Here is a 288,358-nt window from a genome sequence, read left to right as displayed (position 1 = left end):
AGTATAGGAATTTGTCATAATGTTCGTTAAAATCTTCTTCAGCGTCATATTCCTGTTCGCTATAATTTGGTTCATTTTGAGTGTCACTAACTACTGTATTAAATAATTCCTCTGATATAAGATTTCTTTGGGGTTGATTTTGAAATGAGTTTGAGGGACCTGATCGATAAATAGATGCGTTTCTTGTCAAAACATTCATTGGTACTGGTTTATTTGTTTGATATGTATTTCTGGTGGATACACTCATGGGTGTAGGTTTTGTGAAGTTCTGATTTGTATTGGGCCTGAAAACATTTCTGTTTTGAAATGGTTGTCTGAAAAGTTGGGCGTTGGTAAGGAATTTTTGGGGTTGGCTTGGTGTTCGGTATTGGTTGTGAAGAAAATTGATTTTGCTGTCTGAAAAAGTTATTTGGTGTACTATAATTATAGATAGGAGAAGAATTTGGCTGTCTAATCTGAATTGGTGTTCTAGAAGGTTGAAAGTTTGGCTCAAATGTATTCTTATTTGAGAAATTTTGAATGTAATGTACATTGTCTTCCTGTAAAACAAACTGCAATGCTTCACTGAGAGATTTGGGTTACATACAACGTATTGTGATACACAAGGGTTCCTTGAGCCCAGAGAGAAAGGTTTTCAATGCCAAATTGCTATATAAATCTCTTTTACACCTTTTAGATTCTGTAGTGATTTCGTGAACGTGGATATAATTGCACAATAGGTTCAATATATTTAAACACCTTTCATAGAACTGTGGAGATTTTTCATTAGGGGAGTGCCTAAGCATAACCATGTCTCTGTTTACGAAAGTTTCATCCCTTTATTCGGCAAAGTTTCTGCTATCTTTGAGTTCTTTCAAATTTGAAATATTTTGTTTATTAGCTACTACTTTAGCATTGCCTGATAATAAAATAGATAGAAAATAAACATTTTGAAAGCTTGTCGGCTCAGCTACATTATAAAAAGTATTAATTATTGAATCACAAACTGCTAGATATCTATTTGAATCATTAGGGTTGCCGTCGAATTCAGGCACACACCTGAGGTATTCTGAGTTGAATTGATAAGCCATTATTATATTTGAACTACTAGAAGAGTTAGACAAAGAAACTGAAGAGTCAGCTGAAGGATTTTCGTTATTCAAATTTAACTTTCCAATAATTTCAGATAAGTTATCAATAGACATTTAAAATAACGACTTACATTAAAATTGTAAGAATTAATGAATCGAAGAGGTTTTGTATTAAAGTGTATAATATTTTAAAATTCTTGCAAAGCGCTTTCAACTTTCGTCATCATCAGTGCTCACCTGAAAGTAATTGATCTAGTCGAAAAGGGGAATTTAGTGAAATTGAAGTTGCAAAATTTTTTTAAGGTTAAGAAATTTGGAAAAATTGTTTGAGATTACTTACTTGTCAGGCAACAGGAAGTATCAAGATAAGTGAATTGTACATTGTAATATTTGAATTATATAAAACAAAATAGGCTTATAGCCAAGAAAATACATTTTTGGATTGAGGCCATGTGGTTCAGTCAAAGTATCTTATGAAGAAGGACAACTTGAGACAGAATGTGTCAAGTGTCATGTTAAAATAATGGTACCAACTTGAGTAGTGATCCATTAAGGGTTTGCTGAAATATGTAGAGGAAAAATATTGAATAAATTATATTAATAAACTGTGATTAATTAATAATTCATAATCCTCTTATGAAGGGGAAGTAAATCTCTGTTTAAGTTCACTTGAGTATTCAGACAATGATCATTGTTGGAAAGTTCTTTAGAAATCTCCAACTCTTCAAACAAGTCAAGTCTAAGGAAATTTTTATTATCTATTTTATGTAATATTTTGGAATTTCTATTGGGACTAAAGTTGTGATTGTGAAATTTTATGTGATGGCCAAAAGCAGATTTATCAGGTTTTTTATATGTTCATTAATACGAGTGAAAAGAGGTCTACAGGTTCTACCAATGTAAGATGCCGAACAATCAGAACAGTTAAGCTTGTAGACTCCACTTCTGTTTAATTTGTTGATTTTGTCTTTAGAATTTACTAAAAAGTTACTTAAGTTGTTTTGAGATTTTAAGGAAATTTTTGTACCAGGTATGGTATTTTCTATAAATTTGGAAATAACAGTACACATGTTTTGATCAAAATAAGGTAAGGAAAAATATCTCACAGAAGGTGAATTAACTAAGGTGGTGGAGTTAAAGGCCAATCTTCTATCTGATCTGAGTTTAAATTTACTAATTAATTTGTGAATAATGGATGGTTGATAATCATTGTTGACAGCAATCTGTTTTAAAGTATTTAATTCTAAATTAAAATTGGAGGGAGATAAGGGAATGTTCAACAATCTGTTGACATAACAATTGAAGGAAGCCATTTTATGTTGGATGGGATGAAATGAATTGAAAGGAATGACATGATCAGTCTGGGTTGGTTTTCTGTAAATGGAAAAATCTAGTTTGTTGTTAGTTTTTGTTATAGTAAGATCTAAAAAGTTTAACTTGTTGTCTTGTTCTATTTCAAGTGTAAATTTGATTTTTGGATGTAAGTTATTTAAGGAGTCAAGGATATCATGTGCTACATTAGAGTTGCCATCTATGAAAACCAAGCAGTCATCAACATATCTGTGCCAACTGAGAATCTTATCAATTTTATTAATTATGAATGAATTTTCTAAATTTTCCATGAAAATGTCAGCCAGGAAAGGTGAAAGAGGGTTACCCATTGCTAGGCCTTCAGCACAGCTTACTTACTATACAGCTGAAACACTCTCGGCGGCACCTTTGAAGTCGCAGTCTACGAGTAAGCGAGACAGAAGTATTGCTTTCTCTGTCGCACAGAGGGGAAAAGTCAGGGCCTGATTAAAACGATTATTTATTTAAGTAAAATTTTTAATTTCTGCCTGACAGAATCGGATTATGATTTTTTGAATCTTAATTTTAATATTACGATAAAACTAGGTTTGTATTTGGAGTTAATAAGGATTATTAAAAAATACATTACTCAAACTGATTTGGAAAATAATAAAATTTCGTTGTTATAGATTAAAAGATCTGGTGTGGGCCGACAAGGAGCGATTTATAAAATTATGGTCAGAATAATTACGATATTAGAGTTGTTATCTGTAACTTTACGAAAAGAATAGTGATTTATGAAAGTCGTTGATTGTGCAATAATGTTGTTCCTAAGGATTTAGCTTTAGCTATTCTTCTTGAATGCTAGGTCATTATTAAGGTCCTTTCTCAGCTTGCAAAATAATTAAGATTTTCGCGTCTGAATTTTAATGTTCGACAGAGTACTTACAATTTTGCATTTATTGCTTGTGACAGGCGCACAGTGATGCAGTCAATATAATCTCAGTTTTTTAGGGAGAAGGTCAAAATAATAATAAAATGAAGTTGTGTAGGTTAAGTTTTTAATAAGTTGTATTGCCCAATCATTGAAAACTAACAGGTGGAAAAGAAAGTAAATAGAAAATGCTTACCTATTAATAATACTAATGATTTATTAACAGTAATAAAGAATACAACATTCATTAATACATAAAAAAAAACTCAATAGACAAAAAATAAAATCAAAAATTTAATTACAACTTACGACAACAAATTATAATATATTTTGTAGCAATAAAAGTACCTACAGATATGTTACAAATTTCTCCATATTATTAGTTTATTTTTGTTGATATTTCTAAAATTACCATTTATTGTTTTTAAAGTGTAATATATTCTAACTCGTAAATATAATCTTACTACAAATTCTTTGGGGAAATATTTACAGGGATGGTTAAAAGACAAATGGTTACTTATATCTAAAAGAGTATTGCAAATATTACTTTTAGTTGCGAATTTTTCAAAGTTTTCTTGAAATATTTGCTCTATTTTACAAATTAGTTCCAGAAACTCGTCATTAGGCATTTGCAAATTTCCGAAGGTGTTCTTATTCGCATTTTCATATGCCTTAAGAAAACAGTAAAAAGATGAATCATCTAGTTCATCATGGTCTTTACTATAAGTATTGCAAATATCACAAGAGTGGATTTTTAACGCTTTATTTAAAAGGTACCCACACACGTACCGTATAAATTTTTTTTGCAACATTTCATTATTTGAATAATGCATGCTATTTATTGCGTCTGTTTGTTCGGGTACTTTATCCGTTTCCTGAGATACAAAATCGTGTTTGCAGTCAGAAAGCCTTAAAAGCATCTGATCAGAATCTGCCTCACAGTTTTCTGTACCTGAATTAAGCAAGTTGACGCATTGCAACTTTCTAAATGTTCTGTGGAACTGTATTGCTGTTGGGTTAATGCAGTTCCCATTTTCACTTCTGATTTTACCGAAATGGTTCTCCAGACAGTCTTGGTTTAATCTTCGTGTAAGTATATAATCAAATCCTGCATTTTCCCGAAGATAGTAAAATAACTGAATAATACTGTTGATTGAAATTATAAGGCTTTTGATGAATTTAATTTTTTTGGTAATGCTCATATTATTTTTGTTTCGAATTTCAAGACTTTTAAAGAACGACAAACAATCCATTAGAAACTCTAATTGAAATGAGTTTGCTTTAAAAGCAGCATTATTGTTTTTGGGTTAAAGATTTGTGAGGAATTTAAAATATCAAATAGTTGATCTACTCTATTAACAAATTGAACAGTTTCAGTCGCTTCTGCGGGAAGGGAACCAAATCTAATATAAAAACTCATACCTACATGAACTGAGTAACTAAATACTTGGGTGGCAAGTTTTACCTTCATTTTTTGGAAACTAGTGGGATAAATATGAGAATGCTGAAGATGCTGCTTTAACAGGTAATTTTTTATCTAACTCATAGAAGTCTTTAATATATTGCCACGAAATTTTTTTACCATTAACATAGAAGTCATATGCCATCAACATATTTCTCATAGCTTTTATAATATGTGGCACATCAAAGATGAAAAAGAGATACTGGTTTTCTAAATAAAAACCAGTATTTTCTGGAGATATTTTTAAAATATTTGACAATTTGATATTGTTGGACATCATATCACAAGTAACTGCACAAACATTTAATCCCACATTTTTTAATTTTTGCACAGCTTCATTTAATAGGTTATGTAATAGGTTAGCAGGACAAGAAGTATGACATAAAAAATATGCTATTGGCTGTTTCCATTTGGAATAAATTCCTCTGACCATAAATACACTGGCAGTTAAAGTTGGTTTGAAAATTTTCTCCCCTGTATCACCCATTGCTAGCCCAATGATATAATCTTGATTACGCTCATAAAATAAATTGGCTTTTATGGACATTTCATCGAAGCACAATAAGCAATATTTGCTTTGGGCCTGAAAACTGTCAAACTTTTTTTTTAATAAAATGAAGAACTCGGGATTATCTAACCCTGGTCCTATCCTAACTGCTCTGATTCCTTTTAGCAAAGTGTTAGGCGAGGGAAGGCTATATTTAGCCATAAAGTATTTTTTATACACTCGGGGACCAGCAAAATATATTGACAGACATTCAATTTTTAACTCTTTGCTATAACGTCTACCCTTTGGATGTTTATTCGCCTGTGATACTTGCATATTAACACATTTTGCAGTGTCTGGATTGCAAAATTTGAATGTTAGGGACATATATTCCTCCAAAGATATATTGTCTAAGTCATTAATTTTTTGACTCTCAAGTACCTGAACTCTTTCTCGTAAATATTTGTTTTCGGCAGTTATGGACTTGATGTGCTGTCTGTATTTAACCTTCCTTGGGGTATCGAAGGATAAATTGGCTGACGTTTGGCTAGAATTTGGAGATGTCAAAGGAGGAGTAACAGTGATTGGACTCACGGCGATTTCATGTTGAACCTCGGTTTTTAGTTCGGTTTCAACTACATTTGTCTGGTTAGCTGCAAAAATACATTTTATTTAACAAATAAAAAACAACTTAGGGGAATATGTACTCTTAAGCAAGAAAAACCCCCCGAAAAAAAAAACAAAAAAAAATACCCCATTAAAAGAACACTACGCTTTTGCATACTGTAAATTCCCCAGAAAAAATATACATACTGCATAATGTGTCCCCGCATAAGAAATGCATACCACTTTTTCTTGGATATAAGGGCATCTTTCGACCACTTGAACGTGGATCTATTTTAAGAAGAGGCAGGTACTTATTTCGAGAGCTGGGTGATATTTAAGGTTTTGGAAGTTGACGCTTTGACCAGCTTTGACGGTAATTTATCTTATATATTCCCAAACAATTTTACGACAACACGGTATAATCAAAAGTTTACTTTTTATTTACTTAAATATGCAAAAAAATATGATGTAAGAACTTACCGATTCGCATCCTTAGGAAAACGATAGAATTTCTTCTTCGAGTTATAACCTTTAATATAACAGTTTCGCACTGCACAAACATGATGATGTCCTGATGGTTTTTTGTCACTCATTTTACTACAGTTAAAAATTCAAAAATAAAACACTATGTTCAAAAGAATCACAAACAAAATGCACAAAATTATACACCCGCCTATGACGGCTAAACGTATAATAAGTAATACTGATCTCCCGACTGCACGCCATAGACGTCTTTTCCCCTAAGAGGCGGGGCATAAAGCCTGCGCGAGGGGATCGACGCAAACCGTTCCCGCCAAGAGAGTGTTTTAGCTGTATAGTAAGTAAGCTGTGCCTTCAGGTTGACTGTAAAATTTATTGTTAAAGACAAAAAAATCTTGGGAAATGCAAAATTTAAGTAAAGTTAATATATCTGTTTTGGTGGAGTCAGAAGTTAAGTGTTGAGAAAGCAAGTTAGAAACTAAAGGTAGGGTTTCAGATTTTGGAACAGAAGTGAACAAGTTGCTAACATCAAAGGATATCATGAGGGTTTTGGAATGAGGTTGAAAGTTTTTGATTTTATTAATTAAATCTAAAGTGTTACTTACTGAATTGGCAGGTTTGTAGTTGGTTACATGTTTTGTCACTTGTAAGACAAATGTTGACAAGATAGAGACAGGAGTATTGTAAAAGCTTACCACTGGTCTGATTGGAGTACCATCTTTGTGTATCTTCGGGAGACCGTATAATCTTGGAATTTGTGAATTGCTAGGGATTAAATTGTGAGTTTTATTGAATTCAAAGAAAAGGTTTTCACAAGTTTTTATATAACTTCGAGTTTTTGAAATAAATTTGTTGAGAGGATTTGAATTTAAACAAATGAAATTGTTGGAGCTTAAAAAGTCTTCAACTTTGTTAACATAGTCAATTTTATCAAGAATTACAAGGCAATTGCCTTTGTCTGCTTTTGTTAAAATGAGATTATAATTGGAAATTTTTTTAAGTAATTTATGTAAGGAAATATTCAAATTCCTATGACTAGACTTATTCAAGTATGAAGGAGTTTCTTTGAGAGAAAGTTGATATTTTGTAATAGTAAACTGACAGAAATTTCTAATTTTCTGTTTAATCTTATTATTTTTGGAAAGATTGTCAATCAAGACATCTAATTCGATAGAAAAGGAAGTGAGATCTTTCTCAGACCGGTCTGAATTCAAAGAGAATTTAAGACCTAAAGATAGAAGAGCTATCTCGTCATCATTGAAAGAAGCACTAGAAAGATTTTTGATACGTTCGTGAAATTTAAATTCGGAAAACTTTTCAACTGAAGGTTGAGAGTTGAGTTGGTTCCTAGTGAGAATAAGGCAGTTGAGTTTCTTGCTTACTTTTTTAAATTTTAAATTACTTTGATAAGCCACTTGGTCTGCAATATCATTGAATAAATTTTGTAACAAAGGAAAATTATTAGAGACAAGATTGTCATAACAAATTTTCAAGTCCACATCAGTACGGTCTAGTTTGGCATAGTGTTTGCAAACAGCACTTCTGATGATTTTTCTCTCAGTGGAGTGTTTCAAGTGAGATGGTATATTGGATGGTATTGTGGTTCTGGCAAACTTGGGAATGACATCTTCTCTCAAACAATTGTTTAAAAACCATATGTCAATTTGTAATAGACTTCTTCGAATTGATAACTTCCTATAGAAATCAGCTGGGGCTACCATACTGTAGATCAATAAAAGGATTTGGAAAAGCTGAATACACTTATTTGAATTAATGAATCGAAGAGGTTTTGTATTAAAGTGTATAATATTTTGAAATTCTTGCAAAGCGCTTTCGACTTTCGTCATCATCAGTGCTCACCTGAAAGTAATTGATCTAGTTGAAAAGGGGAATTTAGTGAAATTGAAGTTGTAAAATTTTTTTAAGGTTAAGAAATTTGGAAAAATTGTTTGAGATTACTTTCTTGTCAGGCAACAGGAGGTATCAAGATAAGTGAATTGTACATTGTAATATTTGAATTATATAAAACAAAATAGGCTTATAGCCAAAAAAATACATTTTTGGATTGAGGCCATGTGGTTCAATCAAAGTATCTTATGAAGAAGGACAACTTGAGACAGAGTGTGTCAAGTGTCATGTTAAAATAATGGTACCAACTTGAGGAGTGATCCATTAAGGGTTTGCTTAAATATGTAGAGGAAAAATATTGAATAATTTTTTTTGTATTCTTTTAATGTTTATTTGAGGTAAATAAATATTATTATTAGATTATTTTAAAAATAAATTATATTAATAAACTGTGATTAATTAATAATTCATAATCCTCTTATGAAGGGGAAGGAAATCTCTGTTTAAGTTTACTTGAGTATTCAGACAATGATCATTGTTGGAAAGTTCTTTAGAAATCTCCAACTCTTCAAACAAGTCAAGTCTAAGGAAGTTTTTATTATCTATTTTATGTAATATTTTGGAATTTCTATTGGACTAAAGTTGTGATTGTGAAATTTCATGTGATGGCCAAAAGCAGATTTATAAGGTTTTTTTATATGTTCATTAATACGAGTGAAAAGAGGTCTACAGGTTCTACCAATGTAAGATGCCGAACAATCAGAACAGTTAAGCTTGTAGACTCCACTTCTGTTTAATTTGTTGATTTTGTCTTTAGAATTTACTAAAAAGTTACTTAAGTTGTTTTGAGATTTAAAAGAAATTTTTGTACCAGGTATGATATTTTCTATAAATTTGGAAATAACAGTACACATATTTTGATTAAAATAAGGTAAGGAAAAATATCTCACAGAAGGTGAATTAACTAAGGTGGTTGTAAGAACTTTGAGCATCCTTTATGAGGTAGACGACTGGTTTATCGATTTTTTGATTTCCAGAAAGACTTCCTTGCGAGACTGGATGATTCTGTTTCACTCCCCGATGATCTGCCTGTTGAGGGTAGCTAAAGGTCCACGATGAATTGGGTTTCTTGAGGTTTGAAGAGCCTTTTTTTCATGAACAGCTCCACAAGAAAAACAACAAGTTAGATACCCAATAAATCCTTGAAACGAAAACTACAATCGATACGTTCAATTTTGAGTATCCTACCGACTGCGCCAAATATAACTTTCGGATGTCAAATTCTTTTTTAAAAAAATAATTTCATCAACAAAAATAGATGTTAACAGTGTGAGAGCAAAATTATAACTAAATTACAAAAATATTCTTCCCATGAAGATAAGATTACTTGCACATCAGTTTCCCAGAATCTTGAGATTCTGCTTCAGCATGGTCAGCGGTTCACATTGGAATGAGCGATATAATTCACGTCACGGAAAATGATGCATAAATGACATGAGAATCGCTTCAAAAAATGTCAAAAATTTCCATGTGTTTCTATCAAGAATGAGGTTGATAACTTAGATATTGAATTCGATAAAAAAATTCAAGTAGTTAACGCCGACATTTTGCAAACGACTCAATATGCTACGGAACAATTTCAAAAGTTGCATGAAAAATTCAATAGTCAATATGAAATCGATATCGAACGTATCGGCAACGATCTATCAAAAGGATTGAAAGAACTCACCAGTTGGGTTCACGAAAAGAATGCCAAAATTTTGCAATCTATGCAGCATACTGATATTTTGACTGAGAAAATGGATAGAGAATTGAAAGAATTTCGATCAAACGTAATCACAAATATCTACAGTAGGTCTGAATGTTGAACATTTGGAGCTCGCCGTCAACAAAAATAAAGAAAGAAATAAAGCAAAAATCGGCGAAACCTTCTTCCAATGTAATATATTGAATTGTTTCCCAGCATTATGCACAGTAGTTATGGTCTCCAAAGACAAGATTCAACTTGTCCGTAAACTGCATAAGCCAATTAGAAAAAATGTTCCTCGACGCCGTGCAATACAAGGGACTGGATGGTTTATGGCAGATGGCCTTGGCTGAGATGAGATTGTTCGCTCATCAAAATCAAAGTTTTAAACTCATTCTAGTCGTAATCGATTGTTTTTCGAAATTCGTGTGGACCACTAAAATCGAAAACGGGAGAAGAAATCGCCAAAACATTTTCGGATATTTTGGAACATACGAAACGTCCAAAAAATCTTCAAACCGATCAAGGGACAGAATTTTACAACAATAAATTTGATAAAAAACACGGAATAAATCTCTACAATACGTACAGCATCACTAAGGCCTCTATGGCTGAACGTATAGCTGAAAGAAAGGCTGTTCAAATATTGCAGTTTGAATGGCACTTACAACGCGACACTCCAAGACGGGCTTACAACACTCTAAAATCAACAAATCGATATACACCCATCTGAAATAGCTGGACCGAGAAAATTCAAATTCGTCCATGTGCGAATCAGTAAGGCAAAACACGTTTTCGACACGTTTCGATTAAATATATATATATATATATATATATATATATATATATATATATATATATATATATATATATATATATATATATATATATATAATATATATATATATATATATATATATATATATATATATATATATATATATATATATATATTTAATTTACATTAAATGGTTGGGCTTGGATAACAAACATAACAGTTGGATCAAAAACATCGATTATGTATAAAATCTTATGGAAAACAAGCACACTGACATTGTATTGGAAGGGGCCTTTTGTGAAAAAATATTTGAGTGTTCAACGCACACACAATATTTGAAATTGATCATGTGTTCTGAAACTGTAAGAGCGCATGCAAAAACAAATTGATATTCAGTTTGAAAAAAATGTCTCTCGATAGTGGTTACGATAGTGAAGTTGAAGTAATGTGTGATAGTGATTGCGAAGATTGCTAAGTGCAATCGATAGAGCGTTGGGGCAGTACGAAATAGCTGCTCGAAACGACCACCAATTGCACCAATTTTAGTCCATGTGTCATATTGAAGCGAAAATTCTCCATTCGTTTCATCAATTTAACAACTTATGAATGGGTGACCCTAATTGACGTCATGCAAAAAGTAAAGGAAAATTTCCTTGACTCACAAATCGATGAGTAAGTAGACGAGTATTATGCAATCACAACACGTTTCGGGAATTACATTTATGTCACACAGTACATCGAAAGTGATACCAAACATTTTTCCATTTCCAAGGATACCACGAACATGGATCTGTTTCAACAAGATGTAAACGATGTCTTGAACATCCATATGGGGGTGCTGTCTGATCGTATCGTTGTGCTGGATATGACTATTATCGAGGTGTTTTCAAAATTATTCAATCATGGTTATGTGAAAATGAAACCGATTCAACTTTGGGAAGAAATTATCGAAGGTTTTTGCCAAGCCTCATCTTTAGATAGTATGTTGGCTAATGCATTACGTGAATATTCGTTTTATTACAAACAGAAACTCCTGTATGATTTATGTAATAAATGAGAAAAATAATATTTACCTTTTTTCGCTCAACAAGCCTGCGCTGGTGGTTCGCCTCAATTGTAAGCATAATCAAATTTTCCAAGAAAATACATTATATTGTACGAAAATATTTTAATAAAACACAGAAAATAATTTTGGTTTTTATTTCGAAAATTCGCAGTCAAAGTTTTCTATCATTTCTCTGGAAGGTCTACAAAATCACTCAACAACCCATCTCCCTTATTTTTTACATTTTGTTGCAATACTATTACGCTATCGTTATTGTAAGTTTCTGGGTGATTTTTTAAAAATCTTACTTATAAAACCAACACTAATTAGTAATAATTTCGTGTTATGCCTCTTGTACTTCTTAAACCTTTATTGGCTTTTAAATTCAGCCTTTTGTTATATTCAATTATAACTGTTTGAAAAATTACTTAATGAATATGGGGATCAGTCATTGCTTTTTAAATGCTGAAAATCTAAGCGGGCAGTTTTATTCATAAAATACACTACGGCATTATTATTTATAAAAAAAATTATTATAAAAATATTTTGATATAAAAATTGACTTGACAGTCTATTTTGTAGTAACAAGTGTATTTTTTCAAGGTTATGAATTAATTAAACTACAATATATTACCCATGAGATAGGTAACATCAATTGGAATGTAACATAATCACTAACAATTTAATCATAGAACGAAAATGAACATAACGATTTTTACTTGTTCATCAAAACAAAAGTTGAACACTAAAGTGTCAAAATATAATAGATTTTATAAGCTACTATAAAAATCAAAATACACTCGTCTTTATCAAATAGCTTTTACAACTCCTTCTTTTTTTCTGAAATCTCACGCTTTTTATTGTAAGCTGAAGTCCATACTGGCAGTAGCTTGGAGTTACCATGCCTTGATGTTCTATCTAAATTTTTAAACTGAATCTTCCCAAAATATTCGTCCTGGTATGAGATTTTATATGGATAGAGCATGTTGATGGTAATTTTTTTTCCAGGAAGTTGGTGATGTGCTCAAAAATTTAAAAATCTTTGTGACACAACTCAATCAAATTAATGAATGGAGGACTTTTTTTGCATCCCTTATTATTTGACCATACTGCGTAGGAACGTAGATGGGGCCTCCCAACAATGATTTTTTTTACTTGTTTTTCAATTAGTGAATGTATTGTGCCTCCTTCATTTTGGGTATGATCCTTTATTGAAAATTTATGAGTTATACTTTTTAAATTGTGAATTTCACGAAACACATAATTGTACAGGCCTATTATAAATTTATTCTCATTCTGACCTGGACAATCATTAGAGTACAAAAATTACCTCTAATTCAGTCGTCGTTCTTTGTTTCAATTTCTCACGAAGGAACTTTGAGAGGCATGTCGTCAGCTCATTCGTTCCTCCACTGGCCTCACCTTCATGGCAGAGGTAGCTGTTTGTATTCATGGTGTCTACCTCACTCACAGTAAAGTTATACATAGAAACTTTGCTTAGGTAATAAAAAACTGATATATCTCCTCTAGAAACTGGAAGAACAGCCTGGAGGTCATAAATAGTTACAACAAGCTCATCAGATATCTTTTTTATCATTGTCTTTTAGATGTTGATGGTACCGCTCATCTTGTGTTCTCTGTTCTGTAGTTCTGTTCTCGTACGCTTCGCAATATTCACACTGGATTTGCTTTCGAATATCTATTACAACAAACCGAAATTCCACCCCTTATACCCTTTTCCACAAACATAACCATATCAACATCTTTTAAAATTTGTAATTTACGACCCGTATATTTATACAATCCTACGTGTACCTCGGCATGATATAATACCACGCAGGGTTCAGCCCATATGTTTTTCAGTCAATTTCGCGAAAGTTTTCAAAAACGTCTGACAAAAAAAAGCAATATATCTGTTCGCATGTATAAATCGCTGTATTCACCCAAAGTTTTGATATCGAATTGATGCCAAACGCGTTGAGCATGAGCATTCTTTGCATCATCAATGTCACAATCGTTTAGTTTATTATAAAAATGTTTTTCGTAGTGTTGAGGAGTTTTTCCATACCGTCCGTATGGAAATACGCCTTTCTTAGTGAGAAGCTCAAACTTCTCATCGTCCAATTCTGCAAATTCCTTTTTCAATATTTTCAAATTATTTACACTCAGTGTGGAAACCAACTCGTCGAGACTGGCTCCCATGAAACGATGAGAATCTATGAATCTGAATTCAATGTTTCACCATCGTACTGGATGAAAGAAATGTATTTCTCTTTGTTGATGAGAAGTAAGCTCACACTTCATCGTTTGGCTACATCTCTTATAATAAAATGACTATCATAACCAGAAAGATTAGAAAAGTAATGGGCACAATAAAAAGCTTTTTGAACGATAAATTGCAAGGCGATGATTCCATCACCGAAACGCCCTCGTGAAATGGTCATGATCGCGCACGATAACATCTTTGGGGGTGAACGGTTTTTCGCAAATATGACAAGTCGTTGCAGCACTGATACTATTCGAATATTTAAAACCGAATCATAATTTGGATATGAAGATGCACGTGTAATACTTCCTTTGGGAGAGTACAAACTACTTACGATTGCTCTGAACAAACACGGATCATTTTGGTTATCAAGATTCACACATGCATGCTTGTTTGCAATTTCTTTGGGCAAACGTATGAATAATGCACCGTTGCCCATTTCATATTTATTGATTGCTACCTCGACCAAAAGAATTTTACTCAATGCCCAACCAGAGTCTCTTTTCTGAAATTCGTCGAGTTTATTCAAAATAACATCCACAACATGTTCATTGTACCAAGCATTGTACCAAAATTTTGACAACCTTTTACGGAAAACGAAATATTTTGGTTTCGAATCGAGAGAAATCAAATTTTTCGTTTATACAAACACGCAATTTTGAGCAAAAATTTTGAAAACATTTACGGAAAACGAGATATTGCTTATTTCGATTTGAGAGAAAGTAAAATTTTTCGTTCACACAATTTTGACCAAAAGTTTTGAAGACTTAAATACGTACAAACATCTTGGAAAATGAAATATTTTAGGTTTTGAAATGAAAAATGAAATTTTTTGATTACACCAACACTGTAGTACATAATTTTCAACAAAAATTTTGAAAGCTTCTTAGTTAAAATTAGTTCACTGAGTTTCGCAAATAAAGTGCTTGATTAGACATTGTTTTCAAGACAAATTTTTTTGTGGTTTGATAAAAAAGACCATAATGTTCCAAATGTAATAACACTTTCAGGGTTCATACATCACTTCATGAACAGTTTTATTCAAGACATCCCTCACCAATCCATACACATCAATGATGATAACTCCATGACTTACTTTGGCACAAATTTCACTTTTCAAGGTTATTATTAGTTCATTTAGAAGTTTGTTCATTATTTCTGATGTATATATCATAAAATGTCATGAATTAACCTATATTAATATTATCAGATCAGCCTAATAAAACTTATCAACAATATTTAAAAATTGATCACAGAATTTCATGTCTTCTAACAATTGTCCTGCAATTTTCAAACTATCACCAGTGTACGAGAAAACTGAGTCAAATGATATTCACATTCTTGATCAATCTGCATTGTTCAATCATAAACACACCACTGTTCTGAGTGTATCTTTAGCACGAGTTTCTCATATATTTGAAAAAAATCCAAAATAGTGGTTTAGTTACAATTTTAGATAGTACATATTAGTCTGCAAACTTTCCAATTTGACTAAAGATTTAATTTTAACTATCAATGTTTGAATAATTTTTTTCTGTCAAACAATCAGTGGTTTGTCTTATTTATTATACAGTAATAATTTCTATATTGAATTCAACAAAAATGGAGGTACTCCAAATCGTGAAACACTCAGTAACGTCATTCCGGACGTTCCAAAGAGTATAATATTTGTATTCTACTATACCGATGAACAGATTTTTAAGCGAAAATATACTGAATATACACGGAAAATCGTGGATAACAGAGATTCTCAGTAGGAACTCTCTTTTAAACTACCATAATATAATACTTGTTGGAAATTAAAGATGATACACTTCGTTGAATTATTTTGTTTATTACTGAATATAGTGGACTGTATGATATTTCACGGTGTTATCTCGTTAAATAGCTTATCGAGACTGGTTGTTAGGGCCAAGACGCCCAAGTCAACAGGATGAGCGCTGTTGCCAGTTATTTCCTTAACTATAATACAATTCTTATATTACTTAATTCTAGACAGCTTGAAAGGCTTGGGTTTCAAACTAAACATAGAAAAAAAAACTTAAAACTGAATTTTCTAATGGAAGTCTCTTGTCTCTGAATACAGTCTTTTTAACAGACACTTTCTATACAACACTAAAAATGACCTCTGTATCCACCAGCACTCACCTCGAGTTTCTGGAAGTTCAATAAGGAGAGGACAAATTTTAGTGAATGCCCTCTTGATGAGTCCTTGTGACGTGTCGATAGTGGCTACTCTCGCAACACCATCTAAACCGGGATGGAGGGTGGAAATTCTGCCAAGTTTCCATCTTAATGGCGGTGCTCGATCATCCTTGATCAACACCAAGGCTCCTATTTCCAGGACGTCGTGGTTTTCTCGCCATTTAGTTCGAATTTGCAGCTCTGACACGTATTCTTGTGACCAACGTGTCCAGAAGTGTTGTTGGAGTTGTTGAAGGCGTTAGAAATGAGACAGACGGTTATCATTCACTGTTGTTAGATCAGGATCTGTTAACGTGGTTAGCGGCCTTCCAATGAGAAAATGGGAGGGTGTTAGGGCGGTGAAGTCATTAGGGTCGGACCAGATAGAAGTGAGGGGTCGAGAAATGAGGACAGCTTCAATCTCTGTAAGGACTGTGTAAAACTTCTCAAAAGTCAATGAAATATTTCCAATTACTCTTTTTAAATGGGTCTCACACGACTTTACTCCCGCTTCCCAAATACCTTCAAAATGTGGTGAAAACGCAGGTATAAAATGTCAATTAACACCTTCATTGGCGATCTTTTCCGTTAAATTTATTGCATTGTACTTCAGAAAATTTGCAAGCTCTTCCAACTCATTTTTTGCTCCCACAAAGTTGGAACCGTTATCCGAGGAAATGTCTAGGGGTTTTCCCCTTCTGGCGGTGCAACGCCTAAAGGCAGCTAGAAAAGCTTTAGTCGTTAAAGAGCTCACTAATTCTAAATGAATGGCCTTGGTTACAAAGCAAACAAAAAGCGATATGTAACCTTTTGATGTTTGATTACCTCTACCCGCCCTAGTTTTTATTAGAAATGGGCCCGCGAAGTCCACACCTATTGTCTGAAAGGGTAATGTAGGTGTTACGCGAGCTGCTGGTAGACTTCCCATCAGTGGTGTTAGCGGTTTCGGAGTGCATCGAAAACATTGAACACATTCGTGCACTGTTTTCCGTGGCAAATTTCTACCCCCTAGTGGCCAATAACTATTTCTAATAGAACTAAGAAGCATCTGTGGTCCTGCATGTAAAAGTTTTACATGCTCGTCTAGGAAAATCAACCTTGTGAGATTGTGTTTTCCTGACAGCAGCGCTGGATGTTTTTTTCCATATGCATAAACTGAAAGTTGTAGCCTACCTCCTACACGGAGTACACCCGATAGGTCTGCAAAAGGATTCAAATCCCATATGTTACCCTTCAGCTTGTGCTTCTTATTATTGGTTATAGCATTTATCTCATCTGAAAAACATTCCCTTTGAGACATTTGAATTAGGATAGTCAAAGATTCGTTCAACTCATTAGCTGTTAGTGGACCTTTGGTGACCGTGTTAGTCTGACAATAAGATTTGAATCTGAGACAGTATCCCACAACTCTTTTTAATCTATTTAACGTAGAGAATCGGAAAAAAGGGAACATCTCATTATGCCTTATCATTAAAACAACCTTTTTCGATTTTAATTCAGGTAACCTTGATTGTATATGGTAGTGTGACTCTGGCCAAGATCCTTCAGGTTGTGACAACCAGGTAGGTCCGGACCACCAGAGACTAGCTTGACTTAGGTCCTTAGGACTAACCCCTCTCGATAAAAGGTCTGCAGGGTTATCACCTGATCTGACGTGACGCCAGCTTCCCAGATCGGTCAGCTTTTGAATTTTAGATACACGATTCCCAACAAATGTTTGAAGTAAGTTGGGAGAAGTTTGTATCCACGACAAACAAATCGTAGAATCACTCCAAAGGTAATATTCATCTACCTCTAGACTCAAGGCAGATTTCAACTTGTCGATGATTTGGGATAATACAAGTGCTGCGCATAGTTCTAATCTTGGAATAGATTCAATTTTCACAGGAGCAACTTTACCCTTTGAGAATATTAGGCTGACTTGAATATTTCCGGCAGTGTCGATAGTGCGAAGGTAAGCACAAGCACCATAAGCTTCCGAGGAGGCGTCTGCGAAACCATGAATTTCAGCCTTAATGTGATCAGTAATGATTACACATCTTGGAATTTTGAGTTCATTAAGTGTTGAAAGCTGCGATCTAAAAGTTTTCCATTTTGAATCTAATTCAACTGGTAAGGATTCATCCCAAGATAATTTTTTCATCCACAAAGTCTTCATAATAGTTTTAGCTATTATAATACACGAACTCATTAATCCTAATGGATCGAAAATTTGACTTATCTCAGACAATATTGTTCTCTTCGTGATAGAATTCAATTTTGATTTTATATTTATATTATACAATAAGTTATCATCGTTACAAGACCAGTACAGACCCAGTGTTTTAGTTTTATCCCTTTCTCCAATTTTTCGAAAATTCGAGCTAACCTTCGTGTTACTCTTTCCAATAATATCAATAATTTTACTGTTATTTGAAGCCCATTTCTGGAGTTCAAATCCCGCAGATTTTAAGATGGATGAGATCTCTGTGCAGAGTTTCACAGCTTCGCTCATTGTATGAGTACCTGTCAGTAAGTCATCCATATAAAAGTCATTTAAAATAACACGAGCCGCCTCTGGATGAGTTTCAAGATTCTCCAAACCAAGTTGCTTTAAACACCGTACTGCTAGTAAAGGTGCCGAAGCTGTACCATACGTCACAGTCTGTAATTCATAGGTTTGAATTTCTTGTGTTGGGTCTGATCTCCAAAGTATTCTTTGTAAGGATTTTTGGGTTTCATCGATCAATATTTGACGGTACATTTTAGAAACATCCGCGCTAATCACTATTTTATATTGGCGAAATCTCAATACTAGTGATACCAAATCAGTCTGTGCATTGGGACCAATGTACTGAATATCGTTCAGGGATATGTTTGTATCAGACTTTGCTGATCCGTCAAAGACTACTCGTAATTTAGTCGTTTGACTGGTTTCATTAAAAACGCCATGATGAGGAAAATAATAGCATGAAGCAGACATTTTTTCGATCTCATTTATGGGAACCATATGTCCTAATGCGTGGTATTCTTCCAAGAATTCAACATATGCTTTCTTCAAATTGGAATTTTTCTAAAGTTTATTTTCTAAGGACCTGAACCTATTCATGGCCCTTTTTTAGAGTCTCCTAAAAGGGTGGGAGATTCCTTCAAAGGAATTTGAACGATAAATCTGCCGTTCTTGTCTCGTTTAGTTGTGTTTGTAAAGATATCTTCACACTCTTGCTCTTCAGTGGAGAGGATTGGATCGGTTCTAGGTGGTTCTTCAATCTCCCAAAATTTGGCAAGTTGGGATTGAATATCCAAATTAGCAGAGAAATAACAATGTTTAATTGGCGTTTGCAAGCGGTTTGGCACATGTCCACCTAACACCCAGCCAAACTAAGTTTTCTGAAGGGATGGTGAGTTGGGTCCTGACGGAATTCGACCTACACACAACAGGTTAAGATAAAGACCCCCTCCAATGAGTATATCTATATTGCCAGGTTCGCAGAAAGTTGGATCTGCCAGTCGAATATGATTTGGTATATTCCATGGTGATATGTTGATATGATAAGAGGGATATTTTCCGCTTATTCGAGGAATAACCAAGCACGTTACATCGGTTTTGAATCCATTATAAAGAGAATTTATTTTCATTTCACATTGGTATTTAAGATATGAAATATTCTGCCCAATTCCCGATATCGCCGACTGTATTTCTACCTTATTCAACCCTAGCCTATTACAACATTCGTCGGTTATCAAATTACTTTGACTACCTCCATCTAGCAATGCTCGACAGATATCTGATGACCCTGATGGCGTCACTACCTCGACTAAAGTGGTTTGTAATAACACGTTGCTATCATTTAGCGATGTTAAAACTGCATTTGAAGGCTGAGCTACAGAACACGGTTCACCTAATGACTGATTTCCTAATGGTGCTTCTGCTTCCCCAAACCGTGTTCTGTCAAAGTGTAAAAGGGTGTGATGTTTGGCATTACATTTTCTGCACATACTTGCACGACAATTATTAGTTGAGTGATTTCTTCTTAGACAGTTAAAACAAAGTTTAAGTTGCTTCACTTTATCAATTCGTTGATTTACAGATAGTTTTAAGATATCCGGACAGTTTTGAATGCTTACTGCTTACTTGCAAAGTAAGCAGTAGTTGCTGTAAACACGCGTTTAACATTATGTTTAGTTTTGATATTTTCATTATCCCCAGATTTCGGCAACTTATTTAGTTCCAAGGTTTCCAAAAGATCCGCTCTTAGTTTGAGAAAACGTTTGAAATCATCCAGAGTTGGTAAAATTTGCCTTGCACTCAAAATTCCTGTACTATTACGTGCGTTTACTCCCGTACTATTTTCACCCGCTACTCCAGCCGCTGCATTTTGTGCCACAGTAATTTGTGCCGTTTTTGCCTCCAGACTATTTTTCCACTCTTCCCATTCTCGAGCAGTCTTTTTATCTAATTTTTGAGCTAATAAATAAATAAGAAGAGTGTTCCAATGTTCTGTAGGCTGATTCAACGCTTGTAAAGATCTTAAATGTTTTGATATTGTGTCTAGCATTTTTCTCAATTCAAAAGCTGATTCGTTAACTAGAATAGGCATTTCAAAAATAGATTTTACGTGATTGTGAACCAAAATGCTACGGTTATCGTACCGATTACATAAAGTTTCCCATGCTACATCATAACTATCAGCAGCGAACTCAATACTCCGAATTACCTGAGCCGCCCCTGACATCAAAGCTGACCGTAAATAATGAAACTTTTGTACCTTTGATATAGCATCATTCAAATGAATTAGTGATTCGAACGTGTCTCTAAATTCTAGCCAATTTTCATAATTTCCCGCAAATTTTGGTAATTCGATTTGAGGTAATTTTATCCCCTGTATTGAACTGATATTTTTGTTGGAAGAACTTGTTGTTTTCTATGTTTGAAACGCTAAATAATATATGTCTATAATGAGTTTGGCTTCTGAATTCAATTCATTGTATTCATTTTCAAATTCTTCCTGTTCTATTAGTATCTGTTCTACATTATCTGTTAATGTTTCAAGCTCACTTTGATATTTGTTAAATTCGTTAATCAAATCAATATTCCTTTCCATTCCACTCTGTAAACCTAAAATTGCCTTTCCATCAAGTATCTCGATACTTTCACTCTCAATTTTTTGTTTCAATGCTAATAAATAATTTTTAAATAAGGTTTGACGCCCTTTTATAAACCCACGTTTACGGTTTAGAGTTTCTTGATCCATGTTTACTTATGAACCCTTCCAACAGTCGCACAGAGATTGAGAAATAAGGATAAACACTAAATGAAATTATGGAAATCGGAATGACTCACATGTATTTTGCGGCGTGGTTTGCCGGCTGAGATGATTTGTCTGCCAACGATTCCAATCGTTGAATTGTTTCGCTTCGTTCCCGTTCAGGCCGAAGGCTTGTTTGGTCGATTGTAGTCCTCAAGTTTTTCTACCTGCTACAGTTTTCGACTCTTAGTTTTACACTTAATGCACATACACACCGTTAATTCGTACTTTTGATTTTATTCGGTTCGATGGACCATGTTGGAAATTGAAGATGATACACTTCGTTGAATTATTTTGTTTATTACTGAATATAGTGGACTGTATGATATTTCACGGTGTTATCTCGTTAAACAGCTTATCGAGACTGGTTGTTAGGGCCAAGACGCCCAAGTCAACAGGATGAGAGCTGTTGCCAGTTATTTCTTTAAATATAATACAATTCTTATATTACTTAATTCTAGACAATACTAGAATATTATTTCAACTGAAGACACTATTATCGAAAATTATATATATGGATGTATAAAATTATTTATTTTGAAATGGGGAAACAGTACTGAATTCCTCTAAGTTACAGAATGCACAAAGTAACAATGTGTACTGGAATACAATTCTAATAACTAACTATTTCGTCAAGCAGGACGGTATCTATAGGAGGATAATTGTTTACATGTTCTAAAAATAAAATAAGAAGAAGAAACAGTCTTTGTGTCGTCTTGAAGAATTGCGTATATGCAGCATCAGCGTCGACATTGGATCTTGTTTACTTCATGTCACCTTGGTTATGAATGGAGAAGGTCAATAAACAACATATAACAACTCCCTCCATATTCAAAAAGTTGGTGCGATGGGCAACTTTTTATAGCTGGGAATGAAATGGAAAACTACGGGATGTGTACACATTTCGTTGAAGTCGACTTCTTCCTTTGGAATTTCGTCTCTGATACTGGGTCTTCGTCTGGGAAAATACTGGCTAGGGTTTTCAGCGGCCTGAAAGGTCTGGGTGGTGGCGACGGAGGGTAGCTCGAGTCTTCGATAACTAGGTTTCTTCTGCGCCTTTTTCTGCACTTACAGAGAATGTACAAAATCATTAGTGCAATAATGAGTGTTATAGTCAAATAGGTCAGGCCCGTGCTGGACCCTTTCTTAGGGCGGTGGACGGCCATAGCCAAAGGGCGCCAACACCCCCCCCCCTCCACCATTCCTAACCTCTGTTTTTTTAGCGTGTTGATCGCTCATGACGCTGGGTTCAATTTGCTATTCTGGCATCTGGTCACCGTACGAGCGAACGATCACACTTACACAATCGTACCAGTATTTGTCAAACAAAATGGCCATTTATTGTTTGCTCAAGAATAACGGTAATTTTAAATATTTGCAATGCGGAATGGGAAAATAACTGTCGTACTTATATCGTTTGAAGAAATGTTTAAGCTTAAGCTTTTAAGCTAAAATAAAATAATTAAAAGAGAAAGTAGGAGTTGAAACGTAATAAGTGTAATTTTCGGTAAACATTTCACATATAACATGCAATATATACATTTAAAAAAAAGTTACCACTTATTACATAATTTTTAAGGAAATAAAAAAATATATATAATTCACAAATGTAGGTCTTCTTTGAGTCAATTTGCAAACTGAATCTAAACCTGAAGAAGTCTTTTAAGTTCGGAGCTGGAGTTGCAAAGATAGTCAATAACGCTGTCTGGATCTATGGAGTTCAAAATATCAGCTTCTGATTGCATCAACAGTAATGATTCTAAATTGTCATTTGTCAAAGACGATCTTAATCTGGTTTTGATAAGTTTCAACTTTGAAAATGCTCGTTCGCAAGAGACTTGAGTCAATGGGATAGTTAGAAGAAACTTATACACTTTTGAAAGTTCTGGGTATTGTAAACAGTACATGTTATATTCTAATATAACTTTATATGCACACTTGATACAGCTATTGCATGATGCCGACTCTTTGCACTGGACCTCGTGGTCTTCATCATCTTCTTCTTCTTGCGCATCGATTTTCTCGTCTGAGACATCTTCATTCTCATAGTCGGCGTTCAAACTTGCATTTGAAATCTGGGGCCATACATTTACGAATGAGATAAGTTCTTCTTTCAGCTTTTCTTCATCAACGTTCAAAACTAATTCTCCTATTTTCTTCAATGCTTTAGGTGGAAGAGATTCTTGGGATTTGAATGTTTTTGGGTCAAAACATGCCAGATCCAAGTATAGCGATTTGTGCTGCACAAAACGGCTTTCCATAGTTTGGACAGCTCTCTCTACAATTACGAAGAAGATCTTTATTTTGAATTCTTCTTCCGGAGAAGTTCCAACACTGTCGTCTTCAGCAAGTTCTCCTGCCATTTTCTTTACTTTCTTCTTTCTTTTCTCAGTTATTGCTTTGCCAATAACAATCTCATTAAGAGTTTCATCGGCCTTTGCTCTTTCTTCGAGTTTCTGCGTCATTTTCAAAACAAAGCGTTGTGCTGCATTCAAAGTCTCATCAAACTTCTCCCTTAGGTGTTTTAGCCTACTAAGAGAAGACTCAATATTCCTCCACGCTTGGGCGTAGTCCAGATTCTTTGTTTGGAGGTAATCCGATAGTGGCGTAGTGATTTTGAACAATTGCAAGAATATCATGCCAACAAGTACTGTTTCAAAATCCAGATACTTCTTAAGTAAAGCAGTTGCTTCATGTCTCACTTTGGCGTTGAAATCAGCTGAATGTGAAATTTTGAACAGAGCCAATACCAACTCCAGATAAATGTGTTTGTTAGGTTTAGCTGTGTTTGAAGACTGTTCTTCAGAAGAGGTCCACATGTCTATTCTGCCGAATATTTTCGTTGCTGCATTGCTGCGGCTTCGCCATCTGGTAGCCCCAATGGCTTCCAACTTGTACTCAGGATTTTGCTTCCTAAACATATCCAGTCTTTTAATTGAATCCTTCAAAAAAACCTGGGTCTCTTGCATTATGCTGAAAAATGAGATTGTTACAGTGAGGCATTGAGCTGTATCAGATATTACGAGATTCAAAACGTGCGCGTAGCACCACGTGTGAATGTGATTTGGGATTTTGCTGGCCATTTGTGCAGTCAAACCATTATACTGACCGCTCATGTTAGACGCACCATCAAACGCATTTGCGACGCAATCACTCAAAGGTATTTCAAGTTCTGTCAATACACCAGAGAGAGTGTCAAATAATGCCTCTCCTGTAGTAGAAACCACACTTTTTAATGCCAGTAGTCTCTCGCACACTTCATGACCTTTAACATACCTGGCAACTATTGCACATTGATCATTGCTACTTATGTCTATCGTCGTGTCCATCAAAACTGAGTATTTGCCGGCCGATTTGATTTCATTTGCCACGACAGATTTGATTTCTTTTGTCATACAGATCATTATTTTTGCTACCGTGTTGTTACTTAGAAATGTCACGGCACTTCCTCTGCCCACCCTTTTGTTTTTGCCTTTTTTTTCGTGTTCCACGTCTGTTTTTTTTGTTGACCTCTTAGACATGCGCGTATCACTTTCTTCAATAGCCTTTTTCAAGTGTTTCTCTAACTGTGGATCATACTTGGACATTAACATAATAATTTCTAAGAAGTTGCCATGGTTGATTGTGTCATCTTTAAGAGAGTAAGCAGCTTCCTTTGATGCACGAAAAGCCAATCCTTGCTTTCCTATAAGCTTCAAGACATCTATTACAATTTTCACCACATGTCTCCTTTCTAAGACTTCTTGTTTCCTCTTATCTAGTTGATCACAAAAAAGAAGGTCACGAGTACTTTTCTTACGTTTGGCTACCATAAAAGCCTCGACGGATTGAAAATGAGCTTTGGACATTTCATGTTCATTAACTCTTTGGTGGACATGTTTCCAGTCTTCAAACCCTGTACAAAAGGTTGAATTGGAGTTGCTGCTGTAAACGATGCAAATAAAACAGAACAGTTTCTTTGAATTTTCGTCATATGAAATCCAATGTCTCTGAAAGGTTTCTCCATCGTTTCGTTTTACAGTGTATAAGGGTTTTTTGTCATTAAAAGGCAACTCTCTTTCATCAGGTTGTATTGGATGATAATCAAGATATGCCGATAAATGTCTTTCGCTTGGTTTTTCGAAGTAATTGATTATATGTACTTGAGATTCTTCTACTGAAGAATAACATCTTCGAGCCGAATTTCCTGTGTCAAGTGAAGGTGCTTCCAGTTTACGAGGACTAAGATAATTCGGGTCTTGCTCTTCAGTTTGTAAATTTTCAACTAATTTGAACCCCTGAAATCTATCAGAACTGAGATCGGAAAACTGATTATCATAAATCATTTTGGAACAATCAAGATTTGATGAGCTTGATGGTGAAGACAAGTTGAAGCTAACAAATTCTGCTTCCTCAAACGTTTTGTTTTGTGCATGTGATTCAAGATTTTCATCTTCAGATGGGCCGTCTGGTTTTTTAAACAAAGCTGTTATTTTTGAACATGATATTGCAGACTCGAGTAGAAGTTTGTTTTTCTTTTCTTGACGAAATTCATGTCCACTTTTTTTCCTTTTATTTTTCTTGTCCATGATTTGTAACCCGCTAAAAAAAATTTAACTGATCACTTTATGTATTTAAAAAAACAAGATTTAGTTTTAAATAAATGCAAGATTAAAAGAGCATACTTTGACAACATGTGGCTATTTGACAGTTCGAGTAAAAGATAAACAAACATAGTATGTTACCAATAATAATTTTAATGTGATCTGTATAAAATATTTTGATGAGATGATTAGTAAAAGTAAATGCTTTGGCCAACTTAGACGCCCCTTATATATACTCTGTTTTTTTCTCAAATTTACCAGCCACTGTTCCACTGTTGTGAGAAAAGGCTTAGGTCTATGCTATGCAGAAAAGGCTTAGGTCTATGCCTAGTATTTTGCTTTAGGTTATCTATATCTATGTGCTTTTTCCACCTCAAACCTCAACTCACTAATAAGAATAATAACAACACTTACCTTTAACATTAAGGGTTTGAAACTTGCACGGGAAGAACAGTAACAGCACCGAATAACTTGAAATAAAACACTAATACAATACTACACAAGTACAAGTTACAATCAGGCCGACTGCATGAGTTTACTGACTAGTGAGTAACATGTAACATACAAGCATGAACAGGTAGACGAAATTGGGACTCTCGTACCGCCCCCACTCCCCACACTTCCTGAGGGCGCTGTCGTAGTTCATTCTGTGTAGCCTACAGCCGCAACACTCAACCCGGCCGCTCGGCAATATCGACGATAAGCTTCGTCTTATAATGATCCAAATTTAATTATATTTATTATTTAAATTTTCTGTTTACTTAAACGGTGTTAATTATGCTGTTAAACATTTAATGTTGGCATTCTAAATGTAAAATTTGTAAGGTTCGGGGCCGGAGGGTGCCAGAAAGGTCCGGCCAAAGGGCGCATCCGGCCAAAGGGCGCACCGGGACACGTTCCGGTGTCCCGGCGGCCCAGCACGGGCCTGAAATAGGTAACCAAGAGATATGTTTGGTTACGTAGGGTTGATTTATCAAATCGTTGACGGTTAGGTCGCTTAATTTCAGCGGTTTCAGCTTCGGGAGGCTCGACCTAGAGAAGATTCAACACAAAAAATAGTACCTGGTGTAATCCAAATACAGGCAAATTTACCCAAAGCAACAGAAGTACCTGAATTGAGGCGTTCGGAATGTATAAAAAGACACACCACAGGATGACACTTTCAGATATAATAGTGCCTAGAAGATGACAGCACGACGAGCTGTCGAAAGCGCTCGCAGATAATCAAAAAGAAATCATAGAGCTTCAAATCCTTTTTGTAACTCACAATAATAGTAATATATATATATATATATATATATATATATATATATATATATATATATATTCAGTACCTACTGAAATATGATAAAGAAAATAAAAAATCTAGTAATTCGAGTATCATTCAGAATTTTCCCACTTGACATTGTCAGCCAAAATTTTTATTAACTGTCATTTATTAATGTTTTTCTATCTGTTTTTGAACCATTTTATATTTTATTCTCACGTTAGTAAGTTCTCCATATTTATATATTTCTTACAAGATATATAATCTTATTATTGTAGTTGTCCTGACGAAGGTGTGAAATATACCGAAAGCTTGACATATAACAAAGAGTTTTCTTTGTAACAGCCCAGCTATTGACTGCAACCTCACGAATTGAATCGATTTATATATATATATATATATATATATATATATATATATATATTTATATATTGACTGCAATATATATATATATATATATATTTATATATTGACTGCAATATATATATATATATATTTATATATATATATATATATATATATATATATATATATATATATATATATATATATATATATATATATATATATATATACAACTGTCATTATTTAATGTTTTTCTATCTGTTTTTGAACCTTTTTATATTTTATTCTCACGTTAGTAAGTTCTCCTTATTCATATATTTTTTACAAGAAATATAATCTTATTATTGTAGTTGTCCTGACGAAGGTGTGAAATATACCGAGAACTTGACATATAACAAAGAGTTTTCTTTGTAACAGCCCAGCTATTGACTGCAACCTCACGAATTGATATTGATATATATATACAGTGTGACCCATTTAAGATGGAAGCACCCCTATAAAACTTACTTTTTTTAACCGATTGGAATGATTTTTTTTTTGTTAGGTAGATATTCAAAAAGTCTATTAGGACACCAAATATCATGAATAAATCTCAATTTCCAGGGCCAACTAATCTTATTTTTCAAGGTCAAAAATCTAAAAAAATTACTAGCGATTTTTTTAGAAAAACTCTGACTACACCACTGGATTTGTGACATTTTCAAATGGGTAACATGTAAATTACGTTGAAATGCGTCAATCAATAAAAAAGTTATAAAGGAATGAAATTTGAAAAATATGCCGTTTAATCAACCCACCAATTCATGTTCAGGAATTTTATGAAAATTCTGTATACTTCACTGAATTCAGGATGTCTTGAAATATTACTGATCACAGTTTCATCGAAATCTGTTCGGTAATAAAAAAGTTATAAAGGAATAAAATTTGAAAAATATGTTGTTCAATGGAATTTTAGCAACGTTCTTACTACACCACTGGATTAGGGGCAATATTCAACAAAATATTATTCATTCAAATAAAATTCATGAAACGTTTATGGGAGAATCAATTTCCTTTCATAATGTATGTCGAACCATATCAATAAATCAGTTTATCACAACAAACTTTAGTGTCAATAATTTCAAATGAATCTACAAAAAAATAACTGTAAGTACATTTTTCTAATTGCTACAAACTAGCGGAAAACAATCTTTTATTCACAATCAATGTAAAAATAGAAACCAAGAAGATACCGAATTGAAAAATAAATGAGTGCAATTCATATTCTGGTGGCCTCCACCAAACTTCCATCCAATGCAAGGTATCGAGATATAGCCAGTGTGCAATGCATCCAATGCATTTATCATATCGCTTACGAATATTTTTTAAAGTATTCCTCAATTGTTGTGGAGTAATTGCATCGCAAGCTTGCTGAATTCTGGTGCACAGTTCCACTCGATTCCTTGGTCGTGATTTGTAAACCTTTTGTGTAACATAACCCCAAAGGAAAAAATCGAGTGAAGTAAGGTCAGGCGATCTTGGTGGCCATCCAATTAATGTACTCCCCCTTCCTATCCAACGATTAGGGTAATTTCGATTCAGCCAACTCTTCACAATTCCCGCATTATGTATGGAACAACCATCTAACTGAAAATATAAATTTCTTGTTTCTGCAAGGGGAAGTTCATCTATTGCGTCCGAAAATTCATTCCTCAAAAATTGTAGGAAAATTGCGCCATTCATGTTGCCGTCGAAAAAGAATGGTCCAATTATCCTTTCATTCAGTATTCCACACCAAACGTTCACTTTTTCTGAATACTGCCTTTTACAGTTTATCACCCAGTTAGGATTTTCAGTGGCCCAATAGCGAATATTTTGTGATGAAACCACTCCATTTGTTGTGAAACTAGCTTCATCACTAAATAAAATTTTCTTTAAAAATTGCCTGTCATTAAGATACTCGCGCTGGGCCCATAAGCAGAATTCCAATCGTTTTTCTTGATCACCTAGTTCCAGAGTATGTAAAAACTTTGGTTTAAATGGCCTCAATTTATTTTTCTTCAGACATCGCCTAACATTCTCCCTAGGTAAGTTTAAATCTAAGCTGGCATCCCTCAAACTACTATTTGGATTATTTCTGAAGTAATCTAATATAGTCTGGTTATTTTCGTTCCTTCTTCGTATATTGTTCTTTAAAATATATGTGGTTACTGCTCCAGTCCGATTGAAAACTTGGTTTATTTTATGTACCGTGCTGTTACTTATGGCTGGACGATTTGGGTGTCTTTCATTGAATATTCTAATTACTTCTCTTTCACTCCGGTAATCATCACCGGAAAGACGTATAATTTCGATTTTTTCTTGAATTGACAATTGAGCCATTATCTGTTTTTATTTTGAAACACAAATTATTCAGTTCACTAATGGTGCGTAACAAAATGGCAATTTAACAAAATGACAATTCATGCGCAAATAAATAGATGAGAAACTGTAAGTCACAGCTAACTTGTTTATTTCATTAATGCATTCTGAATAACAGGCAGTTAAAATTGCAAATCTCATTTTTTGCTATTCAACAAAAGAAAGAAATCACAGCTGATGTTACCTACTGGAATGATAATAATCATTATCCATTGCATATTTTTTTCGTTATAATTTCTATTGGGAGTACATTAGACTTGTCTTATATTGTTGAAATTGTTTTCATGAAGATTAACCAGGAGTTCTCTCCTGATTGTACTTGTTTATGTATCCACTCCACTTCGAGAAATACCTATAGACTATTTTTACCATCATGATTTTCAGATGTTATAATTGTACGACATTGCAATAATCACCCCAATAATTTTTTCAATAATCAACAGTGGTGTAGTAAGAACGTTGTTAAAATTTCATTTTACAACATATTTTTCAAATTTCATTCCCTTATAACTTTTTTATTACTGAACAGATTTCGATGAAACTGTGACCAGTGATATTTCAAGACATCCTGAATCCAGTGGTGTATTCAGAATTTTCATAAAATTCCTGAAGATGAATTGGTGGTTTGATTAAACGGCATATTTTTCAAATTTCATTTCTTTATAACTTTTTTATTGATTGACGCATTTCAACGTAATTTACATGTTACCCATTTGAAAATGTCACAAATCCAGTGGTGTGTCAGAGTCTTTCTAAAAAAATCGCTAGTAATTTTTTTAGATTTTTGACCTTGAAAAATAAGATTAGTTGGCCCTGGAAATTGAGATTTATTCATGATATTTGGTGTCCTAATAGACTTTTTGAATATCTACCCAACAAAAAAAAAACATTCCAATCGGTTGAATATATATATATATATATATATATATATATATATATATATATATATATATATATATATATAGGTAAGAACACAACTCAAAACTGAACTACCTGGACATAACCATAGGATATAACCACAACAAAACACAATTTCAAATGGCAATATACAGGAAACCTACAGAAACAAGCTCCACCATACCCGCAAGTTCAAACCATCCACCATCACACAAAATGGCTGCCTATAACGCATTCATATATAGAATGTTAAGGATACCACTCAGCAATGAAGCCCGAAACAAAGAACGAAAAATCATATACCAAATTGCGAACGAAAACGGATATACCCAAAAGACAATAGATAAACTAGAAAACAGAATCAAACAAAAAATACAGAACAAGGACCAAGCTACCCTAACAGACAAAACAACACAACGATGGACAGCATTTACCAAACCAAAAAACTAACAAACATCTTCAAACCACTGAACATCAACATCACATACAAGCCGAACACGAAGATAACACAAAAAATAAACAACTACGAAAAAGAAGAAGACAAAGACCAAAACGGGATATACAGTATACAATGCTCGGACTGTAACAAATTCTATATCGGCCAAACCAAAAAACTGATCCAAAGGTACAATGAGCACAAAAAGGCATACATAAATCCAACAGTATATAAATTAAACCTTACAATACACGCCATACAAAACAAACATAATTTCCCCCCACCAGAGAACATAAAACTCATAAAACAAGTCAACAAGGGAAGCCGCATGGACATTTGGGAAAACTTGAACATCCATAAATTTAACAGTCATAAATCACTTATCGAGGAACAAGTACAAATCAAAACACAAGAAGACCTCACATTCAATATAATCAACAAAACCATACACATTCCTAGAGAAGATCTAACACAAAACAGAGTAGCTGATGCAGAACAAATACAGGCAAATTTACCTAAAGTACCTGAAATACCTGAGTTAAGACGCTCTGACCGTATAAAGGGGCAGACAACAGGATGACCAGTTCAGTTTGAGGGTGCCTAGAAGATGACAGTACTATCAACTGTCGAAAGCGCTCGCAGATAATTAATAGAAGAGATGAAGCTTCAAATCCTTTTCGTAGAATTTAATATTGAAATACTCAAAATGAAGGAAAATTAGTTGCATCAATAATATATATATATATATATATATATATATATATATATATATATATATATATATATATATATATATTATATGTATATATATATATATATATATATATATATATATTATATGTATTTTTGTTAAAAAACATATCAATAAAAACCTACCCACCAAGTCTATAGTCACTGTTGTATTAATAATATAATAGAATTAATATTTAATCGATTATAGTCATTAAGTCGTAAAATATATATCATACTCAAATATCACCAAATAATCTTTTAAATTTCTATTGTAATTTTTCTCCACTTATCATCTCTATTTTAGAACATTTTGGCATTTGTTCAGGGTAATAAAAAATTAGGGGTTTGTTTCATAGATGTCTACCAAAAGTGAAAGACTAATGCTTACTATCAATTTCTGTTCTTTTACGGCTTGTTTTAATGCTAGTTTTGCCTGACGTTGACGATGACTAGGACTTTTTCGAGCACAGATATTTGTCGTAATTAGCCAATTTTTTATGATACACGTTCCCAAGTTGATTTAACAGATATTGGTAGGAGTATCATTTATTTTCCAAAAAGTCAGATACGAATGCAAAATTTTTAAATCATGTAATGGGTAATCGTAAGGAGCTGGATGAACAGATATTCCATACGTTTAGCCAACTTCAACAGTACAGTTCCAAGCTGAAGAAACAGATATTGGAAGATGTACCGTTCATACTTTCGAAAATTACACATAAGAAATGAAAAAATTTGCCAAATTATTACATTGGCAACCATAAGAAGCTGAATGAACAGATATCCTTCACGATTGCTCAACTTCAGTAATACCTCTTTTTCTGAGCCGATGAACAGCTATTAGAAAGTGTATCACTCATAATTTGAGAAGAAGGGAAACATATGGAAAATTGACTGAAATAATAGGTCAAGGATAAACTATGTTTGAAATGACTTGTTGTATATGGGTTTAAAAAAACAATTGAAGCACAAAAAGCAACCTATAACACATTCAAAGCTAACAACAAAAAAAAACATTTACTGGATTTACTATTAAATTCTCTCATTATTGTAAAATCTAATAAAAATGCACTTTTCAGCTAATTACCACAACATATTATTTATACTGAACAATTCCACTTTTAGTATTGAAAAACTAGTTTCAGAGGCGCCTCCACCACGTGTCGCAACTCAGTACTTGCTTGGCTTATTAACGAGAGAATTTTATTCGCTATGGGGAAAATACTTACACTGAAATGTTGATAAAAAATACAATAAGTCACCAAAAACTCACATTATACTGCCACCCAGCAGAATTGAAAGAAAAGGAGATATGCTGCATTGCTGAAAGCTTTTCTGAAGATCAATAGATACTGAATGAATTTCCGAATACTGACTCTTTCTGATCTTGACCTTCCTCAATATTTATGAAGATTTATACGCTGACATTGCTTTGATCAGGTCAGTGTACTAAGGTAAAATGTTCAGTATGCAATCTTTGCAAACTTGGTGATTGTATTATATTTCTATATCCTGTGATCGTATCAATTTCGATGTCTATGAACTTGGAATATTGAAAGATGGAATTCTGAATACTGAGTGTTTTTGTTTTGGAATATTGAAGTTGACGTTGGATCATCTCTCAACTCATGTATTTACTTAAACGGATTTGAATTATTTCATAATTGTATTCCATATTTGACAGTATGAGATGCTTGTAAACAACCCAAAACACGAATTTAAGCATGTTATCGACCTGGAATTCTGCCCTAGTGGGGAGGAGAACAGTCCGCCCCTCGACAAACCAATCAGCAATTGGCATGTCATTCAGCCATGAGTTGATAACTCTGAAGAATCATGTGCCCTAATCGAGCACAGTAAGCCAAGAATGATAGCCTTCTGTATTTGACCCCTTTTCGGACGATATCCACCTCGCTTGGAGCTGAAAACTCCACGACAGATGGTATTTTGCTCTGATAGTCAAGAAGAACTACCGTACTCGTCAATACCGAAAAAGTGCCCTTCGTGTTGATAAATCACGCTCTGGGCTGCGTTATGTGATGGATATAAGTTGAGACCACATATGCTGGCTAAAAATGCATCAGGATCTCAAACGCCTCGTCGCATTTCCTTCACCTTGTGTCAAGGACATCTTTAACCATCACGTGACTGCGGGAAATTAAGGTATTGAAGAAACGATACTGGCGAACCCTTCAGTTTTGGACCTCAGCCCTAGATTAGATAAATCATAGTTCCGATTTCAATATTTGTGGATTTCTTTTTGCGATGTTGAGGTATGAAAAACAAATCAGTTCAAAATCAATATTTATTCAATTTCCGAATAATAAAAATGATTATGGTTTATATCATATTTCAGTAATAAATGAACGGTGGTTCCATATATTTGTCAAAAATTGCCATCTGCTCATTACACTGCCTTGGGTTCTTCTTTAGTTCCAATGTGTCATTTATGTTGAGATAAAGGAGGCTCTCTCCATTAGTTGTAGGCCATGTGATATTCTCCAGAAGAGTATCTTTTTCGGGTGTTGGATTTCTGAAAAAAAAGTTGACCTCATGAGCGTCGAGATTTCAGTTCTGACAGATTACGGATTAGAATGCAAATGATCATTCTGGTCTCATTTTGATTATCTATATGTAATATGGTTCCAGAAGAAGAAAATATCTTTTTAACTTGATGACGTTAATTTTGTCGGTAGAATTATCACGTTTCTGTTGTGCGAAATATTGTTGGATTGCTTTGATTGAGTTGAGCATATACTTTTTATTATAGATATGTCATGGAACACATCGATGCTGTGTGGAATTGATGACTGACGACATGCCCGAAGAAGCCATCGTATGGCGAAACACGTGTTGAGTTTTTGTAAAACTATTTAGTGAAAATCTTATAGTAATTCATTTTTCCATAATGGATGATATATAAATCGGAAATGAAGTTTGTCACTCACAATAAAATCTGTATCTAATATAAATCGATAAAAATTGCAATAAAGTTTGTTGTAAACTACTACTCACTGATATTTCACGAAGTTGGTGATCAATTTGACGTATCGGTGCAGTGTTAGTTGGTCTTTCTCAGGAAATTTGTTCAGGTCGAAATTGTTGCCTACTTCCCATAAATAGTGTAAATCTCCACCGTGCTGTACTCGTCCAGTTCCTAGAAAAACAAATTGAGGATGAAATTTTGTCGATGTGAACAACCACATTCGAACGACCATATACATATTCAAATAATACTTCATGTTATATTTGTACAGAATAGTGTAACTATTATACTAAATCTACTCACGAAAAAAATATTGTCAATATAAAAAGCAACAAAAACTTTTTTGAATATAATATATCAGAGAGACTCTCGACTCAAACATTTTTTTTTGGAAATAACACCAATGAAGTAGATTGTGAACATTTCTACTCAAAAGTTGAAGGAATCATTTTCGTCTGTCTGTCTGTTCTGTGTAAAATCTATTTTTTCGTTAACCAGCTGTCGCTCCCCTACGAACGACAACTCTCAAAAATCGAAACTTGTGCGAGCTAAGAACTTACGAAGTATTACTTATTAACGAAGTGATTCCTAACACGGGTTGGACGATACCAAGTGAAAATCCATCTTCCAGCCTGGGGCTTGAACCACTGACTAACACGTCGGTTGATTTGAGTGAGTGAACAAAGCACCCACGTCGAACCGACCGGCCGTCCGTCTGAAATAGTTGTTGATTTTTCCTCCCTTGGATCCAAACCAGAAATGAACAGACCATTAGAAAAACCACATTTAGTGCTGGTCTCTATAATATTTCAGATACTTTAATAAATCAATGGCAGTCAATACTCGCTCCTCTTTCGCCAATATTGATGGATGCATCCCTGAATGAGGAAAAATTGTCCCTATCATGAAAGAACTACACGATAGTAGCTATTTTTGAAAATGCAGACAAGTTGGATCCTTCAAACCATCGTCAAATTAGCTCTATGTGCCTCTTCTGCCAATTCATGAAGAGAAACTATTAATTTTTTTCTCAAAGACTGGAGTACAAAAAAACTGCAACATGGATTTCTCCGTGGTCAATCCACCATTCCAGATTTTTTACACTGTGTCAACTATTGGTCTCCTGAACTTGATGTGGAGGAACACACACTGAAAAAATAGTGAATTTGGACATTTTTTCCGCAAAAAATGATGGAGGACTGAGTGAGAAATAGTGAGGGAACGATTCCTAATAAAACTATGGTGCGAGTCTTCCACTTGAATAGCATACCAATTGCTTCATCAATCATTGCTTTTGAGAAGTGCTCTTTTCCCAAGGACAAAACATGAGCACTCTAAGAGCAGTGACTGTGCGAAAGTAGCGATTCACGTTGGAGTTGAATTGCTGGTGATAATTTTTTTTGGAAAAACGTTCTCGGGAAGTGCATTTCACACAAACGCAGTTCTCCAAATAGAAGAATTCTTGAACAGTGATATTTGAGGTATACTGAGTTGAACCTCAAAACGATGAGCAGCCACAAACCTTCGTTTTTTCTGATATGTACCGCTCTTGAACATTCCCGTGAAAGTATCTATGGAAGAGAGACAAATTTTCAACCTACCTTCGATGTGCCAGACTATCAAGGTGGCAAGTGATGTTCGTGTCTCCAAACGGGCGAATGGCTCTTTTCTAGATGCAATCCAGCAGCTTCAAGGTATGCTTAGTTTCATAACGCATCAAAAGTTGCTGAGGTGTGTGCAGTTTTCTGTTGGTCCCCAACAAACTTATCAAAGCAGAAAGCCAAATAGTCTGTCGAGACATTATTATATCCGGTTCGGAAACATTCATCTTTTTGAAGAGAAGCGATACCTGGGTTTTCGTGGCATTGAATTGAACCTGGTTACTTTCACTCCGATTCAAAATTACCTCTACATCCTCATTACCTCCTGCTGCCGGGACTATGTGCATCCGCAACCGATATCCTGAATCCAAATGGAATGAGGAGAGAAGTGTGCTGTTGTCAGCAGAGCAACATATTAGACTCTTGGTTTTTTCCATAAAGTCATTGATATACAAAGAAAGGAGGATTGGACACGATATGGATCCCTAAGGAACACCAGCGTTGATAGTGAAAGTATTTAAAAGAATAGCCATAAAACCTAATTTTTTAATTAGTACGAATATTACTAATATACGAATATGTCATGGATTCTAATAGATAATCATGAAAAATCCTTTGTTAGAATGTAGAGGGTTTTTACTTAGAGACAAAAAGTGTGTTTTTATACTGTAACCTCAGTGAACATGAATTTCCACAAAAATAAACAAGTCGTCAATCAAAGAAGTGAAATAAAAGAAGTTTTTCTTAGAGAATGGGAAATATTCCAGTGACGGCAGGAAGAACCATATGATCTTGACTATTGCATTAGTGTCTCAAAATATCCAGGAGAAAGAATTGAAAACATATGGAACAAAAAATATTAACTTTCATTTTGATGGTGGTCCTCAAACCACTATTTTTGGCATAGATTCTAATGAATAGAAACATATTTGATCAGACTGGTCTTTTTCCATCTAATTTCACCAATATTTTCCATTGTATTGCAAGCAAGCAGCAAAGTCTTCATTCCAGATGTTTCGTTTCTAGGTTGAATCAACCATCAATTTGGAATAGGCGTAACTTCTCAACTCTCTATGAAATTTTCATGTCACTAAATTATTACTCTCTAAGTGGTTTCAGTATGATCGGTTGTTAGAACTCCATAATTTTAATTGAAAATCTAAAGCTAAGTGATAAAATTCAAAATAGCAAGAATTGTCACATTTTTCAACATGCAAGATCAGTAACAGCATAGTCAGATATTACAAACAATATAATTTCATTACTTTATAATGATCAACTTGGTTAACTCAGTTTCGAAAATCGAGAAAAATATCTTACAAGGCTCAATCATACTTTTATCTTCTTCTTCTAATGGAAATGTCAATATCCGTCGAAAAATTCAACTTGAGATAACTCCGTCCAGTGCTATGATTTGCTTCCAGACTACTTTTTTATTTACCTGAAATGTTGATTTTGGGTCCTTCTCCTATCTCACCATCGTACGAAAATTTGTAGAAATAAGTTGGTACTTTATGTGACATCAGTTTGGCATGTTCACACATATGTATATTCATCTGATTGTCACTAGTCCACTGAAAAAATTCAAAACAAACCTTATTGTTTGCATACAGCCAAGATATCGATGCAAATTTTAATATAGTTGATTCAAAAATGGTGCGAAAAATTCAAAACTATCTAAATTATATCTACCACTGATGAGCTTCTTTCAAAAATCTATAAGTTTGCCATAGACAAAGCGAGATAAGATTATAAATTAGTTATTCGAAATCTATAACATTTCATTAACGCTAATATTCTCCTCAATGAACAGGTATAGCTTAGAAAAGATCAGTACTTCCCAGCATAAAAGGCAGACTTTTTTATACTGGGAAATTTCACCCGAATTTTATCATTTTACGGTCAGATAATTATTATCAACAAACGACAAAAATTTTTTGTTCTGTATCTATGTAGTTCGAAATATTTATCATACATACACCCCATATTCGAACATTTTTGTATGTTCATGAGTGAAGGGTTAAGAAGAGTTCGACGACAAAATTCTGTTTTCTCAAATAGGCCCATTCTCGTTCCACAAGATTCCAATCGCCTGCGATTGGATTGTGGAACACCCACCTCGTCGTAGGTGTGAAGTGTATAAGAGTCAGACGAACGACCAAAATATTTGTACGAGTGTGGTCTGAGAAGTTTCCGACCTCAACATGAAGATAGCAGCACTCGTATATAAAAGCTAGTGGAGTTCGTTGTTCATCTGTTGACAGTTACTCACCAAAGTTTCAGCCATTTTGGACGCGCAGTTGTTATGTAATAGATTGGAGATGAAGAGATAGCAGAGGTTTTGAACATGTCAAAACAATGGGTTTGTCACATAGTATATCAACACATTCAGGCATGAGAAAGCTGGGTGCCGCTTTTTTACATCAGACCAAAAATGTGTTCGAATAAACATTTCCAACGCTCTTTTGGCGCAATTTTGGGCCCAATTGGTTACTGTAAATGAAACTTGAATACACCATCATACACCCGATACAAAAATTCAGTCCAGACAGTGGACTGTTGAGGAAGAACTGGCTCTAAACTAAGCAAAAACTGTTTTTTCGCCCAGGAAAGTCATGAAGTTATTTCATTCGATTATCCTCAATAAGAGAAAACCATTTCTGGAGCATATCACGCATCATTATTTGACAAGCTGAAGGCAGAAATTGCGAAAAAACGGTCACATTTGCAGAAGAAGAACGCATCGTCTCATACCTCACCGGTTGCCATGGCGAATATCAACGAATCACGGGTTGAACTGCTTGGTTATCCGCCTTACTCAGCCCCATGCAACTTCTTTCTGTTTCCTTATCCAAAAATTACGCTCGGAGAACACAGAGTTTCGTCAACAATTATTTTGTAGTGAAAAACGCCGGGTACCTACTATTCGGATGGGTTACAGAGACGGTAGCATCGCTGGGAGCAGTATGTAAAGTCAAAAAAAGACTATATTGAAAAAAAATCTGGAAAACTGTCTTGTATCTTTGTTAGGTCGAAACTTATCAGACCAACCTGATATAAGTGAGTAACGGTTCCCTCTGCAAGATCATGATCCATGCCGCAATTCTCACAATTATCTACAGTATTTGTTTGAAAATGTTTAAAAATGTTTCATTGTGAATTTCACTAGTTTGGACTTTCATTGTGTAACAGATACAATATGATTTGAAATCTAAGAATAAATAAAATTGAAAATTAAAATGAATAGCTGAAAATAACAATGAAATTAATCAATGAACCGTGAAATAATCTGTTTAATAAAAATCTGTTTTTCCGTCAATCAGCTATCGCCCCCATACGAACGACACCTCCAGAAGTTGAGAAACTTGTGCGAGTTAAGGACTAACGAGGTCTTACCTTTCAACGTGTGATTTCTAATATAACAATAAAATAAAAATAAAAAATTGTTCGTATCCACGATCGTCTTCGGGTGATGACTGAACTATCCTTTCGAGAGATGATTATTCGAAAATTTTCTCTACGTTAGCTTGACTGAATACGTCGTTAGACAAGAAATATGTAGCTTCTTTGAACCTCCTCCCAAACCAGTGTTCCTCCTTGTGAATGATCTCAGCTTGCGTTCACTTGATGTAATTTTGATGAGTCTAAACATGCTCTGCCTTCCCCGATTTGGTGGTTTTCTCTCAATGTAATTTTATTTCACGGTTTATTGCCTGATATGATTGTTATTCTTGATATTCATTTTAATCATCTTTTTTGGTTTTTCAGAGACTTCATATCATATTATACCATATTGGACATTGCATTTCATTTCTCTACAGTTTTCTCGTATACTCTTGTTTATGTTGGCAAATTGGAAAGTATAAATAACCTCTACCCCCACCTCTGCTTGAATAATAATTTTTCTGAAAATTCATGAGGATTGAACCTAAGAACAGTCAGTTAACTATGAAAACATTTTAAAAGCAGTTGTTAACCAAAACGTCCATCATTCCATAAATTGGTGGATGTAGCCGTTACTACTTGGTGAGAAATCATAATAAGGAAAAGAGAATTGTCTTACGGCGAAACATCGATGTCTACCAGTAAGGATGACAGTGTTCCATGTAAGTGCAATTTGTTGCAATTCATTTATAGTAGAACTCCTGTGGATGATATCTGAATTTCATTCCATAACGAATGTTTGAAATACAAACTGAGTAGAGAAAAGTATCTTCTGTATAATTCATTATTCATGTAAAAGTATTTGTTTCGGTAGATTTTTTTTCTTTCGTGTAATTCAATGTTTATATGAAAGTAGCTGTTTCAGGAGGGCTTTTTTCCAGTTTGTGTCTGAAAGTTGCTTCTTTGCATGATCTACACATCCATGTATAGAATTACTTATTTTCAAATTGATTACTTCCTTCCTTTCTTTGAAAGATTCCCACATATTTTTGTATCAAGATGGAGTAGTAGAAAGTCAAAAACTTTCTTTCTCTAAAATTATGACTCCTAAAAATATAACCCCTTCAATTCAGAATTGAAAACTTTCTATGTTTTTTACCACTTTTATTTGTAACTAACGTTACTGCAGTTTCGTCCTATAAGGACATTTTTAAAGTATAAGTTAGAAAATGTTCTTATAGGACGAAACTGTGTTAGTTACAAATAAAAGTGGTAAAAATATAGGAAGTTTTAAATTCTCTTTTCTTCATTCCATCATTTTAGTTGTCATTGGGAAGATAAGTTGATTTCAATTTTCAACATTTGCCACGCTATGAGAAATACTATGTATATTAAATAACTTACTCTGACATAGGCAGCGGTATCATGTTCGAAAGAAGTGTTCGTATATAATCCTTTGATCAGTTCTCCAGCTTTAGTTCTATTTTCAGGAGATGTATTGATTCCAAGTGGTACAAGTTGTGCTGGATTGTTATCGAGTGCTATCCGTGAGCTCACATTCGAATCTGGAGTGAAATATATCAATGAATCATTGACATCAATGAAGAAATTTAAAACTAATTAAGTCTGAATGAATGAATTATTCATGCAGTACATAATTTATTATTACGTTATGTACTGAAATAACAATTTTGATCCATGGACATATTTTTCTTCTTTGACATGTTCAAATAATAAGGTGAATGTTCAAATTTCGCAGGCTACACACATTCGATTAGCGACTTTTTTACATTTTTATGTTGATACAGTCGTCTCGAATATATTTTCACAGTTTTAGCTATTGAGCATGTTTAGTTTATTGGTGAAGGCATAACAGATGCGTTTTGCGTGTCAGACAATATCCTGCTACCCACAACTACCTAAACTTTATTCGTTGATTAAATTACACAAATATAACCACCCGATTAAACCTGTAGTTTCACAATTATTCATAACTACACGAATTTCAAATCAAAATTCAGTTTGAGGAAAACATACCATTTGATCAAAGAAATTCAAGATGTTACATTCCCCCGGATAGTGTCAAATTGATTTCATTCGCTGTAATCTGTTTCCCAGTATTCCTCCAAATGAAACGATTACTTTTGTTTAGAAATATTGGAGGAAATGTCTAATCCGGTAGTGAGAAAGAAAATATAAGTGTGTTCGTCACAAAATTACTTTCAATTCAATGAAACTTTTTACTCGTTCTGCAAAGGTCTCATAATGGGAAACCCACTCAGTGATATCCTGGTATGATTCACAGAAACGAACAGACAGTTGACTAACTTCTTGAATTTCATTAATTTCCTCCACCCTTCTATCACATTTACAATGGAGATAGAAAAGGACGACTCTATACATTTTTTTGGCTTGAAAATAACAAAACTTAACGACAAACATGATTTTTCAATTTATCGTAAACCGGCACATACAAATATTATCATTCTCAATTTCTCCACCCACCCGTATCAGCACAAAGTAGCAGCTTTCAAGAGTATGATCCACAGACTGATAAATGTGCCCTTGTCAGAGGCGAATTTCAATAAAGAATTGAACACAATAAAACAAATAGCCGTCAACAATGATTACGATATTATATATTCTTTATTATCAAAAAAGTTATACAGTCAAGCTTTGAAAGAAGTTTACCCACTTCGAAGAGAAGAGAATAAAAGTTATAGAACCCTAACCCACTGAGGCGAACCCATTACAAATATTTCAGGTTTTCTGTATAGCCAAGGTATAAATATTCCTTTCAAAATCAACAACAACTTAGGCATACACATTACCCTTCCGGTAGTCGCGCCAATTTTTTGTTCAAGAGTAGTCGCCCCGGTCTCACAGACCAGGTGGGGTTCAACAGTAGGAAATGATTTTTGTGATTTTTTTTTTCTGGTAGAACATGATATAGTAAAAAATAAATCTTTTCTGTCAAAAAAAATTATTAAAACTTCATTAATTGAAATATAACGGTTTGAAAAAATACACACAAAAAAAACATACTAACAAATATAATTCTATAAAAAACAAACAGACAATTATAACTGGGTGAAAAACTGAAAAATGGCAACTCAATGTTTTCTAAACGAAAATTTCGGAGATAGACACTATTATTGTGCTTCACTGCAATTGGGGCACACACAGGTAATATCCTCTAAACATAAATATGTATTGCATTCATAACAAGAAAATTTGGTTTTTCTATTTTTTTTTCACCCACAGAGGGTACATCTACCAGGGGGTAGCAGTCTTCCTGGAAGTTCTCTATCTTCTGTATTAGTAAATTCCATCAGTCTTAGCTTCAATGTCTTCGGAACATTCGTAAGAGTTGCTCTCCTTTGCAACTGAGGATGTCGTCGTCGCGAACCACTTTCATTGGGATTGTTAGCTTTGTATATAATTTGACAATTTATTCCTGCAACATTCAACATGTTGTAGAATATCACCATGGGCCATCTTTTACTGTTGCGTGAGCAATCGTATGAAGCACACAACTTGTCGACTACGTCGACACCTCGTTTTGTCTTATTATATGTACTGACAATTACCGGTTTACATTTCTCACCAGTATCAGCATCAATATCGTCATGATGATGCATACTGGATGTTAATAAAACATGTTTTCCGTTCTTCGGTATATATGAAACGATTGTTAAATCCTCGGTGAAGCCAAACATACTTGTGTGGATGGGTCGTTTAGTAGGTCTTGAAAATTCAATGAGCAGTTCAGTTTTATTTTTTCTCATTGTTCCAATTACAGTTTTTTTGTAATCCCGGAATAACTTTTGCACCAAAGGAATAGACGTAAACCAGTTGTCCATCGTCAGGTTAATGCGTGAACCAGAAAGATGTTTACACATTCTCAAAACCAAGTCATAGGTTTTGTTAGAAAGTTTATATGGACCTTCAGGTTGGGATCCCACGTAGACTTCCATGTTTGAAGTGTAAAAGACTTTTGCGTCACAAACTGCTAAGATCTTCAGTCCATATTTGTTAGGCTTTGAAGGAATGTACTGGCGAAATGAACATTTTCCTTTAAATGCTGGAAGCATCTCATCAATGGTGACATAGGCCGAATGATTATAACCATTTTGACAATTATTTACAAATTGATCGAATATTGAACGAATGGGAGCTAGTTTATCAAATTTTGTTCGATCTGAGCGTGTTTCTTTATCATCAAAACTTATGCAACGTACAAGAAATCGAAACCTCTGCAAACTCATTGTAAGGAAAAACATTTCTAAGCCATATCCATCTCTTTTCAAAAGATCCTCGGCATTTGAGCGATTGGAGTGACCAAGACCAGATAAATATGAGAATCCTATAAAAGCCCGGATTTCAATTTTATCCGTTTGATTAGCATCTGTCTCTTGTAAAATTTGCTTGGATAGACAATATGTATTTATTCGTACTTTCAACAATAATTCCAATTATCGTGTCATCGAAGAAATAATTCCATATCTTCTCAGCAGTTTTTAAACACTTGGTTGCCTGTGTTGGGTCTGGTAAGCGGAGTATTATGTTATCCTGCCTTGTTCTAAGAGTTTTTGGCCGATGAGGATACTTTTTCCAATGCGTGGTACCATTCTTACCTACACCTTCTTCCGTATCTGAAATTTCCTGTTCAGAATCACTTTCATGAATTACAAGTTCCTCATTGTCCTCTTCCTCTTCATCGGATTCATCTTCAAAAACAGTTTTTTCACTATCACTATCATCTAGTCCTACATCATTCAAAAGTTTTTGTAAATATGCTTGCTCCTTTTCATAGTGCGCCATCACTAAAATTTAACATTTTTCTAAAATAGTAATCAAATAACGAAAATATCTAGAAAATTACCTTTTAACAAAGTTGTACCTGCACTGGTCGCGCCGGTCTGTGACACCCGAAATCGCTATAACTTGACACACTGTCACACAGCAACTGCCAAAAGTCGACTGAACTTCGATAGTAATGATAGATGAAGGTACAAGGTCGTTCAGCCAAATTCGATATGCAACTTAGTGTTTACGTCATAAAAAGGGATAGCTCGGTCTCATAGATAGTGGCGCGACTACCGGAAGGTTAAGAATAACAAAGATGAAAGTTCAGTTTCAGAAAAATCGGAAGTGTATGAATTATCATGTGGGTCATGTTCGATATCTTATATAGGATAAACTGGAGGAACGTTCAAAGCATGCATAACACAAATATAGTTTTCAGAATGGAAAAATTAATTCCACATATGCCACTCATTTAATCACAGAGGAACATGAGTTCAACCATGAATACAAGCCCCTCCATTTCCAGAACAAAGGTTCGAAACGTAACCTGTTGGAGAGTATGGAAATAAACAAATTCGAAAAGTCTCAATATCTTATGAACCATCAAACTAAATTGAATAATTCGCCATTATTGAATCTGTTCATTTCCAGGTAAAAATAGTTGGGTATGTTTACGGTACTTTCGAAAAATGTGTACTTATGATGCACTGTTTGAAACCTTTGGTGTAGTAATAAATATTACTGGAGTTTTTTCCCAACACCAAATCGTTATTTTTAACACCTCGACACGTGTTTCGATCACCAAGTAATCATCTTCAAAGAGGAAAATTAAATTAAAACGCGAAGCTAACACCAGAAGGATGCTATATAGATATCCCATTCAGGTAAACCATCCAGGGTGTATGGGTGGTACGCCTGGTGTTGGGAAAAAACTCCAGTAATATTCGAAAAATCTATTGATATTGTTATTAAATTCATACTTGACCTTCTCAGATAGATTTATTCATTAGAAATCAGGTAAACGAGTATTATTTTAATTTTTTTTTTATCAAATTTCGTGTGGAAAATGTTGACAAAAAAATGTTTACAACTGGTACAAACTTCTCATAGAAGGTCAAAAAGATGTAAATGACGACGCTGGTCTTGGAAGACCCAGCACGTCAACAACCGATGAATATATTGAAGAAGTGAAGAAAATTGTTATGGAAAACATTGATTCACTATTAAAAAAGTTGCTTATGCCATACAATTTTTTCGGAAATTTTGGACACAAAGCGTGACGTCATCGGCGATCCAGATTTGCTTGAGAGGGCCATAACAAATGAAATCTGACCGATGTCCAATCGTCCCAATGAAAGAGCCCAAGGGGCTGAGACCAAAAAAAAGGATGTCAAGTTTGATCAGATATGAAAGTTTTGCTCACTGATTTTTTCGATTACCATGACTAAGTGCATCAGGAGTGAGTACTACATGATCTTAAGGTCGATAAGGTGTATCATCTTGAGGTAATGCGCCGCTTTTTAGAATCAATACGAAAAAAAAAGTCCGGTATTATGAAAAAACAATTCATGGCTTCTGCATCACGATTATGCACCTGCTCATTCGTCATTGCTTGTTTGGAATTTTTTGGCAAATCACAAGACCGTAATCATGCCTAAGTAACCGTGTGCACCACATTTGACACCTACGAGTTTCTTCTGTTGAAGTGGAAGGACGCCGTTTCGCAACGATTGAGGAGATAAAAACCGAATCGCTGTGGGAGCTCAAGGACATATCAATGAATAATAGTTCAAAAAACTGAAAATACACGCTTTTATTACAACACAAATTGAAAAATAAAAAATAATTCGAAACTGATTTGAGATTGTGTTCAACATTTATGTCCTAAGGAGTGAAGTAACTAATGACTTTTAATGAGTCTGAAATCAGAATAAATATATTTGAAAAAAAAATTGTTGTAAAAAAGCGTAAGATGCTTTGCAGTATATTTTCATTATGGCTCCAATCTAGCAACAAGCGCATAACCAAATATTCATAACAACGGATATTTTGAGGTTGCTGTCGATATCGAAGGAGAATTTGACAATGCACTACCTGAATCTATAGGATCATCTCTGCCTATGAAAGGTATAGAGTCGACCATAACTGGGTGGATCCTATACGGGGACACCTAATGCATCATAATGTACAAGATAAAAATCGTAATACACAGAAATTGACTCCATCATAACGTCAAACAATAGAAATCGCAATTGATCATATAGTACAAGATAGAAACGTACAGCGGCATAATGTACAGTTTCATAACGTAATCCATCATAATATACTACATCATAACGTACTCCGTCATAACGCTAACGCATCATAATATTATTCGATCATAAACAGAATGCATCATAAACACAATGCATCATAAACACAATGCATCATAAACACTATGCATCATAACAGCAACGCATCATAACATTAAACGATCATATTCGTAATCGATAGAAATCGTAACGCATCATAACGTACTCCATCATAACGTAAAACATCATAACGTAAAGTATCATAACGTACTTTGTCATAATCCTATAGTCCATGCGCTTGCTTATACTATGTGGGAATAATGGGAGAAGTTGAAGTTTTGAACTCATTGAAGATCTAAGAAGAGCCCTATGATACTGAAGAAGTTCGAATATGATGAAGTACTTGAATTTATTATTTCATTGTTCCTAATTTTTCATTATTCTGCATAATAATGTTGAGTGGAATTTTGAGACAGTTGGCTGCCTTGAAGACCCATTTACACTATTAAACTAATTGCGAACGAGTTGGCCATTCGCCATCGGCCCTTACTATTGGTTGATTCGATCTGTGTTTTTTAAACTTCAAAACTATTTAAAGATTATTATCATGAATATATTCTAAATCGATTTATTTGCCTCTATTTTGTCTCTGAAGCTTTCAAATTGTTGATATGGCTGTAGAATGTCATGAAAGTGAGTAAAGGTAGTGCTAAATTATTTTGTGTAAACAAAATTATTGAAATACCAAGTTATAAAATTGATAATATACCTTTGGATTCTGTAAAAAGTGGGACTTTGTTGCTGTCAAGGTTCCAAAATCAAGAACCACGATATGTGCATAAGGTTCGTGATTTCATCACATTGAGACAATACTTTAAATCTACCCAATTATAATCAAAACCAAACCAAAACAGTAATTGAAAAAAAAGTATGTAAGTGAGTGCACTATAATCCTGAAATCTATAGAGTATGCTTTCAATTTAGTGATTTGCATTTGATTTGGACTCAACTGATGTTAAATATATTTCAGATACCTTCAGAAAACATGTTGGTATATATATATATAGATATATATATATATATATATATATATATATATATATATATATATATATATATATATATATGCACACTCCTAGAAAGCTACTGTGTTAGCGAAACATGTGATATTTTTCAAATAAAGTTTGTAGAGATCAAATCCTGAGGTGTAGTTTATGAAATGACTATGGATATATTATGGAGTTTCAATTGAGAAGATTAATAATCCTCTTAGGATAAAGAGTGTAGGTATTGATTCGTCCATCTTTCAATGTTGCAGGATTCGTCTATCATTGCAAATATGGAGCAGTAGAAGGCTTTCAGTGCTCCATTTGATAATAATTTTTCACATCCACTACCTGTACCTGCGTAAAGCAATGTTCAACGAGGAGCTTATCAGCCTAACTTCACATTGACTTACAAGAGATCATCTGTCAATACTTTAATCTGACATATGCCTGAATCGCCAGAATTTCTGAGAAATTTAGATTTTTCTAGAGACCAGTGTTACTAATTTTCCTATGTATAACTTTGATGTAAGTAAATCTGCTGATTTCGAAAAATTTATTGAATTTGATTAGGGGTTTTGTAGTATCAATATTTGCTTGGAATACTACAATAAAATTTGTTGAGAAAATCATTGATGTGAAGAAGGAAAGTGTTGGTAACCTATTATAGCCAAAACTAAGAAATGGCATGTATATATTCTCAATTTTCGTACACAATTGAAGCGATAGAGGTTTTCCATGAGGAATGTGGGTCGGCAACTTGGACGAAACTCTCCCATTGGAAAGCGGCTTGTACGACGCAATATAGCCCTCTACTGTCTAGCGACCATAACGATACTTTGGCTGCAAAGCATCTTGACAGCTTTGATTTTTCGATTTTTATTGAAAAATAATAGTTTATCTGCTCAAAAATGTTGAAAACAAGTAAATGATGGCGTGTGTGGCGTTAACGGATTTTGTGTGTTTTTAATGATAGAAGAGAACCAAAGCTGTCAAGAAGCTCTGCAGCCAAAGTATCATTGTGGTCGCTAGACGCTAGTTATATTGTCGCATGGCAATATGACAACAGTGAATATAGTCAATTTGTTAGGTTGAAATAATAGTTGAACTTCTGTAGAGTAAAAGTAAAGTGGGTAATATAATCCTTACTATTGAAACGTGTGGCATTTTTCTTAAAATAAAAGTATAAAAGATTAGAAGGAGTTAATTTCCATTTCCATGATTTGTGAAAAGTCAATAGGTTCTTACTGATGTATAGGTTTTGTTAATAATACTAGGACAGGCTGGGGTTTACCAGAAAACGTAAAATTTGTGTATGAAGTATTATTTTTTCATAGAATTCCTGATGATGAAACTAAATATCAAGAATGACTTTTTTATAATATTACAAATATCAGAATTACTCTTGTACAAACTCAAAAGACAAGGTGAAAATAGTGTTGGCCATACCATATATTGTACATTTTCCTTCGTCCATTTCAAGCAAAGTACATGCTTGAAATGGACATGTACATGTACATGGAAATTCTATAGATTCCTGATGCAAATAAGGTTCTAATTTCAATAAAATATGACATGACATTTGTGGAAAATGCTGTTATCCTCGAACAAGTACATATAAAATACCATCTGGAAAATATGTGTTTCTGCGTATATCCTTATTTTATCATACCCACGAAATGTCCCGACCTGGAGTTGCCATGAAAAACCTCTACCGCTTCAATTGTCCTAATTTTTATATAATTGTCTATACAAATAGAAAATATATACATAACATATATTAGTTTTGGTCATAATTGATCAGATAGAATTTAGTTTTTTTCTGTTTGTTCTGTTGGTTGCATAAACTGCTAGGCTTGTTACCAAAACTAGATGTTCGTTCAATGATTGTAAAAATTATTCTAGATCAATTGAAAATGAGAAACTGCATGAGATTCTAATGATTCTATCCATCCCCAAAAATGAACATTGAACGGTTGCCCTGTGAAATTGGTGAATGGCATAACATCTGTCACCAATATCCTTAGAAATCAAACATAACACACAAAATTTTGACCATAAAATCGTTATTAGGGACCTTTTTTTTAAAAAAAGATATGCAGCTGGTATAGTTTTCATTTCTGTACAAGAATTTATATAAATTTCTACAATTGAAGCAATTTTAATGAAAAATTTTAGTTGGCAACTTGGACGAAACTCTCATTTCAAATGTCGAAATCTTTAGCAATTTGTCCAAAATTGAATGACAGTTCAATTAAACACTATGGTCGCTTGTGGAATTTGGCAGATGCCAAAAATAGTGGAAACAAATTTCGTGAATAGGGCAGACAAAAAACAAAAAGTTATAATTAACCTGTGTCTCTGGCAAATAGTTCAATGAAACTGCCCTTCAAACAATCTCAAGAAACCGATAGGGATGACGTCAATTCAAAGCAATATTATCCAATAGTACGCCACAAGCCTCAATAAAATAGTAGAAAATATCAACGTTATGGATTCTATTGAGTTACGTAAATCAACAATGCTTTGAGACTGAACCGCTACGAAGAGTACCTAATATGCCAAAGAATGTAAAACGAGGACATACAGGCAACGAATTAATATACAAAGCAGTCTACTACAATAAATATACACCAACAGATTCAAGTATCTGATCGGCCATTTTGAAATATCTAATATGTACTCACAAAATGTTTTTATTGCATATGTTTAATGGAAATGAAAATGGAAAGAATTAATTATTATAATAATTATTATCAATCATCTCTCTAGTAATTATACTGAATCTTTCAACAACAGTTCCACTATCAATGAAAAATTTGAAAACGTTTAATATTAGTTGGAAGCATCAATTGAATCGACATAATTTTGGTTATGTTTAATGAAACTCAAAGTAAAATGCATTTGAAATAAATTCTACCCTACGTAGTATATCAAATTTCCGCTAAGAATATGATGGTTATTCTGCTTAGAATATTTTTGTGTTCGGCTCATCGACTATAACACAGTAAGCTATTGTGAGACAGACATGATGCGCGCGCAACCAAATTATGATGAATCACGTAATTAAACTTACGGATTCTATACATTACGGTTATGATGGAATACGGATTCTGTATGTTACGGTTTCTACGCTTTAGCGATATGATACATTGAGTTTATGATACAATGTGAATATGATACAATGTGAATATGATGCATTGCGATTATGATCTGTTAACGTTTCTATAAGTACGTTATGAATTTGTACTTTATGACAAAGTACGTTCTGCTGTTTTACGTTATGATGATTTGCGATTATGACGACTTACATTTCTCTGCATTATGTATTCTATATATTACAACTATGCTCTTGTAGCGTTATAATGCATTGCGATTTCTCTCCTTTGATGTTACGATGGAGGACATTATGATGAATTACATGGACCTGATCTATGCCATGCTGGTAAACTGCAACTACGACTCTTCAAGGCGAGGCCATCAGGTTCAGAGTCACCAGGGGTACTATCTGTTCTTCTCCTGATAGATAGTCTGCTTGATGCTCTCGACAGAAAAAAGTAGATCTACAAACTTATGCAGATAACCTTGTCATCTCAGCAAGATCAACGTCGGGAAGGGTAGCTTATAATATCCTCCAAAGTACGACGAACGTTTTACACAGTTGGTGCCTGAGGAAGCAGGTGTGCATCAACCCCAGCAAAACTGTGATAATCCCCTTCATCAGGAGGAAAAAATTAGAAGATCTAACGCCACTTTTCCTCAATGGTGAGGATATTGTATTTGAAATGGAGGTGAAATAACTTGGCATTGTTCTTGATAAAAAAACTCACCTGGAACGCTCACTTGGAAAAAGTTTCATACAAAGCCAAACTGCCCCTACAGACATGTCGAAGGATTTGTGGTATAATTTGGGGTTTATGTCTCAAACAAATCAATTGGATTTATAGGATGATTGTCAGACCAATGATCACTCATGGTGCAATTGCCTGGTGGCCAAAGGCTTTACAGAAAACGGCCCAGGCGAAGCTTTTTGGCTCACAGAGACAGGCTTGTCTGGGCATTAGTGGTGCCATCAGTACCGCACCATCAGGGAGCATGCAGATCCTTCTAGATCTAACTTCACCACACATTTTTCTGAAGAGAGAGCCTAGATGGACTGCATATAGACGTGTGCACATTGCCAATTACATAAATCGGTTTAATGCAGAGTGCAAGAGACTGTCGATTGACACTGGAAGTCACATCAACTACGAACTGCCTTATGAAGTACTGTTCCCGAGTAGAGAGGACTGGATCCTGCGGGAGAAGGAAATATTAAGAGCAGATGGTTGTTGGTTCAGAGATGGATCAAAAACACCTTACGGTTCTGGAGCAGGTGTTTTCAGTCGCAGGCCCTGGACAGAGATATCAACCTGTCTAGAAACATATGCGACTGTATTTCAAGCGAAAATTTACGCTGTTGTGTGTGGAGAGACTGGAAAAATCCAACCTCATACACAAGTCGATAAAAATATTCTCGGACAGTCAAGCGGCGTTGAAAGCTCTTGGCTCCTACCAAGCAACGTCTAAATTGGTAACAAATTGCCAAAAACGACCCTCTTCAATAGGAATACTCAATAAATTGGATTCCTGGCCATACTGGCCTGAAACGCAATGAGGCCGCTGAATCACATGCAAAGGAGGGTGCTACAAGCAGATCCATCGGACCAGAACCTATCGTTGGCATCGCTTGAGGCTTCGCCAGAACAAAGATTGAACACCTGAATGGCAAGAAGATTTAGGGACTTCCCCCTTTTGGGACTTCCCCCCCAAAAGCCCTGCAAAACATGCCAGCGTAGATGCCTCGGTAGATAATAACATTATCCTGAGGTGGGTTAAAGGGCACGACTCTTTAGCCAAGGAAGCGGCTGGACTAAGAATTTTAGGACTCAGTGGCACCCACGGCCTGATGACTTCGACAATTGCGGACTTAGTCAAATGTTACACCCATGCTCAATCTTTGAAGAGATGGGATGAAATCAAAGGATGTAATCTTGCCACGATCACCTTGGTCGACCCTGGGAAGCTGGCGCCGAAGAAATATCTGGCGATGACAAGGAAAAATCTACGCCTCACAGTAGGATTTCGGACTGGCCACTGTCAGCTAAGGAAACACCTACATAATATGGGGCTAGTGGACACACTAGATGTGTGCAAGATGTGTGAAAAGGAAGATGAGAATGTCAGGCATGTCCTGTGCGAGTGCCCGGAGTTGTGGCGTTATATTCTGAATGGCTTGTCTTACTCGTATTTCAAGGTCCTCGCGGTTTGTTGGGGAAGTTGCCTAGCATATTTTTCAAGTGACCCCAAATGAAAAAGTCCAACGGGGTTAAGTCGGGTGATCTAGCAGGCCACCTAATAGGACCATGTGTTCTAATCCATTGCTCCCCAAATCTACCATGAAGGTACTCCGTCACTATCCTACTATTATGGGTAGGTGCTCCATCCTGCTGAAAAAACAGTCGATTTGCCAGATCAAGCGGTAAATCTTCTAAATCTCCTTCAATTTCATTTTTGAGAAAACCTAGGTATCTATCACCACTCAAAGGACCATCAAATATTATGGGGCCAATTATCCTAACCCCTACTATTCCCAGCCAGACATTGAATCCAATTCTGTCTTTTAAAGAAACCAAGATGGATGAATCTTGACTCATCTGAGAATAAAATTGTTTTCAAAAACTCATTATTGGGCTGCACATCATTGTGTAGAACCCATCTGCAATATTCCACCCTTCTTACGCTATCGCCGTCATACAGATGTTGGTGAAGTTGATATTTGAAAGATCGATACTTGTGTTTTTTTTTAAATTCTTCTTACACTTTCATGACTGATATCCAACTCAAAAGCCAGCTGCCTAAGAGATACTGTTTTATCGATTTCCAACCTCAAGAGGACATTCATTTCCATTTCTTCAGATATAATGAAAATTGCATTACCTTCATTATGATCAGGCTTACGTCTGAACTCCCCTTCAAGACGCTCGAAATAATTTCTAGCCGGACATTGTCGTGCGGGATATCGCTCCGAGTATAACCGGTGAGCCGCAACTACATTTTGCCGACATTCCCCATAAATCAATAGCATATCTACTTTCTCGTTATACACTTGTGGCATTTTTGACTTATTTCTGTTAGAAATCAGATTGACAACAATGTGTTCAGTAACTAACAAACAATGTCTGTTTATAGAAATGTCAAAAATTGTTTGTGATTCATAGCCGCCTCATTAACTTACCTTTATTGAATTGCGAAAATACTTAATAATTTTCATGGCTCTCTAGATCGAAAAATAAACCGAGCGTCTTAACATTTAAAATATCAATTATAGGGTATCATTGGATTCAGAAAATTGTCTAGATTTCAAAAATGTAATAATATACAGGGTGTTCTATTTGAAAATTAAACGTTGATAAGATTTCCGGAAAAACCGGAAGTTGAAAAAATCTCAGATTACGCCAGAAAGTGCCTCTTTGTAAGCATGATCAATATTGATAGTTCCGTAAAAATAGGTGAAAAAATAAAGAAAGAGAGGTGTGTACCATAAGTCTGTGTCACATGGTATACTCATGAAGTTTCAAAGTTTTCAATGGGAATAAAGTTATCAATTAACTGGTGTTTACTTACTGAGAGCTGAAAAAATCATTTCCTCCGATGTGAAACCTAGCAGAATTGGTATTCTTCTGAAGTTTCCATCCAAAAGTGATTGCAAAGGAGCATAAGAAAAATAATTGGATTTTTCTATAATTGGATCACTTGCTGCTCCACATGCCTACGGAATGTATATCAAAATTCAAAAATGTGCATCATTGAAAACATCATTTCCACAAAGTTATTGTAAAGTTGTATATGTTTGAAATTATAGAGTTACTTTAAATACTTTGTATATTCAGAAAGATTATTGTGAATTTTTGGGCGAATGTATTGGGTTGAGTCTAGAATGAGTTGGTCTATTCGACCCTACACCGCAACCCGCATGGGTTTGTTATGGCTCACACCTATTTACACTAGACCAAATAAACCTAGCTTTCTATTGAAGCCGATTAGTTTGTATAGTAAGTGGTCTTTCAGGTCAGATGGTGAGAGTACAGCTCTGCCGAACTCTAAAAATCTGATTCGGTCTCCAGTGAGGCAGGCACAAAGTATGTGCTCTGCTGTTTCATCATTGTCTAAATAGAAGCGACACACACTGTCTTTCGACAGTCCGAATCTCTGAATATGATGACTCAAATGACAGTGATCTGTAAGAAGGACTGTTAGGCATCGTAGTTCATCCCTACTGCAGTCCAACAACTGTTTGGTATCAAGCTTCGAAGGGTGAATAAACGCCTTGGAGTGGGCCAATCCTGGAAAATTCTGACAGAATTGTAAGTGGTACATGGAACTAGTTTTTTATTTCTGTATCGTGATGTAATCTAATTCATTGTGAAATTCAACTGGTGCCAGAGTTGAAACGTAATATTTTCTGAAATACTGTATAGGAGTTTTTCTCTGGGAAATATTTTCAAAGAAAGCTAATAATTAGGTGACTTGATACGCGGTAGGGTTCCCAATCTCATTTCAAAATAATTAGTGCAATGGACAATTTTCATTCGGAAGCAGAAGTGAAAAATATAATTTTTTCACTGCGGCTCATAAAAACACTTCTGTGTGTGCTTTCTCATAGCCATATTCACAAACGAGTATCAATAACTGATTCATCTCGAAACAATTATTCAATTGAAACACATCCATTCAATATGTTTCGACAAAATTTTGAACTCGATTTGAAACTGATATAGCTTCCTTCTTTTTGTGTACGAGTTGACCAGATGAAAATGTAGGGAGATTCAATGATTGTGAATGTTTGCATTGCGATATCAATGAAGAAAGAGAAAAAAAAATAACTCACCTGACAAAGAGAATGTGCAGAAACTCTTTGAAGAATTTGAAGAAGATCCTCAGAGCTATTTGATTTGAAATTTTTGTCCAAGAAACGACCGCATTCGAAAGCTCTTTCTCTGGAATTCATATGTCCAAAGAAAACGAGTGGTGAACCACTTAGCATAATTGCTGAACGGAAAAGCTCTGAAAATACATTTATCAAAATCTGAAATTTTTCCTAAATTAATAAGTATATAATTTTCTATCTAGTCATTATTATCTCTGATTGAACTCATTTACAATATTTTTTTCTCAAGATTCCACTCAAATTATTTCCTCACAAAATATAATTAAATGATGCTCATTCAATAACCAATTTTTCAAAGGCAAAACACAAGCAATACAGAAAAATCCTTAAGGCGCTCTCAGAGCGGTGCCTGTGCGAAAGAAGCGATCCATATTGGATTTGAACCGCTGGAGATCAAATTCATTTGGAAAAACGTTCTGATGAAGAGTTCTTAAACGGTGAAGTTCGAGCTGTACTGAAAGTATCTAGAAGAGAAACAAATCTTCAACCTTCCTTCGATAGTTCAGCGACATGCCAAGATATACTGGTGTACATTTTGATCCCCAACAAACTTATCGATGCAGAAAGCGGAATGGGTTCACTTAACAATTTTTTTTATTTCATAATTTGGAAGTTTCGGTAGCGTTCACCGAAACGGTGCGTGGTCAAGCTTGACGTCACATCAGTCGACTCGGCGACAAGGGACTGCTGCCGGATACGCAAAATACGTGTGCTAAAGCCGTAGAAAGCAAGTTGTGTGTTGTTTACTTCAGTGAGTCAATTGCGTGAATATGAATAATGATAAGAAATGACGTTACAAGTATTGTATTGTTCCTAAATGCAAGAATTCTTCGGTAAGTGCACCAGACAAAATTTTTATTTTACTGTTACCAAAGTTATGTCAGAGCGCTATGCGGAGGGCCGACTTTGTATCTGCCAAGGGGACGCACTTTTCTTGCGAAGATCATTTTAAAGTAAGTATGAATGTTAATGATTATTAAAAAAAATTAAACTTTACTCTGAGCACTACTTTGAATTTCAGATTGAAATAGACTTAGAAAATTACATGTATATCAAAACTATGAAAGTGGGAAACATTATGTTGAAGCCAGGCATAATTCCGCATATATTTGATTTCCAGATTGATAGACCAATGGCCCATACATCTAAAGCTCCACCGTTTATTACCGTTTGTTCAAAAAAAGGAAAAACTAATTTTGTTGAATACTTGTAACGAAGATATCGATGAAAATCAAATCATGTGTGATGAAACAGGTACACAAGAAAAGACCTTTGATGTTGGAATTCAAGTTAATAAACAGGTTTGAAGATCAAAAACTAAACAGACCGTAAATATTATATACCACCGAAAAAGAAATCTCTCTGAAGAAATAGAAAATACAGAAAGTATTGGAGAAAATGACTACTAAGTTCCCTCGAGGACAGTGATAGTTTGAGTACATCAGACATGACTTCTGTTGATACATCATCAGATTCTACTTTGTCAAGAATACTAGTTGAAAACTGGAAATCGATAAACAATATTGAGCAAAGATCTATTTACGTCATAGAGAAAAATCCAAAATTATGTCTTGGAATCCCAAGGTACTCTTTATTTATTATAGAAGTCTTGTCTCAAAAATACCAGTCACCCAGAATTGATATATACATTACTATGAAGAAAATGAATTGAATTGACGATAGCAGCGAATCATAATATCCAACTACAGGTCCGGTTGCCACCGCTCGAAGCGCGTTTGCCTAATGGGACGTCAAGATGTACCGCGGGCGATCTCACATTTTCAATTGCTCTTGCTCAGTTGTTAATTGACATATTAACCGAAAAATTTTGTGGGATACTTGGGAGATGATTTACTTTTATAATATATAATTTTTAATAAAAAACTAAATTAGCCTGAATGAACCCATTGTCTGACCTGACATTATTATATCCGGTTCGGAGACATTAATCTTCTTGGAGAAAACCGATACCTGGGTTTTTGTGGCCTCAAATTAAACCTGTTTACTTTCATCCCAATTCGAAATCACTTCTAGATTCTCATTGAGATATGCAAACTCCTGCTGCCGGTGAAGATGTGCCTCCGTAGCCGATGTCCTGGAATCCAAATGAAGTGACGAGACAAGTGTGCTGTCGCCAGCAAAGCATTATATTGGATTCTTAGTTTTTTCCAATTAGTCGTTGATATATAATGAAAAGGGGGTTGGAGAAAATATGGATTCCTTGGTAACACCAGCGTTGATGGTGAAAGTATTCGAGAGATATTCCTCGACGGTCACTTGCAGGAAACGTTCTTTCAGGAAGCTGGAAAGCCATATATGGAAATAATCCGACCAGCCATAGCCTCGAAGTTTGGCCAGAATCAGAAAATCAAGCGCAACAGATCTTAATTCTCGATTACGTTATTCCAAGTATGGGTGACATACGACAGAAGTTCGCTTGTTGATCTCTGTTTCCGAAAACCTCATAATCACTCAAGATGTTCAAGCCTCACAAATATTTGACGATATGGTGGTTTACGACTTTCTCCATGATTTTTATCATTACTGATAAAAACAACAACAACAAAGTGACTGGTCTATTATTTGGAAAATTTTTCTTGCCCTTTTTGGAACTAGGCTGAACGCAAGCAATCTTGTAACAAGAAGGAAACACCTCATTCTTGTAAGATAGGTTGAAAAGTCTGCAAAATACTGGTCCGAGTTCATTTGCGCACTTTTCAAGTACGATGACGGGCACTTCATCAGGGCCAGACGCCTTGTTGATATTGAGCTCTTTCAAAATTTGCCTGACTAGACACTGTCGAAAAGTCATTTCTGGCATTGTGGATTCTAGTGTGGGAATAGTGGGTGGTGCCTCTCCCAGAAAATCGACTGTGGAGTGGGAAGCAAATTGTTCAGCTAATAGATTTGCTTTTTCTATGACTGTTGTTGCAATTGAACCATCCACTTGTGTTAGTGATGGAATTGTGGATTTTGTAAAGTTCTGATTAACATATCTAACCTACTGACTAAAAGGATCAAGACCCGTTGGTATTGGCAAGCAGTGTACCCTAATTCTCTGATTGTGAAGTTCTTTGCTTTCATTTATCCTGAGTTTGCATCTGTTGCGAACATTAACAAACCTAGTTCGGTTTTCGACTCTGGGATTTTTGTGCCACTATCGGTAGGCGAGCTTGTTCGCAATTTTTGTTGAACCAAGATTTGCCGTTAGAAGGTCGTTTCATTGAAAAAGTAATATATGCATCCATGGGTGATAGAGTAACTTTCGAGACTTCAGAAGCACAAGTTGACCCATCTTTAGAGCTGAAACAAACATCCTTGAACTATTTGGTTTTGCCGTTATCTTCTTGATTTTGCGTCTTATCAATACCTCTCCACTCATTTGTAGAATTTTTCAATACTGGTTAATAAACTGAATGTTTGAGACTAACTTGTTTTTTGTGTTTGTATATTCTTTTGAAGAAATGATATTGATATTCAACGAGAGTTCAATTTACTGAAGGTTGACTTACACAATCACATAAACTTTTGGTAAAAAATGACATTTTGAATATTTGTGTTATTTGAGTTTCATGTGAAAGAACTCCAATATTATTGATCATTATGTGATTTAACGTATTGTTATTTATACTCAGTTTTACTGTAATGACCATTGAAATATTTGATGGACACGATACTGACCTAATTCATTACTATGACGGCCCAAAATATGCGTTCCTACATCTACTGAACCTGAACTTTGACCAATAATGGTGACTTTTCGTGGATCTCCTTGGAATAAATGTATATTTCGGTGGACCCATTTCATTGCAAATTTTTGGTCCATGAGGCCATTATTAGCTGGAATCTCTTTATCTTCTGTTGTTAGGAATCCTAAAACTAGATCGTTTGAAAAAATTCATATTGTAAGTGAAATTCCAATACCTATCGGTCCCAATCGATAGTTAATGGTTGCTACCACTACCCTATGGTCAATAATATATTTCGGTCCAAAATATTCGTATGCACCAGATCCTTGTTTGTTACCTCCACCATGGATCCAAAACAGAACTGGCAATTTTTCAGAACTACTTTTGGGTTTCTGAAAATATATAGAAAAATTAATGATCCATCAATATTCCATGAAATTTTTTTATTTTTTTGTGACCCAATTTCCATTTTCGAGAATATACTGGTAGAGAGAGAAAGAGTCAATAGTGAATCGGAAGTACTTTAACTTAACCCGACGCGACGTTTTGGTGCTCGATGCGTTATGCATCTCTCTGTTCATCTACCAATATCATCTTTGCATGACGTTGGTAGACGACAAGAGTATCACTACATAAATCATTCACTGATATCAACACGTCCTACTCAACCATATCATCAGAGATTAGGGGGAGATTACGGGGAGTTAGGTGGCCTCTCAAATGACCTCTCATCCTAATGTATATGTATACATGCCCGAAGGCTGTATAATCTCAAACCCAATCAGTGCCACAGCAGGAGGTTGTTGAGGGTTAAAATGACACCAATAGGTCTTGGCACAATTGTGTCGCTAGACTTGCAAAAACTGCTTCTCAAAAGCTCGGAACAATGTGTTGAACCAGAAAACTGTACACACTTCAGCAAATTTTGATGCTTTATAAAGCTCAGATCAGATCGTATTTGTAGGTGGAGTTCTCATGTATGGAGTTCCGCCCTTCAGTATACCCTGAATCTGCTGGATTCCATCCAGAAAGCAGCCATTCGCCTGAGTAAAGGCACGAACATTGCTTGCAACCTTGATAGTCTGGAACATGGAAGAATGATTGAAGATTTGTCTCTCTTCTAAAGATACATTCAAGGAAAGTGTTCAAGTGACTAGGCCCATGTGATTCCACCACATTTGATTCCACGAAGAGCTTTCATGTGGAGTAAACTTAATAAGAAATTTTTTCCAAATGGATTTAACCCGCAGCGATTCAAATCCAATGCGAATCGCAACTTTCACACAGGCACCGCTATCAGAGCACCCCAAGGATTTTTCCGTAGTGCTTGTGTTTTGTCCTTGAAGAAAAAATGAAGCTGTTGAGTTACTAGTCGCCCTGTTGTCATAGACTTTTCGTGGTAATGTGAGGCTCAGTCGTAATGGGCCTACAAAGGATCAAAAGACGAGTAGATGAAGGTTGAACGAAAAACCCAGTCGGTTCCCGAACTCTTGAACAAATCTAGGAAATTAGGTGGTACAGCCAGAAATCGGAACAATTCATGAGCTCTGTCAAATATTATTGAGAAAAATCGTGCTCAGTAAGAAAACAAGTGTAGTTCAAGATATATTTACATTGCCAGATAACTGAATGTGGTTTCTAGAAGCAACTAACTTCCAGAAAGCTTCCATATTCGTTTCACAAAAACTTACCAGAGTGTTGTACATAATTCAATCACGATAGTTTCCAAATTCATAAATTGACGTGCAGTTCAAACTGTACTGAGTAAATTAGCTGTCTTTTCCCAATAGTTAGTTATAGGTTGCATTATTGATACGGCAGTAAATATACAATGCCGTTTCTAGAACCAAATCCCTTCATAGAGCTTCAGTTTAGTCATTTTCGAACATTCCAAGGTCATTTCAATTGGTCGGCGAGGAAGGTTTTCGGCCATCAAGATGAAGTGAGTGAATATCGTTTGGGTGGTCGTATTAGATGAAATTGAGCTCGGAGATGAGGGTCGAATAATAATAATGATAATGAATAATAATTCTGAAACATAAAAAAAATTAACAAAATCTGAAACGACTGGTAAATCAGTATTGGGCGCGGGAGGGACTTTGAGTATGTTGGGATTTTGAGTAGGTATTCATAGCGGAAGCTGGTATGTCAGAAAGGCACTAAGCTGCATCTTTTTCAATAATAATAGTTGAATCTCAACGTTTAGCATATCAAATGAAAGGAAAAATAAATGTTGAATTCATCGACAAAGGAAAAATAAAAAGACTGAGTTGTAGCTTCGCTAATAACATTTGCATCGTCCCGTGTAGCATATCAAATGAATGGAAAATAAATGCAGAATGTATCGACAGGTTAGTGAAAAAATTTCAATTTCATCAAGAAATATTGTAGTTGTGCGGGTTATGCATTGGTTAAACATTCTACACTGAAAAAAGAAGCCCCCGTACATCATATTCCAAATTTTCTATAACTATCCTGATACCAAATCTGCTGTGATTTACTAGTTTAGTGCATGATGTTTTTATCGAATGAAAAAGTATAGACCATCAAGATATGGAACCTGAAACATCACATCCCAGCCCATTTTTCATAATACGTTATTGTAAATTTGTCGAAAGTGTGAGATCCGACACCACACGGTTGACATCTTAATATATTGTTGATACGCTATTGTGCATCAACAAAGATGGGGGACCCCGTACCTTAGTGTATGTATGCTATCAGAATCAGTTTGGATTCTATTTCAAAAAATTACAGTTATGAAGCAAAATTGTGGTTTAAATGCATCATAAGAATTATTCATGAAATTCAGTCTATATTGTGAATTTTTATGCTTAATTACCTAAACGAATTTCTAAGTAATGACAAGATTCGGTAACGAATCTTCAATGATTCAGTGTAATTTTGGAGAGGACCCTGTACATCGTATTCTAGAAATCTTATATTCATCATGATAACAATAATGATTCGAAGTAATTATTATTATCATTGTCATTATTATTATTCAACACGCATCTTTGAGTTCGATTTCATCTAATACGATCACCCGAACGATATTCACTCACTTCGTCTTGATGGCTGAATACCTTCCTCGCCGACCATTTCGAATGGCCTTGGAATGTTCGAAAATGACTAAGAAAAATTATGGTATATAGTCCTAGGAACGGCATGGTATATTTTATGCTATTAATGATTCATGACGTGATAAATTCAGACAGCAAATTGAAATTTTCAATACTGAGAAGGTTGGCTTGGTCAGCTCACAAAATGAATTACTCATTTCGAAAAAGAGAAATAATATTGTCCATGTTTTTTTTACCACATAGAAAGTATTATTTTATCTAATACCATGTAATAACTGCTACATCCATCAATTTATTGATTATTGTTAAAACATGAATATTACTGGATTAAACTGTTTAATCTTCCTCTTGAAGATGATCACTTGGTGATCGAAACACGTGTAGAAGTGTTGAAAAATAACGATTTGGTGTTGGGAAAGAACTCCAGTAATATTCATCACTACACCAAAGGTTCCAAACAGTGCATCATAAAAATTGTTAAAACAGTTTGATAGTACTCACCAAAGGTGTATAGACATTGATATACAAGCAATCTTCATCCATTTCTAAGTCATGTTTTGAATAATTTTGATAACATATTTTTGTATTCTTTGTGGTGTTCAGTATTCCCTTCCAAGGTTTTACGTGTTTCGGTGGCTGAAATAGATATCAAATTGATTCAATGTTCTGATTATCGGACTCTGGCACCTCTAATCCATAGTATTTCTCAAATTGTAATAATATCAAAGTTATGAACAAAATCACGAATGACTACAGATATTTCCATTTCTCAACTGTATAACATTCATCAACATATTATGATAGTTAGCAAAGAGTGAGCCATTTTGAGATTGATGTAATGTGCATGTTGACTCAAGTTCTTTATAACTATTATATTTTGAAATGTGGATTTTTTGATGACATGAGGAAAACAGGGCTAGAAATGTTACCCTCTATTTGTTCATCTATGGAGAAACATTAGCAATGTCATTTTTATGTTTTCAATAGAACCAAGAACAATAATGATCCTATTTAATTTCTTTCGCATTCACTTGCCTGATACTCTTCACTTGCCTCAAAATTCGGAACTTCACGATGTTCTACTATTTCAAAATTCATATAATTCATTGAAACCTATTTTTTATGGAATATTTTCAATAGAATCCCACTTACCTGGAATCTGTTCCTTCCTACTGGAGGCGCAGCATATGGGATCTCTTGGAAGGCGTAGAAGTCAATGCCATTTTCGCTTTTCAAGATATGACCACGAATTTTTCCATCCCTCAGTTGAACTACAAGATCTTCACCTAGTTTCTGAAACCATTGATGAATTGGAGATGTTTAATCAACTTGAAATTTTGCCATGGTTAATGAAATTTCAAACAGGAAAAAATTTGCACCGTCGCGTATTTGATTCTGAAACTACTTCAATGATATTTTCAGTTATATAGACCAAGGCTAACAGTTTACAAATTTATTGAAATTCTCAGTGAGCCAAATCAGGGTTTTCAATACTCCCGATGCACGTGCTTTTTTTGATAGCTCACTCTTGATTACTGTTCGGAATTTCTCATTCGAATAAAAATAAATGATTGTGTATGTGTTCAATTTGAACGAAACTTGAATTACAGTTTGTTAAGCCTCCGACTATACAACTTGTCAAGTCTAAAAAGCGACTTCATAGTCTCGGCTTAGAACCTCCCGTAGGAGAAACCCCCCGAAAGTCTATCGGAGCTCAACAAAAATCTTGTAGTGTCTACTTCGATGAAGTATAGTACGCGATTGGATTATATCCGACAGGCGTCAGTTCAGGAATCTTCACAGGTATACTCGAGACTGGCTTGAACGTTTAAAGTTCATTTCTTTAGGTTTGTTCACTGTCAGTCTTCAAGCATAGCCCACTGACTTATAAGAAAGTTTTTCTTCCCTATTCAGAGGAATCGGGCAAATTACGGATATGCAGTTGGTTAGTACCTCGTCCACTAGATGGAGTGACATTTTGTTGTTCGGTCCAACTTAGGAAGAGGAATGAAATACTCTGAAAGAATTCCGATTTTCAATTATAGAATATCATTGACTTTAGGTCGATGACGGCCACTATCTTGCACTGATGAGTGGTTAATGAGCCCGAAATCGGTCTGCAAGTGTGCCCGTTCCAAAATTGAAGGTCGACCAGGGAAGTAGTTGTTTCCTGAAAGGCGTCATTCCATTCAACCTACTGTGTAGGTATATTCGAGACTGGCTTGAACGTTAAAAGTTCATTTCTTTAAATTTGATAGAGAAAACATCTATGCTACTACAGTATTCGTTGATTGAATCACACATTCTAGTAATTGGGGAGTGTTTGCCCAAATGTGTGTTGAAATTCGTACTGGCAAGTAATTTTCTGTTTCTAGTGTTCCTTTGAGGAACTTGATGAAAAATCATTGATACAAGATTAGGTAAGTCATAACTGTTATAATTTTATAAATAAAAACTGAGTCGGTTATTATTATTCGTTGTTCTAAAAGCTGTATTTTGTAGTGGGATCGAATTTCGCTAATGCCAAGTATTACATAGGTCTTCGTTATTTTGAAGTGTAAAAACCTCACAAATATGTTATGTTCTGGAGTCTTTCTAATCGTAACATATGTGTATTATAATGTGGGCTCAATATGACACACCAAAATTGAGTTTACTATAAGCAAATGCATAGTAAATAGATTTGACTGCTGCCCCGTTGGTCAATCTTTGCATATTCTCCAGAAAAAATCCAAGGTTTTGCTGCAGGATTTTTAACATAATTCAAATGAGAACTGAATATCATATTTGTAATAAAATAGATTCCAATATCTTCAATATGGTCTACTCTGTTAATAATATTATTGCCCGCGGTGGGTGGGTGCGGTGGGTGCAAGTTTGGATAGCATTAAATAATAGCTCGTGACATTGAAATAATTAAAAATGGTTAGTCATCCTCTTTTTCATCGCTCAATGAGAATGGTAATAAGGGATCTTATGAGTCTCTGGGAAACGAGATGAAAGAAATAGGGTTCTTATGGATTATGGAAAAAAAATGGAAAAATTGTTCAAGAAAGAAATTGTCTAAGAGACATGGAGAAATACCGTGAAAAGGTGTAACAATAATTAATATCGATAAAACCTATATCCAGGCTTCACACACACATAAGAACAGTTGGAATGATGATTTGAATGCAGGGTTGCTTGCATCAATTTCAAAAGGGCAGAGGCTAATAATTGTGAATGCAGGAGAAGAAAATTGATTTGTGGAAAACTCATATCTAAAATTCGAATCCAACATAAAATCAGGCGACTGTCATAGCGAAATGAATCACGTCAGTTACAAAAAGTAGTTGCAAAAAACAGTAATTCCCAATCTTCAAAAAAAAAGCATTTTGGTTATAAATAATGCCCCAATCCACAATGTTCTGTATGAAAAGTGCCCAAACATGTCCTCGAGGAAACATGAGATAAGATAATGGTTGAGACAACGGAACATTCATTTCACGGATGATATAATGAAAATTGGTCTCTATCCTTTTTTTAAAATCCATGAACTACGATTCAAGTTGTATGAAACTGATAGGATTATGGAAAACCATAGACATACTGTACTCACATTGCCTCCTTATCATCCAGATTTGAACCCAATAGAATTCGTATGGACAACAATATGAAGCTGATGAAAATGTAGACTCCAATTTCAAATCCGTTGAAAGTTTATGTGACGATTTCTTCACTTCGTTTTCTCAAGAGCAGTGGAAAAAACGTTGCAAACACGCTAAACGTTTCGAAGAATGTCTCTCGATTTCGCAAGAGACGAAATCATTATAAATGTTGAACCTTCATAATAATTTCATTCTATTGCGATATTGTCTAATTCGTCTCATAAACTTTCAACGGATTTGAAATTGAAGTCCACATTTTCATCAGACACATATTGTTTCAATGATTTTCAGCGTATCATCCGTTAAGTGAATGTTCGGTCGTCTTAATCATTGTCTCATTTCATCTATCCTCGAGGATATGTTTGGGTACTTTTCATACTGGACATTATGGATAGGGGCATTGTCTATAACCAAAACGCTTTTTTTCTGAAATATTGGGAATTAACATTTTTTGCAATCACTTTTTGTAATTGTCGTAATTCATTCCGCTATGATAGTCCGATTTTGTGTTGAATTTGAATTTCACATACGAATTTTTCACAAATCCATTCTTTCCTCCTGCATTCACAATTATAGGTCTCTGCTCTTTTGGAATTAGTGCAAACAACCCTTCATTCAAACCATCATTTCAATTCTTCTCATATTTGTATGAAGCATTGATATATGTTTCATCCATACAAATTATTGTTCGACATTCTTCACGGTAATTTTTTTTCGTTTTCCCTCCCCATAAACCCGCCGCTTTTGCACAGCACAGTTCTTTTTTAGACCCATGCTCATGCCACTATCAGATTCTTGTTGCATGAAAAAAAGTATATTAGCAATCACTTCTCTCGCCTGACTACCCAAAGCTTTTCGTTTCAACTTCGATTCAAATGCCATTTTCTTGAATCACAGACTTTTGTCGCGTACTATACTTTACTGAAGTAGACACTACAAGATTGTCGTTTTCTACCACGCGCATCTTAGGGGAGCTCATAAGCCATAAGATCTCTTTATCGATTTGACAGGCTATATATGAAACCAGATCCATCGACCTCAGATGAGCCGAGTACCTCATCTAGTAACTCCGAACTTTTCTAAAATTCACTCAAATCTTCTAGAATAGATGAATGCCTATATACATCAAAACGAAAATTAATATTGATACCAGTAATCATTTCACAGAAAATAATCCTTCCTAACAAAGTTTTTCATTGTATTAGAAAATGTTCTACATTGACCAGACTATATTTCCTGGCCACTAAGAAATGTGATGCCATTCTCCCTTTTGATTTGGCAACAATGCATAGAATTCCTCTGGTCAGCACTTTGGTTGTACCGGTGTATCGTTCCCTCCTTTCCATTATTTGGAATTCCATTGGAGGGACGCCCCAATGGCACAAGCTATTTCGGCAGAAATTGTTCTATAGGTACTACAGAACCTGATACCTATTTTGTGTTAAGGTGCTGCCCTTTTTTGAATGCTTCAGGACCTCCAACCTCGGGTAACAGATTTGTGGGTGCGGTAACAATCTTCTCAGCATTCTGTGAAGGTCAGCTTTGTGTCGAACCACACGCCGATACATTTCACGACCTCACTCAGTCTCAGTATCGTCCCTTCCAACGTGAGGTCTTTTTCTAGAATAAACATCGTAGCTTGGATATATATAAAACTGACGTGGTTCGTTACAACGCCTACTTACTTCCGGCAAGTGACAGTATCAGAACAATTAGTTTATAGTAATTGATGACTTATATTTGAGCTATGTTGCCTAAGTTATAGAAATCGAATTGAGAATCTATTTTCAACCTCTTCCTCGTGTAATGTTGTTTCTTTAAATTTTGCAGTGAATACATTCTGTAGTGTAATGATTAATCATGTTATCAATTAAATGCCCTTTGGTAATGTTGATAACATTTTTTCTGAAAAACTCTATCAACTGGTTCAGTGAACAGTAATGGTAATGTTGATAACATTTTTTCTGAAAAACTCTATCAACTGGTTCAGTGAACAGTGCATCTCCAATAATGAATGATTTTTTCAGAAAATTCAAGTGGTACTCACCTCACTGATTACAGCATGAGCAATGCCCAACAACATCAGAAGGGAATATCTCCCAATTAGAATTTTCATGTTGAACAATTATAGTCAATACCTATTTGATTAGTGTATTCCAATCTTCAGTTGAAGTTTCAGAATGAGGCGTTTTCAATATGTGCATTATAGATTTTCATCAAGCCGAGCGCCGCCGTAATCAATCAAACTTTTCAAGATCCAATATTAATAGATCACAGATAAGTTATCTTTTATATTCATAACCGATATATGCACTCCATAAATGGAATAATAAACGGGACATTAATAAACAAAATTGTCTAAGGCATTGTTCAAGTTGAACAAAAAAAAATCCGGTAACCAGCTCTCAAAAGTCGAAACTTGTGCGAGCTAAGGACTAACGAGGTCTCAACTTTCAACGTGTGATTCATAACACGCGTTCGACATGAGAAAATGGAAATCGTGTGCTCCAAATATCCCATTATGACGATCAAAAATGCCGATGTACTTGATCAAATATATATGAAACAAATCTTTGAGAGGAATTTTCATTCAAATATTCGGTGGGAGCCTGGAAATTTTCATTTTGATGGAAAGGTGTACCATTCAATACTTACGTGACGAATATTATCATTTTCTTCAGCCAGCTATTTCCAAGTCACTTTTATTCAATCTGGAATAGCACTTGCTGTTTGCTCTTGAGATTGCTAGATTTTTCTATGTTTTTCATTCTTCCACTACAGTCTGATACTATGTGTACATCATACCAGTTGGTGATGATGATAAACTTACAGTTGGTGCAGAAATTGACCGTCATATTCTACAACATCTCCAATAGCCTCCGAAAATCAATAGTAAACATAATATTTCATTTCCTTTCTGTTATATAACATACATATTTTCGGTGAAAAAAATGTTCCTTCAAGGACAAAACACAAGCACTACAAGAAAATCCTTGAGGAAATTGAATCCATTTGGAAAAACGTTCTCAGGAAGTCTATTTCACATAAACGCCGTTCTTCAGATGGAAAAGTTCTTGAAGAGTGAAGTTCAAGGTGTACTGAGTTGAACCTCAAAACGATGAGTAGCCAAAGTCCGTCGCGTATTTCTGATATATACACCTTCCGTGAAAGTATCTATAGTAGAGGGACAAATATCGAATCTTTCTTCGATGTTTCAGGCTATCGAGGTTCAGGGTATGTTCGGGGCAGGTCTCCATACATGAGAGAAATACTCCAAGGAATGTCTGATTTGAGCTTTATAAAGTATCAAAAGTTGCTGAGGTGTGTATAGTTTTCTGGTTCGGAACAGTGTTCCAAGCTTTTGAGAAGCAGCCTTTGCAATTCCAGCGACATCATTGTGCCAAGACATATTGGAGCCCCAAAAAACTTATAGAAGCAGAAAGCGGAATTGTCTGTCCTGACATTATCTTATCCGGTTCGGAAACATTTATCTTCTTGTAGAAAACCACGACTGGGTTTTTGTGACTTGGTTACTTTCACTCCAATTCGAAATAATTTTTAGATCCTCATTGAGATATGCAACCTCCTGCTGCCAGTGAAGATGTGCCTCCGTAGCCGATGTCCTGGAATCCAAATGAAATGATATGAGACAAATGTGCTGTCGTCAGCAAAGCAATATATTGGAGTCTTGTTTTTTTTCAATAAGTCATTGATATACAATAAAAAGAGGGTTGGAGACAATATGGATCCATGGAGAGCACCAGCGTTGATGGTAAAAGTATTCGAGAGATATTCATCGACGGCCACTTGCAAGGAACTTTCTTTCAGGAAGCTGGAGAGCCATACACAGAAATGATCCGCCAAGCCATAGCATCGAAGTTTGGCCAGCAAACCCTCATGCCATATACGGTCAAAGGCCTTAGAAATATCAAGCGCCACAGCTCTTGATTTTTTATGTTTCTCGATTGCGTCATTCCATATATGGGTGACATATATGGGTGACATCGCCATGTTGATGATCGCTCAAGATGTTGAAGCCTTCCAAATATTTGAGAATATGGTGGTTTACTACTTTCTCTATAATTTTTGATATCACTGATAGCAAAGCGACTGGTCTATAGTTATTTGGAAGATTTTTTTCCCTTTCTGGCAATAGGCTGAACGTGAGCAATCTTCCAACAAGAAGGAGAAACACCTTTCTTGTAAGGCAAGTTGAGAAGTCTGCAAAACACTGGTGCAAGTTCATTTGCGCACTTTTGAAGTACGATGACGGGCACTTCATCAGGGCCAGACGCCTTGTTGATATTGAGCTGTTTTAAAATTCGCCTGACTAGACACTGTCTTAAAGTAATTTGCTGCATTAAGGTTTTTACTGTGGTAATAGGGGTGTCCCCTTTCCCTGAAAATCGACTGTGGAGTGGGACGCAAAATGTTCAGCTAGTAGATTTGCTTTTTCTATGGCTGTTGTTGCAATTGAATCGCCCGTTTGTATTAGTGGCGGAATTGTGGATTTTGTAAAGTTTTGATTAACAGCTTTAGCTACCGACCAGAAGGATCTAAACTCGTTGGGGTTGGCAAGCAGTTAATCCCCAATTCTCTGATTGTGAAGTTCTTTGCTTTCATTTATTCTAAGTTTGCAGCTGTTGCGAGCATTAACAAACCTAGTTTGGTTTTAGGCACTGGGATTTTTACGCCACTGACGGTATGCGAGATTTTTGGAGGCGACAGTTTTTGTCGAACCAAGGTTTGCCGTTAGAAGGACGTTCCATTGAAAAAGGAATATATGCACCCATGGATGATAGAATAACTTTCGTGGCTTCAGAAGCACAAGTTAATTGATCTTCAGAGCTGAAACAAATATATAGCCAAGGGAAACGGTTTCGAAGATTTTTGTGGAGAAACTTTCCATTTTACCATCACTCTATCTCGTTAAGTTGCAAATTATGATCCTGAATAACTATTCAACAGTAAAACATGAGAGATGAGTCAAAAACTAGTGATTCGAATTCGACTATCGTGTTATAAAATTTCAATTTTGAAAAGTTAAAGAGACTGATGGATACAAATATTTCATTCAATCAATCGAAAACTATAATTGTATTGAATTGATGGATGTAGCCGTTACTACGTAGTAGAAAATCATAATGAAGAAAAGAGAAATGAAAGTTTCTATGTTTTTTACTACTTTCATTTGTAACTAACGTTACTGCATTTCATTGTATAAGTTACAAATAAAAGTGGTAAAAAACATAGAAAGTTTCATTTTTTTCTTCATTATAATTCTATTAGGTTGTTTCAAAGGTTTTGTCTGTTTTTACGAGACTACTTTGAACTCTCGATGAGAAAGTTGTCGATGTCCTTGAAAAGATGAAAGTCGGTTGGCAAAAGGGTAGAGAATGGGTGGGTAGAATTTCGATGCTCAGTTCGTTTGATTTTTGGACGGTGATTTGTAAATCGTAAGGGCGAGCGTTATCGTCCATCAGGTTCGGACCTCTTCCGATGATCAGTGTCTGCTGCTGCTGACGCAGTTTACTATACATTTCATTGAATTGTTCATTATTCAACACTGTAGTGGTAGTTTCTCCCGGTTGCAAAAAGTTATAGCCGCTGAACACCATACGGTAACCATGGTCTTTTTTGGTGGGTTTTTGCCTTTGGGAAGTGCCTGATTAGTGTCCAACTACTCTATTCTGAACATCTCCTGTGGTCGTAGGGGATACACTTTTCATGAGACGTGACGATCCGATTCAAAAAAGGATCGTTTCTATAGCGCAAAATCAAAAAAGAACAGACCTCGAAACGTCAAAATTTGTGACGATTAATGAAATTGTGGGGCACCCATTTTACGAAATTTTCGACCTTACTAATACGTTTTGTACTATAAGTCGACCACTTTGGGGGGCTCATCTTCGAGGGTAAAATATCTGAAATGAATTTTCGCAAACCAACGTATACTAGTGCGTTAATTAACAGAATCATTGACAAACGCTCATTAAATTTTCAGGCTCTTTCAGCAGCAATATGATTTGAATTGAATTCATAGAGAAAAATTGGGCAAAAGTCGCTTGAGTAAAAATACAAAATTCTCTATCGATCAGTATATACTACGACACAGTAGAGTAAATATTTTTTGGGATATGGATCTACAAACAAAACACATGACAATAAAACAAACAAACGTTTTGGAACAACGTACAAGCGTCAATGAGTAATGTGAGAGATGACCAGGGGAACGTTCATTTTTTCTGGTTCTTCACCGTAAATTGAATTGATTGAAATCAGCAAACATAAAGTAGCAGATCGTGATGACGAAACTCACATAGATGAAATGGATGTCATCAATACTGAATATCGGGCGCGATAGGAGAACGGCCACAAAACTGGCGGCAAAGTCCGGGAAGCCAATGTGGCCTTACGGACGGGGTCGCCGGACTCCTGGTCAGTGGCAGAAATAAGTAGGGTGAGGGGAAGTAAAATTCTTCAGAAGATTCTGCAAAATATGCCACCGTAAACCAGCCTACCCCAGATAAGGTATAAGTAATCGTGCAGTGATTTCTGAAATTCAGGGTTTCATGAAGATAAATTCCTAGGAATTCAACTGTCTCATCTTGCCTAATACAGCTGCCCTGAATACAAATGTTGAGTTGAGAGCATCTTTTTTGAAAGTTGTGAAATCTGATGAATCTTGTTTAGGTGATATTTAGAAATAGAAAGTTCCCACTGAACCATTTGCTAGCATCATTCAGAATACTATTACATTTGAATTCAAGAGCATCATCTAATTTTTCAGATACCAAAAATGAAGTATCGTCGGCATAAATGGACATGTCGCCAGCAGAGATACACCCAATTTCATTTAGATATAATATAAAGAGTACGGGTCCCAATATGGAACCTTGCGGTACCCCATGTTTGACTTCTACTTGATTAGAATTAATATGACGTTCTACTGAATGGTTACGATAGAAAATACTGACATATTGCTTCTGGTTTTTCAAAAAACTTTCTATCCAATTTGAAGGTCCTTCACATTCATCGTATTTGGCTAACTTAGCTAATAAGGATGAATGTTTGACGCAGTCGAATGCCCTGCTCAGATCGCAAAACATTCCAACAGGACCCTCGCCTGCCTCAATATATTTCACAATATCGTGATAAAATGAATTCATAGCCGTAATTGTTGATTTATGGTTCATAAATCTATGTTGATTCTGATCCAAAATATTATTTACTTCCAAGAAAGCAATGAATCTGTTGAAAAAGGCATATTTAAAGATTTTTGACAGGGACATAGGGACTATAATTGGTCGGTAATTAGACATTTCATTATTGTTTTTGTTTTTATAGAGAGGTTTAACTTTACCAACCTTCAAACTATCAGGGAATGTTACTGAACAAAATGAGAGATTGATAAAAAATTTAATTGGTTTTTTGGTGTTATAATCTAAAATCCTTTTTAGGATAAAACTGGGAACTTCATAGGAGCCTGAGGATTGTTTATTTTTGAGCTTACTTATAAGTAAATCAAATAATTCCTCTCCAGTGAACGAATACAAGAGAAACTTGGGTTTGGTAATATTTTTCACGTCTACGTCTTTATTTGTTTGTTTAGCAGAATGGGGTTAACCATTTAAAATTTATTGGGGAGTACTTTTGAAATAATTATTGAAATTATCAGCGATCACGCATGAATCCATTACGCAATCGTTATCAACTTTAATTTCTAAATTTTGTCTAACATCATTTTCATTTGTGAGTTCAGACACCACGTTCCAAGTAGTTTCACATACATTTTCAGTATCACTCTTTGTTTGTTCAATCAATACTTTGTGTCTTTTCCCAACTTCAAGATATATCAATTTGATATATGCATGTTTTTGAGCCGTGAGCTAGAGTTTTTTACTTCTTGATCAACCCATTTTTTGTACTCTTACTAATATAATGTTTTATTAGAGGAAAATTAGAATTGAAGTGATACATAAAAAAATTGGTAAAATGAGTCAAAAGTTGTATTCAGATCACTTTGTATATATAGTTCATGCCAGTTCTCACTGCTCAGACTATTTTTGAAATTGTTTACATTTTTTTCAGAAAAAAAACTCTTATATATTTAGATAATTTCAAGTTACATTCATTTGTTATATTCATTTCATAAAATATAGTTCGATGATCTGAAACATTATTGTCAAGAACACAAACAATTAAATCATTATTGCAATTTATAAATAGATTATCCAAAGTTGAGACAGTATTGGTACTAATTCTAGTTGGCCGTTTCACCTTCGAAACTAAATTAAACCAAGAAAGCAGCACAGAAAAGTTATTAAAATATGCATCTTCCCTATAAGAATTAAAATTGAAATCACAGCATATAATAATATATCTAATTGGTTTATATATATGTAGTCCAAAATATTCAGTATTTTGTCCAAAAAAATGTCAGTACTGCCACTGGGTGAGCGATAACATAATAATACAAAAAATGTATCATAACTGTTACTATTAGTTTCAAATTTATAACTTATCTCACAGACTTCAATATGTTTTTCAATACAAAATTGTTCTAAGTTCAATTTGCTGTAAGAGGTACAGCTTTTTGTATAAATACTCATTCCACCTCCCTTGAACTCTGATTGACAGTAAAAATTAGCTAAATCAAAACCATCAAACACATAACTATTTACAGAGTCATTTGTACACCATGTCTCTACAAAACACAGAACATTAATATTACTAAAATCTGATAGATCAATCTGAAGTTATGAATTTTTTCATAATTTAGACATTGTATATTCAATAATAAAATTTGTGGTTGAAAAACTACCTTTGTGTATTGTCCTTCCGTTTCATTGATGAAAAACGTTTAACACAAGCATTATCTGGCCAAATTTCAGGATTCATGGCTGCTTTGAAATATTTTTGGTGGATACTAACTTTGAAAGATGAATATGTATCCGAATATCTCGATGTGAGTTGTTCGCATTTTACCTCTAGAAAACTAGGTTTTAACATATCTTCCAGTTTTCCACAATCAGTACACATGAAGTTCGACAAATTTTGGGACTCCTTTAATACCTGATTAGTTGTTGTCTGTCTGTTTCGAATACCCGTCAATTATTTGATGATTGCTTAGATTCATGTATTCATTGCACAATTGCTTCATTTCAGCTTGCATTAAAGAACTTGCCACCTCTGAGTAAGAAATTTTTGATATTTCTTGTTCGCCATTTAAGGTTGAATTTTCAATTATATTCTCCACTGAATAACTTTTCACAGTGGCAACATCGCCTACATCGACTATGCCATGCAGGTTTGAACTTTGGGATGAATCTTTATAAAGTAACTTTATGATGAGTTCTTTGTCACGTATAGACTTTTCAAATTCATTGTTCAATTGCTTCAAGTACTGAATTTCAATGTTTTCGTTTTTAAGATCATACTTCAGTGTTGTCATTGATCCTAAAATGTTATTATCCTGTTCCAACTCGTCACTTGTTGAATCAAAAAATTCCCAGTCATCTACATATTTGCGAACTAAGTCACTAACTTTTAGGTCAACTGGCAATTTTTTTTAATTATTATGTATATTAATTCACATTTTTTTTAGCCGATCCATCTCTTTAGCAATGTCACAGCATACCTAACAATCAGCACGGACACTTCCTTGGGCGGAAAAAGTACGCGCATATACTTCGCGTCGCTATGTCGGCCATGTTGAAAAGCAGTGGACCTGTCAATTTTAATTTTGGTATTAAATTGTGTTCTGCTTCATTTCGTGAGTGTTTTATTATTATTAACAATGGATGAACAGAAAAAAGGTGATCATGTTTGTGCTGTAGAAGCAGCAGGTTAAAGACTAATAAGAGTTTATTTACGTTTTCAAAGGATATTGACAGGTGAGTTAAACTCTTTCATAAATATTATTTGAATGTTTCTTGAGGCGGTAGAAATGTCTTGAAATCAATGCTTGAAATCCATTTTCTGTAAGTAAAAGTAAGTGAAATCAAAAAAAAATTACAAACACTATCTATTGATACGTATGTGTATATCATTCAAAAACGTTTGATTCATTCACAAAAAGAAAGAAAGAGCCCATCTAAAACAGTTATTCTCCTGCCTATATGGCAGGAGAATAACTGTTCAATAACGGGCGCTGGGTTAAATGTTTAAATTTTTTTTCAAGTCAGCATCGAGAACCACTACAGCTTTTAGGTACAGCATTACCCCCACTACCTGAAGAAATTATATCTCCAGATTCTTATACACAAACCTCTCTTCATTGCTCAGCTCACACCCCTCGAAAACAGAATCTTAGAAGTGTTACTAAAAACTTGAGGAACGAGAATTACCGTTTGAAAAATCAGGTTGAGGAGCTGGAGTCCTGTTGTTTAAGTTTGAGAATGTCCATATAGGACGAAACTGCAGTAACGTTAGTTACAAATAAAAGTGGTAAAAAACATAGAAATTTTCATTTCTCTTTTCATGAAAACCTGACAAATAAGTTTGGTCCTTCAAAGAATTTGGCTTATTTCATCAATATCCAAATTTTACAATCACAAAAAACCTAAGGAATGAAGATATTCAACCGAATTCAAAAGAGAATGTCTTGGAATGTACTTTACTGGACCTAAGTTGTATAAAAATACTAATAAATATACTAATAATTTACAATCAACTAATAATTGTGAGTCACTTGTTGAGCATGATTTATTTCAATTGATCAATTTTTTTTTCAAGCGAGTTCATACATACTTTCAAACTGAATTTGATCATATTTGGAATTTAGACGACTCCAAATACATGTTCAAGAACAAATTCAAACAATATTTGATAGAAAAAACATTTTATTGCGTTTCTGATTTTTATGATTGACTTTGATCATACCAGACTATAATCGCCCCTTAATGAAACCTTTTAATTAGAGCTCAATTTCCCATACACCATACTCGTACTCGATGCACGTTTCAGTAACCAAATTAGCATCTTATTAATTGATGTCTAATATCAATTTCACTTCTGAAGATGCTAACTTGGATAGTGAAAACGTGCAATGAGTACAAAAATGTTTGGAGTTAAAGAAATTGGGCTCCATTCGAATGTTTCGTCTGTAACACCAAAGGTTCCAGTCACATCTACGGATCTTAATGTATGAATAGAGGAAAATTTCTACTTGGGTTGCAACAAACCAAACGAGATGATGTTTTCCGTAAAGTGATCCTCACATTTTGTACCAGTCAAATCTAATTCTGAAAACCCTTAGCTATCACTTCTTATATTATTTGAAAGAATTACAAATAGTATCGTATCGATATAGTATTCATTATGTTGAATAAAATAGCAACAATCAAATGACGAACCCTATTTTATCAGATGAAGTCATTTGAAAACAAGTTCAATTTCATGAATTATGACAAGATAAAATTTCCAGTACGCCTCTGTTTTAGACACCATGTCGCAAGTCTGGTCCTGAGTAATCCGCTTTTCAAGATGGCGGCTTCATACTTTTTGAGATCAAAGGCGGCATCATGGAGTGTCCGTGCTGATTGTTAGGTATGCTGTGGCAATCTTCTCTAAATTGGCCATGTTGTTACAAGAGAGTGTGTGTTCGGCGAGTCTTGGTCTGCACCTGCCAATGTGAAAGAGATGTCTCCAAGTGACCTGTCCACCTTCCTGGAAAGGACAGGATGGAAGATGACCTAGGACGACAACTCCTCAGGAGGATGTACAATGGGTCACATGCAGCCTAAGTGCTGTGCGTCTACACTCACTCTCTCCACTCTACAGATACGGATACTGAATAATCTTTCACAATTTTCCTTATAGTCACCTTATAATCATTTTCATAGTTGATTGTATTTCTAATATTCAGCTGGATGAAGGAGAAACATCTGCGAGACAACCCTTTTTTATAAATTTCAAATCGGGTAATCCCTGTTTTAGTCCGAAATTGTAATATCCACAATTAATGATACTGTGAAGTTTCTTTTTCCCGCGTAAATATCGGTGTATTAAATTATGGATAACTCTTTCAAAAAAATTTTGACGATTCAGGAATGAAAAGACAAATTAAAACAGGGAATCATTTCATTTTTAATATTATATTATCAATACAGTTGCTCAATAATAGATATATGGTGGTTCCAAATAACGATCCAGAACTGATCTTACTTCTTTGAACTGCCTTGGGTTTTCCTTCACTTCCAGGGTGTCATTGAAATTGAAGTACCGCAGGTTCTCACTATCAGTCGTGGGCCAAATGAAACCATTCAAAAGAGGATCATGCGATGGTGTTGGATTTCTGAAATGAATTTGTGTTTTGGAATAGAATATGATTCGAGTATCAGATTTATGATAGGTTCGATATATTCTATTTGTAACACTAAAAATATTTAGGCGATATCATGAGAAGATGTGTTGTGACAATTACCTATATCGTTTCCTTAATACCTCACATTGAAGAAGGTTTAAGAGATCCATATCAAATAACTTCAGTTTCTAAACCTTTTCAGTTAGGAGGTTAGTGCAAAAGTTAATTCAAATATCAACTTTACAGTTTGAGAGAGAAATCAGTGATATAAATACTTCGTTACAATAATAGAATAGTTTAAAATATGGAAAACTCAAACAATGTTGAATATATCAAAAACTAGGTATTACAAAAAATGAATGAAATTCATGTTGTACCAAGCAAAATGGAAATACAGATCACATGGAATACTCATATATGGAATATATATGCTGAACTGATTTGCGGGTTTTTTCCATGTTCTGTGTTATTATCCTCACTGGGAATGATCTCACGACGTTTCGACAAATTCTCATTTGTCATCTTCTTGCAATTTATGTTGTACAATAGTTATTTATTAGAACGCTGGGATACACTTGGTGATTCCTATTGAATATTTCAGCACCGAAATAATATTCTTGCAGAATAATTGGATGTTGGGAAAAGTCAAATATCATTCACAAAAAAGTAACAAGAAAATACGAAGCGTCAAAGTTGAGAAGAGTTTCTCCATTTTATTTTCAATTTCTGGTTCAGTTTCAATGTCAACTTTTACCCCTACTATAGTTAATATGGGCCTGGGCGATTTCCACTCCTCTGACCGCCATTGGTCATGAATTATGATGGTCTAAAGCAAAGGTTTTCAAACTTATTTTGTCTACCGCCCACTTCGAGAATTAATTATGCTCTAGCGCCCCCCATTTTTTTTTACTTCACTACACTTTAGAATCACAATCGCAGTCATTATTTTAATAATTAAATTATGTGTGTCATGTGAAAATAAGACTTTCTGATGAGAGTAATGTAAAACACCATTTTGTAATATTAGGAAAACTTTTATTCATGTTACTAAAACAAACACTTAAATTTGAATTTCAAAACTAATCTAATGTGAAGTATGAATTTGATGATTTTTAACAAGTTTGTTAATATCAGGCTCGAATTTACTCAAAAACGGCCGTAAGTCACCGCGTTCGGTAATCTACAACCGATTTCTCTTTTTAGTTAGCAACATTGCCACAGCACTAAATCCACGTTCACACAAATACGATGATGGGATTTGATGCTATCAATAATCGTTGAACGATGGACCACAATCACGGGTACAATGACGGGATTGACTTTTGTAGCCAAAATTCTTGGTATCCATTTTTAATTTTATTTCTTTCACGTATAGTCAGTGGGCATACTTGAAGACTGGCTGTAAATCAAATCATCTAAAAGAACAATTCGTTCAGGCCAGTCTCAACACCCTACACAGTAGGTTAATGGACTGACACCTATCAGAAAACAACTACTCCCCTGGCTAATACCACGAAGGGCGTTGGATTATATCCGACAGGTGTCAGTGCAGGATTCTTCACTGAAGTTATTCCTGCATATGCTGTTGGCGATACAACTGCCGCAATAGATTTTCAATTATCGGAACACACTTGCAGACCGGTTTCGGGCTGTTTGGCCACTCGTCAGTGCAAGGTAGTGTATATCATCAACATAAAGTCGATGATTTCCGATAATTGAAAATCGAATTCCGTCAGAGTATCATTCCTCGAACTAAGCTGAAGACTACAACAAACAACAGGTTTGTCGTCGCTCCATCTGCCTGTGAACGAGGTAACCAACTGCATATCCAAATTTGCCCAATTCCTCGTAAAAGGAAAGAAATCTTTCACGTATAGTCAGTGGGCATACTTGAAGACTGGCTATAAATCAAATCATCTAAAAGAACAATTCGTTCAGGCCAGTTGTATCGGCAGTTGTATCGCCAACAGCATATGCAGGAATAACTTCAGTGAAGAATCTTGCACTGACACCTGTCGGATATAATCCAACGCCCTTCGTGGTATTAGCCAGGGGAGTAGTTGTTTTCTGATAGGTGTCAGTCCATTAACCTACTGTGTAGGGTGTTGAGACTGAGGAATTGGGCAAATTTGGATATGCAGTTGGTTACCTCGTTCACAGGCAGATGGAGCGACGACAAACCTGTTGTTTGTTGTAGTCTTCAGCTTAGTTCGAGGAATGATACTCTGACGGAATTCGATTTTCAATTATCGGAAATCATCGACTTTATGTTGATGATATACACTACCTTGCACTGACGAGTGGCCAAACAGCCCGAAACCGGTCTGCAAGTGTGTTCCGATAATTGAAAATCTATTGCGGCAGTTGTATCGCCAACAGCATATGCAGGAATAACTTCAGTGAAGAATCCTGCACTGACACCTGTCGGATATAATCCAACGCCCTTCGTGGTATTAGCCAGGGGAGTAGTTGTTTTCTGATAGGTGTCAGTCCATTAACCTACTGTGTAGGGTGTTGAGACTGGCCTGAACGAATTGTTCTTTTAGATGATTTGATTTATAGCCAGTCTTCAAGTATGCCCACTGACTATACGTGAAAGATTTCTTTCCTTTTACGAGGAATTGGGCAAATTTGGATATGCAGTTGGTTACCTCGTTCACAGGCAGATGGAGCGACGACAAACCTGTTGTTTGTTGTAGTCTTCAGCTTAGTTCGAGGAATGATACTCTGACGGAATTCGATTTTCAATTATCGGAAATCATCGACTTTATGTTGATGATATACACTACCTTGCACTGACGAGTGGCCAAACAGCCCGAAACCGGTCTGCAAGTGTGTTCCGATAATTGAAAATCTATTGCGGCAGTTGTATCGCCAACAGCATATGCAGGAATAACTTCAGTGAAGAATCCTGCACTGACACCTGTCGGATATAATCCAACGCCCTTCGTGGTATTAGCCAGGGGAGTAGTTGTTTTCTGATAGGTGTCAGTCCATTAACCTACTGTGTAGGGTGTTGAGACTGGCCTGAACGAATTGTTCTTTTAGATGATTTAATTTTATTTCTATTTCCTCGTTCGTTATCAGTTCTATGAGTTTTTCTTCCATCTGGGGTGATCCTGCTGGGTTGACATTTGAAAAAGGATTTAACACCAAGTCCGGTATTTCCAATTCTAAAATGTCCTGGAATCGTTCTGCGAAGTCATTGTGGAGGTTCTCCAAATGTTGGCAGTAAACAAGCAAGTCGTCATTGTTGAATGTTACTGCTTACAAATCAGGGAAATTGCGAAACTCACGTCTGCCGATATTATTCTATAAGAGCATTATTGTATAAGAGCAATTTGGCTACAAAAACAGCAATGATATTTTTTGTTTTAATCAAATTCAAGTCGTCACCTTGAAGTTGGAGGTTCACATCATTTAATAATTTATACCAGTCTGTCAAGTACGCAATATCATTCTTTGAAGTGATGAGGTTGTCGTGTAATTCTTTGTCTTTGTTTTCCAAGAACGGAGTTAAATAGATTGTAAAATCGACTCAGACAGTTACCTCTTGGTAAACAACGCACTTCTGTGTGAAATAACAATCGGTTGAAATCTTCATCATTAGTAACGCAAAGCTGATTGAATAATTTGCCATTTAAAGAGCTGTTTCGGATTTTATTGACTACTTTGATGATATATTGCAGTGATTGAGAGAGGCGGCCACTCAAATTTTTCGCAACCAAATGTCGCCACAATGTACAGCGAGCACATCTGAAATTTCATTTTTAAAGTATGCTATGAAGCCTTTGCGACGTCCTGTCATAGCCGGAGCGTCATCCGTAACAGCTGATATAATATTTTTTGGTGGAATTTCTTTCTCATCACAAAATTTTTCCAGTGTATTATATATGGTTTCTCCTTTTGTATCCGTCTCTAAATTTCGGGCAAATAGTACAAAATGTTGCGGAATTGATTGAGTTTGATATGTATCCCCAAATGTCGGATTGAATCGTCAAAGGTTTTCACCTTACCTGCTCTTACTCTGCAGCTTCCGGGTAAAGGGGATGCATCCGCCCAATCAGTAGCTAATAGTGGACTGTAAGGGGTTGATTGCTTTGTGGGTATGAGTGAGTACACGTAAATCGGCACCTTAATCTCTCGATACACTGTAGCACACCGTTTTCTCATTCGTACTATCACTGTCCTTTTTTTGTCCGTCCATCGCGGAGAGCAATATTTTGGCTAGTCCCCTTGACGATCGGCGCGAGCAACTATATATATACGGGGTGATGCAAACAAGAGAACTACAATTTGATATATGCTTAATTAATAACTATATACATAGGGGAAATCCGAGAACTTAACATTCCCCCCCACCAAAATATGGCGTAGTAAATATTTTTTTTGTTAAGAGGGAAGTTGTGAAGGTATGAGACATAACTTCACAAGTGGTCTTTGTAAAAGACCTTGCGCGGTACGGACACTAGCAACTCTGGCTATTCCATCAAGCCCTGGAAATATTTTAACTACCTTACCCATTCTCCAGTTCAATGGAGGGACGTTTTCATTCTTTATTATGACGAGATCTCCCGGGCTGAGAATATTCGTTTTATTTAACCACTTCTGGCGTTGCTGCAGGGTATGCAAGTATTCGTTGTGCCATCGTTTCCATATGTCTTGATGCAATTTTTGTAGCAATTGCCAGCGATCCAATTGGTTGAGCCGTAAATGTGAAAGGTCAGGGTCAGGTAAGACAGTTAAAGGTTCCTGAGTTAAAAAATGACCGGGAGTCAAAACTGACAAATCGTGTGGATCTGAGCTCATCGAATACAAAGGACGCGAATTTAGTATAGCTTCCACCTGAGTCAAGAGGGTATAAAATTCTTCGAAGGTGAGAATTTGGGAACCAATGATGCGAATAAGGTGTGACTTTACTGACTTAATCCCTGCTTCACTTAACCCATTAAAATGAGGTGCAGCTGGAGCTTGAAAGGACCAAGTAATTTGTTGTATATCACAAGCCTCTTTGAAAAGTTCGGTGAGAATTCGAGAAGCTCCTACAAAATTAGTTCCGTGATCAGAAAATATTCGAGAACATCTACCTCGTCGAGCGATAAATCTGCGGAGCGCAGCGAGAAATGCTTGTGTCGTCAGATCCGACACTAACTCGAGATGGATAGCTTTAGTAGTGGCACATATAAAAAGACAAATATAAGCCTTCTGGGATTTGATACCTCTTCCCTTGGACGGCGTGACGAAAAATGGACCTCCGAAGTCGACTCCAACACATGAAAAGGGTTTTAACTGGTTTATACGGAAACTCGGTAGATTTCCCATGAAAGGTTCGAGTGGAGTAGGATTAACTCGAAAGCAGCGGAAGCATTTCGAAAGTACGTGGCGGATGGCCCTTTTTGGGGATGAAATCCAAAAGTTTTGAGACAACAAAAAATGTAAGTAGCCCATCTGTACCAAGAAATGGATTCAATTTACGGAATATCTTAGGTAGAGGGAGTTTATTTTCTAACTGATTTATTTCATGACTGAAAGACGTGTGTTGAACTCTTTTCACCATGACAAGCAACGAGTTATGTAATTCGGACCGATTGAATGGTGCAGTCAACTTATTATGCGGGTGTTTGGAGTTATAGATAAAACGCAACACATACCCAATAATGCGTTTTATTTTACCAAGAGACGAGTATTTTTTCAAGAGAGTGTCTAAGGATTCAAGAGAGATGAAGGTCGTAAGAACCTTTCTAAATCGGTGGGAGGCAAAGTGAGAGAAAGTTCGACAGGCCATTCATCAACTGAAGTTTTCAACCAAGGGGGACCAGAGAACCACAGAGGGTGTCTCAGTAATTCCGAGGGTAAGAGACCTCGAGATGCACAATCAGCAGGGTTATATTTGGTGTTAATATAATACCAACTTTTCGGGGAAACATTTTCTTGTATATGACTCACCCGATTACATACAAAAGTTTTCCATCTATATGAGGAAGACTTAATCCATGATAGGGCCACCATGGAGTCAGTCCAAGAAAACACTCTATCGATAACGAGGTTATTCACATAGGTCTCAGATACACATTTAATTAGGTCAGCTAACAATACTGCCCCACAGAGTTCTAAACGAGCTATACTTAGAGATTTCATAGGAGCTACTTTAGACTTGGCACAAATAAGAAATACCTTATGGGTTTCATCAGAGAATGATAGCCGTAGATAGACAACACCTGAGTAGCCTTTCTCTGAGCTGTCTGAGAATCCATGGAGTTGACAGTATGTGAAAGTCTTTGGAATATGCCTAGGAATTTTTATTTCGGACAATAAAGAGAGTTCTTGCTTGTATTGTGACCACCTTTCTACAACTTCGGGAGGAGGGAGTTGATCCCATTCAAGACCTAGAATCCATAAATATTTTATAAGATGTTTTGCGAAAAAAGACAATGGGGCTAGAAATCCGAGGGGGTCGAAAATTTTAGAAATTTCCGATAAGATTATTCGTTTCGAACAACCTCTATCGAGAGAAATTACATCATACAAAAATACATCCAATGTGGGATTCCATTTTAAACCGAGAATTTTTACAGCAAAGTCATGAGTTGCAAATGAGAGAGTAGATTGTTGGCAATCTTTGGGAGGAAGATGGTTCAAGAGAGAAGGGTGGTTGCTCGTCCACTTACGTAATTCGAACCCACCTTTCTTTAACAACGAAATCAATTCAGCTTGTAGAGACTTGGCATTGTTCAGAGAATCTGCACCCGTGATTATATCGTCGACATACATGTCTCGCATAAGTACTGCGCCGGCGTTAGGAAACTCCTTACCTTCATCCTCACAAAGCTGGGATAATGTTCTTATAGCAAGAAACGGAGATGAGCAAACACCGAAAGTTACAGTTTTCAATTTAAAATCTTGAATTTGATCTCGAGGAGAAAACCTCCAGAGAATACGCTGATAATCCTGTTGATCTTCTTGTACTAATATTCTTAGAAACATTTGCTTCAAATCGCTAGTGAATGCGTAGGGGTGCAAACGAAAATTCAACAGAATTACCATTATATCTTTTTGGAGTTTCCTGCCGATGTAAAGTGTATCATTGAGAGAGGGTCCGGCAGGAGATTTCACCGAGGCATCGAATACCACCCTTAACTTAGTGGTAGAACTATTAGGGTTGAAAAGACAATGATGTGGAATATAGAAGATTTTTTCAAATGAGTTGGGAAGGTCCACTGCCTCCATGTAGTTATTTGTTATGTAGTCTTTCATGAATTCGCTATATTGGGAGTAAAGTAAAGGATTTTTCAATAATTTTTTTTCCAAGGAGTTGAAACGTGATAATGCTTGAGAGCGCGTGTCTCCAAAAAAGAGTTCTTGCATTCGAAAAGGTAAGGGCACAACATATCTACCACCGGGAAGTCTAGAGTAACCTTGCTTGAATAAAACTTCACAGTTTTCATCATCTGGAGAAATTGGATATTTATCTGGGATATTTTCTATCTCCCAAAATTTTTTCAACGTTTCTTCTATAGGGGAATTACTAACGGACAAAAAGGAATTGACGTATGACGGAGTGGCTGACTCATATTTTCCCATTATTATCCATCCAAACTCGGTATCAACTGCTATGGGCTCGTTGATTTTACCAGAGACTTTACCCTGTTTCAAAATCATAGAAAATACATCTGCACCCAGCAGCATATCTATTTGACTGGAAATATTGAACTTATTGTCAGCTAACTTAAGGTTAGCAAGGTATGAGAGAGATCTTGCAGAAAAGGTGCGCATAGGAGTGTTGGCACAAATTTTTGTCAAAATCACAGCATTAATATCAAAAGTGGGGCTTGCTTTTTGATGAGGTCTTATTGAAACTGATATAGAGCTAGAAGCTGATGAACGCATATATGATAAACCATTGATATCGAGAGAAATTTCAGATTGAGGTAGTGCTAACCTTTTAGCACATTCTTCGGTTATGAATGACGCTTGACTTCCGGAATCTAAGAGTATGCGTACACAGATAGCTTTTCCATGCACATCGAGAACATCAACTAGAGCAGTTGACAAAATAACGGTAGAAGTCAGCGGCACTAAATTTTCAATAAACCTCACGTATGACAACAACAATGCTTCATTGGTTGGTAAAGTGGACTCATCTAACTGAATTAAGAATTCAGAAGTCTTCAGATGATTGCACAATGACTCTTCAATGTTTTCAGCCATCTCATCAATTCGTCTTTGCACGGAACTATTGCTCAAAGGAATTTTTCGGATAATATCTGCCGCTGGTTTATGATGCACATTAGTTATTAATTTTTTATCACCGGTATAAATGAATCCTGTCCAATAGTGTGAGGTTCACCTGTTCAAGCAATTAGCAAAGAGATATTGTAGAAAGCTTGGAGGCCGTCGTCGTCTTGCTTAGAAGCCGCTGGAAAACGTTTTGACACAGTTGGCAGAGCTGAGTGCCCCTTTTTCAGTTCTTGAAAATAAGTAATTTTGTCTTTTTTATCTGAATGCATTTTATTCGAATGATCTTGTATCCTTGAGGGTTTCATCGCTTCATTCGAAAATGTTTTTTGACAATGAAGGCGAAGATTGATTCGTGGGATTTTCAATAAATCCATATTTTATATATTCCGCGCTATACTGCCGTTTCTTCTTTTTTTCTTTCGACATGATTTTGTCTTAAAAAGCCGAAGTGAAGAATCGAGTATAAAAAACTTGCTAATGACACCACTCACAGTATTAACCACCGCACGTACAGCACTTTACCTAGCTAGTCGCTAACTGAATTCACTTGTTTTCGTAATATCGTTGAATGACATTACTGGCTGGATGTCGGGCACGTTTTCATATGAGGCGGCGGACTTGCCTAGTACTTTCGAGAATGGAGACTAGAAACTTCTCGCTTCGCATGGAAGCTTACTGCCATCTTTTATACATTTTGACAACTATCGGACAGGAAATAGTTACTGTCTAGGCCCCTAGATGGCGTTACACGAGAAAACGCGCGTTAAGCGTAAAGGAGCGGTAAAGTTTGTGTTGAAAGCAAAAAAACATTTTTAAATTAGCCGTCGCCCCCTCCGCCGTCGCCCTATAGGCCTCCAGCGCCCACAAAGGGGCGTTATCGCCCATTTGGAGAAAGACTGGTCTAAAGTGAGTAAGTGAAGAAAAAGTAGGTTCAGTCTTATTTTTAATGACTGAGAGGCAGAAAAGTTGACACTCTGTATAATGGCATTTCAAATTTCAAATACAAACAGAAAAATCACGAAATACTTCTGCTTGAAAACTTACTGATACTTAACGAAGTTCGTCCATAGCTTCACAAAACGATGTAGCGTTAATCTGTCCTCCTCAGGAAATTTGCTCAAATCAGAATTGGAGCCATCATCCCACATATAATGTAACTCTGCAGCGTGAGCCACCCGTCCAGCACCTTGAAAAAATATAGTGAACAGAAAATGCAATGCCTTTATGTCGGTGTCTATACGGAGATGTTGTTTTCCATCAGTTTCAGATAGTTGTGAATTATATTTGACTGATTTCCATCACAATACAACAATTCATAACGTAAGAATAATTTTTCATCAAGTAGATACTCACAGAAATTGGAAATGTATTCTCTATACAGGGTCTTTCCTAAGTACGGCACGAAACTTCTGAAGGTAATTTGTTAGGTCGTTAAAAAAAAGTTTTCATGAACTTATGTCCGGAGTTGCTTCGTTTCTGAGATACCGACCGTTGAAGTTTAAAAAAAAACGGTATTTATGAAATATCATGAATATCCTTACACAGATTTGATTGATATTTGGTATAGTTATTTGAAGTGATAAGGTGCTTATGTAGCCAGAACTAAATTGAGATTATTAGATAGATAGATAGATAGATAGATGTTTATTTTACTACATTATGGACAAAGATACATTTATAGCAAGTTAGTTCCTTAGTACTAGGTTACAATAAAAAATTTAAAGATATAAATACTAATCTAACATTCAGATTAGAAAAACAAGTATACTTCTGGCATAAATTCAGCTATTTGTATAACATTCCAACACACAAAATTTACACATATACATTATATATAAATAAATGAGAGGGTTTGACCTTAATGTCTAGACTAGCTGGCTATATAGAGTAATTATTAATCAAATATTCATTAACAAAGTAAAAAACCGTATTGTAAAAGAGATTTTTTTATCGCAGATTTAAATTTTATCCTGTCAAGATTTCTTGTCTCCTCAGTCAATTTATTATAAAGTTCAATATTGGGAGAATTTCTAGCCGATTTATCTAGACGATATCGAGGCTCAAGTAAAATGTCTTTTGTTCTTGTATTGTAAGTATGGAAATCCGAACTGGTTGTGAATATGTCTTTATGTTTATGAATGTGAAGAAGAGAATGATAGATATATAATGAAGGCATCGTCATGATACAATACCTGACAAATAGCGTACGGCAATGATCTCTGTATTCAGCATTAGCCATAACTCTCAGCGCTCTTTTCTGTATAATAAACACTTTACTGGCGTGCGTTGAATTTCCCCACAACATGACATCGTAATTCAGATGTGATTGAATGAGGGCGTGAAAAGTACTGAGTAGAGTTTCTCGATTTGTAAATGTTTTTAGTTTGCGGAGAACAAAGATAAAGGTGGTGATTTTCTTACACAGAATGTCAATATGTGGACCCCATGCTAGATTGTCATCCAGTGTTATTCCCAGAAGGTTAACGGTATCACCTTTACTCGACGTATGATTGCTGAAGAAGTTTAATTTCTGCGTTTTATCTATATTCAGAGTCAGCAGGTTATTAGAATACCAGTGTTCAGCTGAGTCTAATACCTCATCCTCTATATTTGTGAGATTGTGTAGAACACGGTCGGTGTTAAGTATTATAGCGTCATCAGCATACATAACTATTTTATTAGGCAAAAATTGATAGAAAAGATCATTTATATAGATGATAAAAAGAAGAGGCTCTAAAACCGACCCTTGCGGAACGCCATGATTAATTTTTTCCACTTGGGAACGTATCATGCCATCTGAGACGCATATATATCTGTCCGTTAGGTAAGATTTCAATAGTTTCAGTGGTAGCCCTCTTATACTATAGTGTTCCAGCTTTTTTATCAGTAGATCATGGGAAACGCAGTCAAAGGCCTTGCTGAGATCTACTAAGGTGATTGAAGTATAAGTACCTTCTTCAAAACTCTGGACTACATTTTTTACCACAGTGTAAACTGCATCAAGTATGCTCCGATTTTTTCTGAACTCGAACTGGAATTTGTGTATAAGGGAGTATTTTTCAAAAAAAAACTATGAAGCGATTTTTAATCAAGATTTCAAAAACTTTCCCAATAATCGGAATTGATGATATTGGTCGATAATTGCCCTGGATCGAGGGGTCTCCTTTTTTTAAAATGGCAATCACCCTGGCGATTTTTAATGATTCCGGAAATACTCCAGTACTGAAACATAAATTTATGAGGGATGTGAGTGGAACCACAATAAACTCAGCAATTTCTTTCAAAACACGAGAATTCAAATCATAGATATCGACACTTGATGAATTTTCAACTGAACTCAATTACTTCAGATACAGAAACGGGTTCTAAAAAGAAGGTCGCCTCTGGGGATGGTACAGACCTCAAGAAGCAAGGATGAATCCTGTCACAGGGAAAAAATTGGTTAAATCAGAAGATCCGCTACTGTAGAGAAATAAAGAGCAAAATCTTCACAAGAAATGAGTCATTCTTTTTTTTTGGATATTCGAGTTTTTTCCTTGGTTTATAATTCAGTCTCTCTGTTTGTTGGTCGATCCCATTGAAAAATTATCAAAGGAAATTCTTTTGCTCTCAGTTATTGCTCTGCGATAATGTTTTCTGTAGAGTCTGAATACAGTTTTGTCATGTTCATCATTTGTTGTGTTAGAGATGGTTTTTAAATAAGCTAGATTTTTTCTCATATCCCGTAAATTATCGTAAAAGTAATTAAGAGTCATTCGATCAATACACCTGAACTTTTTTAATGGAAAGTTATTGTGTATCACGCTGGGGACTGACTCAGGTTTTTAAGTTTGGCAGAGCCGTACTCTTACCATCTGACCTGAAAGACCACTCACTATACAAACTAATCAGCTTCGTTGAGAATATGGGTTTAGTTGGTCGAGTGTGAATAGATGTGAGTCACAATGATCCCTTGAGAGTTGCGTTGGAGGCCCAAATAGACCCACTCACTTTGAACCTAACTTAACATAACGCAGTATTTAAAATAACTGCAAACCAGCAACATCTCTTTCTCGATTTACAATCTGAATCTGAGGATGAAGAACCATTTATCTTGTTGCACCTCTTCTTCCACAAATCATCCTTCAGTTTTGTTTTCATGTAATCTCCATGAGTAGTATCATATAACACAGGAAAGCTCTCAACAATTTCAATGTATTTTTCCATTTTCCAGTTAGACAAAACTGATCACACTGACAAAAGTAAAGGCCCACGAAACTGTGTTACTAGCACAACCTGATCCACGCGAAACAGTTTGAAATTAAACCTGGCCGTGGGATAAGTTCAATATGCGCCAGCGTTAGCAACTTGAAGTGGACTGACTATCGTACTCAGGGGCGTAAAATTATCGTACATGGATCGAAATTATCGTATTTTTTAGGATACTGTCTCTTATAGATAAATAAATCATATAAATTGTAATATTGATATGCATGCAAGTACTCGATAGTTTATCTTTTTTAAACCACCGCTGTCAAATCAACAGAACACTGAAACCCAAATGTTTTACACGTGGTACAGACCTGAACTGATTCCCTTTCCACTTTAAGTTCAATAAACGCGCCAAGCTTAAAATTCACTCAGACAAAATTTCACTGTTCCCATGCAAGTTGGGTATGAAACACGCCAAAATTTTGTATTTATAAAGAAGAAATGGATATGAATGGGTAGTGAAATAAAAAATGAAAGAATTTCTTTTATATATCAATATACACTTATATTCATAAAAACAGAAAATATAATTTTTATATTTTAATATAGTTTTTAAGAAATAATTTAATATAATTAAGGTATTCATAAAGATTAATTATTTGTTTTATCACTTAGAAATCGTTTGGCATTAAAATATTATTAAATTCCTCTACATCCGCGTCACTATATAAATCTTGAACCGTTTTAGCAGTGCTTTCTGTAGTAATTTTTTTTTTGTATAGTAACGCTTTGTTCATCCGACTGTATTCACTCTGTGATGGATCATACGTTGTGCAATCGTTTTCTTTACCTCTAACTCGTTGTTTAGCTAATAGCACGCCGTTTACCGTCGAAATTGTCATTTTATTGCGAGCCTTAGTTTTAATCAAGTTAATTTTGCTGAATATGCGTTCACTGTCAGCATTCGAGTGTGGAAGTGAAATTGTTTCGAGCACAAATTTTGAAAGGTTTTTAAAAGTCATTCCTTGATCTCCTTCTTCACATTCCAACAGCTTTGCCCAAAAAATATCGACCGGATCATTTACATCAATACCTGCCGGGAGCTCGAAAGACGGTAATTGACGCCACTCGTCATCGATTATTTGATGTTGATCACTTGATGCAATACGAGGCAAAGCCTTCATCAAGGGCAGCAAACTGGGGACAATATCTCTGGTCTTTCTCAACATTGCTTTTGACGGATTCAGATACGAGACTAATTTTAAAACAGGATCTGAAAAATCAAAGCGCTTTTTAATTTCTTTACAACCTTCAATTAGAAAATCGGTACAAGTCGTAGCGAAATCTGATTTTAATTTTTCATTATTGCGAATTTCGACCTGATCTAGCATTTTTCTGACTTCAACTCCGAAGTACATATTTTCCGGACGTAAACGATGCGACTCATTGCATGGGTCTAGTTCACTTAAATCGGTTCGATAAATATAATCTCTGGACATGTACGTTTCTAAAATTTCTTGATAGCTTTTACACATTTTATCATGGAGGCTTGTAACAACTACCGACGATGACTGAAAGAGTTCATTTAGTTTAGTAAATTTAGGTAGTATAAAGTCCAGAAAAAGATAAAATAGTTTGATGATCGGATTGTTGAGAGCCTGGACAATCTGTTCAACAGATTTTAATCGAATAGTTAGCATTTGGTCTCTAAAGTATAATTCGAGTGCAGGCCACTGTTCAATTATCCTCGAAACGACCGCTTTTAAAGATAACCAACGCGTTTGTGCTGGGCGGAGAATTTTGTGAACATCAATGTCTAAAAATGTTTGGAACTTTTTGAACAAGTGCTGTCGTTTAGCGCTGTTTTTAAATTCACCATAGACATTACGAGCCAGATCTTCACAACTTCTTGGTAATTTTTTACATGCATTGCTGGCACAAAGATGCAATGAGTGGCATATACACTTGAAAATGTAAATGCCAGGGCATTTTTCGAGAAATCTTGAAGCTACCGAGTTATCTTTTCCCATCATTGTACTGGCTCCATCCGACGCGAATCCAATGATGTTCTCTAATGGAATCTCGTAATCTTCAAAGGACTTCATTACTAGTCCGAACAAATATTCTGCCGTAGCACTCTCCACCTCCGAATCTTGCTCGAAAATTTGACAGAGATCCCAAAACTTGCTGACCACTCGACCCTCTTCAGCGTCAAAAAACCTGTTTTACAAAATTTAAAATATAAAAACACATAATAGATAATTATTATCCGTAAAAGCAGTGAAATATGATTATTATTTTTTACCTCACAATGATGCACATCGTTTGTATGCCCCAATATCAGTTGATTCGTCAATTAAAACACTGAACCGATTGATCTGCAATTTTTTTTGCAGATGTTCTTTTTCGGCCTCAGCAATGACATTTTTTATTATCGCAGTTCCTTTCGTCGATTTCATCTGCATGTTCTTAACAATTTCAGAGTCTGGCACAGAACTTTTCAATAGTGTTGTCAAATGATCTAAAGTGGTGAAGGATATATTATGTTCGGCTAGAAAACCACATAACTTTAATTCAAGTGCTTGAGTTGCTTTGGCTTTCGTGCTGATTTCGTCAGTTTTTTTTATAAAAGTAGAAATTGACTGTTGAGATGCTAAAGGCTTTCGAAGATGAGTTTTCGATGTCATGTGATTTTTTATCACAGTCAACTCTGCATTCATTATTACATTGCATGTACGGCATTTAGCTTTGTACTGGTCGTCAGGCACTTTACTAAGCCATTCCTTGTAATCATCATTTTTAAGCCAGGCGTCTCTGAATTTTTGCTGGCGATGTTTGTTGATCTTGGTTATTTTTCTGGGAGGTGTGATATCCGAGTCTGATTCAGTCAGTTGACTGCTCGTACTATTTACTTTGCATTTAGGACTCATTCTTCATTGCACAGATAAAAAATAATTAATAGGTTAGTAAGTTACAGAAAATATACAGCCACTGAAAAAATGTATTTGATAAATATACCTACTTGCCATTGATAACAATCACTCCGAGTGTGTAATCAAAATTTTGCTGCTTTAGAAAATTACTTCTTTCTTCACTTAATTTGAATAATTCCGTTTGTCAGAGTGAATACAGACATATAATCATAATAATATAACGAAATAACTGCCAACTTTTCTATACAAAATATACGATACATATGAAGTGTGAACATAATCGAAATATCGAAATATCGAACTTATATTCTCTTGTTCGCATTGGTAGATGCTATACTAACCAATAAGAAAGCGTGTACAGCAGGCGCTGGATAAAGTTACAGTATCGACAGTGGTGAAACTTAGTAGAGCGGATCGTAAGGACCAATAGGAATAGAGAACTTGTATTTCCCGGTATTTTCCCAAGATTTTATTGGACAAAATAAAATCATGCTAGTGCGATTTAGACTATCAACGCATGAGTGAAATAATATAAATTCTCAAATTTTTCATCATGATAGAAATTATCGTACAATCTGCGTACGATAATAATATGCTATCGTACATCGTACGTAGGCACAAAATTATCGTATGTGTACGATAATTATCGTTTTTAACAAAAAAATATTCATGAGTCTCTTTTTTAAGAACAAAACACAAGCATTACAGGAAAATCCTTAAGACACTCTTATAGTGGTGAGTGTGCGAAAATTGTGATTCACATTGAAGTTGAATCGCTGGAGAATAAATACATTTGAAAAAACGTTCGTGAAGTTTATTCCACATAAACGCAATTCTCCAAATGAACAAGTTCTTGAAACAGTGGAGTTCGAGGTGTACTGAGTTGAATCTCGAATCGAAGCAGCCACAGTTCGTCGCGTATTTCTAATATGTAACACTTTTGGTGGAATCAAATGTGCCAAGTCGCTTGATCACCTTCCGTGAAAGTATCTAAAGAAGAGAGACAAATCTTCAACCTTTCTTAGATATTCTAGGCTATCAAGGTTGCAAGTGATGTTCGCCTCTCCAATCAGGCGGATGGCTCTTTCTGCAGTAGCTTCAGGGTATGTTTAGGGGTGGAGCTCCAACAATACTCCAAAGAAGGTCTGATCTGAGATGTATAAAGCATTAAAATCAATCCGGAATTGAAACTAGTGAAATCCATAAAACAGAAATCGGCAGAATATAAAATTGTTTTTACGGGAGCTGATAAAGGAAAAACGGTCATAGCCATGAACAAAGAGTAATACGTGGAAAAGACTTTAGACTTTCTAAATGCTGGCATATACGATAGTCTCAGAAACGATTCCACCCATTTATATCAGAATCAAGTCAAGGAATCTTTGAAAAATATTCATTGTGTCATGGATGAAAAGGAAAAATTCCGATCGTTAGTCATGAACCCACAACCACCTAAATTGTATTCGTTGATTAAATTACACAAAGATAACTACCCGATAAGACCGGTAGTTTCTTTCGTGATAGCTCCGTCAGTTAAAATATCCGAAAAGCTCATTGCAATCATTCAAAACCACACCAATTTCAAATCAAAATTCAGTTTGAGGAATTCATACCATTTGATCAATGAAATTCAAGATATTACACTCCCGTATAATGCCAAATTGATTTCATTTGATGTAAAGAATCTGTTTCCCAGTATCCCTCCGAATGAAACGATTACTCTGGTGGAGAATCTATTGGACAAAAACTCTATCAATTCGGTAGTGAAAAATGAAATATTAGACTTGCTTACGGTGTGTTTGTCACAGAATTACTTCCAATTCAATGAAACGTTTTACTCATCCTGCAAAGGTCTCAAAATGGGAAACCCACTTAGTTCTATTCTGGCAGATATTTTAATAGGCGATTTGGAGAGAAGAATACACAGTAACCCACTGGTAGGAAGTTTCAGGTATTAGTATAGATATGTGGATGATATCCCAGTATGTTTCACGGAAACGAACAGACAGTTAACAAACTTCTTGAAGTTCGTCAATTCTCTCCACCCTTCGATCACATTCACAATGTGAATGTGATCGATGGAACAGGACAAATCTATACATTTTTTAGACTTGACAATAACAAAAGTTAACAACAACATTCATAATTCGTCCACTCACCCATATCAGCATAAGGTAGCAGCTTTCAACAGTATGATCCACAGACTGACAAATGTACCCTTGTCAGAAGCGAATTTCAATAAAGAACTGAATATAATAGAGCAAATATCGTCAACAATGATTACGATAGCGGTCTGATACATTCTTTATTATCAAAAAAGTTATATAGTCAAGCCTTGAAAGATGTTTACCCAATTCGAAGAGAAGAGGATAGAAGTTATAGAACCTTAACCTACTTAGGCCAACCCACTACAAATATTTCAGATTTTCTGCACAGCAAAAGTGTCAATACTGCTTTCAAAACCAACAACAACTTAGGCATGCACATTAAAAATCACATTATCGTGTGGGTCATGTCCGATGTTTTATATAAATCAAACTGGAAGAACGTTCAAAGCCCGCATAAAGGAACACAAATATAGTTTTCAGAATGGAAAAATGAATTCCACATGTGCCAGTCATTTAATCTCAGAGGGACATGAGTTCAACCATGAATACAAACCCCTTCATTTCCAGAAGAAAGGTTTGAAACTTAACCTGTTGGAGAGTATTCGCAGGTAAAAATAGTTAGGTATATTTACAGGTATACTTTCAGGTATAACTGATCTTTCCAGGTAGATTCATTATTCAGGTGGACGAATAGGTACTAAGTTATAGTATATAATGATGTAATTTAGAAGTAACTCTCAGTTTACGCTTGAAGAAGCTATTGTATAGCGAAACCCTTATAGTGAAAATCATACAAATAAACTGTATTGATCAGTTCATCAAAAGTTGTTGAGGTGTGTACAGTTTTCTGGTTCGGAACAGTTCAAGCTTTTGAGAAGCAACCTTCGCAATTCAAGCGACATGATTGTGTCAAGACATATTGGTGTCGATTTCAACCCTCACAAAACTTATCGAAGAAGGAAGCGAAATTGTCTGACCTGTCATAATTATATTCGGTTCGGAAACATTTCTTTTTGGAGGAAAGCGATGCCTGAGTTTTTGTAGCATTGAATTGAACCTGGTTACTTTTACCCCATTTCGAAATTACTTCTAGATCCTAATTAAGATATTCAACCTCCTATTGCTGATGAAAATGTGCATCCACAGCTGATCCTGAAATCCAAATGTAATGATGAGCAGGTGTGCTGTCCTTAGCAAAGCAATATATTGGATCCTTGGTTTTTTACAATAAATCCTTGATATAAAATAAAAAGAGGGTTGGAGACAAAGGCCTCAGAAATATCAAGCGCAAGAGCTTTTACCTTTCCATATTTTTCGATTGCGTTATTCCAAATATGGATGACATATGATAGAAGGTCGCCTGTTGATCATCGTTTCCGAAAGCCATATTGATGATCGCTCAAGATGTTGAAACCTCCCAAATATTTGAGGATATATGGTCATTTACGGCTTTCTTTGTGATTTTTGATGATTTGGAAGAGAAGCGACTGATTTATAGTTATTTGGAAGTCAATTTGGAAGTCTATTTATGAATCGCTTGATTTCAAAACATTCAAAAAAAATACGTCGGACGAATTGCTTGTAGTGAATTTTGATATCTCCTCAATAAAGAAAAATGTAGCTGTAACTGGATTTTGAAGCTGACGATAGATGGATACTGATTTTTTTTCCAGAATGTCAGTACATCTGGCTGAGTGATACTGTCAAATATGGATATATAATCATTAAATAATTCAAGCGAATACATGAATTGAAAGATGTTCCAATCTCAACTTCAATATTCCAAAACAAAAACACTCAGTATTCAGAATTCCATCTTTCAATATTCCAAGCTTGTAGGATATAGAAATATAAAACAATCTCGAAATACGCAAACTTTGCACAGATTGCATACGGATCATTTCACCTCAGTACAGTGACAGGATCAAAGTTGCAATGTTAGCGTATAAATCTTCATAAATATTGAGGGAGGTCAAGATCATAAAGAGATAGTATTGAAAAATTCATTCAGTATCCAATGGATTTTCAGAAAAGTTTCCAGCAATGCAGCACATCTCCTTTTCTTCGATCCTACTAAGTGGCAGTATAATGTAAGTTTTTGGTGATTTATTGTATTTTTGATTGATATTTGAGTAAGTTTATTCCTGAAGTATTTTCCCTGTTTCGTTACAATAAATATTTAATTCAATTTTTGAAAGAGTTCTTTCATTATTTGGATGAATGATGAATGAGTGAAACAGCGAATAAAATTCTCTTGTTAATAAGCTAAGCGAGAATTGAGTTGCGACAATGCAGTTGAAAATTGATGGTAATTAATCTTTTAGAGGTAGAGAATATGGATGCTGACAAGGAAAATTTCAAAACTGTGGATGTATTTTGACATTTTTGTTTTCACGAATCAACAGGTTTTCAATTATGAATATTCAAACAACAATAGTATTATATTATAGAATAACTTCAATATTGGATTTCATTTCAATGAATAAATTGCATTCACCTCTTCATTGATTTTTCGAAAATTCATAGATTTTCCACTGATATTGTACACTATTTTAATGGGACAAAACGTTTTGGATAATTATACATAAAAATCTGGTGCTGATTCTAATGAAAATACGTTTTTTCTGAAATAATTCCGTTGACAACTTGGCTGATGTTGGGTGACATTCAAGACAAGTCACATAGGAATTGAAAGACTCCGATTACGATAAATCAAATCAATATGATCTATATTCGATGACAGAAGAAGAAAGATAATCAGCTGGCAAGGCATAATGTTTGATATGTGGAAATTTTTTCACAATACGAGGATTGAAACTCCACTCTGCAATTACCCTCACAAAATTGATTAACGGATATGTATCGAGGAATTCTTCCACTGCTTGAAAAAATTTTCTCATGTTTGCTTATAAAAGTTTCAATATTCAGAAAACTGAAGATAATCGAAAAATTTCAATCACAACAATAGTAAAGAAAAATTTGAATGGTGTCAATAATAACATTACGAAATCAATTAATTGTTATGCGAAAATTTCTGATAAACATATAAATTATAATGACTTCCTCAAAAAACAAGTACTCTCGAAAGTCTCTGACGGTGATATAACAGCAGCTGTTAGATTTCACTATTCTAATGATAGTTCTGCTGAATTTGATGCTGCAACATTGGAAGAATTACGAAGTAAACATCCTTCTTCTAAAAGTTTGTACAATTCTGGACAGTATACAACTCATAGTCTTCTGGAAATTACAAGCGTAGATGTTCTCAGAGCAGTGATATCTTTTCGCATCAGTTCTTGTGGAGGTCTTGATTCGTTGCAAGATATGCTAAGCTATAGTTCCGATAGTTGTAGCGAACATTTTCTGAATTCTTTAACGAACCTTTGTAATATGTTTCTTTCTGGAAAGGTCAATCAAGACATACGTCCTATTTTATATGGTGCTTCTTTATGTGCGTTGAAGAAAAAGACTAGCGGTCTGCATCCTATAGCTGTTGGAAATTTTTGTCGACGTATAGTAGCGAAACTTGCGTGTTTTAATCTACGAGAAAATCTTGAAAATCTATTTCGTCCCCAACAATTTGGATTTGGAACAAATGGTGGTTGCGAAGCAGTAGCACGGTGTTATATTGATCAAAACCCTAACCCAGTTGAAAAAGTTTTTCTGAAACATGATTTTAAGAATGCATTCAATACTATAGACAGGAATTTCATGTTACATTCGGTCGCTAACGCCATACCATATTGAACAATGTTACAGTGAACCTTCTTTCTCAATATTTGGTAACGAAATTATAATGTCTGAACAAGAAGTACAGCAGGGAGATCCACTTGGACCATTATTGTTTTGTCTTTTTATCCATCATATAGAATTCAACGGCTGATATCTGGATGATGGTTCAATTGGTGACAAAGCAAATGTGGTAGTAGAAAATTTTTGTAACACAATAAGTCATTCGAAAGACCTGGGACTTGAACTAAATTTCGAGAAATGTGAACTCATTTTTCTGGATAAACAGGACCCTAACACGATCAATTTCACCTAATAGCTTCTGATATATGAGTGATTGAAAAACCCAAACGATTTCTTCTTGGTGCCCCATTATCTGATGATGCCTTGAAATATTGTTTGTAAGAAAAAGTATAATCACTTCGTGTCATATCAGGACGTTTATCTATTTTACCAACACATGTCGCATTCCATTTATTGAAGAATTTATTAGTCATTCCAAAATTATCGTATATTTTGAGGTGCAGCCCAATTTGGCATGACGAACAGGGATTTCAAAATATTGATGACGAATATTCAACGAAAGTCATTTTTTTGTGGAGGAAAATCAGTTTTTCATCGACCTTTTTTTTGGTATTTGTTACCTTCTACAATCTGAAAAATATAAAAATTATAATGGAGAAATTTATACAAGTGTAGAAGGGCAACCTTTTTAGTTTACCCCGATAAGTTACTGCGTGAAAATCAAAGTATTTTTCACAAAGAAAAATCTTCTATTCATCAGTAACTTGTATTTAACAATTTTTCCTATTAAAAAAATTGTTAATAAATAATACGATACTTATCTTAACGTTTCGGAGGCCAAAATCTGCCTCCGTCTTCAGAAATTGACAAAATTGACAACTGAAACATTCGATGTAATACAAGGTGCTTCCCGATATCAGTCTGTTGCCATTTCGCCACTATCCAAATTGTTCTTCAAGATGGGTAGCCAAGTACGGTCTATTTCTAAGTTTACAGTTTTCTCCAGACATGAGAATATACGTTGATTATTTTAGCTCACGTCTTTTAGAATGAGGCTCATTGGTAATCATTCTCGTCCTATTTCATTCCACTCAATGTTCACCGTCTGATTTTAAAATGTGTTCTGACAATTTAAATCCTGTCAATTGTCTATTTTTTATGTAACCTCGATGTTCATTCTCACGCACTTTCAATGGTCTCGAAGTTTCTTTCACCAATGTAACTTTTACCACAAGAACAAGGTATTTCATAAATACAATTTTTGTTTTTTCTTCAGTGTTGTTGGGTTTTGTATGTGTGAGTATAGATCTCAGTGTATTTTTTGTTTTGAAAGTAGTTCTAACATCATACTTATTTCCAATCAGTCTTATTTTTTCAGATAGTCTTGGAATGTAAGGGATAACGTTAGTTGTGAAAGGTGTCAGGGGATGTTGAGTCGGTAATTGTTGAGTTGGATGTTATTGAATTTGTGAAGCTGTTTGTATGTTCTTTTGGTTTTTAATTGACTATTTTCTATTGTATTTATCGTTGAATTTATGAACGAATCTGGATAAGCGTTATCTTTCAAAACAGATTTAATCAATGATATTTCTTTATTGAGACTTTCAGTTGAATTGCATATCGTTTTAGCTCTTTTGTAAAGGCAATTAATTATACCTTTTTTAATGTCTATACTGATAGACAAGATTGTTAAATACGACAAGTTACTGATAAATAGAAGATTTTTCTTTGTGAAAAATACTTTGATTTTTATGCAGTAACTTATCGGGGTAAACTAAAAAGTTTGCCCTTCTACGCTTGTATGAATTTCTACATTATAATCTTTATATTTTTCAGATTGTGTAAGGTAACAAATACCCAAAAAAAATGGTCGATGAAAATGACGATTTAAGAAGGATGCTGAAACTCATCACTAATAACCGTATCGAAGACGAAACTTAGTTACAGGCATCAATTTCACTTTCTAGAGGAGGATTAGGAATTCGCTCAGCCACTTCACTCGCTTTGCCATCATTTCTGTCCTCATTTTGCAGTGTTTTCAATCTGATAGAATTCATCTTAGAATACCCAATGTCAATATCTGATTGTGTTTTTGATTGGGGAAAATTTCTTTGGGAATCTAGAACTGGCCAAACAATGAAAATTGAAGACATCAAAAACCAAAGGGCATGGGATAAACCATTACTAGATCAAGCATTTACTGAAGACAGCTTCAGACACTTTGAAAAATAAGGCTCGTCTTCTCGCAGTAACTGTGAAAGAATTTGGTGCTTGCTTAAATGCTGTTCCTGTAGCATCACTTGGGACTCTACTGGATGACGACTCTTGCCGACTACTTGCCATCGGATTTCGACTTGGTACACTACTGTATATTCAACACATCTGTATATGTGATGCATTTGTGGATGAATCAGGTACTCGTGGGTTGAGCTGCCGTTTCAGCGTTGGTCGTTTATCTTGCCATTGCACATAGGGGTATTCCACCTTTCCAGCCGGTCAAAAGTCCAATATCTCAAAATTGTCACAGAGAACAAATTCAGCCACCCACTATGAGCCAGATAGTGGGTGAATTTTGGGCAACCCTTTTCTGCCCCACTCAGTGCCTCAATCGTGTAAAATGTTAGTCGAAAGTCAATCGTTCCGTTGTGTGGCACGCACGCTCGACTTAGTGGCGATATTTGTAAGGTGGATATCCACTTAAATAATACATTTGGTGAATTTCTATGAAAAAACATCTATGGACGGTTCTAGTTCAGGTAAGATCACATATTTATATGATAAGTTTGCATTGATCTTAGTATGAACTCTTTTCGAAAGAACATTTAATATATTTCTATGTTTATGAGTCTGAAAATTATACGTCCGGGTGCTTCCGAGCAAAATTTTTAAATGTATACCATAGATTAGTTCAATAATATTATCCTGATATATTAAGTAGGTGCCACTTTTTGCCTCTTTTCAACCTAACCACACTTTATTGGCGACAGTAATAAATATCTAATTTCTCAACTTTTATTATTTCGTGGGTAACATGATTTGTACTTTGTGTAGGGATACCTGGTGGTTCGAACTATAGAGTCGTGATTCGAAGAGGATTGTTTGATGAAATGCAGCAACAGAACTTGCCTACTTTTGAAGAAAAATTGAATTATTTGGAAACTGACATTATATCATCTAAACATTTGAAGTGTGAATTTCAAAATAGATGGTTGAAAGCAAATAGAACACGAAACAATAATACTACATGGCTGCAAGGAACTTTTGAAATACTAAAGGTGTCATTGCAAAAACGTGTCGGTGGTCCAACAAAACCATTTTGTGAGCTATCTGACAGAAGCAAGAGAAGAAAAACAAATAAAATACGGGGATCTGTAAATCAGGAAGTACTCTTACATGCTGCGAGGTCGTCATTACATACATCTGGTAATAGAAATGTGTCACATGTGCTTTCTGAAATTACAAAAGTCTCCGAAACGAGCTAGGAAATACAAGAAAGCATATTCTACATCTTTACAAGTCAAAAATGATCAGCTAACCCCTCTAAAAGCATTGACGATGTTTGTGGAAGCAAACCTTTCAAGAAAACAATACGAAATAATAAGAAATTCGAACAAAAAGCTTTACCCCACTTATAGCATTCTACAAAGAGAGAAAAAAATGTTACCTTCCATAAGAGTCATTTACAGTAAATAAAATATGTGCAGAAGTAAATTTGCAAGATTTGTTGAATCACACAGTTAGTCGATTTATTAGAAATGCCTACCACATTGACTCAAGAAAAACTTGATTCATTAGAGCTCATATACAAGTGGAGTTGGGATGGTTCTCAACAATCACAGTTTAAGCAAAAAATGCAAAACGAAGAAGCTACAGATGCAAATATCTTCCAAAGTTGCTTAGTTGCTCTACAACTAGTTTGTTGTAGAGCAAAAATCATCTGGCAAAACCCGACCCCGTCATCACCCCGATTTTGCCGTCCCATAAGAATAATATTTGTCAAGAATCAACAGATATAACAAATCAGGAAATTAATTATATAACATCAAAATTTGATAATTTACAAAACACCCAATTCACACAGGAAGGTCTAATAGCCAGTGTAAAGCACACAATGAAACTAACTATGGTAGATGCTAAGGTGTGCAATGCTGCTACTATTTCTTCAACAATGAGGTGTTATATATGCGGGGCAACCTCAACGCACTTTAATGACTTAAATGTCAAAATGGATGTTGATGAAGATGCATTGACTTTTGGTCTATCTGTTTTGCATGCCAGAATTCGCATATTCGAAAGTGTGTTACACCTTTCCTAAAATTGCTCATTAAGAAGTGGCACTTACGGTCCGAAGCAGACAAAACTATTGTCAAAGAAAGGAAAGCGTACATACAACAAAAATTCAGGATGGAAACTGAGTTACTAGTAGATGTTCCAAAAGCCGGGTTCGGAAACACTTATGATGGAAACACAAGCAGAAGATTTTTTGCAGATCCACAAAAAGCTAGTGAAATAATAGGCGTGGACTCATCTATAGATTGAAAATTATTTTAGATGTGATTTCAAGTGGCCATAAAGTCGATGTAAACAAATTTGGAAATTATTGTTCAGAAACTGCTCAACTCTATACACTGCTATCTATATACATATGCTTTTACCTGCTCATCCCAAACCTGAAGTATCTAACTCTGAAGAATCGGTAGCAGAAGAAGATGAAGAATCCGATGAAGAACCCTGGCACTTGTCATCATTCGATTAATGCAAGTCATACTACCAGATCTTTCTGTAATTTCATAAATGAATTTACCAGCACATAGTGTTCCTACTTTTGTTCTTATTATTTTTTTTATGTTATTCTTTATTGATTAAATATATACTTGGTATTTACTCGAGAAAGATTTCTTCACAGAAAGTTTCTTATTCTGTAAATACTGATTAATTCATAAAAATATAAATAAATACTGTTTTTTGTGATGCTTTGTAGAGTAATACTTATTGTATTTTGTAAAGATTATTATTATAATTAATATTATTTGCTGAAAAACACTAAGTTTCAACTCAAATCGCAATATAAATATCTCAACCCAACAAAAAATTACAAAAATAATTTTGACCGGCTAGAAAGGTGATGTACCCCTATGTGCATTATGCAATTGATGATCTAACAAAAAGGATTTTACTTCAGCAAACATTCCTACGATTTTAGAACCCATAGGCACAAGTCGAGACGACAGAAAACGGCCAGATGGTATGACACTTGTTCCATGAAAAAATGGTAAATCTTTTGTTTGGGACTTTACTTGTGTAGCTCCATCAGCAACTTGCCATATTTCTGCTACTTCTACGAAAGCCGGTGCTGCTGCCTCTTTAGGAGACAGTTCCAAACTACGGAAATATCAGAATTCGGAAAATAATAATATCTTTCGCCCAATAGCCAATAGCTGTTGAAAATTTTGGTGTGTTTGGCTTTGAAGCCTTATTTTTCATCAATGAAACCAGAAAGAAGGTAACCGATGGAACCCACGAATCAAGAGCCACATCTTTCATCATTCAAAAAATTTGTATAGCCATCCAAAGAGGAAATGCGGCTTCGTTTTTTGGTACTCTTCCTGATTCCAAAAAACTTGATGAAAGTTACATGTTTCCTGAAAACCAACTTTATGAAGAAAAGAGAGATAATAACAAACCACTTTATGGAATTAAAATAAAAGCAAATGGAAAAAATACTTTCTCTCAGCAAAATTCTGAAATGGGTTTCAGAAATATTTCGAATTGTTCAGTGATAAATTCTTCAGTCAAAACCCTTGGGTCAAATGGTTTGAACACCTGTTTCATGAACAGCGTAATCCAATGTTTATCAAATACGAGATGGTTATTGGAATATTTGAGAAAAGATGAATTCATGAAAGATATCAATACTAGTATTTCTAGAATGAAGGGTGCTTTAATCAAAGCGTTTGCAGAAGTCATCAAGGAGTTGTGGTCAGAAGTTTCATTTGATGGAGCAGTAAATACAGCCTCCTTAAGAAATCGCATCCAAAGTTATGCTCCTCGATTCATGGGTAATTCCCATCAAGACGCCCAGGAGTTTATTCGTTATCTTTTAAAAGGTTTACATGAAGACGTTAATATAATTAATGAGAAACCTAAACCAATTTTAACAGAGATTGACGAAAAATTGAGCGACAGCGAAAATGCACAAGAGTCATGGCTCACATATTTAAGGATGCATAACTCTAAGATTGTAGATAATTTCGTTGGTCAATCGAAATTCACGATGAAATGCACACACTGTGGACACTCATCAGTAACCTTTGATCCTTTCTGGGATTTGTCTCTCTCCATACCACAAAGAACCGACCAATTGAGTTTGTGGCAATGCTTGGATTTGTTTACAAGAGATGAAACTTTGGATGGAAATGAAAAACCGACGTGTTCGAAATGCAAGGAAAGGAGAAAATGCACAAGTTTTCCCATATTTTAGTAATTCATTTAAAAGGATTCTCTCCGACGGAGAGGCAAATTGAATTATGACATCGAATTTCCTCTAGAAGAATTGGATATGGACAATTTTGCAGCAGAAAATGTGGCTACTTGTTCAGATTTTTCCATCTGCCTTTCTTTATCATCAATTACTACTGGAGCGTTCGGTCTTCTTATGTGATTTACTCTATTCAGCGGCTTTTTTGGACAATCTTTTCTTCATGTCCTGGTTCTTCACAAACCATACATGTGCGTACCTGATTGGAATACGTAACCAATGAGGTACACTCTTCGATCGACACATAAGACGGTACTGGTTTTTTCATGGCTATCCACATTGCTCTTATTCCAGTTTCCACGTTGAAGAGCCCATTGACGACATATTTCTCATTTCGAATACTTTTGACAATTTCATAATTCAACATCTTCTCCTTGATTTTCTGCTTGTTCATTTCCAATTCCAATGGGAAATCGTAAATCTTCACTAATACATCGTCAGTATCCTCTGTTATGAAGACATCAACCTCCTCTCCTTCATCTCCTACGTATTTGAGTATTCCGTCACTGAACTCCTGCAGAATTGCCTGCATCTTTGATACCAACTTGAGAAATACCTTATGCCTAACGTGATCGAATAATATTCCTACTATTTGATCCACAGTACACTTCAACACATTCCTTATCCACATATGAAGGTTTGTGTTCGACGGTTTTTTTCGAACGTTCTTAAAATTTAAAGTTAGCGTATTCACTCTCTTAATCACCATACTGACTAACTGCTATTACTTGCACTTATAACTCGTCGCACGTCTGTACCCTACGGTGTCTAATGCAAGACTGCGTAATTAGAATAGCTGACTTCAGTCTGCAGGGTATAAAAATTGGTGTATGAGGATATCACTGTATATATCAAAGACGAAAGAGATGTAGATACTGTAAACAGAATAATCAGGATATATGAAAAAGGTGCAAATGCTAGAATAAATGTCCATAAATGTCCAAGTTACAACAAACTGCCATAAGGAATTTTCCAGTAAAAAAGAAACTAAAATCTTGGAAGTAATTATTTCAGACAAACTTCGAGATATAGTGAATGAAAATTGGGAGACGGTCATTAAAAATATAAGATTGATTTTACTCTTGAACTATGTGAGGAATTTGGATTTAATCCCTCTTCCGAAAAAATATAGCCAAAAAATAACACTTCTCACGGGAAATTACATATGGCAAGGAAGTTTATATAGGGTGGCTAGAGATCAGTTGTACCTGCCGTATAAGAAAAGGAGGATTGAACTTGATCAATATCGATAGGAAGGCACTAGCTTTATTTCTTAAAACACAAGCGAGGTCATGGACAACTGTTCTGTTGAAAATATTTTTTTACAAATCAGTGATAAATCAAATATTCGATAATAATCATGATAGTATGCACCCTTACATAAAAAATATTAGTAAAAGTATTAGAGATTTAGAGATTGTTTTCACCAAGAACGAGTTGGCAACTTATAAGGTTATATACATATAGACAAATAATGGAAAAAGAAACTAAAACCCCAACAATACAATTCAAAAATTCCCAATATGATTGGAGTCGCATTTGGTCATATATCCTAATGAACACATATACACCAACAAGGTGGCGTTCCATTGCTTATAAAACCATAAATGAAGTATTTCCAGTGGCAGAATAACTGTATTCACATGCATTGAGCATTAGTGCGGATTGCAGTAAATGTAATGTAACCGATAATATTGCACATAGGTTAACAACGTGTGGTCCAGCAAGAGATATATGGAAATGAAGTAGAAACAATCTATTTAGGATATATGGATTAACAGCTATGTACACCGAACCCAAAGAATTATTTAATGTCAAGATAGATAATATGTTAGATAGAAGAGTGTGGGTTTGGCAATCTGTGGAATTTTTCATTACAATTTAGATGTTCATAAACACATAGGAGATTTTATTGATATGCTCAGAGCGGATAAGTGGCGTAAAATTAAATCAGGGAAAATATATAATTTTTAAAATAAAATATTTAATTTTTAGTTTCAATTATAAATGCCTGAATTATAAATACATATGTATGTAAATAGTTTATAAGATAGATTGTAGGTATATTTTTGTATATACATATATTTTATGGATGAAGGTATAAAAAAATCTACACTTTTAAATCACAGAGGGCATTATTCAGCATACTGCAGACACCCGTATACTGGCGCGTGGCACAAATACAACGATTCAAACGTGTCACCAATTTCACCAAAATTGCTGAAGGAAAGTTTATTTGTGCAACTATTATTTATTTTTTGTTAAGTTCTTACATGTACCTATCTCGTCAATATATAATATCCATATACAAAGGAGTTATCTAACTTCATTTGTGAATACTATTTATACTTCACATTGAGCCTATTCTACTTTCATGCTTCATCATTCTGAAACTGGGTATAAATAAAAATTTTCATTTGAAAAGGGTGGAAAATGCAAAAACATATTTTCTCACAGAAACACCAAGAAACACCATGTATAATCTATTGAGAAAATTTTTCCCACTATATCAAAAATGCTCTCTCTCAACACGCGTTCCGCAGATTATATTTACATCATCAGGAGATGACAGAAACTCAGTATTTTTTGTTCTGGCGTCAATTTTTTTTTCAATAGATTCATTTCACGCCATAGGATCCGAATTCTGTTTATATAGCATAAAGTACACAATTTTGAATGTATCATCAAAATAATTCACACTTTTTAACTAAGGGCCTAACAATTATCCAGCGAGAACTTACCCGACAGTATCCTCCTATATCGTTTTCGAAAGATGTATTGGTATACACTTCTTTGAGTAGTTTTCCGGCAATGGTTTTATTTTCTGGTGAAATATTTATACCTGTTGGCACGAGTCGTCCTGGATCTTCATCAAGTGCAATCACAGTATCTTCATCCGGATCTGCAACAATATTAACTCATATACATGTAATATGCCCGCAGTGAATCATAAAATTCATAATATTAAAGAAAATCAGTGAACAAAAAATGGCGGCAAACCTTATAATCACCATTATACTCATTAATTATATATTCACCAATGAAAAATCATTTCAACTTGTCAGTTTCTTGAGACTCAAGTTATAAAATCAATCATTCATCATCGCAAAACTATCAATAACAATTATATTAGTAGTGAGATACACGTCTGAATGATTAGTTGCACCATATCATTTGGTATGACTAGAGTCCAAACACCGCGGGTACCTTTTCAGGAGAGGAGTATTGAAGGGTGATTTCGTCAGATCCGTTCTCTTCTGCATCTCAATTCGTTCATAATACGTTTCGCCTAGAAAAATACCTATAACACACCTGGAACCCAGACGCATAATGTCACTATATTCAATATGGATGACCTGAAACTTCATGCCTCAACTTTAATGAATCTTCATCAGTCCGTAAGGGTGGAGGAAATGTAAACGCATGGTATCGGTATGACACACTTCCCTCTCAAGCCGCTGACTGAACGCCGGTAATACCTTATCTATAACAACAATTTACACTGTTGAAATGAATGTTCTGATAGATGAAATTCTTGATGGAATAATGTTAGCCCCACTCAAAATAAAACCGTCTTGTCGCACTACAGCAAAGATCTTTGTCAGACAAATGCATGAAAATGTAATTTTTGTTTAATTGTGCCTCCTTAGGATATACTATTGTCGGGCTCAGTATTCACATAACTCAATATGTGGAGACTATTGAAACAATCGTTTTCTGATGATGACTAGACTATTCCTCCGAGAGATGACTATCTATAGGTCATTCTAGCGCTCTTACCTATCCCCTCTTTCCATCCTTCGCTTCAACGGTTCAGCAGGAATTGACCGTTTGACGGGAGTTGACAAGTTTCCATATGTTGCGTATCTCTACGCTAGCTTGGCTGAGTGCATCTTTGGGAAACATATTTGCGGCTTCTTTGAATTTCACCCTTAACCAGTGTTCCTCCCTGTGGATGATCTCAGCTTGGGACCACTTGATGCTATGTTAATGAGTCTAAACATGCTCTGCTATTTCTGATTTGATGATGAACACTGTTTGTTTTTCCTGTGCTGGGCAGGGCGGACTTACAATGCCTCCCAAATTTACCGATACAGAATTTGTCGCACTCACAAGGTATCTGGTAAATGTAATTCTTCGAATCGCAGTCCGTGTTTGGTAGCCTGTTTTCGTGAAGTTAGTACGGATGGTGCTCCTGATGTTGTACTTGGACTTTTTTGATGATGCCTAGTTCCTTCTCGAATCTTTCTTTCGTATTACAGAGCCTGAAAGTATGATCTACTAGAATCTTGGTAATTCTTCTTTCAGTAGATTGATGGTGGTTGAATTCGTGATTCAAATATTGTTGTGTGGGGGGGTCTTCGCTATACAGATGTTTTCCACTTAGTGTCGTTCCTCTTCACCAATACATCTAAGAATGGCAATTCGTTGTGGACTTTCTTTTTCATTATGAAGGTGATATAAGGTCTTACGCTGTCTTCAGAAAAGTATCCAGTTTTGTATTCTCATGGTTCCATACTACGAAGGTGTCGTCAACGTATCTCAATCAGACTCGGGGCTTCTTCAATGGCCAGAGCTTCAAACCACTTCAAATATATGTTGGCTTTAACTGGTGAAAGTCGCGATTCCAGTGATAGTGCCTTATCTTGCGTAAATAATCTGTCTTTCAGTTGAATATTCCATGATTACTTCTACTTAATGTTTTTTTAAATTCTGGTACAATCTTCGTGGAGATCAGTATCCATCACAACAGTAGCATTTGCCCTATCTGCAGGTAGGATCCTAATGGTGTTATCGCTACGTAGGCGTTTCAGAGCTCTTCGTTTTGCATCGCTGATGTTAGATGCTGGAACTGTTTCTTGATCCAGCTATTCTCCGATTTTTCATCTAAATTTTTATGCCTTAGTCTGATCAATATTCCATGTTATTTCTTATCACTCTGTAGTCATTTTACTTTTGTATTTCAATTATATTATTCTCATTTTATTGTATTTTCATTCCATGTTTCATTGCTTACTATAATTGATATTTCAGCTATTTATTCTGATTCAATTTGTACTTTCATATATTTTGAATCATAATAGAATCATATTAGATAATGGAAGTCTGAACTTATGAAATTTAGAGGATTATTTACGCATGTGCTTCATCATCCCACTATCTAATCTCTTTGTTGCTGCATATGCATAATATCATATCACTAATTATAATTTATGTTATCGTGATCATGAAGGAGCTGACAAAAAATATAGTTGAGATTTTCGACGATTCGTCAAATGATGTTGACGTTTACATAAAAAAAATATGAATAAAAAAATTTAATTTTCAAAAATTTTGAGGATTTCTTACCATTTCCTGAAAAAATAGTTCAACTTGAACAGTATCGGAAATTATCTTCATTGGACAGTGTAATATGAATCGTCGACTTACCGATACATGCCCATATGAATTCTTCTGAGTTGAAGCCCAATAAAATTGGCACTTTTCCAAAATTTCCTTCCAGGAGGGTTTGGAAAGGAGCATAGGAGAAGTCACCTTCTTTTTCTATTATTGATCCACTTGCTTTGGTACATTCCTATAGAATGAAATGAGATGAATTTTGAACGAACATACTTTTTCATCGTGGACGAGTGTCAACACATCCCTCCAGAAATGTTTCAGATACATGGAAACAGTTCACACAAAAATTTCATCATCATAGATATATGGAAAAGTGCAAATATGAAATTTCACCTACACCTATAGGAAACGGGAGAAATAACTATATCCTCTCGATGAAGCAATGACTACGAGAATGAAGATAACTCCAACCTAAGAGCCTAAGTTCTCATAATAACTTTGACTCAGAATAATTATATATTTTCATAAGACGTTGTAGTTGGAGAATGATTATAAAACCCTCCATTGGAAAACAATCAAACATTTATGGACGAAGTTTCATAGAATTGATTTTCATCAGCTGGATCTTTCATCAATTATATATTATAAAATATAGTAAATTGAAACAAATGTATTTCATACAGAAGTGTCCTGGCAATGAGAAGTTTCTTGCTTATCAGAAAAGTCAGGGGAAACAAAATTTATTATTACCTTAAGAATAGAGGCCGCAGGGGCTTCTTGCAGAACTTTGAGTAGATCTCCAGTATCATTCGATCGAAAGTTTCTATCCAAAGTACGTCCACAGTTGAACGCTTCCTCTCTTGGATTTTTCTGTTCAAATCCAACAAGGGGTGATCCACTTTCCATGATAGCTCCACGGAAGAGCTCTTTGAAGAAAAATAGTATATAATGTTGACCATATTTTTATTCTTAGGAATGGAGTCAGAACTGGGTTGAATGAATAGAAAAAAAAATCCATGATCATGGAATACCAACCTTCTCCTCCATTTTTCTGTGCTAATACATGCAGACTCACAGATAATGAACCTGAACTTTCACCTACAAGGGTAACTTTTGCAGGATCTCCTCCAAATAAATGAATATTTTCATTCACCCATTTAATTGCAAACTTTTGATCTTTCAGGCCGATGTTGGCCGGTATAATGTCATCTTCTGTTGTGGTGAATCCTAGAAGTAGAATTTTAAAGAAAGACGCAATGACAGGTTATGAGTAGATACCAAATGGCCCCAATCGGTAATTGAAAGTTACTACAATTATCTCATGATCCATGATGTATTTTGGTCCAGAATATTCATATGTACTTGATTCTGATGATAAACCTCCACCATGTATCCAAAGTAAAACTGGCAATTTCTTGGATTTACTACCAGGTTTCTGAAATATAATGATTAAAAAAATACAACAAAAAACGTGTCAGTTCTTCGAGCTGAACATGGAAATCATCCTTATAACAAGAAAAACAGTGCGCCCATAATGAAGTGATGCATACATTGATCTTCAGTCGATTAAATATTATAGTTTTATTTCCAATTCTGATGACATTTTTCATTTGGAGTGGTTTAGATATAACTCATTTATTGCTAAGGCACTCGCCATAGAAATCTTCTTCAAATTGAGAATAATTGAATCAAATGAGCGTATGAGTGTCATTACGTACTGTCACCTTGACATGAGTAAAATATCTCATCCGAAATTTCATGCTTTATATCGTGATTTTATTAAGAATAGGCTGAAGAGGCGATAAAACATGTGTTCCACTCCGAAACATCGCCATTGAGAATGACAATGTTTCATGTAAATGAAATTTCGCCTCTTTCATTTACTAGCGTCCTAGAATGATATCTGATTCAATTCCATAACGAATATTTGAATAATAAAATAGCAATTCATGATATGAGTGTTTAAAGTAAGGTTTTATTATGTGAGTGAAAAAGTTTGCGAATCGAGCGTAGCGAGTTGAGCAATTTCGCGAACAAAATAAAAATTACTTTCAAGACAAATATCGTACGAAGTTTTTTGTACAACTGTCCTGTTTTAAAATGAAATAAATTCAATAATTCTATAAAAACACATTTTGATATGTCGTGTCGGTTAACTATTTTCATGTTATTGCATTTGCTGTGTCAGGTGACGCCGAATCATGAGGGATTGTTTGTTCCTGACGATATTGAAGACGATGCAAAAAGAGCTTCAACTGAATTGTTCAATTAAATTGGCTCAGCAGTACGACATCGCATATTCTGATTTTATTAATTGGTGTAGACTCAAAAATGTCGAAGGAAATTTCAGCAAAACCTTCTTCTTAGCCTTTCTAGAAGAAAAATCAAAAATATGATACTCATCAACTTTGTGGAACAAGTTTTCAATGATAAATTCGAGTGCACTCGTTGAAAATGGTGTTGATATAAGCAAATATCTCAAGGTAGTGGCATTCTTGAAGCGGAAAAAGGAAAGTTATAGGCCCCATAAATCAAAAACTCTTACATTTGAACGAGTCCAGAGGTTTATAAATGAAGCGCCAGATGAAAAATATTTGATAATAAAAGTTGCTGCCATTTTCGAAATATATGGAGCCGGCGTGAAGATCTGTGCCATTCATTAATAGGTCGTTGTTTTCCCATTGTTGAAAAAAACATTGACTATTTTAGTGAATACGTTGCATTACGCCCTTCTGTTTTCAATCAACGTTTTTTGTTCTGAAATACTCAAATTATAAATGCAGTGTCAACCCAGTTGGTATGAACACGTTGGAGAAACGAAACTATAAATCTCATACAAATACAATATTGAATTATAATCAATAATAATGATATTCATTATTGAAATTGATTATCTACGATTCAATTCAAAATTGTTCTCAAGATTTTTTGTTGACAATTGTTTCCATTTCAGATGTAGTTACTATAGTATTACGTACAATAATTTTCCACACTGAAAAAATCAGATTTAGTATAGCTGATTACTTCTCTACATCAATATAAACCAAATTTGGAAGAATATAGTTTCATTTTTGAAGAGCATGAATTTTTTTCAAGTTTTTCTTCATATCCTTCGTGTATTGTAAATGAATGGTGTATTGATGAAAAATTTAGTTTGTTTCAATTCTCAATTTTCATATAACATGAAATGAGTACATTTCGTATAACCAGTTGGTTTTGATTTTCAAATTGTTCTAAAATATACAGAAGAGTGGTAAATTTCGGTAAAAGAATTGAATTCTTGTTGATTTTTGCCATTTTTTCACTGCTCCAATTTGTTGAATTTGTACATTGATTCATCACATATTGTCACGCGCTGGTTTTCGCGAAAGCTCGCGTAGATCCATGGCCGACTCATTTAATCACCTCGATTTCAACAATACATTCAGATCCATTCTAATAAATGACAGTCACTCACCAGCGGCGTGTACACATTGACAAACAAACAATCTTCGCTGATTTCGAGGCCGAATCTGGAAACCGCCTGATAACAAATTTTTGTGTTTTTCGTAGTATTCAGTACACCCTGCCACTTTTCCACTTTCTTGGGAAGCTGAAACATATAATTTCATTATCAAATCATCAGTTTCAATATGTAGGTCGAATTTGAAATAGTGAAGGTTTTTAAATGATTCGCATAATCAGATTTCCTTGGGTTTTGGATTCATAAATCCATTCACCTCTTTTTCACGAATCAAATGGTATCTTTCCCAGCGAACTACATTCTATCATGGTCATTTTTTTATGAGACCACATCACAGTTTAAAAAAAGTCATTTTTGTTGGTTCTGTTCGAAGGTTTATAAAATTGAAAAGGAAATAAAGGAACCTCATCAAATTTATATGTCTATCGAAAATTCAGACAAAAATGAACAATATCAGTGTGTTCTCATCATTAAAAATGTCCTTGTGTTCAAAGAAAAAACACAAACACTACAGGAAAATCCTTGAGGCGTTCTAAGAGCGGTGCCTGTGCAAAAGTAGCAATTCACGTTGAATTTGAATCGCTGGAGATTAAATTCATTTGGAAGAACGTTCTGAGGAATTCCATTCCACATATGTTTATAGTTTGTGAAGTAAATGATTTCCAGCGGATAAAGACAGCAAATTCATTGCAAATACAATTTGCACTCAGCATAACAGATGTCAGCACGTTATATTCATTGCAAGTGTATCAAGATTACAATTGATGCCTAGCAAAAGCTTGATTCAACTGGTTCATCCAGAACTTTTTAGATTTCTTGTTGCACTAGGGAAATCAGATTTTATTCGACTTGGGTAACAGGTTAAATTCCGTTTCATTAACTTATATGTTCATTGAATTTGCAATGAATATTATATGCGGAATGTTCTGAAATGATAGATTTTTTAACAGTATCGACTCCACAAAATTGAGTAAAGGTAAAGTTTGAACTGAGGAAGGTTCATATTTAAAGTTGTGTCTATTTTAAAAAAACTACAATGAAGAGAAAGCATAATTGTTGATATGATAGATATGGTTCATACCGATGTAAAGTCATCTTTGGTTTTCATCGGCTTTCTCTGGGTTTTTTTACCTTCCATAATCAAAACGTTCCGTAGGCTGAAATCTGCCTTGATCTTGGAACATATTTCAAGTTCACACGCAGTTTCTTTTATCGCTAATTCTTCTTATTGCTTAACTTTCTCGACTGATGTCAAAGGAAGTTGAGAAATTGAAAGAATTTGTTCAAAAAAATCTGTTTGAAATCTTCTTTTCCGTTAATCAGCTGTCGCCCCCATACGAACGACAACTCTCAGAAGTTGAGAAACTTGTGCGAGCTAAGGACTAACGAGGTCTCACCTTTTAACGTGTGATTCCCAACACGGTAAATCGTCGAAATAAAAAATGCGTATGAATTCAAGTATGATCCAATTCTGAAGACGGAGCCAAATTTTAGCGTCCAAAACATTGAGATTATGGAAGTTAAAATTGCTCAAAGCTAGTCAATGAAAAAATGATATGTTTCTCAAAAATCCGTGGGAATTCTCAAAGAGTAACTTTAATGGGATATGGAAAAATGACAATTCCATCAAAGATAGATGCATTCATAAGTTGAGATAAAGTAAAGCTCCTTGAGACATTGCTACATTAGGTTGGTATTTCATTGTATATGAAATAGAAACATGATCAAGTAATCAGTATTTCAACTCCTAACACTTCCAAAAGAGATAATTATTATTTTAATAATTTTTATGAAAAATGAAAAATCGGGAAAGTGATTATTATTGATTATGAAATATGTTTTCTTCTTTTATATGGAATGTTCAACTCTCACCTGAAATCTGTTCTTTCCCACAGGAGGAGCTGCGTAAGGGATCTCTTGGAATGCATAATAATCTTTACCATTTTCGCTTTTCAGAATGTGACCACGAATTTTTCCTTCTTTAAGCTGAACCAGGGTACCGTCACTGAATGTCTGAAGAGAAATAAATATTTTTGTATTATCTTGAATATCTCCTCCGTAATTCATAAGAAACAAAGATATAATGGATAGTTATTTGATTTTGATAAGACGAAACACCTTACAAAATGGTCTCAAAATAAATAATTACTCCGAAACGAAAACTCCATACATTCTCTAAAATTTCAAGTTCAGAATGAATATCCAATATTTTTTCAATTTTGGTATGATATAATTTCAAAAATACTACAAATGGAATCAATATGTGAGTAGTTTCGGAAGTATGATCACGAGTTGTGGGTGTTCATTGAAATTTTCAAAGACAATATTTCTTGCATATTTCTTCACAGGTTGATAAAGTAGCTTTTTTTATTGTCATTGAAGGTCAATTCAAGTGCTATTTATTGATCTTAGAAGTTACATTCTCAATGATCAGGCATCAAAAACTATTCTTAAAATTTTCCGACGCCTGTCGGATATAATCCAACGCCCTTCGTGGTATTAGCCAGGGGAGTAGTTGTTTTCTGATAGGCGTCAGTCCATTAAACCCAGTGTGTAGGTATATTGAGACTGGCTTGAACGTTTAAATTCATTTGCTTCAGATTTATTCTTGAAATGTCTGGACGTTGAAAAATTACCTCTTTTTATGTTTCGTTTTTCAAAATCTTGCTCAACAAGTCAAAAAATATACATAGCAACCCAGAATTGCCTTAGCAACGGGTCTAGTGATATGATTCAAGAATTAATGTCATATATACCTATAACTTTCACTGTTCATATTAAATATCACATTATTATTATTATTTTTTGATAAATGCGGTCTGACTAATAAAATTTAAAATTATTGGTAAATACCATTCATCGATTTGAAATCAGAAATATGAACTATATTATATTAACATATATTATATTATATGAACAATACATTTCTCAGTACTTGAATATACTATAAATTATGCGAAATGTATCAACACCCTACAAAATGTAGGGTGCCTCCAGAGGCTCCAATAAATTCAAGACATCGCCAGAACACTTAGTGACACGACTATCATCAAACTCAAATGAAGATTTTAATAGTGGTTTGCTAGATTGAAATATTAGTTCTCTATGAAAAAAAAACTATTTTAAATTTTAATGATACATTGTAAAAACAATCAAAAGAAAAATTATATGTTTCACACGGCAGAGAATCAGATTTACTACCTTGACTAAGCGAAACAGGAACAGTCTAGTGCTAGCCGCAGCAGTGAATCTGTTAATTTCCTACCCAGTCGAACACATAACCATTATTTCAAAAATATATCACATTGAATATTCCCTCATATATCTAGCAAAATATAAATGTACAATAATTGTATTGCAATTTAAAAAAAAAATTCAATCGAAATAGAGATCCTCGACCTATTTTTATAAGGATAACTCTATTGAATTTCCAGAAGGACTATTCAAACATACAATAATGATATCAATCATCATATATATTCCTGTTCAGGAGTTATGGGAGCAGATTTCATGAGTTGAGAGTTTTGAAGAATTATAAATTCATTTTAATTTTTCAACAAAAATCTGTACATTCTTCCATGAATCAGTTTCTCTTGAGATATGAGGACATAAAATAACGCATTCCGACTTTATCACAGATTTTCCCTGGAAGGCTTTGGATATTTTCTGGATCGATTGAAAAACTTTTGGAAATATAACAGTATACCTATTGGTGTTAATATGAAAAACTTTTTCGAAATATACAGGAGGTGGTAGAATTTTCAATTCCTACGTGAGATTGGGTTACCTTGCTTGTTTAAAAAAAAACTAAACTTTGAATATGTTTTTTGCCAAATTTTTCAGCATATATATTATATGGTGGAAAAGACGTTTACAAACCCAAAACTAAATATCAACGTTCCTGGTGAAAAGTTGTTATTGTTGGATTCCGGTTGTATTCATTGTTTAAGAGGGTCTGCTTCAAAATATATTTCGAATGAAAACTCTGAAATTGAGTGTCAAATTTGAAATTGATTATGAATTTATCTTATTCGAAAAAATGCAGTGATTCCATGAGCACATGTTGGTGAATCATCAGAGTTGACAGAAACGTTTAGCCAGAAGAAAGTTCGAAATGTCCTTGAAGACTTTCCCGTTGAGATTTGTAGTGTGCATTTTCATTTGGTTTCGATTGTAAAATGAGTTTCGGACTGGACAACTCTAATGCAGACTTCATGGTGACTGCGGAATTCATTGTTGGTTGTAAGAGACAGATCCAGAAAGCTGGTGAATTCTTCATCTCATCTAGGTTTGTGTTGATTCATCAATTATCTCATTGAGGCCTTCAGTTATAGCAGAAACTAGTCGATGTCGTGATGATTTCACCAAATATGTGAATTTTGACAGTGCAATAAATGATTTGCAGAAAGTAGATGGTGATTATGCTTGATCAAAAGAGGTCTCCAATTTCTTAACTCTGACATCAAAGATCTTTCATTTTTGAAGGAGGAGGAAAAACCATACCGCATTCATAAATCTTCTTATCATCCAGGTGTTAAATATTTGTTTAGCAAAGCCTAAAGCGATGCCAATGACAGATTCTGGTCCGATGAAGTTGCTTGCAGCATCTTCCTTTGAAAGGGAGTCAGCAGCCTCACTACCTTCCAGGCCAGTATGGCCAGGAATCCAGACCAGAGACAATCTGTCAAGTATTCCTATCGAGGAGAGTCGTTTTTGACAATTTGCTACCAATTTAGACGTTGTAGCGCTCAGTACTTTCTTTCGGCAAGTGACAATATGAGAACAATTAGTTTGTAGTAATTGATGAGTTTTTTATGATATTTGAGCTGTGTTCTCTAATGTTGCAGAAAATATTTTTTGTCCTTCAGTAATGTTGATGATATTTTTTTTGCAAAACTCAAGGAACTGGTTCAGTGAACAGTTCATTTCCAAAAAAATTACAACTAATGATTTTTTCACAAAATTCAATCAGTACTCACGTCAGTGATTACAGCATGTGCAATGCTCAGTGTCATCAGAAGGGAATATCTTCCTATCAAGACCGCCATATTACACAATTATAATCAAGAGTAATTTGATAAGTGTATTCCAACCTTTGCGTTTATATACTCTCAGATTTGATTCAATCTGTTGAAGTTTCAGATTAAATCGTTTTCAATACGTGCATTATAGATTTCCGTCAATCAGTGAGCCGCCGTAGTCCACTGAATTTTTCAAGATGGAATATTCCTGTATCATAGATAAGGAAGATAAACAGTACATTTTTTAACAAAAACGTTGAAATTATTGCTTAAGTGCGTCAAATGTCCCATTATGACGATAAGAACATATTGTAGTTGATTCAGTATGTATCAACAAATCTAAAAAATGAACAGCATTTCTATATATTTTTTAGTTTTTAGTACATTATCTACATCATAATTACTTTTTTTTCAATAAAACCGTTTAACATAAACATTTTTTATACTTATTTCATTTTCACATTTTCAGTTTTTATTTTAATTACTCAATTCTTCCCATTCTATTTAGTTCATTCAGTGCCTTAGTATCACAAGATAATATGTAATTCGCCATTTTTTAGTTATGGCCATTTGGAATTTGTATCTTTTCCAAAGTGTACTACAATTATACTAGTCAAGTTCGGTCATTTGATACCTATATTTAGGTAGTTGTGAAAAAATATTTAATGCGCCATTTTGTTGCTGCAGCCATCTTGAATTTGCATCTTTTTCAAAGTGTACTATTATTCTCCTAGTCAAGCCTTGTCATTCGATACCCATATTGGGATACTTGAAAAATAATGTGTAATCCGTCATTTTGTAGGTTAGCTTAGGTAGGTCCAGAGTGAGTGGGTTTATTCGAATCTCCACCACGACTCGCAAGGGTTTATTGTGGCTCACACCTATTTACACTCGACCAAATAAACCCAGCTTCTTAACGAAGCCGATTAGTTCATATGGTTAGTGGTCTTTCAGGTCAGATAGTAATAGTACGGCTCTGCCGAACTTTAAAAACCAGATTCGTCCTCAGCAGGGCAGGCACAAAGTATGTGCTCTGCTGTTTCATCATTTTACAAACACTGTCTTTAGACACTTCAAGTCTCTGCATATGATGATTCACATGACAGTGACCTGTGAGAAGGCCTGTTAGACATCGTAGTTCATATCTACTGTTTGGTATCAAGCTTCGAATGGTGAATAAATGCCTTGGAGTGAGCCAATACTGGAATATTCTTCCAGAAATCCATAAATATTCTTGCCACCCAGGTGTTCAATCTCTGTTTGGCAAAGCCTAAAGCGATACCAATGACAGGTTCTGGTCCGATGAAGCTGCGTGCAGCACCCTCCTCTGCATAGGAGTCAGTAGCCTCATTACCTTCCAGGCCAGTATGGCTAGGAATCCAGACCAGAGGCAATCTATTAAGTGTTCCTATCGAGGAGAGTCGTTTTTGACAATTTGCTACCAATTTAGACATTGCTCGGTAGGAGCCAAGAGCTTTCAAAGCCGCTTGACTGTCCGAGAATATTTTTATTGATTTGTGTATGAGGTTGGATTTTTCTAATCTCTCCGCATAGGTTTCTATGCAGGTTGATATCTCTGTCCTGGGTCTGCAACTGAAAACACCTGCAAAGAAACCAGATGGTGTTTGTGGTCCATCTGAAAACCAACAACTATCTGCTCTTAATATTTCTTTCTCCCGGAGGATCCAGTCCTGTCTAATCGGAAACCGTAATTTACAAGGCAGTTCGTAGTCGACAGACTACGCCAGAGGTCATTTCCAGAATGTTGTGACTTCCATTGTCAATGGGCTAGTCGGATAATCAAGGTGCAAGATTCCCACCTCGATACCCGCGGTAACCTTTCCATATGAGTGTTTTTGCACGTCAGCTACACCTGACGATGCCTTAGATTCAGCTGTGCAGGACTGGTTTCGGTGAATCATTATTTGAGCGTAAACGTGTGTAAACCAAAAACCAGAACTATAACTAACAGTTTTTGTCATCTCCTGAAAGCGTCACCCTTGAATCATTATTTGTTCTGTGAGTCACGCCCAAGTCTCTCTTTTCCAAAAAATGAACGATATTATTGGTGGATTATCCTTAGTGTGTCAAGTGTCCTATGATGTTCACTATTGTTTCTTGAAGTTATATAAATCAACATTGTTCATGACTTGTTTTCGTAGCTATCTGAAAAGAATTCAATGATATTCTCCTTTGAACCATTCAGTTTCATGAGTTCGGACAACCATCATCTAATATGATTCCACTATGATTCAAAATCCATGAAAGAACAAATGAAATTAAGATAAATATCTGAAATACAATTTTTTTCGAAGGCATCGAATAGGAGGTCATTGACCTTCTACTATTAGTTTATCTATCATTTGTTTTCTTGTTTGAATTTTTGAGTACAGCTCTATAGCTTTCAGACATAATAATAATAATAATAATAATAATAATAATGTTTATTCAAGGAAATAGTTCATAAAGAAAAACAGTGTTACATGAATAATGAGTAAACATTGAAAACATCACGGAAGTATTCAAGATACTTGTATGTGATGATGCTAGAACAAACAAACAAATATATACATACATATATAGTGCACATAACCGTAAACACTAACTGTTTCACACATCTAATATATCTACTACTTATATATCAGTATACACATATAACCAGCAGAGCCACTTAACAACTGAATAGATTTGTTCCCTCCGTCAACCGGTCACACCTCTACGAGCAACCCTCAGAAGTCTTCGACAAACTTGTACGAGCAAGGAAAGACGGGGGTCCTATCCTGTAACGTGCTATCCTGATTAAGGATTTCTTCAACCAAAAACTTTAGCTTTAATTGTAAAAATATTGAAATAAAGAAGATAAAGAATATAAAAGAGTATAAAATTAAATGAAAACGAGCTCTCAATTTGTTTTTTTTTGCTTCATCGTAAGTATTTTAGATTTATAAGATTGTTAAAAATGTCTCTTCCACTTTGCATTATCCAATCTTTGACCTCATCTTTATATTTTCTGAATTTGTCTATTCTTTTTATTTTAGCTGGAAGTAGATTGTATAAGCTTGGAGCGATGTATTTACATGAACGTTGACCAATTGTTTTTGCACTTGTGCAGGTATATATTGATTTCCCTCTTGTTTCATAATTATGATCTAGAGTATTTACTAGTATTTTTTTCTTGTGGGTGTTATTTAATACACTTTGACAAAAAAGCTGCCTTACATCAAGAAATTGGCTCTCTTGAAACAGGGAATCAGTTGGGAAGTCAATATTATTTCGGTAGATGATGGATGATGAATAATCCATTTTTGGATTACATTCAGGTTATGTAAGTGGTGTTCAGCCACTCCACCCCATCCCAAAATACCATAACTGATAAGCGACTGGACCAAAGAGAGATACAACGTTCTAAGATTTTTTAAATCGAGGAAGTCTCTCAGGTACCTGAATCTAGACAGTAGGCCCCTTATTTTATTGACAACATTTTTTATGTGGTTGTCCCATCGAAGGTGTCGATCCAGTATAATACCTAGGTATTTAACTGTTGTTGCTTCAGGTATGTGTGTGTTATTGTCTATATTCAGGGAGCCAAGGTTTGGTAAGTTGTTCGATGCAGTGTCATCAGCAAAACTAAGGACTCTCCCCTTCGTGTGCAATGTCATCATGTCATTGATATAAATTGTGAAAAGTAAGGGTCCCAGAACGGTTCCCTGAGGGACACCAAAGGTTACTTTCCTGGGATTGCTGATAACACCATCAATGTTAACATATTGTATCCTTTCTGAGAGATAACTCTTAAGGAGTTCATATATATTACCTCTAAGTCCATACTGTCTCATCTTTTCCAAAAGTCGTTTATGGCATACTGTATCGAACGCTTTTGAAAGATCGACGAAGATACAAATTGCTGGAACTTTAGAATCCAAAGCTTCATATATCTGTTGGGTTAAATGATGTATTGCATCTTCTGTCGATTTTCCCTTTCTAAAACCGTATTGTAAGTCAGATATTATATGGAACTTGTCTAAAAACTTACTAATTCTTGATTTCAGAATTCGTTCGATAATTTTAGAAAAGATAGACAGCAGGGATATAGGGCGATAATTGCCTATACTGGTTTTGTCCCCACTCTTATGTAGTGGTTTAATTATACCAATTTTTAAGCAGTCTGGAAAACATCCTTTTCGAAAACATTCATTTATCAAATAAGTGAGTGGTGAACTGATTTGGCTTGAAATTTTTTTTAGAGTCTCAGCACGAATATCATCCCATTCCGGAGATTTTTTATTTTTAAGATTTTTTATGACTAAATTCACTTCTTCCTCAGATGTTTCATATAGGTACATTGTGTTTGGTTCATTGTGATTTTCATTAATGTAATTTTGTGGTCTATTTTTTCCTTCAGAGAATTCAGTAATTCAAATCGTTGTTTATTTTCATCATATTGGACACAGTTTATCAATCTATGTTTCACTGTTAGCCTCTGCCTACATTGTTGGCATATTGGTTGTTTTTTTCTTCTGAGAGCATGAATATGTGTGTTAGGTTGGTATGACATATTCTCAAGCGTGCGATCACAGTTTGTTCTTTTGTGTTTGTGGAATAGAATGGCTCCAGGGTGTAATTTTTGGCTTCACCTCTTTCAATTTTGTATCTCTTCTCTTTCATTCAGTTTGTCATGAACACATAATTTGTTGTTCAAACAATTTTTTCACGCCTTCCAGTCCAATAGGAATATTACAGACATCAGGAATTTTTGTAGCACATTTACCTGCCTGCTATGCTAGTTCATTATCCGAGATTCCTTGGTAACTAGGAGTCCATGCAAATTCAATATTTTTCATTTCTATTCATCCAATGTATGGATGCCAATATGGTTTGTACTAATGGATCTTTATTCAATAGGTTTTCTAGTGCATGTAGTGAGCTCAAGGAGTCCGTACAAATGGAAAATTATATTTCATTATGGAATTGCCAAAAGGAGGTTGCTTGTAGGATATCAATTATATCAATTAATAAAACGTGAAATAACAATACAAAAAACCGAATGAAGTAATCAAGATACAAAATGAAAATGAACACAGAATGAAAAGGAATAAAAAATATAAAAGGATAGAAATGAAAATAAGCAAAAAATCAAAAAGTAGGTAAATATAAAAATTGAAAAATATTTCAAACCAAGTAACTCCACAACGTTTTGATTGTTAGTATCCACAATCGACTTAGGATGATAACTGGACTAATTCATACGAGAGATGACTGACTATTTTTAGGTTATACGAGCATATTTACCTATCGCCTCTTCCCTCTCACCGCTTAATCGGGAGTTGACCCCGTTTGGCGGGAGTTTTCCGTTTGAATACAGGTTTCCATATTTTTTCAATGACAAGACACAAATACTACAGGAAAATCCTTGAGGCGCTCTAAGAGCGGTGCCTGTGCGAAAATAGCGATTCACATTGGATTTGAACCACTGGAGATTAGATTCATTCGAAAAAACGTTTTATGAAAGTTTATTCCAGATTAACGTAGTTCTCCATATGGAATAGTTTCTAAACAGTGAAGTTCAAGGTGTACTGAGTTGAACTTCGAAACGATCAGCGTATCTCTATGCTAGCTTTGCTGAATGTGTCGTTGGACAACATATTATATGTAGCTTCTTTGAACTTCCTCTCAAATCTGTGTTTCTCCCTGTGGATGATCCCTGCTTGGGATCACTTGATGTTATGTTGATGTATCAAAACATGCTCTGCTATTCCCGATTCGCTGGTTTCTCCTTTCTGTGCACTTTTCTTGTGCGGATTTTAAATGACCGGGTATCCGGTAAATGTGATTCTTGACCGCAGTCCGCTTTTGATGGCCTGATTTTCGTGAGGCTGTTACGAATGATATTTCCAGATTTGAAGCTGGTTCTAATGTTGTATTTGGACCCAATTTTTCTTATTCTTTTCGATAATCCTTTGGCGTAGAGAAGTACAAGCACTGGTTGTGACAGCTTCTCTTTCTTGCGAGACTCTTGATGTCTTTCAGCCAAAGTCTGTTCCACCATGACTTTGAAGTAACCATTCCGTTGAAGATATTTTTTGATAATGTCTAGTTCTTTTTCGAAACATTCCTTCTTATCACAGAGCCCAAAAGAACGATGATGATTCATCTTTTGGTCTAATCCGTTCACCATCCGACAATTAAACGAACTGAGGGTCGAAGTTCTGACTCACCCACAATACTTCCCAGACCTCTCGCCAACCAACTACCATTCGAGAACTTTGATAACTATATCATCAGTGGAACACTCCTGAATCAAGCCCAGGCAGAAACGGCCTTTGTCGACATCATCGAATCCCAACCACACTATATTAATAGTGACGAAATTGGTCGACTTATGTTACGTTAGCAAAAGTATATTGATTCACATGACGCATATTTCGATGAAATTGAGTACGTATTAAACAAAGCTGATATTTTCACTGATATATTACAGTTTGAAGAAGAACAAACGAACGAATAACAAATCATGAACAAAAATTTTGAAACAACCTAATATCGATTTCAAAAACTACACCTGACGATTTGATCTCCACAAACTTCATTTGAAAAATATATCACAACATGTTTTGCTAAAACATTAGCTAATGTTAATAACCACAGATTTTTTGGAATGAACCCTAAAACAATTTTTAAGTATACATTTGTTCAGCATCACAGTTATAATATTTTTCAAATGAACACCATTGCTTCACAAAAAAAAAGGAAAGCTGCTACACCGCTGTGATGAAAATTCATTCAAATCGAATATCTGGTACTTAGATGAATGTTCTTCATCACTAAACAAACCTCTCGCCATGAGCCTTGAATTGTATAGGTTGTGTAATAAAACCTGATAGATCTTCTCTATTTCAATATATTACTTTCCCAGTAATACAGTATAGAAATGGTCAAAGAGCTTTGATATGGCAAATTCAAATTTAAATGAATGGGTAAATCTAAAACTTCCTTCTGAAGAGAAAAATGGAGTGCATACAATGATGAGTACTTCAAAGGAAAACGACAAAAGTCCAATGAAATATTTATTTTCATTTCAACTAATCACAATAAATTTTTAGTAATAGTCATATGGAGGTTCCATATAACTATCTAAAATCACCTTCACATCTCTGAATTGCCTTGGATTTTCTCTTACCTCCAGAGTGTCATTGAAGTTGAGATAGAGAAGTGTTTCACTGTTCGTTGTGGGCCAGGTAACATTATTCAGAAGAGGATCTTTTTCCGGCGTTGGATTTCTGAATTGAAAATATTTACGATTATTACATAGAAATCTACAAAAAACTGCTGTTGACATATGATTTTTATAAAGAAATATATTCTTTTATATATAAAATTCCAATTACTTCCGATCTTGAAAAATAATGTGGAGTCTGAGGCATATAAAAAGTTCAAGCCCCCCCAAAAAAAAGTAACACATGATTTTCAAACACAAAAAAGCTAATGATGGATCCAAAAATTTTATCATAATTTTGAAATGTGATTATGAAATTGTGTCATCATTGAATTTACGTAGGAATCTTCATATTGAATTTAAGTCATTTTTTGGAGGAAATAAGTTATTGATTGATTTTTATTGAATATTTTCACCTTTCACAATATTAGAGAAACACCTTGTGCAACATCAGACGTTTTCAGGGCCAGTCAATATTATTGACACATTCACGTTCAAAATACTTTTTGACACCTGTGAGAAAGTTTGAAAATGAAGAGAAGCGAAGAAAGAAACTGGAAAATGCATTCAATTTTTTTAATATTGAATTCGGCCTCCGAAACGATGAGTTGATCTCGCGGCTCTTTTGTGAATATTGAATACGACAAGTTACTGATTGATAGTACATTTCTCTTGTGAAAAATGTGTTTTCAATTCAAACAAAATTTTCAATTTGTTTACTTTATGGAAGAAGAAAATATTCAGAAGAAATTGATTAATATCTTCATATTTTTCAGTTTCTCTAGCATTAAGTTATCGATGTTATCATATTTTCAGTATAACGAATGATACATATATTCAAATTTTCAGTACTCACAGATACTTTACGAAGTTGGTCCACATTTTCACGAATCGGTGAAGTGTCAACCCATCTTCCTCTGGAAATTTGCTCAGATCAGAATTAGAGCCATCGTCCCACATATAATGTAAATCTTCAGCATGAGCCACTCTTCCAGCACCTAAAAACATAAATTTCAGCTAGCTCTTGAATAATTCCATTGAAAAAATATTAAATTAAACAAATTTTAACCAACATGTATATATTATTAATTTCTTGACCTAACAATATTTGCACCCAAGCTTGAATACTTTAGACTCCTTTAAATACTGAATAGTCAGTTCTCCTGGTCGACTACTGTTAGATTGATGAAAACTCAGCTCTTCATCGGCACTTTCTTGGCAATCTTTAAAAGACGATTTACCTAATTCTCGCAACAGCTCAAGGACTTCATATCACAGAACGTGACAAAGCCGGTTCATCCTAATTATATATCATAAACATCATTTATAGAACTATACATTACAATTCAAGCTACACAAATATAATATATTGCCAAAAAAATATTCGTTTTCATTTCCCCCAAAAAAAGTTTTTTCCCTCAGAGAAAATTGCTTTGGCTGACATCAAATAACTTGAATTTTATTAGTTCGGACTTCCATTGAAGTTCCAAGAAGAATTAAAAAAAGAATAGCTCAAAATAATAATTATATTGAGCAAAAAAAGCAAAAAACCCACTTAGTATCGGTCCTCTTCTCAACATCTGTAACCGAAAACCCACTCATACGGAACAGTATCTGAACCACGAATCCAACCACCATCAATCGACTAAAAAGGAATCATCAAGATTCTATTAGACTGTGCTTTTGTGCTTTCGGCCGAGAACAAAAAACACACACAGCGAGGGGAAACAGGAAATCAGGAATAGCAGAGCATGTTTGGACCCATCAACATAACATCGAGTGGTCCCAAGCTGGGATCATACACAGGGAGGAATATCGGTTTAGGAGGAAATTCAAAGATGCTGCATACATTTTGTCCAACAATGTATTTAGCCAAGCTAGCGTAGAGATACGCAACATATGGAAACCCATAATCAAGCGAAAAATGGGCAACTCTCACCAAACGGTCATGTCCCACTAAACCGGTGAAACAGAAAAAGGAAAGCTGAGATAAGTAAAAGTACTCGAATGACCCATAAATAGCCATCTCTCGGAGAAATTATTTCAGTCATCACTCGAAAACGATTGTGGATACTAACAATCGAAAGGTCGTAAAGTAACTTGGCTTGGAGTCTCTTAACTTTTTATTTTAATTTCTTATTTTTTTCCATTGATCTATTTTTACTTGTATTGTATTTCAGTGTTATTTCATTTTAGGTTTTTTTGCTGAATATAATTGTTATTTCCAGCTATTCTTTGTTAATTTTTTTTATTACTTCTTTCAGGGATTTCAAATCATCTCATGTAATATCAGACAATGCAAGTCCGAACGGATGAAATTCATTATGAAACATTGTCAATCAACTTCAAACAAAAATCGAATAACTAATTTATATAAATGATTTTCATAAGCTGTCATTGTCATGAAGCGGATTTGTTTTTTTCAGTAATAAGTTCATTTTTCGAGTGTATCATAGGAGATATTTGCAATATTGAATTTTCAACGACGACATTAGTTGAAAAAACTATTATATAGATTCGGATGGAATTCAGGACAAGCATGTTCAACCACATCAAATTTCTGATTAGTTTGTAATCATAGGCTCAACCCAGGTATATATTTATGAGGTTTTCTTCCTTAAAAATTCATATTACAGATCATTGTTATTGAAAGAACTGAAGATAACATTGGTGTCATAGATGACCGTCTATCTGACCACTATTTACGTTTTTCTGTCCAATAATTTTTCAACGAGACGGAATGAAAAGAAGACACCATCAGTTCTAGATTTTCAAAATTCATTATTGAACAAAGTAACCTCTTCATAGACTGATACATCTCTCAAATATTGGTTAGTAGTAATGAGAAAATTTGAGAGCATTTTAATAGACTGATACATCTCCCAAATATTGATTGGTCGCAATGAGGAATTTGAGAAATGATTTTTATATAATCATTTAGAACACTTTATTTACCTGGAACGATATCCGTTGGACCTTGTCCCAACTTGCCGTAGTACGAAAATTGGTATAAATAAACAGGCACCTCTGAGGCTATAAGTTCTGCCTGTTTACAAATTGGAGTTATCATTCTGTTATCACTAGTCCACTGAAAAACAAAATGAAATTAATTTCTCAATTCAATTCATTTAGAATATGTTATTGAACAAATTAATTAACGTAATGATTGAGATCACTTGAAGTTTAACGGAAGCATCCTGAGCGCAGATGACTTGTAATGTGCATCCATCTTTCTCCACGTGTTACGCGTAGTACAATATATCGAGCACAGTAATATTGAGAAGTTAAGTAATTATTGCAATCAATATTGTAGTGAGCAAGTACTCGTATATTGGAAAGCTGGTATAATTGAAATGTATGAATAACTATAATTGTCGATAGTATTTCTTTGTAGAACAACATTTCAAACATTTTAGTTCTTTTTAAAAAGAGAAAAAGATAAAAAACCATATCAAAAGTACTACTTCGTTCTCTCCTGTTCATATAAAAGAGGACATATGCCTTCTCACTCACAAGCAATTTTGGTGAAATTGGGGACACGTCTGAATCATTGTATTCATGCCACATGCCATAATTTTGATTTTCTGCAATGCCCGTTGTGAGTAGTCCCACTGTGATTCAAAAGTGCATATAGATTATAATAACAAGGAGATGCATTGTCTGATGCATAATTGCTCATATCTAATCTTCTAAAGAAATGTCTTTGGCAACATTTAATTTGCCTCTGAATGTTCCCGTTTGGGGGACTATTTTTAAATGAATTACTTAAATACGGGGTAACTTGCACCTCGAACACAATGGTTTTTCATCTTCATCCGGAGTTTTCCCTCTTGTGAAGAAATTCAAGCATTATGACAAACTCAATTGGTCAGTTCTTTGTGATATGGGGAGAGACAAATCCCAGAAAGCATCGAAGGTTACTGATGAGTATCCACACTGCGTGCGGATTTATGTGATGATTATCAAACCAATGATCACTTATAGTGCAATTGCCTGGAGGCTAAAGGCTTTACAGAAAACGGCCCAGGCGAAGCTCTCTGGCTTACAGAGACAGGCTTGTCTGGTCATCAGTACCACACGTTCAGCGACCATTGAGATCCTTCTAGATGGACTGTATATAGAATTGTGTACATTACCAATTGCACAAATCAATTTAATGCAGAGTGCAAGAGACTGTTGTTTGACACTGGAAGTCACAGCATTCTGGAAATGACCTCTGACATTATGCCTCCAACTATCACCTACGAACTGCCTTATAAAGTACTGCCTTATGAAGTAGAGAGGACTGGATCCTCCGGGAGAAGGAAATATTGAGAGCAGATAGTTGTTGGTTCACAAATGGACCAAAAACATCTTCCGGTTCTGGAGCAGGTGTTTTCAGTCGCAGACCCAGGATAGAGATATCAACCTACCTAGAAACCTATGCGACTGTATTTCAAGCAAAAATTTACGCTGTTGTGTGTGGAGAGATTGGAAAAATCCAAACTCATACACAAGTCAATGAAAATATTCTCGGACAGTCAAGCGGCATTGGAAGCTCTTGGCTTTTACCGAGCAATGTCTAAATTGGTAGCACATTGTCAAAAACGACTATCCTCGATAGGAACACTTAACAGATTGCCTCTGGTCTGGATTCCTAGCCATACTGGCCTGGAAGGCCAGGGATGGCCTTCCACAGTAGGGAATGTGGAAATAAACGCAATTCCTCGTATTATAACTATAAACTTGTTGGATTCTAGTAAACACATTTCTAAAATTGAAATACTTGTCATTGTTCAAATTTTTGATTCTTTAAAAATCGGTTTACAGGATGCTTTGCTTGGGATATCGCAAGTGATTTTTGCAATAAATACGTCTGGTGTTCGAGTGGAAACATCCCAGAAACATATACCATATCGTAATCGGGAGACTACTTGTGCATGATATAATACGAATAATTGTTCACGTAACAAAATGTTCTTAAGATTTCGGAACATAAAACTAATGAGTTCAATTGAAGGGGTTATATTTTTGGGAGTGATTAATTTTTGGGAAAGAAAGTTTTTGGCTTTCTACTACTCCATCTTGATACAAAAAAAGGGATGAGAGAATCTTCCAAAAACAGGAAGGATGTAATCAATTTGAAAATAAGTAACTCTATACATGGATGTGTAGATCATGCAAAGAAGTAACTTTCAGACACAAACTGAAAGAAAATCCTCCTGAAACAGCTACTTTCATATTTTCAAATTGGTTACTTCCTTCCTTTCTTTGGAAGATTCCCTCATCCCTTTTTTGTATCAAGATGGAGTAGTAGAAAGCCAAAAACTTTCTTTTCCATAATGAGTTCAATTTTGAGATCAAGTTGGTACAAGCTTTTTTCCAGTTTAAATCAGCGTCTATAGTAATTCCAAGTAATTTAACTGATTAAGTAGGCTCAATCAAGATTTCATCAGTTTTCATTGTTACAGTTTCGCATTGTTTTTGGTAGTTGTTGGATCGAATTATATTTGTTTCATTACTATTGAAATAGAGAGACTTCTGATCATACCATGAAATGAGTTTACCAACCGCAGTCGTACACTTTTGTTTCAAGGAATTTTCAAATTTGTCAGAGACAAATATATTGGTGTCATCTGCATATCTAATGTTATGTTATGATCATCAAAGTTCTTAAGGTTTACTTGACTTTTCCAAAAAGAGAGAATATCCTTAGAGTATAGAGTTATGCTTGGAGAAGCTATTGTATAGCGAAACACGTGTCGCGGTTTTTTTAAAACCCTCATAGTGAAAATCATACAATGAACTGTATTGCATAACTTGAAGAAGCTATTGTATAGCGAAACCGTTATAGTGAAAATCATGCAATAATTTGTATTGATTAGTTTTTCGATATGGATTTTCATCAAGTATCGGCCAGTTCTATTCAATTAAAAAAAAAGGAAGTATGCATTAGCAAATCTTGTAAAGAAGGGCGCCAAATAGTTTCCATTTCGATTTTTCCATGAGTTTTGTACAAGGAACAACTTCCATAATTTCGGTAAGAGATTCTGATTCAAGATTTGAATTGGAAATTTATCAACATTCATCAAAGTCAAATTCGAGACCAATTTGTTTTGAACTGTTAATAATTATCTCCAAATCCTTCAATATAATGTCAATATCATCTCCAATGCATTCGTCGTCCAGATACTAACAGTTGAATTCTGAATTTAGTTTTATAGTTAGCTCTTGAATGGTCAGGCAGAAAAGTGCAGGTCCTAAAGGATCGCCTTGTTGGACATTTCTCTAAGATTCAATCAAATGTTCACTAAAATTGAAAAAACTTGAAAATCCATAGCATTGATATATAAAAGGGTATAGGTCTGGCAAATACTCTTGTGACCGTTGTAACATCAACTTTCAATCAATCATGTTGAATGCGTTTTTAAAATCCAACTTGAGGAATATTTTGAATAACGAATTCAGATGTTGATGGATATATCGGCGTGCTGCATGGGCGACCGCTTCGCATCCTCTAGGAGTACCGAAACCAAATTGAATGGGACGTAACATACTAAGCAAGGTCTTCTTCAATTCAAGAACAACTTAGTTTGGCCACTAACCGGCGAAAGAAAGTATCGATGGCAATGGTACTTATTCCTCCGTATTTTTTTGTGAGAACACATATATCTCTGGATTTACTTTCCCAGATAATGAGAGATTACAAATATTTGTCACAAAAGTAAGCAGTTTATCTCTTGAATTGCCAGCACTATAAATAAGAAGGTTTTATATGTGACTTGGGCAAAAGCCATCTAGTCCTCTAGCTGATCCAGTGCGAAACGGTTTCACTGTTGTATAAGTTGTTCAGGAATTTGAAACGTTGAATTGCTTGTTTGATCAAGTGAAGGTTCCAATGCATTTGATATTCAGTGGGCTTGAGGATGTTTGATAATGAGCTTCGATAAAATATCATTGTCATAATCAGCGAGAGTATCCTTGGAACTAAGAATTTTAGTAGCAGATGAAATATGCCCTCCTCAACCTCATTCAACCCTTCAAGCACTGACGTTACCATATGGTAACAGAGAGAAGACAGTTTTCTACCGCCAAATAAATATTGAAATTACATCTTAAAAATTTAGATGGCGCTAGGATAGTTCTCATCATGCATCGAACTACGTATATTTTGATGTTTCATGCACAGTTGGGACTTTCAATCCGTCAGATAAAGTGTTGAACGATCGTTTCTTTTCACCCGGCAGAAAAATGGATATCCGCTTCACGTAAGTTGCCAGAAATACCGCAATTTCCTCTATTTTGCTAATTCAACCATATTGTACGTTCAATAATAGATAGAGAAACATTAGTTACTGTCAAAAATTCAAAAAAGAGGTTTTGATTTTGATCATCATCCCGATATATCACGGCGTTACCAAATGGTAACGCTAGTACTTTAGCCTGATATTATGAACAAATTGTTTTCAGTGGAGGATTAACCCTCGAGGAAGCTTTGGAACTGACCTATTCAGAGGAAAATGACGTATCAGATATATATATATATATATATATATATATATATATATATATATATATATATCACCCCACCTGAACCTCATGTACTAACTGATGAAGATTCAGGAGATGAATCAGAGCTAATACCTGATCATTTCACTGGAAGACAATTGCGATCTGAAGCAGAAGTATTATTTAGAAATGGTGATCATGTTACAGAAAGTGTTATGGATGACATCAGATTTCTTTCAAGAGAATGGGAGAGTTAGAAATGACAACATTGGAAACGCTGACAATGCCAATGCTGACATGGTGAATACTGAAAATTCATTTCTTTATGAAAATTGCAATACACATGATATCGAATGGATCAGCGGGGACAAGACTAGTATCCAAAACGTCTTTCCTAGCGGCGATTATTCTAAATATAAAAATATGTCAGCTACTGAATTATTCGAGATATTTTTCGATGATTCAGTCACCTCTTTGTTGCTTCAATAAATACAGAGATATGCTTTGTTTATGAACTTTCCTGACCCCAAAGTGACACTTGCTGAACTGAAATGCTTTATTGGTATATTGATTGTGAGTGGGTATAATGAGTTACCTGGAAAAAAATACTACTGGGTTTCTGAAAACGATATGAAGAATTTGGCTAACAGTAACGCGATGAGGCGAGATCGTTTTTTTCAAATAATGCGATTTCTGCATTGTGCTGATAACACGCAGATAAATAAGGAAGATAAGTTATGGAAACTTAGACCAATGATTGAGAGGATAAAAAAAAAATTGTTTACAGAATTTTGTACCCGAACAGCATATTGATTATGACGAATCATTGATAAAATATTATGGGCACCATGGGTGCAAACAATTTATACGTGGTAAGCCCATACGATCCGGCTACAAAGTTTGGAGTATGAATACAAAAGAGGGTTACCTCATAAATTTCGAGGTATATCAAGGTAAAAGATTCATTGGAAACGAGAAAGATGAGCGAGCTTTTGGAATGGCGGCTGCTCCGTTTGTTGCTATGTTACGAGACTTACCTCATAAAAATCTACCCTATAAATTCTACCTAGATAATTTCTTCACAAGCATACAGCTTTTCAATTTTTTACGAATAAATGGATATTCTGGAACGGGCACCATAAGAGACAACCGGATTCCAAAACAGTGTCCTTTCAAATCGAAGGCAGAACTGAAAAAAGCACCGAGAGGAACATTTGATCACTGTATTGCCAAAGATGTTGGTATCATTTTAGCTAGATGGGTAGACAACAGTATAATTACAGCCGCTTCCACTTCATATGGAGTACAACCAACATGTAATGTAAAACGTTATTCTCAGAGTGATAAGAAGGTGATAGAGGTCAGTACAGGGTCAGTATAATAATTTTATGGGGGGAACAGACCAAATGGATGAGAATTTGGGAAGATACAGAATATCAATTCGCGGAAAGAAGTGGTGGTGGTGTATATTCACTTGGATGATTGACGTGGCGATAAATGCGTGGATTTTACGTAGAAAATCGATGCATTGACCGGAACAATTATCATTCCGTAGAGATATTGCTCAAACATATCTGCATAAATATGGCGTGATGTCAAAAGTTGGTGGACGTCCTCCCACTGATAGAAACAGCATTTCATGCAATAGAGTGGCTGATGATGTAAGATACGATGAAATGAATCATCTTCTGGTCCATACCCCTAATAAAAAAAGGAGGCGTTGTGCAGGCGAAGGCTGTATTTCCAGTGTGAGAACCATGTGTAGCAAATGCAATGTAGGTTTGTGCATTGATTGCAATCAGATATTCCACACACTATGAACACAGATGTACACTGGAAAAGTTACTCTCAATTCGTATTTACTTCTTTATTTTTATGAATTGAATACTATTTAGCTCATTAAAAGTGTTGTATTCATTTTTGTACCTCACCTTCCATGAAAGTACTAGCGTTACCATATGGTAACGTCTCATATCTCCCACTGGAAAATAATTCTGTCGAAAGTTTTGTATAATCAAGTCACATCACTTCATTGTTTATCAGAAAAAAACATTTTTCGAAACAGAACCAAAAAATGTTAAACTTCGGACTTGAAGGGTTAAAATAATTTTTGAGATACTTTGAATCGTTTGGCAATCGCCGGTGGAATAGCAAATGATTCGCTATTCATCGTTTTGATGTTCCTCTTTATCAATGTTGTTAGAGATTTTTTTCTCTACTCCTTCGAATATTGTATAAGGAGAACCCTGAATGTGAAAGTAAATTTTTCCAACTGGAAATGGAGTTCTGCATTACACATTCATCGGTGACTTTAGATGCATAATATAATATTTATTGATCCTTTAGATGTACAAACAGAGTAATACAGATAGGATAAGTCAAGGAATTACAAAATAGTTAAAATTTCAGAAAAAAGACATCAGTATTACAAAATATTACACATGTATGTATACACATACATATACACACACACACACACCCACCCATATATATATATATATATATATATATATATATATATATATATATATATATAAACAAATCTTTTCATTCGGGCTGGAATTTCCAATTGACGATTCGACATTGAAATGTTATTTTCTGAATTTGACATTGACGTTTTATTAATTTTTCCATTATGAATTTTGAGGCCAGTTTCGAATCTGAATGATTTATGGCAAGTTGTACAAACATTGTCCATGTCGTATGATCGTTTCAGTTTATCATCACAAGCGGAATCCATCCAAATTGTTGAAAACAGGTGACATCTAGGTTTGCATATTACTGGAGTAAGTAAATGTGACGTTCATCTTCATGTCAAGGGAAAGCATACATAAATTATATAATTTTTTGGTATTGTTCAACTCGTAATGATTATTATTGTTTGAATATATCCATATAAGACACAGGTGTGTATATGGTTTCAGAGTATACTTGTTCTGTATCGAATTGTATTTTTCTCTTCTGAAATACCTGAGAAATATTCAGCACATTCTCAAAAATGTTAACTCACACTGTGGTCTGAAAGAGTTACATTTGGAAAGAACTTCTGTAGAAGAAACATTCGAAACCGAATATGGTGAGTTTTTAATTCGAAGCGATTTTTGCTACTACTTGGCGGGAAAAAATTAAGAACAATTTTTTTTAGTAGGACTTAGTTTTAGAGATATTACTATATCTCTAAAAGTAGACCAGCTAGAATCTTGTATCAACGTGAAGACAATTAACAACATAGAACTGAGATACGAAATCATACAAATACAAATCTCATGATTCAAAAACATGGAGCAACTTTGGCATTTCAGTCTGAATGGTTTCTGACACCTTGTTCATTTAAAGGTAATCAAAACTAATTCCAGATATACTGGTTATGAGTATATACACAAAAATCTCTGCGAAGAAGTTGATTCAGTTGATGTTATGTTGTCACTTACCCTGCAATATGCAGTAATATCTTTTTGAAATGATGTTTTTGTATACACTTTCCTCAAGCGTTGTCCAGCGATTTTTCTATTTTCTAGAGACATATGGATCAAATCTGGTACGACTTTTTCAGGATTGTTATCGAGTTCAGCCATAACAGGGATGTCTGGATCTGAAATTTTATATTCGGTATGTGGTCAACCCTGAAGCATATTTAGAATTCTCAAAAATAAATAGAATATCAATGAACTTATAAAGGAGAGGTCGTAAAAAATCAATCGTTTCAACTCTTGAATTCTTCGTGAAGATAAGAAACAAAATCATCTGGAAGTAGGAAGATGAAATGAATAAATATTGATGAACACAATTTGAGAAAATCATTTAAAATAGATGACGATGACTACCTTGTGATATCTGCTTGAAAGCGAGACCCTATTACAGACGCTAGAGAAAAATGTCAGATCAGAATGTGACAATGCTGCATGCTTCTGATGGGGTTGTCAAAAGTAGATATCTAGGTAGAAGTCATTTTGGACTTTTCATATCAGAAACTCAATGACACGCAATGATTCTCACAGCATTGTTCGTTAACAATACTGATTCAATGCAAGAATAGTGAGATCCAAACCCACATTCTCGATAAGAGAAACTGAAAATAGGTTCCCTGATATCTATCAACATTGAAATATCAACTTTGCTCATATAACCTAAGTCAGGCGGCTCTGTGTTCTTGAATTCAAAGTCACAGAATATGTGAATATAAAAAATATTGAGTCAGTTCGAAAATCTGTTTTAAAATCTGTTTTTCCATTAACCAGCTGTCGCACCCCTACGAACAACAACCCTCAGAAGTCGAAACTTGTGCGAGCTAAGGATTATTGAGGTCTTACATTTTAACGTGTGATTCCTAACACGGGATTCTAGGATTTCTCACAAGAAATAGGCAATGAATAAATTACTGAATTATTGAGAGTTTAAAATAATAAAAGAATCCAATGGTGAATCAACTCTACAATTCATTCAATCAGAGTACAACATTCTACACCTGGTCTTCTCTGTGTTCATGATATTTCATCACAATTTATTTCAAATAGATTTTTTTTTCGCTGAAGTTAATCAATAAAATTCATTACATATTATATCTTGTGTTACCATTCACTCAGTGCAAGTTGGCAAATATTTTGGTGGGACGGTAGCCTTGTGGGTTGACGTGGGTGGCTTGCTCCACTCACTCAATGGACCGCTGTGCGAACCGGTGGTCCGAACCGCAAGGCCGGACGATCGATTTTCACTTCCCATCGTCCAGCCCATGTTGGATATCATACGGTAAAAGGTAAAACCATGTTAGTCCTTAGCTCGCATAAGGTTTAATTATAAAGAGTGTAAAATTCTCCATCGATCAGTAAATATTACGACACTGTAAAATAAATAGTCAATGAGATATAGAGCTACAAAATCACATGACATTAAAAATTATAACCTTTTGAAACAACCTAATAATGTACATGCATTGTTGTCATGATTCAAAACTATTTATTTAAGTTTCTGAAGATGAATCACGACCACAAGTATTCCATGATTACTTCAGTGTATATGTTGAAGTGAATGAACTTATCATGAAAATGATATATTTTTCACATACCTATTCCCGACCATATATATTCTTCCGAGTTGAATCCCATCAAAATTGGTACTTTTTTGAAATTTCCATCCATATACGATTGAAGAGGGGCGTAGGAGAAAGGTCCTTCTTCTTCTATAACTGTACCACTCGCCTCACTACATGCCTTAAAAAAAAGATAGCTCTCAATATTATTTTCTGGATTTTCGATATCAAAAATAAAATAAATTTCGAGTATAATAAGAAAAGTCATGCAAAAATGAAATGAAAGAAATATTTAAGTCATATAATATTCAACTGTTACATCATCTCACGTCAAAACATTTATATTTCAAAAAAAGATACTATCGAATAGTTTAATTTGTTTAGCTGTCTTCTCAATACTACGACCATCATTCAATAAATAACCAATTTTTGGAAAATAAAGGTTTAGGCTCTCTGCTATTTAATATTCATATGTGAGAATCTTTTTTACATTCTTTCCCAAAAATTATTATCTTCTAAAAATGAACTCCTTTCAATTCAAACAAGATTCCTATGGCTGGGATTGAATCAAATGAGCGAATGAATGTTATTACGTGCTGTCATTGATGACATGAGTAGATTGAACTCATTCATGACAAACACATTTCAGAAGCAGTTCTCGAAATGAAAGAGTTTTTAAGTACTGAAGTTCGAAGTGCACTGAGTTGAACCTCAACCTCAAATTTCTGATATTTACCGCTCTTGGTGGAATCAAATGTGCCAAGTAACTTGAACACTTCCCGTTAAAGTGTCTATAGAAGAGAGACGAATTTCCAACCTTTCTTCGATGCTCCAGGATGTCAAGGTTGCAAGTGATGTTCGCGTCTCCAAACAGGCGGATGGCTCTTTTCTGTATAGAATCCATCAACTTCAAGATATGTTTGGGGGCAGAGCTCCATACATGAGAACCATACTTCATTATAACCTTGAATAAACTTATCGAAGCAGAAAGCGGATTTGTCTAACCTGACTTTAGTATATCCGGTTCTAAGACAATTATCTCCTTGGGGAAAACCGATGCCTGTTTTTGTGACATTGAATTGAACCTGGTTGATTTAACTTCAATTCAAAATCACTTCTAGATCCTCATCAAGATATTACATATTCAGATATGTTATATTTCGTGAATGATCTTCAAGGCCGATGAACTGCACCAAAATTGGAGATTGAGTAGTTGAAAGAGAGATTTGCCTTCAAGATATTTACTTTTTAGTCTCGATACAGTCTTCAGACACGGTTTAATCTCTGTTAGAGTGTTGGTAGATGGGATGTTTCTTCTCCACTTGGGGCTTTTCTCGCGAAATGGAGCTGTTACTAGTTAACAATATATGTCTTAGATGAAGGTTTGAAGCATGCGTTGAAATTAATCGAGTCCTAGACACTTTGCTGTTCGGATCGGATATTTCATATATTGACGAGAGGAAATACTTCGAATAATTTCACAAACTGCACCTCACGATTTGATCTCCACAAACGAAGTATGTGGAGAAACTGGTAGACATTTCGAACACCTTCTCTAAAGAAATATATATCATTGTTTCTTCTGTCTCATTATCATTATTGCTGGAGTTGTATTCATTAGTAATAATTAAAGTATAATTTGTTATCAGTAGTATTGAAACTATGCATTTTAATTACTGCTGAAAAGCTCTCTCAACATTTGATAGCTACTACTGAACAGTTTCTATTTGTTTTATTGCCGAGTTTTCCAAATGCTACTTGATCAAAGTGTGCGTTTCAAAGACTACATGAAAAATCTAAAAGCTCTGTATTTCAAATATGATTTTAGCAAAACATCAAGTGTGCTACATTTAAGGAAAGGCAATTTCAAGATCTATTGAAATATGCAAGAATATATAGGGTATATCATCAAAAAAAAGTTCAAACCATTGAAATATACGTAAAAAAGCGCTTTGGAAATGTTTTTATAGGAACAAGAAATTTTTTACAAGAAAAAAGTTACAGCAACTATTCGAAATTGCACATTGCTGTAACTCAGAAACGATGATGAATATCGATAATCAGTTTTCACCATTGAGTTTGTCATAAAATTCAACTCCCATACACAGCCAACAGTTTGAAAACAAGAGTTTCCTTTAAATATATCCAAATTGATTGATTATGTACTCGTACGTGAATTTTTGTTTAGATTGAATATGATGACAGATATTTCATTCAAAATCGCTTATAATTTTCATCAACCTGTGACAGTCTCCATAAAAAATAAGGATGGTAGAGATAGAAATAATAACAATATCTCACCTGAAGAAAAGAATCTGCAGGTGCCCCTTGTAATATTTTGAGCAGGTCACTTGTTTCATTCGAAGCAAAATTTTCATCCAGAATTCGTCCACAATTGAAAGCACTTTCTCTGGGATTTTTTTGTATGATTCCACCAGCAGGTGAGCCACTTTGCATGATAGCAGCCCGGAAAAGCTCTGAAAATATGTTTACTCAGTACTTAAAGAACGAATTTTCAACAATATTAATAATGTAGGAGATACAAAAAAGCAATTTGGGTGTTGAACAGAATGTTGTATGTTGATGTTCAACATCACATACAAGATTCGTCTCAAGTTATTTTCCACTATGAAAAGCAGAAATTAATTTAATTTGGTCGATACGACCAACCGATAGACCGTTTTTTTTTTGGAGTTTTCCACCATATGCACCTCTTCGGAATATTAATTATTATTCCGACTCCCACCCTGGAGTATTTGTTTGTGGTGTTGTTTCCTGGCTTTGTCTGCAGGTGTCGCAGTGAATATCTCACTGAATCAACTGCAGAAAGAGTTCATAACTAGCTGGTCGTGATACTCAGACGATTCAGTCCGTTCTGAAGAGACCATGCCCGACCAAATAGAATTAGTTTCAGCTTCTCATAGTGGAAAATAACGAAAGACGTTGCACAGGTGCCTGATGGATTTAATTCAACTTTCTGCGCGGCATTAGCTGGGCTACTTGTTATTTCTCTGTCGGGTATCTGCCACACGTACCTACAAAGTCGTAGATTCATATGAGAGGCAAGGGGTAAGGTTTTTTTCACCTGAACCTGAACTAAATTGTATTAAACATAGCACAAGTGAAGTGATTATGTCACAAAGTGCAATAAAATTCACATAAGTTCATCAATATATCAGAAGTCTGTTGCTTGAGTCCCATCCAACAATAGGTCTCAGGCCTTTTATTGGAATTGAAGATTGACAAGTTTTCCAGATCATCGAAAATACAATTGCATATTTTAGCGAGTCCCTAGGATAAGCAAGCAAGATCATCAAAAAAAATATTTCAATTGAAGTCAAACTTTTTTTAAAATGTCACAAACCATCAGAAATGTCATTCTGAATTCCCGAAAAACTTTTTTTTTGTCGTTTGAAATCACCATATTGCATTTTCAACAGTTTCATCAATTTCGAAATTTTTCAGCTGTAATGTTATGCCCCAGAATTGATAAATAACGTATCAAAACTGACGATTGTCCAAGGATTCTATCTAACCCTCAGTTGAATTATTGACATTGACGACAAAACTAAACCCAGTTATAGTAATGTGGTCAACTTTCATTGTTACCAACCTCTTGACACGATGTTTTGTGTGCAACACATTCAAAAGTTAAAATTTTCTGTAAAATGTTACTCTTCCCGACAAAATCTTCCACAATTCGAGCAGGAACAACACTGCCGTCGGCATTAACGGATCCGTTTGCACCTTTGCTTCGACTGTCTCTAACAGACCACTGTTTCGAGTTGTCAGGCAGATACCAACAAGCCGTGTCGAAGACATCATTTCAGCTAGCATTATAAATACGTTTCCTCATATCTCGGCCCCTCTTCTGTAGTCTTACAACAGGGACTTTCGAACTTTGACAATTGATAACGGCCATCTTTTACATATGTGAAATTAGTTGTCATTTATTCAGTATGTTTCACCAATATTCAACAGTTTGTTTGAAGGTGGTTGACAATGTTATGTGGTGTATTTCATCAGTTCGGACTTCCATTGTCTAATATAATATAAATGAATTTAAAATCCCTGAAAAAAAATTAAGAAGATTAACCGAAAATAACAATTTTAATAAAACAAAAGACTGAATCTAGAAAGAAATAACATACAAGCAACAACCAAAAAAATAAAAAATTGAAATATTAATAAAAGCAGAAAATTAAAAAATTAAAAAATATCATTAACAAAAAATGAAAAATAAAAATTAAAAGATTCCAAACCAAGTTACGTCACGACGTTTCGATTGTTAGTATCTACAATCGTCTTCGGGTGATAACTGGACTTATTCCTCCGAGATCTGACTATCTATAGGTCATTCGAGTGCTTTCACCTATCCCCTCTTCCCTCTCTCCGCTTTATTAGTTTTAGCGGGAAATGACCGTTTGGCGGGAGTTGGTCGTTTTACGCTTGATTGGAGGTTTCGTTCCATATGTTACGTATCTCTACGCTAGCTTGACTAAATGCGTTGTTGGAATCGCAGTCCGCGTTTGGTGGCCTGGTTTTTGTGAGGCTGCTACGGATAGTGTTCCCAGATCTGAAGCAGGTCCTGATGTTATACTTAGACCCAATCCTTCTTATCCTTTCCGATAATCCTTTGATGTAGGGAAGTACAAGTTCTGGTTGTGGCGGCTTCTTTTCTTTGTGAGACTCTTGCTGTGTTCTAGCTAAAACCTGTTCTACCATCACTCTGGAGTAACCATTCCGTTGAAGGTCATTTTTGATAATGCCTAGTTCCTTTTTGAGACGTTCCTTTATATTACAGAGCCCGAAAGCACGGTCTAATAGATTCTTGATGATTCCTCGCTTAGTCGATTGATGGTGGTTGGATTTCTGGTTTAGATACTGTCCTATGTGAGTGGGTTTTCGATATACAGATGTTTCTCACTTTGTGTCTGTCCTCTTCACCAATATGTCTAAAAAATGTTGATTCGTTGTGAACTTCCTTCTCCATTGTGAAAGTGATGGAAGTTCTAACGTTGTTGATGTGCTTCAGGAAAGTGTCTAGTTCTGCAGTCCCATGGTTCCATGTTATGAAGGTGTCGTCTACGTATCTCAACCAGACTTGGGGCTTCTTGTGGGCTTCTTTGATAGTCAGAATTTCAAACCACTCCATTCATATATTGGCTATAAGTGGTGAAAGTAGCGATCTCATTGGCAGTCTCTCATCTTGCGTAAAGAATTCGTCCTCCAGCTGGAAATAGCAGTTTCGTACACAGCATCCCAGTAATTCCATGATTACTTATATCGGTAAGTTTGTTCTATCTTTCAGATCCCCATCTTCGGATAACTTCTTGTGTATGATTTGAAGTGCTTCTTCGACAGGAACATTGGTGTAGAGGCTTTCCACGTCGAAACTGATCTGTTGGTCCTGCTCTTCTACTTCAATTTCCCTTTGTAGTTCAACGAAATGCCTTGAATTTTTCACAAAAGATGATGTTTTACCTTGCAGTGGTTCAATTATTGGTAGTTCTGAGTGGCTGAATCTCTGGAGCTAATTATCGGTCTGAGCGGAACATCCTTTTTGTGGATTTTGGGTAGTCCATACAAGTGAGGGGGTTTACTATGGTGAGGTGTTAGCGATGACCTCTAATTTTCCGAAAAATAGACTTGGTGTTATCACCCGAAGATGATTATGGATACTGACAATCGAAACGTCGTGACGTATCTTGGTTTGGAATCTTTTTAATTTTTATTTTTCATTTTTTGTTATTAGTATTTTTTTATTTTCAGCATTCATTAATATTTGAATTTTTATTTTTTTAGTTGTTGCTTGTATATTATTTCTTTATAATTTCAGTCTTTTGTTTTAATACAATCGTTATTTTCGGTTAATCTTTTTAATTTTTTTTTTCAGGGATTTCAAATCAATTTATATTATATTAAACACTGAAAGTCCGAACTGATGAAATACAATATTCAACAGCATGTGCGAATAATAAAACTGTTTTATCAAAATGGGTATTCTGTAAGGACAACGTACCGCGCACTTCGCCCATTTTACGGTCGCCATAATCGTCCTGCCAAGAGGACTAGTTGCAATGTGGTGATTAAATCAATAATTTTGAGTCCACTGGTTCAGTAAACGATCGAACAATACCGTACGTCGACGAAACACAAGATCTGCCGAGGGCATCGCCGCTATTTGTGAGAGTGTGCAAAAGAATTCGAGGCAATTGATTTTGCGTCGCTCATGAGAACTCGGCCTACCGCAGACCACAATTCGCCGAACTTTGCATCGTAACTTGGGCTTGCGCACCCGTACAAAATTCAACTGACCCAGGAACTGAAGGCTAAATAGGCTCTGGAGCACTTGCCATCTGACCCTAATTTTCATCGAACAATCATCTTCAGCAATGGAGCCCATTTCTGGATGAATGAGTACGTGAACAAACGAAATTGTTGAATTTGGGACAATACCAATCCACATGAGATCCAAGAGCGTAAAATGCGTTGGCCAGGCCATCACTGTTAAAGTCGATAATCATCGACTCCTTTAGGTCTGAATTGTATAATCTGGACATCAAAGACATGTGGTTTCAATAGAACGGCACTACGTGCCACACAGCTCATGCCATATTGGATATTCTGCACGAGTAATTTGAGACCATGGTCATCTCATATGGAGGTGATGTGAACTGGCCACCGAAATCGTGCAATTGGACCCGTTAGACTTTTTCTTGTGAAGTTTTCTTGAGTCGCAGGTGTATGCGAACAATCCACAAACCAAAGCGGTCCTCAAAGCCAATATAAATCACACCTTCGATCAGATTCAGCCCGATTTATGGGCTAGATTCATGGAAAATTGAACGTTTCGGATGCATCCCACTCAGAAATGCCGTGGTTGATATTTTAACGATGTTATATTTTGCACATAATGACATCAAAAGGTCCTAAACGAATGAAAAATTTTGATGATATATCACATACACTTTGTTTTATTTGAATTCAAAGATAGAAAGCGATTAATGAAAGACCCTTAACAAGTATTCTGGGGTCCGTGAAAGAATTTCACGGATGTATTTTTTGGAAAAAAAGCACTGACTTTCTAATTCTCTATACTTTTTTTTGTATGAAGATAGAGTAGCAGAAACCTTCCTTTCCCAAAAACTGATTGACATTCAATTTAGTACATAGTGTATTAAATGCATCATGAAATAATGTGTTTACATAAATTAGATGGACCCAATGCCTTCTGTTTCTCAACATTCTGCTCCTTTCATAAACTGAAATGCAAATAGTTTTTATATATCCTTCCCACTCCATGGCAGGTACTCCAGTATCAAAATATTGCTTTACCATCCATCGTCTCCCGCTGACCCTGTCACGGAGGTCCGTTTGTGTGCTGTGACCTAAGCCTTATTCAATGGTAAATACTCTAATGACCCGAATGACACATATTTAGAAAGATTAGTTGGTAACAGAATCAGATAATGTCAGAAAAACAATTGTTTTCTTGCCAAAGTTCCGAATTGAATTGATATTTTTCGGTCATCCGCAACAATGAATTTTAAAGGATTTATCTGCCACATACCACCGTCGCAGACGGTTTAGAAATACCGGAAATACCCATCCCCCTATGGCCGTCGCCATAGGGTGATGGGGGGAGCCCCCCCCTGCTTTTTCGACTTGAGAAAAAGTTGGGAAATTTTGGGCCGTGAAGATAGAAAAAAAATAAAATAATGAATAGAAATGAAGAATAATAAAAATGAGAGAAAAGTAAGGGAGAGGTAATAAGAAAAGGGAAAGAACCAGAAGAAGGTTGGGATTTCTCAACATGCATAACTTGGAGATCCCGTACTTTGAAATTCTGAGTTGTTTGAAAACTTCAAAAAAGTTCAATTTCTCCCAAGTAAGAGAACAGTCCTGAACAGTTCATAAATTTTTAAGTGACAATTTTACAAAATTCCCAACTTTTCGCTGTTTTTTCGACTTGGAAAAGTTGAAAGATTTCGGACCGCGAAGATAGAAAAACTAATAGTAGAAAACAATAAGCAGAATATTATTTAAGTGTTGTTTCCTTTCATTTGTTTCGAATATTCCTATACATGGTGGATATGGTGGAAGACCAAGGACCTTGGTCCAAAGTAGAATAACTCCCATTATCATTTTTATACGTTCCAAAATTAATTTTTGTCTGTGCATACCCAAACGGGCATAAGCATTCAGCCAATCTTCGAATAGGTAAGTAAGAAAATCAATATATTATAGTAGTAACTGATTCCTCGGCTTTTATTTTTTCGAAAGTTGGGAAAGTTTGCTAGTGGGGTTGGGAAAATTTGGATTCCCTTCCCCCTGGTTTTTCTTTTCGTTACGGCCCCGTTTCTAAATATTTGAAATTAGAAGTTTTACGAAATGTATAGAAAACCAACCTTTCTCATTAGTCAACTGTCCCAATACATGCAAACCTACAGAAAAAGAACCAGCACTTTCTCCAACAATTGTAACCTGGGTTGGATCTCCAGCAAACAATTGAATGTTTTCGTTGACCCATTCAAGTGCAAATCTTTGATCCTTCAACCCGATGTTAGCTGGAATCACACTATCATCAGTTGTGGCAAATCCTAAAAATAACGTTGATAACTCAAAGAGCATTAAACAATGTTACATGTATTTACCGAAGGGGCCCAGTCTGTAATTGAAAGTTACTACTACTACACCCTGATCCATGATATATTTTGGACCGTAATATTCGTATGTGCTAGACTCTGCGAAATAACCCCCACCGTGGATCCAAACGAGAACTGGTAACTTCTTGAGATCACTTCCAGGTTTCTGAAATATTATTAATAAATCTTCAACTCGCTTAAATATACAAGGTGGGGCACCTCATACGACACGGTTCCTGTAAACCAAACCAATTTTTTCGAGAATTTCTCCATTTCATTATATGTATATTGACTAAGGCTGAAAAAAGGAAATCTTTTTGTAGTCTACAGGGTAGCTCAAAATAAGTGTGACATATCAAAGTTGTGTTTTTTCAAATGGAATACTCTGTACGAAATGAAATTATGTTATTTTTTTACCTATTCAAAAGTAAAATGGAATACAGGGTGTTCTATTCGAAAAAAAAAAACACAACTTCGATATGTCACACTTCTTTAAGCCACCCTGTAGCATCCAAAATGATTTCCTTCTGCAGCTTTAATCAATGAATATATAATGAAATGAATAAATGTAGAAAAAATTAACTGTTTGGATTACAGGGTCCATGTCGTGGTCCTCTATTATGTGTATGAAGAACAGTGCATGTTATTCAGACATACATATTTGACATTGATCTGGTAACATAGCATCCACATTCATTTTTTCGAATATAACAGATGTTCTTGTATTCAGAACAAATTATATTTACAGTTTTGTTACATTTGAAGCTAAACATATTTCAATAATATGAAATAGGTTGGTTGTAAATAACTAATGCTGGTAAATTGCAGTTATCAAGGTCGCTTTTTTGTGTTTAATCAAGGCTGACTGTTTCGAAATAATAACATTTATACTCAAATCAAAAACAAATTACCTATCTCTTGATATTACTAAACCTTGCATGCGTCCATGCCTGAAATTAGTAGCAACTTCCCTAGTTGAAACATTACTGGTCTAATAGGATCTGTTCAATTTCAAAATTATTTTCTCACACACGTAACGGAAATATAAATCATTTTCTGCGATGAGCTTTTAAAAAGATACTGAATCGGTACTAGATTTTCGAAATCATCACTCATTCAATTCAATTCATGAGTTGAGAAATTGAAGAATTTTATGTTCGAATCAGAACTGAGAAACGGGTAGAAACGGGTAGTGGTCACTTCTAGTGAGAATGAATTTTATCGAGGCGAGCCCATCGCAAACATGGCCGTGTCCCATTAGTAGATATTATACTTATTCTTTGACTCATCAGGAGTGAAATAATATTCATTTGTCAATTATCAATAACAGTATTATCATATTTTATAATAAAAAGCAATCTGAAAATCATCCATTGTTCTCTATCATTGTAATTGTATTCAATTTCAGATTTTTTGAAAACTAAATGTTTGAAAAAATGAAATTGGCTCCCTTCTGTCAGAAGAATATGTCCCGTTGTTCACCAAATACTTCACAAAGATTTGAACCCAGTAGGTTGACATGAAGCTATTTGAGTTTCCAATTACTTTCATTCGTTTTCACTCACCTACAGAGTTTTTTTAAGGATGAATCATAAGCACTACCGAAAAGTCCTTATGGTGCTTAGAAGTGGTGCTTGTGCGGAAGTTGCGATTCACATTGGATTTGAATCCATTTGGAAAATCGTTCTCTGAAAGTTTATTCCACATAAACGCAGTTCTCCAAATGGAAGAGTTCACAAACAGTGAAATTGGAGGTCTACTGAGTTGAATCTCAATACGATGGCAACCACAGTGCGTCGCGTTTTCTGATATGTACCGCTCTTGGTGAAATCAAATGTGTATCTATAGAAGAGAGACAAATCTCCAACTTTTCTTCGATGACTATTAAGGTTGCAAGTGATGTTTGCGTTTCCAATAGGGCGGACGCCTCTCTTCTGGATGGAATCCAGCAGCTTCAGTGTATGCTTAGGGGTGGAGCTCCATACATGAGAACAATACTCCGAAGATGGTCTGATCTGAGGTTTGTCAAGCATCGAAAGTTGCTGAGGTGTGTACAGTTTTTTGGTTCGAAACAGTGTTCCAAGCTTTTGAGAAGCAGCCTTTGCAATTCCAGCGACATGATTGTGCCAAGACATTATGGTATTCTTTCCAACCCCCAATTATTGTTTTTTTATTCTAACCGTATATTTTGAAACGAATTATCAGATTTCAGTGACTGCGTTTTATATTTTGGAACAGGTGAATTCTCAACTTGCGGTTGAAAATAATTCAAATACCACTGTGACTCAACAAGAAACGGTCACATAATTCAGTTTTTCTTCAACAGTCATAGAAGTATTTTCAACCAGCTGATATTCACTTGATATCGTTCATTTGAATTTTGAAAACTGAAGTGTTGAATCATGAATTTGGAATCTTCGTTTGGCGACATGGAAATGAATGAAAAAATAATTCTTCACGGAAACAATAGTTCGAAAGAAGATAATCACTCACCAGTGGTGTATAGACATTGATGTACAAACAGTCTTCTTTGATTTCAAGATTACTATATTTGGAAATGTTTTGGTAACACACTCTCGTGTTTTTCGTGGTATCCAGTATTTCATTCCAGGGTTGGACTTTCTTGGGAAGCTGAAATATTGGAAGAGTAATTTCATCAGCTAGTAAGTTACATCATTGAGAATACAGATCGGTAACTATCAATTCGATATCATCATTAAAATGAGCAAGGATTTCGTTGCAACATGATGCAACCAATAGCAAATCGTTGAAGACATGTAAGTCAAACTCTTGAACAAATTGAACAAATTTTATCAGTTATTTTTTTATTGAAAAAATGAATTCTTGAACTACAACTTGTTCAAAACCTTCAAAACATTGTGTTGTATTCTGTATTCAGTGGTACTATTTTTGAGTGATGTTCCAAAAATTACAGTAACCAAATCATGACATATGGATGAAAAATCATCACTTCTCTCAGTAAAACACAAAGTGAAGTGCTTCATTTTTCAATGAAAATAATATGCGATTGCGACTCACTTGTAATCTGTTTTCACCAACAGGCGGTGCAGCGTATGGGATTTCTTGGAAGGCATAGTAATCGTTGCCATTTTCACTTTTCAGGATATGTCCACGGATTTTACCTTCCCTAAGTTGAACTATGGTATCGTCGTCCAGTTTCTGCAACGGAAATGCTGTATAGAAAGACTAGGAGTCAGCGGAGGACGTCTTCAGTTCTACGATTACAGTTTTGTTTCACAATCAATACGAATTTTAACATTTCTCTTGAAATATGAACATTCCTCAATTTTGTCCCAGTTTTTAATTGAAACTAGCTGATTATTTCCGTATATGATCAGAAAATAACCAGAAGGTATTCAAGGTAATCATGTTAACTTTTACAATATTCTGTCTAAAATCGAAATAGTTCTGAAGACTGTTTCGAGAAAAATACATGCATATAAGGAAATAAATATTTTGTGATGACATTTCGTATGTCTCTCCCAACATATCTACACGATAGGTTCTGGTAAATGCCTTTAGGAAAACAACTACTTCCCAGACTAATACCACGTGGGACAATGAATTATATCTGACAGAAATTTAGGCAAGATACCTTCTAGAGGTTAGTATTTTAGATATTTGTCGTTCATCCAGCACCAGGACCATGCTGGAATCATACGAGAAGAGTAGAGGTTGAAAGAAATTCCAAAAATCGATAGCCTTCAAATTCGAATAAGAATAGTGACTATACCTTTGTTAATTGAACATTTTTTTCGTATTCAGGATTATCATTAAAATCTTGATAATGTTCAAAGTTGGAGCTTGGATTATTTCTTTCATGAAGTGATATTTGTTCCAATGTTCCAATTAATGGCACATGTGTCATAATTCAATTATTAACTTACTCATAGTTAGCTTACAGTGCATCTTGCTTATCGGTCTCGGAACAAGTGTTAACTCATTTATCGGGTATTTCATTCAAATAGTTTTTCAATAGTATTTTTCCACGTGAATGAAACATCATTATTATTGATAAATTGGTTGAGTCTTTCGCAGCCGAGATTTTAGTGTTACTATCTTCATTCGAGTTTGAAGTTTAGAACTGCATTCTAACGTTTTGCCAGCGCGAGTGGCTGGCTTCTTCAGAGGTTTACTCATCTTGATGAATCATCTATGACATCATTATTATTATTCACGAACAGTCGAAGATGTTGAAAAATTTAAATGAAACTATGATTTTTTCTCCTTGTCGGTCAAATTTACATCATTTTGTTTTTTTTACCATTTTTAATTCCTTTGTTAGAAAAATTATGATGAATCAATGCATTGCTCATGAGGTAGTCAATTTTTATGGTCTCTAATAATCTGATCAATCTAATATATAAAAATGGATGTTTGTTGGTTGGTTGGTAAGTGATAAACTTCTACATCGCTCAACCGATCGTGATGAAACTTGAGATGTATAAGTAATTTTTCATAGAGAAGGTTTTTATGCTATCAAATTTTCTGTAACTCGCCACTAGATGGCGCTGTAGAACAATTTTTTGAAAGCACTGTTCTATAACGCTGCGCACACCTAAGTTCGTTGATTCTGTCAAAACATTGGAACATCAGCGATACAGCAACATAGTACTAGTCGAATATATGATAGAGGAAATACCATTTGTCTAATTTCCACCAAAATTTTTGTTTTTTTTCTTATTAGTCAGTGGGTTATGCTTGAAGACTGGCAATGAACAAATAAAGCAAATGAACTTCAAACGATCAAGCCAGTCTCGATATACCTACACAGTAGGTTGAATGGACTGACACCTATCAGAAAACAACTACTCCCCTGGCTAATACTACGAAGGGCGTTGGATTATATCCAACAAGCGTCAGTGCAGGAATCTTCACAGAAAATTCCTGCATATGCAATTGGCAATACACCTGAAAGAGTCGACTTTCAAGTGTGCCCGTTCCAAAATGGGAGAGGTGTTATTCCACCTCAAGATAAATATATATCTCTTCAGCATCTAGATGGTGCAATATGCTTTCATTTATGAGGTGCATAATATCTCCGAATCGTTTCCTTTTGAGATGGACCGTTGCACAATCATCTATTTCTATTTCCATACCTAAAGTATTCGCGTATTGTTTCATCATTGTCGAGGACTGAGGAAAATTGTCATTTCCAGATATACCACATAGTGACCTTATGCCTTCTGTCTCCGGGTTTGCTGCAGCTATATTCACAAATATTTATTAGAGCCACGGATAAGGACAATAGTGAGATGCCGAAAAGAAGAATGACAGCTTTTTCCAAAATGAACTGCTATGTGTGGACTTCACCTTGACCAGATATTATGGTAAGGCGAGTCTTACAGTCGGATACTCCAAGGTATCTGAGCAAATACACGATGAGTTCATGGAACATCTTATCAAATGGCTGGTGATAGGTTAGGCTGAGAAAGTTCTCCGTACAGCCAACTACAACTCTTTTTGACCTTCTCTGCTCATATAATCGTGGGAATACTGCGGAAAATATTCGTGTATCTGAGATGCTGGGAAAGAACTCATAATATCTCAGGATTTCAGAACTATCTTTCAACACTCGACCATAGTGTACGAAAATAACATCACAAACCAGAGTGAAGATGAATAATTGATAATTATATCATTTTTAGTCACTACCGTTTTCTAGTATGATCTCGGTGGAATAAGAAAAACTCAGACTCTTTCGAAAAATTTTGGGAGATTAGAAAAACTCAAGCTGTTTTTTTGGTGATATAAATCACGTATGCAGAAAAATATTGTTATTGAAATCATGAAAACAAAATGATTATATGAATAATGGAGATGATGCTGTTTATTTTTTCGAAGATAAGATCTCTCCTACAGTTAATCGATTATGATTCTCGTTATCTTCCATTGTGAAGTGAGGTGTTTTTCAAGATTTGAAGAATCAAAAGTTCTGATAACATTGATAAAATAACTTCAGATTAAAAGGATGTTTTGGAGGACTGCTCAAACGTCATTGATTATTTGTAAAAATTGATCAATTGACATGATTTTATGTCTATTATCTGGGGGTTTTGTGAAGGTTATTTCATAATGAAGGGCTTGAAATTAAAAAACTGATGGAGTGTTCACTTTAGTTTATTTTTCTTTTTGCTCGATTTGGATTTTCAATTAACAACTCGTCGAATGACAATATAGTTTACATATTATACACAAATATTTTTGCAATATCAGCAAAACATGGTTGACCTAGTTATAAGAAAAAATGATCAATGTACAGGGTGTATATATATGAATGAATATTTTAAAGAATACGTACACTTATCTAAAGGGCACTACATCTCCCGCTTTTGGAAGAATGAACTTCATTCTGGCCGAAAATGAAGATCATTCTTACGAATACGAAAGAAAATAGGGGACATTGCCGACCCTTTTAAAATTACAGTTAAAACATTTTACAACTTGATCTATTATGCAGGCAGAGTATAAAAGAAATGAAAAACTGTTTTTTTTTTTTTTCAAGTAATTCCCTTCTCCTAAAACTACCAAATTCCCAGAAATAGATACTAACTAAAAATATTTCATTACCCCTACTTAATTAGTAATACTTAAACTTAAATTACAGATACGTCTACTATAATTTAGTAGTCTGAACCACGCACTATTTGTGTTTTTTCTTCACTGTATATATAAGTGCACTGTGTTTTTATGCACTGTTGTAATTTTATTGTCTTTAAGGTTTTTTAGTTTACAGTTTACATTGTCGCAACTAACGATTGAGTATGGGCCTTTATACCAATGATCAAACTTTGATCTATTTTCGTTTGTTATCGTAACCAAATCTCCAGGGTTTAAATTAGGGGATTTAAAATTTCGATCATATTCAATTTTACGTTTCTCCTTTTCTCTGATTAAAAAATCTCAAGCCTTTTGGTGAGAAATTTGTAAACGATGTTCGAGCTCTGAATAATAGGCGTCAGAGTCTATTTTGTCAATCAGTGCGTTTGTCAGTTCGAGTCTTTTTCCAAAAACTAGTTCGAAGGGTGTATAGTAATGATATATACTGGGGGTCGTATTGTAACAAAAACTATAAAATTTTATCCATTTGTCCCAGTCTGTGTATGTATCGTTAACGTACATTCTAACATACTCGTTAAGTACCCGACGATTTCTCTACAGCCACCTATATTCTGGTGATGGTAGGCAGAGAAGAATTTTTGTTGGATATCTAGTAGTTTACACACTTGTTCTAATACTTCGTTTTTATCGTTTGTTTTTAGGTGATTGACAGTGTTTCATGATGAATTTCATTAGTTCGGACTTCCATTGTCAGATATTATATAAAATGATATGAAATTCCTGAAATAACTAAAAAAGAAAAAAAATAAAGAAGAATAAAAATGAATAGCTGAAAAAAAAACAATTAAATCAAGCAAAAAACCTGAAATGAAATAATGGTGAAATAAAATACAAGTAAAATTGAACAAAAAATAAAAAAATTAAATTAAAAAGTTGAGAGATTCCAAGCCAAGTATATTCACGACGTTTCGATTGTTAGTGTCCAAAATCGTCTTCGGGTGATGACTGGACCGATTTCTCCGTGAGCTGACTATTTATAGGTCATTTGAGTAATTTCACTTATCTCTGCTTTCCTTTTTCCGCTTCACTGGTTTAGTGGCGAGAATTGAGGCCGTTGAGGCCTTGGTGTAATTACCAATGGTTTCGTATGACCCATTTTACCGCTTCCGTCCACAGTGATCACCACTATTTGTGATAATTGTGGGTTCATCATATAGTATTATATTTAATGTGTTTATACTCTTTTCTTTAAAATCGTTTATTGTACATATTGTAAATATAGGATCCTTGATTTTTAATTTCAATGTATCAATATTATTTTTGCTAACTAAAGTTTCAAGCTGAGACAACAATTTCTCTGAAGAAAAGTTGTCATTAGCAAAATGTATTATTTCCACAGCGCTGATTTTGTTATTTTGACCCAGTGTTATTCTAAGATAATCTGGCTTAATCCCAGATTTTAAATAAGGGATATTTATAATGTTGTCAGTGGTTTGAAAGACTTTTGGTTTTTTATTTTTTGGACTAGTATTTGTCGTAATATTCGTAATTGTATTTTTTAATTGTTTTGTCATTGAACGTGTTATAGCAAAAATTTGTGAAGATGTGGTGGGGATGTTTTTAGGGTCTTCTATGTGAATACGAGATGAAGCATCTGCGCCAACATTATTTTTACCCTTAATGTATTCTACCTCAAAGTCATATTTCTCTAGATCTTAACATATACGCATTAATTTGGAGGAATGATCTTTCATAGCAAATGAATAGACAAGCGGTTTGTGGTCCGATTTTACTAAAAATTTATAAACAAAAAGATATGGCCTAAAATACTTGATTGCTCAGTGTATGGCAGCTAATTCTTTCTCAATTGTGGCTTTGTTCATTTCGCCTTTTGTGAAGGCCCTCGAGGCATAAACAATTGGTCATTCGACTCCATTAAAATTTTGTGAAAGAATTGCTCCGCAAGCTTGTTTAAAGGCATCGGTAGTCAGTATGAATTGTTTTTAAAAATCGGGGTATTGTGGTATTTGAGGCTCCAAAAGATATTGTTTTAACTTTGAAAAGGTCCACATAAATTTTGATTTCTTTTTTGTTAATTTGTTAAGTGGGACTGCCAATTCAGCGAAATTGCTAGTGAAGCGCTGATAGTTATTTGAAAAAGCAATAAATCTTTTTACCTCATCAGCATTTGTAGGCACCGGGTATTTGCTTATAGTTTCGTACTTTGATTTGTCAGGTAAAATTCCATCGCTTGTAATAGTGTGACCTAGATGCGAAACGTTATTTTGAAAAAATTTGCATTTATTAGGGTTGAGTTTAACACAAAATTTTCTGCATAAATCAAAAAAAATTATAAATTAGAAAGTTGATAACTTTTAGAACAGCCTATAACGATCAAATCGTCCATGTATAGGAATATTTTTTCTGGGATTATTCCCGAAAATGCTATGCTCAATATACGAGAGAACAAACCTTCAGACCAAAAGGTAATCTACTAAAACTAAATGATCCAGAGTTAGTACTGAATGAAGTGACTTTAAGTCTAGAGTACTAAAATATTTGGTTCTTTCCAATTGGTCTAAAATATCATCTATCCTTGGTAAAGAAAACTTATCTGCAATTAGTTTTTTATCAAGCAACTTGTAATTAACGACTAATCTCCATTTTTTTAATCTTCGTTATCGGACTTTTTAGGAACCGGTTAGATGGGGCTATTGTAATTAGAAATGGATGGTTTGATAATTGAGTCTTTTAACATTTTTGATTTTTGTTTATTTACCTCTGAAATTTGTGAGTGCGGCATTCTGTAATTTTTAACTTAAACTGGAATTTGATCTGTTAGTTTAAATTGCTGATTATAAAAATTATTAATTGTTAGACTTTCGTTTTCTAAACAAAAAATATCAATATATTCTTGACATAGGTTCAATGTATCCGCTTTTGCTATCTCAGGGATTTCGCAGTGTAATTCTTTAAGTAATAATGTTTTACGCTGGTCATCGGCATACTTTTCAGATATATGCAATATATTGAAATTTCGTTAGTTTTTAGTTTCAATTTCAAATTTTTCAATTGTCACACTTTCCATTGTCGTGATAAAGATTTCAACAAATGGGCTATTCGGCGACGCAATACTGCTGGTTATAAAAATTCCTGGAGCCAATTCTTGGTTTGAAATAACTACGTCAGATTTTATATTACATAACTTCTCATAACTTCGCAACGAAGTGGAATAATAAGAGTATTGTTATATGGGCTATTGAAAATTGGCAAAATTACTTCGTTATTACAAATCTGCATAGAAATAGTCCAATCATCGTAATCTAATTTACACTTATGTTCATCAATGAAATCCCTTCCTGATATACCATAGAATACCATAGATATACATAGAAGTTGGCGGGGAAAATTTTTGTGACTGTGGATGCAATGGAACTTGTACAGCCTTTTGTGGCCCCTTTCATTTGGATGTTATTTGCCCTGTTTACTATTTGTTCAGGTTTAATTTTGTCTCTTTTAAAGAGAGATATGTCCGCCCCTGTGTCAATAAGCAAGGAACCATCTTGATTACCTGTCATTTGGATTTTAATAATTACGAAATGAAAAGTGGAAGGTCCACGTTAAAAATATTTATTGATTTCCCGAGGGACTCTGTTGGGGAAACTCTATGTTTTTCGGCTGATGCCTCAAGTCTTTGAGTTCTCCTTCATATGATCTAACATGTCTACCGCCTGCTACCCTGGCTCTGAATAGCTGTAGTTAAATCTATATCCCCTAAAGTTTTTATTGTATTGTGGAGGTGGCCGCGGTGGTAGTGCGCCCAACTCACGATCGAAAGGCCGTGGGTTCGATTCCTGCCTCGACCAGATATTTTCCTCGAGAGAATTTATCTGGTTGAAGCTGGAATGATTCTGCAACCGTGTTAGGAATAACACGTTGAAAGGTAAGACCTCGTTAGTCCTTAGCTCGCACAAGTTTCTCAACTTCTGAGAGTTGTCGTTCGTATGGGGGCGACAGCTGATTAACGGGGAAACAGATTTTTTTATTGGTATCGGTTGTTGTCAGTATAAGATTGGTTGTGTGATTGAGTGTGTAGTTGTCTATTTTGATTGCCACGAAAGCTATCGTCAAGCGAAACCCTAAAGGTCCTTCGGTTATTTTTATAGTATCCTGAAAAATTACCCCTGAAATTTTGCCCTTCGGTGTATAGAACATAAGCGTTATTTGGAACATCTATTTCCACAAATTTAGTTAATGCTTCTCGGATGTTAGAAAAAGTGCCTGCTTCCATTATCAGCCTGACTTATTCAGAATTAGCGTTAGATATAATGACTGTGACAACCGTATCGGTGCAATAGGTTTCTGCTGCATGTGCGGTTACTTCCTCACTTATATAGGCCCTTTTAAGATTTCCTATCATATCCTATCATTGGCAAATTCGAAATTATGTTTGTTTGTTTGTTTTACATTAAGTAGTTTAGAGATAACTGATTTCGAGCTTTCTGTTTTTATACCGTTTTTAAGTTTGTGTATGATCTGAAGCAAAGTCATGTCATTGTCGCTAATCAAGTCACTAGCCTTACCACTACGTTTAGTTTTACATTTAGAATTTACATAGAGAAGTGAAAGTGCGGCTGAAAACGTCTGTAACTTGTTTTTATGTCAGATAACCTGGTAAAGGCCGATTCCCAATAGGACGACATACATTGAAATTGAAATTATTTTCTAATCCCTAATTGAATAACCTAGATTTACAACAATACTAGCCAATTTCAGAAAATATTTTACAACAAGACATTGTATTATAAAAATGTTTTGAATTTGATTGTAATTGTTTAAAAGTCTATATTCGTTAAAAAAAATGTGATAAACTTTTGATATATAAACGAAATTTTCCGTAGTGTATGAGGAAAACGAAATCACATACCAGCTCCAGCGTTGCGTTGCATCACTTTTTTTTACTCCTGGGATGGTAAATCTCCAACTTGGTTGATACTGGTCTATACTATCCATCTGACGTTTAGACTTGAATAGGCGTTAGCGACAATAACCTACGACCTTAGAACCATACTTCGGAATATGTCGCGTTTCAACCCTCTCCGATAACTGTTTTGAGGGCGTAGTCCTACTAAGACTAGTAGAAGGAACGTAATAATGTATATAAGCACCCTTATATCGTTCGGAATTTTCAACACGTCTTCTACAATTAAATTGGAGTTAACTACACCACTGCTCGCAATTTCACTTTATTTTGAGTTGGTGGTACCCATTCCAATTTTTTTTAATCAGCAGGATCGTCATGTAGAGATTATTTCATAATGAAGGGCTTAAAATTAAAAAATTGATAAGAGTGTTCACTTTAGTCCATTGTTCTTTTTGTTCTGATTCAGATTTTCAATTAACAACTCGTCGAATGACAATATAGTTTATAGATAAATATATTTGCATTATTAGCAAAACATGGTTGACCTAGTTATAAGTAAAAATGATTAATTTGCAGGGAGTATATTTATGAATGAATATTTAAAAGAATAAGCTAGCTAATGACAAATAAGATTTTGTCGAAACGTCGGTGAAATTAGAGATAATATCACATACACGGATCAAATACCCGGAAAACCATATATATATATATATATATATATATATATATATATATATATATATATATATATATATATATATATATATATATATATATATATATATATATATATATATATATATATATATATATATATATATATATATTCCCTGACAAGGATTCCATATGGAGCTACAATATTCCAGTTTGCTTCTGACCAATGAATAATATATAGAGCTAATTGCCTCTACTGATGAGAATCCTTTGCTATTACGCATAACAAATCTTAGCATTTTCATTGCATGGAATGTTATTTCTTCGATATGTGACGAGAACGTTAGTTTTTCATCAAAGATAATACCCAGATCACTCGATTCGGTAATTCTTGCCAATGTTATATTATCCAATTTGTATTTATATATGTGTATTGAGAATTTTCTCGCAAAAGTCATAATTGTACATTGGCCTATGTTTAATGATAGTTCATTTTTCTGACACCAATCATGTAAATCAGTAATATCGTTTTGAAATGATATACAATCAGAGTAGTCTTCAATCTCCCTGAAAATCTTCATATCATCAGCAAAAAGTAGTTTTTCAGAGTTGATATTATCAGAAATGTCATTAACAAACAGAAGAAATAATAATGGACCCAAGTTTGAACCTTGAGGAACCCCGGAAGTTGCATTAAATATAAACGATTTAATTCCTTCGTATTCCACAAATAATTTTCTATCACTAAGATATGATTTCAGCAGATATTGAAGTCTCCTGGATATGCCAAAGCTTGATAATTTCATGAGCAACTGATGATTTGAAACCCGATCAAATGCTTTGCTGAAATCCGTTTCCAACTTGTTTCCGTTGGTCCAGTTTGTCAGAAACATATTGTGTGAAAATACAAAGATTTGATGCAGTGCCGTGACACTTCACAAAACCATGTTAAAATTCGGAAATTGTGTTTTTTTACGTGCTTATAAATAAGGTCCGATGAAATTATTTCAACTAATTTCGAGTACACTGATATTATAGTAATCGGTCTATAATTTACTATTTCCGAATTCTTGGCGGTTTTAAAGATAGGGCATATCCTCGACATCTTCCATATATTCGGAAAGTAACAATTTTTCAGCATGAGGTTGTAAATGATACAAAGAGGCTTCGCAAAAAGAGCAATATGATTCTTAACAAACATGACTGGAATGCCATCTGGTCCAACTGTCAATTTATTTTTCAAATTATTGGAAGCTGAGATGATGTCATTTTCCGAGATTTCACCAAGATGTAAGTAATCACTGGTGTTGAGACATTCTCCATTATTCCAGTTCGAATTTTTAAGATTATTATCAGAAATATACACGCTTTGAAAGTTCGTTGCAAATGCATTAACAATAGCGTAAGGTGATGACAATATTTGATCATTAAAATACATATGTCCTGGAATTCGAGATTTATCATTCTTTGAGTTCACATAGCTCCAAAAACTGGAGGAAATTTTTTTCAGGTTTTGTTCGGAGTTCGCAATGAAACGTTTATATGAAATATCTATATCGCGTTTAACTGAATGCCTCATCTCTCTGAACTTTTCACGATAAAAAAGTAGTTTATTATTCCTATACATTTTCAGGTAGTGATTTTTTACTTTCAGTTTTCGAATCAGATCTTTTGAATACCAGGTAGGGTTCTTGCGGGAGCAGCATTTTCTCATGAGTATACACTTTTTTATTATATTTATTATATTTTGTATGACTTCGTTAAACCGTTCGCATGTTTGATCGACGCCATTCAGGTTGCTGAAGTGTTGATTCCAATCAACTCCTCCGAGTAATCTGCAAAGTTTTTCAGTATTTCTGGAGTTATACCGGCTAATGAAAGAAGAAAATTTTTTTCGTGTTGGCCCTGGTGAAGTTTGTACTATAAGTCCTGGATGATGGCGATCAATCTGAACAAGAGGGTCGTCATCAGTAAGTACTTGCAATTGTGCAATTGTTTTCGTTACTAGCAATTATCAAATCGAGAATGAGTCTGTCATTATAATTTTTAAATCTATTAATTTGATACATATTACAAAAGCTCAGAAAGTTATTGAAACGTAATATCAAATTGGTTTGAACTTTTTATCATAATGATTTTGAAGTTCTGGAATATTGAAGTCACCTAAAATTATTGTATTGCTAATTTCGTGAATGTTCTCTAGGCATTCGAAAAATTCATCATGTTCATCAACAGATGTGTATGGAGGAATATATACAAGTATTATGATTTTCGAATCATGATTACAGTCCCATATCTTTACTGACAAAACATCTATTTCATAAACATGACAAATCAATTCAATTCAAGGGATTGGTATTAGTTGCTATCGACTGCCAATAAAACACCACCTCCACGAGCTCCTGTGTTTTTATCTTTACGATAAACTGTATAATTATACGGGAATAGTTCGCTGTTGAGATGATCTACATATGTAACCAACTCTCTGAAATCGCAACAACACTATGACAACTTGCTAGTACATTTCTATAAATTAAGTGAGTTTTGGTATTTAGACCCCTAATTTTGATAGCAAATAGTTAATGTGTTAATTGCATCTTTCTCTAAAAATCTATTGGATGGAATTACAAGTTTTTTACTACTATAGTCGGATGCCCATTTTTATATTTTATTACCAAGTTGTTTTCACCATTGTTTTTTCGCAGTGTGTATTTGGGATATAGCGTAAATGTATACAAGAAACAGAAGAAATAGAAAACACAACGCTTTTTTTTAAATTTATCTCTCACTATTACCAAAAATTTCAATAAGACAAAAATATTAAGTCGCAAATTACAAAATAATGGAGAAACGCAAACCCCACGTTGACTGGACACTTTTGATTGAATTGACCCCCTTGATTGAAATGACAGCAGTGTGAATGAAAAATTCGCAACAAACTAGAATGTCATATCCTTGCAAAATGTATGTATTCCAAAACTGATAAAACCAGTGATTTCAGGATATCACGGTTGCTTCAAACTTGAGCATTTGCAAAGTAATCAAGATGTAATGATTGTGAAATTCAATTCATTTCTACAATCTTATATTTATGTTGGATAATATTCCTAAATAGTGTTTTTAATAAAAAAATCACTTGAGAGAATAACATAAAATTCATGATAGGATATTCTTCACTTACTCCAGTAGTTGCTGCATGTGATATACTAAGCAACAACAATAAACCATTTGTGACGAAGAATTTCCTCATATTGCACGTGGTAACGACAAAATAATCACTGAGTGCGATTCAGATCATCTCAATCGTTTTATTTCCTTTCTATCGAGAAACACATGGGAGAGAGTGGAACAAAATGCAGTCAAGAGAAATAGAATCAGTTATACACCAAAAGTCCATACTAAATTTTCAGAGCTGTAAAGGAATTCAACATCCTTGCGCCCCATTTCTCATACATTTGGTTAGAAAAACATGTAGTATTAACTGATATTTGAATCAACGAAATCCGTACAAAAATTTGTACCCCGACTTGGGTTATACTGCACCACCTATAACTGACCATATGAGTCTGAAACTCATTTTTCTCTTGAAGGTTATCAAAATCATATTGTCATGTTCGACACTGAGTGGGAGAATTCATTTATTTTCAAATAATCATCACCATATGTTGGAAAATGTCTTCCTGTTGGAGAGAATGTTCTCGAATGAATCGTTAAAATACGGAGAAACTTATGGATTGGTAGGGACTTTGTACATTTGGTCTTTTCTTTACAATTCGAACACAACGGTATTTCTTCTCTTTATGAGTTTCCTCTCTCATATAGAAATGCAAGCAATGCGAATATCTCAATTGGTCAGTTCTTTATGGAATGTGGAGCGACAAATCCAGATAAATACACCATTATTTTTTTTCCAAAATTCTCCTTGTGTATTGGCTGGTGCAGAACTATGAACTTTCAATCTGGATCTTCAATTCGTCTCTTGGTTACTTTTTTTTTTCAAGGACAAAACACAAGCACCACAAGAAAATCCTTGAGGGGCTCTAAGAGCGATGCCTGTGCGAAAGTAGCGATTTACGTTCGAAATTAATTTCATTTGGAAAAACGTTATCAAGAAGTTCATTTCACATAAACTCAGTTCTCCATAAGAAAGAATTCCTAAACAGTGAAGTTTGAAGTGTACTAAGTTGAACCTCAAAACGCGTTCAAACTGTTAAATACGTAAAGAGCGACCAAACGTTTTATAGGGGGATTCAATACAACAGACAGAGATCGACTGAATTCTGAGTATTCCAGGTATTCATCGAAACGGTGATTTTTGATTTAAAGACTTTTTCGAATCGTTAAAACTTTCTATCAATTTCCAAGCTCTATATTTCCAATCTACATAATGTTTTAGCGGCTCACATATATCTGTCTCAAGTTTTGGTGACTTACTTGAATGTCTCTCCATGGAAGTTTCATTTCAAGATATGATTTTCAATTTCGACTTGGTATTCTTTGCTGACAATTCCGCAATTTTCGCAGTTTTTGCATAGTAAGGTATTGAGGACTCGAATAAAAAGCAACAAGCTTCAAATCGTCTTCTTCCAGTGTTTGGTCTTGTAGTTCAAACAACGACTTTTCCAGTGTTACTATCTTTCACAACGATTTCACGAGAAACGTTTTCTATAAAACAAAAAAACCGATTGCAAGGTCTATCTTGTTTCCGAACAGCTTTCAGTGCATATCTATTGTATTTTTTTTCAAAACTGGATGCACTTTTTATTTTGTCCTTACATCATACTTGTACATATTTTGAGTTATTCTTAATGTATTTGTTACAAAAATCATGCAAGGTTCCAAATATAGAAAAGGTCAGGAAATGTTTTTGAAACATTTTTTTTATATTTACCCATACCCATGCCCCTATTTAATGATAATTCATTACTATTATCAATTATATTCATTGAGAGAGGTGGTGAATTAATATGTTTTCAACATTTTGGAATATTTATTTGGTGTGGTAATAAAATCATAATAATAAAATACATTTGGAGAGTATGATAAAATTTGTACCTACTGATTTGAAATAAGTATACAGAAACACTTGAGATAATTTCCGAAGGACAATTGATATGTAATTTTCTACACTCGAAATTAGTGGGAAAGAGTGGGGTTTGATATGCTGCCAAGTAATCTGTGCCATTTTTGTGTGAAATTGTGATCAGATAAAATTAAACCGTGAAAATATGGTAAGTTGACTCGCTGCTAATATCTATGTCGGTACTATTGACAAAAAATATATACTTATGTAGTGACGTACCTGTGAACAGGTACTTTAATTGATTCCACTTTTCTTGATATCATTAGGTTCCACTCTCTCCCATGTAATATGATTAATTTTCCAATCAAACACAAATACTACGAATAAAAGGTTCTATTTTCCAGTCAGTGTCATAATTTTATTGTTTCTATTTGCAATATGAGGAAAATATTCCTTACAAATTGTTTTTGGCTGTTGCTCAATGTTTTACATGCAGCAACTACTGGAGTAAGTGAAATATATTCTGTTCATTATCATTTCCATGCCATGTTTCCCTCCCTACTGAATATTTACAGAAAAAGAATTGTATAGGCCATGCTTTCACATGAATATGTGAAGCTTGCTAGAAAGGCATCTCTCTATTCAGGGCAAATAGATCAGTAAAGTAACTGACAATTTCTCACTTCTTTTTTCTTATGAAAGGCTCGAGATAGTAAATTTCTCAAATCACTATAATTTTATCTATTTGAGAAACTTTGAAGTTCGAAAAGATATGATTTTCTGATTTTCCGCTAATTTCTGAAATATACTGCTGTCGAATGTATCTATATAACGTTTGATTGAAGGTGGTTGAAAATGTTTCGTGATGCCTGATGCATGATAAATTCCCTGAAAGAATCTGTAAAAAAATAAAAACGATTATCTGAAAAATAACAATTATATTAAGCAAAAAAACTGAAATTACAATGATATAAAATACAAGCAACGACCAAAAAATCAAAGAAATTGAACTATCAACACGGGATGAAAATTTAAAAAATGAATAACAAGAAATGAAAATTAATAATTGAAAGATTCCAAACAAGTTACTTCACGACGTTTCGATTGTTAGTATCCACAATCGTCTTCGGGTGATAACTGGACTTAATTTTTTACAGATTCTTTCAGAGATTTCAAATCATTTTATATTATATTAGACAATGAAAGTCCGAACTAATGAAATTTATCTATAAACCCGATTGGTATTATGAGGTTTCAAATGATTTACATCAGAATTACGTCTCAATATGCTCTGTTTGAAAAAAATCTGTTTAAAATCTGTTTTTCCGTTAATCACACAATCATGTCGCTGGAATTGCAAAGACTGCTTCTCAAAAGCTTGAAACCCTGTTCCGAACCAGAAAACTGTATACACCTCAGCAACTTCTGATGCTTTATCAAGCTCAGAGCAGACCTTTTTTGATTGTTCTCCGTCCCTAACTCCGCCCCTAACCATACCCTGAAGCTGCTGGATTCCATCCAGAAAAAAAACCATCCGCCTGGAAACTGCGTTCCAAAATGAAACAGTTTTCATGAGAACGTTCTTCCAAACGAATTCAATCTCCAGCGATTCGAATTCAACATGAATCGCTACTTTCGCACAGGCACCGCTCTTAAAGCGCCTTAAGAATTTTCCCGTAGTGCTTGTGTTTTTTGCCATCAGAAGAATCATTTCGGGGGTTAGTTTCTCTTTAATCTTATGGCGATTATCTGTTGAGTAGTAGTGGTTATTCTGTCTGTTAAACATTCTATCACTTTTGTATTTTGACTCGTCACTGAATAAAATACAAAACATACAATAAAATGGGAAAAACTTTTATCCTTCAATGAGTCTGAGTTTTTGTTGTCATTTATTTGCAATATTTCTACTCAATATGTATTTTTCGAATGGTTTTCTATTTTCAGCATCACCTATATCATAACTATTTTAACCCAATTTAGAGTGAAAGTCAACGGTAACGTACAGATCCAATCCAAAACTTCACGTGAAAGAAAATATTTTTTATTGTATTATCAAACTCCGAAAAGACTCAGAATTGATAGATATCCTTTTTTTAAAATTTGGATACATAAGTTCATCATCTTCTTTGATCTGTAAAAAAAGGCAAGCATTATGAGAATCTCATTCCGTGAGTAATTCGTGATACGGGGGAAAGACATATTTCAGAACGGATCCTTCTAATGTTCTGATTAGTGTCCAATAAAACTGTTCCTAATCTTATAATTTCCATTTTCGAACATCTTGACGGAGATTCTTTTGCTTCTTCTCTGTTGCTCAATTTTTTGTCTATTTTTGTCAGGACTGATTGATGTAGGTTTCTTGGTGTGTACATTTTCTGTTGCATAAAATCGCTGTATCAATGTTGAAATCAGTAGATTCGAAACTTTAAGGAAAGTGTGTTCAATACTGCACTTCTGCGAGTGCATTATTAGAGGTATAGAAAACCAGATGTCTTACATCTGAGTATCACAGTGAAGTTTTTTAACCGTGAATATTATGGAAAATATAGATTTTTAGATTCGTCTGCGTAAAAATATTTTGTTAACATTTTCAAACCGTATGAACCCAAAAAGAATTCAACTTTTGAGTTAGTGCTCAAATACTTGATAAATGATAACAAAAAATCCCATACTCGATTCAATGAACAAAATAGCAGTAATCAAATGAACTGATTTACGTCAGAAAATAATCACTGACTCTGATCTGTCCATTGAATGTGTATTGATATCATCATGTTATATTTGAATTTAATTCAAGTCATCAAACGCACCCAATTTCATGACAAAAAATGTATTTTTGAACCAAATTTATTATCCAGAATCTATTAACTGTATCTATATTTTCAAGTTTCAGAAGATATTGCATCTGAAACCATTCCTCCAATATTTTTTGTACAGTAAAAATGAGTTGAATATTCAGTTTTCGAAAAAAAAAGGGTTTTTGTCTTCATATAAGTGATTTGCAAAGATTGTCCCATCACCAACATTATGGATATTTTTGTATGACCACAATATATCAATGTTAAGATTTTTTGTCGCACTTGAAAAGATTATTGAAAGTTCTCTTTTATTTCAAAAATGGTCAAAGTCTGCCCAATCTTTCAAAAAACATTCAAAACTGAATGCACTAGGTTCAATTAGTTGAAAAGTGTGCAAAATCTACAATTTTTCAAATTTCTCTAAGCAAATGTGTAAAGCGTATGGAAATTCGATGTGAGAAAGTTTATCAAAATCATGGGATGGCACGCATTTTGATAGACTGACTTTGTTGTGAGAGTGTGAGTAGTGAGATCATTCTGAAAAACACGATAATAAAATCTGAAAATTCTTGGTTCAATGATCCATTCATACGCTGCCTAGCAGTCAACTATTTCATGGTGTTCATACGTTGAAAAAAATAATCAATCACTACTGAAACATGGAATCGCGATATTCCTGGAAGTCATCCTGCACCAGAAAAGAATCAGCAGAAACTAAATCATAATTTGACACCGATTGTTAGAATTTGTTGGACGCCATGTAAATTATTAAATCAATTAAAACCTCGAAATATATAACACCAAAAAAACAACTCCATTCATGTAGGTCTTCAATTTATAAGTTTGACAACTCCGGTAATTTCTATAATCTTCAGTGTTGAATTTTTATATAAACCGGTCTTGCAAATACCACTATTTTGATGAAATCTAAAATTTTTATATCGTAATAAGCTTCCTCATTTGAGATTATTATAACACTTTTCACTCAATCTGTATTTTTGTTGTAGGAACTGAATGAAGATATCATAGTTCAACTGAAGGAAGGTAAAATTCGAGGGCATATCCTAAAGAGTGAAAATGGCAACGATTATTACGCCTTTCAAGAAATTCCTTACGCTGCACCACCTGTAGGTGAAAATAGATTACAGGTGGGTCAGAGAAACATGCTTACTGAAAATGAGATAACATTTTGAAAGCAATCCCTTAATTGTTGATTGTCTGACTTCCCGCCAATTGAAAGATTGTTCGACTTACCTGTAAGGAGGGACAATCTAAATTATCCGAGCTCATATTCCGAACATTTTTGCTCACATTGTAGTCATATCGTATCATGCCATGATTCACAAATTTAAAGAAATACCACAAAAAGTGAAAAAAACCTTTATCAGCATTTCTCGTATTCGACCTGCTAAGGACTTCATTATATTGTCGCGTGAAAGCGTTCTAAGAGTGAATAGATTGTAATTTGGGCGTGGATCTTAGGGCGGGCAGCAAAAATGTTCGGAATATGAGCTCGGATAATTTAGATTGTCCCTCCTTACAGGTAAGTCGAACAATATATATATATATATATATATATATATATATATATATATATATATATATATATATATATATATACATAAGTGTGCACCAATGTTTATTCACACATACATATATTATACCTTAACTATTTAGTACTATTTTTAATAGATAAAATAGTTTTAGCAAATTCAGTTGGATCGTCTGCTAGAGGTTTATTGTAAAATCTATTGAATATTTCTGAATTTTTAGTCTAACCAGCGGTTTTACGAATTGCATCTACACTGAGGCCATCTCGAGCCGCTGCAGATGTTGCGGCATGTCGAGTACTATAGCCCTTAAAAATATTACAGTCAATGCCACTTAAGCTTAATACATTTTTTATCCATCGGCTCAATGTCTGTGTCGAAGCTGCCCTAAATGGTTTCTTAGTAGTAATAATCAGTCGTTCTTCATTTTTAGGCCTTAACAAGTTAGTTCTCTCTAGATAATGAGATATCAGAGATGCAACACAAAGTGGTGGTTTCTCTCTAAAAAAAGGAAATCTAAGAATCGGTTGATTTTTATCTCTGCCTGATGTCTTGATTCTATCTGAAATTTTAATTTCTAAAACTGTACTTTTAATAATGATATTTTCAATCTTAATTAGCGAAATTGTTTGTATCCTATGAGCCGATGTTGAGGCCAGTAAAGTTACTAGTTTATGAACAAGCTTTTCTAAAGAAATATTTTCATGTGAATAAAGGCCTTCTAAATATCTTAGAACTAGAGAAGGATCCCAAGTAGTTAAATATTTGGGCATAGGAGGTGTCATATTATAAATGCCCTTCAAAAACCGTTTGAAAATATAATCTTCCTTACTCGGAAATCTTATTACTAGTGACAAGGCTGATTTATGCATATTTATTGAGCTGTAAGAAAGGCCTTCATCTACTAAAGTTTTTAATAAATTAATTGAGATCTTTAAATCGTAATTGAACGGATTGAAATTTTCTGCACTGCAATAGCTCCACCACTTCTTAAAAACCGAATCATACTGCTTTAGAGTTTTTTCACAAATAGAAGAGAGAAGTATGGGAATTCCAGCTTCCGGAATATTTCTTCTTAGAAATGCTTGCCTGACAAAATCCCTAAAGCCAGGGTAAGGTGTTTGTAGTTCGGATGTGGTAAGCTGGAAGGAGATGAAATTAAGTGTTTATCTGGCCCTAAAATAATTTCGGATTCTATTAGCATTTTTTTAAATTTAGGGTACCATGGTTGATTCGGCCATTTGGGTACAACAACAATTCCTTCCGCTTTGTCACAAATAATTTTATCTAGTACTCTAGATACCATGGAAAATGGTGGAAAAGCGTAAAACTTAAAATTGGACCATGTTAACGTAAATGCATCAACAGTTTCCGATCCTGGATCGGGTTTCCAAGAAACATATCGTTTGCATTTTGTATTTTGTTCGGAAGCAAAAAGGTCTATTTCTGGGTGACCAAATAGCGCAAAAATATTTGGTATGAGTTTTTCACTTAATGAATACTCAGTATCTATCCTTAATGAGGCAAATCAAGTTTCGCCATAAAATCACCCTTTGAGATCGATTTCAACACGGATCTATAGTCCTCTAATTTAAAGTGAGGGGCATTAATGTATTCGTTAAGTTTTTTAAGATTCAAAACGAATCTGATGCCCCCATCTGATTTTGGGACCAAAAAATAAGGTGACAGAAATTCATTGTCAATATGTGTACAGAGTTCTATGGCTCCTTTTGTTTCTAATTCATTTATCACGTGATTATATGCATTCAAGTCTTTTTTAGCAATGCAAATTTTTGTCGTTCTGTGTTGAACCGGTACTTTCAGAAAGGGAATTTTAAATCCTTTAACCTAACTCAAAATAATTTTATTGTTGGTAATTTTGGCCCATTGGTTAAAATATCTAGACAATCTACCGGCGGTTTCAGTACATACCCCTACAGTTAGTTCTTTTTCGTTGTCCAGGGTGTTTGTTTTTTGAATGTCTTGTCGTTCCTCTCTGTTCTCTGAAATAGTCCGGATCTCCCTCTCTCTATTTTCCATGTTCGCCTCTCTGCTGTCTGAACTTGGGTTTGTTGAATTGACCTTGGTAGTTCAAATGATCCTTTTGAAGATATGTATGTTTAGGTTTTGTAATGCCTCCAACCTTTGAAGATGCACTAGAAGCTTCTCGGAACTCTTTTACCTTTTCTAATAAATTTTCCCCATATAAATATTTGTCAATTTTCTGATTCTCCAAACACTTTTTGTATTGAGAGTTCAAAAATGAACTTAATAAAAATCTTCTATGAAGTGATATCTGGTAAAAAACATCTGCAAATATTTTTGTTGAATCAGCTATTTTCTGTAGGAGTTGATTATTATCGTTTGCAGAGTTTTTGTTCGAAACCAGTATGCTAATAAGATCATATAACGCCATAAGACCAGCGGCTATTTGAGTTTGAATTTTTGATAAATATTTATCTTCACGTACTTTATTTTCTTTTAAACCTGTTGCAATCTCTTCATTTAAGATAGGGGCTAATAGTGCGTCACAATTTTGAGCGGGAAGATATTGTTCGATTAATTTTTGTTTTTTTTCCCTATCTAAGCCTTTTGTTAAAAGATGCGACCACCGTGCCGCAATTCCGTCTAGTATTATGTGGCCCAACTTAGTAGTTTTGGCCGGATCCTGGCCAAAAAGATTCATTACATCATCTTCCTTGCTTTCCGGTAGTGGCGGTGGTGAATCATTGTTTAGCGTTTTCTCTGTTCGATTCATGTTATTTACGGGGTCAGCCGGCGCTTGTTCGGTTTCATTGATTACTAAACTAATAGGATCACTTGAATCTACATAAACATCCGCAGTGGTCACAGCCAAACCCCCTTTGTTGGGCTTCCACATCTACAAAGATGGGATATTATAAGTTTTAATATTCAAAGATAAATACATATGTACACATATATACATAATAACTAATAGATTTGATCAGGCATCAATGAAATCTCTGAGATTTAAACAAAGAATCATTAAGATTCGGGTGGCCATTTCCAAAAAATGCCTTGAGCCAAACTTATTATTTCACAAGGAATTTCAGCTATTAATAAATTCATTCAATTACTAGAATTTTTGGGAATTCTAATTTCCAAGAATCCCTTTCATTAAATGTAATTAAATCACAAGGATTTTTCGGCCATACATCAAGTATGCCAATAAACCTCAATTCCTCAATGGTTTAGTTCTTACCTGAGTTATCAAAGACAGTATTCAGCATATTATCATCTGACAATTCAGAATCGGAGGAGAAATTCATAATTTCATTACGAAATTCTTCCATTTTTTTTTAATTTATTGTATTTTTGCCGTTTCTTCTCTTTCTCCACAATTTCAGAATCACTATGAGCCCGCTTAGGCATTTTTACGAACAACACACAACTGCCAAATCCACTGTTTTTCGAAAAACGACGTTAAATAGTTATATTCAATGTGAACTCAATCGCACAAGACAATATAATGAAGTCCTTAGCAGGTCGAATACGAGAAATGCTGATAAAGGTTTTTTCACTTTTTGTGGTATTTCTTTAAACTTGTGAATCATCGCATGATACGATATGACTACAATGTGAGCAAAAATGTTCGGAATATGAGCGAAGGATAATTGAGATTTGCTTCAGTTTCATTTTCATATATGCCACACAAATCATTTCTATCAGAGCAGAAACACTTCAAACTAATATTAATCTCTTGATGCTATAGTGTGTACAATATTTCTTTTAGTCATACTGGATGATTTGCTCACTCGAGAGCATATCACTTATAATTGTCCTTGTGAAAAACATGGTGTGCTATTATCCAAGCCATGAACGGAAATTGTTTGGCCTTGAGACCTAATATGAATTGGCACATCTGTAGGCATAATAAGGATTCGTGGTATTGATATATTCTCACCTCAAAACTCGTCATTCAACGTGCTGGTTTTCCATTTTTTCTCCAATGACTGATCGAGTGCTGTTGCACAGCCGAAGTGAATTCAGATTACGGAGCGATCCAACCTTCAGTTGTGGATTATGCGGTGGCATGCCTGGTGACATGGCAGACTCTATCTACGCTCGATTTATGAACAATAAAAGTGGCCAAAAATTGTATATGGAGTAGAAAAATGCTCATTGTATGAGAGAGACAGGAGACCGGCTTCGTTCTCATCCCTACTCCTTGCTGTGAGAAAATAAACCGGTAGACACCTGGTGGGAATAACTGATCCATGACTGAAAAAAAAAGTATACGTATTGTATTCTATTGCATTTGCATCTGTCTTGGAGGAAATAACACAGTACCATGATGAATTCCATTAGTTCGGACTTCCATTGCCTGATAATATATGAAATGATTTGAAATCCTCGAGAGAACTAAAAAAAATATTAAAAATGAATAGCTGAAAATAACAATTTTGTTAAGCAGAAAAACCTGAAATGAAATAATAGTGAAATAAAATAGAAGTAAAAATAGAGCAATTGAACAAAAATGGAAAATTTAATGATTTAGGAGATTCCAAGCCCAGTTATTTCACGACGATTAGATTGTTAGTATCCACAATTGTCTTCGGGTGATGATTGGACTGATTCCTCCGAGAGATGACAATTTATGAGTCATTCGAGTATTTCAACTTATCTCCGTTTTCCTTTTTCCGTATCACCGGTTTAGTGAGAGATGACCGTTTAGCGGGAGTTGGCCATTTATCGCTTAATTATGGGTTTCCATATGTTGCGTATCTCTACGTTAGCTTGGCTGAATACATTGTTGCACAACATGTATGCGACTCCTTTGAATGTCCTCCTAAACCAATGTTCCTCTCTGCATATGATCTCAGCTTGGGACCACTCGATCCCAGCTAGCACAATTACGTACCTGTCATGTAACAGATATGAAACTCAAGTTTCTGCGATATCGTATTTCACGGACTTTTAACGTTACATGTACATACTTGGCACACATACTAAGTCCGCCACAAGTTCACCTTTTCAGTATGTGACGTGTACATAACCTTGATCATGTATTTTATACATAACATTAACCACATACTTTGTATCTAAAACTCATCATATATACTGTACATAACATTTACCTTGTACCCACTATATACTTTGCAGGTAACTATCATCATGTACGTTTTATATAACACTAAGCATGTACTCAGTACATAACATCATATACTCTGAATAATGTAACTTTCATCATAGTGTGTACTTCATTTTTATCATGTACAGTTCTCTGTAAAATTTTCACTTGAAGTTTATAAAACTGATTTTTTGAGGTGAAAAATTTACATAAAACTGTATGTGATGAAAATGAAGTACTATTAGCCAATTATGAAAGTTACTTATTCAAATCTTTAAAGCACACTGCTTTATAAGGAAGAATAAAAACGGTAAAAACAAAAGTTCATATATATATATATATATATATATATATATATATATATATATATATATATATATATATATATATATATATAGACTTAAGTTTTGTATAAGTCTAAAGAAACACATAACAATTGTAGCTGATGTATTTAATTTAACTTTCAAATGCCAAACTCCAGTGGAATCGAGGTGACGTACGATAGGCTGTGTCGTTTCGTCTTTTATCATGAACTATTGGCACAATTATATTCTTCCACGTCGTTGAACAACAATTCGTCTTTTATGAATACGTCTTTCGTCTTCGCGTCTTTACGTCGTACTTGTACCATAGGTATCTTCCAATATTTTCTTAAAACGTTCAGAATCATGGTCTAAATTGAACCCCCGAAATTCACGGAGTGCTTTTCTTTGTTTTCGCGGTTCTACTTCATTACCAAAAGCTACCCAATGTAATGCTTTAATCGACTGTAAGCTACAACTCTTAATATTTGATAAAATATTCGGAAAACTACTCAACGTACGCGTATCGCTTCCCGACATTTTGACCAATAGATATTCAAATCACACAAAATACGGGATAAGAGAAACACCGCGTCAATAGCTTAGGAATAAACGTACACGACAAATATTCATATGTATACACTCATGTACTACTTATGTACGAACGGTAATATTTATATAAAAAGGTTCATTGATAACGATTAACTGCATTCAAAAAAGAAACAAGTAAAATACCTATGACGGCGCCTATGTACATGCATCTCAACCCGTACACCTTGATAATTGTACAGATATTTTTGTGTATGCTAGTAAAAATATTTCAAACAATTATTTAAATTATTACAACATCTAAATTATTATTGACATTAACGTATACAAATAATTATTGTAAACTCATTACTCAGATTTTATTCTTACAGGAAAACCTCGAATAAACATTTAGCAAAATTGTAAATTGTTCATTTGTTATAGAGAAATCCACTGAAAAATTACTATTTATTTCCTCGTTCACAACAAATATGAACCGCTAAAATAATCGAAGTCAATGCAAATATCACTGAAAAGTTCTACTACTTAATAGCCTTCGTGATAAGTAAGTAAAATGAATCATGCATCTCACCTGAATTCTGTCTCTTACGAACCCTTCGGAAATACGCCGCTGACGGTATACTCTATACTTCTTTGTCGCTCGTCGGCACTGTTTCTGCTGAACAGCTTCGCCTCTCACCTCTCTCCTATTAGGGCACGCAGGTAGATGTTTACAACCAACGCCAACGGTCGACGCGACATTCCAATTCCAACTCAAATTCGTTTCCTTTGATGGTGCCGGTAAACTCTCGGCATCGGCATCCAAAAACACGTCCACATCTGCTACTGGTATGGAATCCATGTCTTATCCCGGACGAGCCCCCAAATTTGTAGACTTAAGTTTTGTATAAGTCTAAAGAAACACATAACAATTGTAGCTGATGTATTTAATTTAACTTTCAAATGCCAAACTCCAGTGGAATCGAGGTGACGTACGATAGGCTGTGTCGTTTCGTCTTTTATCATGAACTATTGGCACAATTATATTCTTCCACGTCGTTGAACAACAATTCGTCTTTTATGAATACGTCTTTCGTCTTCGCGTCTTTACGTCTTACTTTTCTGACCGCCTACCACACAATGCTCGTCTAACTTTTCGCCGGCGTACGCTACCGTCTCCCTTCCCGCTGACACCTAACCCTCAGTATCATAACCAAGACAAGTCAGGGTCGGCGCGCGCCTGTCTCGATCAGCATTTGTAAGTGAAACAATTTTCAAATCAAACTATTGAATCCTACATTCGGCCATCCTGTGCAGAATCCGACTCGGATTCAGACTCATACTCAACCCAAGGTTTCATGAATTCTGCACAAGTTGACGTCTTGATTGGCCCTTCATGAATGCCAACCTTCAAAACATCGTATCTTTCGTTGGGTTTGACTTTAAGAACTTCGTAAGGTCCAAGAAACTTTTTCGCAAGTTTCAACCCTGGTCCGAATTGTGTTCTCTTGATAGCCACTAGGTCTCCTTCTTTGTAGTTTTTTGCCTTCTTCCTTCTCAGGTTGTATGTCCTTCTATTTTCTTCTTGCACTTTCTCTATCTGTTTTCTTGCATTTTCCCTCAATGCATTCCTTTCTTCGTTGAACATTTCTATGATATCTCTCTCTAGTAATTCCTTTAATTTTATGTCTTCTTTATTTCTTAACTTCACTCCAAAGAGCACCTCGGCTGGTGTTGTGTTGATACTCCTTTGATAAGCAGAATTGAGCACTCTTTGTACACGCGGAACGTGTCGATACCATTTTGATGCATCCTCCATACTCAACTTTGTCAAAATTGGTATGAGTATTCTGTTCACCCTCTCAACTTGTCCGTTCCCGCGTGGAACTCCGGTTGTTATCGTCAGGTGATGTATCCCTTCCTCATTGCAATAATTTTCGAATTCTTCTGAAGTGAATGCTGTTCCTTTATCACTTATAATTCTGTTCGGATTACCAAAAATATTTTTTTGCTTTTCCAAACACTCACTCACTCACTTCCCTGGTTGTAGTGGACTTTGTAGGGTACAGCCATGTGAACTTAGAGAAGTCGTCTATGACAACCAGTATATGTTTGTAATTTTTGTTTGTAGATGTCAATGGTCCTATGTGATCTATGTGATGAGTATCTAATGGCCCTTTCTTTGGTAGGACATGCAGGAAACCCTCCTTCTTGCCCTCTTTTCTATTTCCCAGTATACATGGCACACAGCTCCTTATACAATCCTTAATCTTATCTGTCAATCCTTCTATGAAGAATTCCCTTTTCACTACTCCCTTTGTTTTTGTAACTCCAAAGTGACCAATTTCATGGGATCTTCTTATAATTTCATTTTCCATCCCTTCTGGAACTGCAAGTAACTCTCTTCCATTTTTATATTTATAAAGTACTCCATTATTCATGAAATATGAATCATACTCCTCATTTTGCTGCAAAATTTTATTGATGGCATTTTGATAGTTGTCCTTCTCTTGAGCTACTTTCACTCTTTTCAGCAAACAATCTTCCATAATGCTCTCCTGTATAATCATCGTCGTCGGAAATCTACTTAAGGCATCAACATGAGGCATACGGCTACCTTTTCTATGTTCTATCACATATATATATTCCTCTAACAGCAATGCCCATCTGGCAACTCGAGTATTCAGATCTCTTTTATCCATGGTTTTTTGAAATGCCAGACAATCGGTAACGATTTTGAATGGAGATATATCCTGAATTTCTTAACAGCATTGATAACCGCTAAAACTTCCAGCTCATAGCTTGAGTATTTTTCTTCAGCTGGTGTGGTTTTCCTACTCATATAGAAAATTGGATGAAGTCCATTATCCAAGCCAGATTTCTGCAAAAGACAGGCTCCATAACCCTGCTGACTAGCATCAGTGTGTAATTCCAACTCGTAGCCAGGCTGATAAATGTGTAACACAGGTTCGCTACTCAGAAGCTCTTTCAGTCTCTGGAAGGCTTGCTTCTGTGCTTCACGAAACGTGAAGGGCTGTCCATTTCTCAACAGGTCAGATAAGGGTTTAGCTATTAGTGCATAGGAAGAAATGAACTTCCTGAAATATCCTGTTTGTCATATATCTGAATGAAACGACGATTTCTCATAGACTGTCTTTATTTCAGTTCTCAAGTCAATTCCATAAAAAAAAACTATTAGTTTTTGCTTTCGCCAAGGCTGCTATGATTTACTTTGTTTACATGGTGGTATAATATTTTGACCAAGAAATACAATACGTGACATCTCCCTTTTTTTTAAATAAAACAATGAAATTAAAATTTTATAAAAATAACGAAATTAACATTTTCAATAATACATTAGCCTGTCTGGCTTTTCAACTGGTCTACCAGATAATGTTGCTTCTTGATTAGAGTAACAGTAACTACTATTATTAGACAAAGATGAAGATTCAAACTCATCTTGATCAGTTATATCGATATCATTATTGTCAGGTGGTGGATCATTTTGACTTGGCAAAATTTCAATGAATCTTCTATTTCTAACGATATTTGTTCCATCATTTTTTTGTATACCGTATGAGCGTTCTCTAGGTTTGTTTGTTATTTTACCAAACGACCATTTTGATCCTAAATGAGTTTGATATCTAACTTTACTATTTATATTCAAAGGTCTTGAATTTTTACAAGAACGATCATAGTATTGTTTTTGCTTTTGTCTTTGCTGTTCTAATGACTTATTGTAATTTTCAAAATTGATCTTTTATGGTTTCAAATTATGTTCAGTGCTTGGTAATGTATCCCTTAAATTACGAGACATCATCAGTTGAGATGGTGTAAAGCCATTTTTCATGGGAGTGTTTCCTCGAGAAAAACTTGAATCTTTCATAAGATAGGTTTTTTTTCTATATATAGATTGTCCTTAGTAAGGCATTGGAACAGGAGATCAATTCCATTCAATATTGTGGTAATCTTCTGGGTACCCTCCTACTGAACTATGAGTACTTTCCGCATCCTGTTCCCAGGTCTTTGCTCCAATTTTGAGCTTTGATATTTGTTCTCCTAGATCTAGAGAAAACTTGGAGGCAGTATCTTGTTTTAATGATCCTTGTATTTTAACTGGTTTCTTCTCAACTTTAGCAAGGTTATGCCTTTTTATTTGACACACCTTCCTAAAGATTGATTCTAGGCTATTATAATACGCTTGGGTAATATGTGCGGGGTGCATCTGTTTTTGGTAAAGCAGTAAAGCATCATCTTCAATCCCTACCTTGAGAAACCAATCACGATATTCTTCCTCACTGCCATTGATTGCTTTGTAGAAACAATACAAGTCATCATCTGTCAGCTGATCAGAAATCTTCTTACCTATGATAGTGCGATATTTCTTAATATGTTGGGCAACACCTGAGGGGATACCCCTTGAATCCTCTTTTATCAAAGATAAGGGGTCTACCCCCCCAGAGGTTGTCCCAGGAGGGGGTGTCAAGATATCGACGAGGTTCCCGAATTTCAGGTTTAATTCTTTTACAGAGGATAATAAGATCTTTTGACTGTCTTCCATTACTTCCACTCTTTTTCTCAGAATGAGCATTGTTTCCGTTACTCTATATAAGATGATAGGTTGTTAAAATTATCTGTATAAACCTTCTTAGAGTTGCCTCATAATCAAGAATCCTGTCATTCATCACGCAGAACTCTGTCAGGACCTTTTCTTGAAGCATCCCAACCTGGGCTGATATAAAGTCCAGGTTTGCATGATCTAACATAACGTTCTGATGCTCACTGGCCTCTATCATCCTCATGTAATCGTAACAGATCTTATCATTGCCGGAGGGCTCATGTATGGATATATCTGATAGTTCCCGACCGCCAGCCTCAACTTCTTCTTGAGGTGTGGAGGAGGTTCTCATTTCTGATTGATGATCTGAAATCTCTTGGAAGTCATTATCCTCAAATAGGGTCTCAAAACGGAGAGGCCTTCTCTTCTTCCCTTCTGTACTTGGTGATTCTTTTCCAACATTGGTAGTAGCAAAAACTAATAGTTTTTTTTCGGTAAAAAATGATTTTCGAAATTTTTCACAACATTGTCCAATTTATTTTTCTCACTTTCACTTGCAAATGTGAAGGTATTATATATTGACATTCCTTCTTCTCCAATATAGTGAAGAAGTTGGGCAATCTGTACTTTTTCGTCCTTTTTGTTAACCTCTGTAGCCACAAGGTAGTTTTCGAATTTCTGTCGCCACTGCTTCCAATTTTCCGATAAATTACCGGAGAAATTCATAGGTGCAATTCCTCTGTATTCACCCATCTCGTTTCTACTTTCAATTATCTACTTAATTTTCAACTTTAATTTCAATGTATTTCCGACTGCGCCATGTCATATATCTAAATGAAACGACGATTTCTCATAGACTGTCTTTATTTCAGTTCTCAAGTCAATTCCACAAAAAAAAACTATTAGTTTTTGCTTTCGCCAAGGCTGCTATGATTTACTTTGTTTACATGATGGTATAATATTTTGACCAAGAAATACAATACGTGACATTGTTAATCCCAAAAATGATTGGATTTGTTTAATCGTCGTAGGTTCAGGATATCTTTTGATAGCTATGCTTTTCTCTTCTGAAGGTTTTATTTTACCTTCCTCTATCACGAAACCTAAAAATTCTACCCTTCTTTTCAGAAACTCACATTTCTTCTTCTTAATTTCCAATCCGTGATCTTTAGCTACAGCTAAAACGGTTTTCAATCTCTCAAGTCCTTCTTCCTCATTTTTGCTAGGAATGATGATATCATCCATATAAAAGATAACGATATTTTTCAAAGTCAGTGGTCTCAAGATATGGGCAATATATCTTTGAAACACGGCTGGGCTGTTGCAAAGACCGAAAGGACACTTTAAAAATTCGTACTGTCCTTCTGGTGTGATAAAAGAGGTATATTTGATACTACCTTTTTCTATTGGCACATGGAAAAATCCATTTCTCAAATCTATCACGCTGAAAACTTCAGCTCCCTGTAAACGGTCCAAAACATCTTCGATTATGGGTAGGGGAAAACGGTCTTTAACTATCTTCTTGTTGAGTTTACGATAGTCGCAACATATTCGAGTGCTTCCATCTTTTTTCTTGACAAGAACGATCGGACCAGCATATTCTGACGCACTCGGTCGAATTATTCTTTCCTCCAACCATTCTTCTATTTGTCTTCGTACTTCTTCCTTCTCCGGCGTTGCCAATCTCCTAGCTCTTTGGTAAATTGGTTCGTTATCTTTCAAAATAATTTTCATTTCAAATTCCAATTCTACTTTCTTCATTGGTTTATAATCTTCTATCAAGGATCTAACAATTTCTTTTCTCTCTTCTGATTTTATATGACTTAATTTTATGTCTTGGCATTCGTCGTCCACAGCTATTTCCATCAAAAAATTATCTGCCTCCCTTTTCCGTACAGTGATGCCATCTCTTCCTATGCTAACATCCACTTGACTCAGGAGATTGTTTCCAACTATAGCCCTAAAACTAGTTGTACAGGTTGGAATAACGTGCAATTGAAGGTGACACTCCTCTCCGTCTACCGTGACAGTTCGGTTGAATGATCCTAAAGTTTCCACTCTGTTAGTACCTAGGCCTTTCAATGGTACTGTATCTTGATTTAGCGAAATGGTTGAGAAATATTCGTCATAGATATCTTTTCTTATTGCGCTGATATCACTTCCAGTATCAAAAAGTGCTGGTACTTGAACGCCATCTACAACTAATTTGACACAATTTCTTGGAATCAACTCCACAACGTTAACATTGGAAGGCTGTGCTGTGGCACTCGATTTTTTCGGGCATCTGGTGGATAAGTGTCCAAAATTATTACAACGAAAACATTTAACTCCTTTGTCCTTCTCAGGGCATTCTCGCGATTTGTGGCCTTTACCGCCGCAATTGAAACAAGTATTGTCTCTTCCTTTCTCAAAGTCCTTTCTAGAGCTATCCCCTCTTCTATATTCTTCTTTTCTCCAATCTTTCCTGTTTTTATTTGCCTGATTGTCCTGTCCTCTGCTAGCTTTTACTCGTATATACAGCTTCACCTTCTCTTTGAATTCTGTAAAGTCTTTAGCACCGTAGAGAATTATTTTATTTGCTGCATCATCTTCTATACCATCTATGATGTATTGTATAACGACGTCTGCCTCCAAGTTCGCTCGGCTTCCAATTTCCCTCATGGTCAAGACATACTCTTGCACTGACTCTTCCCTCTTTTTTTTTCTTTGCATGAGCAACTTATAAACTTGTGCGCTGCTTGTTCTCGTATCAAACTCATCGATCAATTTGGTTTTCAGTACTCTCCATGATCTGATACCATCCTCTGACTGTATGAACAGTTTGGCTATTCCCTTGAGTGATTTCTTGGCAAAAATCAATTTCTGAAGATCATTCCATCCGGTCAAATCAGCCATCTCCTCGAAGTCCAGGATCCATTTCTTCACAGGATAATCATCCTTACCATCGAATGGTCTTATTGTATCTTCTAGGTCTCTGAAACTCAACGAGAATGGATCTCTTCCGCCCCTGTCCGGATTTTGATTCCTCCTGACGATGCCAATACTTTCAACTGGGCTTCTTTCATATCTTCTACCGTTTCCTGCATGCGTCTCTTCCTCTAGTTCTAAATATTCGTCTTCGTCTTCTGAGGATTCTTCATGTTTTTCTTCATCGCCTTCATTTCCACTATCGATATGAAGGTCATTCATAAAATAGCAAATACGCTGGATAATTTCATTTTGTGAACCCGAGTAATCTAAATTTAATATATTGCAGATCGAGACTAAGTTGGCCAGCCCCAAATTGTCTTTGGTATCTTCCAATATTTTCTTAAAACGTTCAGAATCATGGTCTAAATTGAACCCTCGAAATTCACGGAGTGCTTTTCTTTGTTTTCGCGGTTCTCCTTCATTACCAAAAGCTACCCAATGTAATGCTTTAATCGACTGTAAGCTACAACTCTTAATATTTGATAAAATATTTGGAAAACTACTCAACGTACGCGTATCGCTTCCCGACATTTTGACCAATAGATATTCAAATCACACAAAATACGGGATAAGAGAAACACCGCGTCAATAACTTGGAATAAACGTACACGACAAATATTCATATATATACACTCATGTACTACTTATGTACGAACGGTAATATTTATATAAAAAGGTTCATTGATAACGATTAACTGCATTCAAAAAAGAAACAAGTAAAATACCTATGACGCCGCCTATGTACATGCCCGTACTCAACCCGTACACCTTGATAATTGTACAGATAATTTTTGTGTATGCTAGTAAAAATATTTCAAACAATTATTTAAAATTATTACAACATCTAAATTGTTATTGACATTAACGTATACAAATAATTATTGTAAACTCATTACTCAGATTTTATTCTTACAGGAAAACCTGGAATAAACATTTAGCAAAATTGTAAATTGTTCATTTGTTATAGCGAAATCCACTGAAAAATTACTATTTATTTCCTCGTTCCCAACAAATATGAACCGCTAAAATAATCGAAGTCAATGCAAATATCACTGAAAAGTTCTACTACTTTATAGCCTTCGTGATAAGTAAGTAAAATGAATCATGCATCCCACCTGAATTCTGTCTCTTACGAACCCTTCGGAAATACGCCGCTGACGGAATACTCTATACTTCTTTGTCGCTCGTCGGCACTGTTTCTGCTGAACAGCTTCGCCTCTCGCCTCTCACCTCTCTCCTATTAGGGCACGCAGGTAGATGTTTACAACCAACGCCAACGGTCGACGCGACGTTCCAATTCCAACTCAAATTCGTTTCCCTCGATGGTGCCGGTAAACTCTCGGCATCGGCATCCAAAAACACGTCCACATCTGCTACTGGTATGGAATCGATGTCTTATCCCGGACGAGCCCCCAAATTTGTAGACTTAAGTTTTGTATAAGTCTAAAGAAACACATAACAAATGTAGCTGATGTATTTAATTTAACTTTCAAATGCCAAACTCCAGTGGAATCGAGGTGACGTACAATAGGCTGTGTCGTTTCGTCTTTTATCATGAACTATTGGCACAATTATATTCTTCCACGTCGTTGAACAACAATTCGTCTTTTATGAATACGTCTTTCGTCTTCGCGTCTTTACGTCTTACTTCTCTGACCGCCTACCACACAATGCTCGTCTAACTTTTAGCCGGCGTACGCTACCGTCTCCCTTCCCGCTAACACTTAACCCTCAGTATCGTAACCAAGACAAGTCAGGGTCGGCGAGCGCCTTTCTCGATCAGCATTTGTAAGTGAAACAATTATCAAACTATTGAATCCTACATATATATATATATATATATATATATATATATATATATATATATATATATATATATATATATATAATATTATATATATATATATTTATATATAATATATAAAATATATATTTTTTATATATATATACTAATTTTCAGTATGTTCAGTACACTGTTTTTGTCTTGACAATCTTTGTCTGGCATGTCGGAACCACTCTGATGAAATCATGTCAATCTGTTTTTCTTGAGCGGATGGAAAACTTCTATGGATGATTTCTAAAACAATAGTAATCTGTGTAAATACTCAAGTTGTTTGTTATGATAATTTGGATCAGAAAGTTCATATTGAAAATGTTTTCAATATATTCAAATGTATAGAATAAATTGAAACAATACCTTTTAAGACAACAATTACTGGAGAATTCGATATTCTGTAGTTGTTTCTCAATCCTAACCAGGAGCATTGTACCGCAAATTCATTAGAAAATAGAGTTCTCAATATTCTATTTATATTGTCCTTCGTGTTGGATCCTCCAATTTTGTTAAGGAAAACAAATTTTTTCTTCAATACAAATTATGTATTATTCTTATCTAAACATTGACAATGAAAAGATGAATCCATAATAATGATGTAAGTCATTTATATTGATAAATGATTTTTTGCATTTGAAATTTCCAAAAAAGTAAGTATCTTGTAATATATATTTCATAATAGTGTCTCTACATGTATTTTTCAATGATTATATCACACTATCATGCAACTATTTTTGAAATAAATAATTTATTGAAAATTTGATAAAATGCCAATTAACTAGGCCACTGTTAAGACAAAATGAGTTTTGATTAGTACACTGATTTTGAGTGGAATAATCTGTTTTATACCTGTGAAAGCCTATTGAACAGAAAACTTAGTCTATACACATACCATTAGCATTTTTCCATTTTCTTTTTTTAGACGGTCTTCTACATTCTGTAAATCTTCAATTGTTTCAATAGGAAGATATGCCCTTATCGTTTCCATTTCATTTATTTGCAGGGCAAATGTATTTCATCTTTCCATTATTTTTTATAATTCGATTATTTGAAGTTCTATCAAAGATACTTTTTTTAAATTTTTAAAGATTTCGCAGAGTCGTTTTTCTACAAAAAAAATGTAAACACTCAACATTGAAATTGCATTTGCTACACAAATTCAGGAAAGCTATTTTTTCAATAGCCATGAACACATGTGTCTGCGGTCTGTCCCACATATATATATATACATACATATATACACATATATATATATATATATATAATATTATATATATATATAATATATATATATATATATATATATATATATATATATATATATATATAAATATATATAATATATATATATATATATATATATATATATATATATATATATATATATATATATACATACATATATATATATCAGGATGTTACAACAAAGCAGGTTATGACATATTCATAACTCGATTGAATGTAACTAACCTTACAAGCCCTTGGAAAGTAGAAAATGAAAATGGACCCATAACTTTTTTATCATATACTAGCATTTTTTCACATAAAACCACGAAATCTGTTCAGCCCATCAATATTTTAGGGGGTAATGAACCTCTAAAAACCCTCCAAACTATTATATGTGTTAAAATTAAATTTATATTGAATACCATTGGTTCAATACATCTTTTTTTTAACCTCGTAGCACTCGCATGCAGGCTTTTTTCATTATTCTTCAAAAACTCAATAGTTGGCTGTTCAACACTTGTATTTCCAATGGATAAATAACAAACAGTTGCTTCAACAATGAAATACAGTTGAATGAAGCTTTAGATTATTGTGCACTTTGAGTGTTGACAAAAATTAAACTTCCTGTTACAAAGGTTTATATGTAACTTTTTTTATGTGCACAATTGCATTAAGGCAAGTTATATCCAATCGAGTTATTTTCGACTCCAGAATATGTGGTTCAATTCATGACCTACTCTTAGTGATTATCTTTTAAAAAAGAACTACGAGCAAATAATAATTTATGCCTAATCCAAACACAGTATGTCGGACCAACTCACCAATATTAGTCGGGAGTACAGCTATAGCACAGCCACCCTCTGTATCTGTAAGTTATGTATATAAAACCCTCCTTTATGCTTATTCATCAAATGCTGACTAAGTTATAATAAACTTATAAAAGCTAGCCATCTTGAAAGAGGAGTCAGTTCTGTTAGTACGATTGTCAGAGTAACTTCTGTACAATAAAGTCTGTAAATCTAAATAAAGTCTTTTTAAAAAGTGGTTCCCGTGGCCCGAAACTATAATTGGCGCAGTCGATTGTAGGATAGTGGAAGAAAATCGATCCTGAATTTTCTTCAGTACCAACTGTTTGTCCACTACAAAAAACCAGCTTCGTCCACCAACCACCCACAAAAAGGACCGGATCGTCAGACTCAGCTACTACAGTCCTCCAGGAAAGAATACTGACACACCATCGAGGTAAGTCGAGTTTTCCTACCTGATTCCAAAATTTCCTTAAATCTTTATCGTAAATATTTGTGGAAGTTTCGGAAAAGTGATTATTATAAAAAAAAAACGAAAACAGACATCATTTTCTCTTATAGCAATTGAAATTGGTGACAGGACTATAGAAGTCACGTAGATTAAGAAAGACAATTTAAATACCGATTTAAATTGAAGCAATTAAGTGAAAAACGCCGAATCAAAAATTTCATACATTCAAATCATTTTTCTCTTTCCTCACTCATAGCGAACAATAAATGCATAGTGTTCACTAAATAGTAAAACAAAGAAGCTAAAGAATAACTTGCCGCTACTTATATCATATGCTTAATAGACAGAAAATAATCTATTTATATCATACGCTGATATAAAGAGAGTATCAATTTCACACACACACAACGACGCTTCAGAAATATTCTTGTGATAAACTTCGCAATATTATTACCGTGATTCTTTTCTGAATAAATGAAGAAAGCAAACTTTTATCTTGAATAGACTCGCTGAGCAATCTTTTCCGATAAGATCGCGACAATAACACATGACCGAACCTGAAATTGAAGATTTAGTACAGTCGCTTGTCTCTCTATCCGTTTCAAATATGTCCACCGAAATTAATTATACTTTATTTAAAATTTATTCTGACACCATACCTTTGTATGATGGATCTCCAGACACCCTCGAAATTTTTATAAATGCAATTGACAAATTTCATAATAAATATTATAGCGCTGACGATTCACTAAATCAGTGTATCTTGAGTATTATTATTGGTAAACTCAGAGATAGAGCACAATTATTGATTGGTGCAAGAACAGAATTAAACACATGGATTTTAATAAGAAATGAATTAAGAAATACATTTGGTGATAGACAAAATTTAGATAACCTTGAACAACAACTTTTTACACTTATCCCTAATAGAAACGAACACCCCCTCGATTTTGCGAAAAGAATACAAGTACTGAGAAGTAAATTAATCTTTAAAATTAATTCTATTGCCGCTATAGACCCACAGACTAAAGCGATATATATTCGTCAATATCAATCACAGTCTTTGAAAGTATTTATGAGAAATTTAACTATTAGATTACAAGATAAAGTGATTGTTCAAAAACCAGATAGTCTTGAAGAAGCAATGAATTTAGTTTTGGAAGATGAAAATTTTAGACAAACACAAAATATGGTTTTTCAGAACCGCTCAAGCACTAACGTTCAAAAACAACACCCACCAAAACAAATAAAACCAAATTATAGTAATTTCCCTGTACAAAATTATCCACACTTACAAAATTTTCAACAAACTAACTTTAGAAATCCTACACCTTCTACTAGTCAAATGCCAAATAGACCTTTTAATAATTATCAACAATTTAACCAAAAACCACAATTTCCAAGCCAACCCATAAATATCCAACCTAAACAAGTTCAACATAAATTTTTAACGAATAAACAAGTGTTTGGACCACCCCAAAATGTGTTTAAACCAACAAATAAACCTGATACTAGAATCATTCAACCAATGTCGACTACTTCTAGAAATCCTACGGTTAGTAGATCAAATATGCCTTACCACCCAGCAAATAACCGATCTTTTAGGCAACCCCCAAGACAAACCTTTATAAGTGAAGAACTTTACAACCATAATGATGACAATGAATACGACATGACACTAGGTTACCCCATTAACCAATACCCTGTCGAAGACCAATACCCAATTGAAGACCAACACCCTCCAGATCAATATCAATTAACTGATGAATTAAATGAATATTACTTTACTCCCCAAGAAACGACTGAAATAACTGACTCAAACACTGAATACGAAGACGAAAATTTTTACAAACCGCCTCCGATAAACAAGACGGTATAATAGAACTTTATTCAGGCTCTATAAATGGATTACCTTATATACAAATCCAAAATCCCCCTATTAAACTACTAATTGATACCGGATGTCATACTTCCATGTTAAGACCATCTATTGTAGAAAAATATTATCCAGACAGAATATTCAGAGAACCCTCTCAGTTAAGAACTTCATTAGGTGAAAAAGAAATTCAATATAAAGCTATTATTCCAGCTTTTGAAGAATTTCAAAGCAACTATGAAACGGAATATATTTTATTCCAATTTCATGAATTTTTTGATGGAATTTTAGGTTTAAAAGAACTTAAAAATCTTGACTTAAATATCGATTTTAGCAATCAAATCTTAAGAAATGAAATTGTACAAATCCCTTTCTACTATAGACAGCCTCACGAAACTTCTTTTACTATCGAAATACCACCATATGAAACTTTAATAAAGAAATACCCTGTCGATATCAGTGAAGGAGAAATAATAATTCCAGAGGGATTTATTGATAAACTATACGTACCTGAAACAATAACTTATGCCAAAAATTATCGCGCAACTTTCGAAATTTTTAATAAAACTAATAAAACTATCTCTATAACAATGAATGAACCGTTCCCATCCAACCAAATAAATAAAGAACAATTTGAATTTTATAATATTGAACAAGCCTTACCTGAAAATTATAATAATAATTCCATAACTGATATAACAAGTAAAATTAGGACCGACCATATGAACACGGAAGAAAAAAACGCAATTTTAACAGTTTGCAAAGAATTTTTAGACATATTTCATGATGAGAATACTAAACTTTCTTTCACAAACAAAATAAAACATGAAATTAAAACGACAGACGAAATACCAGTACACACTAAATCCTATCGGTTTCCTCATTGCCATAAAGAAGAAGTAAATAAACAAATAGAAAAAATGTTGAATGACGGAATAATACGACCATCATCATCAGCTTGGAGTAGCCCTATTTGGATTGTACCGAAGAAAGCGGACGCCTCAGGAAAGAAAAAATGGAGAATTGTCGTTGATTATAGGAAGTTGAACGAAAAAACGATTGATGACCGATACCCCATTCCTAATATCGAGGACATACTGGATAAACTAGGGAAATGTAACTACTTCACTACCCTAGATTTAACTTCAGGATTTCACCAAATAGAGATGGAAGAAAATTCTATTGACAAAACAGCCTTCAACGTAGAACACGGCCATTACGAATATGTCAGAATGCCGTTTGGATTAAAGAACGCTCCAGCGACGTTTCAACGAGTTATGGATTACGTTTTGAAAGACCTAAGAAACAAAATATGTCTCGTCTATATGGACGATATAATAATTTTTTCGACCTCCCTTCAGGAACACATCTCTAATCTAAAGCAAGTCTTTAAAGTATTAAGAGAAGCTAAATTGAAAGTACAATTGGACAAATCGGAATTCTTAAAACAAAATGTAGAATTTTTAGGACATATTGTAACACCCCACGGTATAAAACCCAATCCGAATAAAATAAAAGCAATCCAAAATTTTCCCATACCAACTACTGCTAGAGATATTAAATCATTCCTCGGTTTGCTAGGATATTATAGAAAATTTATTAAAGATTTCGCGCAATTAACAAAACCGCTAACTCAATGTCTAAAAAAAGGAGAGAAAATCCTTCATTCTGCCGAATTCCTAGAAACCTTCGAAAAATGTAAACAAGTTTTAACTAATGAACCTCTTCTTCAACATCCCGATTTTAGTAAACCTTTTATCTTGACAACCGATGCTTCTAACGTAGCAATTGGAGCTGTGTTATCACAAGGCCCTCTAGGTAAAGATAAACCCATCGCGTATGCCTCAAGAACTCTAAATCCCGCAGAACAAAATTATTCAACTATAGAAAAGGAATTATTGGCAATTGTCAATTTTACCAAATACTTTAGACCTTACCTTTTTGGTAGAAAATTTACGATTGTTACCGATCATAAACCACTCCAATGGTTATTCAATTTAAAAGACCCCTCTTCAAAATTAGTAAGATGGCGCCTAAGATTAGAAGAGTATGAATATAACATCATACATAGAAAAGGAAAAAAGAATTCTGTTGCTGATGCCCTATCCAGAATTGAACTACATCCATTAGAAAATTATTCTTTACTAGGAAATTTCGATACGGAAGAAGATCGTTTAGAAGATTTCGCAGAATATTGCGTAGATGAAAACGATAACCCTGAGATTGATGAAATTGCCAAAATAGTGCAAGAAATAGATGAACTCGCCAATGAAGAAGTCGAAAAACATCAACCAAGAGAAGAATCCCAACCCGAAAATTACCACACAGGACATTTTCAACCAGCTAAAGAAAAACAAAAATTCTCAGAGGAAAAGAAGATTAAAATACTTTCAGACATAATAGTCGTACCAGCCCAACAAGAAGAACCGAAAATAAAACACTCAAATGAAACACAACATTCTTCGCAAGAAGACCCAATTTTAGAAATCCCAATATCAGAGCAACCATTAAATAAATTTAAAAATCAAATATTCTTAATTCAAAGTAACGACATAATTTCACCAAAAGTAAGTATAACTAAACCCTTTGATAAGACACGTTTAAAAATCGTAATATCTAATAGAAACATTGAAAACGATATAGTTAAAATCTTTTTAGAATATTTAAAACCTAATACTGTTTATGGTATAATATTTCAAGAGGAACTAAAGAATGTAATAATTCCGATAATCCAAAAACATTTTAGAAACTCAGCCTTTAAACTTGTTCAAAGTAATATACTATTGAAAGACATTTTGAAGAAAAATGAACAACGAGAAAAAATTAAATACCATCATGAAACAAAAACTACACATAGAGGCATAAATGAAACAAAACTGTCTCTATCAAAAGTATACTATTGGCCTAATATGATTCAAGACATAACAAACTACGTAAATACATGCGTAACATGTCAAAAATCAAAATACGAAAGGCACCCTAATGTCATAAAATTTAACCCAACACCAATTGGAGAATACCCGTTTGAACATATTTATGTTGATGTTCTATCACTTGATAGACTAAAATTCCTAACAATTATTGACAGCTTTTCGCGCTTTGCACAAGCATACCCCATACAACTAAATGCGACAGACATCTTAGATGGTTTATTAAAATTCATATCCCATTACGGTATTCCAAATAAAATAACTTGCGATTCTGGCACAGAATTTAAAAATAACTTGATTGAAGATTTTTGCAAACTTCATAAAATTATGTTGCATTACATCACCCCAAAAAACCCGAACAGTAATAGTCCGGTAGAACGTTTTCATTCTACTCTAATTGAGGAAATACGAACTTTAAAATTAGAATTTCCTAATCGACCAATAACAAAACAAATGTTGTATGCGATTCTAGGATATAATAATACTGTCCATTCCGCAACTAAATTCACACCCTTTCAAATTATTAAAGGTAATGTAGAACACCAGAGTCCTTATGATGTAACGTTAGAAAAGATAACCTCAAACTATATAGAAAAACATTCAAGAAATATGAAAATATTAAAAGAAATAGTAGAACAAAACAATGAAAAAGCCAAGAACCTATCTAAAGTAAATTCCAACAGAAATGATCCCCCAGAAATTGAAATTGATAAAAATACTTTTCTTAAAGAAACTCCTCGAAATAAATTATCGCCCTTATATAAGGAAATTCAACCAAAAAAAGATAGTAACTTCAAAATTGAAACTTCTAAATCAAAATACCATAAAAGTAAGTTAAAGCCACAAAGAAAAATCATTAAGAAACAAATTGTTTCAGATGACAACGTTATACCTTCTACTTCTCGGAATCCTTGCGACGACAGGACAAGACATAATAATGACGAGGATAAATAACCCTATCCTTCCCTTTTCCCTTGGAAAAGCAAGATCCACTACACAAAAACATACGTTTATAAAATACATTGACTTAAAACAATTTGATTCTCCCCTAAACATCTTAAATAATAATACAAAAACAATCGCAGAATTTATCTTGATCAAAGACCCTTTATACCCACAACTACACCACATGTATAATCATCTGAATTATTTGCTAGACACAATCAAAGTGAAATTAATCAATATTAAACCTCAAGAAAATAATCGATCGAAAAGGGCACTTATTAATATAGTAGGCAGAACAAGTAAATGGCTCTTTGGTACTTTAGATGATGAAGATGCAGAAAAATATAATAAAGCAATTTTCACTTTGGAAAAGAATCAGAACATGCTTCACCATGATTTAGAAAATTACCTAACTATCACAAGAAAATTTATGAATGAAACTACGAATAGCTTACAGCAGATTGTTAAAAACCAACAATTAATTGACGAACAAATAAAAAGTATTGTCTTAAATTTGAATAAGTTCACGCTATTCTTAAGACTTCAAAATTCTCTTGATACAATGATAATAGATTGTCAAATTATATTATCAATACTTAATAACATTGAAGATTCAATTTTATTTGCAGAATTAAACATCATTCATAGCACGATATTACCATTATCTGATATCGAAGAATTATTAAAAATAATGTCAAACCTTTACAAAGGCAGTTTACCAAACTTTAAAAACATTCAGTCGTATAATAAATTACTAAAAATTGAAATTAATTATAAAAATGGAATTATTATATTTGCAATTCATTTTCCGATACTTCTTGAAAATGTTTATGATTACTTCCATTTGTTCCCAATTCCAATACTCAACCAAGCTATCGTTCCTTTAAAACCCTATATAATTCTTAACTCGACTTACCATCATTATGAAGATGAACCCTGTACGAGAATTGAAAATACCTGCATATACCATGTTGACAACCAAATTTCAAAAGAAGATTGTTTACCGAAATTACTAATTGGTAAAACCGATCATCAATGCCAGACGATTCAAATTCAATTAGACCAGGACATAATAGAACCTGTCAACGATGCCTACATGATTATTATCCCCATTGATAAGATCATGATTGAGAAAAATTGTAAGGAGCATGGATACGAAAATATCAGACAACCACAGTTGATCCATATCCCACATAAATGTAACCTCACTGTTAGAGGCGAAGTTTATTCCAACGACGCCACTTCCGTTCAAGGAAACCCTCTACAGTTACCCGAAATAGATACTATTCAGCTACATCCTGAGAATAACCCTATGAAAGTTCCTGAAAGAGTAAACCTCGACGAACTAACCCGACTTCAGGACCTTGCTGAAAAAACCCAATTACATCGACTAGAAGCCTTAGAAGAAGACAGCACTTCTTATACTTTAATGTATATTTGTATATTCATAGTTATAATACTTATTACATATTTTATTTTATATTCCAAATATAAGAACAAATTCAAATGTTTTAAAAGGAAAAATAAACAAGAAAATATTCATTTAGAAAATGTTGATGAAAATAATGTTAACGTATTATTTTCATCTTAGGGATGGAGGAGTTATGTATATAAAACCCTCCTTTATGCTTATTCATCAAATGCTGACTAAGTTATAATAAACTTATAAAAGCTAGCCATCTTGAAGGAGGAGTCAGTTCTGTTAGTACGATTGTCAGAGTAACTTCTGTACAATAAAGTCTGTAAATCTAAATAAAGTCTTTTTAAAAAGTGGTTCCCGTGGCCCGAAACTATAATTTGTAACTAAATGAGTATTGATCTTCAATTGTAAGTAATATTCTTATTACAGTAAGTTAAATACAAACTAACTTGGTTTTCTTCTGCAAAATAGAGTCATTTTCTGAGAGTCCTTACCTTCAATTATCATTTCCATTCCTCAAATATTTTGGTAAATTTTTACATTTTGAAGATTATTTACAGTATTAAGAAAATGGGTGGGCAATTCATGATTTCTTGAATTTTTTGAAAAATGTTGAAAATATTAAATTAATATCTTACCTCCAGTACTTTCCAATACTACTGATTCATATTCTTCATTCTCAGATCCTGAAATGTGAGACAGTTTTGAAATTTTATTGAGAGATATTATTTCAATATTCTAAACAGTCGACAAACGTTATAGCAGCTTCCTAGGTAACAACAGTGTCCATTGTCGAATAATTGGGAATACAGTGCTATAAGGTGGACTTGCATTTTGCGATCAAAATTACATAATATTGCCTAATTTATTCATTTAACTTCAACTACTACAGACGGTGAGATATTATCTGGTCGACTTGCGGATGATTCGCTGACTAATGCGATACCAATACTTTCTAGAATAAAAAATTGGCTGATTCAGAAAAAACTGGTCAATTTTTTTCACATAAGACTTTGGACCTCAATGACAGTTTCTTTACCTGTTTCATGCAATTTATCTAGTTTTTCCAATGTCCCATTTTCATTTAGATTATATATCCCATCTGGAACAGTAGGTAGTGGTGGGAGTTCTGAAAATTAAATTTTTTATTTTATTTTCATTTTCTATCATTTTATAAAATAATTACTAAGTCTTCTGCCTTCATTCTCATCAGAGCTCGTATCTTCATACTTTTTATTTGTTTTTTTGTATCTTGAACCCCTCCCTTTATCCTCTGACGGACTAGAATGATAGTTGGAGTCCTCAACTGCTTTTCTGGCTGAAGCCAGACTATCTGCAAAAATAAAAACTAATATCATTTAACTATTGACTGCAAAAAAGCAAATATTTACAAAGCCTGAAACTGATTATTTTTCATAATCATTCTTTTTGAATTATCCCATTAACGGCCAAGACATTAGAAATTTGTAATTTAGAAAAAATATTTATTGTGGCACGTTTAGAATTCTCAAAAAAAGAACGATTCGTCATTAAAAAAAATATAAACTCACAGTATTGAAAAAAACAGGTGGGTGCGTAAGCGCACCTTTGGCCAAAAATGGTTAAAATAATCGAATGAAAAAAAATAGAGTAAGTGTCCTATTTCTTCATATGATAATTTTCGAAACAATCTGAGTGCACATGCACTTTGCATTTCCTACATAAATATATGGTGGTACTTTTACAAAATCAACATGTTGTTCTTGCACTGTTGGGTATGTCTAATTATCACATGCCCGAAATTATCAAAGCTTATATCATCTGGTAGAACTGATTTACATGGTCTTCCGTATAATGGGTTGGATTCGGCACCATTCGAGGTTTCATTGGTATTACTTGATTGCCCACTACATTTTAGTAGACTTATTAGCAGTTGAGAACGAAACTCCAATTGTGATATTCTGGATTCATTCACAATTCTATGAATTTTCCAACTATTCACAACCATACTGTCGATCATATTAGTGAACAACGGCCACCACCACTTTTGTCCTATTATCCTAATTCGATAGTTGGTAATGCCATTGTCATGGAGGTCTACTCCTCCCATATATTTATTATACTGGTGTATAACATTTGGCTGGGGTATAAAAATCTCTTTATGTTCTTTTCGATTGTAGTGTTTTGCTTGAACAAGAAGAAGAACTTCATACGTATTGGTCATCACAGTTACAACAGAATTGTCATTCTATCGCACAACTAGAACTCCGAGGATGGGATCGAAAGCATAAGTGTAAAAACCTCTTTTATTTTTAACCATTTTTTTACTATCTTCAACGGGTCACTCAGCAGTGCGATTTTCCCTCACTGTTCCTGTTGTGAAAAATCTTCACTCACAAAAAGAATTCCGCCGGCACATAAACGACATCAATCGAATCATAATTTTGATAATCCAACTCTCCCTCTAATAAAGCACTCAACTCTTGCGTCGTCAGTGCCCTCTTCATTTTCCATTTCGAAAACGGACTACAAGAATAAATAATGATAATGAAATACCAAAATCTACGCCCGAGTTATGATTCTTACCTCATTGTGACAATTTTTTATAAAAATTACAAGAAATTTTCTCTGCTGATACTGATTCGCACTGAAATAAACTCAATCAAGGCTAATCATCAACTGACCATCGTATCCTCATATTCCTAAACTTGTCAAAACTCGCATACTAGTGCACAAATACATGCAAAAATGTACGACATCCGAAAATGAATTTATCATTTTATATTCAGTATCGAAAAAAATTGATTTTATTAGAGAATTACCAGAACGGTCAATTTATAACATTTTCAAATTCATTTCAGAAATTGAAAAAATCATGTTTTGGATTGAATGAAAATATTTTTATATTTTCTGGATCATTATTATGAATATTCATCAGAATAAACATAAATAATATTGATCCAAACCCCAAAAAAAAAGTGTATAGAAAAGTTGCGTTGACGCACCTTTGGCGGTTAATGGGTTAATAGAGAAAATGGAACTCAAGTAAAAACATCACAGTAACAACTGAAACATACCACAAAAACGTTCCACTGAAATTTTCTTCTAGGGGACAATTATAACCCTGCAAATCAGACTAATATATTGAGAAAGAGAGATGAATACAATACAAAGACTCCTCCTATATACCGTAATACCCTTCTCGATGTCCGTTTCAGCAAAAGAAGAGTTGTTTATTGATCCTAACCAGAAGCATTGCCGACAAATTCATCATAAAAAAAAACCAAAGAATTAGTTATGAATAGTATATTATTCTTATTCAAGTATTGACGAGAATAAGCTAGAAAACAAAAATATCGGTATGAATATATAAAAATGGGTGTATATGATTCACCCTCTGATTTCTAAAAGACCAACATTGATAGTATCAAGAAACCATTATATATGTCACAGTTAACTGACAAATATTATTTTGAGTTGAAGTTATCTGCTGATGTGTTTGGTTAGAGAAGAAACCAATACGAAAATTGTTTCAAAATGGTTGACAATGTTTCTTGGTAAATGTTGAAGTTGAAACTTCCATTGTCAAGTTACTTGACAAAAAATATGAAACTGTTTTCCCTACAGCTAACTTTAATTTAATAAAAAAACAACATATAAAATGAAACAAAAATAACAAAATATCCTAGACTACTCACAAATTAAAATTTTATGTTAGTGTGAATCAATGGGATAATAAAACTTTCCTTCTCAGAATTTGAAATATCCAAAGTTTTCAAACATTTTCTATGGACATCTTTCACCGTGACAGTTTCAATAATTTTACTCATTAATGAATCTTCAGTACAAAATATTTTGAAGTAAGTTAGTGAATCACAAGGTGATTTAAAAAAAAGGCCCAGAAACAGTATATTTTCTTGTTTACAATGTGATAATATTGTTATGAAAAGATATAATCACATGAAAAATTGCATATAATTTTCAAAACTGAAAGCACTGAAATTGTCTAAAGGTCCAAAATTTTTAACATCATCTGAAATATGAATTAAATTATGAATATTGTAGGTTACAAACTGTTCACCATATATGATTGAATAACAACGCATAAACCATCGTAGCAAAGAATTACCGAAGGAATTCAATTTTAAACAAAGAGTATCATCAGATAATATTCGTACCGCAATACTCAAAGACAAAAAATGTTTATATTTCTCAGCATCTAATATGTTTTTTAGTACAATAGGCCCTGTATATAACAAAAACTGTCTGTAGCTTTCCAACGATCTATTTCTTCGATATCCCTTGGTTCTCTTGAAAATTCTTCAGTTATGTATGGTTTCATTAACTTGATTCTGAATGAGACAATTTCTAATTGTTCAGATCTCAATCGAACATCTTTCCTCCCCTTTACCCAAAAGTGAATTATTCGTTTAGTAACTCCTATGTATATAAGATGCATGGTATCTACAGGTACTTGGGAAACTAAGCCTATATCTAGCTTTTCTAGTTCCGACACCATTTTATGAAAACCTGGTTGACTTTTATTCCTGAATGACTCATTGGTTCGCAGCTTCGCATCCTGAACAGAAAATGTCATGCGGTTATCAATACTCTCTCCTTCCTGCTCACACTTCGAACATCCTAAAACGTGCATTATGACATTTTGTTCCAGTAATGTATGCTCTGGCAGGTGCATCACAAATGGAAGCATTGAAAAATACTGTCACGTGGGTGTTATTTACATGTATTCCATTTTCCATGATATCTTTCAATTCAGTAACAAAGGGTTTCAAATACTCATCAACACAAATTGGTTTACTGTACCCATGAAAGACCCATTAGTTCTTTTGGTTAAAGGTAATCCATCAACATTCACATTGAATTTAATATCATTAGGAATTACTCTGTAATGCTTTAACTACCTTCCTAAATTTTCTTTGATACCAAAATGAACAAATTCACCTCCGTTACTTTTGATAATTCCATCATTGAATCTAGGTGTTTTAAGTAAACTTCTAGCATCACAATTTAGCTTTTCAAAAGACTTAATATTTTTCAAAATCTTGAGCAAACTGCTTGCTGCAGATAATGAAATATTAAATGTTACTACCCACTGAGTCAAATTGATTTTAAGATTTTCCAATTCATTCAGCTTATCATCAAAGCAATATGCTGTTGAAGAAGCTGGTGAGGACTCGGTCTACATTTTCATGTGACACAAATGAATCAGACATATTCATAGTATCTCCCAAAATATTATCAGGCATATCAGAAGCACTTTCCTCAACAGAATGCATTTCTGGAGAAGAAATAAATCTATGTATATCTGTGGAAACTTTAGAATCATTTATTTCTGAACCTAAAGAACATGCATCATTTCCACCATCAGAACAGTTCTGCAATACCCGGCGTCGTTTCTGGCGGGAGCCCAGCGAAAAAACGTATTTTCTTCTAGAAATTGTTATTTTAACTATAAGCAATACCTTATACCTGTTTTCCTATTGACAGGGACCAATATTTCTTTGTGAACGAAAATGAAGTAAAATTTTGGAAACGACATCAGCAGGTAACACCATAGACACTTCACAACCAAGGAACACTAATATTATTTCAACTAGACGCAAAGAAATGGTTCTGAATAATGCATATTACTATACTCTTTATACAATGATAATACGGAGATAAATATATTATTGATATAAGTATCGCATGAACATTATTTTGTGGTTTGCAAAATCGTGAATGAAGTATTTCTGAAAATTTGTTGCTGAGCTAAAAATAAGCAGTAATACTTCATTTTCATGATGGGAGGACTCTATATTGATAATTCTGCTGTTTATTCACGTAAACATTATTGTGTTTTTACAATGTTAGCAAATGCTTGTAAATAATAAACAGTAGCCATATATATTATAAATTTTTATAAATTTTTGCTGTACCCAAGGGTATGTCGCAACAACATATGCAATATTACAGTACTCTCATATAAAATATTGCATGTATCCGGGATATAATGTGTTGCACGTACATGTGCTATAGCCTGAAGTATATCACATTTTGATATCACAGCTATGTACATTTTATATATTATTTAAAATGTAATTTTGTTCACCTGAACAGTACGTACCTGCGAGGTTTAAGTTACTCATGTGTTAACTGGGATATTATGTTGATGGATCCAAACATGCTCTGCTATTTTTGATTTATATAATATTAGACAATAGAAGTCCGAACTAATAAAATTCATCATGAAACATTGTCAATCACGTTCAAACAACACAGTATCATGTTCTGCAACTTCAAAATAGCGTCATTCATTGTGGTTTACAGGTTTTTTTCAATATTTAAAAAAAGTTCTGTTTTTTTGAGATACTCCTTTAATCAAATGGAATTATTATTCATTGAATAAAAAATGTATTCTGTATTTGAATGAAATCAACAATTTGCCTCTGTTTCTTAAAAATATGACACAGTATTACGTTCTGCAGCTTTTGAATTGGCATCATTTATTGTAATCGATTGTTTTCCAGGATATTATTTGAAATATTATTTTATCCAAACAAGAAATAATTATTGATAATGGTTTCTGGAAAAACTTGTTGAAATTCTCAAGAGCAATTTTGACGGCCACTGATCGCTATCGTTTCAGTAGTTTCTGAATTATATTCCAAATAAACCATAAAATGTAGTGAAAGTAAAAAAAGGTTTCTCTTAATTTGATATGGAATGATAAAAATTTGGTTAGCTGATACTGTCATTATTTCAATATTTCAGCTTCCTAAGAAAGTTCAACCCTGGAATGGAATACTGGATACCACGAAGAACACAAGAATATGTTATCAAATGATTTCCAAATATAGCAATCTTGAAATCAAGGAAGATTGTTTGTATATGAATATTTATACACCGGTGGTGAGTGATTATTGAAATACAATATTCTCACAAGTATATTCTTCGAATATCTATTTCTATGTATATATTTCCTGTATGTACATAGAGAAAAAACACAAATTACAGGTAGTTTATCATAGGAACAATAACAGGTAGTAGTTAGGTAATACTAACGGGTAGTCGAAAGGCCACTAGCATATAAAAATAGTAGTGAAATTTAGTCAGGGGATCACTACCCCTGAGGACGCTAACTTAGTTGGCGAAACGCGCGTCTAGAGACCGTATTTTTGTTCTGGCGTTGGGAAAGTGTTTTCAATAGATTGATAGTATTCTGTTCTGTTACGTAAATATATATTCGGATATGTTTCAGAAACCTGGAAGTAATTCCAGAGGGTTACCAGTTCTTCTATGGATCCACGGTGGAGGTTATACTGCTGAGTCTAGCACATTTGAATATTCTAGTCCGAAATATATCATGGATCAGGGTGTGGTAGTAGTAACATTCAATTACAGATTGGGGCCCTTCGGTAATAACATGTAATATTGTGTTATCCACTTTCTCAATTATGATTCTAGGATTCACCACAACTGATGATGGGGTTATCCCAGCTAACATCGGGTTGAAGGACCAAAGATTGGCACTTGAATGGGTTAGTGAAAACATTCATTTGTTCGCAGGGGATTCGAACAAAATCACAATTGTTGGGGAGAGTGCAGGTTCTTTTTCTGTAGGTCTACATATATTAGGACAAAGCAATGAAGAAAAAGGTTGGTTAGCTACATTATAAGTGACATAATTCATATTTCATTCAACTGACTCTGTGTAATCACAGCCTGAGGTGGGGGATATGAAAAGTCATTCAAATATGTCAAGTCTATTCATAAGTATACAATGAAAAAAAAATAGAAACTTCTATCGTCTATCAGAAAATATTTCATTTTAACTTAATTTTGAAATTTTAACGAATATTCTGCAAAATCAGTACCATTTAGATAGAAAACTATATTGTAAGTATAATACAATCTCAAATACCGATAAATGCTTTCAAATTTCTGAGTGTATTCTTCATTTAATGCAAGAACACTCCATATGTATTGGTTGTAAAGTTTATAATATAATGCCACGAGAAACTAAAAAGTTGAGATCATCAGCATTTAAAAAAACATTACACAATTACAAACATCACACATTAAATGAATTCAGTTCGACAGATAATTTATTTCACCTCTATGGATGATAAAACACTATTGTTGATACATTTCTTCATTTCAATGTATTTTTCATGAACACTATCCATTAAAAGTTGACATTATCTTCATTTTTCAATTATCCCAGTCAAACCTAAGTTTTTACACTTAGCAGACAGTGTTAAAATATAATGCATGTACTAACAGTTTTCTTTAATCATTATAGATATTTATTAGATATTATGATTAATAAATTTGAATTTGAAATCTTGAATTCTAATAGTTGAATATTCTCAAATGAACACCGATCCATAAATATTGGCTCACTTTACCCAGGCATCGGTTTTCTCCAAGAAGATGAATGTCTACGAACTAGACATAATAATGTCATGTCAGACAATTCCGCTTTCTGCTTCGATAAGTTTGTTGGGGGTTAAAATGGACAACAATATGTCTTGGCACAATCATGTCGCTAGAATTTCAAATGCTCCTTCGCAAAAGCTTGGAACACTGTTCCGAATCAGAAAACTATGTAAAGCTATGCTATGTAAAGCTCAGATCAGACCTTCATTGGAGTAGTGTTATCATGGATGGAGCTTCACCCCTAAACATACCCAAAATAGCTGGATTCCATCCAGAAAAGAGCCATCCGCCTGATTGGAGACGCTATCCCGGCTATCACATCACGTGATAGCCGGGAACATCGAAGAAAGGTTGGAGATTTGTATCTCTTCTATAGATACTTTCACGGAAAGTGTTCAAGTGTTGGCGTTTATGTGGAATAAACTTCATGAGAAAGTTTTTCCAAATGGATTTGATCTTCAGCAATTCAAACCAAATGTGAATCGCTACTTTCGCACAGACATCGCTCTGAGAGCGCCTTAAGAATTTTCCTGTAGTGCTTGTGTTATGTCCCTTAGAAAATAACACAGTTATGATCTGGTACTTTGACTGTTTAGATAATCCCATTGTAATTACAAAATTCTACTCTGAACCTTCCTCAAATACTGATCTACTTCTGAAGGAAATCTCTCAAAACCTTTTCCTGGGACCAAACACCATCGACCCGAAGTGGAATCTGATATTCCGAATAATTAATTGTATTTGTTCAGTCACTAGAAATAAATCACTTCAAAATGTGATTATTATTCGAATCATCGCAGCTTTTTCCATTTTGTAGCACTCTTTCGGGCTGCCATCATGCAGAGCGGCTCACCCACTGAAGGGATTATCCAGAAAAATCCCAGAGAGAATGCATTCAGTTGTGGACGTGTTTTGAATGGAAACTTTTCATCGAATGAAACAAGTGATCTACTCAAGGTATTACAGGAGGCTTCGGCAGAAAATTTTTTCCAGGTAAAAACTTTTTGTTCATTGTTACTACTACTTGATTATTGCATAAACATATGGTGAACTCCTTGGGTTGTTGGACAATATTTATTTATTTATTTATTTATTCATTTACGGCAATGCCTATTTTTCACAAGATAATTAACGAGTTCACACAAATGTGTGAGCTAGGTTTGAGAAAAAAATATATAAAATAAAATTCATTCCGGCTATAGTTGGTGCGACAAAAGGGTACTTTGAAGATATCCGAATTTCTTGTTCTCCTTGGATTCACATTTGAAGTTATAAGTTCGACAAGTTCCGGGGAATTGATGCTACCATTGATTATTTTATGAATTAGTGTAAGGTCTGCTTCTAATCTTCTATGAGCCAGAGTATTCAAGTTAAGAATGTCCAATATAATTTTATAGTCATATTCACCAATATGATATCCCAGTTTATATGCAGAGTACCTTAAAAACTTATTTTGAACACTTTCAAGCATATCAATATCCACATGATATGAAGGGCACCAAATTGTGGAATTGTATTCGATTATTGATCTAACAATTGAACAATATATGATTTTTATTGAAGTGATAGATAATTCATTTGCAGATCTAAGAATGAAACCTAACATTTTTAACGCTTTAGAAGTAATATTTGCAATATGGGGTTCAAATGACATTTTTGGGTCGAGAGTGATTCCTAAATCTCTGATTGTGTTTGTTGTTTTCAGTTCTGATTGATTGATTTCGTATGGCCAGTTAATGGGATTTTTGTTTCGGAATAAAGTAAATTTTTGACATTTGTCTATATTTAATTGCAGTAGATTTATATCACACCAGCGAACAAAGTTAGATAAATCGTACTGTAATAATTGTGTATCAGTTGAGTCATGAATAAATTTAAACATCTTCAGGTCATCAGCAAACAAAAACAATTCACTATAAAGAATAACATCTTCCATGTCATTGACAAATAAGTTGAAAAGCAATGGCCCTAAATGAGAACCCTGTGGTACACCCGATGGATACCCAAAGCATTCAGTTTATGCAACAACAAATCGTGGTTTACTCGGTCAAATGCCTTTGAAAATAGGTGTCTTTTTTCGAAGGTGTTTATTATACAGTGTTGATAGATTAGCAGATTTGTGCTGGTAGATCTACCACTACTGAATCCATGTTTTTGATTAATGATTATATGTCTACAATCCCATGTTAGTTTTTTTGTAACTAGGCTGTCTAATTTGGGTAATTCTGATTGATTACAGACTGCTCGATAATTTTTTATATCATTATGTGATCCACTTTTATAAATAGGTTTCAAAAAACTGTTTTTCCAATAATCTGGAAATATCGACGATTTCAAGGAAATATTGAATATCATGTGAATTGGTTTGATCAGGATAAAAATACATTTTTTTATTAGGAATAGCGGAATTCCATCAGGACCTGTAGACAATTTTCCAGGTAATGACATGACTAGATCGATTATTTCTTTAATATCAACGCTATAACTATATATATCAACCGTCTTACTAAATTTATATTCTGGTATTAGGTTAACTGTTTCATCACTGTAGACTGATGAGAAATATTCTGCAAAAATATTCACAATATCATCACTATTTTCACTGACAGAGTCATCATAATACATTTTAGATGGTAAGGAGTGTGATTTTTTTTTATTGTTAATATAATTCCCGAAGCTTCTAGGATTATTGTTGATGTTATTCTCTATTTTATTTATGTATGCTTGATGGCAAGTGTTTCTCAAAGTTTGGCACTTATCTCTCAAATAACAAAATTCTTCATATTTATAAAAATTTCCATTTTTGTATTCTCTGTGAACCGATTTCTTCTTGAAAACTAATTTTTTCAGCTCAGAATTGAACCATATTGGGAAAGTAAAAGCTTTATATTTTTTTATTGGGACAAAGTACTCCAGAGCTGTATAGAGAATATTGTGAAAATTTGTAAATACAATATTTGAATCATCATCCTTCAGTATTTCGGTATCCCAGTTGATACTTGCCAAAAAATCATTCATGCCCGTATAATCTCCATTTACAAAGTCATAAAAGTATTCATCATATTTTAGATATTCCTTTGTATCCTTTTTTAAATCAAAGCATACCGAAGAATGATGTAATGTATTTTGAAAAATTGGGTCCGATGGATTTTGAACAGACATATTTATGAATGATGAAAAAATTTAATCTGAGTAAACTTTTCTTGAATTTGGAATATTATTGATTTGATATAAATTATGGAAACTATATGAATGTAATATAGCTAGTGCAGGTGAGTTTTCTGGACAATCAACATTCAGACCAAGCTCTGTATTAAACCAAAATGCGTCGGGTATATTATAGTCATCACAAAGGATAATCTTGCTAGTGCAGTATTTTTCTAAAATATAATCAACGGTAGCAGTATGTTCCATATAAGTATTCACTACAGAAGAAGGAGGAATATATACATCATCGATAATGATTGTTGAAGCACCTATTGATAATTTAACATACAGATGTTCTATATTGTCAGGAGATATGTCGATTAACTCAGTTATAAAAGATTCTCTTATGGCTATTAGTATTACTCCTCCATTTTTTTTATCGCTATTTGTTTGGTCTCTATCTAATCTATATATGTTAAAACCTTTTAAACACAGTTAACAATCGGAAAAGTCTCTATTAAGCCATGTATCTACTAAAATTATAATATCATAGTTTGAACACATAACACTTTGTTGAAATTCTAACATTTTTGTTGTCATACCGCCGACATTTTGAAAATACACAGAAAACTGATTGGGTTTTACTTTTTTGCAGCCGCTTCAGTGATTTGAGGTACTCCATTCACATTGTAACATTTTCTCCCCTCTGCTTTCTATCAGCGACTACTTTTTTTTATATTTTTCCAGCTTTTTACTTGTAGTAGAGTTAGATCAGCATTAATGAATTTTTTTTTCTTGAGTACATCTCTTTTTTCTTTTGATTCAATTAACTTGTTTGCATCTTCTACACTGGTAAAAATAACTTTCAACGCACGGTTACCACTTTTATTCATCTGTCCAACTCTGAATATCTGTTTAATATGTAAATCATCATGAGTTACTTCTTCAACTATTTCCTTAACAGTATTCAAGTCTGAATTGTTAGAATTACCTTCTGCTAGATTGAATATCATAACATTGTTCATTCTTTTTTGCCTCTCGTACATTTCATTTATGACTGTTTCTTCGGAAAAAGATGTATATGTTTCTTTTTGAATTTTTGATTTCAGTTCTTCAACCTCAGAAAGCAACTCATCAATCTTCTTGATTAAATTGGGTAATAATAATAATACGTCTTTATTATTTTCCACATACAGTGCATCTATATTAAAAAATAATTTTTTTTTTTAAATTTGGAAAATAAAGAGCGAAGTTCATTTTCTCCAATGAAGCAATCACTTACTTCATCAGGAATATGTTCTTCCACTTAACTCTGTATAGCAGATTTTTCCTCACTAATAATAATAAGGTAGTAAGTATAGACAATATATATATATAGAATACATAAATTACATTAATAGCTATAGTAAGGTTACAAGAGAACACAGGAGAGCAAGTTATGATAAAACTGACTTTTATTTTTTAATTAGGAAATGTTTATAATTTGACTTGAAACTTGTAATACTGAGATTTTTCAAGGATTTAGGAACGGATTTGCGCAACTTATAAATTTGATATGTAAAGGAACGACTGAATGTTTCCGTTATAAATGAAGAATCTCAAATTCAAGTTGTGCACATCCGTTCTAAATGTTATTTTCCTATAGAGATATATAGGAATTTTTGTTAGAATAATTTGATGATATAATAAATTTGCACGGTGAATTCTTCTAAGTTCCACATCCAACCATCTGATTTCAAGCAATTTGTGTGATATTCTCTGAAACTTTTTTATGCCATATATCAATCTTAAACAAGAATTTTGTACTTTCTGGATTTTTTTACTGTAAACAGTAGTCAGATTTGGACCATATAACGAATCCGCATAATTAAAGTTTGACAAAACTAATGTTTTACATAATTTTATTTCAACACTTCTTGGAAAAAATTGCCGGTTCCCATAAATCAATTTTAATGAGCTATATGCACGTTGAATTAACTTATTGATATGTTTTTCGAATATTAGATCTGAGTCTAATATAACTCCTAAATTTTTGACTTCATTTACTACAGTTAATAAATTATCTTTGATTTTAAAGTTTACTTTCTGTGTTTTAGCACGATTATATGCAGAACAATAATTTTGATTTAGTAGAATTGATCAATAAGCAGTGATCAGAAGCTGAATCAATGAAGGTCGCTAATTCCTGATTTATAATTTCAGAAACATTATCCACTAGTGGGGGAGGAAAACTGTAATAAATTCGGGTGTCATCTGCATAGACGTGAATCATACATAACTTCAGAGATTTGATCAAATTGATAGTGTATATAGAAAAAAGCAACGAGCCCAGGATAGAGACCTGAAGTACCCCTGATTTCAGTGTCAAATATTCAGATTGGACCATTTCAATTTCTACACACTGCTCCCTCTCACTTAAATAATTTCGTAAAAGAAAGGTTGCCATATTAGAAAAACCTATATAGCCTAAAAATGTTAAGTAGAAAGTCTGTATTTATAGTGTCAAATGCTCTACTGAAGTCTAAAAGGACTAAAATTGTACATTGACCTTTATCGATAGAAGTAATTATATCATCTACAATATTAAGTAAGGCAGTAGTGCAGCTATGACCTTTTCGGAAGCCAGATTGAACAGTGGGCAGTAATGAGAAATTAGTCAAATGCTCTCTTATTCGTACTTCAATACTCCTTTCAAGAATATTAGAAAGAATAGGTAAAATCTTTGTATTCTGCAGGTTGTTGATATTTAGGTAGAACCTTCACTACAGCCTTCTTCCAAACTAACGGGACGACACCATGCATCAGGCGCATCAGGCAGAAATTCATAATATGTGTGATATACGGAACAATAAGAGGGCAACATAGTTTGATTAGCGTAACATTCAACCCATCACAACCCTTTGCATTTGATTTAATTTTACATATATTGTCATATACGAATAGGTCATCTATTTCTTTGAACTCAAAACTAGATGGTACAATATTGTTAAGCCTGTAATAATCCAGAAGATGATCAGGAGGAGCAATATTAGGAATATAATTCACTAGGAAATCATTAATCCGACTAGGATTCTTTAAGTTTTCCGGAATTCCACTCTTTCTGTTATTAACAAAATTATATGATCTGAGTGTCTGCCACATATTCTAGTATAATTATTAAATTGATGAAGAAAATAAGCCCTTTTTTCTCTTATTATAGCTTGATTTATATAATTTTTCAAATCCTTATAAAGTTGTAGATGAGCTGGTGACTTTGTCTGCTTAAATTTTCTCAATGCTTTATTTCTCTCGCGTATCATTTGTTTTATTGTAAATGTTAGCCACAGAAGTTTTTTTTCCTTATTCTAGATGTAACTATTGGAGCATGCCTATCGAATGAATTTATTAAACAATTTACCAAGTATGATACTTTTTCATCCACATTATCTTGATCGAATATACGGAAGGATGATATATTTCTCAAATCATTAATAAACAACGCCTCGTCAAAATTTTTGTAACATCGATAAGTACACATCTTTGGGACTGTAACCCTTTTCAAATCAAGTTTACAATAGACTATGAAATGGTCAGATATCCCATGTTCAACTACCCCCTTTTCAATCAAATGCTCTTTCCCAAGTATAATGTAATCAAGAAGAGTTTCTGAAGTGTCTGTTTTCCTTGTTGGCTCATCCATAATCTGTGTTGAATCAAAGAAATCTAAAATATTATTAAGTTTTTTAAAAACCGCGTTTTCATCAAGAAAATTTATATTGAAATCACCCATACAAATTAGTTCATCAACACTTGGGAATATAGGAAATCTTCAAGCTCATCAAGAAAACCATTTTCAACTTGATCATGAGGTTTATAAATCACCCCGATACCATAACTATTTTTATTTATAGTCAATTTTATCCACAATTGCTCCCACGCATTACCTTCATTTTCAACAATCAAATCGCAAACATATTTATTTTCTACATAAATGCATAAACCCCTTCCTCGTGCATTTCTATCTCCCCTGTATAGTCTATACTCATTGATATCCAATACATCATCAGTGACGTACCCAGATAACCATGTTTCACATATAAAAAAAACATCATATTCATATCGTTGTAATATGTTTTTTATTTCACAAAGCGACGGAAATAAGGATCGTGCATTCAAGCAGGCTAAACTAAAATAATCCATAGATTTATATTTACAGCGGACAACGAATACCTATAATATAAATATACTCACAAAACCAATTATAGCAATTCAGTTTTTACTTTAAAATCTATATATCAGAACGTTTTTTTGTAAGAAGCAACCAATTCCACGAAAAATGGTCTCCTACCTATTGAGGGAACAGACGAACTGCACATGGCTCGCTTATTCGAGATTACAGATTATTTAATTTTGTGCAAATAAAGAATAAAAAATTGGAAGATTAATCGACTTACCTGAAGGAAGATTAATCATAATTTTCTGAGCTTGTCTTCCGACATAATTACACACACTGTAGTTCCGTATCTCACACCCAACGGTACGTTTTTATAGCAGATCATAAAAAATTCACAAAAAATCTCGAGCTACATCATCACTGAATACCGTTGATGAGGAATATTCATTCCGTTTGAGTCTGCAAAATCACACTTTATTGAGGGATTGGTAAATCGGGAGGGAGGGTTGTAATTATGTCGGAAGACAAGCTCGGAAAATTATGATTAATCTTCCTTCAGGTAAGTCGATTAATCTTTCAATTTTCCTTCGCTTGTCTTCCGACATAATTACACACACTGTAGATGTTTAAAGCAGTGTGATTTTGATCCCTGAGTGGGTAAATTAGAAATGATGTACTTGTTACTTTTTACCAGTATATTCAATTATACTCAATATCTACATACATGTATACTTACATATATACACGTGTATATACTTGCACATATACGAATAGAAAAGATAGTGGCTATACAAATTATACCAATTACATTACGTATAATAATACGCATTTCGATAACAATAGTTTTCAAAATAATAATAACTCAAATTAATCTTCAAAGTTGAGACCTAATATTGTATTTGCAAAAATTGCATCGTCAGTTCTAACTGGCCTATTATAGAATTGAAAAAATATATTTGATGATTCAGATCACCCTGCTGTACGTTTTATACTGTTGATGTTTACCCCTGCCCAGAAAGCAGCTAACGTAGTAGCGTGACGGACACTATGGCTTTTGAATACGTCGGTATTGAGTCCACTTTCACTCAATACCTTCTTTATCCACCTGCTAATAGTCTGCGAGCTTGCGGGATGAATTGGTTGTTTATGGGTCAACACTAAATAGTCGATTAGCGATTAGCAGATGTTATATTCAAGTAATGATCTATAGTTGTGGCGACACACAACTCTGGTTTCGAAGTGAAATAAGGAAATATTAATGAAGGCTGTGGTCTTTTAGGGCCCGAGGTTTTAATTGTTTCAGATACTCTGAATTCGAGTTTGCCTTCATGTCTAATCATGCCACTCAATCGTATTTTCGAGATAGTTTGTACTCTATGAGTAGTTGTAAGCGCTATCAACATGACTAATTTCCACGTTAGTTGTTTTAATTTGAGCAAATTTAATGGGTACAGATTACTAAGGTATCGTAATACCGGTTCTGGAGTCCAAATGCATGTATATTTCGGAGGTGTCGGTTTGATGTTACATGCGCCCCTCAACAATCGTTTGATTATTCTTTCATCATCGTTATTTTGAGTGAAAATGAGGTTAAGTGCTGATCTGTGACAGTTAATAACAGAGTACTAGTTGCCAGTCTCCATAGCTTTCACCAAAAATTCAATATAAGTTTTCAAATTATATTTGAGGGGTTTCATTTTTATGTCGTTGCAAAATTGCCAATATTTTTTATATGTCGCTGAGTACTATTTGAGGGTACTGGCTATTATGGATTCCATTATAATTGGGATTGCGGTCTGTGGAATGCTTCTGTTAGCAAAGGCTTGCCAGATAACTTCCCTGCCACCAGGGAAATTTGCCGGTTCAGAGGATGGCTCTCCCTGAAAGGAGACAATGATAAATATTCAGTCGGTTTGAATATGATTGGTTTTTCTATCAATAAGTCGTGAAAAATGGGGTACCACGTTGTGATGGCCAGTTTGGAACTATTAAAATTCCACAAGCCCTGTCTTGGACAATTTTTTTCAGAACTCCAGTGATTATAGAAAAGGGCGGAAATGCGTGAAAGTCGTGAAAAATGGGGTACCACGTTGTGATGGCCAGTTTGGAACTATTAAAATTCCACAAGCCCTGTCTTGGACAATTTTTTTCAGAACTCCAGTGATTATAGAAAAGGGCGGAAATGCGTGAAAGAAAATTTGATTCCAACTAATTGTGAAAGTATCTACTGAATATAAGTCTGGGTCTGGAAACTAAGAAACGTATTTGTTGCATTTTGTATTCAATTTAGTGGCGAAAATATCGATATCTGGTTGGCCATAACAATACACGATACGATCAAAGACGGTTTGATTCAGTTCGTATTCGGTTTCTATGGATAAACATCCCGATTCCCTATCAGCCTCTATGTTCTGAGTCGAAGGTATATGTGAGGCAAATTCCATATTATTATTCGTTTCACACCAATCCCATAACGATCTCGTAATTTCGTTGAGATTTGTATATTATATGCTACCGAAACGATTAATACAGGAGATTGCCGTAACATTATCAATCCTGAGTAAGATGCGAATGTTACTTGTATTTTTGGCAAATGACTCAAGACCATAGAACGCAGCTTTGACTTCGAGATAGTTTATATGCTTTTGTGTTTCATCGGTATTCCAGAACCCATGGCATCCCATCTTTGACCAACCCAACCCATCTTTGACCCTGGCAAACTGCACCCCAGCCTGTTGGTGATGCGTCTGAATAAATTTCTAATATTATTTCCTTTGATTTTATAGCGTTATTATATTCTAAATGTATATCCCAGAAATAACAGAAGTTGGTAGTTTCATCCATTTGCCATAATTTTGATTATTGTGTTTTAGAGCTATGAATTTTGTTATTTCCAGTGGTTTGACATGCAACCAACCATATTTCATTGCTGGGCAAGCTGCAACTAATTTGCCTATAATCGTTGCAAAATCTCGTATGCGACAGTTCTGTTTAGTGATTAATTTCGTTAACAATAGTCAAATCGTAAGGATTTTTTCATTTGGCAATATCAACATTTTTTGCGTATCATAAAGAAAACCTAAGAATTTTATCTCTTGTGTAGGCACCAAGGTACTTTTTGCTGTATTAATAACAAATTCACACTGTTTCAAAATTTCCAGAGTTATTGAGATATATTTTTTGCATTTTATTGTGTCAGTGTCTATCAAGAGAATGTCATCTAGATAAGCAACTAAAACAACCCCTTTCGTTCGAAGGTATGTCACTAAAGGTTTCAAAAGTTTTGTAAATATATAGGGTGCTACATTAAGTCCGAATCGTAAACAATTGAATTCGTATAAATTATTGTTAAATTTGAACCTCAGGTATTGTCTATGTTGTCCAGAGATGGGCAACAAAAAATATGCATCCTTCAAATCGATATTGGCAATGAAACAGTTTTCATGTAATAGTCTGGCAACTGTTCTGGAATCTTCCAACTTGAAATGTGGAGCATCTATGAACGTATTTAGATGTTTAAGGTTCAAAATGAATCTGTAATCACCATTCGGATTTTTTGTTAGAAAATATGACAATAAATACTGATTGAGCTTAGGTGAACATTTAGATATAGCCCTCATGTCGAGTAGCTTGGAAATTGTGTTCATATATATGTCAAACTGAGACTTGGGAATATGAACGATAGTTTCAGTATATGTGGGGAATCGTATGGAAAGGATTTTGTATCTCCTGAACCCAATTCAATACTCTCTTGTCACTGGTAAACTTCAACCAAGTGTTATGAAACTTATAGAGGGAACCTGCATATTTCGAAGTTACCTGGTTTATCGACGACTGTGGTATTGGCGATACGGTTTCCTCGCATGATAACTCTCGCCGTATGTTACTTCTCCCCTCCCCATTTCCTTTCTCTTTGTTTTGTAGTTTACGTGCTTGTAGTTTAAAGAAACCGCTGGTGGTTTGCGGGAATGAGTGGTGGTCGATGTTGATGTACCCGGCTTCAAGCTAGTAAAGGGTACAGCATTTTTACGTTGAAACTCGACACTGGCTTTTTTCATTGCCTGTTTAGTTTTGAAGGATTCGTTGAAATGTTTTTCAAATAAATATTGATCTATCTTGGATGACTCAAAAACCTTCTTGCATTGACGAAAGGTAAGATGTGATAACGCCTATGCATGGATAGGGTGTTGTGCGCGTTTGCTAGAATCTGAGACGCATCTGCTAACTTGGTTAATGATTCAGATGAGTGTTCAGGGGACTTGGGCAACATCTGATTCATCATAGAGCCAATGGCAGATAAGGCATGTCCTATTTGTTGTTGTATGCTTGTCATAACCCTATCATGAGTGACAACCGCGTCTGTGAGGCACGCTTTAATTTCGCCATTCATCTCTGGAGGGTGGAGAGCCTTACAGTTTTTGGGAATTGGGTATTTGGACATAATTTCTTTCCTTGTATTTTTGGAGAGGCCTTGTTGGAGGTACGCCGTCCATCGAAGAGTAATTTCAGTATGTAACTCTTCGCCCTCGGTAGTATCTGTCAAGGGTTTAACTCCTAATGCATCGAAAGCTGATTTTGATTGTGCATTGTCATGATTATCAGAATAATTGACTTGAACCGCTTCGGCAGGTGAGTCTTGAGCAACGGAAGGCGTGGTTTGTATTGCAAGGGGGTCAAGTTGGGCCTCCGTTTTTCTGTTCTGGCAGTCAATGAACTCTACCTCCTCATCTGAATCCGCATCAGGAGAATCTATAAATTCTAGCTGAGTTAGTTTCATCTTGAATTGGTGGTAACGCCTGTTACCCCTAGTCCTCTGGTGATCGCTCGATACCATCAGAGCAAGATTTTGATACAAACTGACGAAATACTTGGTGATAACGCTTGTCATCTCATTCTCTTCAGGTGATCGCTCGATACCATCAGAGTTAAAAATTGAGGTAAGCACCATGCGGCTTTATTGTGGGCTAAAACATAATATAACCATATCAAGTTCTAACGTACTCGAATGTTGTGAGGTTTTCGAACTATCAGAAGTCGATTCTGCTTCTAATATCTTTTCCCGGAGTTTGTCTAATACTTGTCGCAACTTCTTGAAACGCCTTTTCCCGTGTTTATCTTTGAGTTGTCGTTTTGGCATGGTATCTGCTCTTAATAGTGGTTACCGATAGGTACGAAAACGGAATGAATATTCCTTATCAGCGGTATTCAGTGGCGATGAGGAAAATATAAATGCTTATTTTCCTGCATGAAGAGTGGAAAGTCTGGAAAGTAAATCAAAATAACAAAATATAGAAACCCATATATAAAGAAAGAAGAAATGAAAAGCATGAAGAGCTAGAATGGGTGAACCAAATACATAAAAAGAAAATAATAATTTACAGTTTATTCACATCCTCAATTTTTTTTATCCTGATGACCGCTTCTTCTCCATTGTATTTTAAAAATATGTTCCCGGAGTTCGTCCATATTCTTCGAACAGCACCTACTTTACTGAGGGCTTCTTTCAGCAATTTTTGTTGTGTTGTAATGGTGTTAGATCTTCCCGAATTATAATGCCAGTTTGTTTCAAAGACTTTTTGCTCTTGAATACGACACTTCTGTAGTGAAGTGAGGAAAATTTCATTATTATCGTTCGATTCTTGTTTTTAGTAAATTTGCCCATCCTAAGACACGAATCCAAAACATCAGGGGGTGTATCCAGGTTCATATTCTGAAAATATCCAAAACAGTCAGTGAGCAGTCTTCCTTTTCACCTTAATTCACTCCATATAGTACTATATTCTTTGTTCTAAATAGCTGAATAGCTGATTTTTTGTTTATTGAAAAGTGACTTGATTGAAAGCTCTTGATTTCTTATGATTGAGGAGATTTTCAAATTTTCATTTTTTAGTAATTCGATTTCATTATCAAATTCTTTGCTGATTGTTTCCGTGATCATAGTCGTCAACTTAGCTAGGAATCCATCCGAGGTACACAATTTTGTCACCAAAATTTTGACTGCTGATTGCAGTTCATCCTCGCTCTTCTTGCTTCGAGAACCCATAATAGATAAAATACCACTTACTGAGTTTACACAACAGCTAAGTTTCCAGAGCCAAGATATTATGTAGTTTGTCACTCACACTATTCATACACAACTTTTGAAATTCTTATCTGCACGATTTCTTGGAATTTTAATCAAAAAAATAAGCAGCACAGTGCGAACACGTCTACTCCATTCAACGTCTACTTTACTACTCTTACCCTTGTGAGGCAATCATCACAATAAAACTTCAACAGCCGTTTTCCTTTTAAAGCTATGACATTTAATTCAGATGCACTCAGATTCGCTCATTATGCATGCATTTTGCGTTCAGAACCATCACAACTCAAGGGCAAGTCATTTCCGGTTATTCCACATTTTAAACAATCCATGGTGTAGTATGTTTCTAGAGATATTTACTGAGTTCTGACCTGTCACTTGTAGGGTGCTTTATTTCTATTTTATGGGCTGTTCAGGCACTTGAGATTCCGACATCACTTTCATGTATTTTGCCTAATTGTAAACAGATGTGGAAGGGATTGTTTAGGATGGCTTAGTTCTAGTTTAACTATATGGATTTTAAATATTATTTAATTTTCAATAAACTCAGAACTTGAATTTGATGTCTGTCTTCATAAAGTTTTCCACGGTATTATCACTGTTGTTTTGATATTGAATTTCAAATTTTCGAAGGTAAAGAAACCACAAAATTTCACTTTATATCAGAGCTCCGGCGACACACGTGTGCACTTCTACCCACAGTAACAATATATATATGAATCATTTGTTCCAATACCAAACTCCTGAAAAATTTTACTTGATAACATGAAATAGTTTACATAGAAGTTATCTTAAGAAATTATATACAAATTTCGAAAGCAGCGTCGTCACGACTGCCAATGACTGATTTTTCATAGAACTCACATCGAAAGTGAGTTTTCTTAGGCTTCTACTGAACTGATGCAACTGACGAACTCTTATAGTCGGATGTCGCTTTTCTTCCAATGTACTACCCCTGGGTGAAGCGATCTAGCTTATGGCTTGTTCATTACGCAACCCCAAGAGAGGAAAAAATTAGCAATTAATCCATTTTGAATGATTTGAAATCACTGTTGATAAAGCTACTGTGTTAGCGAAACATGTGATATATTTTTCAAATGAAGTTTGTGGAGATCAAATCATCTGCACGTCGTCTTGATTTCAGACAGGTTGGAGCCTGGCTCTCTTACCCTTTGGACTGATTTCCAGAAGGACAAACGGGTCATAACTGATGGTGAATGGTATGGCGGCATGAATGTCCTCAGGCATCAGTACTGCCCTTCACGGTGTACCCCTACCTGGCTGGGGTGGGTTGGATGAAAAAATTGTTCATCTTTCAACGGAGGACATAGGGACCTCATTCGACAGAGTGTCGGGGCCTTCTATATCGGGAGGGGTCATCTACAGTGTAATCCATAGCTTCCCTGACTAATGGGTTTTCATGAGTTTCTGCACCATCAAAAACTCTCTGATTTCTCGACTGAATGGACTGCCGAATGGAAGGCAGCTGCAAATCTCTGCGGATAGCTTCATTCCGCACGAACCAAGGAGCATTCACAATCATCCTCATTAACTTGTTTTGCGATACCTCTAGAATGGAGATATTATATTTCGCCGCTTGTCCCCAGACGCCTGAAGCATACATGATGACAGGCTTGAACATAGCATTATAGATGGTAATCTTGTTTTTGAGACTCATTTTAGATTTTCTGTTGATCAGAGGGTACAGACGTGCTATCCGACCCTCGATCTTTGATTTAACGCTCGTTATATGCGGGTTCCAAGTGAGCCTACGGTCTATTAGAAGGCCAAGGTACTTCACCCGCGCTTGCCAGTCAATCTTCCTTCCAGAGATTCTCACTTTTCTGGCCGGAGAAGATTTTAGTCTTCACATGGTTATTGCCTGAGTCTTTTCCGGGTTCACTCGGATCTTCCAATCAAGGTACCAGCGCTCAAGGTCGTCCAATGCACGTCGCTTATAGACGACGACGAGCTCTCGACCCATGGAAGATGAGAGGAGAGCCGTGTCATCGGCGTACAGAGATATCTTCACAGGCTTGGGCCTCGGAAGGTCACTGGTGTAAAGTGAGTACAACATCGGAGAGAGCACGGCCCCCTGTGGCACTCCAGCAATCTCTTTGTTATCAGACAGAGATTTCTCTACTCTAACCTGAAATGTCCTGTCTTTCAGGAAAGACCCGATCCACCGGACGAGGCCTCGAGGCAGGTCGAACGCGTTTAATTTGTGCAGAAGACCTTCGTGCCAAACACGGTCGAAGGCCTTCGAGATGTCAGCCTTGGAGATACCAGCCTTCGAGATGTCAGCCTTCGAGATGTCAGCCTTCGAGATGTCAAGTAGCACAATGTGTACTTTTTTGTTTGAGTTGAGCTCTTTGATGGTGTTTTCGACCAGCTTCAGAGCCTTTAACTCAGTGGAGTGATCCCTTCTGAAGCCAAATTGTTCATCAGGCAAAACATTTTGGTCCTCAACTTCTTCGCTGAGCCTTCGGAGAACAACTCTTCCAGCCAGCTTAGCCGCCGAAGAGAGTAGACTGATCGGGTGATAGTTCTGTGGAAACAGCGGGTTCTGACCCTGTTTTGGGATCATGACGACGACCGCATGCTTTCACCTTCTGGGGAAGTGTCTGAGGGCCAACGAACTAATTATGATGTTTAGTAAGCATTCAACGCAATTGTTCGGGAGCCTCTTCAACAACTTGTTAGTTATTGAGTCGAACCCCGGTGCTTTCTTAACCTTTGCGGCCCTAATGTATCCCTTCAGTTCTTCCACAGAAGGTGGATGCATGTCGTCGTCGTCATCTTCTCTGAGGAGTCGGTGAACGTGGTCTTCCAACAGCATATCGTGGTCGATGTCGTCGTCGTCAACGTTAAGTTGAAACTGACGTTCCATCGACTCAGCAAAGGCAAACGCTTTGTCGACGGAGGAGTAGCACACTCCGCGCTCTCCGTGAATGGGTGAGAGAGCAGTCTTCTTCCCCTTGAGCCTGCGAGTGACTCGCCAAAGCTCGTCACTCCCAGGTTCAAAGGATTCCAAAAGCTCTTCCCACCTTTCATTTCGATGATCAATGATGACCTGCTTGACTTGGTTGGCCATCCTATTTGCCGCGATTTTATCCCCTGGGAAAATGGTTCGCTGATGAAGCCTTCTCAGGCGATTTCTCTCTCGTATCAAGGCTTTGATACGAGGGGGAAACTCATTATAGCTCCTCAGCGGACACTCCTCCCTGGAGGAGTGTCCGCTGAGCCCCTACCTGGACTCGTCCAGGTAGGTCTTCCTGAACGGGTTTCCTGGCGGAAGGCTTCCCTTTCTGCTGTACCTTCGGGTACGCCGGGCAGCCACGGTAGTTGGCGGTGTGGGCCCCCTTGTAGTTGTTATACTTCGGAGAGTTAGTCCTAACTTTTTTGCAGGCACTGGTTAGATGCCTGCCGGCGCACTTTACGCAGATGGGAACTGCTAAGCAGTTGCGTTGGCAGTGGCCGAAACGTTGGCATCGGTGGCACTGACCCACCAAAGCTTCAGGATATTGAGGTTCAACCTGGACCTTCATGCGCAGGAGGTCTTTGACCTCGAAGATATGCTTCTCATCCCCGCTCAGAAGAACAAGAACCATTGGCATTAGGTTGTTATAGCGTTTCATACGCAAATCAAATCAAATATTTATTGATCCATTGAAAGAGCTTAAAAAAAGCAATTGGACAAGTCAGTACATATGAAATACACATATAAAATATAAGTATATAATATACACATTCATAAATAACAACAGATACTAAAACAATCCGCAATCAATGCAGATAAGAAAAAAATTCATCGATTGTATAGGGGCTAATTTCAGAAAGTAGTTGTTTTATTTTATATTTGAATACTTGCTCCTTGGTTATAATTTTGAAAAACTCCGGAAGTGCATTATATAATCTCAGTCCCAAAATCTCAAACGAGTTTAGACGTAAAGATACGTGTTTTTGGTATGTGAAAATGATTTCTGATGCGTGTATTATATTCATGAAAAGATTGGTTTTGTTTAAAATCCTCTTTATTTTTATGAATATACAACAAAAGTTCCAGAATGTAAAGACCAGGTAGGGGCAAAATTTTCAATTTTTTAAATAATGTTCTACATGATGAAGTTCGTGATGCGTTTGCAATGGTTCTAATAATTCTCTTTTGAGTTATAAAAACATTGTGCGCAGATGGAGAATTTCCCCAAACAATAATCCCATAGTTGATTCTTGATTGTATCTGACCGTGGTAATATAGGAGTAGACCAGATTTGTCTAGAATTCTTTTCAGGTTTCTCAACAGATAACACTGATTATTGAGTATTTTGATGAGATTATCGCAGTGCTGACGGAAATTGAGATTGCTGTCTAGAAAAATCCCTAAGAATTTCATGCTATCAACTCTCTCTATCTCAGCACCGGATATTTCAATATTGATGTCTACCGTGTTAATATTTTGGGGAGTATGAAAAGCTACTGCTTTCGTTTTGGAGGCATTCAAAAATAGTGAATTTTCACTAAACCAATTTTGCAAGCTATCAAGATCAGAATTTATATTTTGCTGCAGTTCAGGCAAATTTTTTGATTTAAATAGGAGAGAAGAATCATCAGCATACAAACAAGTGAGTGACTTTTGCAAAGCAGATGGCAACTCATTGATATAAAGAATAAAAAGAATTGGCCCCAAAACTGATCCTTGGGGAACTCCTATGTCATTATTTAACTGATCGGAAAAAAAGTTTCGTCATAATTCTCATTTGAATATTGTATTTTGACAGCCTGGGTGCGATTTGAAAGATATGATACGAACCATTCATGCTGAATACCTCTAATACCCGTTTTGTACAGTTTGTCCAGGAGATTTTCGTGTTGTACGCAGTCAAAAGCACGGCTGAGATCACAAAAAATTCCAGTGGGATTTTCGCCTGCTTCAACAGCCTGTAGAAAATTCGAATAAAAAGAAATTATTGCCGTTGTAGTGGAATGGAGTGTTGGTTCGGAGTTAGAACATTATTTATATTCAGAAATTTATGTAGAAATTCCAACATTATGTATTCGAATACTTTTGAGAGTGCTGAGGAGACAGCAATAGGACGATAATTCTCCATAATTAATTCCATTAATAATTCTTCTTGCTGAAGAGATATGTTCATAATGTGAGTTAGGGGCGCTATGATGTAGGGTGCAATCCTTTTGAGTATATGTCCAGAGATGCCATCTGGTCCACACGAATGTTTATTTTTGATTTTGTCCCTGATAACCTTCAGTATATCATCTTCACTGACATATGTAGTGAACATACTATTCTCAATATTCGGTATCAAATTAGTCCTCAAAGGGTTATTTGTAGTTTTATTTATTTTGTCAACAATATCATGTGGAGTATTCACGAAAAAGTCATTGAACATATTTGCGATATCGAGTGGATCTTCTACAAGACCATCATTAGTATCTATAGTTATATTACTTTTCTTTGTGGTTTTTCCTGATAACTCGTTAACAACAGACCACGTGTTCTTATTTACGTTACCTGAAGAGTAAATTTTGCTTTGATAATAAAGACTTTTATTTTTCCTTACCAGAGTTTTATGTTGACTTTTTTGTGTTTGGTAGAGTTCTTTCAAGGTAGGATTAGTCTTCATCTGCTGATAAAGTTCTTTAAGGTTTTTACTTGACATTTTAATTTCAGTGTTAACCCATTCAGTTCTAGGTTTTTGCTTTTGATGTTTTCTGATAGGTTTTATTGGGCATTCACAGTTAAAATAAAATAACAGAGTATCATGAAAACTGTTGAACTTATCGTCTAGAGTATCTAGTTGATACATTTCTGGCCAGCTCTCTTTTTCTAAAGCATTTGACAAATTTCTAATATTAGTGTCATTTATTATTCTCCTATGAATATATGAAGATCTTCCATCAGTTCGATGTTGTTGCGTGGAAAAGAAGACAGTTTGGTGTGAAGATATATAGTTTTCGAGTACAGTCCATTCATTATTCTCAGGTAGGTTCGTATAAATTTGATCGAGCGTTGTTTGACAAGTCTGGCTTACTCTAGTAGGTTTGGTTATTCTGGGACTGAGACCATATGATATCAACAATTGTGTAAAGCTATTTGAGTTGGTATTACTCATGGAATGGGAGTTGAAATCACCATTTAATATTATGACTGTTTTAGGAGCAAATATTTTGTCAAGAATTAATGAGATTTTTTCAAAAAATGTTTCGAAGTTTCCTGATGGAGAGCGGTAACAGGTCAGGATGAGAATATTAGTATTATTATTTTTCCATAGGATACCACAAATTTCAATGTTTTTTTCAATGCAGTACTCTTGTAAATTCAACGGAGTTACATCTAAGTCGGCCTGAGACCATATACCAACTCCACCCCCTATACAATTGATTCTGTGATACGAGTTAGAGAGAGTAAAATCGGTAAAATTAAAAGAGTTTACAGAGCTTTCAGACTACCAGGTCTCTGTCAAACAGATAAATTTAAGTTTATATTTGTCGGTTAGATATTCAGCACTGATATAGTCAAGTTTGTCATAATTCAAACATTCTGCATTCAGCAGCAATAGGTCGGCTTGCTTTGGTACTTCACCTAAGTTTGAAGGGGGTTCACGGACCTCCGAAAGTTTAAAAAACGTTGGACGTATGCTCCTTTAGGCCATTTAGTTGAATCCATTGCAAGATCAAAATGGGATTCATAAATTGAGACTTTGAAAGAAGCGTAGATATCTGGATGTTTGGAAATTAGAGTCTCAGTTTTAACTTCAGAGAAATGTGGAATTAAAGATTGTGTCAGCTCCTCCGCAGTCATCGAGGGATCAACCCGGTATCCATGTAGACAAGCCATTTTTGGAATGCCTTTCAGTTCCTTACCATTGACTTTGATGGAACTATTATCTCCAACAATCAGTTTCCTTTTTAGTTTTGCCTTTTTAACTAATTTCCAGTCACTGTTGTTGGCCTCCATGTTATTCGCCAAATTGATAATCTCTTCACATTTTTGTTGCGTGGCCAGGTGCAACAAAGGTTGTGAAACATGTTTTTCGGTAATAGTTGGATTGTTAGAAGTATTTGAACACCCGGCAACGCTGTTGAGAGGATTCAGATTCACAGGCCTGGACACATCCACTTTATTTGAATAGTTTTTTCCCGTGTCTTGCTTTTTGTTGGTGTCTCCAATACCTTTAACTGGTGAGGTATTCGTCTTATCTTTTAATAGAACAATTTGTTCGCGCATCAAATCTATTTTGTCGCGAAGTTCTTGTATAATTTCATCTTTTTGTTTCACAATATAATTAAAAATATTAAGAATGACTACCTTACTTTCGCCTGCTAGGATTTCCATCGTATCAAAAAACGCTTGGTCGTTATCACCGCTAACTTTTTCGGAAGGACAACATATTACTATGTCTTCGTTGAGAAATTTGACATTGGTATTTCTTGCATAGCTTGTATGGAAGTTGTTCTCACATAGGGTGCACTTTACACCTTTAACTAGGTTTTTTTTACACTTATTACAGGATTTGTTTTTCGGAGCACTTTCACATACATTTGCACGGTTCGCTGCCATGTTGCCATTTTGCGTCACTGATGTGAGGTCAAAGCCTCTGGCTTCGAGCTCCTCACGGAGATCGTCGGTTGCCAGGTGTTCTGGCACGCCCCTGAAGACTGCACGAATTTGTCGTTCTTCAGGGAGCGAGTATGTGTGGTGAGGGATTTTTTCCTTCACCAGAAGCCTGGACAACCGTCGATAATCGTCAGATGTCTCCGGCTGGACTTTCATGCCGTCATGCAAGTTGACGTCTTTGGAGAACTTGATGTTCTCTTGGGTCGTCAACTTCAACAGAGGTACCCATTTGTCCTTCTGGCGCACAACAATAGGAGGAATTCTGGCTTTTTTGGCCGACGAATGTTTCGTTTAAGGGGGGCGGGGGTACCAGGCTCCTCCCCATGAATTGACTTGACAGTGCTTCCTGAGTTTGAGGCACTGTCATTTGCTACTTTAAGATCGGTTTCCATTTCATCATCGTTAATTATACTGCCGCTAGGAGTGGCGTTCTCATTGACCCGATTTTGGGTCAATTGATGCGAGGTTTCGGAATAGTAGTTCCGAGCCTCGTCTCTAACGCTGTCTATGACAGCTTTTTTAGATATTTTCTTTATCTTAGTCTTCTTTGTTTTTTCTTTCCAGATCCAGTCGCTCACCTTGCGGCTGGATACATCTAGGAGAGGAGGAAAATCGTCGCTGATGCGACGCTTCTTCGACGTAGAGGTAGAAGAGAAGGAAAGTACGCTTTCATTGTCAGAATCGTGGGCTGAAATTCCACTTGCAGTCGGAGCATTAGCCACTGCCTGTTTGCAGATCTGCCTGATTCAGGCCAAAGCTCGAAATTAGCTGGCATACAATGCTAACTATCTCGGCCTTGTCCCTTCCAGCCAGACCGCGAAGCAGTTCCTCCATACTGCTGGACATATTTAAACGAAAAAGAACACTGCTCACGCGTGAGCACAATGAACACAACGAAAATGATAATATTCAAACGTACTCACCAGGAGTGTTTTTATCCTGCACAAATAACACAACACACTAACTATTTAAGCCAGAAACACTGCAATACGGCTGATCATCAACCAGAAAACTGACGAAAATCACACCCAAACGCTCGGACACGTCAGGACAATATTATATACTATCAGTGAATGGATAAACTTAGAAGATAGTTATCAATGTCATGAAGACACTTTTACAAGCTACGGAAGAGATGGAGATAATACTACATGGTTACAGTATGCAGTTGCTAATATTGTAAAATACATTTCCCCGCCTCCTCAGTCTGTCTGAACGCAATAAACTCAAAAAATGGAGTTTCATATTATTTCCACCAATGGATATACTAATTCAAGAGGTTGCTTTATGTGTATGGTTTATGATTTGTGAGAATGAATGAAAACGCTACGCGATCGTTGTGTGATTAAAAACGCTTTCTGATCCCTTTGAGATACTTGTATACAAATAAATTCATTATATATTGTTTCTTTTTTTGAATTGAAGGGGTTATATTTTTAGGAGTGATTAATTTTTTGGGAAAGAAAGTTTTTGGCTTTCTACTACTCCATCTGATACAAAAAAAAGGGATGAGAGAATCTTCCAAAGAAAGGAAGGAAGTAATCAATTTGAAACTCTATACATGAATGTGTAGATCATGCAAAGAAGTAACTTTCACATACAAACTGAAAGAAAGTCCTCCTAAAACAGCTACTTTCATATAAACATTGAATTACAAAATCGTAATTCATGAATGAAGTGTGTGTATTTTCTATAATGTTATCCAATTTGGTACTGAAGAGCCTTAGGGCAAGTGTCTTAAGGCGAAACATCGGTGTATACCAGTGAGGGTGACAGTGGTCTATGTGAGTACAATTTATTGCCATTCATTCAAAGTAGAACTCATGTGAATGATATCTGATTCGTATTCCACAACAAATGTTTGAAATACAAACTGAGTAGAGAAAAGTATCTTCTGTATAATTCAGTGTTCATATAGAAGTATTTGTTTCGAAAGAATTATTTTTCTTTCGTGTAATTCAATGTTTATATGAAAGTAGCTGTTTTAGGAGGACTTTCTTTCAGTTTGTATGTGAAAGTTACTTCTTTGCATGATCTACACATTCATGTATAGAGTTTCAAATTGATTACTTCCTTCCTTTCTTTGGAAGATTCTCTCATCCCTTTTTTTGTATCAGATGGAGTAGTAGAAAGCCAAAAACTTTCTTTCCCAAAAAAATATTGTTTCTCTACTGAAGATCAACTCGTGTCCACGATGACATATCTATATTTTAGGAATAGCTGACTATACTCATTTCATTGTTTGAAGAAATATTCCACACAATGTGATGATTAGTAAGCTATTTCGATAGATGGATATTGTTCCTCATAAAATCAAATACCTAAGTTATTTCGAGCATTTTCATCATACAAACCGAACCAATATCTGCAAGTTACCACAAAATCGCTGGATAATGATTTCAAACATCCTCACAGACATCGATGTGATACGTCTAATGGTTTCGTTTCACGTTTCAAGAGTTGAAGGTCTTCATTATGAGTTACAAGCTGAGACAGAAAAAAATCTAAGCGTATATGTTCTATTATCTAAGCGACGCTAAAGTACTTTCTGATTATGAAGTCACTTTTGTGTGAATGTTATTTCTTCCAAAATTTTTTCATTAGATAGTTGCATAATTCAAATGTGTATCAACTAACCTTTTGAATGAAATTCGCAATCAATTTCCAATAAAAACCACTGTTTTTTGACAACATTGAATTTGTATACTGAAAATTTTCATTTTCAAGGCTTGCTCTGCGGCAAGCGGTACCGTTATAGAAAAACAAGGACCTTTCTCGTATCCCCCTCTACAGTCATTCATGGATGGAAACTTCAAAAAAATACCAATATTGATGGGTTTCAACTCGGAGGAATGGTTGTATTCAGCACTGGGTGAGTTAAATGATTCTTTCAAATTCATTTATTTTATGAGAATAGGCCGCTTTAGAGAAATTCCGGAATGGGTTTTTTTTTCAAATTATGATTTTTTGGCATATAGTGACGTTATCCATATGGGCGTGATGATGTATTCGTTGATTACTTCATAGGAGTATGAGTCGTGTGATAGCTCATTCGAAAGTTCATTAAATTTTCTATTTATCGATATGAACATTTATACAGGGTGGCCGAAAAATGAAAAAAATTAATTTTTGAATTGAAATTACTTACGCGAAGTATTCATCTGATTCAACAAATATAGAATACATTTTACTACTGTCAGGAAATAGAAAAAAGTTCAATCGATAAAAATTTTTTTTTTTTTGTTAAATTTAATGTTCAAATTGCCACCCACCCATCTGCCTCTTGGTTGTATTTGAATCGACGACAATATTATTCTTGATCATTGTAGATCATTCCTGAAGTCATGTAACGAGTTGCCAATCTGATTCTTTTCTCAAATCTTGAAAATTTTGTGGTCTTTCAGCGATCTAGATCATTCTCAATTATTTCTGGAAGGTATTGACATAAATGATAAGTCGCTTGCATGAAGTCGATAACTAATGACATCATCAAGTGATACACAAAAAATTTGTTATTGATGATGGTTGCATATGGAGATAAAACCAGAACCCAACAGATAGCAATTGATTATTTATTATAAAATATCCTAATACACCTATGACACAATCAACTGTTAGTGAAATTGGATTCTGTAGAAGTGAATCAAAATGTATTGAATACATTATATATACTTCTTGTTATGTTAGTCAATTCAATTCAAAAGTTGAACATTTTTTGGTCACCTTGTATGAATAATTATGTTTATATCACTACATAGAGTAAGAATCATTCTTTCAAATAAGCTATCACACAAACCACTATTCTCATAAAAAAACATCGATTACGTCACACCCAGATGGATAACATTACCAGTATGACATATATGTCAAAAAATCAGTTGTAAGTATCTGAACATTGACTGAAGAGTTGACATTTCACTTGACGTTTTTCGTGTTGAAGGTACCATGAGAGAATATTTATATTACGAGAAATGGCAACACTAATGTCAATAGGTAAAATGTGGCAATATCATGATAATATAACGTAACATAACAGCATGAACGTACCCACAAAGTTTTGATGTACAAGTGCTATTTGTTCTGTTTACAGACAGTAAAAAAAACAATTTGACCAAAAAATGGAAATTTCAAAATAAAAGTATCTAAAAGAACAATTTCTTCAGGCCAGTTTTAAATTACCTACACTGTAGGTTAATGGACTGATACCTTTCTGAAAACAACTTTTCCCCTGGCTAATACCACGAAGGGCGTTGGATTATATCCGACGAGAGGGCAAACAGCCCGAAACTGATCTGCAAGTGTGTTCCAATAATTGAAAATCGATTCCGTCAATTGTACCGCCAACAGCATATGCAGGAATAACTTCAGTGGAGAATCCTGCACTGATACCTGTCGTACATGATCCAATGCCCTTCGTGGTATTAGCCAGGGGAGTAGTTGTTTTCAGATAGCTGTCAGTCCAATAACCTACATTGTAGGTAATTTGAGACTGGTCAGAACAAAATGTTCTTCTAGATAATTTGATTCACAGCCAGTCTCCAAGTATGCCTATTCATTTTGAGAAAAATTTCAAGATAATTTTTTTGTTGGATTATTTTTCACAACTTTCAACGTGGAATATCTCAACAAAAATGTGTCAATGGACTTATTTCCCTGTATGGTGATAAAGCATCATCAAGAACCATAGTATACAGGGTGTAACTAAATAAGTGTAACATTTAAGGAGGTGATTCTCCATCGAACAAAAGATAGGATCTTTCATATAAAGAAATGTCATTGGATCATCCCTTGTTAAGATACAGCCCCTTAAAGGGGGTACATAAAATTTGTGAAACAATTTTTTCACAAGCACTAAAAAATTGATAATATAAAAATTTACCTGACGTTTTGTACTACCAAAAGACACTTAGCCAGCCATTTATTTGGTTTACCCCATGGTTGTAAGAGATGGAAAACGCGACCCCTAAAATTCTTTTCCGATGTAACTTTTTGTTTTATTATTTGTTTACCATTTAAAAATGTATTTTCGATAGCCTGTTTCATTCTCAACAAAAAATGTATCTTGGTTTTTTTGCCCAAAATGAACCAGTTCGCAGCAAAAAATTATTTTAGGAACAACTACAGAGATACATCGTCATAAATGCGAAAATACGAAACTAATCTATCTAGTAGGTCGCTATTAGCGGTAGTGACAATTAAATTGGTATGACGCTGTCAGTTTGTGAATTTTCGAAATTGAATTAATACTAATTGTGTGTTGTTCTGTTCTTAATTTATTACTTTAATAATTCACTTGTTATTAAAATGGCATATACAAATGGGGAAATGGCTGATATGCAGGGAAATGGATTAGAAGCTTCTAGAAGATATGCTGAAATGTTTCCTCAACAACAGCATCCTTCACATAGAATATTTGCTCGACTTCATCAACGATTACGAGAATATGGTTCATTCGACGAAAGAACGCAGGGTTCTGGTCGCCATCGAGAAGTACGAACACCACAGCTTGAGGAAGCAGTACTGGCTGATATGCATTACGTTTACGGTCTGTCGCAGGGGAATGGATTAGAAGCTTCTAGAAGATATGCTGAAATGTATCCTCAACAACAGCATCCTTCACATAGAATATTTGCTCGACTTCATCAACGATTACGAGAATATGGTTCATTCGACAAAAGAACGCAGGATTGTGGTCTCCATCGACCACTTCGCAGTTGGATGTTGAAAATGATTAGAAGGAATTGTGCCTTTCTGAAGACGATAGAATTCACAGAAGAATGTAGTTTTTCTCGGGACAAGATTATCAATTTTCATAATTACCACATATGGGCTGATGGAAACCCTCACGCTATTGTCGAAACTAACCATCAAGAACAGTTTTAACGTGTGGCTAGGAGTTATTGGAGATGATTTAATTGGGACTCATTTTCTACCTCCTCGATTAAATGGTGAGGCATACGTTCAATTTTTCAGAGAAGTGCATCCAGTACTGCTGTAGGAAGTTCCTTTGGGCGTCAGAAGGGATATGTTTTTATGCATGTTGGTGCTCCCGGCCATTTTAGTCAAGTAGCACGTCAGCATTCAACTGACACATGTGCAAATCAGTGAATAGGTCGAGAAGGAACACAGAACTGGCATGCTCGATCCTTGGATCTCAATCCTCTCGATTTCTCTATTTGGGCCATTTACAGCATTTGGTTTATCGTACTCCTGTTCACGATGTAGAGGACTCAAGAAACCGCATCATCGATGCGTGCAGGGTAATCAGAGAGACTCTAGGAATATTTGAGCAAAACGTGGCTCAATGCGCCGACGTCTAGACGCATGCGTAATGTCTGAAGGTAGACATATTGAATATTTACTATGATTTCTACATGTTATGTGTTTTGTTATTAGTAAATTAGTTTTGTTTATTACCCTTTAATCGTTCAATGCAGGTACTAACTACAAAATAACAATAAATCCAGTTCGCATTTATGACGATGTATCTCTGTAGTTGTTCGTGAAATAATTTTTTGCTGCGAACTGGTTTATTTTGGGCAAAAAACCCAAGAGACAGAATGAAACAGGCTATCGGAAATAAATTTTTAAATGGTAAACAAATAATAAGACAAAAATTCACATTGGAAATAAATTTTAGGGGTTGCGTTTTCCACCCCTTACAACCATGGGGTAAACCAAATAAATTACTGGTAAAACGTCAGGTTAATTTCAATATTTCAGTGCTTGTGAAAAAAATTGTTATACAAATTTTATGTACCCCCTTTAAGGGGCTGTATCTTAACAAGGGATGCTCCAATGAAGTTTCTTTATATGAAAGATCAGATCTTTTTTTCGATGAGGAATCACCTCCTTGAATGTTCCACACTTATTCAGCTACACCCTGTATATCTGATATAGTGAATTTATTCGTGGTCGTAGTTCGGTCGCCGAAGAAATCCGTGAAGGTCGTCCAAAATCGCTTGTTGTACCACAAAACATCGATGCAGTGTGTGAACTGATAATGCAAGATCTTCATGTGACATATTGTGAGATAATGGAAAATTAGTTGCAAATTAGTTCCACTTCAATACATTTGATTTTGCCTGAACACTTAGTTGTGAAAAAATGTGTTTTCGTTAGATACCCCATCATTCATCAATCATTCAAAAAAAAGGCTCGCATCAAGTGGTGTGAGGGAATGATTGGAAAGTTCGACTGTGGTGCTTAAAAAGACGTGTATAAAATCTTGTCAGGTGACGAATCATGGATATATGCGTATGAGCCGGAAACAAAACAGCAATCGACTGTGTAAGTATTCCACGACAAGCTAATTTCAATAAAAGTTGTTCATGGTAGAAGCACTGCGAAGCAAATGGTCGCCTATTTCTTTGACCGAATAGGTCATGTGGCCAGTGTTCTGCTTGAGCAGAATTCTGGGTGGTACACGAGCATTTGTTTGTCCAAAGTCTTCGGAGAAATTCGCCGAAGATGAATCATTCTCCATCATAACAATGTGAGCTCTCACACACTTCGGCAAACATCGAATTGATGACTCATCCTCCATACAGTTCTGATTTGGCACCCAATGACTCCTTCTTGTTCCCGAATATCAGAAGTAAACAACGTGACCAACAATTTACGAGCCCCAAAGAAGCAGTTGAAGTGTTCAAACATCATGTTTTGGAGGTGTATCGAGAGGAATGGAAACACTGCTTTGACAAATGTTTTGAACGAATGCAAAAGTGTACTAATCATCGAGGGAAATATTTCGAAAAACAATATAGCAATTTTCATTAGAAAATGTTTCTTATTATCTGCTATTCCCGAAACATAAATAGTATCTCTCTAAAGAGCGGTTTTGAAAGTTGGATCCAAACACGCTGAGGCTTACTTCAGATAAGCAAAATAGAGTACCAATAAGAAATATTTTTTTCCTAGTTTGTAGTTTGGATACTGAGAATAGGTATTCCTTGAGTTGTGGTGATATTTTTTCATGAATATTCAATTCCAGATACAAACCTCACTGAGCGTGCTGAGATAGATGATAATCCTGATGAACTGATAACAGATTTAATACATATGTCTCCAGAAAACAGAACAATCGCTGGTCAACTCCTCAAAAAAGTGTATACCAATACTTCATTTCAAGAAGATATCGGCGCATTTTGTAGGGTGAGTTCATATCAAAAACATCTCATCTCAGTTGAATTTCTAGAGAAATATACTGAAGAACTTCGAAGTTACATTCTTTAGGCTTGTAAGGTACCTGAATAAAAGCTGAGTAACCTGTGTGGAAAAACTGGCTTAAAAGGGGGACAAATGTAAACAAGACAAAGGTTACGTAGACTTTCACCGACGTGTATATTACTGGAGTTTTATCCCAACACCAACCTCTTCAAAATGATCACTTGGTGATTGAAAAACGTGTCAAGGTGTTGTAATGGAAGGATTGGTGTTGGGATAGAACTCCAGTTATATTCATTACTGCACCAAAGGTTCCAAACAGTGCATTACATATTCTAAATGTAATTGAGGTTCTGCGGAACCTTCGTCGAAAAAGAGATACCGACAATGAAAGCTACGTCGCGTCGGGTAAACTGCCAGCTTGATATGAAAGTTATAATGTCTTCTGGAACGTAACAGATTTATAACAGCATTTCGTTATACAAACATTAACTAGTAATTTCATTATGGTTTTTTTCAGTGGTTTAGCGATAGGATGATGATAACTCCAATTTGTAAACAGGCCGAGCTCATATCTTCGGAAGTGCCCGTTTATTTATACCAGTTTTCCTATTATGGCGAATTGGGGCAGGGACCAACTGAAATCATTCCAGGTAAATTTCTGAAGAAAGCTAACATGAATGTGATTATTCTAGGTGATCATTTCACGACTGATTCAAATGATTTCTGAAGTTTAATCTTGGCTTGAATACACAATAAAAATTCTTAGTTGAAAAAATAATACTATCGCATATAAAAATTGGAAAAGTTGAATTTCATAACGTAACATCCTCGGAAAAGTATGGAATTCACAGAATTTGATCAACATCAGCCTTTACCAATTATAACCTTGCGCATCCAATGATACTTTCCTTTGCAATCTGTTGCAAAACCAAGTTTCGACATAGACCACCTCATGTTTAAAAAAAAGAGCCACAGGTAGACAGCTGTTTCAGCCTATTGGGCATCGTCAGTACCAGGCAGGCGGTTCTCGATTGAAGACAAAATGAGAAAAACCAAGAAAGTACTTGATAAAAATAGCTGCTCTTAAATTGAAATCAATATGGGAATGATCAAAGAGTACTTATCTATGGATATATTTTCCAGCAGCTTGACTGCATTAAGCTTTCTAGATTTCATATATATATATAACATATATATATAATATATATAACAATAGTTTATTTTTGAGTGGGTACAACACTCCAAAAAGGGGGGCAAACCGCGGACACGTGTTTCTGGCTATTGCCTCATCAGCGCGGTGGCAATAGCCAGAAGTACGTGTCCGCGGTTTGCCCCCTTTTTGAAGTGTTGTGTCCACTAGTTGTTCCATTATATATTATATATATATATATATATATATATATATATATATATATATATATATATATATATATATATATATATATATATATATATATACAAATTTACAAATTTGTATATATTATACAAATTTACAATTATATTTTCACTTTTGATCAATGAAATTAAACAAATAATTTCAATATAAAAAATTATAAACCACTTACATCATTAAAATCTCACTGTATTTGCAAATATCTTAAAAATCACATTTTCTCTGGTGCTGTGACAAAATTTCAACGTCAAATTTGTATTTGACTTTTCGGCTTTTCTATGTTTGTATTTATATGCCGATTTATATTTCAAACTAACTTTGGCGAGTCCTTTTTTGATATTTTATTACTGTTTAATGTTTGTCATACTTTTTGTAGATATTCTTGATAAAGGAAAAAATACATTTCCGAAAGCTTGAATAGCAGAAAATAGTTTTCCTATAGCCCACAGAAATTTGACTGACTCGCCAAAGTTAGTTTAAAATATAAATCGGCATATAAATACAAACATAGAAAAGCCGAAAAGTCAAATGCAAATTTGACGTTGAAATTTTGTTACAGCACCAGAGAAAATGTGATTTTTAAGATTTTTGCAAATACAGTGAGATTTTAATGATGTAAGTGATTTATAATTTTTTATATTGAAATTATTTGTTTAATTTCATTGATCAAAAGTTAAAATATAATTGTAAATTTGTATAATATATACAAATTTGTAAATTTGTATATATATATATATATATATATATATATATATATATATATATATATATTATGGAACACCTAGTGGACACAACACTTCAAAACGGGGGGCAAACCGCGGACACGTACTTCTGGCTATTGGCCACCGCGCTGATGAGGCAATAGCCATAAACACGTGTCCGCGGTTTGCCCCCCTTTTCGGAGTGTTGTGTCCACTAGTTGTTTCAATTTTGATTTTTATCATGCACACTCGATAAAATATCTCTCTCTCTCTCTTTCTATATATATATATATACATATATATACATTGGTATATAGCCATATGGTATTTTTTATATTTGAAATGAGATAACTCAAAAAATAATAATTTCATTAATGGTATAGAAGCATAAATTATTTGAACCAACGTGACCAATATGAAAATAATTCAACTCTATGTGTTAAGAACCGCATAATCGCTAAGATTCAATAAATTGGTGGATGTAACCGTCACCACGTGGTAGGAGATCATCATGAAGAATGAGAGATAAAACTTTCTATGTTTTTATACAACTTTTTATACCACAAGTGGTATAAATATATAGGAAGTTTCATTTCTCATTCTTTATTGCAAAGATTCGTAGGATAGAGATAAAATATACCAATGATTGATATGATGATGATGTGCTTCAAAATAATTTTATTGTGATCGACAAAAAGGACTTACTCTGAAATGAAAGAAAAAGTTGATATATCACAATCTTTCCTGGCAAACAAAGATTTTGGCTTTCCATTCCTAGGTCTTTATACAAAAAAGATGTGGGAACACAAGCACAGGAAAATCCTTGAGGCGCTTCGAAAGCGGTGTCTGTGCAAAAGTAGTGATTTATATTGGATTTGAATCGCTGGAGATTGGATTCATAGTGGATTCACAGCCCGACGCGTCCGACTTGGTACTTTCCGTGAAAGTAACCATAAAGGAGAAACAAATACCCAGCTTTCCTTCGATGTACCAGACTATTAAGATTGCAAGTGATGTTCGCGTCTCCAATCAGGCGGATGACTCTTTTCTAGATAGAATCTAGCAGGTTCAGGGTATGCTTACGGACGAAGCTACATACATGAGAACAATACTCCAAAGAAGGTCTGATATGGGCTTTATAGAGCATCAAAAGTTGCTGAGGTGTATACAGGTTTCTGGTTCGAAAGAGTGTTCCAACCTTATGAGAAGCAACCTTTGCAATTTTAGCGACATGATTGTGCCAAGACATACTGGTGCTTATCGAAGCAGAAAGCGGAATTGTCTGTCCTGACATTATTTTATCCGGTTTGGAGGTATTTATCTTTTTGGAGAAAACCAATGCTTGAGTTTATGTGGTATTGATTTGAACCGGATTAGTTCCACCTTAATTCGAAATCACTTCAAGATCCTCATTGAGATATTCAATCTCATTCTGCCGGTGAAGATGTGCATCCGTAGCCGATATCCTGGATTCCAAATGAAATGACTAGACAAGTGTGCTGTCGTCATCAAAGCAATATATTACATTCTTGGTTTTTTCCAAGAATTGGATATACGTTGATATACAATAAAAACAGGGTTGGACTGAATATATATCCCTGAGGAACACCAGGGTTGATGATCGACGGCCACTTGCAGGGAACGTTCTTCTTGGAAGCTGAAGAGCCAAAGAAAGGAAAAAAACAATTAATTCCAAAATAAGTTCTTAACAAAGATATGTACATCTTGCAAAAAAGTAACTTTCAGATACAATTTGGAAAAAACCCAGCGATGACAGTACTATTCCGTTCTGTCATTCGCTTATTCGATTCAATTCCAGCCACAGGAATCCTATTTGAATTGAAAAGGGAATATTTTTTAAGGAGAAAAGAAAAGTTTTGACTTTCTTCATTTCAATACAAAAAACATGTGGGTATCTTCTAAAGATTTCATGTGTATGGAGATGAAGAAGTAGAAAGCCAAAACTATTCTTTCCCAAAAATTACTGCCCTGAAAATATACTCTTACCAGTTCAGCTGTTTTCTCGGGTTTCGCTCCGTGTTCTGTGTATTAATCCTTATGGGGAGAAAATACACAGAACACGGAGCGAAACCCGAGAAAACAGCTCATCATATATATATATATATATATATATATATATATATATATATATATATATATATATATATATATATATACAGGGTCCTGCAACAGTGGCGCGGTGTTCCATATCTCTATATAGGAAGCAAATAGGAATCTAATTTTCTATAATATTACCTTATTGCTCGAGCTTGACAAAATAAAAATATTGGCGGTCACACAGGGTGTTCCATTTTTTCTGGGCGGATCCCAACTGTGTCTTTTTGAATGGCAACCTATATTTTTTATCGCTTTTTCGGTTTCTTCATAGAAAATAAAATAAACTTTATGTATATCTGCACTTCGAAAATATTGACGGTTTTCGAAATATCTAGCATGACAGGTTTTTTTTTCCAATATTCGTCACTCAGAATATTTGAAATTATAAAGTGGTGCCAAGTCCAGTTGAAATTTTTTTTTGATCAAATATTCTACATTGGTAACTCTCTCAAACGATATATCTGAAATCGACCTGTGATATACAGGGTATGAAAAACCGCTTGCCAAATATTGTAAATGAAAATTTGCAAAATCTTCCTTAGATTAAATGGAACACCCTGTATATTATTGATCCATAAGAAGCGCCAACGAAACCTCTACAAATTTCATTAAGTATTCCCTATGGCTAAGTTCAATAGTTTTTCTTAAATGAGCATTTCTTTCGAAAAATGGTCATTTTTTCAAAGCGAAATCCATTTGACGACTGATAAAAATATACGAAAGATATCTTGTTTCAATTTTGTACATTAGAAGGTGTCCAAACAAATATTTTTCAACGAAATAAATGTATGTACCTATCACTTTTTGCTAAATGGAAAATTATTTTTTCATTGGATGCAGAATTTCACTCATAAATCGTGCAATATCAAACCAAACAAGTTAACAGAAAGAAACATTATAAATAACTATTTTTTTCATGTTATTATATTCATTCAGAGCTTGAGTTCTAGATATTCAAATTTGTCAACTGGCAAATTACAAAACTACAAAAGGGAGAGATTAATTAAGGTTGATAATGAAACTTTTATAAAATATGTTCAACATGTCTTCCATTTTCTTGAATGCAGAGCTGAAGTCTATGTTTGAAAGACTGTTCTACCCTGCGCAAGACAGCTGGTGTAATGCTGCGAAAAGCATTCGTTATTCTAAGTCGCATATTTTCGGGAGAAGTTGGTGGCTCAACGTAAACCATATTTTTTATGTATCCCCATAAGAAAAAATCTAGTTTCGTCAAATCTGGTGATCTAGCGGGCCACCGTACAGACCCATTCCGTCCTATCCATTTATTGGGAAATACTTCATTTAGATGATCTCTCACTTCTGCCGAATAGTGAGCAGGTGCACCATCATGTTGTAACCACATTCTATTGCGGAGGTCAAGAGGAATATCATCTAACAAACCTGGTAAATCATTTCGTAAGAAATTGAGATACATTGCACCATTCATATGTCCCTCAAAAAAGTATGGACCAATTACATATTCTCCAATGATGCCTCCCCAGACATTTATCGACCACCTATGTTGATAATCCACCTGTCTCAATAAGTGAGGATTTTCTGTCGCATAATAATGGTAATTATGTCGATTTACAAATCCATTTTTATGGAATGTCGATTCATCCGACCATAAAATATTATTGGAAAAATATTCTTTTCGACGAATTTTGTTCATGGCCCAATTGCAAAATCTCACTCTTTTCTCGAAATCAGCATACAGTAGTTCTTGATGTAACTGAACGTGGTATGGATGCAAGCGATGTTTCTTCAATACTCGTTGCACTGATCTCTCACTTATATCCACTATTTCCCCAATTTGTCGTTGACTCCTACTAGGATCTTCTTCAACAGCAAGAAGAACTTGCAATTCATTATCTTCATTAGTAGCTGGCTTGATGCGCTCATGTTTGGAATAATTAATAGATCCAGTTTCAACGAATCGTCCCAAGACCTTTCGGAAAGATCTTTCATCTGGATGCCTTCTATCTGGATACCGTTGAGAATAAATTCTACTTGCCAATAAACAATTCCTGTCTGATTCACCTAATATGAAAATCATATCAATCAAATCACTTTTTGATAACAACATTCTGATGAAATTATACCGACAGTTCAACTTCACGATTGACTAAAAATTTCAATATTCATTTTCAGCCAAATATTTTGTTCTGTCATTTGCCAGACTACTTGATTTCCAATAAATATTTCATTCGCTGAAAGGTTGTTTTAGACCGAAAGAATATGGCACAAATTCCGAGATTTTTGAAATTATTGTAACTATTCAAGAACGTCCATTTTGTGGTGTAATTCGCAACTTGTTTATCTAGCAACAGGTAATTTTAGGAATGGGCGATATTTTAAGGAAAGGGTATTTTTTGTATATTCTTATCAGTCGTCAAATGGATTTCGCTTTGAAAAAATGACCATTTTTCGAAAGAAATGCTCATTTAAGAAAAACTATTGAACTTAGCCATAGGAAATACTTAATGAAATTTGTAGAGGTTTCGTTGGCGCTTCTTATGGATCAATAATATACAGGGTGTTCCATTTAATATAAGAAGATTTTGCAAATTTTCATTTACAATATTTGGCAAGCGGTTTTTCATACCCTGTATATCACAGGTCGATTTCAGATATATCGTTTGAGAGAGTTACCAATGTAGAATATTCGACCAAAAAAAAATTTCAACTGGACTTGGCACCACTTTATAATTTCAAATATTCTGAGTGACGAATATTGAAAAAAAAACCTGTCATGCTAGATATCTCGAAAACCATCAATATTTTCGAAGTGCAGATATACATAAAGTTTATTTTATTTTCTATGAAGAAACAGAAAAAGCGATAAAAAATATAGGTTGCCATTTAAAAAGACACAGTTGGGATCCGCCCAGAAAAAATCGAACACCCTGTGTGACCGCCAATATTTTTATTTTGTCGAGCTCGAGCAATAAGGTGATATTATAGAAAATTAGATTCCTATCTGCTTCCTATATAGAGATTTGGAACACCGCGCCACTGTTGCAGGACCCTGTATATATATATACAGGGTGTCCCTGGACTTCCTCTTTTCCTCTCGGGAATGTATAGATGGGGTCAAAATATCACCAGTACTTCATATAACTTTTTTTCCTAAAAATCTTCGTAACCAAGTTACGGGCCCTCGAAGTTACAAAATGAAAAATGTTTTTCTTTGATAACTTTTCAAGTGAATATTCAAAATCATCCAAATTTTGGTAATTGACTAAACAAATGAATTCCGTCGATGAGCTTTCATGCAGGAGTCAGTTGTTTTGCTACAAAGTCAGGAACGGACTACCCCCGATGGTCCACACCCCAAAACTTTGAAATGACAGATATTTTTCAATATTTTCCAACAAAATAAGGTTACTTGGACAATTTTATGGATAAAAGTACTCGTGTGGAAAGTCGATCGGAGCAACGAGTCTTGATAAAAATGTAGTTCTACTCGACGACATCAAACCCGCTCGTCCACCATTATTTGAAATGAATAATTATCAAAGCAGAAATAATAATGATAACGTCAATTCAACAACATTTATAACAGGAATAATACAAAGTATGCTAAAATGAAGTCGTAAACAAAAAGTACAGTACCTATATGGAAGTTTAAGTCACAATTGTGATAGCAGATATTTTTTCAAAAGAAATATCAAGTTCTGTGGATTCGTGGTGTTTTTAAACTAACAAGCTACTCTACTATGAAATATCGAATTCATTCCATATTTTGTATGTACATAATACGTGTGGAATAATCACGTTTCGTGTTGATCAGTTATCTGAATCTCATGAAACTCAACATTCGAATGTTTCAAATTCTTCTTCAGAGCTAAACTGTTGAGGAATTTCACTGATAATTATAATTTTATGGGAGAAATTCTTTAACACGAATCTAAATTTAGCTGAAAAACGCACATCGGAAAAAATATTTACTATACTAATAAAAAGCAAACGAATGAACTACAAAAACGGCTGCACATGATCAGGTGAAAAATATCCAGGGAATAATTATGTTCCATTTCTTTCACAGATGTTGACAAAAAAACCTTTTAGAAAATTTTGATAAAAAATGAGAAACTGGAATGCGATTTTGTTTTGTTGAGTGGTGCGTTGTCATATGACTATCATTGTATTGTCAATATTCTATAGGATATTTTGATTTTTTTTTATATGGCTGAACAGTTTACATTCAATGAATATGCAGATATGCATGTATTTTATGGACGAGCATTTTGTAATGCTGCAGAAGCTCGTCGTCTGTATTCCGAGCATTTTCCCAATCGAACGGTACCGTCAAGAGAAACATTCGAGCGTGTCGATCGCAGCTTGAGGGAGACAGGTATGTAATAATTGATAATTGATTTGAGCACGTTGTTTTATTTCGATATTATTGTAGGTACAGTTTTGCCAAAACGAGGTGGTGAGGGCGCTCCTAGGACTGTACGTACCGTTGTATTGGAGGAAAATATTTTGGAAGCCGTCGCTGATGATCCTTCAATGAGCATCAGAAATCTATCAGAACAGTTCCATACATCCAAGTCCACTATTCATAGAATAATTAGGGAACAACTGCTCCACCCATTTCACATCCAGAAGGTACATGCCATGACACCTCAAGATTTTCCAGCACGACTGGAATATGCCAATTGGTTCATGGATAGGCAAAGAGAGGATATGACTTTTATTAATCGAGTTTTATTCACTGATGAAGCAGGTTTCAGTAGAGATGGAGTTATCAACTCTCATAATCTCCATATATGGGCCGAAGAAAATCCCCATGGGATATTGCAAACCAAACACCAACGGAAATTCAACGTGAATGTTTGTGCTGGTATCATAGGAAACCATCTTATAGGACCATTCGTTCTACAGGACCGATTGAATGAAGAACGTTATTTGGAGTTCATTCAGAACGATTTGAATGGACTTTTGGAACATGTTCCATTGCAAACCCGAAGAGATATGTGGTTTATGCATGATGGCGCTCCTCTTCATTTTAGTTTGATTGTGCGTGACCATCTGAACCATATTTTCCACAATAGATGGATTGGTAGAGGTGGACCATATTCATGGCCATCGCGGTCTCCGGATTTAAATCCATTGGATTTCTTTCTGTGGGGGCATCTAAAAAGCCTTGTTTACGCTACACCTATTCACACAAGAGATGCATTGTTGAATAGAATAACATTACATTGTGAAGCCATACGAAACGACCCTGGAATGCTATTTCAAGTACAGAGAGGGTGTCTTCGCAGACTAAGAAAATGTATAAAGAGAGAAGGTGGTCATATCGAGCAGTTTCTGTAGCGGATTTTTCATTTCTGTTTGCTCTTGAGGCTCTTGAGTTTCGTTAGTTAAACGTGTTTGCATTATAAAAATTCGTTATGAACATTTTACCTATCATTTCCATTTTCCTTAAAAACTAATATTTTCGAATAATGTTAGACATCTCAGGATAAATGTTGTTGAATTAACGTTATCATTATTATTTCTTTGATAATTATTCATTTCAAATAATGGTGGACGAGCGGGTTTGATGTCGTCGAGTGAAACTACATTTTTATCAAGACTCGTTGCTCCGATCGACTTTCCACACGAGTACTTTTATTCATAAAATTGTCCAAGTAACCTTAATTTGTTGAAAAATATTGAAAAATATCTGTCATTTCAAAGTTTTGGGGTGTGGACCATCGGGGGTAGTCCGTTCCTGACTTTGTAGCAAAACAACTGACTCCTGCATGAAAGCTCATCGAAGGAATTCATTTGTTTAGTCAATTACCAAAATTTGGATGATTTTGAATATTCACTCGAAAAGTTATCAAAGAAAAAAAAGTTATATGAAGTACTGGTGATATTTTGACCCCATCTATACATTCCCGAGAGGAAAAGAGGAAGTCCAGGGACACCCTGTATAATTTCATTTAAAAAATATTTTGATAAATAACACTTCCACTGGGTTACCTGTATTCTGAAAAATATTTTGGGAAATCTCAATACATTGATATGTTAAACTTTCATGCGAAACATTTTTTGATGACTTCATTCCATCTCAAACTTCCGGTTAAGTATTGATATGGTTCACAATGGACATTTTTTGAATTTTCATTTTCAGAGTCACACAAAAAGTTTGCGATACATAGAAATTTTTTATATTCACTGATATAATGAAATTTTGACTTCGCAGTTAGTTTGTGCATAGAAAATGGGTAAAAAATAGCCTGTTTCCTTTCGTCCTGTGCTATTCTAGTTATGGAACTGTAGGTCAATGTTTAGTTCACAAAAAAGTATGTTATTTCGGGTTAGTTTGTAACTGAATTATTGGTAAGAAAAATAATCGAAATGGATAAAAATCTATTCAAAAAGGGAATACGAGTGTAATGAGAATAAAAAGAAAAACGTTTATTCGATTATTGACATATCAACGTCCATACATTGAAAATCCGAATCAGTTCAACGATGAAATGAAAAAACTAGATGAACTTTGCAATAACAAAGACGAATTTCTGGAGTTGTAAGTATTTCTTTTTCTGCTAACAGACCAATGCGGGTATTTTCTTGGCAAGATATGACATTGAAGTCTCATATTCATCAAAATGATGGAATTTGAATCATGTACCATTCGAATCGATAAAACGGAAGATTAAAAAGAATTGAAAAAATTATAGTGAAAGTAAAGAGTCCAAATTTCAATCAGGGTTATAGAATACGAAAACTTAGCAACTTTTTTCTTTATCATTTTTCGAAATTTCAAAAAAACAGGATTTTCGAAAAAAAAAGTTAAATTTGACAGGTTTAGAGTGGCCTATGACAAAAGATAAGAGGGTGTTGTTTACTCACATTTCAAGCACAAACTAACTGCGAAGTTAAATTTCCATCATTTCTAATAATGAAAAAAACATTCATACGTTGCGAAGTTTATGTGTGACACTATATGAGCTATATAAATCAATGTTTTTGGCTAAAGTTTGAAAAACATTTCAGAGAAGAATTGGAGCAATTGGAATATTTACCATAATCCTCAGCTATTTCATTTATTATTATTTTTCAAGGTGCTGGAAGAGTACCTCACGCTGCAGATATACATTATATGTGGGAAGATGTCTCCAATTCTGATCTTAGCAAATTTCCTGAGGAAGATGTATTAACGCTCCACCGTTTCGTTAGGATGTGGACCAACTTCATAAAATATTTGTGAGTAATAAAAAATATGAATATTTTCACCATCTTTGGTACATATGAAGTGGGGATTATTCGATCAATGAATGTCATAACTTTGAAAAAAACGATATGCATGTTGGATTATGTTCATATTTTTACTCACACTTAGAGAACATAGTATGCTTACATGATCAGAATCCCATTGTTATCTCATACTTGAAGTTACTTTCAGAAACCATTAGCTTTTTAATATTAGAGTACGTTTATAAACGTTACAAAAAGTGGAATCATTGTACTCAAAGTTTTGCGAACACAATCCTTTTTTCGTACAGTATTTAAGAAGTTGAATACTTTGAAGACTTCTACATAGAATAATAGTTGTTATATAATATGCTTTCATTCTATGATTTTGCTTTTTCAGAAATCCAACACCAGAGAAAGATCCACTCTTGGATAATTTCCTATGGCCTACAACAAATAGTAATAATCTGCTCTATTTCAACTTCAACGACACTCTAGAAGTGAGGGAATATCCTAGGCAATACAAAAATGTCAAGGCAATTTTAGACAATTACATGATACCTCCATATGACTACTACTAAAAATAAATTATGATACTCTGAAATGAAAAATATACATCTTTACAGTTGTTCTCCAAACCACCTATCATTGTAATGACTCAACACTTACTACATCGATTGCAAACACACATTTCACTGTTCTGAAACATGTTTTGTAGATGCTTGGCAGTTTATTTGCATAGGTTCAATTCAATATAAAAATATTCGTTTGACATTAATATATTTTTGACTTGTTCCACCCACTTGCCTATTTCTTCAAGTTACCTTCAATTGTTTTCTTTCGTGAGTAAGCATTGAATCTAAGCACCCCCTCTTTTTATCTCAGGATAATATCTCGGTCAACAATATCTCAGCCAGAAATATCGTTGTATGAAACATATCAAGCAAATTACATCTCAAGACTGAAACATTTCGAACCGAATACGCAAAACGCCAAAATTAAAAAAATTCTGTATAAATTTTTCGTTCTGAGCCACTGTGACTTCACTGTTGAGATAGTTTCGTCTTAGATATTTGTAGTTGTTGAAAGGCTCAGCAAATTGAAATACCCTTCAGTCTGCAAATCGTTATATTCATTGACGATAAAATCAAAAGACTACATGGAAGATGCCTTAATTGTGCTATTATTGAATCATATCCGTGTTAGGAATCACACTTTGAAAGGTAAGATCTCGTTAGTCCTTAGCTCGCACAAGTTTCTCAACTTCTGAGAGTTGTCGTTCGTTTGGGGGCGACAGCTGATTAATGGAAAAAACAGTTTTCAAAATAGAGTTTTTTTTTCAAAAATCATTCCCCTTTAGACATAGACATACTTTACAAAAATTGTATTTGAAAATGATTTATATTTGTATTTCTAGAAAGAAAAAAATCATGGAGTCACTCAGAAAATCTGAATATACAGCATGAACAATCTAACTCAACAAAATATTAATAACTTAAATACAATTGAAGATATTAAAAAAAGTAAATATCTTGCGATTGGGGGATGTCTAAATATTCTGCAATAGTATAGAAACCTGAGCTGATATATATATATATATATATATATATATATATATATATATATATATATATATATATATATATATAGACCACACTGGAGAATTTGGAGCAAATTGATTCAATATGTTTCGATCAATCAAGGGTATCATCGAGGGTAACATCCAGAAGTTTGGCATATTCTCCAATGTAATTAATTGTTGAGAAGTTCAGACTATTTGTTTTAGCCTCATTCAGCTTCAAGTAATTATCAGAGAATCTGTTTTCCGCTTTCTCCTCTACTGTCGCGATGAAAACATTTGGGCATACATCTGAAGGAGTTGAATGAATCAATGTTGAATCGTCAGCAAAAAGTATGCACGTAATGTGGTAAAAGAAACCATTGATATACACAATGAACAAAAGTGGACCCAGAACGGAGTCTTGAGGAACACCGTGAGTTATAGGCTCTAAGTTAAAAATGCTTAGGCTTATGGATGTCTGGCGACTGCTTTAGAATACTGAACATTTATAAATTGAATGAGTGTCTTAACAAAGAGAACATGTATTAACTTCATTTGCTTTCGTGAGAAAAGAAGAAGTAGTAAACTTATTGCCATTAGACTTTTTGTAATCAGAGGTTTTCGGAAATTGTTCATGAGAAGTATATTTTTTGTTATATTGATCCAGAGAAACTGAATCGTTTGCAATGCATTGCTTGTCAAGGAAGGTGAACAAATATTTATACTTTAGTATTTCCGTAGAGGCGTGTACCAACTCAAAACTTTTAAGAGTATTCGCATCAATTTTTTTGCTGAGAATATGAAATAATACAGAATCCTATTGATCTATTGGGAGTCCGAGATTTTTAAGAGCGGCCAGATTATCAGAAAAATATCCATTTTTGGGGCATTATTGATCTGTTCCCAATGAACTATTGCAAGTAACCGTTTGTTCTGATAACGTTTTTCTAAGTTTATGAAGACTTCATCATAATTATCATCAGTTAACGGAAGATTTTTTGCAAACAAGAGGGGATCTCCTGACAAGCTCAAGAGCAGGTACTGAAACTTCTCAACTATAAAGAGGGAGTTGTTACTATGTATCATACTTGTATAGATGTCCCAGAACGTAAGTCAAGCTTTCTCTCCATTAAACTGGGCAATGTTCAATCGTAGCAGTTTTACATTACTTTGAGTCATATTTCCATTAGATGAAGTAGAAATTTGTCAAAAAAAAGTCATGAAAAATTGTTTTGATTGAATAATATTTTTTATCACTTACAACTCGTTTATTATTCTCCTCTTCTTTAACCACGATTTTCCATCGCAATTTGTAACAAAAGAGACAAATGTTCAACCTTTTATTGAGAGAAAGTGTTTTTAATTCAAAAAATAACGTTGACACAGTCTGAGACAACGAGATTTTGAAATTGTTTCAGTCAAAACTATTTCACTTATTTATAGAGAAAATATCAAAATGTCCTTTGATAATCGTAAATGGAAGTATAGTAATTAAAATTTGGGAATATTCACCAAAGAACGCAAATATTCTGCAAGATTCCTTTTTTTTCTCAGAGCGGGACAAAAAAGAAGGAAAAATAAAAACGTAGCGAGAGTGGCCGGTGACCATTATATTTACGTGTTAATATGAATAATTTCCAATGTTTATTGACGAACAAAAGTGAATGAGATTATAAATCATACATCAAAATTACATCCGCATCGAAGAGACCAAAATATTGCGGAATTGATTGAGTTTGGCATGTATCCCCAAAATGTCGGATCAAATAGTTGAAGCTTTTCACCTCACCTGCTCTTATTTTGCAGCTTCCAGATAAAGGGGATGTATCAACCCAATTAGCAGCGCATAGTAGACTGTAAGGGGGTTAATTGCTTTGTGGATGTAAAGGAGCACACGAAAATCGGCACTTCGATTTCTGGATACTCGATAGCACTACCGGCTCGTACGTTTTTACATTCGTACTGTCACTATCAAAAACTCAACTCAAAAACTCGTCTATCGCAGAGAGCAATTTTTTGGCTAGTCCCCTTGACGATATGCGCGAGTAAATAAACATATACGGGGTGATGCCAAATCCGAAATATATTCTGATATATGCTTATAATAATAATTATAATCAAATATAGTGGGGTTATCTGAGAACTTAACAGTTTTCAAGAATATACCGTTACTATGTGGTATGAAATCACCATGAAAAATGAGAATTGAAACTTTTTATGTTTTTTTATCACTTTAATTTGTAACTAACATTACTGCAGTGAAAATGTCCTTATAGAACGAAACTGCAGGCGCTTCAAACTGAGCCATAGTTGAGAAAATTATTTTGTAATCTCACAAACTTCCTCTCGTTCATTGGTGTTGATTCAAGATACATTGGGTTGAATTTCCTGTTGTTATGTTGACAACATTGGAAACGCGGTGAGCGCTTCTGTACCTCTGTTGCTGACAGATGTCAATGATTAATTAGTCCATAGTTTTTCATGTGCTTGGTTCTACCGATGTTCATACATGTGATCATTGTGTGATTAATAAAACATAGTTCAATATGTTTTTAAGGTTTATGTTAAAACCTTGTTGCAACTCGATACCGACATAACATAGGCGACGAGTAAATTGGAACTGTGTCGTCCGTAGAACATAATTTGAACCAACGTGTTTAACTATTACAAATGGCATCTTCAGAAAATAGCTCTGAGGTAGAAGGAAAAGCAAACTATGAATTGCGTCATCCTCGTCGGATTGCAGTTTTGGGACACGTCGATCCTTATGTGCCGTCTCTTGAACCGTTTCAAAAGTACCTCGACAGGTTTGAGGCGTTTTTCGACTTAAATGACACTGGTGAGTCGGATAAAGTTAACTCCCTTGTGGTGCTTATCGGTCCCGAAATCTACGGGGTCCTCAAGAACTTATTATCGCCTGCGAAACCTAAGGACAAGACGTTTGACCAACTCTGAGAAATAATTACGCACCAGAAGGCATTGAAGTAGCCAAACGTTATAAATTTCATTGTCGAAACCAGGGGATAAATGAATCCATTCGTGACTTTGTGGTCGCAATTAAGAAATTGTCCACGACATGTAATTATGGCAATTTTCTCAATAAAGCCCTTCGAGACCAGTTAGTTTTTGGAATCCGGGACTCCGTGATTAAAAAAAGGTTGCTGTCTGAAAAAAACCTGACCTTTGAATCAGCAGTAAAAATCGTTTCGGAGATGGAACTCGTGTTGGAACAAGCCAGGGTGATGGATGGGGAGCCGAGATTCGACGTCAATCAACTTCGTCTAGGAATCCACCCGCATCAACATGCTCTTGAAGCCACAAAACCAAGGAGATTTTCTGCTCAGTCGAAAGATGTTACTTCAGGGACATCGTCAACATCAGATAAGAAATATGATTCTAAACTTGAAAAACGTTTTTCTAAATGCAAAAATTGTGGTAAGTTCCACAGTAGTGATAAGAATGCATGTCCAGTTAGAGATTGGCAATGTTTCAACTGTAACAAGAAAGGTCATCTTGCAAAATTCTGTCCAAAGTCAATAAAACACTAATTGCAGACAGGCCGCAAACATGGTGGACATTGATAATTGTGATTCACTTCGTTTGCTTCTTGTTCAAAAATTCATTGTTAATAACATAGAGATTGATTTCGAAGTAGATACAGGGTCATCTTATACGTTGATTCCAATGTATTTGTTCAAAAGATTTTTCAGGGATTTTAAAATCGAGAAAAGTAACCTGCAGCTCAAAGCTGCTAATAGCAAATCGTGATCGGTGTTTGGCAAGTTTTATGTTTCTTTGTGTTTTGAAGGAAAAAAAATTGACAAATTACCCTTGATCATTATAGATAAAGAATTGAGTCGCCCCTTGTTGGGTCGCGATTGGCTCTCTTCATTCAACCCAGATTGGAGGTCTTCTGTACTTATCAACCCGAATCAATCGTTGGAACCATTGACTGTAGATCTTGTTGAACCTGGACCGGAGGTGGTAAGCTTTAGTAATAGTTTTGGAAGAAGTTCAGGCGTTCTTTCTATTGGATGCAATTGGATGAGAGATTATAAAGTTCGTTTCTCCAAAGTTTTCGATGAATCGAATTGAAAATTTTGAAGCGTCTGTTGTATTGAAAGAAGGTGCAGTACCCATTTTTCATAGACCCTATAATGTGCCTTATGCGCAACGAGCAGCACTGGCTGAGGAACTAGCATCTCTTGAAAGTAAAGGTATCATCAGTAAGGTAGCACATAGCCAATGGGCTTCGCCAATAGTGTGTGTCAAGAAGTCAAACGGTAAAATTCGCCTGTGCGTGGATGTTAAAGTAACCTTGAACAAATATGTTGATTTGGATCACTATCCTGTCCAAAGTTTTTTGTGATTTGGATTTGTCAAATGCTTATTTGCAGTTGAAGTTGAATGAAAACTGCAAACATTTTTTTACTATCAATACCCATTTGGGTTTGTATAGATTTCACAGTTTAATGTTTGGGTTGTCAAGTGCCCCAGCCTTGTTTCAGTCTAAAATTAATTCTATACTGAGTCAAATTCCCAATACTAGAGCGTACCTAGATAATATTATTATTGGTGGCAAAACTTGGGACGAATGCAGGTTTTCAGTGGAGCAAGTGTTCAACCATTTGAATAAGTACAATGTCAATTTAAACGTAGATAAATATAAATGGTTCAAGACTTCGATCGAATTGCTTGGTTTCTGTCTGGATGGGCAAGGTTTGCGCCCTTCCCCTTCCAAAATTTTAGCTATCCAAATCGCGCAGGTACCGAAAAATATATCCGAGCTAAATTCTTTCATTGGATTGATAAATTTTTATCACAAGTTTGTCAATATGTCAGTTGATTTACTGGGACCATTCTATGAATTGACAAAAAAAGATGTATCATGGTTCTGGTCTCAAGAATGTGATAAGGCTATTGATAAGGCTAAGTCGTCGATTTGTAAGAAATGTTTTCTATTATTGTATGATCCTGAGAAACTCCTGATATTGACCACCGATAGTAGTAGTTACGGTGTTGGAGCAACGTTGGCTCACCTTATAAACGGTGTGGAGCAGCCAATTGCATTCGCCTCCACAACACTTTCACCTGCCGAAAGAAACTATTCTCAAACTGACCGTGAAGCCCTTTCGTTGGTGTTTGGTGTCAAACACTTCCACAATGTTTTGGCAGTACGTCTCTTTACTTTGGTAACAGACCACCAACCACTTCGCTCTATTTTTGGAGAGCGAAAAGGTATTCCGTTGGTTGCCAACGCTCGTCTTCAGCGTTGGGCTATCATCTTGTCAGCCTACAATTATCAGATCAGGTACAAAAAGGGTTCGGAAATTTCATATGCCTACGCCTTGTCCCGCCTACCTTTTAAAGGTTCAACAAACGTGCCTGAGTGTTTTTTCATTTCCGACGATTTTGAAAATGAATTTGTTACGTTCAGGCTACCTCTCAGGATGATGTTATCTCCAAAGTGTGCCAGTGGGTCTAAAGTAGAAAGCCAATATTCAGTTTTTTTCAAAAACAAATTTTGTCTGTCAGTCCAAGAAGGTTGTTTATTATTTGGTGCTAGGGTTGTCATTCCTTTGTCGCTACAATCAGATATTTTAAACATATTGGTATAGTAAGGAACATATTGGTATAGTAAGGACGAAATTACTTGCCAGATCATATGTCTGGTGGTCTGGTATGAACCGAGACATAGAACAAAAAGTGACGACGTGTGTAACGTGTCAACTCACTCAAAACGATTCAATTCCACGTATCTATGTTCCCTTGCCAAATAGCCAAGGACCATGGAGACGACTGCATTTGGATTTCCTGGACGCATTTAAGTGTAAAATCCTTCTGTTGGTCGATGAGTTCAGCAACTGGCTTGAAGCTTGGATTTTGACCCAAACGTCAGCCTCAATGGTATGCGAAAAATTGCAAGAATGCTTTTCTAGGTTTGGTCTTCCTCAATATGTGGTGTCCGATAATGGGCCCCCATTTACATCTAATGAACTGAAGTCATTTTTCAAAAAACATAACATCGAACATGTGCACCGTACCATCCTGCTTCCAACGAAGAAGCAGAACGTAGTGTACAAACTATAAAAAAACTACTATTGAGATCAGTAGTAGCCAAAAGTTCAGCGAATGATTTACCGGGGAAGTTATATGATTGCTTATTATCTTACAGATATACTCCCTCATCGGTTACAAAGAAATCTCCTTCAGACATGATCTTGGGATTTAAAGCTTGAAACCCCGTCAGTATGTTGTCTCCGGCTGATAAGGTGTTATCAAGGGATGAGTTAAGCGAAATTCAGACTAGGAGTTTGACAGTTAGAAATTTTGAAATCAATGACAAGGTTCTTGTCAAAAATCATAAGAAAGGTATATTGAAATGGATTAGAGCTCGGATGATGAAGCAAATCAGTTCGGCCGTATACCTTGTGAAGTTACAAAATGAATCCATCAGAAAGGTGCACCTGAACCAGTTACGTAAAAGTGAAGTTCCTGATGCCATCCTCCGGCAAGGCAATGGTACCCTGAACCAGTTCCTAGGCTCTCTGGAAGTCCCAGTAGATTCAGAAAGCGTTCATGAATCTCCTGATGCACCTCATTCAGGATTAAACTCTCCACAACAGTCAATTGTACAAAGAGCTAGAGAAGGACTGAGATCTCCTTCGGTACGGAGACCTCCAGTTCGGTTCTCACCTTCAAGGTACCAATGATTTTACTAGTTAAATAGTGTTCAGTCATGCCTGAAAAATCTGTTTAGCCTTAATAAATTTCTCACCATGACTATATATGCTAAACAAAATTGTAATCATTCATTTCACGTATTATTTTTTTTAATATACCAAAATTAGTATTACTGTCTGAGGTTGTTATTATATTATTCTAAAGTCTAATACTGCTATTGTCTTTGTTTGTAGTTACTATGAGTATATGTATTACTGTTTGATTATTCTGTACTATTGTAGTTTTAATTATTTCATATGCTGCATTATTTTAATGTTTGATTATTTCGTATTTTGTTTCCTTGCATTGACTAATATTTTCTTTTTTTGCCAAACTTATGAACCAATATTCTCAAAAATGAGGGAGAATTGTTATGTTGACAACATTGGAAACGTGGTGAGCGCTTTTGTACCTTTGTTGCTGACAGATGTCAATGATTAATCAGTCCGTAGTCCGTTTTTCATGTGCTTGATTTTACCGATGTTTATACATGTGATCATTGTGTGATTAATAAAACATAGTTCAATATGTTTTTAGGTTTATGTAAAACCTTCTTGCAACTTGATACCGACATAACACTTGTAAGTTCTGGCAATGATTCAGTCACAATATCCATATATAATAAATAATTCCATAAGAACTTCGTTTGAACAATCAATATTTGCATTCATTTTTAGCCATTTTTTGAAACACCGTCAATAACTATTTATCAATCACTCATGAAAGTCACCAAACTATCATTAATTTAATATTTCCACAGCTACTTAAAGTCAAATTCTTCAAAAATAAGTTTTTGTACGACTGTCATTGTAAATCTCTCTAAACACTTCAATCAGAACACCTAATTAGAAAGAATCATTTAGAAAAGTTAACACATGCAGTTTGTGCAATTGGTAATTCCCTTTAAAGTTGCTGACGAAGTAGTATTCACTCCAACTGTAGAAAGACCTTCATGACTAATCAATAATTACATTTAAAATATTTTTTTGGCGTTTGTAGTTGGGGCATATGGCTTGTGATCCAAAGATCGTGTGTTCGAATCCCATGGATCTGATAATATTTTTTATTACCAGCAGTAACTCTTGTACAACAAAAAAAATTGTGTGATATATTTGTAACAAGTGATTTTATTTTGATAGGCAAAGCATTTTTTATCATCTTTCAATTTTTCGAGTAATATTCGAGTTTCATTTGAAAAAATAAACTTTTGGCACGCACGGTATGGCATGAAGTCGATTTATTGATATTAATTAAATATTTCGAGTTTGTCCAAACTATCATCAAAATATTAACTTTTCATGAATTGAGAGTACTGACGTACTTAAGCTCAATTGGGGTTATGTTTTGGACCATATTTAGCACAAATTATTTCCATCTCTGTTAATAAACTGCTATAACTGCTAGTTATAGCAGTTAATAATTCTGTTAATAAACTGCTATAACTGCTAGTTATAGCAGTTTATTAACAGAAAACTATTATAATAAAAGAGATATTCCAAATATGTGTTGATATACGGGGATATACTGAAAATATTTTAGATCGATAGAACAAGGGTAACTGTAATTATTAGGGTTATCTTACGTTTAGTATCAATATCTTTTCAGGAAGACTATTTCAGGTCTATGGTGGAAGATCTTCTTCGTTGATTTCCAGTTGGTGATGAGTATTGTTCAAGTAACTTTTTGGTTCGAATGGTTTCGGATTAGTATATTTCTTAATATCTTGTAGAGTTGAAGTTGTTTCTCAGAGTTGTTTTAACAACTCTCTGTTTCTACTGCTGTGTATTCCCATTAACATACAATTCGTCACCTTTTATGAAACAGGTTCCTTCTTTCTTCGCTTTTGCTAGGTTTAGATGCTTTCTCAAAATTCTATTCTGTTTATGTTTCTAAATAGTCAGATCATTTGATATCCTATATTCGTGCCTTTAAATTCATTCGCTTGTCATTACGATAATTTTTGCAAAAAGAATAGAATACTTTGCGATTCTTTGTTATTTTTTTGGTTCATTATTTTACAGATTTATCCAAAAACTGAAGTGGCTGACCGATAACTATCACGAAATAATGCATTTACAGAATCATAACCATTCTTAAGAAAACTTGAAATGCGAACAATTCTTATTTTGCGAAAATCGCTTCGTGCGTCAACCTTGCTTTCAAATTTGGGAGCAGAAATGTTTATCATTTCTCTCCTATTGCCAGTGTTTCTTTTGAGTACACACAATATGTCCTTTCAATATTTACTATTTGTTGAATCAAAAATATGCCGTGCAGCACTCTCAATAATGGGACTGGTTACAACTAAATCTTCCATTGGACAAGTTATTGATTCAGCATTCTTATTAAAGAAATTCACCAAATCCATAATTGGAAATTTATTTTTCTTCGTCATTGCCTCGTTAACTAATTTCAAAACTAAAATAATTCTACTAGTTAAAATACTGGTTATACTAAAATACGTACAAGAAATTATCTAATAATATATGCAAAACTAAAGAATATTATCTTTAAACTCATAAATCTCCAACAAATGAATGCAATAAATTAAACTGGTTCCAAGTAAAAGATGCTCTGCGATTGTTTAAGTAAGGCTGGCACATAAACTGCAAATCCGTTAGTCAAGTCTAGTTGAAAATGGTCTCGCTTAGGTATATGCATGAAATCGTGACGTCGATAAATCATTAAATAACTCGAAATCCGTTGAGATAATTGAAAAATATTATATGACAAATAATGTTTATTACACAAAGTTACATAGGACTGTGGCGCGAAAAAATAGTTTTTCCCATATTTTGATCGAACTCCAAATAGCACATTTTCCTCAGTTATTACCTCCTCTATTACGGCCAAACAAATTGTTTACACCCTGTATATAATTTCATCTGTATGTCTTCATTTTTGCGAAATAGAAGAAAGTTTGGCACTCGAAGTATTTTTAATAGTTTACTGATGGTCGCGTCGAGAAATTATTTTTTTCCTCGTCTATTACGGCCAAACAAATTGATTTGACTCTGTAGATATGAACTTCGACATGTCTGTTGTCGAAAACAGAGGTCAATTCTTTGGCACAAAAAGGAATTTACTCATTTTTGGGTCAGCCACACTTTCGCAAGGAATAATTTTGGTCAAACGCATTTATTCGACCCTGTATATATTACCTACTTTATGTCGTCATCCCGACAAAGCTCAGTTATTTTTGAAACTCGAAATATTTCGGGAATTTTACTTGAAATGTTTTCGGACATAAATTTTTTCTTCGCTTATTACGACCAAACGAATTGATTTGACGCGGTATATATGACTTTCTATATGTCTTCTTTCCTACAGAGCCAACTTATTTTTGGCAGTCGAAATATTTCTGATAGTTCACTGTTAGTTGCGTCGAGAAATTACTTCTTTCCTCGTCTATTACGGCCAAACAAATTGATTTGACTCTGTAGATATGAACTTTGACATGTCTGTTGTCGAAAACAGAGCTTAATTCTTCACAACAAAAAGAAATTTACTCATTTTGGGTCAGCCACACTTTAGCAATGAATCATTTTGTTCAAAAGAATTGATTCGACCCTGCATATAATACCTACTTCATGTTGTCTTCCCGACAAAGCTCAATATAGTTTTTGAAACTCGAAATATTTCGTGAATTTTTCTTGAAATGTTGTCAGTGTCATATATACAGTGTCAAATTGATTTGACCCTGTATATATGACTTTCTATATATCTTCTTTCCTACAAAGCCTACTAATTTTTGGCACTCGAAATATTTCGGATACTTTACTTGAAGTTTTTTCAGACATTATTTTTTTCTCGCCTATTACGGCCAAACAAATTATTTAGACCCTGTTCATAATTTCATCTGTATGTCTTTATTCTTGTGAATTTCAAGAATTTTTGGCACTCGAAATATTTCTGATAGTTCAGTGATGATCACGTCAAGAAATTATTTTTACTCGCTTATCGCGGTCAAACAAATTGTTTTGACCCTGTATATATAATCTTTTGTATGTCTTCCTTTTTGTGAAATATAAGAATTTTTGACATTCGAAATATTTTGAGTGGATAACAGATAGTCTCTTCAAGGATTTATTGTAGTTAGAGTATGACTTTATGTTGAGCATTGTATAGAACAAACTCATGATGTTCCCGTAAGATAATGTTACACACCGGAAGGACTTCAATCATCAGTAACTGAGAAAGTAGAAAGTCTGACAACACCGCTCGCGTTTGCTCCTCTATCCCACATAAAATTTTCCCTACGTCAGAAAGTGTGGCCAGAAAACTGTGGCTAAATTCCCATCAATTTTGTGAATGAGGTGTTGTCAAAAATCATTTACTCAAGGTAATATTTGCTTGAAGTAGTTTCAAGTTATCAATACCTATCAATCTATGAAATGTATTGTGAAATTTAAATAAATAAAATTTCAGGTTTCCAGAAACATTAAATACTTTTGAAATGGGAATGAGAGCACTATGTTTGTGAAAAGATTTTTGAATTATGGTTGACACTATGAATGGATCATTTTGGATTCTATCGGGGTATAGATTATGGGCTAGATTTGGATCAATAAAAGATTTAGTCGAACCTGTATCGACTAAAAATTTCAAATTATATTCATGTAGAATTATATAGGGTAATTCCGTAGAATTACTTGAATTTAAAGATATTATTACTGGTTCTACGTTTGATTGATGTCTTGGTCTATCAATTGGAAATTTTCATCAGGATTACATTGAGTATTTTCGAAATTTTCATACAGAATATGATTGTCAACTTTAGAATCTTGTGAATAATATTCGACATCATTTGTTTCTGTATTAAAAAGTTCCTCTGAGATAAAGTTCCTTTGTTGAGGTCTACTAGGAAATGGGGGACCTGGTTGATTTCTGTTGAACGTTTGCCTTGTTGAAACACTCATAGGTGTTTGACTGGGAAGATTTCGATTGGGATTGGGCTTGAAAACGTTCTGGTTATTAGTAGGTTGTTTCAAAACTTGAGAATTTCAAAAAAAAATTGTTGTGGAACATCAGTTCTTGATTGAATATTTATAGGCTGTGAAGGGAAATTGTTTTGTGGATGGAATTGAAAATCTATTTTGATTAAATCTTTGACGATTTTGGAATTGATCGGTTCTTGTATTAGCATTAGAAGAAGTTCTTGGAAAATGAGAGTGAATTGAATTTTGATTAGAATTTGATCTTATTCTATTTTGTCTTACAGAAACTCTGTTTAATTGGTTTTGATAACAATTGATATTTTCTTCTTGAATGATGAATTGCAAAGCTTCATTTAAATCAATAGGTATCATACAACGAATTGTGGTTCCTAAAGGTTCTGTCAATCCAGATAAATATGTTTTTAAAGCTAACGAATTATATAATTTACATTTTAAAACTTTCGAATTATCGTCTGCTTCGTGAGCAACAAATCAGATTGAGAATTTGCAAAATTCGATCAAAAAATTGTTGAGGTTTTTCAGCCGGGTATTGTTTCATCATAACCATGTCTCTATGCAAACAGGCTTCATCGCGTTGATCCGCAAAATTCCTATACAGTGTGTCTTTTAAAATATTCCAAGTTGTGACATTTTGAATATTAACTACTGATTTAGCATTTCCTGTTAGTTTACTAATCAAATTATTCAATAGATATGTATTTTGGAAAGAGTTTGGATTTTCAGCATCATAAAAGTGAGTAATTAAGCTATCAGAAGTACGATGGGTTCCCATCGAATTGTGGAACGCAATTTAGATATTCAGGTTGAAATACATTTGCCATTTCTGAAGAGTTTGAAATATTCAATTCTGGGTTTTGGTTATAGGATGTATTATCACTATTGATTGGAATTGATTGAGAAATGAAATTAGTTCGATTTGAAAAGGTGTTTACAAAAACTCGATTGTTTCTTGGATTTGGGTTGAAATACAATTGTCTGAGTCAGCTAAAGACAATGATTGAAAAATATTTTCAAGCGACATAAAATCAGAGTACACACAACAAAAGCAGGATTTTGGCCATCACTTTCTTAACCACTATAAGGAATCTGCCCTGGTTCAGCGATTTTGTCTTCACCAAGTGTTTCTTCCTTGCAGAAGGGGACGATGAAGTTCCTCTTCTCGAAAACAGCTTCGGTACGGAGTTTTCTGCAGGTCTTCGATTGACTGGGTTTCCTGGAGTTTTAGGAGCCGCTCTGCTTTCAACACCAACTTGTACTGTTCACAAAAGTTCGATTGCCAATTCATCGTTGGAACGAAAATCACTCGTACGATACGCGTAATTTTGACAATTCTACTGTCGACTGGGCCAATTAACTATCGACGGCAACAAACTTGCTTTTTAAAAATACTTTCATTGTTACAAAACTTGAAAATGAAAATACAAAATATGAAATTATACGTGTTGTTACTTTGAGGAATGAAGTCTGACTGATTCTGGATGCGAAGCTTCGAAGATGTGTGGTCCTGTGAGAACTGTCTTATCAGCATCTGGAACAGGGTGGTGGTACTGCTAGATCAGCGGGATTGTCCTAAGTGGTGAGATAATTCACGCCAGTGAAAATGACTGCCGCAGTTGCAGTTGAAACGTTGTTCGAAGATTATAACCGAAGAAGATCATGAAAAAACACGGAAGCCAATCAAAACACTGACGCCAGTCGTGAAAGCCTACATTACTATAAAAAACTAAATGAAATAACTGTTTTTTACTGTCTGGATGTAAATGGGAGATATACTAAACATGTTTGTACATATCAATCATTTCCACAAAAAAAACAAGACATTTGTTTATTAATTATGATAGTTACATCAATTTTGATAAGACAAATGAATCCATAGCTATATTTCCAAAAAAAACTGGATAAATCAAATATTCAGAATCATTCATGAAATACTGAAAAATTAAAAAAGTCAATATATTTATTTTTTAGTAATTGTATCTAATTTGAGAATTATCGTTCCACAGGCGCTTAAGTTAATTAACCATTGTTTTAATTTTCAATCAATCGCAAGGCAAGAAATGACTTCTGGTTGACAAAAGCCAAATAGTTTAATATCCAATATCTGTTAATTAATTTCATTATATTTTTACCTTCTTAAAATTATTCATATTTGAAATCTGTCACAATCGTTTTGAATGAGAATGAGTTTGGAACTCACGAACTACTATTGTATTTCATAACATTACATTATTGAAAAAATTTAATCAATATCAGTTTCAAAAAAACAAATGCAATATTGCCTGACTTCGGGCATGAGTCGACAGCTACAGTGCCACACTCCCCCTAACGAATGTCTCGGTTCTGTTGAATTGATCCCTTTTGTTGAATCAAATGATGATGATGTGGATTTGCCAGTAGTTTGGTTATGACATTAGCAATCATTTTTTGGGTACATAAATTCTGCAACGAAATGTGTCCTATCTCGACAACTTCAAGAATAAAATGTTGTTTGATATCGATGTGTTTCGATTTGGAGCTCATTAACGATTTGTCCAGCTGCTTGATCATCGTAGAATTTTGCTTATGTCTTCTGTTAGACATTTCAAGTGAATAGCCTCCTTGGTGACTTCGGTAATGGCATAGCATTCCGAATTAGAGGTGGCTAGCGCCACTTTGCTCTGTTTCTTCGAGAACCAACCAATGGCTGCGTTTGCATAAATGAAACAGTAGCCGGAGTAAGCTCAGCCTTCAACTTTGCATTATTTTATTTTCATTTCATTCTATTTTCCATACAGACTCAACAGCCTAATTACATAGAAATTCTTATTACAAATTAGTTGTGTGAGCACTTCTATACATATACACTCATTCTCTACGATCACAGTTATATTTCTAATAAATAATTGATAACATCATATCTGAAACCTGAGAAGGAATTACTGAAATCTAAATTTTTTTGAAATATCAATTACATTTGCTTTTCGAGGCATGGTTGAGAGAGGATAGCATAGCAGTTATTTTTGTACTATCCTTGGGTAGTTTAAAAAGGATTGGACTTCTTGTAGGATACTGAGGGACATTAAAATCTATGAGTTCGAGTATGTTCAAATCTGTAATATTATTGTTTATCACCTTGTATAAAACATTATTTGTGTTACATCCCGTCTAATATGAAGATAAGATATTTTTGAATGCTGCCTCAAATCCATTGATCTGACTTTTATGTAATACGGCCAACAATGTTTTTCTTTATAGTATAGATATCTCAGTAACCTATTTTGTATTTTTTCGAATCTGTTCAAATGCATCAGTGATTGGGATTTCGAAATGAGCGAGCCACATGCTAATATTGGTCTTTGAAGTGTTTTATCGTAAATACGTCCACAAATGAATAGCTAGATCTTATGAATCCCAACATTTTGTTAGTCCTTTTACAAATTTCATCGAAATGTTTCGAGAGTGACAAAAGATGATCATAATAATCCCAAGATCTTTCACTTCATTTTTTTTTGCGTAATCAGCGTCGCTCAAGCCATAAGGGTTTGCTACATAAAGTCTTTTTTGCCCTGTTACTTTTTCAAGTTTCTTTGCCTTCAAGTCCATTGGTGTTCCAATGGGTTTGCACTATGCCATCTTGATCCTGGCGAAAATACCCTCAATGTATTTACTTTGATTGGCTGTGTGTTTTCCATTTTCCTGTTCAAATTGTATTTCAAGACAGTAATTGAGGCTCCAAGGTGGTGCATGTCAAATTATTTTGTTTTACCTTCTCAAATTCTTTCCCACTTTTTGAATCATATATCAAATCATCAACATAAACGGCTATCATTTCGATTCCTAAGCTTTATGTCCAATTCTCAACCATTATCTGCCAGCCTGTTTCAATTCATAGATTACTTTATTGAGATGACATATATGGTTTCCATTGGATATGTTGTCTATCGTGGCAAGCATTACCTCTGCCTAAATATTTTTCAAGATTTTGAGTAAAAAATATTTTCTTCGAAATCACCAATTAAATATGTGGTAGAGACGTCGAGCTGGTGCATTTTTATGTCACTTTCAACAGCTATTGCCAGCAATAAACGAACTGAGCTTGGCAACTGGGATATAAGTGAAAATAAAATCGATGTGTAGTCACTCATTGAAGCCTCTTGCTACGAGAGTGCCTTTTTCCAGTCAAGAGTTCCATCTGCCTTGTATATTTCTTTGAGAACTATCTTACAATCAATGAAATATTTTCCCTGGTTTTTCTTTTCGATTTTTTATGTGTAATTTTTCAAGTGTGGAATGATTTCATTTTTTATTGCTTCATTCCAGCCCATTGAATTCATGTTGGCACTAAATAAAACACTTTTCATAAATAACCCTTCAAATGTCATCAGGGTCTTCATATACATCCAACAATTTTGGTTTCTGAATAATGCGTCGTGAGCGCTGAGCATCATCAAGTTAACTTGGTTTCTCTGGAGTACCTGAATCCTCTGGATTCCCTGATAATGGTTTAAACGAAGAATAGCTGCTGTCTATAAAACTCGATTCGGCTGATTCTTGATCATTGCAGATGTAATCAGATGAAAATGTCGGAGTAGTTGTCTTTGTGGAACTTGAATTATGAGGGGTCTCTATGAAAACATTACAATTTGGGATTTTCTGGTTGAAGCTCACTGTGATTTCAAATCTTTTGGAATAAAACGATCTAGTTGAGTTCTCACCACAGACTGACTTTATTTTCTTTGCAGAGCATTATTACAAAATTGCGGAGGATAGTGTTCACAGCCGACAATAGATAGCGTTACAACTTATATTTTGGGTTTTCCAACACTCCCTTCAGCACAAAATATTCAAGAAAGGATTATTTCACATCAACAATACCTAATAATTTTATTAATTTATAATGTTAAACTGAACTCAACCCTTTCGTTAAAACATCAGCAGGCATATCAGCTGTTTGTTAGAACTCAACCCTAACTAAATCATTCTCAATGGCTCCTCTAATAAAATGATGAGGGAAATCAATGTGTTTCGATCTTTCATTTACAACAGGATCAACTGCTAATTTTTGAGCACTCTGGCTGTCAGTATACAAAGTTACATAAATAATTTCACCAGTCAATTCATAATCAGACTTCTTGAATGAATAGCTCGTTAAGAAACTTCTGAGACAGCCATATATTCAGCATCCAGTGCTTAGCAAAGCAACTGTCTTCCGTTTTCTACTCTCCCAGGATACTGCAGAGCCAGAAAACTTAAAACAGAAACCTGTAAAAGATCTCCGATCAATAAGATTACTTGCCCATTCGGCATCAACAAAGTCCTCCAACTCTGTATTGTCTTTCACAAATTTCAAATCATGAATTTTGTATGCTGTAAATGTCGTAAGATGCGCTCAGCTTGTTTCCAATGGTTTCATCAAAAAATACTGAAGTACTATCTGGAACAAAATAACCTGATTATTCCTCGTATATATCGTTCGACCACAAATAATCTAGTAAATCTACAGTCAGATATCCATGAAGCCTTCGCCAATAGAGAAAGCCTTATTTTAGTCTTCTTTGATATAAATGGAGCCTTCGACACTGTATGAAGACGCAAAGTTCTAAATCAACTTAATCAATGGGAAATATGCTTCCTTTTATATTTAATTTTCTGTCAAATAGATATTTTTCGGTTAGAGTTGATAGTAAATTATCTGAAACCATGACACAATAAAATGGCACTCCTCAAGGATCAGCACTCAGTGCGACTCTTTTCCTCATAGCCATTAATGACGTTTTAGATGCTATTTGAAAGCTGCATAATCTTTATGCAGATGATTTAGTTATATATGCAGCAGGAAAGAATGTGATCACAATACGCACCTCAATTGCAGAATGCACTAAGAAAACTTCAATCGTGGTCTGAACGGCAGGACTTAAGTTCTCGACTACCAAAACAAAATGTATTATATTTTCAAAGAAAACGGCAGATGGTAATACTCTCTTGAATTGAATGATCAGCAACTGGAATTTGTAGACGAAATTAAATTTCTGGGTGTCACTTTTGATAGTAAACTGAAATGGGACACTCACATCATGAATCTAAAGAAGTCCTGCCAAAATGGCCTAAATCTAATGGAAGTATTAGCCAATCACACATGGGGAGCCGATAGTACTACCTTGCTATGGGTTTATCGAGCATTAATCAGAACCAAATTGGATTACGGATCCATCGTTTACTCTAGAAGTTTACTTCAAAAGAGAACATCTCTCTCGAAGTCCCTAGGTGTCATCCAGAAAGCGACCATAAGAATTGCTATGGGGGCGTTCTGTACCAGTCCTGTGGAAAGTTTACTTGTTGAGGCGGGAGAACCACCTCTCGAACTACATCGACTCAACCTAATCTTAAGATATGCAGCAAAAATATTAGCAAATAAAAATAATCCTAGTTATTACAATACATTTTCTAATCGATTCAGTGAAACATTTGAGTACTACCGTAATTCACAACTTCCTCTTTACGCCAGGATTTCCAAAATACCGAATAACCCAATATTAAACCATAACATTCTCCCTCTGAACATAAAGATACCTCCTTCATGGACAATAGCCCTTCCTGATTGCAATACCATCCTGACTCATTATCCCAAGAATGATATTTCTGCAATGCACGTAAGAAGAGCTTTTTCTGAAGTGGCCTCCAAGTATGCGAACTACTCCCACATATATACGGATGCATCTAAAACCAGTGAAAGTGTAGGGGCTGCAGTGATCACAGATCATACGAGCTACAGTTATCGACTACCAACAGAAGCTAGTATATATGTGGGAGAAATATTCGCCATAGCCAAAGCTCTTGCACACTACAGGAAACATGGGGAAGATTCCGTCTTCTTCACCGATTCACCGAGTGCTATACAAGGTATACAACAACTATATCCCAGAAATTCCCTCCTTATGTGTATCAAACCAGAACTGGGAAAACTAGCTGAAATGGGAAAACGTATCAAAATTATTTGGGTTCCTTCGCACGTAGGAATAGTTGGCAACGAAACTGCGGACACACTAGCTAGAGAGATCAGCTCAAACCCATCCAGTATATCAACTCGCTATGTACCACATGAATATTTAATCCATAAAATACGACAATTAACAATAAATACATGGAGGGAAAGGTGGCAAGCTCTGGAAACAACAAGCTCAAAACAATCAATCCTAGCCTAAACTTCCAAAATTACCTATCACTCTATCGAAAACATCAGACAATTCTAACCCATCTCAGGATTGGCCACACGAGGTATACCCACCAGCATCTACTGAAGAAATAAAACCCCAAAAGATGTATTTCCTGTGATGAAGAATTAGATGTGAAACACATCATCAAGGTGTGTCCTTACTACAGAGAGGAGAGATTGTCAACACGACTACCTGAAGAACTCAGTGATGCCTTGAATCCAGATAAATTTGAGATTTTACTGAAGTATCTGATATCTATAAATATTGTACATATGATATGATTGTGACGTGATTCAAATTGTACTACACCGCTAATAACCTTTGTAGTTGATGCGGTTATATTAAATAAAAAGAAACAATTAAAATAACACGAAAATAACACAAATTTGGTGAACTATTTGGAATGTAAAATATGTGACTTGAATCTTTATCACAAAAGTCATATAAACATTTTCGGACGAAACGCCATTTAGAAAAGCTGTTGTCACGCCAAGATGTGTCATTTCTATATCTAATTTTACAGACAGTGCAAACAATAATTAAAGTAGAATATTTTACAACAGAGGAAAAAGTTTTATCATAATCAACACCTGCGCTCTGAGTGAACCCTTTGGCCACTAACCGAGCGTGTTGGCTGTCCTTGTTCATCTTTCACTGCCTGAACCACTGTGCATGCTGTTTTCGGCGAGTGCAGTGGCTCGGGATGTGGGGGTTGAGCAAACCGGCCATCGGATGCCTGCTTCGACGTAGCCCCGCTGGATACGGGAATGACAGAATCACTTCTGGTTCTGTTATTCCCTAACGGAATGGCATCCCAACGATGGCTTAATACTAAGGTGTGTGTATCCGTACCGAAAGGATGAAAGATCAGGAGCGAGTCTACAGAGGGGATGGATGTGTCGAGTTTACGACTCCAACGGACCTCCCTGTAAATTCAGTTCAGAAGCGAATCTACAGAGGAGATGAATATCGAGTTTACGACTCCAACTGACCTCTCTGTAAGTTTAGTTCAAGAGCGAGTCTACAGAGGAGATGGATGTCGAGTTTACGACTCTAACTGACCTCCCTGTAAATTTAGTTCGGGAGCGAGAGCTTCTCAACTCCCCAACTCCTGAACCAACAACTGAACCTTAAAAAAAGGTTTGATGGTGCAGCTAGGAAACGACTGAGTTGTCTTCTCAAGAGCGGGGTAACTTATTAAACCGCCTTGCACCAAATTCTTAAGCGACTTACGCAGAATCTGTCTCAGGTGGGGAAACAAACTCCCCATGAGCAGGTTAGCAAACGTTTGCGCTCAATTGATCATTCACCAAAACCAGAGGCGAAAAAGCCCTGCACGGTTGAATCTAAGGTATCGTCAGGTGTAGCTGACGTGCAAACACCCTTATATGGAAAGGATGTCGTGAGTATCAAGGTGGGAATTTTGCAACTTAACTATCCGACTACCTCATTAACAGAGCATATACTTTGTAGCTGCTCCGCTGGGGACCGAATGAGGTCTTTAGAGTTCGGCAGAGCCGTACTCTTACCATCTGACCTGAAAGGCTACTCATCATACAAACTAACCGGCTTCGTTAAGAAACTGGGTTTATTTGGGTTGCGGTGGAGGGTCGAATAGACCCACTCACCTTAGACCTGACCTAACCGAGCGCGATATCGGACTTGATTTTCACTGTCACCTTTTATTTTGAAAAACCACTTACACTCCGCTATAGTGCCGTTTCTTGGAATATCCACCAATTCCCAAGCTTGATTCTCCCCGAACGACTGTAGTTTCTCTTCAATTGTTCTTATCTGCCCTCGATCGTAATTGGATCATCTTCTAGATTGCTACTATCCAGACATAGGTAAGTTACATATTTATTAAATATTTTAAGTTTGATTTCCTGATTTCCTTACATTCCCTTCGACATTGATTCTATACTCAGGAACAAAATTAAAATTATCTGTTTCATCATCGAAAACTTCTGAATGTTCTTCTTCAAGAGTTTCATTTACTGCAGATAGTTCTCCACTGAATCTATTTTCCATCCAGTATCATTTTTAATATCTTCAATAGCATTGATACTCACATCATTATTTGATTTTTCCATGAAGATTACATCTCAGCTGACGATAACAATGTTTTTCTTTGGATTATACACATTGTAGCCTTTAACATTGTCACTGTAACCAACAAATATATGTTCTGCAGCTTTCTTCTCCCATTTTAATAGATTTTCCTTTGGAACCATCACTGTGCTTCCAAATATTTTCAAATCGCTTACATCGCTGCGGCCCACAATTCATAAGGTGTCACAGGAATTCCGGAAGCTATAGCTGTTCCGTAAATACACAGCTGTATGTGCAGCTTGAAACCAAAAAACGTTTTTCCAAATTTCCTTCAAATAACAAACACTTCGCTTTTTCACAATGGTTCTGTTCAATCTCTCTGACACGCCATTTTGTTGAGGAGTGTGAGGATTAGTTTTCTGCTGTATTATGCCACAGCTTTTGAGAAAATTTTCAAATTCTTTCGAACAAAATTCCACTCCATTGTCTGACCTAAAAACTTTTATCTTCCTTTGTTTGATCCTTTTATTGAATTTCAGCCATCTTTTTGAGAGTTTTAAAACAATCAAAAACTTCATTCTTGGTTTTTAGGAAGTATATGCAGGCCATATGACTGTAATCATCCTCCAGGACCAAAAAATATTTAGATCCACCAATAGACTTGTTGAGGTTACTTAGTTTGAATGTGTTACTGAGAAATCAATTTGCAGTATATATCAATAAACCACTAGTTCTCGGGCTATCGCCACTCGGGCGATAATTCTGTGGGAACAGCGGGTTCTGATGCTGTTTTCGGATCGTGACGACGATCGCATGCTTACACCTTCTGGGGAAGTATCTGAGGGCCAACGAATTGTTGATGATCAGTAATAGATTTTCAACGCAGCTTTCCGGAAGCCTTTTCAATAACCTATTGGTTATTGAATCGATCCCCGGAGCTTTCCTGGCCTTTGCATCCCTGATATAACCGTTCAGCTCTTCCACAGAAGCTTGGCGGATGTTATCATCGTCATCTTCCCTGAGGATACGGTAAACCCGATCTTCCAACAGAATATCGCTGTCGATGTCGTCGTTGTCGTCAACGTTAAGTTGAAACTGACGTTCCATCGTGTAGGCAAAGGCCAACGCTTCGTCGGGGGAGTACCCATACACGCGCTCTGCGTGTATGGGTAAGGGATCAGTCGTCTTCCCTTTGAGTCTACGGGTGATTCGCCAAAGCTCGTCTGCTCCAGGCTCAATGGTTTACAAGACCTCCTCCCATCTTTCGTTTCGATGATAAATGATGACCTGTTTGACTTGTTTGGCCATTCTACTTGCCCTACTGGGAATAGGATTTGTTGATATAGCCTTCCCAGATGGTTTCTCTTCCGTATCAAGGCATTGATACAGGGGGAAACTTATTGTAGCTCTTCAACGGACACTCGTCCCTGGAGGTGGCTGCTCGAAACGCATCATTCATTGAAAGCTCGAAACGCTCAACTGCCGCATGGATTTCATCGGGAGAGCAAAGTGCCTCAGGAGGGGCGCGCATCTCTCCGAGCTGTGTTGTGAAGATATCCCAATTCGTCGAAGATCTCATACGATAATCAGGGGAAGGAAGATCATCGCCCAGTAACAGGATAACTGGATTATATTCAGAATCCAATTCCGACAGAACGTAAATTTCGCTGGCCAGACAGACGTTTCTGAGAAGCGCAAAGTCTAGTACATCAGGCAGTACAGATTTGTGGCTCTGCTCAATAGTCTGTATATAGCATTGAAGGCACTAGCAGCAATTGTCGAAATGTTGCTTCCCATCAGAAGTTTATCCAGTGATTCTGGGAGTAAATGATTGTTCGGAGGGTTGTAAATCGAGATTAGTCTGTGACAACCCTGCTCTGTCGAATTTCGACGCTCACGGTCTCAGTTCCGTGTACTTGGGCACTGTCAATGCCGTATTGGACACACTAAAGTGCTCGTTTGCCAAATATGCCAACTTCCCCTCCAGCATGTCCAACATGTTCTCTGTGAAAGAATCTGTAGTTTGGAATGACAATAGATTCGTTCTTCAGAAGTGTCTCTTGAACGAGAGCCACATCGATGTTGTGAGTTATTAAAAAAATTTCAAAATCCAGTTTTTCGTGACGAATGCCATTGGCATTCCAATAAGCTATCTTCAGAGATCTAGGCAACGTTGGTTGTTTAGACATTGGCAGTTCCGGATAGTACGGCGGTATTCACCTTGAACATTTTCTCGAGCACTGGGAATTTGACGTACAATTTCTTCATCTGGTCCAGTGCGGCACAGATGTCTGAAGCCCCCTGCGTCTGAGGTGAGGGCTCAGATCGAGAGGGAGTGGGCCTTGCAGAGTTGCTGGCACCTTTGAATGCAGCTCTGGCAAAGCTGACCCCCTCCTGGACACGTCCAGACCCCACAGGTCTTCCTGAGGTGGCTGGTTTTTCTACTGATTTGCCTCTGGGCTCTCTCTGAGTTTTTGAATACTTAGGGCAGCCTCTGTGATTCGCTGTTTGAGCCTCTTTACAATTGTTGTATTTCGGGGGGTCAGTCCTAGCCTTTTTGCTGGCGTTCGTGAGGTGCCTGTCGGTGCATTTGACGCAGATTGGGACCGCCAAACAATGTCTTTGGCAGTGGCCAAAACGCTGGCAACGGTGGCACTGGCCCGCCTAAATTTTTGGGTGTTCGACCTAAACATTCACATTCAAGAGGTCTGTGACCTCGAAGATGTTCTTCTGGTCTCTACTGACCAGAACCAGAACCATCGGCATGGGTTTATGGGCACGCTTCATCCGTATTACCGATGAGAAGTCAAAACCTCTGGCTTCCAACTCCTCACGTATATCTTCGACCGCAAAGTACTCTGGCACGCCCCTGAAAACGACATGGATCTGCGGGTCTTCAAGAAGTGTGAGTAAGTATGGTTAGAGATATTCTCCGTCACTAAGAGCCTTGACAGCTGACGATAGTCGTCAGAAGTCACAGGCTGACTGTGACTGTGATTATTATTATTAATGCCGTCATGTAGATTTATAGCTTTGCAGAAGTTAATTTTCTCCTCAGCTACTGTCTTGATCAGCTTGACCCACTTGTCCTTCTGACGAACGACACTAGGTGAGATTTGAACCTTTTTGGCTGAAAGGTGATTGTTCTGCTTAAGGGGGCAGGAGAGCCAGGCTCCGGATCTTGAATAGTCTCAGAGTTCGGGAAAATTTTACTTTATGGGATACTCACAGATATCTCCGATTTTTTATGGGATGATCCTACATGATGATAGGAATCTGTTTAAAATCTGTTTTTCGTTAATCAGCTGTCGCCCCCATACGAACGACAACTTTCAGAAGTTGAGAAACTTGTGCGAGCGAAGGACTAACGAGGTCACACCTTCTAACCTGTGATTCCTAACACGTAAAAAAACACTTTCTATTTTTAGTCGGACTCAATTAGTTTTCGAGATATAGCCTGTCAAAGTTTGTATGATGTCATATTTTACCTTTTTTTAAGCAATAAACTATTGCAATTCACATATTTTTCATTTAACAAATATTTTTTCATATCATTGTACCTTTTTCTATCCCTTTTCATTCACTTATTGTCAAGTTTCTTGAAATTAGATTGAAATTCCATAATTTGTCAGGTGCGCAGGTATACAACACAAATCACTTTTTGTAAATTGCATAGAATTTCACTATTGGTATCAGAAAATTCTCTACCAACCAAAAACCACTTTTTTTAATAGTTACTAATAACTAATAACATTTTTGAATTTTTCAACTTCCACTTGATACGACATTTATAGCTAAAATGATAGCAATAAATGACATTGATAAATATTGATGTACGCATTTGTTCAACTGTTGATGCCTAGTGGCGCGCGTTCATCTGTTGAGCTGTTCTCTCTTTTAATTTCAATATTTCAAATGTCATTTGTGAAAAAAATACTCAATGGGAAAGGTACTCACGGATTTTCGCGATTTTTACTGGGATGATACTACATGATAGTAGGAATTCACAATACTTTCGATTTTTAGTCGGACTCAATTAGTTTTCCAGATATGGCCTGTCAAAATTTGTATGATGTCATATTTTACATTTTTCTTTACAGCAAAACACAATTGGAATTCACATATTTTTTATTTACTCATATTTTTCCAAATCATCGCACCATTTTCTATCCCTTTCCTAAAAGACATGAGGTTTTCAATTGAGTAGGTTAGGTTGGGTGTTGAGAAAAGATATTTTTTTCAAACTTGAATATTAGAGAAAACGTTCGTGTTCGAGGTTAGGAGGTCATGTTGGATGTGGAGGAAATATTTTTTTAATTAAATATTCAGAAATCGTACTTTAATTGCGTCGCGCGAAGTTCTTCCTCCGCGTGAAAATTCAATCAAACCTCACCTAACCTAACCTAACTCGGCTTAACCTAACTCAACCTTTTTGGGGGAGGGGGGTGGAAATCCTCAGGCATCCCTGGTGTACTTAATCATTCGGTATCCTCTTTTTCCTTCCTTACCGAAGCTTCTGTCTCATCTTGGATTATTTGCCTGATTTAGTATTTCCTTCTGCTCCTTCTGCTTCATTATACCCCTTATGAAGTTTGTTCCCCGTTTCCAGGACTCTTTCATTCTCAGCATGTTCTGCAGCAGGTTTTGGTGTTGCCATTTCCGTGCCTGTCTCGTATTGTACCCTTTCCATGACCCATCTATCACATCGTAGGAGAGCATGTTCCGGGTCGTCCCGTTGGAAACAGTAGATACATCTGTCATCTGGGCTTTTGCCGATTTTTCGAGTGGAGGTCCTAAAGGACCCGTGGCCGCTCAGTACTTGTATCAGGAAGTAATCTAATACGCTGAAGTCGCATCCCAGCCACACTTCAATATCGGGAATGAGTCCTTTGGTCCACTGGGCCTTTCCAACATTTGCTTCCCATCTGGATTGCCAGGCTGTAATAGTGTGTTTCCTCGCTTGGACTTTGTCCTCTTTGGTAATCCGGTCCATACTATCCAGTAATTTCCATTCCATCACTAAGAGTTCTATCGGTGGTATTCCTGCAATCACCGTCAGTGCCTCTGCGCAAACTGTACGGTATGCCGATGCCGTCCTAATCAGCATCCTTCTTTGTGTTGACAATAACATTCCTTTATATTTTTTGACGTCCATTGCCCGCCACCAGACGGGATCGGCATACAAAATTACCGACTGCACCACCCCATACAGCAGGCCCCTCTTTCTTGTTTCCGGTCCTCTTATATTTGGGAGTATTTTGCCTATCTGCCTGTCTGATTTCTCACAGGTTTTTTTCACATGCTCGTTGTAAATGCATTTATCATCTAGCCATACTCCCAAATATTTGACATATTTTTCAGGTTCCACAGGGGTGTTTGCCAGAAGGAAGGATATACCTTCCCTCTTCCTAGGCCCTCTGGCGATGATTGCGTCTGTTTTCGTTGGTTCGCATTGCTTATTAGGCAACCGCAGAACTCCATCATACAGTAAGTTCCACAATGTGGGACTGGGTACCGACCCCTGTGGTACTCTCTGTGTGATCTCTTTCTGTTTATTACAGACAAAATTTATCTCTTTTAGATAATCCTCTATTATCCTGATTAGATATCCGCTCACCTCTAATGTGTCCAGGCGTTTCAGTATTCTGCTCCATTTCGCTGTATTGAAGGCATTCTGTACGTCTATGAGGTCCCCCAGGTCTGGGTATTTCTGCTGGCTTTGTCAATAACATATTTGGCCGTTTTTGCACTTAGTTCGGTTTCCAATCTGTGTTTGATCAGATATTCATACAGTTTCCCAATGCCATCAAGTAGGCATATCGGCCTATACTTTGCTTGTGCTCCCGACTGTTTTCCTTTTGGTATCAGTACAACTTTGGCCACTTTCCAGCTCGTGGGAAATATGCCCTCTCTCAGGAGATCGTCCAGCACGTTCAACACCGTCTCGCGGGATCGATTTTACGGCTAGTTTAATGGCCTCTGGAAGAATTTCATCCGGACCTGGTGATTTTTTAGTTTTAATCTTATCTATTGCTGCAGTCAGTTCCTCCAGTGTGAATTATAGCAATTATATATGGCCCAGTCGCCGAACTTCAGACATACGAACCCATTTGCGCTTTCATGCCCTGTTATTCCGCATGCGCGGTTTCTGCACCAGATTGCGGTGTTGGTGTCTTTGTCTGTTATCCATTTATGATTTTTACCTACTAGCGATTTGTTCGGTTCCTGGACCAGTATAATGTCAACGTCCTTTTCTTCCGCTATCTTTTGTAGTAAGTGGTGGGCATTGCGTCTTCTATCCACGTTTATTTGCAGGATTTTGAGGAGCATTTTACGAAAATATACATTTTTGCAAGGCGTGCCTTGCGGCGTGCCTCAATAATTTTTTAAAGAAGGGACATCTCATTTGATCTGCCCTATGTCCGGATCGCTTGCACTTCAAGCAGTATGCTTGTTCGGTGCATTCCTTTGCCCTGTGGTCGTCCTGTCCGAATTTTACGCACAGGTCGCTCCTGTCCTCCCCTTGGCAGTCGGTTGTTCTATGCCCAAAATCTAGGCACCTGGAGCACCTCGGAAGCGCTATCTTCTCAACCACTCGGCACTGCGGGAGGCCAATGCGTATTGTTCCCCTCTTCAAAATGGTGCCTACCGTATCTTTCGGCACTTCTACGATTGCCGTAAGCTCTCCGTAGTGCCCAGTCCTGGTATGCTTTACGTCAACTTCCCTGGCGTCGATGCCTGACGCTTTGGCTAGCGCATTGGCTATTTATTCGTTAATTGCCGTGATCTCCATGCCAGTAACAATTATTGTAGCTCTATTACTGGCCACCTTTACCTGCAGGTCCTTTGTTTTATTGCAAATCTTGTCTCTCAGGTCTCTTGCTTTCTCCTCCCCTCCGTCAATATTTAGGAGCATATGCCTTGCTGCCGTTTTCCTTATTCTGGTGATTTTCACTCCTGTTTCCTCTCCTGCCATCCCGTCCTTAACTGTTTTTACCAGTTCAGCATAGGACTTTTGTCCGCTCTTTATTGTGATGGCATAGTTTTCCTCTCGGGGCTGTTTTGGCTTCCTGGTCTTGGGTTGGGGGTCAGTGGCGGTCAGGATGGTAACTCGCACGTTGCGTTTCCTGGCCGTCCCTTCTAGTATTTTTCTTGTATACTCTGGGTTCAGACCTTCAGGAATCACGACCTGCACCCCGGTCCTACCCTCTCTCTGCGCCATTTCCATCAATTTGTCCATGGTGTTATATAACGATTCCATGTCGTTAATGCCCCCTCCCTCATCTACCTCATACGCTGCAACGAAAACATACCCCACTTGGTTAACTTCGTTGCTGCTCCCCGTACTCCTCATTGACCTTGTTACGTTTTTTAGGTATTCGATGTCTCCATTTGGTATTGTTTTCATTATATCATCAATTTCAGGATATCTCTCCCTCAGCCCTTCTAGGTATTTTTCGGCTAATGAGTCTTTTCCGCCGATAATAGCTTTGTCTCCCTTGTTGCTGGCCCTCAATAGGCCGCACATTTGCAGCTGTGTGTTCTTGTATTCTTTTTCCGGACAGTCCCTGTCTAGAATTCTGGACAGCCCCCGGAAGTCCAAGAGATCTTCCTCGGTAATTTCATCAACCCCTGTTTGGGTTCTGGGTTCCGCCCTCCTCAGTTTCTTTTATGGACTCCTCGTATTGATCCAACTCCTCGCTGATCGTGTCCGTGATCGCATTTATGTCCCGCACCGTTTCTGCTATATGCCTAACCTTTTTTTTTTTTTTTTTTTTTGGCGGGGGGAAAACCGCATGGCGCCAGGGCCTTGAGTCATAGATGTCTATCAGCCGTCGGCAGTGTCAGGCGCCACTCTGACTAAAAACCCCCCTGACTCCTCCTTGTACCCGGGACTGTCCATATGGATATTGCTTCGGGGACAAGTGGAAAGAAAAACACGAGAACAACGGTAAAAACATAGCTACTTTGTAAACTGGGACATCACAAGTTAAAATAAATAAATAACAACATTAAACGTAGCTACTTTTGTAAAGTGGGACATCACAAGTTAAGATAAATAAATATTAAACAACATTAAAATATCACAGTTTCGCTCGTTTACTATCGGGGTCTATTGGCCCTCTCAGCGGCTTGGTGTTGTAGCTCCTCTTCTGATTTATTCTTCATAACCTTCCTCAGGAAGTCTTTGATTTTTATGCTTTTCCTGCGATCCTCAGACATAATAATCACGAGGTTTTGAGGGCTCAGCCGCTGTTCAAGTCCCATCTCTAGTCTACTTCTGGGTTCGAGCCATCTCTCACACTCAAAGATGGTGTGTTCAGGGCTATCTGTCCTTCCGCAGTATATGCAGTTGTCATCCATAGCTTTACCAATCCTTAAGGTGTACGTCCTGAAAGATCCGTGCCCGGTCAAAACCTGTGTCAAGTAGAAATCCGCCTCGTTGTGTCTCGATGTTATCCACATCCTCAGATCGGGAATAAGTCGTTTGGTCCATTGTGCCTTGCTGGTCATCTCTTGCCACCTGCTTTGCCAGGTAGCGACTGTGACTTCTCTCTCCCTTCTTTTATCATCGGCCGTTACGTTTCCTCTGTTATGTAGACGTGCCCTCTCCCGCGCGAGTAAATCGATTGGCGGTACTTTGGCCAGTACGCAGAGCGCCTCCGATGACACTGTCCTATAGGCACAGACAACCCTCAGTAGTGCTTTTCTTTGCTCGGACTGTAACATATTCCGGTATGTTGCCACATCGAGCACTCGTTCCCATATTGGAGCAGCATACAGAAGCACTGACTGGACGACACCGTATATAACACGCCTCTTCTCAGCGTTTGGGCCTCTTATGTTCGGGAGGACTTCCAATCCGCTCTCAACCATCCAGTTGTTAATCCGATTGAGGGCCTCGTTGGTTTTCTCGACGAGTCTCTCTTTTTTATCCGCTCTCACCACGAGGGCAAGATCATCCGCGTATGCGACCGTTGTGCACCCTCTAGGCAGTCTTATCCTCAACACCCCGTCGTATAAGACGTTCCACAGTGTCGGCCCCAAAACTGAGTCCTGCGGAACGCCTTGAGACATATCCTGGCAGTAGCCCCCGCATATCAGTTTGCGCTCTGAGAGGTACGCCTTGACCATTCCTAACATATACCCATCGACTCCTAATTCTAGTAGTCGTCTAATAATCTTCGGCCATTTCGCTGTATTGAAGGCGTTTTTAACATCCACAAACACAACTATACCCCATGTGGGACCCCTGCTCGAAACCTCGTTTATCACTTCTTCAATTGCGTGCACCGTTGACCTACCTGATCTGAAGCCAAACTGTCTGTCACAGATCCCATCTCTCTCTTCCAGCTGTTGCTCCAGTCTGGCCTTCAATAGGTGCTCGTAGAGCAGATAAGGCAGATAGGTCTCCTTTTCATTGCTTGTGCTTCGCCTTTGGGTATGAGAACCACCCTAGCTCTCTTCCATTCCTCTGGGAATACCCTCTCTGCCAAAAGGTTGTTCATGACCAACAGGATCCTCTCAGGAACGGTCTCGATAGCCAGTTTAAGGGCTTCTGTTGTGATTCCGTCAGGTCCTGGTGCTTTTCCTAACTTCATCTTATCCTTTGCCAGCTGAAGTTCCTCCAACGTGAACGGAGAAGTCTGGTTTTCCTCCAATACATGAGGTAGAATCATTTCTTGGAGTCCTGCATCAGGGAAAAGCTCCCTTATCTTCCTGGTTTTAGTCTCCTCGTCCATCTCGTAGGGCTCTCTGAGCTGTTTGATTTTGCCCATAACTATTTGGTATCCCTGGCCCCATGGGTCATCCTCCAACCCATCGCAAAGCTAACCTAACCTAACCTAACCTAACCTGACCCAACCTAACCTAACCTTTTTTTTTTGTTCAGCCTACTAGTGCCCACCCAAGGAACTATCGTATGGACATTACTTCTTGGGTGGCTGCTGAGGGAGGAGAAATCCTTTATGGACTCCGGATGTATGGTTCTACCCACATCCGGGTGTGCGTGGACTCCAGGATGAGGTGCTAGTCCTGTGTACCCGCTAAAACCCCTCCTGATACCTCTCACCCAGTTCTCTGTGCTACTCTCACTGGTGCTGCTCCATTAATCTCTCGTCAGTTTCTTTCCTGGATACTACTCTCCCAGTGAACCTTTTGAAATGCTTCCAGTTGCTTCCTGTGGTGAGCCTCAATACACCATTTTCTATATCTGTCCCTATGTCAGCCTGCATTTCCTGTCTCTCCCTTGTCCATCTTGGGCAGCTATACAGGGTATGCTCTGGACTGTCTGTATGCTCACAGTAGGCGCACTGGTCGTTCTCGGACTTTCCGATTCTCTTTGTGTACGTTTTAAAAGAACCGTGTCCTGTCAGGAGCTGCATCAGCGTTTTGGTCCATTTCGCCTTCGACTGGTTGTTCGTCCATCTTTCCTGCCACTTTTCTATAGTTTCCTCCCTACCCCTTTTCCTGTAGATAGATGAGAGCGCTCCCTCCCAAGACTAGTTGAAATAAAGTGGCAGCTTGATGTGTTCCTGTCCACCGAAACCATCGCATTTTGGTTTCCGTACATGTTTGGCTTGAGCGAAATAACCTTGATATTTTCTCCTCTACACCTTAGAACTGTTTTGAGGATCGATTCTTTCACGTTCTCCTCAGTCATGTCCGCCTCTATGTCTGAAACATGAACTATGGTTTCCTTATTCGTGTACTCTACTCTCGCGTTAGCGTTCCCTTTTTGTATTTCTTCTTTCAATGTCTTCGCCTGTTCCCTTCCTCCTTTCACTTCTAATAAAATATCTCCCTTGGCCGTCCTCTTGATGTTTCAACCTCCTTTATATTCGTGTTGCTCCTCAACTCCCTCAGTGCGTCGGCGTAGTTTTTCCTGCTGTTTTCACTACTACTTTGTCAGTTTCCTTTCCATTTTTTGTCATCTTTGCATCTGATCCGTTTGTTTTTTCTTCCTTTCGAAAATGGTGGCCTCTGTATTAGTTCCCTGGAATATGCTTTCCACACATTTCCGCAGGTATTCCTCGTTCAGTTCCTCTGACGCTACGACTCCCAATTTTCTTACGTAACCTGGTGGTAGCATTCGCTGCCTGAGCTGTTTAATGCCTTCATATATCCTTTCCGTTTCCTCCATACCTCCTGTATCTCCAGTCTTCATGGGTATTATGTACACCGTACTAGCGTTCTCATTTACCCCCTTGTTAGTATTAGTCTTTGTACATTTCTGTACGAATTCTATGCTTGTTGGTTTATCGGCTAAAAGATCAGTAACTTCTGGGAATCTTGTAATTACTTCTTTCATTGCCCTGCCTTCGTGTGACTCTTTTTCGGGATCTATAAGAACTACAAGGTCGCGGTTTTCCTTCCTGATTTCTTTGACCTCGTGGCTCACTTTTGTTCGCCAAAAAAGCTGTTTTGCCATTGCAGATCTATTATTTCCTTCAGCCCGCTCCATCCTTCCATCCCATCTAGACCACCCAGATGATTACTTATTTTTTCTTCGAGGTTGTTGCTCCTCTCCTCGAGTTCCCTCCTGATCATCTCGTCGTTCACTTGAGTTGAAATGGTTCTGGTTTCTATTTTGTTTTGGTCTATCTCTTCCATCTGTCCTCTTACTATCTCGTCCTTCTTGTCAGTCTTTTTCCTTTTGTGTGTCACTTGGGAAAACTGCCTTTCAGCTCTATTGGCCGCCCTATGTTGTGTTCTTGATACTTCTTTCTAATGGTCCTTCACTAATTTTGCGAGGTTTCTTATTCCTTCTACTATCTGCAGCAAGCAGGCGTATTCTATTTCTACCTTATCTTTCTCACACATACCAGTTTTCAAAAGTGGGCTGCTCATTTTCCTTTTTCCTTTGTCTCTGTCAGGTGACCTAGTGTTCAAGATATCCATTATAGGGTGGTCTTCCCAATCTTTCTCCCCTTCACCTTCCGAGATCATCGTTCTCTCTGCCAGTGTTGCGTTTACACCAAAATGATCAAACACGGGGCTCTGGCCGATTTCCTCCTCCCAAGGTGTTCCCGGTTGTGGAGTTTCAAACTCTGATTTCGGTGTGAAAAAACTTTCTTGCGCTTCGTTTTTTGAGCCTGGCGTGGTAGACCCATTTGATCCGTCATGTTCGTCTGCATTTGTGTTCAAGATCATCGTGGTTGTTTTGCCGCATTTATTTTTCTCATCTCCTTTATCCTGTCCAGAATCTGCTGTAAGGCTATTTCTCCTAGGTGGAGTTCTATCCAGGCAGCTCCTCCTGACCGTAGGATCTATGCCATCGATATCTGCTTCGTAATCAATAATTTTATATGGTTTGTATTTCTTCATGTCTGTCCCACGAGTAGCTAGGGAAGTTCGGTCCACCCCTGCAGAGCCCCGCATGCAGGGGCAACCTAACCTAACTTAACTCAACCTAACTCAACCTTTTTTTTTTAAGGGGGAGAAAGACCTTCGAACACATGGTACCGACTCCACGAGTGACTGGTGCTTCGTTAGCCAGTAGAACTCCCCCCTCTTCGCCACGAGTGATCCATCCGGTACCGTCCATTCAGACATTCGTCAGATGGATCTGGCATCTCTATATCGCCTGCCTCTCCATCCTACTCTTGCTGCTGTTGTCGCTCTCGCTCTTCTCGCTCTTTTATGGCCATCACGGTATTGGCATATTTCCGAAACTCTCTCCAATTATTATTTCTTGCTACCACAAAGTTCCCAATAACAAGTGGCTCTCCTGAAGGGTCTGCCTCTCTGCTGTCCATCTCGGGCACAGAAACAACGTATGTTCAGCATCGTCTCTTTCATTTCGACAGTAGGCACACTCTTCGCCAGAAGTCTTTCCGATTCGATGCGTGTAGCTGCCAAAGGAGCCATGGCCTGTCAGGAGCTGCGTTGCGAAATAATTTGTTCTCCTGTCTTTGAGGACCATCCAGTCTTTCACCGATGGTACAAGTTTCTTTTTCCACTGGGCCTTTTCCTGGTTGTTGTCCCACCTCTCCTGCCATTTGTCCATAGTTATTTCCCTAGCCCTTCTCCTTCCTGCTGCCAACGCCTCGTCTCCACTTCTCTCGTGTGTGTATTTCCTGTCCGCAGCAAGAAGGTCTATAGGGATCATGCCTGCTACGACCTGTGCCGCTTCTGCAGACACTGTTCTGTACGCAGATATGATCCGTACTAGGCTCTTTCTTTGGGTCTTGGTCAGAATTTGCCTGTACTTCTCCATCCTCATGGCTGGGTACCAAATGGGGGCTCCATACAGTAGGATGGACTGTACCACTCCTCCTAGTACCGCCCTCTTGCTGCTATCAGGTCCCCTAATGTTCGGCATCAGTCTTGCTAGGCATGCCGCTCTTGCTTCAGCTTTTTTGGCCGCTGCTACTACGTGAGGTCCATAGAGTCTGCCACTGTCGATAATTATCCTCAGGTACTTAACGGTTTTTTGGGAATTATTTCGGTTTGTCCAAGCCGAAAGGTTATGCCATACCTCTTCCTCTTTCCCTTTAGTATTACGGCCTCGCTCTTTTCCGGCGCTAATCTGAGCTTGTGGATGGCGATAAAGCTCTCAATTTCTCGTAGGCTCCGTTCCGTTTTCCTAATGAGATCTTGTCCGTCTTTTCCCTTAGTTATAAGAGCGAGATCGTCAGCAAAGCCGATGGTCTTGGCACCTTCGGGAAGGTTTAGTCTGAGCACCCCATCATACAGAATATTCCACAGGAGTGGCCCTAGGACCGACCCCTGTGGGACTCCTACGTCGACTTCTCTGTGTTTTTCTCGCTATACCTTTATCGTTCTGTTTCGCAAGTACGATTTCAATATGTTGACCAGGTATTCAGAAACGCCCATGCTGTTGACCTTCTCTATAATGAGCCCCCAGTCCGCAGAGTTGAAAGCATTCTCCACGTCCAATTCCACCAACACACACCACTTCTCTCTGCCTTCTGCTGCGAAGTGTTCCATCTGATCTAGTGCATGGATCGTTGACCGCCCCTTCCTGAAGCCGAACTGGTTTCCTGCAAATCCCCCTTTCTCCTCTACTTCAGCTGCCAGTCGATTTCTGATGAGACTCCCGTATAGTTTTCCTATCGTGTTCAGCATACAGAGAGGCCTATATGCTGAAGGCAGATTGGGATCCTTGCCTTTATTCGGAATCAGGACAATTCTTGCTATTTTCCACTGCTCGGGGAATGCCTGCTGGGTCAGGAGAGTGTTTAGCACGTCCGCAATCCACTCAGGCTCCACTTTACTAGGAATTCCGTCCGGCCCTGGAGCCTTTCCGGTTTTCATGGTGTCCACTGCAGTTTCTATCTCTTTCACGGTGAAAAGCTGCACTGGTTGTATCTGCCAGTCTTGATGTGCGACTGGTTCCTCGCGAGTGGGGAAAAGGGCTCGCACGATTTCTCGCTTCTTTTCCAGGTTAATTTCATAGGAGCTTCTGTGTTGCAGGCCCAGGAGCGCTATTTTGTATCCACTTCCCTATACGTCGTTGTCCAGTTCATCGCACAGCTGGTTCCAGTGGTCCCGTTTAGACTTGTTGATGAGCCTTTTGAGCTCTCGTCTGGCTTGCCGGTATTGTTCTTGTACCTCTCCCAGCCTGGCGGGGTTCCGTTCCTGTTTGGCAGACCTTGTGTATATTCTCCGGGCGATATTACAGCGCCTTCTCTGTTCTTCGATATCTACGTTCCACCAGTATGGGATTGGCCTATCCGGTGCTCTGCTCGTGATATTTGCCATGCGGTATGCATCCTTAAGTATTTCAAAGCTTTTATAGTGGGATGTTTTGCCTTGCTGGCTCATTTCTAGTACTCGCGCCCTGACTTGGTATCGGTACCTCGGCCAATTGATGAGCTTTTTCTGTTTTCCACCTTTCCAGATTGGCTTCATCAGATTTTTCGTTTCTACCAGGATGTACTTGTGTAGCGACAAGTTCCCTTCCTGCAGTACGCTCCAGCTGGAGATATCTTCCGCCATCTTTGAGGTCACGGCGGTGACATCAATGCATGTCTGGCTTGCTCCTCTGCAGAAAGTCGGCATTCCGTCGTTAAGGACGGTCATGTTCTTTGCCGCGAACCATTCTGTCCAGTGTTCCCCTCGAGCATCTTCTACAGTGGATCCCCATGCCGGTGATTTGGCGTTAAAATCTCCGAGGACCATTACATTGTTTTTATAGTCAATCTCTCGCATAATCTCATCCACTTTTGCCTTGTACTCTATGATTCCTATATTCAGAGATATGTGACAGCAGACGAGAGTGCTCTTTTTGAAGTTGACGACTATATAGCCCTCCATTTCCTTGGTAGAAACTACTTCAAGAGTCCTGTTAAGTATCAGCATTGCGACATCCTGCCGTTTGTCCTGGATCCATGTTTTTCCCTTTATTTTTGCCTTGTTTGGTTCAGCCACTATCAGCAAGTCCAGTTGTTCTTTTTTGCACTTAGCGTAGGCCAGGTCGTGGGCCGCGCGTGCTTTTCCCAAGTTAGTTTGGAGAATCTTCACCATTTAGGATGTTTTCGCTCCCGGTACTTCCCCGTCGTCCGGCACTCTGCTGCAGCGAAACTCTCCATTTATTCTCCTCCTTCCTGCATCTCGATAATTCTTTTCTGAAGATGCGGCACTTGCTAGTGCCCATTTTATGTTCTTCCTTGCACGCCGGGCACTTAGCCTGTGCTGTGCAGTTTTTCTCTCTGTGACCTTCTTCACCGCAGTTCCTGCACAGGTTCAGTCGGTCGTGCCTACGTTTACAGTCACTCTTCACGTGCCCGTAGCCCCAGCATTTCATGCACTTCGTAAGGTCTACTCTCCTCTGGAGGTTGCACAGATTCATACCGATCCTCAACTCTCCTTTGATAAGTGTATCAACCTCCCTAGGCTGATACACTTAATTTTATGCAGAGCAATCCAGGAATCCTCGGCTGTTTCCTCCTTAAGCATTATCAACTTGTCCCACAATTCCATTCCGGTTTGCCCCAGGTTGATTCTAATGAACTTTCTCATGGAAAGTACCTCATCTGTCCCCCTCTTTGTAGTGCTTTGCTGTAGCACTTCAAAGTCTCCTGTGATCTCCGCTATTTCGGGGTGTCTGAGTAGGTACTTTGCCTGGATGCTTTTCGTCATGCCCGGGTCGGTTGCTTCCACCATCACTACCTTGACGGTGCTGTTTTTGGTATTTAGGGGACTGCTCACCTTGGCTACCGTCCTCTGGAACACATCCGGGTGCCATGTCTTGTCTGCTATCTGCAGCCAGTCGTCGTAGCTCGTAATTCCATCCAGGTTCTGTTTGGTATTTAAATCACTTTCATCCCATTGCGTGCTGGAGTCCGTTTGCTTTTTATTTTCCGTTTGGGTGCTGGCGTCTACTTTGAAGCCTTCTTTTGGTGGTCTGGACATCTGCATCGTACGTCAGTTTTTCAGCCTTCTCGTATTTGTTACGTTCTAGCCACCCTTTGCTAGTCCCTATTTAGGGCTTCTATGTACCGATTTAGTTTGTTCCAAATCGTCTTAATATCCCTTTGTGTATTGGGGTTTGCATCGATTTTCGCCGTAAGTTCCTTGCTAGCTTTTAAGATGGACTGTATTGCCTCACACACGACGAAGGCCTCAGGACTCTCTTTCCGTTTGCATGGTTCGTCCCCTTTGCCTATGGAGTCTCTGTCCTTCGTTTTTCTCTTTGTAGTGTCGCCCGTCGAATTGCTTCTCTGTTTGGGGCTACTCTCTTTAAGCTTGGTATGCTCCTTCTCTACTCTTTTATTTATATAATCATCGTTCATTTTGTTCCCACGAGTCGCTAGGGAAAGTTCGGTCCGCCCCTGCAGAGCGGGGTAAGGCTAAGTCCCCCCTGAGTCGCCATTTTCAGAGGGCATCGCTTGAGACACACCCAATCACCCCTGTGCCATGCACCCCTTCGGCGCGATGGTGCTACACCTTAAGATTAGGGGACGCGGTAGCCCCCTCTCACTATACCCCTGTGAAGGCAAGCAAGAGGGGCACTTGAAGAGAAGAGGATGCAGCCGCCTCCCCTGCATCCTGAAGAAAGAACGGAGTGACCCCTAGCCCTCGGATACCTTACTAGCGTCGGGGTCGGAAGAAACTTGGCCAAGGGAGGCCGATAGTAAAGAGAAGAAGATATCTTACCCAAGGGAGATAGAAGTAGGGTAAGAAAGGCCGGAGAAATCCCAGGGTCAGCCATCCCTGCACACTAGATGTGTGTCTCCAGGAGGTTTTTCATCGAGTGTACCCCCTCTAGATCCGTTGCGTTCTGTAAGAGTCAGGTCCGCCAGCGTGTAGGCACCCAACGATCTTGCCGATGGAGAGGATGTTGTCTTCGCTTCTCATCGGCCTGAGAAGAGTACGAGTTGCCCCTTACCCCGACACACTCACCTTTTTTTTTGAGCGGAGGGTGTGTCCAAGTCTCTCGGACCCAACCTAACTCAACCTAACCTAACCTAACTCAACCTTACTCAACCTAACCTAACTCAACCTAACGTTTTTTTTGGTCGGGGGAAACCCAGCTCATGGGCACCACCGCTTATGGTCTATCGAGAACGGTAGTGTCGGACTCCTACCGACTAAAACCCCCCTGAACTGCTTCACGTAACCGGGAGAATCCCTTAGGATATTACATCAGCCACGTGAGAGTGTCTCGTCGTTTTTTCCGTTATTAGCAGGGGACTACTGCTGACTTCTTCTTCCCTCGTTCTCCTTGTGTAACATAATGTTACTTATCATATGGTGCACTCTGTTCCATTTTGTGCAGCTTTCTATTGCGATTATGTTTTCCTCATTTACCTCCACGTATTCCTTTTAGTGCTCCCATCTCCTACAGTAGAAGATGATATGGTTTTAGTCGTCTTCCTCTCCGCAATAAATACACAAGGCGTTTTCCGCTTTCCCGATACGGTGGGTGTATGTCCTGTAAGAACCGTGCCCGTTAGGAACTGTGGTAGTCCAACCTGTTTTCGGTCATCTGGTACTGTTCATTCCTCTCTTCGATTTGGAGGTCAATCGGCGTCACTCCTGCAATTACGCAGAGTGCTTCAGTCGAGACAGTTCTATAAGCACAAGTCACTCTTAATAGCATCTTCCATTATAGGCTGATTAGTTTCTGTCTCTACTTCTTAACCCTTAGCACTCTCCGCCATATCAGTGGATTCCGCTACTACCGATAGTAATCTTCTTTTCCAGTAGCCTGGTCCAGCGATGTTCAGTGTGATCTTAGTGATTGCTGTCACTATTTCCTCGGCTTTTTCTATTGTCCTGTTAATGTGCTCGTTGAACAACAAACCGTGGTCTAGCCTCTTTTCCTCGTCCCTTTCAGCATGATACATTCAGTTTTGGTAGGTGACAAGGTTAAGTTGTTCCTCTTCATCCATTGGGAGATTTGATCTAGGGCTCCGTTAGTTTTGCGCACGAGGTCTGGTACTTTCTTGGCTTTCACAATTAGGGCCAAGTCATTCGCATATGCCATTGTGAAACACTCTGGCTGAAGTCTCACTCGCAGAACCCCGTCGTACAGCACGTTCCATAGTAAGGGTCCCAGCACCGAACCCTGTGGTACACCGGCAGTTTGGTTCATCGGATCCTTTTTCGTTACGTGAATTTTCCGTTCGGTCAGGTACTCTCCATGATGTTCACTAGCCAGTCGCTGATTCCTCCCATTTGCCTGAGTTTTCCAATGATAAGGCTGTGTGTGGCACAGTTGAAGGCATTTTTAACATCCAACGTCACCATCGCACAGAGTGGGTATTCTGCTCCCTTTGCAACTTTCAGTACCTTCTCCACTGCCCCAATCGTTGAGTGTCCTTTCCTGAAGCTGTGCTGGCTTTCCGAGATGTCATTTTTAATTTTAACCTTATCCTCGAGTCTTTCTCTCAATAGAGCTTCGTATAGTTTTCCTAATATGTCTAGGAGGCAGATGGGTCTGTGCGCTATTTGTCCATCTGTCGTACCGCTTTTGGGGATGAGTGCCACATTACATGATTTCCAGGTGCTCGGAAATATCTGGTTATCGAGCAATTTGTTCATTACTTTGATGGCTTCTTTGACTGTTTTGAATGTGATACCATCTGGTCCGGGCGATTTCTTTCCCTTCAGCTTCTCTGCGGGATTTCGAAGTTCCTCCATCGTAAATGGTGGACCGCTAGGTGCTCTCTTTCCCCGTACCCAATAGTCTTCCGTCATCGGGAATAATCTCTCGATTTCTGCTTGCCTCTTCTTCTGGTTTATGTTTTCTGGCGTTTCAAGAGTTCTCAATCCCTTCACTGCGATTTCATAACCTTGACCCAGATATCGTTTTCTAGCTCGAGGCAGAGGTCCTTCCATGCGTTCTTTTTGGACTTTCTGATTTCCGTACTTAGCTCCTTTGTTAATCTATCGAGTTATCTTTCGAGTTATCCTATTTGGCTCTTTGTGTTTTCGTTTTCTAGAGCTTAACGAAGTCTGGTCAGCGTTCTTTTCGCTCTTGTACAAAGTTCTCTTTTATACTCTAACTCGTCAATCCACCAGTACGGCTGCTCACGGGGATTTTTTCGAATGTTCCTGGAGATCTTTCTTTGGGCAGTTTTTAGAGCAATACGCTCCGTAAGTTCTCAGCCAGTTTCTTCGTATTGACATGCGCTATTCGAGCATTCAATTGCTTTGTGGCCTGTTTGTCCACATTTGAGACACTTGTCGCTTTTGGTTGGATCATTACATTCTTTAGACCTGTGCCCGAAGGCTAAGCAGTCAAAATACCGAATTATTGGAATCATCTCCCATATTCAGCATGGTACCCATCCTATCTCAATCTCCCCTTTCCTTATCAGCCTCGATGCTACATCTTTAGGAAGTTCAATCACGGCTGTGTAATTACATGTCCTTCCTGGTTTCATGCCTTTTACGCTCACTGCTTCGTTAAACTCCAACTCTCGGTTTTTTTTGCGTGGACTTGTACGTCTGTGACCCTGTTGCATATCTCCTCCTTCAGTTTACTGGCGTCTTCCATTCTTTCGCTAACTGTAAGTAGGAGATCCCCCTTTTCGTGCTTTCAAGAGCCTTTATCTTTTTTCCCAGTTTCTTGATATCAACGGCCTCTTTCACTGACTTGAGTAAGTCCGCGTATGTTTTCTGGCCTTCTGCCCGGACCCTAATGGTTTTCTTTGGCTCTCTCAAATTAGCTTTTCTAGAAGCCACCTTCTTGGATTCCGTTTGGTTCGCCTGCATTCTGTGCCGCTTTTTTCCCTTGGAACCATGCATTTAACCATTACGTCTGATTCTGTCAGCTTTCTATCGTAGCTCCTGTCTAGTCCTTCCGGTACAGAAAACGTTATATTTTTTCTTCCCTGATCCATGAGTACTCGTTTTAACTCCAGAAGAGCTTTGTATAGCTCTACTAGGTCGTTGATCCCTGTTGTGTTGATGGGGTAGGTTATCAGAAACACCCCTCGCTCCACTAATTCTTCCACCCCTCTACTGGTTTTGTATTTAGTGCTGTTCAGTAGGAACTCCACGGTACCGTCGACCGGTCTCGCTTGTAGGAGTTGTCTCAGCTCTGGAAATATGTCGCTCATTTTCCGCATTAGTCCCTTATCCCCATTATCCTGACGGTCAGTAACCACGGCAATATCCCAGCCATCTCCATCTCTGATTGTGCTTCCCATCTCCTCCGTCGTGCTGGTGTATACTTCTTCCGGCCACTCCTTGTCAAGCCAATCCGCCAGATCCTCGAAGATGATGCCACACTGTGAGGATTTTTCGATCTCTGCTCTCGCCCGTTCTCTCTTCACTCTCTCCTTTTCATCTTCTTCCCGAGTTATTTCCTCGCCAGTTGTTTCCGTTCCTGAATCCACCATTATACTATTTATGGTCTGTGTGGCAGCTCCTTTGGTTCTTCTCCTACTCTCTTTCTTCTCCTTCTTTTCTTCTTGAGTGTTTTGTAACACCCACATACGTTTCTCTATCTCCTTCTTTGTTGCTTCTTCTTCCTTAAGAACACTCTCGAATAGTCCATTCATTTCTCTAGTGCCTCTCTTTATCTCCGCTTTCGTGTTTGGCCATAGCGCTTCGTATTTCAGCATTTCTTCCATTTTATCGCTTACTTTTTTCATGCTCTTCTTCAGCTTCGCGTACATTTGGGCCATTTCCTCCTTGATTGGTGTTTCCACTCTTTTCCTCTTGTTCTGTTCACTTCTCTGAGCTGGTGAGCCTCTAGACGTTATTACATTTGTTGCGGTTTTTTTGTTCACGAAACTTTGACTCATGTCCTGTTCTTCGAAATTGACGAAATCCGCGAGGTCCCAGATCCAACCTAACCTAACTCAACCAGACCTAACCTAACCTAACTCAACCTAACTTTTTTTTCTAGGCCGCTTCCTGTGCTGTTCCCTGGAACCGTCGTTAGACATTACACCATGGACAGCTGGCATTTGGCTAGAAGGGGAAACCTTGGAATCGTGTGTTAGGTTCTTCCCTCACACGAC

General features: G+C 35.6%; 12 protein-coding genes and 3 long non-coding RNA genes across 16 annotated transcripts; 3 read left to right on the top strand and 12 right to left on the bottom strand.

Annotated features, from left to right (window-relative positions):
* Positions 1–22,960: 22,960 nt before the first annotated feature.
* On the bottom strand, positions 22,961–27,000 carry LOC141483434 (zinc finger MYM-type protein 1-like). The gene is made up of 2 exons (XM_074178089.1): positions 26,483–27,000; positions 22,961–26,066 (listed from the first exon to the last, which is right to left on the bottom strand). Exon 2 carries the CDS (start codon positions 26,051–26,053, stop codon positions 23,129–23,131), a length of 2,925 nt encoding a protein of 974 aa, XP_074034190.1. The 5' UTR covers positions 26,054–26,066; positions 26,483–27,000; the 3' UTR covers positions 22,961–23,128.
* A 7,436-nt stretch (positions 27,001–34,436) lies between these two features.
* Positions 34,437–68,896, bottom strand: LOC111512969 (juvenile hormone esterase). The gene is made up of 11 exons (XM_074178066.1): positions 68,719–68,896; positions 64,177–64,317; positions 63,526–63,660; positions 60,177–60,333; positions 59,934–60,125; positions 56,193–56,368; positions 54,929–55,073; positions 41,521–41,681; positions 38,174–38,306; positions 35,161–35,302; positions 34,437–34,678 (listed from the first exon to the last, which is right to left on the bottom strand). Exons 1-11 carry the CDS (start codon positions 68,785–68,787, stop codon positions 34,498–34,500), a joined length of 1,632 nt encoding a protein of 543 aa, XP_074034167.1. The 5' UTR covers positions 68,788–68,896; the 3' UTR covers positions 34,437–34,497.
* A 9,841-nt stretch (positions 68,897–78,737) lies between these two features.
* On the bottom strand, positions 78,738–88,508 carry LOC111512970 (uncharacterized; the record flags this gene model as incomplete). Its single annotated transcript, XM_074175810.1, has 2 exons — positions 78,738–78,969; positions 88,261–88,508. Coding segments are annotated over 2 exons (429 nt in total), but the record flags the coding sequence as incomplete, so codon positions are not given.
* Positions 88,509–92,141: 3,633 nt separating this feature from the next.
* Positions 92,142–94,983, bottom strand: LOC141483431 (uncharacterized). Its single transcript, XR_012466082.1, has 2 exons — positions 94,430–94,983; positions 92,142–94,338 (listed from the first exon to the last, which is right to left on the bottom strand). It is a non-coding gene; the product is annotated as an uncharacterized lncRNA (long non-coding RNA).
* Positions 94,984–109,408: 14,425 nt separating this feature from the next.
* Positions 109,409–120,730, bottom strand: LOC111516190 (juvenile hormone esterase). Its single transcript, XM_074178075.1, has 8 exons — positions 120,522–120,730; positions 117,415–117,555; positions 115,537–115,671; positions 113,358–113,514; positions 113,115–113,306; positions 112,830–113,005; positions 112,170–112,314; positions 109,409–109,641 (listed from the first exon to the last, which is right to left on the bottom strand). Exons 1-8 carry the CDS (start codon positions 120,588–120,590, stop codon positions 109,424–109,426), a joined length of 1,233 nt encoding a protein of 410 aa, XP_074034176.1. The 5' UTR covers positions 120,591–120,730; the 3' UTR covers positions 109,409–109,423.
* Positions 120,731–127,614: 6,884 nt separating this feature from the next.
* On the bottom strand, positions 127,615–164,429 carry LOC111509140 (juvenile hormone esterase). Its single transcript, XM_074178062.1, has 11 exons — positions 164,280–164,429; positions 151,978–152,118; positions 151,432–151,569; positions 148,948–149,104; positions 148,702–148,893; positions 142,592–142,767; positions 140,327–140,471; positions 138,696–138,856; positions 130,732–130,864; positions 128,633–128,774; positions 127,615–127,840 (listed from the first exon to the last, which is right to left on the bottom strand). Exons 1-11 carry the CDS (start codon positions 164,346–164,348, stop codon positions 127,660–127,662), a joined length of 1,635 nt encoding a protein of 544 aa, XP_074034163.1. The 5' UTR covers positions 164,349–164,429; the 3' UTR covers positions 127,615–127,659.
* A 1,881-nt stretch (positions 164,430–166,310) lies between these two features.
* LOC111511729 (juvenile hormone esterase) lies at positions 166,311–245,197 on the top strand. Of its 2 annotated transcripts, none has more exons than XM_074178027.1 (11): positions 166,311–166,329; positions 169,927–170,067; positions 202,162–202,299; positions 202,649–202,805; positions 202,855–203,046; positions 204,647–204,822; positions 227,575–227,719; positions 232,841–233,001; positions 233,534–233,666; positions 244,296–244,437; positions 244,826–245,197. In XM_074178027.1, exons 1-11 carry the CDS (start codon positions 166,327–166,329, stop codon positions 245,004–245,006), a joined length of 1,569 nt encoding a protein of 522 aa, XP_074034128.1. In that variant the 5' UTR covers positions 166,311–166,326; the 3' UTR covers positions 245,007–245,197. The 2 variants fall into 2 exon arrangements, with proteins under 2 accessions (XP_074034128.1, XP_074034124.1); XM_074178023.1 differs by lacking the exon at positions 166,311–166,329 and adding an exon at positions 166,474–166,628.
* Positions 170,659–173,168, bottom strand: LOC141483386 (uncharacterized). The gene is made up of 2 exons (XM_074178035.1): positions 172,402–173,168; positions 170,659–171,611 (listed from the first exon to the last, which is right to left on the bottom strand). The coding sequence occupies exons 1-2, from the start codon at positions 172,507–172,509 to the stop codon at positions 170,694–170,696; spliced, it is 1,026 nt and encodes a 341-aa protein (XP_074034136.1). The 5' UTR covers positions 172,510–173,168; the 3' UTR covers positions 170,659–170,693.
* LOC141483397 (uncharacterized) lies at positions 177,121–178,418 on the bottom strand. Its single transcript, XM_074178050.1, has one exon. It carries the CDS (start codon positions 178,208–178,210, stop codon positions 177,686–177,688), a length of 525 nt encoding a protein of 174 aa, XP_074034151.1. The 5' UTR covers positions 178,211–178,418; the 3' UTR covers positions 177,121–177,685.
* On the bottom strand, positions 178,418–185,713 carry LOC111511732 (uncharacterized). Its single transcript, XM_074178013.1, has one exon. The coding sequence runs from the start codon at positions 184,448–184,450 to the stop codon at positions 181,877–181,879; it is 2,574 nt and encodes an 857-aa protein (XP_074034114.1). The 5' UTR covers positions 184,451–185,713; the 3' UTR covers positions 178,418–181,876.
* On the bottom strand, positions 185,883–187,852 carry LOC141483403 (uncharacterized). Its single transcript, XR_012466063.1, has 3 exons — positions 187,802–187,852; positions 186,646–186,860; positions 185,883–185,996 (listed from the first exon to the last, which is right to left on the bottom strand). It is a non-coding gene; the product is annotated as an uncharacterized lncRNA (long non-coding RNA).
* Positions 187,851–195,745, top strand: LOC141483409 (uncharacterized). The gene is made up of 2 exons (XR_012466067.1): positions 187,851–192,680; positions 193,921–195,745. It is a non-coding gene; the product is annotated as an uncharacterized lncRNA (long non-coding RNA).
* On the bottom strand, positions 196,074–196,787 carry LOC111511728 (uncharacterized). Its single transcript, XM_074178042.1, has 3 exons — positions 196,595–196,787; positions 196,448–196,537; positions 196,074–196,363 (listed from the first exon to the last, which is right to left on the bottom strand). Exons 1-3 carry the CDS (start codon positions 196,764–196,766, stop codon positions 196,278–196,280), a joined length of 348 nt encoding a protein of 115 aa, XP_074034143.1. The 5' UTR covers positions 196,767–196,787; the 3' UTR covers positions 196,074–196,277.
* A 19,093-nt stretch (positions 245,198–264,290) lies between the features above and the next one.
* LOC141482468 (uncharacterized) lies at positions 264,291–264,848 on the top strand. Its single transcript, XM_074175801.1, has one exon. The coding sequence runs from the start codon at positions 264,291–264,293 to the stop codon at positions 264,846–264,848; it is 558 nt and encodes a 185-aa protein (XP_074031902.1).
* A 16,533-nt stretch (positions 264,849–281,381) lies between these two features.
* LOC111512741 (uncharacterized) lies at positions 281,382–282,404 on the bottom strand. The gene has a single exon (XM_023168892.2). It carries the CDS (start codon positions 282,402–282,404, stop codon positions 281,382–281,384), a length of 1,023 nt encoding a protein of 340 aa, XP_023024660.2.
* Positions 282,405–288,358: the final 5,954 nt, after the last annotated feature.

This window comes from Leptinotarsa decemlineata, unplaced genomic scaffold (genome assembly GCF_025532065.1).
Source record: "Leptinotarsa decemlineata unplaced genomic scaffold, Ldec_3_MD MMD2_P_RNA_scaffold_14, whole genome shotgun sequence".
In the NCBI taxonomy this organism is placed as follows: Eukaryota; Metazoa; Arthropoda; class Insecta; order Coleoptera; family Chrysomelidae; genus Leptinotarsa; species Leptinotarsa decemlineata.
This window is presented reverse-complemented; position numbering and strand designations above follow the sequence as displayed.

What these genes read in the sequence shown, in the direction of transcription:
- LOC141483434 (XM_074178089.1), bottom strand. Translation starts at nt 26,053, where the DNA reads ATGGACAAGAAAAATAAAAGGAAAAAAAGTGGACATGAATTTCGTCAA.
- LOC111512969 (XM_074178066.1), bottom strand. Translation starts at nt 68,787, where the DNA reads ATGAAAATTCTAATTGGGAGATATTCCCTTCTGATGTTGTTGGGCATT. An exon ending in TAGGAAGGAACAGATTCCAG is followed by an intron (nt 63,661 to 64,176) that starts GTAAGTGGGATT and finishes TATCTATTTCAG; the next exon opens with CCACCGAAACACGTAAAACC. An exon ending in TCAATGTCTATACACCTTTG is followed by an intron (nt 60,334 to 63,525) that starts GTGAGTACTATC and finishes ATATATTTTCAG; the next exon opens with AAACCCAAAAGTAGTTCTGA.
- LOC111516190 (XM_074178075.1), bottom strand. Translation starts at nt 120,590, where the DNA reads ATGGCGGTCTTGATAGGAAGATATTCCCTTCTGATGACACTGAGCATT. An exon ending in TCAATGTGTACACGCCGCTG is followed by an intron (nt 113,515 to 115,536) that starts GTGAGTGACTGT and finishes ATTATATTTCAG; the next exon opens with AAACCTGGTAGTAAATCCAA. An exon ending in TTACCGATTGGGGCCATTTG is followed by an intron (nt 113,307 to 113,357) that starts GTATCTACTCAT and finishes TTCTACTTCTAG; the next exon opens with GATTCACCACAACAGAAGAT.
- LOC111509140 (XM_074178062.1), bottom strand. Translation starts at nt 164,348, where the DNA reads ATGAGGAAATTCTTCGTCACAAATGGTTTATTGTTGTTGCTTAGTATA. An exon ending in TTGGTGAAAACAGATTACAA is followed by an intron (nt 151,570 to 151,977) that starts GTGAGTCGCAAT and finishes CCAATATTTCAG; the next exon opens with CTTCCCAAGAAAGTCCAACC. An exon ending in CTGCAGATTCTTTTCTTCAG is followed by an intron (nt 140,472 to 142,591) that starts GTGAGATATTGT and finishes CTTTTTTTTAAG; the next exon opens with GCATGTAGTGAGGCGAGTGG.
- LOC111511729 (XM_074178023.1), top strand. Translation starts at nt 166,560, where the DNA reads ATGAGGAAAATATTCCTTACAAATTGTTTTTGGCTGTTGCTCAATGTT. An exon ending in CGGCAGAAAATTTTTTCCAG is followed by an intron (nt 204,823 to 227,574) that starts GTAAAAACTTTT and finishes TTCATTTTCAAG; the next exon opens with GCTTGCTCTGCGGCAAGCGG. An exon ending in ACCAACTTCATAAAATATTT is followed by an intron (nt 244,438 to 244,825) that starts GTGAGTAATAAA and finishes TTGCTTTTTCAG; the next exon opens with AAATCCAACACCAGAGAAAG.
- LOC141483386 (XM_074178035.1), bottom strand. Translation starts at nt 172,509, where the DNA reads ATGGAAAATAGAGAGAGGGAGATCCGGACTATTTCAGAGAACAGAGAG. An exon ending in AAAAAGAACTAACTGTAGGG is followed by an intron (nt 171,612 to 172,401) that starts GTATGTACTGAA and finishes ATCTCCTTCCAG; the next exon opens with CTTACCACATCCGAACTACA.
- LOC141483397 (XM_074178050.1), bottom strand. Translation starts at nt 178,210, where the DNA reads ATGGAGGATGCATCAAAATGGTATCGACACGTTCCGCGTGTACAAAGA.
- LOC111511732 (XM_074178013.1), bottom strand. Translation starts at nt 184,450, where the DNA reads ATGTCGGGAAGCGATACGCGTACGTTGAGTAGTTTTCCAAATATTTTA.
- LOC111511728 (XM_074178042.1), bottom strand. Translation starts at nt 196,766, where the DNA reads ATGATATTAGTTTTTATTTTTGCAGATAGTCTGGCTTCAGCCAGAAAA. An exon ending in GAATGAAGGCAGAAGACTTA is followed by an intron (nt 196,538 to 196,594) that starts GTAATTATTTTA and finishes TTTAATTTTCAG; the next exon opens with AACTCCCACCACTACCTACT. An exon ending in AGATAAATTGCATGAAACAG is followed by an intron (nt 196,364 to 196,447) that starts GTAAAGAAACTG and finishes TTTTTATTCTAG; the next exon opens with AAAGTATTGGTATCGCATTA.
- LOC141482468 (XM_074175801.1), top strand. Translation starts at nt 264,291, where the DNA reads ATGCACGTAAGAAGAGCTTTTTCTGAAGTGGCCTCCAAGTATGCGAAC.
- LOC111512741 (XM_023168892.2), bottom strand. Translation starts at nt 282,404, where the DNA reads ATGGTGAAGATTCTCCAAACTAACTTGGGAAAAGCACGCGCGGCCCAC.